This window comes from Dromaius novaehollandiae, chromosome Z, assembly GCF_036370855.1.
Source record: "Dromaius novaehollandiae isolate bDroNov1 chromosome Z, bDroNov1.hap1, whole genome shotgun sequence".
In the NCBI taxonomy this organism is placed as follows: Eukaryota; Metazoa; Chordata; class Aves; order Casuariiformes; family Dromaiidae; genus Dromaius; species Dromaius novaehollandiae.
The window spans coordinates 31,656,181-31,944,538 of NC_088132.1; the positions used below are offsets into that span (position 1 = coordinate 31,656,181).

General features: G+C 39.5%; 2 protein-coding genes and 2 long non-coding RNA genes across 6 annotated transcripts in view; 3 read left to right on the forward strand and 1 right to left on the reverse strand.

Moving 5' to 3' along the window:
- Positions 1–64,936: 64,936 nt before the first annotated feature.
- Positions 64,937–97,734, reverse strand: LOC135324895 (cryptic protein-like). Its single transcript, XM_064501949.1, is given in 8 exon segments — positions 64,937–65,329; positions 66,991–67,100; positions 67,207–67,321; positions 68,232–68,408; positions 68,511–68,560; positions 69,038–69,098; positions 69,101–69,220; positions 97,602–97,734. Coding segments are annotated over 8 exon segments (891 nt in total). The 3' UTR covers positions 64,937–65,204.
- A 472-nt stretch (positions 97,735–98,206) lies between these two features.
- On the forward strand, positions 98,207–106,169 carry LOC135324829 (uncharacterized). Its single transcript, XR_010386083.1, has 3 exons — positions 98,207–98,523; positions 105,104–105,184; positions 105,995–106,169. It is a non-coding gene; the product is annotated as an uncharacterized LOC135324829 (long non-coding RNA).
- Positions 106,170–107,812: 1,643 nt separating this feature from the next.
- LOC135324832 (leucine-rich repeat-containing protein 2-like) lies at positions 107,813–168,647 on the forward strand. Of its 2 annotated transcripts, none has more exons than XM_064501793.1 (9): positions 107,813–108,271; positions 117,486–117,631; positions 127,522–127,732; positions 135,452–135,608; positions 144,989–145,125; positions 162,229–162,374; positions 164,587–164,742; positions 165,775–165,911; positions 167,608–168,647. In XM_064501793.1, the coding sequence occupies exons 2-9, from the start codon at positions 117,507–117,509 to the stop codon at positions 167,655–167,657; spliced, it is 1,119 nt and encodes a 372-aa protein (XP_064357863.1). In that variant the 5' UTR covers positions 107,813–108,271; positions 117,486–117,506; the 3' UTR covers positions 167,658–168,647. The 2 variants fall into 2 exon arrangements, with proteins under 2 accessions (XP_064357863.1, XP_064357864.1); XM_064501794.1 differs by lacking the exon at positions 107,813–108,271 and adding an exon at positions 113,036–113,056.
- Positions 168,648–201,161: 32,514 nt separating this feature from the next.
- LOC135324687 (uncharacterized) overlaps positions 201,162–288,358 on the forward strand; it is a 97,749-nt gene continuing 10,552 nt past the window's right edge. For both annotated transcript variants that reach the window (XR_010385985.1, XR_010385984.1), the window contains exons 1-3: positions 201,162–201,253; positions 278,061–278,184; positions 287,140–287,204. This is a non-coding gene — a long non-coding RNA (uncharacterized LOC135324687). The remainder of the gene's footprint in view (positions 201,254–278,060; positions 278,185–287,139; positions 287,205–288,358) is intronic.

The window sequence follows — 288,358 nt, forward strand, 5'->3', positions numbered from 1 at the left end:
GTAGGGGTAATATCTTTTCTTAGGTCAGCTGGTAGAGCTGGGAAAAATGCACAAGGTCTGAAATAGAAGCAGCAAACTTCAGGACTATATACCAGCTTAGAACAAGTGCTCTCAGTTTAAATAGATAAACCTCAATGAGACCATGAGAGAGAAAAGTTGGTTCTTCTGGAGGAAAGACAAGAAGATAGTAGAGGAAAGGTGATAAGGGTCACCTTAACTCTTACAATAAAGAGAAACAGGTTATTTATTGCTTGGTGAATGTGGGAGAAGTTAGCAAACAGAGAAAGGAAAAGAGAGGAAGATTATGATGTGCCATTAAATGTCCCTATTGAGGCCATAGTTTAGATGAACTTCAAAATTAATTTTTCCACTATCTGACCATTCAATAAGCAATACTACTGTGGGTGGAATGTAGCCATGAAATATAACACGAGGCTTGCGATTCATTGCTCTAGGTCAGACAGAGCAGATAGCTGATCCTGGATGCTAGGCAAATGCCCAAGTCACTGGTGATGGAGTCAGACTCTTACAATTTCTCCTCTTGGAGCTGCTCCACTTCACATAAATAATGAAATACTGTTTGGGCTTGAGAGACAGAGTCAATAACATTCCTATTTAATCCCCGGTATGACTCAGAGCGGGTATTTGCACTTTACCGCAATATTGGGTAGATTGCCTACTAGCTATTCTAAGACATGTTTTTTCATACCAAGGGAGTTGCATGGAATTTCTTTTGAAAATTCTTGATTTCACTGCAGCATTGACATAAAACAGATCTCAAAACTCTGCTTGTATTCTGGGTAGCCCTAAGTTTGAAACTGTCCAAATTCTTCCTGTCTGAGAATTCACCAATAGTTCTGCTGTGTAATTTCAGTGGTGTATATTGGCAAAAATGAACGAGAAACCACAGGCAGAGGACTAGGCCACTACAGAACACACAGAGAACTATTCGGAGCTCTTTGGTCTTCATAATGATAATGTGTTTCAGGCTGAGACTTGGCATGCAAGATTTAGTTTGATACTTTATGCTGATCATCGATATAGTCTGTACTGGCCCTTAGGTGGCCCAGAGTCAATTGCATGAATATTATGTGACTTCAAAAGCTGTACAGATTATTTTATAGTCATGTTATACAAATCACTATTTTGAATAAATTATTTCCACTCTAAAAAGCATGTAGATACCACTGTGCCTTTGGAGGCTTATAGCCTAACCTGACAGTTTCACTTAAGTAATCAAAAAGTCTACAGTGCACCTCTCTAAATATGGCTCTTACAGTTGCAGTTGCCCATTTGTAATAATTTAGAACTGCTAATAGCTCTCATGTAGTGTTTTCTTGCACTGAACTAAGCTTTGGTATAAGTGATCTGGTTTTGGACGTTGTATGGTAGTAAGCTGCCTTGTTACTCAAACATCAATTGGCCAATTCAGTAAAGTTCAGTGCTGAGAGATTCCCGCAGTCAGACTATCAATGGAGCCAAATGCCATGGAATTAACTTAAATAGCAGAGCATTTTTGCTGTATGTCTTTACCTTTTGCTTTTTTCTTAACACACAAAACACAATTGGAATTATATTTTCAATCTTTTCTCCAGAATCATGGGTGTTATGAATGTGTCTGGAATAAATAAAAGCTAGGTTTCCCACATTATTCATTTGACTGCAGAGATGTTTTATGTATAGTCAAAAAGACTGGATTACCCGTAATACTTCCATTATTTACTCTGGATGGAGTGCTTTCTTTTCTGATCCTGTTACTGAAATAAGTACATAATAGTATCACTGAAACAAGGACTGAGAATGGTCTTTGCTACTTATCTGAGGCAGAGAATAGGAAACTGAATCTATCTTTTAAGTGATACCTAGACATGGAATTAGGAGCTAATTCACAGTTCTGGTGAGGTTCAAATCTTGTGGCCTCTCTTCAAGCACAGACATATTTTTTTTCTTATAAAATGATTGAACTGTGTATTTTTTTACTCATTGGTGCAGAAATCACCATTTATTGGGGGGGGGGTCACTTTGTGTTAACAATTGCAGGGAGTGGCTGTGAACTATGGTATTTATAACAGTGTATTTTGGAGCATTTCTTACTGCCTTGCTGTCAAGGCCATGAGGGCCCCCACAGGCCCAGTATCCATGTCCAGCCTCCCTATTTCCCTCATCCTGCTGGGTCCCACGGCAGCTCTGGACAGGAACCCCGTCCCTGCCTTGGCCCTGCCTCAGGAGTGCCCTATCCTGACACTGCCTCGGGCCCTGCCTCCCACATGGACCTCACATCTTTGCTGCAGGTAGCTCATCTCCAGACCTGCCTCCTGGATGTACCCTGCCCTGGCTTGTCCGTTGCCAAGCCTGGGTCTATTGATGAACCCTGTTACCACCACCTAGTGTCCTGGTGCTGAGGGCACCTGCAATGCTAGTGTTGGCGGTGTCTCAAGTGGACTATGTTCCACCTTCTCAATGTGGAGTCTGTGCTAATAATAGTTTTACAGACAGTAAAACTTTTAACCTATCTATAAACATGTCTCTCACCTCAGTATCTGAGATGTACTTATGTAAGTGGCTGAGAAGAATTTTCCATCATCTGCATGGGTGGAGGTATAGCTTACTACTGTCAGGCACGTTAAGCAGGTAGAAGACAACTGGACATCTAACACTTTCCGTACAGTTAGTAGACTCTGATACGGTGTGTGGTCAGTTGTGCAGACTCCTTTATCAAACTGAGGAACCTAAAATTAGATTCCTAAATCCAAGTAAACTTCCCCGCTGTATCTGGGTTCACGACAAGACCAAGGGCTCATGGCAGTGATTTGGATTCCAAATGTGAGAGCAGAACTAGGAAATGGTATAATGCTGTCTTGATTTGCAGCTTAACGCAAGACTTGACCAATGCCAAACAAAAGTCTAAATAGTGAAAATGTCCAGAATGAAAGACAACACACTGGGCCTGCAGGCTCTATGTGGGAGAGGATTCAGCGCCCAGAGAGGAAATTAAAGGATGTACTATCAAAAAAAGAAATATATGTGAAAAGTATAATCAAAGTTTAAAATTAACAAACAATAGTGGGATGAATATAAAATCTGCCACTATAAAATCAACCTGTCAAAATGTTTTGAACAGATCTGATTTGGCAGTCTGATTTTATAGTTGGTCAGTGCTTTGCACTGTGGAGCTGTATTACTGGAACTCAAAAGCTGGCTTTGCTATTGCAAGGAGAAGTGGCTTATGCCTGCCTGCATAGGAAGCTGTATTGAGATACCTCATTCATTCAAAATACACTCCTAATAATCTAATAGCTCTCCAAAGTAGATAAGCAGTAGCTAGATTATTATACCTGTAAACCTGGGAAAACAGCCAGTGTAGATGAACCTATACTTTAGCTGACAGTGAGAAAGTAATTGTATAAGAATCTTTGATTCACAGATTATAATTTTATTCATATTAACATTTGGTTCTAATAAGCATTCTGTATCTCAACAAAGTAGTGCAATATTTGTCTTCTTCCTTAATTAGTTCATCTGCAAAAAGGAACCAAGTTTCTGTTAGTACTGCTTTGAATTTTAAGCCAACTCCCCTTCATAGTACTTGCAATCTTTTTGTGTTCTGATAATACTTCAGAAAATTAATTTATGGACAAGAACATTTTAAATATATAATACATAAGTAAGCCATTTTCAGTTCCATATTCCTTATTGTACTTACACGTTTCTTATTGTACATTCCTTGGAATTGCTCCTTTATTGATTTATCTTATCCTATCTAATAAGGACTGTAAGCAGTTGAGGATGCAAGCCACCCTTTTACATCACACAACATTTACTATAATCAGACCTTAGTCCTAATGGGCTCCTTGGTCCTTCATGTTATACTGTAATATAATGAATAATACTTCTGTTATTAAACTTCATTTCTTTTTCTCGGTGCTTAAATATTAGGTTGATTTTAAATATTTGGCTTGTCTAGAAATATCTGAGGATTTAAGTACATAGACAAATCACCCACAATCTCTGGTAACTTTTTCTGCATGTTATTTTAGGCTGTGGCAAATATTAAGTGCCTTGAGTTTGCTTAACACGCAAAGACCAGTCTAAGGCAATCTCTACATTAGCAAGTAGTGTAGCACAATAAAAAATAAAAAATAAGAAAGGATCTTGTAGAGCACAACATTTGGTGGTGAGGTCCTGAAGTCTGCAGTCTATACGTTTCAGGCCCTTTAACTAGCTTGCGTCTGTACTTCAGACTAGCTCTGCCCTAGTCTGAAGTTCTATTAGTGGATGGTGTGTATCGTATTGGGTGTGTTCCCAGAGCATATCTTTTGGTTTAACCTTATCCAAAAAGCCACTTTTTGTGTTCCAAGATGTGAATCAAAGCCTCGTAAGTGTTAGTTAGGAAATTCACTTCCAAAGTGCCCTTCAGATCCAAACAGCAGTACTAAAGTATAAGCAACCTAAGCATATTTGAATTAGTGTTTGCTGTGGAGTAAGAACGTGGATCCACAGAGTTAACATGGATCAGGTGATGTGCAGTAACTTCTTACTCATGACAATACATTTATTTATCTAAGCTCCTGAGGCCCTGTCTTTTTTTTAATAATAAGCTGACCTAATTCAAATAATGGAAGTATATAAGAACACAAACTACACAAGAATATTGTCTTCTGACTTACGATTAATACTTCTTTTTGCAAGGGAAAGCTATGACATTCTAAGTTAGACTGGGCAAAGCACTACCAAGTGCTCTTAGCAGTAGAAGTAAAATGGCAGGGAACTGGATTAAATGACCTTTTAGGTCTTTTCCATTTATGATTTTTACGGTTCTATATCCCTACATATTTGCTTGCTTTTTCTTCTTTTGTGACAGATAGGCTGAAATAAGAGAGATAAAATTCATTCTATAAGGCACAAAATTTGATATGGGAAGGATCAGCAGGTTTTTTTTCCCCTTTGTCCAGCATTTCACAACTTGGCAGGTGTAAAATGTATTTTTTATTATTTTTTGTTGTTCTGGAAGCTGAGTATAAGATATAATGTGTTAAAAGTCCGATCTGGATTGATGAATCTGGCACCACTAAGACCTATCATGAGCTAAGTCAGACTTTAAAATGTCTGGGTCCAGGGAAAATTTGCCACTGTCAAAAAGCAGTCCTCCTGGGCAAACCTCTTGTATTTGTCTGTAATAATATTGCACAGCTTTACAGTTACTCTACCAGTTCCCCGTGATTTGCATAGCTTCTTTATGGGACTCAGCTAATACTCTGTCTTGAAAATGAGACCCAGCTTAGCTGGCATTGTCTGGGTATCTTGGTCTTCCAGATATTGTAAACACAGATTGGCTATGTTAAAATTTGTGCTGGTAGCAAAGTTTGTTTTCTTGCCAGCTGTAAGCTACAGAAATCCCTTCTTCCTCTATGGCAAGACCAAAGGGAGATGTATCACGGTGGGGAGTCTTTTAGCAGCCATGCAAGCACCATATCCTGTCTGAAGTGGTTCAGCCTCTCTTGCTTAGCTTCTGCTCCTTTCAAAATAAGCAATAGATGTCTCAAGATAAACAATAGTTTGGTGCCAGCAGATGATCTGCTGACTTTTGTGTAGCCCATTGGTTTTGTCTTTTCTTTCTTCAGAAGTCTTTCATTCCGGGACTCACTCCCTTCTTCCCAAGGTCTTCAGGAGCCCTTAGACTTTTTTTTTTCCTTCATCATTCCTCCTTTCTGATTTTATTTAATGTTATCTATCAGTGTCAGATTTAAGATAAGAATTACTGACACCTCATTATGCATGTTCAACATGCCTGCTAATTTGTAGTGTAGATGCATGACGCACCCTGGCTCTGGCTGCATGGGGTAATACGATGACCACCACCATCCTGCCCCAGCTACTCATCACCTTCCTCACACCAGCTGCCAGCTGAGATGCTGAAAGCAGTCCCTGAAGCATTCAGTCTATGCAGCCCAGAGGTATAAAGAGTTTGAAGAGTAGGTCTGTGATCACACAAGCGTTTTGACGGGAATGGTTTAGGGAGAGATCTCACAAGAAGCTCGGCTGGCTGACTGCTGAGGAATTTTGCAGGGCAGACTGACTCCGTGAGGCCAGTAGGGAGGAGAGGGGGTGGCCTCCTCAGCCAGCCTAATACAGCTAAAAAACACTTGTACCAGCCCATGTTATCTTAGACATGAGGAAGAACATAGGGCTGTGTCCTTCCAGTGCTCTCATTTGCTTTCTCATGGAGTGTACCTCGTGTTTCTCTATTCAGATGTAGTTTGGGTTTTGTCCCAGTTATCATCTACTTTAGTACAATACTTAACCCCAGGAATTTAGGAGGAAATGGTTAAAGCACCAAATATTTTTAAATAAGCAAAACATCACCTGAGAATGGCAGGGATAAAAGCATCCACAAATACTTAAAGGGACAAAATGCCCGTTATTGAGTTGGATGTTTCTAGGTGGGGAAGACTATAGCTAAGAGCATTCATTACATTGGGTTTTGTGCAAATATGGATAAGGCAGCATCCTTTTGCAAAAATGTCTTTAATTTATATAAACTGATAGCCTAAAGGCTGGGATGAAATCAGTTATATCACAGTTTCTCCCACATTCCAAAAGGTACAGATAATGTCTAGCAAAGTATTTAAGTGTTATCATTAACTGATTCTTTCTTTCAAGGCAGAGATATTGCTATTATGAAGCTGTGCGGGGGTTTATGAGTATAGGACAGGTCTTTCAGAAAAGTAAGGTTTACTGGAGAAATAAAAGTATTTTGGTAACTACAGAAATAAAAGTCAATGCTGGCCTCAGAGTCTGGGAGCTCTAGGGTCCCAAGGCTTGGACAGTTGGCCTGGTGGACTTGCCTCATTCTGACAGTCTGATAGCTGATGAGTGAAAATGACTTCAACTTGTGTCAGTCTTACTCATCTGTGCCTGCATTCTAGAAAGAGTATTTTATTTTGGATACTGTATGGTGTTTTGAAGTATTTGTTCTCATCAGCTTCTGTTGCAGAAGAAATTTTGGAGCAAAAGAAAAGAAAAAAAATTCAAAATAGGGAAGAAGCCAAATGTCAAAATATTGAAGCTTCTGATGAATGCAAAATTCTAAATTTTGGTCATTTCTGCTTTCATCTCCCTTTCAATCCATTTTCATTTCTTTGGAGTATGCTGTGAAGGCCAAGGTGTGGTCAGGGATGTGAACTTAATGTCTCCTATTTCACAAAATAAGAGCTCCTCAGGTGACAACAAATGTCATTTTTTCACATACACTGGAAAGGAAATAATAGTACCAAACCCTTAGAGAGCCTCGAAGATCAGCTCTAACATTTCAAATTATATGGAGGGAGAAAAAAGTTGCATGAAGATTGCTTTGCAATACTTTGGCAGAGGGAGACATTGCTAGCTATGTAGGCATGTTCTGATAAACCTAACGTTTTCAAGGAGACTTAAGCATACTGCAGTAATTTCCTTAGTAGTGGTCAAGCTATCTGTGAGCTGTCCGGGAAGTGAATGGTTGCAGCCATATTGGAAAACAGACAGAAAAAATGCAGAAATACCAAATGAACTTGTAGAAATGCATATATTGAAAAAAAAGAAAGATTTCTCCAATAATTTAGTGTGATTTGGCTTTGTCAAGAAATATATAAGCTGATAATTTACATCCAGGTTAGTTTAAAATTAGATCTGAATCTAGTTATTTTATGCCCAGCCTACTTTAAATGCAGTAATTGTCCTTTATAATCAAGCTATTAGAATGACATTAAAATGTAATCCTGAGGAACAACATAGTCATTTATCAAATGTTGCGTTAGCCTGCTTGACATTTTAATTTACAAGCTTTTTATTATTAGTTTGGTCTCCCGATTAGTAATTACTTGAAAGACTTGCCATTTTTCATGTCTTATATAAACAAATACAAGAAAAAGGGTCAAATTTTAATCTTGGTGAAACCAGCATAAATGAAAGATAACTGCACAGTCAAGAAAAGTTACCCCAGTATGAGAAAGAGGGGCATCTCATTTTATATCTAATGAGACACAAATGCAAGTTTGCTTTAAGCATTATGTAGGAAAGACACCATTTCTTTTGAGCTGTCTATCATCTGATTTGTTTAAGGAATTAAAAAATCTATAATTTTTTACAGAATTAAAAAGTTTTAAAAAGCTTGATTAAGCTTTTTTACTTAACTGGATTAAGATTAAAAAAAGTCATGTTTCTTTTGACAGTAAAAGATTTTTTTTTCTGTTTTGTTTCTTCAATAGTAAAACCATATAAGGCATAATTTATTATGCATTTCACATTACTGTGTTTCCAATTTCTCAACTGTTATGTTTCTGCCAGTCAAGCTATGTCTTGAAATGTCTTATGAAGGGACTTGGATGTCAGTTTCTGAAGGCTATAAATAAGGGTTTCTTGAGGGGGAAAAATACGAAATCACCCTCTACTCCCTTTTGAAAAGCACTGGAATCAGTGGAATTGTGCTTTTTTATGAACTAGTATGTATGGAATGTACATTTTATTGAAAAATAGCAATTTTGAGTCTCAGGTGAGAAAACTTGGCACTGATGTTTTTCTTATTACTTAGGTAGTATACCTATTATTTATTGTAATACTGTTTTATTCCATTATTCAGACTGATTACTAGACTGGTGAATAATTTGCAAGTTGTACATGAATAAATTCACCAAAATCCTCCCGTTATAAGTGTTAAAAGAAAAATATTGAGCACATATAACCAGCTGACCTGGAAGGCATAGTGCTGTACATCAAGTCAGAACTTGCCCTTTACATTCACATATCTAAAACAATAAACCTAAAAAAGCGGTAAGCAAACAGTGAGGAGATAATATCAAAGCTGTATCTTTATTCAGAAGCTTGGAGAAAGCAAGGGCAGCAAAGCTATCAGCAACTGAAGAATGAAGAATGCTCACTTTAAGTACAGAGCATCTTACTTGTATGCCTTGAAAAACTTTATATGGAAAGAAGCATTAATGTTTCCATTTTATAGATGGGAAGAATGAGGCTTTGAGGGCTAAAGTGGTTCATTCATAGCAGCTCTATAACTGCTCCAGGAATCCATTAGTTATATAACCGCAGTGAATGTACCCTGGCCCATACTTACACTGTAGATGGAGACTGAAACTTTTGCTGAGTTGTTTGCTGCCTCCACATCTCTTTTCTCATCTTAATGTGCTTTCTTAGGGCCACTCTTGGGCATGAAGAAATGCTGTGGTAAAATCTGGTTTTGTGATATTTCTAACACAGGTAGAATCGGGAAGCATCGGGAATCTGTCTGAGGCTGCTTTTGCTGTAGAAGCTCCATAGGTCTGTAAATGAGTATAATGTGACTATGTCACCAGTGAGTAATACCTTTTCTCTCTGTTTCTTCCTCTATCTTTTTATCTCATTCATACAACTATTTTCTGAATTGCCATAATTAGACATTGATAGCTTGTCTATTTTAAAGAAAAAAAACAGACTTTCATCATAATATCTGACTGCCTTCACAGCCTTTAATGTGTTTTTTAGAGAACACTCTTGTGTGTTATGAAAGCAACATTACTTCTGTTCTACTGTGGGGAGTCAGGGTGTAAAGAACTGATGGATTATTACCTCTCTATTTCTTCTACAGACATATCATAAGGAGTTACAGGCTTGCTCTGTGCTTTTCTCTTAGCAGGTTCTCATATTCTCACTGAAGCCTTTTTCTTGCTATCATCTTTTATTTCCAGATAGTGTTCAAAAGGTCTTAATCTAAATATCACAATGAAAGACATTCACTTAATCTGATAAAAATTCCTGACAAGACATGACGTGATACCAGGCAGGATCTGCACATTTTAGCATTTGTTTAGTGTCAGTTTATTTATTTGCCTGATGTCCACAAGTCCATAGTTCATCTTGTCTATGGTAACTCTTGGTTTTCTTTGGAAATAGATCTCCACCAGACCTCTCCCAACCGAACAAAGGCTTGTTAAAATCTCTAAATCCATAGGACTAGCTGGACCATAACATCATGTTTTATTATGATTAAAATTGCTTGTTCAGTCCAGATTCAATGGTTAGTACTGTTTGGATGTGTTAATGAATTTGGTCTGAATGTTATACGAAGCAGGAAATGAGCTTTTGTGGCTCTTCTCACCAGGGACAGGAGGAACATTCTCCTCTTCTATGGAAGACAAGTATCTAGGATATAGGAACAAGAGCAGAGAGCTGTATCTGAGCTGTGGGAAGAGCAGAAAAAGGGAGCAAGGGGATAAAGGAAAACGGAGCTATGAAAGTGGAAAAAATGAAGTGAGTGTTTTATTTATACGCCCTGGGTAGTCCATGCGCTACTTGGAAAGGCTACATTCCCTGCTCCTCTGTTTTGAGCTGGGTTTTCACCCTTACTATAAATGACTGAACAGCCAGTTTTAATTATAGTAAAACACGACAACAGAAATGAATCCTCCTGGCTAACAGGTCATAAGACTGCATCACAGTCCTTAGCAGCCGAGATGGAGAAGACTCAAATGATTGTAAATAGTGCAGGTGTTGAAAACCAATATGAGGATATATCATTTCTTGATCTGAGAAATGCCAACACGTGTCTTGCAGCATTGTAGTGTGTGGCAGAAGCTTTTCTGGTGGCAATTTGCAGGCAGGGAAAAAGATCTTTGATCTCACTGCATTTGGCAACCTTCTCATTTCATATTCACTCTTCACCATCTCAGGATATGCTAGCTTTCAGATAGGTATAATAAGGCTAAGAAAAATACAATGGGGCTGACTGTGCTGCTAGTTTTTTAAGCAGAAATCCACCCACTTTATGTGAATAAATTTCAGCCCATTATATGTGAAATATTACCATCGTTAGTGTGTATTTGCTCATTATTCTTGTGTGACTGGCCATCTAAATTCCATAATTGTGTATCTGTTGTTTAACTGAGTGACCAAAGCTTGACAGGAGAGCAGAAAAAATGATGCATGGTTAATAATAAACACCATTAGTCAAAGATAATTGATATAAAAATGGTGGCATTTCCATGATTCAAAAATAATCAGTAGTCATAGGTCCATGAGGACGGACGATAGGCGTCACAGAATTGAGTATCAATGAAGTAGGTTAATAACATTTCTCTGAACAGACTTTTATACTACATTTTGTAGTTTTTGTTCACTGCTGATGACCATGTTTAATGCTGAATTTTTTCTCCCGTATCTGCTCAAACTTATTGTAATATGTAAGGAGATGCTCTGAACTCAATTCAAGCATTAAAAAATAGAGATTTTATGAGGTATTTGAAAATGTATGCATTACTTTCAGGACAAGGTTTTCAGGGACATTTATCTGTTGTTTTGTTTTGGTTTTACTCTTCTGAAAGAACTTGGGCACCTGTGGTGCTACAGCAATAATACTTCTATAATTGTTCATTCAAGCCTTTGAAATGTTGCAATAATGTAATTTCAGTCAAATGATAAGATATTCCATTTAAAATGTACTGTTGCTGTGAGCTGTATGCAGGTTCCTCTGTAATCCAGATTCATTGCCCTCTTTATTCTTAGCAAGCATGAGCAAACATGAAATAGTTTTCTGTAATTATATAAAAAAGAAATATAAGCACTGTTTCAAAACCTTCTATGAGATGGCAAGGTCAGCTGTATGCCACTAAATAATTTCCTGAGCATCTGTTCGTTCTGGTTATAACAGGGCACAGCAATGCAGACATAGTATGGACAATAACAACACTGCATGATTTGCTGGGGTCTAAGCCTGCAACTGTACCCTTTGTGGAAGTCCTGCTGAAGGACATTGGCATTTTAAACGTGGAAACTCTGTGCAGCTGGGCTGTGATTTCAGGCTGAACGTACAAATCAGTGCCCTGCTTGACCTGCACTGCGACAACGCGTAAATATGCTCTGAAGTCAGAAGTGTAGCTACAAAAAGAAAAACATAAGTACGTCTTGGCACAGGAATTAGCTGCCCTCTTCGTAGCTGGACTCCGCAGAAGACGGGGATTTGAAATGTGATGGGCTGTAGCATTTGGCAGCTGTTGACAGACGTACAATAAAAATCTGATAGGAGACCTCACTTCTAAGTGTGGCTTCTCCAGTGACCTTCCCAGATTGCTTTTAATGTTAAGTTCATGAAGGACACCAACAAACCAAAGACCTTTTAGTTCACAACCCCTTCTCACAGCAGAAAGTGTTACAGATTTTATCTCACAGTGGCACTATTTTTGGCCAAAATTTCTGCTGTTTCATGGTATGTCAGCTGGTACGGGCACTATCTGGATAGCTTGTTTGGTGATAGCTCCAGTGTATTTTCTGATATGTATTCATATGTTTATGATGTTATGAGAAGGGCTTGACCCAGCCAGAAATACTCTGTCCCTATTCAGGTGATTCATGACATCCTCGGACTTCTTGGCAGCTGATCCTATTCCCTTCTGGGAAGGGAAAACTCTTTATACATGACAGCAACACACAGACCAGTTCCCAGCACCATCTCCATAACCAGACAGCATCTGTGATGCTGTCTCACCAGATAACACTCCCACTCTTGAGCCAGGCTATTTAATTTATCCTGAAGGCTGCAGAGTAATTTTACCAAGATCGATTTGGCAGTGTGTCTGCGCCTGGTCCACTGAGCAAGCCAGGTGCTTCAGGATACCTTTGTGCTGGAAAATTACGGCAACATGCTGCAACAGCTCCCCTAGAGAATTCAAGAGACAACACATGGCTGGGGCCTTGGCAAGGCATGAGTGAATGTATTTGTGGTCCAGATCCAGATTTGTGTCTGCCATTTGTCTAGCCCTGTGCGGGAGCATGACAAGCTACAGAAGCAAAATATCCCTAGTGCTTCCCTGAGAAAGAAGGAGAATAGATTCAGTTATTTCTGGCTGAGGAGAAAAGTCTTTAATTATGACTACTTTAGTGAAATTTTCCTTTTCTCACAGTTCCATAAGGGTGAGCAGAGGGAAAAGAATTAAGAATGGGAGAGAATGAAAACTCTGCTGTATTTCAATATATTAATGCTTAAAGTAAGCTAATGAATAAAAAAAAAAGTGTTTCAAAAGAATGGAAAATGTTAATGAGGAGCAGTAGTAATGAACAGGTTTCATCAGAAAAGCAGAAGTACAAATATTTGCTACCTTTTGACTAACACTTCCCCATCTTGTGCACTCCTGTCCCATCTCCGCTTGTGCAACCTAATGAAAACTAATGATCACTTCTGCAATGGGATGATGCATACAATGGGATAATGTGTTTAATTTAATTTAATTATGACTGACATAGGTAGCACTTTTCCTCTCTGTTTGATAGCTCTGATTCTTTTTTTGTGAAGAGAGAAGTATCAGAATTAAACTGGACTCTACTGGACTGCTTTCCCCAGATCTATGTATAATGAAGACTGAGTAGAGAATTGGTGTTCTGGTTGTTTTCTCAGTTTATTTGTAGATGGATGAGAAAAAATGTACATGAAACATATCCTCTTAAGTGCTGGAGCCTTACTATAAGACATTGGGGGTTAAAAGGGACAGATTGGTTTATTGACAGATTGACACAATTTTCTGCCATTATCAGAACTGCATCTCAGTTTATTATCCTACCTCTACAACATAGTAAGACAGGGATGATCAACTGAGGGTTTCAGGGCTGGCTTACAGGGTGGTTTATCTGGGCTCGGGGAAAGCCGATCACTTATTAAGTCAATCAGATTGGGGATATTGCTACATGTTTGTGTAGGTTGGGAGAGGAAGTGTAGAGCCAGATATTGTTGGCAGAGTTAATCAAGTGCACTCTTATACATTGTTTCTGAAAAGCTGACTCAAAACAGAAGTTATCCCATGCTTAGATAGCATTTATCCATTACAGATTGACCTGGGTGGGAAAAAAGTGCATTTCTGAACTCCTGGTGATTTAATTCTTTGGCTTTTCTTGAAAGACTGGAGGAATATTAATTAGACTGCCCTCATGGAAGGAAAGATATAAACTGTTAGGCCATATGGGAAACCAGATATTCTTTGAAAAAAAGTGTTGGTTAAGATATTTTTGATTTCTTCACATTAACACATGTTAAATCAGCTTTATCACTATTAGTTAACATGTTTTTAAGCAACATTGTCCCAGGCTGTATTAGGAATAAAATGTTTTCTCCAGCAGTGCAGGTAGAGCTGTATGTCAATCCGTTTTCCCTGCTGTGGGCAATGGCTGAGTTACCAATGGTCTGTACAACAGCAGTTATGTTGACGAAAATTCCCAGCACAGGCAAGAGATATGAAAGAGAAACAATTGTTTGTGTGACACATCCCTGCTGGCCATGAACATATGCTGTTTTTCGCAGGCCTATTTCACTGACTGTGTACAGGCCAGTAAACCAGGAGCTCTTCTTTGTGTAGAAGTGTATTGTGAGACACATCCCTCAAAGGGATACCTCAAACTTCCTGTGTTAAGATAGTCAAACAGCCCTTATTATTCCCTTGATTCCACTCTTGCATGTGGAAAACTGTTCTTGGGAGTAAAGAAATCAGACTCTGCAAAATTTGGATTCTCAAACATTCACTGAATATGGTCAGAATTATTAAAACAACCAGAACCCCGGGATGTTCTGTAAACACAAGATCAATATTATGAATTCTGCAACAGTGCATCATAAGCAGGTTCCTAGGATTGATAGAAAGATCAGTTTTTCATTTGGTTGGTGTTGTTTTTAAGGCATCAGGCTTGATAAATAAATGACAATAAGCCATCGTTGAATGTGTATTTTAGCCTTTGGTTTCAACAATGTGATAGCTCTGTTATGATGGGCATGGTTATAATCTACTCTGCAACAGTTCCAGACTCTTCTGTAGAGGATCAACCATATGAAATGTAGCAAAGATGAGATTGAATTTTGTGTATCTTCTTGGCACAGCTTTAGTTACACATGCAGCTCTTTAAAGTGGAAAGTAAGCAATTTGATTAGTTAATTATTTACCACAGTAAACTCTGAGTGTGCACATTGAAAATGAAGACAGCTTTGTTTTAAACTGTTAATACTCTACACATAGGTGATGCACTTTCAAAAGAATTATGCCAGCCAATAATAATTCCTATAACTATGCTTATCATTTGTGAGAAACGATACACACTAGAAGTTGGAATTAGTTTTGAAATATAAATTTATTTGCACATGGCTAATAGGAACTATAAAGCTGAAATAGTTGCACACCTGAAAAAACAGAAAATACTGAAGATGCAAACTTTTAAAACCACAATTCAAGAGAAAGTTAGCTGGAAAAAAAATCAACCCACCTTACACACAACACTGTGAAAACAGTTTTAATTTTGCCTTTGCAGTAAGCAGAAATAGATAAACAATTAATAAGTTGTAAAGATAGATACCATGTTTACAAATAAGTTTTTTCTTCCGCTGGAAGAACTGATCTTTCAGTACTAAACAATAGGTCAGTCGTTGAAAGTAGCAGGGCCATTTCGAGATGCGGGAGCATTTTCTTTGCTCTTTCCTTTGGTTCCCAGGAAAAGTGATATCTCACTAATGTGTGCCCCTTGCAAGTCACGCAGCTCTGAGCAGGCGGGCAGGGCAGCATCCTGCAGTCCTCCCACTCTGCAGATGGCACTTCTGGAGCTGCGGCCCAGCTGAAGCTCCCTGGCCAAAGCCTTGTGCCAGTGAGGACATCACTGCTTTGCTCCTTTCTGGTGCGTGTTAGAGGAGGCACCAAAGCAGGGTGAGCAGGGATGGAGCAGTTAGAAGGTAGGCTTCACGCTGAAAGCTCAGTCCTTCAGACCTCGGTCCAGCCTGCATCCAGTCAGGCAGATTTTCTTTTGTGGGACCTGAACAAACAGAAAACTTCCATTTAAATAGCTGTAAATTAAGCAGAAACAAGAATGATTTGCCCGGTTTGTTTCAAGTCCTTTATTGCTCTAAACTGCTTCCTTTCAGGCTTCCCAGAAGCTACTTCAGCTGAACAGGCAGTGATGGAGGGTCTTTAAAGAGAGCCTTTGCAGGTCTGAAAAAGCGGCAAACAGCAGCACTCAGGACGTTTAAGAAATGACTGATGAGATTTTATGGTGCTTAGGAGAGAAAATATCTGAGTATTCATATGTAAATCTCGGATATTCATCAGAATGTTGCTTTTTAAGTACTGCCATATATTTCTTTGCAAGTGCATATGGAGTAAGTAGCTGGAGGTAATGTTCCCTCTAGAGACTCAGAAATTTGTTTTAATGTGAAACAAAAATGTCAGAGTACTAAAGCTCTCAAGCTTTTTCTTCCCTTTGCAAGTAAAGTCCTCAAGGGAACCTGACTAGAAAAATTCACTCTAAAGAGATTAACAAAATCCAATTAACCTGGTAAAACCATTAAGTAAATTAGCAAATTTGGTAATCAGAATGTTGTCCCTTTTTGTTTACTTAATTCTAACATTTACAGCTCAATGTGGTAAATATTTAACAAAGAACACACAAACATAGATACGTTTATACCTTTAGGAGACTTTTGTTTAAATTGAAAGGAACCTGAAAGAACTGTTTCATAGTTGCTCATGAATCAAATACCATCAATATGGCTTTGTGTGAATATAGAAAGCCAGTGGTTTTTATATTTTAACATATGGCATGTATGTATACTATATAAAAATAAATATAATTATTACTGTGTATTTGTGTATGTATAAATACAAATACATACGTGTATGCACACACACACACATACACATTAGATATCTTTTAAAACTTCCACTAGATGTGATAAATTAGAATCACCCACCACTGAACGTAGCAAAATTGATGTGTTCTTCTCCATTTACTTTCCCGTGGAGGGTAAGTTTCACACTTTGGATAAATCCACAACTCCAGATATTATTTATTCAAACCTTTCAAGCTTCACATTGAATTTAATGTGAAAAAAATCTCAACTTTTTTTCTGAAGCTGACGTGGTAAATAGAAGCTATATAACCTATGCCCTGCATATACCTCATGCCTGCATCTAAAGGAGTAACCTGTAGGTTGGAAAGGCTACACTTGTTTTTGAAGAGTCTCTCCGCTATTACAATGGGTGAAATGTCACAGTTTCTAATGCAGAAGAGGCCTGCCAGCTGACAACCCCTATGGTAACTAGTGACAGGCTGGCCTCTGGTGGGACGAGTGCTGACTAGTCCTTGCACCTCTTTTCTGTGGGGAGAGGTAAGTGCTGGTTTTGAAGCAACCTGACTTTGGATCACAGGCCTAGGGGAAGCTTTGCTAGATCCGCAAGCATGTTTAACCTTTCGCTGCAGCTGAAAGGTATCTCCGTGAATAGTTCATTATTGCATTGGGCAGGTGAAGTGGCTCAGGAATAGTCAGAGGCATGAATAACTAGACCAGAGAGCTGGGTATTGGCTTAAGGGCTCCTGTCATGCAGGGTATCCTGATGTCTCTTACCACAGCCGTCTTGCAGGCCATAAGGGAAACAGTGAAGAACACCCTGGACACACTGGCAGAAGAGACAGCCGTCCTTGGTCCACTCCCCGTGCCTCACTGTGCCACAGAGTCTGCATTAGTAGGAAACAGCAACAATAATATCAACCTATGAAGTGGAGTTATGTGACTTAAAGTTAAGCTTTTTATTATTTGGGGGGAAAGGAATCCATTCCATATTTTGCTCACCTGATCCGTTTATCGTGTTCGCAGTGTCTACCAGTAAAATATTTTGGACATATGCAGAAAGTCCCCAGGAAGCAGGTCCCTCCGTTCTGGCAGCAGTTCCTGTTCAGCTCACGGGCTGTAGTCAGAAACAAAAAGTTATTCCAGGAACCAGACTGCTCAGAAAATAGGGCACCCGCTTTAGCTGTACACAGCTGGGCCACCAGTTTAAACCTGATGCTTTTTAGGTTTGATTTGTTTATGCATTGTAAAGAATCTACCCAGCTATCCTGACTTGTTAGTAGCTTCAAAAAGGTCAAGGACTGAATTAAGCAGTATCCTTTTAAATTAAGTTTTAATTACTCTTTCAGTAACAGATACCATTGCCTGCAGGCTTTTGTTTTTGTTCTGCACTTAACCAGAGGTTAAAGTTTGTAGGGGCGCTCAGTCGGGTACCTTTCATATATTCTTTAAACATGCAGCAAGAGTTACAAAAGAGTCTGATCTGCTCTGATCTGATTTTCTGCATATCAAGTCCAAAAAAGACAAGCAAATTCTGGTGGGCAAACAGGTGCCTATGATCTCCATCAGAATTTTCCTGGGGTAGGTTGATCTGGCATCTCAGTAAAAGAGAACAGGTATGAAGATTGCACAGAAAAGAAAAGAAAACTCTTTACTAGGCTGTATTGTTAGAAATGCTTGGGAAGAAGCAGTTGAAGCAAGTATCACACATCTTACATCAAGTATAAAAGTACCAGTTCTTTTTACTGCCCTTGGCAGCTGGGGGAAATGTTAGGAAACGTAAAAGGAAATAGCTCTCTCTGAATCATGGCAATAGCTTTCAGTCCAAATCCCTTGATATTCCTGTGGCAAGTGAAGTTCTCGGACTTTGGTAATAGCACTGATAGCAGGCTGAGAGAGACATCTCTACTACTGCCATTTTTTTTGTTTCCTTTAGAAGCAAAAATGAACATCTTTGGTGAAGAAGAGAATTCCTAGGCATCAATAAGCAGTGCTTTGACAGCACATTTCCCAAGGCACAGACTGTTGGGTCTGAGTTTGGCCTTTTGGGCCCTGTGTATGAAATACAGGGAGTTGTTCTGTATGCACGGGCTTCTTCAGCTTGAAACTGCCCTCACTTTGAAAGATCATGAGTGTGAGGCGAAAGGCCTTCTTCTGATTGTGTACCATTCAGTGTTTGACTGGCAACACACCCTGAAGTTGTCACATTACCTCTGAAGGGGGGAAGATTTGACACAAGCTTCTGAGCTCAGACATGCATCTACTTTTTTTTTTTAAAATCATCAATCACTTTTAGCTTTCTGCACCAACTGAAACATTAAGTAATGAAATGAACCCATTTCTCCACAGGACCAACATTTTTCAAGTACTTTGTGGGGTATTTTAGCAGGCATTTCTGTGACATCTTTAGGAGTGCATAAGTGTGCATCTGGCTCATGAAATGGTCTTGTTGTGTTGCCAAGGGCTGCACGCGTACTCATCAGATTTTACAGTTTCAAGGACTCCCTGGTATTTGCTAAAGAAACCACACTCTGGTATGAAACCTCTTCGCATGGGACTTGCATGTTTTCCTGAGTAGGTAGGGTTTTGTGTGTGTGTGTGTGTGTGTGTGCGCTTAAAATACAGACATCAGTTTGTAACAATGCAGAGTATTGTGCATATAACAAATTGGAACAGAAAGCATCCCCTAGAAAGCAGGTTATTATGTAACCTGGATGCCCTTTTTCTCTTGTAGACACATCTTCATAGTGGACATGAGAATCAATTGTTTCCTCTTGTGATGAACAACTTACCGTGTGTTAAACCGATGAAAGGTAAGACATCTGAAGGGATTCTCTGTTTCCTCTTGGAACTCAGATTATTCATTTCCTTAAAAGTGTTTAAAGATGTGCTCCAGTTTTCCTGGTTTGGGGAATTGTTTCCCCCTTCACTCCCTTTAAATATATGAATTAAAAAAGGATTGTAACACGTTCTTGGGAACAGCTAAAGTGCAGAATTAACATTTGACAGTGGCCAGAGTAATTGACAGCATAAAATTATTTCTCAAGAAAGTAAGAAGTGTCAAAGTTGTTATTTTAGAACGCGATAGAGATGCTGAAGTGTGTTTTATGGCTTGGGTCACCTATTTCTCTTTCCGCTTCATTGTTCAATTCGGTTGTTATGACATGAGTTCAGGAGGCAGTGCAATGGTAAAATAAAAAACACTGGAATGTTTGAAATGTTAATTTTGTTATTAACATGAAAAGTAATTAGCAGAGATCAGGGCCTATGCTGTGGATCCTGAACATGGAGTAAATGGACCCCGTAACCAGGTCTCCCTCCCTCTGAACCTCCATGTGAATTTATTGCATCCTTCATCGTGCAATAGTCTGGCTCCACAAGAGAAGCCAAAGTGAGCAATGTTTAAGAAAATCTTAATCCAACAAGCATAAAGGTAATGCCAGGCATAACGGTAACCCCATTCATGCATGAAGGTGTTTGAAAGCTGTGAGTACAAATGTAGTTGTTTTTACTCTAGTTATTTACAGGAGGGGGAAGGAAGAACCATTAGTATTTTCTTTACTTGAAAGAACCACCACCCATAAAAACCAAAACAAGGAATAAAGGTTATGTCTTACCACTCTCGCACTGGAGTGCTTGTAAAGGTAGTGCCAAACTTAAAAGAAATCTGCAATACAAAGATTAAGATACATGAATAACGACTCCACAAGAAGCTTATTAAATTATAGCATGAAGTCAGTGAAACTTACTTATACCTACAAATTATTTTGTAACATATAAGGAGAAAGGAAATAAAACAGTGCCTATGTGCAACACAAGTATTATGGGAGAATAGATCCCCCACTTTTAAATAATTACTGGGAAAAAAAGTGTAAAAGAAAGGTGTAAAATACAAGAATATAACAAACTTGATAAATTTCATTTTCAATATGCAGTAGCAAATATTTTCAAGACTAGGGCTTTTATTATTAAAAATATACATATTTGCTTACCTAATAAGCTTCATTTTTTCCCTTCTGGTCTGCCTATATTTCACGCCTTTCTTTGAATGTGAAATTCCTTTGCTATAACTTTTATGCTACAACGTACACAAAGAAGAATTAGTTTGACAGGAGAGTTTTTGGTGAAACACAGAACTGAAAGTAAAGCCAATCCTCTGCTTGTCAACCAAGAAAAATTTGGTGTACTTCACTCTTGGATCTTTAACACTGCACTCCCTGCAGCAAGTCATTTACAGACATCAACACCTTTCTACTCTCGCCTCCCATTTCCCTGCTGACCTCTCTTCATTAACCCATCACTTTGCTGTGGCATTGGGTGGTGGATTTATCAGAGCCCCTGCTATGAAGTGGTCTCTGGGGCAAAAGTTAAAGTGAATTTTTCTCTTCTCTTCTCTTCTCTTCTCTTCTCTTCTCTTCTCTTCTCTTCTCTTCTCTTCTCTTCTCTTCTCTTCTCTTCTCTTCTCTTCTCTTCTCTTCTCTTCTCTTCTCTTCTCTTCTCTTCTCTTCTCTTCTCTTCTCTTCTCTTCTCTTCTACTTGCAGTGTCAGGAGTCAGGATCGATTAGTGACACAAATTCAGTTATATGATCAACAAAATACAGTCCCTAGAATAAATGAGGAACTGATCTAAAAGGTAATATTTTTAACTTGATTTAATTTTAATCACTTCTGTTTTCTATATGCCCCTTTGTTTTAGGGTATATTTTTAATATTACATGCAATATTTTCCAGATTGGTTGTTTTATCTCAACAATACCACTAATGTCTTGTGAGATGAGTCTAGGAATTCAGCTATACAATAATGTATTTATTATTCATTTAGAAAATCAATAATTCATAAAAATGAGTAATTGCCCAGAATTTTGGATATAGATTTCATGTGTGATTTTAAATCAAGTTTAATGAAGTAAGATCCTATTTAGGTTTGAAGCAAGTTTATTGTGATCTAATTTAAAATAAAAAAAATCTGCTCTAGAATTCGCTTTGTTCTAACTAAATAAATATCACTAAACTGGTGCAAGTTTGTGGGGAAAAAAGTCAGAAGGAGACCTATTACACTCATGCTCAAAAGAATACTCTTATGTATCATTTGCAGTATTGTGAAATACCAGCCTTCCTGAGATAACTGGTTGACCCCCCTACATGCTTTTGTTCAAAGGTCTCAGTTAGGCATTCTGTTGGTTTGCCATCTATTTCTCGGCATTGTTTTAAAAATAATTCTAAGTGTCACTTTTTCAAAAACTCCTTTGCTCTCATAAAGCCTACAGAGTTTTTACTAAATGAAGGCTGGGATTGTCAGGTAATGGTGTGATGCCAGGAGTTTAGGTTTACGAGATTGATATACGAGGAAGAAGGTATATATGCTTTACATACAGCGAGTCCTTTTCAGGTTTATTTGCTGGACTCTGGAATTTCTTTCAGGGCAGGAGTTTAACAATGCTGTCCACTTGTTTGAATTTGCCCTTGGAGTTCAGTCAGGAAAGAGTGCCTCCCGTAATGAGTGAGGAGTAGCTTGCACTAATCTCCCAGAGCAATTCATTCCTCCTTTAATGATTTACTCCCCGAGGCTGATCCTATCTCTTTCCACCATACCTTCCACATACAAACAACTTCAAAACCATTATCATCCTCAGCATCCTGGGACAATTTAAGGAGAATAAGACTTGCAAATTGAAGTGGTGCTCATTTCTGTCAACTTTGATTTAGGTTAATGATTCTAAATAATAATTAGTAGTTGATATCTGAACACCTTTTCATTGAAAGCTCTCCAAAGGTTACAGCGAATCTAGGTCATTTAGATGAACAATTCCCCTCATTTCAAAGCAAATGAACAAGATTTGTGGCTGAAATCTAGGGCCTTAAGCATGGGTTAAAATTTTGCATGCTGTGAGTAATCCCACTGGAAGTGGTTCAGTGCACTCTCTCACATTTATATCATGTGAATTATTGTTTCACCATTCCACATCTCAAGACAAAAGTTCTGGCAAGACAGATGATAGATGAATGATTTTCAGATGCTAACATTTCATTTTTGGTCTTTTTACAACATGAGATATCTATTTTTTTATTAGATTTAATTAAAAAAATAGGATAAATGTACAGTTGCTGTAGTGAGCCTTCAGGAGCCCAGAGTTACCAAAGGCCTACTAAGTGTGAAATGAGCTTGCATAGTTCCTGCTCATTCCTTGGGTGTCCAAAGTCCTTGCTACACTATTTGAAGCAAAGCCTATTTGTTTTTTCTAAAGTCTTGTCCCTTCTTTAAAGTTTGATATTGTGAAGGTATATCAGTAGGGAATCTATTTTGACCATTTTCTTATAAATATCTTGATATAAAATCAACTTACTGAAGATTGTTTTGAAATGCTGATCACTGTCTTAAAGCTTAATCTTTTTTAAAAAATTGAACAAAAATTAGCAAGAAACCTCAGAGATTACCTTGTTTTGTGATGCTTGTTAAAATAAAAAGTGTAACTTCCTGCTTTCCCTTTAGATTTCTGTTTGATTTTTCTGTAAGGCAAAAGGTGGAAAGCCAGTGCTTTGGGGTAAGTGCAATAAAAATTAGCAGCTCTTTAAAACCTAATGGTTGGGGGGGAGTGACATGGAAACAGCAAGACAGTTAACATCAGGAGTGCTTAAGTTTGTCAATGTTGGGTCTTATCATCATGTTGCCATTTGCCTGGCTGAATAAAAACAGTGTGATTTCTCAGGAGCATAGATTAAATTTCAAGAACATTAGATCATAATAGTAAGTTCGTGCATTATTTTTTCAATTCTATCAATATCAATTAAAATGACATTAATTCACTTCTTTAATGAGTTCTGCAGTTTTTCTCCTTTTAGTGTGCGTTTATGCCGAGAGTCCCGTTAAATCCAAGTATTCCTGTGGTGCAGTGGTGACTAAAACCCCTTAGCTGCAGCTAACTACAACTTAGCATGCTATAACCAGTTATCTGATTGAAAATATGGTACATAAGGCTGGCAAATTCCAATTCTTCCAAGCATATCAGCCAAAAAGTGCTAACGTTCGCTTGCTTGCATGTTGTTTCATATCTCTGTGGTTCAGGTCCCCATTTATAAAACTCAGATGAAAGTATTCCCTTGCATGAGGAGAGTATCAAGAGCCTGTATTCATTCATATATGTGAAGTGATGAGTAACATAAAGATGTTCATAAACATATTGCTGAGAAAGCAGTGATATAAATGGCTTCAGGAGAGTGAGTCTGCCCATCTAATGGTTAAAACTATTTTCAAAACAATTACTAAGATTATGCTTTTCATCTTTCTGATACATATATTATGGGAAGAAAATAAAGCTGTCTGAATCTTGTAAAGATGATATATAACTCTCTTCTTCACAAGCTCGTGGAATTCTTACCCTGGGTCAGTGTTGTCAAGTATCAGTCTCATATTCTGCACTTGGCTAGTGATAATTCACAGACTCATCTCCATATTCTGAGCAGCCCAGTGGCACGACTGTGTAGGCATTTCTGCATGTGCTTTTTGGGAGGAAGTGAAGGTTTTTAGGATGCTTGAGGCACTTGCAGGGTTAAACAGCAGCAGAGGAGGAGATTTTAAGAGGTTGGGGTTGTCTAAATGTAGGTCCTGCATGCAAGGTAAATTCATGGTCAAGGTAATCAGAAGAAAAAAAACAAAAAAATAAGATGATAAGATTAAAGGCAGGCAAAATTATGTTACAGATAATTATGTTAATACTTTAAACACTTCCTTATGACTCTTTATGTTGTCAGAACAACTTCTGGGGGAACTGGACAAATTTGCACTTTTCAGTGGAGTTAATTACAGACATACTTGTGTGCTTGCTTTGTAATCTCACTGTTTTTCAGGTTTCACTCACATTCTGCAAATGTCTACACTGCTCAGACATTGTGATTGCTTGAACTAACCGGATTTTCTTTGTAATGACAGCAAACAAGTCAGCAAACGAATCAGCTAATAAAAAGAGCAGGTATGTTCAATCTGTAAAAGGCAGGGCTTTTTAAAACTGAGCATTGGGTGTACGGTAGTGTGTTTTCTCCTTGGAGTATGTCTGTTTCAAAATCATCTAAACCCCATATGTTTCCTCAAGATGTATCCCACAAGCTTAGTGGATGTGTCTTGATCTTTCATTAGTAGTGTCCAGTCAGACAAGTATAAACAGAAACTTACTAATTGGTGTTTAGAAAAATCCATTTCCTGCTCAAGTTCAAGATGAGAATATAATGTCTTGTTTTTCAAGAGCTGCCTATTCAAGGACAGGTCATGCATGGTACTGACACAAATAAAGTGAGAGTTAATTTCCTGTTAATGAGTTAAAGATGTCAAAAGGACAATAGCTTTAGGGCTCAATTAAGTCTTTGCAGAAGCAGTTGAAAGTGGAGAAGACACATTAGTTTAGTTTTTTTTTTCTACCTAGTCATATTTTACCAGAGAAATGTCAATGAATGCCTCTTTTTAAAGTCCTTTGGGCTCACACACATTTTGTTTTTAAAATAAATCACTTGGGATTTGAAAGTGTAGATATAAAGACTTTTTTGAGTTGTTTTAAGCACAGATTATTTCTGTGATCTGCATTACAGTTTGACCCCCAAATATCTGCTTTGGTAATCTGAAGGTGCGTTGAGCTGTGACACATGGTTAGGAATGAACTGCTGGAGGCAGGAAAGTTTCTTAGTCCAACGTCACTGCTCAAGCCAAAATATACTGTTAACTTCATCCTGGAGTTGCACTCATCCTCTTCAGGAAAGAAATATTTGACAAAGGAGTTTATTTTTTGAAAGATGCTGTTAGAGGACTCACAGAAGGTCCAGGTACGGTTCCATGCTGGGTAAGCTCCACACTTGGAGTGACCCCTCCTGGTACCTCTGTGCATAGCTTTTGTCTCTCTAAGCAGAGTCTGTTCTTACAAGTTAAACAGGCAGCAGGGAGCACTGGTTTTCAGCAAAGCACAGAAGACCATCCACATGTCTATTGTAACAGCCACTGCCTTCTGCCCCTCTATGTGTGGGGCTGACCAGGGGGAGACGTGTAAGAGCACCTCTCCAAGCTTGTAGGACATTCCATACTAGCTATCCACAGGAACCTTCTAGTATAAATAAAAACAGTGTGGAGAGGAGCTTGCTAACAGCCAGTGTGAAAATGTTATGGAGGGACCTTTTCTCTTCAAATGCTATGTGCAATATTACAGTACAACGTTAATGGGGGCTTTCATCCATTTCTTTCAAGAATTCATTATACAGTGCTGTAAGGGACAGAGGTAAGACCCTATGTCTGAATACTCATTGTTTAAACACACAATGATGAACATATCTCCACAATCAGCTTAAAGATTTAAAGCTATTTCTCTGGTATATCAACCTCACATTGACTTATTGCCTTCACCTACCCTTTCTTGTCTTGCCTTCTCTGGCAACCCATGCACTATGCTCCCACTCACATTTGTTCAAAAAATGGATATCGTTGGGTCTAACAATGAAATATGTCTCTTGACATCATGTTTAATGCATGAGCAGGCATAGAAATAGATTTGAAAATAAATTTAAAAGTACATTGGTATAAAATATCACTAATGTACAGAACCTTTACAGCAAACAAGATCTCTTGAAGAACATTTCTTCAATCAGTATCCCTACAGAGCTGTTCAACTTGGAACAGTAAGCAAGAAGCTGTATTTATTAATGCTGGACTACTGGTCTCATAAAGAAGAACTGAAAGTATAGATAATGCCCTATATTTTAACAGCTTTGCAAGGAAAAACATTTTCTTTGGAACTGCTCCTACAGCTACTTTTCTTTTTGCTCCTTTTACACATTTTGAAGGCATGCAAACCTGTTCTATACCAGTCTTATCATCAGAGTTTTTCAATGATTTGACAAGTCACCACCAGATTTGGCTCCTTCCAGCTCCTTTCACCTGAAAATCTTCCAACATTCTCCCAAAAGATTTTGTACCTTCAGTTTTTCCCACACAACTCTTGTGATTTACCCAGGGCATGCAAGGATACCATCTCTGCCAAGCAAAGAAAACTTCCCTGCAATCGGCTGCAAAACAGCCCTCGCCTTTTCAGGAACTTGGTTACTCCCACCCCAAAATAACTGTTATGTCTTAAGGCTATCAGGACACCACAAAGGACTAAGCTCTTTCTCGTGCACCTGCAGCCAGTTTGTACAACTTCAGCTTCCAGCCAGAAAGTTGTCCTTGTCCCTGTTTCATTTAAGGAGAGACTTCATGATGGTATTCTGCTGCTGCTCGCTCTCCAGGCTGAGCTTGGTGCAGATTTCCACTTGGCCTTTGTAACCCAGAAGCTCTTTTGTTTCTGCAGGTCTCTCAGTTCTGCATCACTACCCTTTCCTGTAAATCATTCTAGATGACAACATCCTGAAGTGGCACTTCACCAAGTCAGACTGGTCCAGATACATAATTTGCCAAAATAAACATTAAATTTTAATCTCCTGCTCCTCCTTTTCTTCTATTTGTTGAATCAGAGTAGCATCTGCATCCCTGTGAAATAGCAGAGTCAAATCCAGCCACCTGCATCACTGCAAATACATGTGCCGTCTGTTTCTTATTAAGGGCTGTCAAAATCACATCATTCAGAACTGAGTCTTCTTTGCTGCCAGAGAAGCCATTCGGAAGTGGCACTGGAAGAATAATGAATGCCAAGAAGATAATCAGGGTAATGTGTTAGTTTTACTTCTCATGTAATTTTTATAGTTTCTGGTAGATATTCTACAATGCATGAGGATAAAAATGGCAGGAGAGGACTTTTGTGTCATGAGACATCTGCTCATAGTTCAAACCAATCAATATGAACAAAGATAGAACTGTGAAGAGGCAAAGGATTAACAGGAAAATTAGGTATGGTAGTATAACAAGGTGTGGTGGATGCTCCTCGTCTTAACATAGTTATATTTCTTCCTGGAGAGTGAGGAAGGTAGATTAATGTAATACCACCATGGAGGCATGGCCTCAGTGACACTGTCTTGTTATCAAACTGATTTGTAAATCAGTATCTCCTGTGAGAAACAAAGACATGCGAGACATGAAGACTTCAGCAAGGGGAAGAAGGTCTCCACAGAATGGAAACATTCAGAAATGTAAAGGAGAGCAGACCCTGATTCCCACCAGAAGACCGGGGTAGGGTGAGCTTGACCTTGATTAGGAACTCAGCCCAGTTAGTACTGCCTGATTTTCTTCCCAGATCCTGACAGTCATCATTCAAAGATCTACGGGTATGAATAGAGCCTACTGGAAAATGGGAATGTGCTAGCAATCCCTGATGAAGAAGAAGGAGATGGACTGTGATTTGTGGGAAGGAAGGGTGATGTAGTTGCCTGCTAAAGCAGAATCAGAGAAATGCATCAAAGTCCAGCAGAGAGAAGGCCTGTACAGGGACTTGAGGAAAGAGCAGCACTCCTTGCCTTCCACAGACATGGTGTAATGGGCTAAGTGACTAAAATGCATGAATGAGCTATAATTACTCTTTTCTGTCTTGCTTTTGTACTAATCAGGACCGTGTTCAGTTTAGCCAGTTGCTCTTCAGTGTATGTCACAAAACAGAAAGAGATGCAGCAGCAGGTCCTCTCTCACAGTCTGACAGCTGGGGGAGGTGTCATTTGGGCTGTAGTACCAGGAAGCTTCTAGTCATTCACCATGGTGTGCTTTACTAATTGCCTCTCTGAGTTCTGAGTCATGCTTCACAAGGCAATTAATGGGGATTAGAGTTTTCTACAGAGGCAGATTATGTCAGAACATTATATTCTGTCACCATTCTTATGACTAAACTATCATAGGGAATAGTATATTAATTATTTGATTAAAAGTTGCTGTGTATCTGTTAATTAAAATCAGCTGCCAAAGGTGAGCTGACAACTTCTGTGAAGAGGGAAAAAAATGAATGTGAGGAAAACCGCCTCTGAGAGTTGAACTATTATGGTCCTAGACTATTAATACTAATATTTTGTGGTGTCATCCTGGACCTCCTGAACAGTTTAAGTACCTGTTTGGGGTTTTTGTCATGTCGCCATCAGTAGGGTTGAGCTTGCAAGGGAAGGTGGGTAATGTGGCTCCTTAGGAGTAAGGCTGTGGCTCCTTGCTGAAGCCCTGCTTCAAAGTCGGAGACTTCTGGGAGACCCTGGAGGGCCTCTTCCCTTCGGCTGCCTGAGGTATGTGTTATATGCTCATGTGAAGATTTTGCATGAAGCTGTTAAGTTTGGGAAAATCGTTTTCCTTTCATATATTGTTTATATATGTGTGTGTTCAGCTTCCTGTCAGTGAATTTGTTTCTTCACAACTGGGTTCAAATAATGTGAAACGGTTGAGGTATTTTCACTGGGATATAGCCAGAAATTTTGGGGGGCTGAGGAGAATCTGGCTCTAGCCCTTGCTGGGAATATGCTCTAACCTCCAGGCAAAGTACCTCAACCAATAAAATAGAAAGGACTTTTTGTCCCTTTTTTTTCTGTACCAGCCTCTGTTCTGTCCCTACTCTATTCTGCAGGAGAGCTGGTCTTATTAGTGGCTGTGAGCAATGTGCTGGCCGCACTGGCCCTGTCAAAGGATTTGTTTGCTTCCTTGTCTGTGGTGGTGCCTGAGGGAGGCAGGAGTAAAGTGCCCAGTGGTTCAGGCTGGGCCAGCTCTGGGCAGCTGTGGGGAACAGCCAGGCTAAAATGACAGAGGCTGTGGAAAAGTTTAAGCTGAATAGCTCCTATAGAGTTGTGCGGTTGCTATCATTTGAACTTATCTGCCAAAACCTGGCCTTTCTGATTCAGCATGCTGGGTCTCCTGAGTCTTTTTTTGGAGAAACAGATTGAACTGAACAAGAAGCTACTCCAAGATGATTTTGAGCATTTAACTCACTGGAAGAAAAAGTAGTAGCTCCTTAGCTAATCACTCCTCCTTCCAGCTCAGCTATTTGTTGTCTGACTTCTTTCAGGGTATGAAAGCAGAGAAATATTAAACCAGGAGGCCATCTTTTACTCCTGAAAGCCACTTTGTTCAGATAGAGCCAAGTCCGTTTCAGGTCACTTGTGCTGTGGCACTGAAGAGCTCTGTTTGCATTTCCTTGAACAATATTGCTCTTGAACTTAATGAAGTTGTTAGAGAAGAGATCAAGGTCATCATAATCATAAAAATAATTACTGGTGTTCATAGCTTATGCATAAAGGAGGATTATTTGGTTGAACGGAATAGTCTCTGACCTGAGATGGCCACTGTCTTGAATAACATATTTGAATGTAAACATGTTGGATGAATGACTCCTTTGTACAGAAGGCACCCACAATTAAGAGTTTCCATAGACATAGTCCCACAGACAATCTTGACAAAATTCAGCCTGGATCAATTTTCATAAAGCACTGTTAAGCACCCCGTTGTGTAAATACTGATTTTCCCTTTTTAGGTGCTTTGCACAAGATATTCTTGAGGAGGCAGACTGAAAAACAATGATTGGAAAAGAGTGTCGTTGTTTCCCCTCTCCTCCCCCCCAAGACATGACAACAAAACATGGCTTGAATTAATATTTGTCCAGGATGGATTTACTCTTTGTGATTAGCTCAGAGTATCTGTTTTGGGAAAAGGACGAATGGAATAAGTGATAGAGCTGAGGCGTGCAATACGATTTATGAATGAGCCAAACCTCCTAAGCACTAAATGGTCACAATATTTTGGCCTGTTTGGGTGTATTTTGATTGTGCCTGGCAAGCAGGTGGTGTTCCCTGGCAGATAGGGAACTGGACTGGTGCACAGGACTGGGAGCAGGACCAAGCTCTAGTACTGGCCAGGAATGTGCCCAAGACAAGCTGCTCAAAAGTTCCCTGTTTTGGTTTCCCCATCAGGGAAAGAAGAGGGTAATAAGTCTCATCTTTAAGTGTTTTGAGGCCTATTAATAAAACTAACTATAAGTTTTAGGTATATGTTACTGTTTGGTGCTTTGGACTTTTTTTTTTTTTTTAACTAGTTTGAGCAGCTTTTAATGAAATGCTTTTGCGCTCAGACTGTGGAGGTAGCATGTTAAATAGCTTGGACATGGTCAGAATGAAGTCTGCTTGAAGTTTGGGCTTAAATAACCAGGATGAATTGTGTGCTGCTCAGCTCTGCTCTCCATCAGCCGCTCCACCGGCACTCCTCCGTCTCTTCAACAACGTGAGCAGTGAGACAAGCGGACTGGGGAGCTGATCTAGCTGAAAACTGGCCAAGCAAAAATGTGTGTATACCTGTTTCAGCTGGATGGATTCTCTGACCTGCTTCGCTGCACAGTTTCCCCAGCAGCTCTGCTGGCACAAGGAAGGAGAAGGAGGGGAGAGGCAAACAGGAGGGCACAACTTGTGGCTGGGAGTGAGGAAGGTTTAGGAGCAAGTACCAGTGTGTGCTGCCTACACTTGTTAAAGTGCAGGCCAAGACTCGAGCTTGTGTTGAGGAAGCTTCAGGAAAAGGCTTGTCTCCTGGCCTTTGAAAAGCTCCAGTTCAGTGGAGTGAAACCTAGAGATCAGAGCAAAGCTCTCCTTGACAGTTGGGCAATACGTGAAAGATGTCAGGGAGGAGAGATGGACTAGGAGCAAGCAGGCTGGCTCATGTCAAGGGCCAGGGTTTGCTGCAGGGCTCAGCCTGAGCTCAGTGTTCCTCTTTGCACCCGCACCAGCTGGGCTGAAGGGTCTCTGAGGTCCCACAGAGCCATAGGTCCCCAAGGACTGCAAAAAGAGCCTTGGTGTCTCTCACTGGCTGCTGCTTGTTGATGCGACTGCTTTTAGGCTGTTGTGTTACGTTGTGAAGGATCGATTAAGGGTGCCTAGGGCTTCAGGTAGCATTTTATTATTTAAATCTATGCAAGTGTGGTTCTGGTATCCACTGAGGGCCCATCTGCATCTCTCCTTTTTGGTGGGAGGCTGATACTGTTCATGGGAGCAATCAGTGTCCCACTGCTTTTGGTACAGCTGATCCTCAACCTTGAAGCTGCTCTCTGTGGGTAAAAAGGCTATCCCAGGATTTGGCCTTCAGTGTAACATTGCCTATTAATAACCTGCAAACAATACATGGATTATATGAGATGATTTCTGTTTGCTTTTCTTTATGAATGGGCTACCTGATAATCTCCTACACCTTCCCTTAAAAACATGGCCTAAATCATAAAATGCTGCTTAGATGTTCTGAAAACAGCATTTAATTTGGGTAGATCAAGTCAAACAGAACATATTTTTCTTTCCAATTGGTTTCTGCTCTAACCTTTCTAATTACAATAATCTTAAATGACATGTTAAGTTTCATTCAGATTGCTTAGGCATTAAACGAACAGTTAGGTAGTGCAGGATTAGAGCAACATCAAAGCCCTGATAGATTTTCAGCATTATGCAAAGCCTCTCATTTTCCTTTTGACTTGGAGCACTATGACGATTATAGGTTGTATTCAGTAATTATACTAGCACTGTTCTTTCCTGTCCACAGATAAGGCTGTGTCAGCATTTCTATTATAAGCCGCTAGTTTCAAAGGACTTTTACTTGTCCATAAAAATTTGTTCTGGGATGGCATTTGGTATTAAAATCTCATCTCAGGGTAAGAAGAAAAACTATTGATGACTGTGTCCTGATTTTGGAGATAGCAGGAGAGTTTTAAAGCAGTCAGAGTCAGTTCTTGAAAACTGTCTAACAAACAGTTTTACAATTCAAAACCAGTTTTATTTTCTACAGTGAATTTTGGCAGGTTGCTATTAGGCTGCCCAGTGGATTTGTTCTTTTCCTTTCGGAGACGGGGAAGGGGCAAAGGGTCAGAAATACAAAGCACTCAAATCTCAGAGTAAACTTCACTGGTGACCCCTGGCACTGGAGCAACCTCCACTCAATCCTCTGGGACAACAGAGTGGCGAGAAGAGAAAAGGAATATGTGCAAGGGGGGAGGTGGGAATAAAAGCAAATCTTTGGGAAAGATTCAGGGCTTTGAAGGCAACTGCAGTCAGTATCTTGCACACTGTGCTCACTAATAAGAAAATGGTTGCAGAGAAGGGTGAAGAGATGAGGGGATTTCTTGCTTTTTGAGGAGCTCTCTGGAGGTGCTTGTATTAGTAATACATATTCTAAAAGGTAGGATGAATTTTAGATGTGTAGGCAGGCTGAGGATATTATATCTACTCATTAGCAAATAGCAGATTGTATTGGAGGAGTAAATCAAAAGAGACATAAGTCTCCCTGTCTTTAAGTCTCTGTGACAGTATTCTATAAACTGTCCCTGTATTTGGCTAACTCTCCAAATAGCTGTCAGCAGACACAGATAGCGCTCCTTGTAGTGCCACTCTGAGCAGGATTATCATTTTACAGGGAATAAATCCAGACTTCTAAATTCATAGCCCATTCAAAGAGACTTCTTTATATTAAGATATACTTCATTATGTTCCTCATAAGATGTGAGGATCGCTCATCAATCTTGAAACTTCACTACTCTCTTACCAGTCCTGCTTGTAAGATCCAGGTTGAGTCCCCTTTATGCAAGAAAAGGGTTGATGCATTTTTCAGCACGGGGAAATGTCTTTTATGACGCTAGAAAGCCCCACAAAACACCATGACTTAGGGTCCAAACCTCACCCAAATGTAGCTTCTGCTGAGCAGCTGTTGCAGCTCGTGTGTATATGCATACATCACTGAGCTAACATGAGCAGTGATGTCTGGGAAAAGCTCCACGTCTCATACAGAAAAATGAGAGGATGAGCTCCAAGTAGGGGAACCTGTAATGAATCATAGGCCTTCAGCTGTACCCCTTCCAAACCCTCTTAATTTAAGACACTACTTCTTCACACTCTTTAACTTACCCCCGCAAAAGATATCTATCCTGTTTTTCCAGATTAAATTATCTCCCTATTCTTTTGATGAGTCTGGCATCCCACTGGCATCTGACTCTTCATCTGACTCCTCACACTTTTATGGTGAGAGTCCACTTACCTGAGCCATGTGACTTCTTTGCCACCCAGTGTGTTTGCCTTGGCATGTCTCATGGATTGGATTCAAGATACTTTTATTTTCAGACCTGTTTTTTAGGGGAAACTGTGGATTTCAGTTCTAGCTGGAGTGCTGATTATTTTGTGCACGTGTCATGTTATCCAATGCATGGAGCACTTGGCCAGGACTTGGTACCAGGGCTTTTTCCCTGACCTTTGAATCTGGCCCATCTTTCTACTCTTCCTCCCCCTCTGTTTACATGAGGAGCTCTGTGAGGCAGGTATTATCTGATCTTCTTTGTGTAGCATGGAATCCAAACCTTGGGTGAAGTCTGTAGCCTTTTCTAGAATGGAAACAACTCCTTTTTAGTTAATGCTATACTTAATATTGAATACAGTAGGTGAACCTGGTGTCATATGGTGGGTTTCCTTAAGCACTGAGAACTTTAAACGCCTCAAAACTGTGGTATGGATCAACCTCCTCTTCCCTAAATGTTCTCCAAAGCCCAAACATGTGTGGTTACACGGACAAGGAGGAGTGGCACTGTGAGGAACACATGGCCATGGGTGTCATGCTGAAGGTGAGCTGCTGAGTGATCACTCAAATTCACAGCGCAGCCACGGTGGCTGAGTTACGCTCGTTTGCTCGTTAATTAGAGAACTCCAGAGAATAGTCCCTTGGTTAGGGAAGGACATCGGTCAGGAGGGACTGCAGAGTACAGAACTGTATTTAAGCTCTCTCAGCTTGGGCTAAACTGCTAAGAGGTCTGTTAAGTTACTGACAGAATCATTCTTCACAGCTGTCAGCCCTTATCCATACGCTAGAAGGACCATTAATACAGTTAAAATGGAGTATCTGTCACTTTTGTGCTAGCACAGAGGGTACTTCTCATAAATAGCATTTAAAAGGATTTGGGTCCGGATTACTTACTGTTTGTTTAAGAGGGTGATAAAACTTTATGGCTTTTTTTTTTTTTTTTTTTTTTTTTATGTTGTGAGCTTTTTTTAAGCGGTTCTGTACCATGCATTTGTAATGAGAAAGTGTCATGCATCTTGCTGCGCCATGTCAGCATGAAGGGAAGAATGGTAAAATAAGGAAAGCTAGGAAGATAAGCAAGTATCTATCACATTTTAATTACAAAGTTAATAAGAAGAGAATGGCATGACTCAGTCTCTCACTGTTACACTCAAAAGCAATGTGAAAATGTGGCTAGAAAAAAAATCAAGCGAAATGAAGTGTTTCTTCAAGGAGCTGTTTATAAATATTTGAGTTATTAGGTTTAAACTGATTAACTGAGTATTATGCCCCTCTGAAACTGCATGTTACTTTTATGGAAAATAGTCTGAAGCGCATCTAAGTGTCCTTTCTAACCATGTTGTTTCTGAACAGCCCTGATGATTTTATCATTTTTTTAGCTGATGACTTTTCCAGTCCTGCAGTCAGGTAACTTTACTCCTTTTTTGTGGCTCATTCCTGAAACCCATAGAAATTGCAGTTTACATTTTTGCCTCCCTTTCATTTCTGTTATGACCTTCAAGGTAAATTAAAAATTTATATTTTTGTGTTTTTAAATTGCCAGAACCATTTTCATGTCAATCTGCTCCAGTTTCTGATTAAGTTTGTTTCTTGACATTTAGACTTGAATTTTAATGTTATCACACTTTTATTTTTGTTGATTGACTCTAGATTATATTTATTGCCCTGGATCCTTTTGTTGGTGGTAATTTATAAAATTTTTAGGCAGATTACCCCTGCAAAAGTGATGGAGGTTGTAATGAAAATGTGTTGCTAGCACCTGGATAAATAGAGATGACATGGCTCAAAGTACTGAATCTAACACGGTAGAACTTGAGCCTGAAATAATTCATCTAGACACTAAAGGTGAAATTGCTAAGTTCAGAAATGTGGCTTAATGCTGGAAATATGTTCTCAGAACTTCTGTGGCCTTGGCCTGGAAAAGATACAGTCTGTACAGAATAAGGTCCTTTTTATCATTTTAAAGAGATGGTTTTGGCATGTCCTAGCTTGATAAGGACAAACTCCAAAGCATTATTCTGTGACATAACTATACAAAATATGCAATGAGTGACTTAGGTGGGGGGAAATGCCACAATTTAAAGTAGTCACTTCCTGGCATTGCTCTTCCTGGCTCCCAATGGATTTTCCTTCTTTTGGGTCACTTCATGAGAAGCGGAGAAGAAGGATCTAAGCCATGCGAAATGCAAGAAAAAGCTCAGTCTGGGGTGCCTCATTCATTTCTAAGATATGCCAACTCTGTTTTGCATTTTGTGCAGTCATGCAGTGGAAGAGGGGATGCAGAATGCTGCCCTTATTGCAGTTCAAGCTCTAATTTCAGTCAAAATGGTATAAAAACCAATGCTGTTTCAGACTGGAGTTCTGATAGAGCTTCAGTAAGCACAAAGAACAGACAGATGGTGGGCAAATTGAACTGTGTGAATTGGCATTTTCAAAGAAATCTGACTTTTAGTTAAAACCTGATAGTAAGTTGGGTGTCCACCTTGGGATTTTTTTATTAAAGCACAGCTATATTGTAATTATGCTGTTATCCTCTAGACTGGAGAAGAATGCATATTTCTGGTTGATGTTGTGTAAACTTTCTCAAGAAAAGACCAGACTGATGAACATGAGTTTAACAGTTTTTTCAGCCAGCAGGCAAACTCTGCTCACGTTTGACATACCTGCTGATGTCTTGATTTCTGAGCACATGTTCCAAGGTCATCTTTTTTAATGGATTTTAATGGATTTTTCAAGCTTCCCAAACATTATTTGCATGTTTAAACTCCCATAATAGATTTGGTTTGACCTTGGGATACACAAAAGTGAATTCAAAAGGTGATGTATAAAGATAGAACAAACAGCATTTCCAACTCTTATTTTGCTTTAAAAAGAACAGATGTTCTAAATAATTTAAACCTTCAAACTTTTCCTCTATTTTTCTTTTTTCTTTCCCCCCCATCACTGGCAATTCAAATCTTTTCTACTCTGAAACAATATGGATTATCAGAGAACTAGTGACATGGCCATATAACAGGGGACTGAAAGCTTAAGCAAGTGAGGGAAGAGATTTTTAGTGTGTTCATAGCAAAACCCATTTTGCGGTACATTACCTCAAGTGTTCTGGTGGCAACAAAGCAGTCACCCTAAAAAGGAAGCAACTTTCTCACATCAGCCTACAGAAATGCTTTGATACTATTACAGGGAATGTCACCTCTGTTTGAAGCATTAGAAAAGGAACTAGAAATATTTTTGACTAATGGCAAATGTAGGGCATTTGGTACCTTTAGAAACAGTTTCTAAAGGTTTCTAAAGGTACCAGTTGTGAAGGAATACACATGGGGGAGTGCCCGGGTTAGAGAAAGAAGTGTTTCTGGGGTGTGTGTAGTTGTGGGTTTTTTGTTCATTTGTTAAACTCCTGATGACAGACGGCTGCAAAGATGCAGCCCTGTGAAACAGCTCTGAGGCCAGCTCTGCACAAGCTGGTTGGGGTACCAGAAGCGGCTTATTCGTGGCACTATGGATGAGCTCTGCGCAGGGCGACTTGCCCTGCTGAGAAGCAGGACTGTAGCATTTGTTTTGCCTCATAAAAATCCAAGTCGTTTTGTTTCTGCTGACATAGTGACTCATGTTAGCCAAAGTGGATTAACCATTGATTAATCAGCTTTTGTTCTCAATGCACTGTGGGTGTATCAGAGTCTATTTCTCAGGATATGTATTAATGGCTTCACAGACATTTAATATGGTGGCTAAGAAAATCTGTAACTCACTCCAAGTTTGGCACCACTAGTGATCTGGGATATGTGGCATGTCTGCGCAATGTTCCCTCTTCCTTAGTCTGAGCTGGGATCTGCCATGTTTTAAAGAAAAAAAAATCTCAATTATTCATTAAACAACTTTGAAAGAAAGCTACTTCATTAAATTACCATCAGTTTATACAGAAACCCTAAATGCCCAGGAAGTGCTTCTGCTGAAAACTTACTATGTCACTAAACTCTTTTTCCAGGCATCTACAGCTCAAGGAACCATGATTTATTAACCTTGAACACTTTGGAGTGCTTCAATCTCTTTTCATCAAGTGAGGGGATAAATAAATAATTTTAAAAGCGGCAATAGACATTTCACATCTGAAACTTCTAACAAAGACAGCTAATTAATTATAACTCATTTGAGCCATGAAGTAAAACTAGCTTAAGCTTTTGCATCACACCATCATTTTCTCCTACAAAACAATTTTCTTTTTTTCCCCCGCAACAGGTAGTGAATGTGGGATCTTCAGCTAGATGGGTCTTCAGGTTGGGTCTTCAGCATTTTTATCCGTTTTTCCAGCCTCTCCATCCATTCATTTCTGAGCCTGGGAACAGAAACACCGATCAGGTGTTAGTCTAGCTTGTCCTCAGTTTTTTATGGGGAACAGATTTATAATCTTCACACTTCCCACTTTAGCACATCTTCCCAGTTCCCACAGAGGCTGGCAAGTTCTGTGACCTTGGAGCACTTTGCTCTAAGGCAAGTCGGGATTCGCCTTTGGACCCCAGCACAGGCTCGCCTGAGCATCGTGGTCCACGTTCGTCTCCAGTGTCCCCACTCAAGCACCTCTGTGTGCCCAGGCTCCTGGTCACCTCCACTGGAGACCGCCTGCTGCCATCTAGTGTCACCCAGCATCTTCCTGCTCCCCTTCCTCCCCAGAAACTCACTTTAACAAAAGTATCGCATGGAGGTTGTGTAGGTTCCTGGACACTGTTCGGCTTGGAAACGCTGTGCATAATGAAACTGCTGTTAGATCTATAATAGATGGTTTTAGGTGACAGCTGACACTTTTTTTTTTTTTTATTGTAGTGCCTAGGTACTATGGAAAGATACTCCCTGCCTCAAATAGAAAAGGCAGGAATCTCTCGGCTGAGGAGCTGACATATTGGAATTAGGTTCTTATAAATGGTAAAATATGCTAGAGACTGACTCTTTAATCTAGGGTTATTACTGAAAGGCCAGTCTTCCTCCTATTTTGTTAGAAATTAATCTAAAGATAGGTATGAAGGGATTTTGTGCAAATGCTTCCTGTCTTCTGGAGACTTTGTTTGAAGTAAAGCTGTACTGACTTTGCAGCAGACTATTTCTTTCTCTTTTTGGCTGCTTGAGGCAAATATGGCTATGGATTATGGTTGCCTTGGTCAGTTAGTACAGTCACTACTCTCCTTTGTTGAAGATTTACCTTGTGCAAATTAACCCATCTGAATTAATTCGAACTAACTCCTTTTTTGTGAAGACAGAGTGAAGGTTGCCCAGGTACATTTCTGTGCTAGCTCTGCTGTGGACACAAGCCTTCTTGTTCAAGACAAGCTTATATTAGAGGTTGTCCTAATAACTTCAGGAAGTGCCAAATTTTGGGCCCATTTAGTGAACAGTGAACCTTAAGGTTTAAGTGAACCTTATCCTGGGAAGCCACAGGTTAGATGCATTAGTATGCCAGTTTGGGAAGCTGTATTGTTTTCTAAAAATCCCAGAAAAATAAAGGCTGCTTTCAGCTTTCATTGCCTGTCTTTAAATAAGAGTGCTACCCATATTTAAAGAATGACAGTACAAACTCAAATAACCTTTCCAAATGCAGACTACGCACCTTGTCAGAGCACTTCTTTGCTGACGTTCTTTCTCAATTTGCAGATAACGAGTTTGTTGTTCAATAGTCTTTTCCCAGAAGTTTCTCAGGTCACTAGTTTCGCATCCCCGTACTTCATGACGTATGTATTGACTATTCATTTTCTGTAAAGCAGAAAGTCAAAACAACCATATGAGAAGATATTGGCCCCACATCTGTTTGATGGCTAAAACACAACATTTTTCTTTCAGGTTTTTTGCAACATTAGGTTTGCACAAAGTGTCTTTTTTGCAGGATTAGGATACAATGAACATGACACACGCTTTAACCTTCTCATCCCTAATGCTGACACTTGAGGATCTGCTGTTTGTAGTGATTCAGATTGCTCACTGTTCACCTCAAATATCTCTTGCCTCCATCTGTTGCTGTGACCTTTAAGTTCGCGATGTAGGGCAGTGTTGTTGTGTTCTCCAGCTTAATGATTAAGATACTTTTTGCTTTACTCATAAATGAAAGGAAATATAAAAATAGCCAGAATTAGTGGGATTTTTTCAGTTTCCATGAGTATGTAATGATAAAGTGACTATTGTGGATTAGGACCAAAGCAATAAAGAAAAGGAGCTCTTGTGATCTGCTGTTAATCATTAGGATGCTTACCTTAATTTTATTTGGGAATGGAGAAAGTTTATATATATATAAAACTTAATTGTATAGAGGACTTCACAAGACGCTAACTTGCAAAAGCCACTTTGCTTGTTAAATGCTTCTCCCTCTCCTGTAACTTTCAAAACAGAACAATTTTATTGAATATATTTGTCTGTCTGATTACATGTATTTTTGATGCCTGTTCTGTGTTTTCTCCCCTTCATTTGATGATTTGATGTCATCTTAAAAATGAGTTTAGCAACAAATCTCATCATAGGAGAAGAATATCTGTCTCAGGATGACTCTTCATGGGCTAACAGTCAAGCTCTCGTATCCCACATTACAGCCAGAAAATCATATCATTACTTTCAAAACTTCATTAAATAGGAAATGAGTATATACATTGTGCCTTCCAAATTGCTGTGTGGTTTTGCCTGAACATGCCATTACAATTCTTTTCCAGAACATTTAATTTTTTAACAAGTATTTAGGGCTCTCTCATGCCTTGTTTGAATTCATGGCAATTATTTGTAATTTATTTTAATCAGAGCCACAGAGAGCTAGTAAACAAGTCCCTCCAGGCTAGCTTGGAAGAGCTTGAAGAAACTGCTGCCATTCCCCTGCCAGGCATGGTAAGGAAGGCAAAACTGGGAACTGGTAATCTTTGTGTAATTCCATTTGGAGATTTAGCTGTTTTATGAGAAACTGTGAGACCCATTTTAAAAAGACTATGAGCACAGAACAAAAGCAGCTCTTTTAAAGAGGCTTCTTTCTTTGAGATTTCTCTGCAACCTCCTTATGGTTCCCTGTAACCCCTCCCTTCCATGTATACCAGCTCATGGCCTCCAGATGATAAAAACACTGTATTTTAGCTGAAGGTTTGCAGAAGAAAAATTACTGAGTATTTTTTTTTTTTTTACCTGGTTCTGAGCAAATTATAGCTGGATGTAAGGGTTGGCATCTGTCTCTAATGTGAATTGCAGGTACAGCTGAACAAGTCCATTTGTGCTGGGGAACAACCAGTTCTGGATGAAAAGTTCTCTTAATGTGAGTGTTTGTTCATAAGATACATATTTTATAAATCTTTACATGTATAACAATGCCGAAACAAATCTCTCTTCCCAGATAACAGTTACTACTTTCTATACTTTCTGTGTACCCAGGAGTAATCTAGAAACTTATGAAAAAAAATACAGTAATAATCATCTGGGTCAGGCTAATGGACTTTCCAGTCCAGGATTTAATCTCTGAGCATAACAATATCTCTGCACAGCAACAAGCAAAGCTTCCAGAAATCCCTTAAGCTCAAAATAAACATTATGGGAGTGACATGCCAGGAAGTAATCTCTCCTTGTTTCCTTAATCACAGGTAATTCAGACGCATAATAACTTTGTCCTTCTAAATTCCTGTGTAATATACTGCGGATGCTTCTTTTCTCGATATATGAGAGTAAATACTTCTTCTGAATGATAATAAGTTCTGAATTTGTGGACCTAATTGCCACAAGACATAACTGAGCCCAAGTATATACTTTCAGAATATATATATCCCTTATCTATTTTAAATGTTCTGCATTCTGGTTTGATTGCATATATTCTTGGTGATGGCTCAAACGTATTTTTCTTTTTGCTTCTTTCCATCACCCCTCTCCGCTCCCCCAGTAAAAAATCCCGAGGTAAAATGTTTAAACTCAGTAAAAGAGAAGTTCAGAATTAGTTTTCATTGCTATTCACGTTAAGTGTAATACAGTGATATTTAGAAGAACATTAGAACACAGGAACTACAAAGTGTATATAGTACTATACACTACAGGTTTGGGGTTTTTTTGGAATCTAATGCTTTGGTGAGTGCATTATCTGTGAAATTTTGTGTGTGTGCTGGCTCTGGTACGCTAAGAGATTTGTCCAAACCTGTCCTTCTTTCCTAACCTTTTATTTTGTGTTCTCATCCGAATACCTTGATGTTGAGTTTTTCTTAACTCTCCCTCCACTTACTCTTCTCTCCCATTAATCTTCCTCTTTATTTTCTTTCCTCCTGTTTCCTGATAACACTTGAATATGTATCAAAGCAACTGGACTTTGAATTTCTGCATTGTCATTTTACTGAGCCCTCTACACAGCTACATTAAGGCTTTGAGAAACACCAGTGTGCCGTTATTTTTCTCTGAACTGTGAAATCATCCTACCCTGTATTACATTTGTTTCACGCCCATTATTTGAGCCCATTCACACAGTGACTGTAGGAATCACACCACAACCCTGCCAAAATAACCAGTGTGATTCCTTTTGCCTTTATGCATCCCGTGCATAAGTGCTTGAATTCGACGGTGTTCATTTCAAAACTGTTGCCCTAAACCCTCAAGGTTGTGGGGGTGATCAGGGGTTTCTAACATTGTCTATCAAGATCTCACTATCAATATTCCAAAGATACACTCTCTGTGCTAGCATCTTCTGCTGGCGACAGAAGCTCTCTCTGTTTCCCCTCCCATTTCAATTTTATTCAGAGGAAAGGATCAGGACATAAGCCTGTACTGTGGCTTTGCACCAGCAGCTATCAATGGGATACAGTTTATTTTCATGCATCAGAGCTTTGTTCAAAATAGAAAGCAAGAGGAACCTCCTAAATACATAATGAGAAGAATGAAAAAGGTAGTTTGAAAGCAGCCCCAAAAGCAGCCTGAACAAATAATGTCGTTGTATGATATAACACACAGGTGAGAATATATTGTTAAAGCATGTTGAATATATTGTTAAAGCGTGTAAAGTTGTAAGTAGCCTTTTCATAGCTATTCGAGTTAGCTAGTCCAGTTTCAGTCAGACCTAGGACTAAATGAAGCTTTATTTAAGTCTCCAGTGGCAATCCTTCCAAAGGACAATAATGAGAGTTTCTTTCTGGTAATCATCTTTGGCAGACCCCCGGCTGCAAAGTGGCTGAACAAACGTAGCTGCTCACAAATGAAAGGAATAGCTGGATAAACTCAAGGAAGGGTTTGTGCTACACAAGATGAACATGACTGTTTACTTTTTAGATGTAATCGTTTTAGAGCAGGTTGATAATATTTAGATAAAACTTGCTAAAGGAGGCCTTCTATAGGTAGGGAAGCTATGGTACTGCAAATGTTATCTGGAACTGAAAAATAACGTTGTTAGAACAAGAGAGAGGAATGTAAGATCAATTAGATGTGACATCTTGACTTCTCTGTAACTAGAAAAATCAATAGCCACTAGCTGGTACTCGCTGATTCTATGAGAAGCCATTACCACCAAGAGAAACACACTTTCATGAGGAGAATTGGAAGTCACAAGTTGCTTAGCTAGAAAATGGTATGTAAAAAAAGGTCTTTTTTTTCCCTATAGAAGAACACAACTCATTATTTCACTTTTTTTTTTTTTCCAAGCATCTATACAAAAAAGTGTTTTTTGGTTGGTTGGTTGGTTGGTTTTTCCTTCCTGTCTATGGCATGGTAAAATTAGCCGGGGAAACGAGTGTGTGTTGTGTGTGGTGTTTCTCCCCTTCACTTTCCCCCTCCTTTAGGTACCAGCTCCTGAATACCAGTTAAGAATAGTTATATCTGGATATCTCTAAGCTAAAGCACCTCAAGTTATTTCCTGTGGGAATAGAAAGTAGGTCTGGGCTTGCATTAAGCGTTAGCAAGATTGAAGGGGTATTTCTGCATGGCCCTTGTACTTTTGAATCTGCTGGGCCCAATGGACTCATAGGGTCTGACTGCTGATTACAGGTGACATCTTCTGGCTTCTGGAAAGATACTACCTAGGTTTCATTACAGCAAAAAGACCTAATGTATATTCAGGGAGACAGATGCTGACTGTTGGTTCTGATGAGCATCTTGGAGTGTTTATACTTCAGAAACTGGCAGAGGGCAGTGAAAGAAAGAACGATGCTGGTGTTCACTGTGATACTGTATTTAGATTTTCTAGTTCTGGCAGGCCAGCACAGAATGTACCCAAAGTGTTTACAGCCATCAGCTATGCTGCATGCTCTTTGCTTGTTTCTCTTTGGTGTAACAAATCTTCCTGCATTTGTCATATTGAAATCACTGCTGCCTATTTTGTACTGGTTTGCAGGGTGTTTTGCATGCTCCTAGAAACAATCCAAATTTTTTTTCATCTACCTCCGCATGGAACTTGCTTAGTGAGTGCACTTTATTTTATAGATGTACTGTATAAAAATTGCATGAGATATGGGAGAGTAAAATCTGTCTGTGTTAATGCTAACATTTGACTTTAATAAGGAATCTCATTCAAATTTAGAAAATAGGACTACTAATCACAGTCACGATTTCCTTCTTTTGCTTTGATACTGACTTGGATCTTGGCTATGTCATTTATCTTTATCTTTTACTTTTGCAGCTGGTAGCATTGCATATCTGAAAGCACTGATTGAGGTTTACTTCAAGATCCTATGTGACGAAGCCTCTCGGTTTCAAATTTAACTTAAGTCTTCATACCCCGCGTAAAAGGACTTCAGTTTAATCCCCTCCATCCTTCTGATGCTGCTCCATAAGGGAAGGAGCAACAGCGGGGCACAACTGCCTGAGCCAAAATGCAGCTGGTGAGCAAGGGGAGAGGTTTCTTGCTGCTCTTTCTCACGCCTTGGTTGACCCCAGGCTGCCCAACGGCACATCCCAGAGCTGACCTTGAGCACAGGCAGCCAAATCCCCAAGTGGTTGTGGGACCCCTCGGTGCACTCTGGGCCCTGGCAGTGTGCTCACCTTTCAAAATTCACATTGCTAGAGTTTGATATTGGGGTTTAAATACACCTGTGTGTATGTTGCAGCGCATCTCATCAGCAAAAAATGTGTGGCTCGGCATGCATATGTCACTTCCTTTACATTTGTACTTGAGCATTATAGATTACCAAAATATGCTTCTCTAGTTATAAACAGTATTGTTCACAGTTTCCAATGAAGTAGGGGAATTCTAGATAACCAACTTATTTCACTAACAATTGTTTCTGGTTTGGCAGAATTTAAAATGAAAGCTGGACATGTGCTTAGGGTTGGGGTCATTCTCTGGGTATAAACAATTAAATAAATAGGACTTCTGCATGCAGTGGGAATTTTCCGTATATGAGAATGACAACCATATTGATATGTGACTGATTAATGTTAATGTGAGTTACCCATGTGCATCTAGCAAAACCATTCTGGAGCGTGCAAATTAAAACATGAGCATGCTGACATGCAGGCACTGTGCAGCAGCCTCACGTTCAACCGTTCTCCTTGTTCTTAGTTCCCACAGTTCATTATTGCTTTTCTGTGAAATGCTTATAGGTCTGACCCTATTTCTCAGATCCAGGAACAACTGTTCTTAAAATGCATTGAACTGTTACAAAATGCAGACCTTTTCTCATATAATACCTTTATGTGAAAGAAACATAGTATGACAAGGGTATTATCCATATTTATTATTATCTTTTTTTATGTGTATATGTGTATATATATTCTATATATAAAATTTATATATAGATTTATATATAAAATCTTTACCTTCTTCTGATCCAGAGTTGTTTTTGCCAACTCTTCTGCTCCAGCCCATGACGGAGAGCTGCCATGAGAGGGCTCCTTCACTGCCCTCTTCTCCAGGCCCTCTCATCTGTCTGCTTTTCCCTATTGAGCTTCTCTCCTAGACAGGTCCCATTGCCTCCAGCGGCAGCCCCCTGGCTCAGGGGTGCCTGTGCAGCCTGGCTGACTCTCTCCTCCTCTTCAAGATGTCTTTCCGGCTAATTTCCCCAGCTTGGCCACTGCCTGTGGAAAAGCTCCCTCTGCTTCCTGCTGAAGCTGCCTTTCTCCACGACCACTCATGCCAATCTTGCTGAATCTTCCCTAGAGCATCTCTTTAGCTCCCCTCTGCTCCCCAGCTCTGTTTGCTCTCTGCATGTAGCCCTCTGGGTACTTGAACAGGGCTCGGGTGCTGATTCGGGGCTCCTCACCCTGTGGCAGCAGTTGCACAGAGGCAAGCATCAGATGAACAGGTGCTTGTAAGCATCATGCAGTACAGCATATCTAAATGCCTTTCCTGAGCTTTCCATACGCCTGTCCAGTTATTACCAGCTTCTCTTAATTTTCATCATTCAAGGCATATTTAAAGCAACTGTAGCTTGTTTGATCAATTATTGTTTCTAGTTGCTACATTTTTACCCCTTCTCCCCTGCATTTGAAGCCTATCCTATAAATTGCTGAACTGAGGGCCCTAAGTAAATGGCATAAATTAATGTTTATGCATAGTAGACCAAGGATCTTGAACTTTCTTGAGGGGGAAGGTACAGGAGAACTTAAAACTCTAGCATCAAAGAAGAAGAAAAATCCTGCCTAGGGCTCATGTTCTTCATTAGGTGATGCAGTTCTGACAAACCATGCCGGAGAAACTGGCCCTGTTTCATGTGAAGGCTTCTATTTTTAAATTAAAAAGCATCTCTGTAGCAGATCACTGTTAAAATCTTTGCAGGAGGAAAGCTTGTGTAACTCTGGCTATCATTTAGCCCATCAGTTGACAATGTACAGCCGTATCTCCTGGTGTTTTGTCCAGGGTTGTGACATGGAAAATGCCCTGAAATATTTTTTCTGTATCAATGCTACTCAGCTTCCTTAGAATGCTGCTAAACTGGGCACTCTTCCCTGGCATTTTCCTCACTCTCTCATCTTTCCTAGAATGTAGTTTTGTGAGAATTAAAGTTAGAAGACAAATGCATTTCTTGTTACATTATTATGATAAACCTGCTATAGAAAAACAAATTCTGACTTACCTTTGGAGGGAGACTCTTCCTACAGATAAATCTTCTGTGTGACACAAACAAATGAGGAATATTACAACTGCAGCCCTGGCTTCTCCAGTGTCACAGGGCAGTAATGAAATGCATCCCTTGGTACTTTTTATTTGAAGTGGGGGGTAACATAAATCCTTCATCATATCAAGGCTATTTTGAACAGAACCAGAGCGAGATAAGATCATTTAATGAACTTTGCAGCCCCCTGCCTGAGATGGCCATGAAACACAGGCCCCCTTGAGCACACATCCCTCCCACGCTGGCAGATACCTCCGAGAGCATGACTTGGCAAGCGCTGGGAATTATTCTTCAAAATGCATGCTAGTATTATCTGTTTTAATATTCCTCCTGTGAAGCTTGAAAAATTCCACACTGCTATCTTAGCTGTAGTGGAGGCTGAAATGGTGTGACAAATCACACTTGGTTTTGCATTACAGGGAGACTTACAGAAGTATGGAGTACTTTGGAGCTGTTAATCTAAGGATGCGTGCTTGATTATGACCTATCGCACAATCTGTTCTCTTCAAAGCAATAGTCATAGGAATTGTCTGTTTGGTTAACATTAGCTGACAAAATGCATTAAACCAGCACTAGTTTTACAGTTTGGAGTTGTTATAACTCTATTACAGATGAGCACTTATATCATTACATTTCATTTTCTGAGGAAAATATTTTGTAGATTTGGCTGATGACAGATGTACGCCCTGATCTCAGTTTTCATTAAATCCATCTACATTGCTAATGTACCATATGTGACTGCTGGCTTAAGTAGTATTCATAACATTGCTGATTATTTTAACCTTCCTTATCATTTTTCAGACCTCAAGTGGCAAAAGCAGCAGCCATTAGATCAATGTTTTCTGCAGTTCTCTTGAGTGGGGTTTCTTTTTTTTCCCCTTTCTCTTCTGCAGTCTGCTTTACAGCAGAAAACCCCAACAAACCTAACAACTGCAGCCATTCTTCATAAAGGAAAAGTTTCAGCTCATTCCATATTGATCACCTTTATCCATTAACGTTTTTAAAATGTTAGCTTTCTTTAACGTAATGTCATATGAAACTGCAGAAATCAATTCTCCCCTCTGCATGCATGATGATAACAAAGGTAATGCAGTCTCTGAGCTCTTGATCCTGGGTGTTTACATGGTGTTCGAGACAAACTTGTCATAGATAAAGTTGATTGCGAAGTCTTATTTTTGGAAAACAAGATCACACTCTGGCTTTAGAAATCACAAGCAAATACTATCTGCTAGATGAATAGGAAAATAATACAGAATTATAATGACATACAAGACAATTTAGGTTTCTTTTATCCTGTCATTGCCCTTAATGACATCTACACACAGAAGACATTGCATTGGTTGGATGAATTTGTTTTAAACTTGCAGAGAAGAGTGGTGTAGTTGAGACAGGTCGGCACCCAGGCTTGATACAGCAGTGCGGATAATAACTGCAGTGCTGCAGAACAGCCTAACTGCTTCTTTGCCGTTTGACTCTGAGCTTGTAACTTCTCCTTCTCTCATCCCCTTCCTTCCCCACATAAAACCCTGATTTATTATAAATCCAGCTGGATTTGTTTTTAATGATGTTGTATAGGTAAGGCCTTCTTTCCTCAATATTTGCAAGCATATAAATTCAGGAGGGGACTTCAGTGTCCGGGCTCCACCAGACCAAACCATGTGAATCAGTCTGATGTGCTCTAGATGGGCTGATGTTTCTGCACCTGTACAGATCAGACACTTTCATATAGCATGGCCAGGGTGTGATAGACATCGCGCTTGCTCGGGTCACCTGCAGTGGGTTAAATACAGTCAGTGTGAATCATGCAGGGTGCACTTGCAATGTGAAGTTAATCTGTGTATGCATAGTAGCCCCTTGCATAGGATTTCTCAATACCCAGCATCCAGAAATCCTGCACAGAAGTGATGCTCTGTGGGGCTGCCCAGTATCTGGAAATGGGTAGAAAGACTGGGAAAGCAGTCATTCACCCTCAAGAGCAGTAGTGCTGTCAAGGAAGCTTTTATGTAGTGAAAATTATTTAGGCTGTTTGTGCACCCCCGTCTTTGTTTACTTCATAAGCAAATCTCCTCAAAGCAGCTTACCATAAACTGCTGGTATGATGGCACTCTTCTCTAGTTTGTGAAAGTACTTATAAACACCTGCTTCATGTCATTGGCAGGGACCTCAGAAGAATCTGTAAAATGAGTAACAAAGTGCAAACCTTTGGAGGGGCCAAGGTGTTACTTATCGGTAGCGATCAAATTCTGGCTGTTGTGACTGTGTGCTGCTGCTGCTGTGTGGGAGAGGCGGAAAATAAAAGTAGCGATCATCTCTTACCCTTTCAAGTAGTCCTACTAAGTTTTGGCAGTATGAGGCTCTATTTTTTTCAGCCTGGCTCCTTTGTGAATGTGTTCTTAAGACTTAGCACTAAAGAAGAGGAGGCAAAAGGAGATGACACTATGCAAAATTTGGAAGAACTTGCTAATTAAGCATCTCATGGTCTTTCCTCTTTGATGCTGGAAGAAATAAATTCCAGAGAGGAAAGATATTTCAAATTTGTACTGTACCATGTTGCTGGGTGGCTTCTTTTTTTCCCCTGTAATTCACTATATAATATTAATATCCTTCTCATTCTTGATTGATGCAATGACAGAAAATCGTGAGGAGGGGTTTCAGTCATTACTGGGCCTTGTTCTCCTTACCAAGGAGCAGCACAGACCACAGCAGTGCATCTGAAAGAAACAAGCCCACTTAGAACTTTTTAGTCCTGGCTGCTGGATGCAGGGCTAAATCTTGGATCAAAGTATAGGGAAAAAATTGTCATGACTGAGCAACTGAACAGGTCAATTAGTTTCACTCAGATTTTCAAAACTGTTGTTCCTCTCTTGGGCAGAGCTCTGCAGTGGGCAGGGAGAAAGCAGCAGGGACTTGATTAAATAACAGAAAAATGAGGATTAGGTAGAAGCTGGCATTCCATCTTGCACACAAGAATACCTTTTATCTACATTGGATTTTTTTCCTCTGAGCACATTTGGGATGGTGCATATATCACATCATCCGTGCCTATGACACAACTGTTTTCTTTATAATACCTCTTCTAGGACAATCTCAAGGTCAGTAAAGCAGCAGATTGAAGAGCTGACATGTTTTATTAGCTGCATGGAACTTCTTATTGACAGTGCTTACCTGACATCTGAAACACTTAGGGAGGTCGTTTAGTGCTTATTGCAATCATGATATTACCTTTGTGACACAGACCAGAAAAATTAGATATATAAGATCTGCTGGTACCTTTTAGCAGTTCTCTTGTTAAGTTGCCTGCCAGCAGCTTTTCCATAATTAATTTTATTTTTCCAGGAATGTAAAGTTTTCAAGCAGTTCGAATTGCATCAGGCTAAAATTTAGCTGCTGGAGCTGCTGGATGCACAGATGCTTTTGTGTGGAAGTGTAATTAGCCTGGCTCCTTGCACTACAGGGGGGAAGGCTGCTGCAAAGGAAAGAAAGGACTGCTGGTGTCATGGGCTCTCTCTCAGCACCTACATGTGCTTGAAACTACCTTAAAGTCCATGTCAAATGAACTTCTATAGCATTCTGTGCAGAAAGGCTTCTATGATGAGTTGAATTTGTCTGCAAATTTGGCCTGGATTTTTTCCATCTTACTATGGCACCAGAATTAGGAACTCAATTTCTCTAGACACCCTCAGGCATCAATTTAATGAGTGCAGTAAGGAGGTTTTTGATCCTCTGTTAAAATCAGCCAAGGCAGAGCATGCTTCTTTGCCCACGCCGTTTGAGCTGGGACCGTAGCTTTTCTACGCCTACATGGTACATGGAGAAAAAGCAGTATCAAAGTAGCACAATGCAGTCTTTTGTTTCTCTTGATAGATATATGGAGTAAAATACAATGTCATATAGCCAAACTTTAGGTAGGGATGAACTGGGGCTGTGGAAGGTTTCACACTTGCTGCTAGAAAATTCATGAAGGTTCATAGAACTTTGCTATTAATTGCCATGGCATGATCTCAGACATTTTGATGACAGGGAAGTGGAGAGATTAAGGTGGTATATCAATTCTAGGACTTTTCATTGTCTTTTAATATTTACCAGATCTTAAGTGTCCAACCCTTCGGTGCCTGTGACAAAGGCAAATGTTACTTCAATGGAAGCTCAAATATTCACCTTCAGATGAGTTTGAGCAACTTTATTTGGGATGAAGGTAAGGAAGTTGAATAAGGAACCTTAATCATCCCTACTTGTTTTTAAAAGTAAAATTCTTGGTCATGAATAATTCCGGGGCTGGAGTTCCCATGCAAGTATTTCAAGGATGGTGTAGCTGAACCACTGCTTAACTATACTAGAAGGTCCAGAATAGTCAGCACAGCAGCTTGGATATACCAGTAGCAAGAAAGTGAGCATCATAGGGGAGGGATGTGGCTGGATCACATCTCAGGGCATATCTGAACTGTCCTACAGTTGTTTACTTGGGCTAATTAACCAAACTGAGCAGCAGAGTATGTTGTGCTGCTTCTTGGCTCCTGTTAGGACTGTAGCAGTCGTCATTAAAAAACTGCCCCAGACTTTGTACAAGATGGACCTGAGACTATAGGAACATGAATATGAGATCTGAGGGACCACTCTCTGTCTCATGTATGCTTCCTGGAAAGAAATCTGATTTTTAACCCTTGTACTCAATCTGGTAATGAAAAGTAGTGTCGGATGTGAAAGGTTGTCACCAGAGTGTTTCTTGTAAACACTGAAATCCAAACCAACCATTAGCTCTTAGAAGCTGCCATTAAAAAGCCTCTGGGTAGAACAATCCTCCATGAGCAAAGATTGCTGGTGAGATTACAGAGGTACCAGGTATGTGTTAAGTAAAATTTAAGTCATGGCAGATTAAGATCACATATTTACAAGAGAGTTAGGAGCAGCCTGGGCCATTACATAGTACCAGACATAGGCATCCTGAGCACTGCCAAAGCTCTGCTTATTTAGCTGCAAGAGCTGACATGTGAATTGTTTGGAGATGCAGATCTGTAAGCTGTGAAGGAGGGATGAAAGCAAACTGAAATGGTTTTATGTTCCTTTTCCTTTACATCAATGCATATAGTTAATACAGGTTAGTATAGGTGAACACTTTCAAGTGTGAGTGCTTTGGCCAATCAGACCACTTAGTCCGTTTCCTAAATATGGATTTAAATGCATAAAGTTAGATGCCAAAAGCTGGAACTTTTGTCTGTATTTCTTGAGAGAGGACCACAGTGATTTCAAATGGAAGAAAAAAAGGAAATGATATCTTGAATTGTCCCAGAACATTTTTCTACAAAGCAGCAGAATAAATTCTTGCCTGGCCTGCTGTGCACACATAGATTGCTGATAAAATTTTAAATGTTTAATGTGTCAAACATATCAATCAAACTCACCTAAGGAGCCATTATATCCTTAGCAAATACCAGAAGGACCTTCACAAAATGCATTATGTGACCCCTTTTACTTGAAGGTAAAAGCTCTTTAGTATAAGTTTGACCTAAGTTCACGTTGCTTTGGAGTTGAATCATCCAGAAAATAATCTTAGCCGAGCAGGCATTTAAAATCTGTCTTTGCAGGAAATTGAATCCAAGACCAAATATGCTTGGAAAATACTTCACAATTATGCCAGTGTGTTGGGATTCTCTCAGAGCACAGCCCTGGGTGCTCTTGAGCTCTGCTCCCTGGAGCACCATCTCATCTCCCTTCCTGGTCAACCCATACACAAGGGTTAGTAGAGAGACAGGAGCAGCTATTGCTCCATGCCCCTCACTTGGCCAGTATCTATTTCTCTCAAAATGCTACTCTGCGGCTGAGCACCTTGCTGTCAGTGTAGTGGAGATTAAGTCTTGATGGATGAAGCACACAGTCTAGATAAAGGTGAAAGCAGCCAGGAGGTCCGCCAAGAATACCTTTGACAGAAGACACCAGCCTGCCTTTTATTACTCAAGTTACTGAACTGGGGGTCTGGATGGATCCCATCTGACAACAGAGGATAAGAGAGAAGCAAGGTTTGCAGAAGAAGTAATAACTTCATTAAGTCAACCAGCAGAACTGGAAACTTTCAGTTACACAAAGCATATTTATATCTGAATCAGAAAAAAGAGGTGGTGAGAGACAAATTTCATTTTTTCTTCCACTTGTGTTTTGAGATTGTTTGTCTTGAAGGAAAGGATATTCTCTCTAGGTCTCATATCACTGTCACTTCTGATTAGGACAACACAGTACCCACTGGGCTTCACCATTCAGTAATGATCATGTTTCCTGCTCTGCTTTGTGTTCAGAGCAGCTCTCTGTCTGTCTGTCTCTCTCTCTCTCTCTTTTTTTTTTTTTTTTTTTTTTAATTATCCTCCCTAAGTGGTTCTTGAATGCTAACTGCTCAACATTTCTGGCCATTATGCTGTACATGTGAATACAAATCTACTGTATTACTCTGTTCTGGGAAGCTATTTATTGTAAAGTGACAAGATAACTTGATCTCAGTGGTCTGTATTATGTATTGGATGCCTTTTGGTTTTGAATAAAATTAATGTTATAAATTCTGACTTACGAGAAGATCTGGACTCTCTTGACTTTCTTGTCTGACAAATGGCTATGGACAAGTGCATTGGATGAGTGTGGAAGTTCCTAGTGAAGATGCATTAATCTGAGTGCTTTGGACTAATAGGGTATAGATCTGGAAGTAGAGAAATATTTGTGAGAAGTCCTTAATTGGGTTGTACACCCATTACCTTGGCCTGAACACCTGCTGTTTTTCAGGCTGTGCCACAAGTCATGTAGATATTCTTGGGGCCTCGGGCTGGGCAGCCAGAACACATTTTGAGTCATGAGTGCTTAACACCCCTGAAAGCAAAAGGCTGCATGGGCGAAGGAGACCATGGATGCAGGGAGTGCAAGAACTTCTTACGTGTCAGTGTTACAGTAACCATGTAAAGCAATGGCCCTATAAAAGAAATGGGCCTGAAATAGTAACCTCCTTCAGTAAGCCCCATGAAATTGGTACCAATGGCTCCTCTGATCCTGGCAAGAAGGCTGCCAGTGCTGAGAATGCAGTTCAAATCTCTTAACTCCCCTATTTAACTTCATGTTCACGATGTTGTGTGGGCAGTAAAGAGACACATATGATCCTCATCACAGAAATAGATCTTGTTGATGTTTATCCTTTGCATACATCTTTCAGTGGTCCTGGTCTTGTTTCTAAATTGATATTTTTGAAGACTTTTAGGGGAGTTGACGACTTATTTTCAATGGAGACTGTACTGGAGAACCAAAATGGAGGCACCTTTCCTTTGCACTTAGCCCCTGTTGTGTCCTTGGAAGGTGACTGCTTTTGTACAACCATATCCTCCTTTCCTGTCACAGTAGCTGGTGCAGAAGGTATCTACTGACAACTCTGTGAGACTGGGTCCTGGAGCTGTTCTTATAGCATGGACCAAGGCAAAACTTGTATGGGTGTACATGAAATGTGCAAATCTAACACATGTTAATGATTCCCACTTGAAATCACAGATGGCCTAGATCCTGTGATCCCACTTCAGTCCCCATGATATATTTCCATGTGTTTTGTGCATATTCTGGCATTCTTGAACCTCACTAAGGAACAGGAGGAGCTGCTCTAGGAGTTAGTTCATCATGTGCTGGGGGACAGCTGGCCTCTTCTTTCCAGAGCCATGTCCTGGAACAGATTTTCAGACCTTTGCTTGTTGTCGAGCCTGTTATTCTGGAGAAGATTTTCTTTCTCTTTCTTTCTTTCTTTCTTTCTTTCTTTCTTTCTTTCTTTCTTTCTATCAGATAACTGCAAAGATGATTAAAAAAAAATCAGTGATCATATATTCTGGGCTGCTCTTTCTGCCTGAGTACCACATTGAATCACAGCTGTTGGTGGAGAAGAAAAGGGGACCAAGGAACTGTGCTGTAAGCAAATTTAGGGAGCAGCATTCAACCAAAATGAAATCCTACCCCTGTATGTACAACCATTTATAGCAATAATCAGCCATAACTGAAAACTTCCTTCCTATTATGTTATGTTTCCCTTGGTCATATTGAGGATGGGGAGCATCATTTACAAGGCTGTGAAGTGTGTGAAGGGTCCTGTATCTCTTCTTCCCCACATTGTTCCTTAGCCTCATCCTTGGAGTTTAAAAAGAAAAGTCACTCAATTTTGTTTGATAATCTGGCTATCAGAGATTCCTTTATCTTCAGGCTATTTCTGAAACTTGGCCCCCTTGGCTTTTGTTGGTTCCTTTTTTTTATAGATAGTGTAGAAAGAGGACCCTCGGAGTTTAAATTGAGGTTGTAGAAGATTATGGGCTCTGTGGGAGGTGGCCCTCCACAGGTCTCTGAAAACCTGCCTGCTCCATGTGCCAGCAAGAAGCATGTTGGGCAGGAAACATTTTGATAAGGTGAAAGTGAAGCTGAGCTGACTGCGCTGTTTGGAAATGAACAACTTGGTAACACCAAGTGTATGTGGGCTTGGAGATAGCTTCCGGTCCAAGATTATGACAGGAAAGGGAACAGATAGTGAGACAGCATTATATCAGTACAGAGAGGGCTATCTCAGCAGGAAAGATACATAACTGAGGTCTTGACTGCCTTTGTGTTTAAGAGTAGCACAGGTTTAGTGTGCGTCTAGCTGTACCCGCTGGGTTTTTGAACAAAGTTGGAAAATGGCCATGCAACATAGGTTGTCCTCGAGTCAGTAAGAGGGGGCAGTTCACTGCCCAGAGCCACCACAAACTTTTTCCTGAGTTCAGTGTTTCTGTAATTTGGGGAATGCCGGAATGACTGAAGTCCCAGAGTCTTTTAACTCTTCACTCCTGCAAATGTTATCAGAGGCAGAGCTGTTTATCCGTAGCTTTTTCTAAGGTTAGAGCAACCCTTTAGTTTGCCTAGCAGCAGTTCTCATCAGTATTCAGGAGCAGAATGATATAGCAAAGGAGACCAGACAGCGTACACCATAGAACCTATTTCAATATATTTTGAATTATTAAAGAAATATTTTTATTGTAGCTAAAATAATCTCATATGCCAAATATCAAGGTCAGTGCATGAGAGTGTTAAGGAAAAACAATAAATGCAGTAGACAACTAATTTATCTCTTGGGAATGTTATTTCACGCACTGAAACATTTTCCTCTTTAGCATCAATCTATAAGTCTGAGTTCTGTGAAGTGCTTTAATTAACCTACCTTCATGTACTTATTTATGGTGGCCGCAAATGATATCATGATCAAAATACAATAGTCTATTTTCTAACTCCACTCTATAAAATGTTCCAAGATCTGAATATTTATACCAAATACTGATTTTTGAAAACAAATATTTTCAAGCCTATTTTATACGTGTATCTTGGCACACTGTCAAACTTCAGTTGTCAGCAGCCAGGCAGAGCGTATACTCTTGAAAAGTAACAAGCCTCTGTTACTTCTTTTCATCTGGCTATCTGATAAAACTCCTTTAAAATTAGTTTTCAGCGCCTCAGAATCCATGCACCAGGGCTGCTATAATTTGTCTTCCTGACACACTTAACCCAGCAAGTGGGTTCCTCAGTCTCTTTGATAGAACAGTAAGATTAAAGGCAATTATTTCACCTTCTGTAAGTCTTTGCACAATGATACAAGAATCTCTCCTCCTCCCTGCGGTAGGTTGGATCATGCTTACTCGTTCTCTGCGGGTTTGATTTTAATACATGAGTAGAATGACGGTATGAAAACCACTAGAAAAAGTACTGTATTATTGTCCATAGCTTGAGTTCTGTGATAACCTTTATCTAATTGTATGCTCTTTTAACCAGCCAAAGATTTTCTTTCTCTTAATTGCCTAAGAAAAACTGTCTTCCATTGATTCTGCAGTAAACATCGGAATGGTATTTGCTAAGTGCTGACAGTATGCTCAGCCTTGATAAATACAGGGAGCTATACGGTTTGTAGCCAAAGAAATGCATAATAATGGTTTCATCTTTTGGAAATTACATTAGCAAAAACCCATGCCTTGTATTAAAATACTTGCTGTGGTTTGCTTTGGGTATGTTAGGTTTTTTCGGGGGTGTGAGGCTCAGGAAGTCGTTCATTAACGCTATATTCAGTTTCACGCTTATATCTGACTGCAAAGCTAGGAATCAGCGTTATTAACTTCTAATGATGCCATCTCCTGGTGAGCGGTGCCTGTGCTGATGTTGTGATCTCGGAGTGGTACTGAGAAGATGGAAAATAAACAGCGAAGCCACCAGGGCTGATGAATATGTGACTGAAGTAGGAGTGTACATGCACTAAGGGTTGTGCCTTGGAGGCTGGAGCCAGACTCCGTGGTGACAGATGTTTTATTAACTGTCAGGAAAAAAAAGTCCATTAGGTTTTGTTAGTTCCTCAGGGCAGCTCACTCTTCCTATGCATTTGTACAGTGCCTAGCACAGCAAAATCCCAATCTTGGTCAGGGCTTGTAGGCACTCTCCTAATATAGCCATGTTTTAACACAGTGATGTTACTTGCAATTCATGTTCATGGCTTTTAACGTTATTGTTTGCAATGAATCAGTGGGCAGATTGGTAATAATGTCTCATCTTCTTCGCCTCATTTCTTTGGACTTTCTCTTCACTTGTAGCACCTTCAGCTATTGCTGCATCAAAGCCTGCTCCGGGGTTGTCTTTATCCACACATACACGCATGCACACGTGCACACACGCAAATGCAGGAACCGCACCTGCTGGTTGGCTTGATGGAATTTTTTTTTTCTATAAGCAGCCACTCCGCAATTACTGGATGAATCCAAATTTTTAACACCAAATGATGAATGGCATCTTTGTCTCCTGGTGAAAGGTTCACTGCAATGCTGTCTGTATCCGAGGCACCTCTGTGCAAAATGGTGAAAGAGACACTGTTGGTTCGACACAGTCGTGGGACTGAGCACATTTCTGTGTGATCCAACAGGGATCAAGAGACTAATTGCTCTCTTCTTCATGGATAGACTGAATTTCCTACCCTTTTCATTGTAGTATATGTCTTCAGATCTTAAATGATCCCTGCATCTTTTTTCTTCTGAATCTTGTACAACTTTTCAGTATCCTTTACAAAGTGGAGGTGACAGAATGGCACATAACTTTCCAGTAATGGTGTCACTCATGCCAAGCATATAATTATATTCTTCCTCTTGTCCCTGTGAGATGTTGTACCGTTTTTATACCATAACGGGACCACATAGGCAGATTCACTGCTCATTGTCATTTAGTTCTTTTGCTGTTTCTGCAGTCCAGGTTGCTCTCTTCTCTCAGAAATATGACCTACATTCTTTCAAGCTAAGTTATTAGCATCAGTGGAGGGATTTTTTTTAGTCAGTTTTGATCTGACTAACTGTGGGCTCCCCCTCACCTTTGCTGTGTATTTCTGCCACACACACCTATGTCAGCGAGGATGGTCTGGCTGAAAACTAGACCAGTAAAACCAGAAAATAAAAATTTCAGCTGGATCAGTGAGCAGAGCTGGCTGACCACATGGCTGTGCAAAGGGGGTGGTAGACACATGCAGCCGAAGCAGGAGGTCGAAGGAAGAGCTCTTCCCTTTGTCTGCTTGGTTTTGATATCACCTTAAACTGCTTGAGAAAGGTGCAGCATCAGGCCTCTCCATTGCACTTTGAATTTGCAGCTGCACATGGGATTCTCTGTGGGAGCTATTGGCTGGAGGTGGGCCTGCGTGTATTTCAGCACCGCTTACTGTTAACTTTTGAGGTTGTTTTGGGTTAGCATCACTCGAGACAGGCATATCACTAAGAGGATGTGCCCAGCTGAGACGAGGAGCTGGCATAGGAACGCACAGAGCATATTGCTCTGCTGAAGATGTGACACTGCACAGCGTTTCAGTGCAAGTCTTTTTCCACTTAGTTGTTATTCATATCTCCACACAGACAGAACTGGGGTATTGCCTCTGTGAATAATAGTGGAAGGGAGAGACAGAGGAGGAAGCATGCTCCTATCTATTTCTCTCATTTTCTTCTAATATTGTCCTTCATCTACTGAAGACTGATGTTAAAAGTGTTAGGACACTAACTGCGTTTTTAACATCTGGATAAATTGTCTTGAGGTACACAGAGGAAACTCCAACTGAAAAACAAAATTAAGTGTCAGTAAACATTGTTCTTAGCTTTGAAGCTAGGTTATAAAAACTGCGTGTTCCTAAAAATGAATTGGGCTCTGTTTTCCTGGCTGCTATGCCGGTGTTGGTCTGCTAAATTTATAACAAATTCATCACATTTATGCCTCATATCAGTTACTGTTATACCATTTGTGCAAACCCTGTAGACAGAGAAAGCAGTGGCAGAGCAGAATTTTAATCCAGACCAGGAACGAGAGTTTTGTGTGAAACGGCACAGTTGTCCAGCATCTTTAGTGTTTGCAAAATGGTGTGAAGTGCTGTAGGTAGCTATGTAAATGGAAGGAGATGTCCATCCTGACAGAACATTAAACAGAGTAACTTTATTGTAAGTCCTTCTGTACTGAGCCTTGAATCTTAAATGAATTAGAAAAATATCATCATATGGTTTAGACCTAGAATCCTTTCTCTTTGGAGAAATTTTAGGTGAAAAAGAAGAAGAATATTTACCCAAATTTGCAGGTAGGCTTATCCTACCATGCACTGCTTAGATTCCTTGAGGATTCCTGCTTCCCTCAATCCATGCTCTCAATGTCCTGAGTTGCTTCTAGCCAAAGTGAAGATTGAGAGCCCAACATAATGTTGTGGCTGAATGAACGAGGCTGATGTGCAAAGCATGAGAGTTATTCTGTTTAAAGATGTTCTTGCAAAGGTTGCATTTGCAGCATTGAACCACTTTTTTGCCTGTAATTAAATTATTTGTGATATCCTTTTTCTGATATTTTTGAAGAAAATAATCTTCGTGTTCATGCAGTCAGAAAGGGCAACTTTTCCAACAAAACTGTATAGAGTTTGACAAGACAGTTATTGTCTGCATGGGACTGCAGTACTGTTGTACTGTCACTGGCCTCTATGGGAAATTTCCTCTTAAGTAAAACAATGCTTTTGAAATGCTTTATGACTTGGACGAGTCACCTCTGACTTTCTATTGAGTAGGATTCCTCATGTAATGTAAAAGTTTTCTGTGGTTGTGCCCAACCAAAAAGTAAAAAAAAAGTCTTCCTATTGATAACAGTGTGGCAGAAATCTAGGCGACATTGAGCTATTGCAGAGAGCTTCATACAGTGAATTGCAAAATCCCAGACCTAGGGTTGCTTTTGATCTGAGTAACTTAACGACAGTCTGCATTTTAGCAGGAGGACTTCCTTTTTTAATAGTGGGAAACTGCAGCTACAGTTGTAACACGCAACTTCAGGCTAAATTTGTACCCTCAACTCTTTTTGTGGTCCAAGAGAAGAAGCAAGTCCCTCTGAACCAATTAATTCCAACTCTCTTAGACATATAAAAAAAATCATATTCTGAAGGTGCTTATTTCCTATGTATCTATTAGCTTAGACTTAGACAACTAGTTTTTAGGTAACTAACATATAGTGGGAAGAATTTTACCCTAACCGCCCAGGGGCAGAGATGAGCATCACATTGAAGAGCAGAGGAAAAAGGCATGCTGCTGGTAACAGATGCAGAGTGTTATATACCAAGTCTATAAAAGAAGCTATTCTTCAGTGCTGTTGTGCTATCTGATGACAGAAAACTTTGGATGAATAGGTTATAAATGTGACCTAGGGCACAGTTCTGCGAGGCCCAATCTTGTGACCCAGAGCTCAGTTTTACGAGAAGTTCGTGGTGAGCTGTAGCTACCCTATCACCCTTAGTCTGTAAACGAGAGACCATGCAGGCCACTAAGACATGCACAATAAGGAAGTTGAAACAAAGAGAAACACAGAAAAGAGATTGCAGAGGTGATACTTGCTGGTGAGAATTTAAAGCAAAGACTTGAAATCATCAAAGATTCTAAAAATGGCACCAAAATGAAAAGATAAAAAATCCTGAGAACAGAGGAGAGATGGAAACTAGTAACTCAGTGAGCCTGAGGATCACCCCTTCCAAGGTGCTCTGAAAGCGAGCGCTTCCCCACACAGTTGCTGACTACGTGGCCAGCAATGGGGTTGCCTCTGCTGACCGCACCATGGGGAGCAGCATATTCACCTTGTAGCACGCTTACCCCAGCCATTGCTGTGTGTATTAGGCAATAAATAAGGCGACTTGTACTCTCATAAGCTGTGTGTCTGATTCTACTCCCTAGGTAAAGATGACCAAATATGCCCCACAGAATATGTAATGCTCTGAGAAGTGGTGTGTCTTGGCTGGCAAAAAAAGAGAGTCTTCTGCTGAGTCCATGAGGCCAGATGCTAGGGGGCTCAGCCAGGATAAGGAGGCTTCTCTCACTAGTGGATCTATAATGGATCAATAATGCTGATGCCTCCTGGGCTTTTTGTTTTGAACCTTTGTGAATGTTCCTGCACTTGCGGCACATTCCCAGCATTTCATCCAGATATTATATACATGATACCTGAGTTGAAGCCTCATAGATTGGTTTATAAATTTAGCTTTGCAAAGGCATCTTATTTTATTCTGATGGCATTTGGTGGCTTCATGTTCTTAACAAGAAGTCACCCACACAGCACCACCAGCCAAGTGCAAGGTCCACCTAGAAATTTTTGTCACTAACATCCTCAAATCATTACTTTAGAGATCAGCCAAATACAGAGGGAGTTACGGGTTTTAATGTCCTTTCTGTCCTTTCTGATGTGCTTTACAATAGCAGGGAATATTCATGATGCTTGGATAATTCTGCAGAGGACATGTATACAGCTGCTGTGGGTTGTCATAAGCCTCCCATACTCTTACATGACTGTGCTGAGAAAGGTGAGAAGGATGGTGAATCACAGGCACTGATTGCAGGGCGGCTTGACAGGCTGCCACACGGTATACACCTATGACATGCAATTTACAGGGCTCCCTAGTACATGAGCCAGTCCGCTGTACCGTATTCCTCTTCTAACGAATGGAAGCCAAAATGTAAAGTTGCTGTATGTTTGCTCAGGCACATGAGAATGGTAGGTGTAATGATCCGAACACCACAGCCTGCTGACACGCTAATCTTAGAGTCAGCAAAAGACAAATAACAAAATGTGTGAAGGTAGATGCTAGTCATCTTACATATCTCAAAATAACCACAAAACCCTGCAAAAACAAGTGAGGGGAAACTACTTCTGATTTTGTTTTGGCCAGCTGGAAAAAAAAGCCTTTTTCACAGTTGTAGGTGAGGGGAAGGATATTGGCACCTATGGGCACTATTAGCGCTTCACGGGGACAACAGAAATCCATCTTTCCTCACTAGGAGTAAAATCACCTTGAGAGACAACTGCCAGATACTCAAAGAGCCAAATGAGTGATGCTTTCTTAGAGTCGAGTGCCTGCAGAGGTAAGCCAATCTTACGGGCTCGTATCGGAAAGTCTTGATGTGTTATTCCAGTCGCGATGGAATTTATTCAGAGCAAATCACTGCCTTCCAGTGGCAGCATGTGGAGCATTGGAGAGCAGCAACCCCTTGCAAATCTGTGGCTTGCTGCAGCATTAAAACTCTGGGCATCCACCGCAGCTGTGCCAGGGTGGCGGAGGAGACAGCCCCTGCCTCACTGCTGCCGTGCTTTTGGGCCCTTATCAGCACGGAGGCCGCCTTGCTCGTGGGGTTGAAGCTGCAGAGGCCAGTGATGGGCTGCACCATTTGTTTTAGTTTCAGAGTCAACAGTGAGCAGCGGAAAGTCTAACGGCTCCGGGACCTGGGAAGCGTTTGATAAATATTTCTCTTTGACGGTCTTCCCTCTACCCAAACGTGGCCGCATACAGAGAGGGCACACGCACCAACTTGTGGCAACAGATGTCTAGTTTGCTGGGACGTGCCATGTTTGACGGAGTGGCCCATAAAAAGAGTTAGCATGAGGCTGGAGAATAAGCATCGCTGTTTGCTATAAACAAACCTTAATAAAATGCTTGTAATTGCAGTGTGAGAAGGTTGGCCAGGCCTACGTGATAGCAGGGGAGGAAAATAATGCGTTCTTTTATCTGTTCTTTCAAACAGCTGGAGACAGATAAAAGCGGAGACAGCTTTAACCTAAGCAAAGATCGTGACTGTGTGCTTTCCTTTGTGTCTCAGTGCTTTCTGTTTTCATTCTTCCTATTTATATTTTTATTTGCGAACAAGACTATATACGGAACAGCTTTCAAATACTTTTTTTTTCCCGCAACTGAAGATTTCTGTTTCACTTCAAACTCAGCTCCCACAGCTGCCTTTGCTACTGAGGTATGCAAGAATAACAGTGTTTTTTACGCTGCTCTGTCCTACTGATGGCAAATTCCAGACCCCTGATGCAAAGAGCAGGCAAACATTTTCCTGAACTAATAATCACAGAGGCTATGCTTTGCCATAATATGGTAGATGTAAAGCAGTCTCGAAGCAATCATTTTCAGATTTTCCAGTAACCCAGAATACAATGGCATGAGATAGAGAGAAGAGGAAATTAGAAAAAAAAAAATTGCATCTCTGTCACTTCTTCCAGGTACACAGGATAAATTTTTAAAATCTTAGCATTGAGAGTGAGTAGTGATTTGCACTGACATTAATTAGAATCACTTACCCAGCTAAGTTCCCCATGCAATGCTTTGAGAATATACCTTGCTGCTTCTAATTAGATATCTTGGACTGATGTTTCGGTGCAGCAGGAAAAGGGTGCTTTGCTAGACTTTTCAATTGCTCTAATCCTTCAAGTGATACCGAGCCAATAATGTATAGCTCCATCAGGGCGAGTCTGCAGGCATGGAGGCTCATCTACATAGGGAATTACTCTCGAACAGCTTTTTCTGATTAACTGTGCTATGGATGTTATTGCTTAGAAATGGCTCTTCTGCTGTAAACCCTGTTAGACCACTCTTTTCCTTTTCCTAATTGCTGTCTCTAATGGCTCTGTATGTTTTCTGTAGGGATAAAAAATAACATGTAATATTTCAGATATATTTACTATATTGTGTACCTTCTGCATATCCTGCTGCTTTTCCTCAAAAAGTAAAGCATATTTGAAACATGTTACAAGCAGCATTGCCTATAGACTTCTCAGGTACACTTTATGGTAAGCCAAGATGTTTTTGTAATGGCATCTCTGTGTTCTCAACATCCGATAATTAACAGCAACACTGTTTTCCTCCGAGCTGTTCTCACTGGTACTTAATTGTTTTGATATCTGACTTTTTTAAACCTGAGGAAACATAGACATATGGGTACGGATGAGTTTCTGGCAACTAATATTTTGAGAAAAGGATCATTTCTGGTCTAGCGCATCTTACGTAAAGGTTGAGAAGCCTTCCTCTCTTTCCATCAATGTCCACAGTGTGGAAAGGAGCACTCTGAATTGCAGTTTAATATGAATATACCTTTAGACAATGACTCCCTACAAAAGTCTATTACTGCATAGCCCTAGATTCAAATGCAGTCAACATATGAAGTCATTTGTTGGTGATGCATCTTTCTCTGCTTAGTAACTGAACTGTTGTCTTCATTTGTGGTACTAAAGAAATTAATGAAGAGATTTTAAAGAGTTAAAACTATTTAACTTTTAAAAATCATTAATGATTTATAAAACTATTAAGGGATCCCTAATTACTTTAGAGCCAATAAAATTATAAAGCTGATTTATTTCTATATAGTAGCTTCACATTCAGAGAATGAAGGTATATTTTGGGCCTCTTTTTGTAGACATTTTTAAAACAAAGATTTTTTTGTTGATGTCTTATAAACTTCCATCACAAATGCGGTCACACGTTCCAAACATTTTTTATTTTACAGCCTGGAAATACTAACATTTAAGTGGTATATAAATCAAGATAGATTGCCTATAGGAAAAGTTTAAAGAGGTTACTCTTCACTATCCATTTAGAAACAAAAGAAGGGCTCATATTTATAAGATGTAAAATAAAACCAGGAAAGAAGAATAAATATCAACTACGTGTTCTTAAGCAATATTTGTTTCCTGCCTAAGATTATGCATAGAAGACATTTAGCTACAAGAAATAATAACAGAAGCTGAAAGACTGTCTGACTTTGAGTTCTTCTGTATATTAGGGTTTAAAATATGCCTTAAAAAGCTCCTTATCTTTTCAAAATTTCAGACTGTTCATCCTACCCTGCCTTTTTCTAACCATTTTGTTACAATACAATGACAAATGGTAGGTAGAATTTTCATGTTTAAATGAAGTCAAACACAAAAGCTCTTCTGAAATAAAATTAGCTTTATTTGTTAAAGTATCTGTACGATGTACAAAGGAAATGACTATAATTTGCAAAACTTAAGGCATAGAGCACTGGGTTTTTTTCTTCCACTGGAAGAACAATGTTTTAAAACTAGAGAATTGTTAGAATCAGACATTAATAGGAGTAATAAAATAATAAAATATTAATAAATACTTCACATTCATATAATCTGAGTTTATAATAATCCAAGCATTTCAACATTAACTCAATACTTCTTAATATGCCTCCAGCACGTAAGTGGAAGCATCACCTAGTTTACAGGAGAAAAAAAATTGCATATGACTCATGGTGAGGGTTACATGAACCCAGATATTTCCCTTTGTGCAGTTTCACAGCTGCCAGCAGCAGAGCTCCAGGAGGAAGGGGAGTAGGCAAAAGAGTGCAAACGCTGTTTGCTGTAATTTTAGACCACTAGAATATAGTCTGGACATTTCCTCCTCTTCTGCTTTCAGATCTAGAAAAATATCAACAGTAAAATGGTTAACAAGAGTAAAATGTAAACTGTATAAAATATAAGGATGTTCGACATACTTTGAAACTTCTCCAACATCTCACAGGTACTTAAGTTAAAGGTATCAGCTGTTAAAGCCACTCAAAGAAGCTATTCTCTGGGGGAAGATGTGAATAGAAGTCCCATCAATGATCGTTTGAGGAGCAACTGATAGCACTTATCAGCTCTTGCAGGCATTAATCCCAGAATAATCAAAAGTAAATACCCAGCAAAAGCAAGAGCAAGATCTTCACAAGAGGTATGCACTCAAGCCTGCATGGAGCCTTTTAACCCTTCCCTTAACAGGAAGGGCCTCCACGTACAGCCATTAGCACAAGCAGAAAGCAATACCCTCACCCAGGCAGGGGATGAGCAGCCGATTCCCCTTGGCACCTTTGCTGCCTCTGAAGCTGAGCTCAGGAGCAGTACGACTGCTTTTACTGAGCAGGGCCAGGCCTATTAGGTCTTTTGCTCCTGTAACAAGCAGCAGCAGAGTGGATTCAGACTTAAACATTCAAGGAAACTCATCAAGAAAGCATTTAGCTCTTCTGAAGGGTGCTGCTTAGTTGCCACATGTAAGTAGCCAACAGAGAAGACTTCAAGGCAAAAGTATTTTTGGCTGTGGTTGCAAAGATGGGAATAATTGCTTTTTCAAGCATTTCACCTTGCTGGGCTTTTATGCTTATTGTGCAGTAGGGTATTCCCTGGGGATCTGAGAGGCTTAAGTTTTAAAACTTTTGTGTTTTATTCTGAGTTGATGGCAAAAACGAGGAGTCACAGCTTCAATGCAATGTTCAGATAGCCTCTTCTTTCCCTAAACGAGACCCTGACAGTTTCTCAGGGTACAAGTAAATCTTTGAAGCTATTTAGGTCTCTTGTTTCTTTACCCTGCTAACCTGTGACCACAGATGGAGGAGGGCAGGAGTGTTTTGCACTGGCTTTGCCCCTGGAGATATGTTAAACTTGTACGAGTCATCGCTTAGGAGTATGAAAGTATGGATGTTACTGCTGGACACAAATTGGGGCTTATGGCTATGCATTTTTGTGCAGTGCGCTCAGTCTTAGAGCTCTATATAAGAATATTTTGGAGATTATGATATGGATCTGAATTCAGACCCATCTTCTGCCATTTGCAGGTTAAGTAACTTATGCAAGATCACATTAAGTTTTCAGTACTTTGATTTCTCTAGTATAATACTGGTTTGTACTTTTACTTTACCAGCTCAAACTAATGGTTTTCAAGTATGGCTAACTCTCTCCTGACTTAAGCATTTTTTTTTATGCTTGGATGTAGCTTAGTTACACAAATTGTCCTGGTTAAATGAGAAGTCATGGACATATGCAGGTTTGCGAAACAGGAGAAACATTTATTGTTGTAATTTTCAATTAAAGTGGGGGAATTAGTTTCTGACTGCACAGAAATTTTATGAAGATCTCAAAGTATTTTATGTGATGTACTAGACAAGTGACAGCGCTATCATTTACTGTCTCACTAATGTATTCCCTGAAGCAAGGCAGGCCCCGGCGCAAGTTTAAACAGAGCACATGCACGGTCCTCCACCTTTGCAGAAGGCAATTCTGTTAAGCACAAAATAAAGCAGGGTGACTGAACGTGCTGCCCTTACCGCAGTTGCCGTGCGTCATGTCTGACAGACAGTGCAGGGTACCGTAGCCGCACCGGCACAGCTGACAGCCCCGCAGCACCCAGGCGCCGTGGGCGACGCTGCCGCAGTTGCTGTCGAGGACAAGGGAGACTTTTTGGTACGTCGCCAATCCCCCACAAAAAATAACCACCCAGAGCAGCTCTGTCTGCCTCTGCTTGGTTTTGGTTTGGCTTTTACCTTTGCCGCTCGTCGTATTCACAGTATCTGCCGGTGAAATGCTTTTGGCAGGCGCAGAAAGCCCCCAGGATGCAGGTCCCGCCGTTCTGGCAGCAGTGCCTGTTCAGTTTTTTACCTGCAAGACAAAATGACCTGTTTTCCCGAGAATTCAGGGGCGCTTCGAACCTCCTCTTTTCCTCACTTGTTCTCCTGTGTCTCTACAGTTGCCAAGGGATCTTAAGGATGTCTAGTTTTATTGTCTTTAGAGACAATAAAATTAGCTGCCTGTTAGGAGTGTTTGCTCAGTTAAGCCGAGTTTGTTTAGCTAAGGATTAGAAGCAAACTACTAGGGATTACGGGATGGCCAAGAGGCGACGCCTGGCAAGTCCTGCAGAAGCAGCACGGACTCAGGTGAAATGCTTCGCTTTGGCGGAGGCAGGTTTCAGTCGCACTGCGAAACGCGGCAGGGTTCCTGGGAAGTGTTGCTTGTTTTTGAGAGGGGAAGGGGACTTTCCCTCGACTGTTTCTCAAGTGCCTGGGGCAGAGCTACCCATCTAAATCTTTACGTAGATAGCTGGTAGGAAACAAAAATCTGCCCTTGCTTTTTCCGATAGTACTGTTGCCTACAGATATCAAACTGTCTTTCTCTTCAGGAAATAAATACTTTTTGACCGTGAAATATAGCAAATTTTACAAAATGAACATAATTTTACAAGCACTTTGCAAGTCCAAGGGAGTGCCCCTTCTTTGATTCCTCGTATCCTTCTCTATTTTCTGTTATCGCCATTAAACAGTTTGTAGATAAAAGGTTGAGTTTAAAAGACAGTAGTTTAAGACGTAGTTTAAAAGATAAAAGTTCTACCTTAAATCTTTATCACCACTTTGTAAGTGGCCATGAGAATAATTAAAATTAGCTCCCATATAAATTCACCAGGCTGAAATCTGCCAGCCAAGTCAGCGCGCAGGAGAACAGTCAAAGCATTATTGTGCTATAATATTTAAAAAAGCAATTCAATGACATTGTTTACGTAAATAGTGTTACCTACTCTCTGTAATCCCCGTGAAAGGTACAAACGTCCTGGCATGCTGCTGCTTTCTGCTTTCGTAACTCTGATTCATGTCACTCAGAGTATTTATAACAGTCCCTTCGTTTTTAGGCTGCTGCTTTTGTGCGGTGGCATTGACGTTTTCCACATCTTTTTCATGCTCTTCTTTTTCACGGCCTTGACAAGTGCAAACAGGGTAGAGAGGGTAGCTTGTAATGAAGCAGTGCTGTAAAGGTACACGAGAAAGAATGGGGGGGGGGGACATCAAATTTTCCTTACCTTTTCCTAAATGAATGGCCTGCCAGACCAGAGTCACAGTAAAGAGAATTCTACAAAAAAAAAAGATGAAATTGATTTATGGGACTAAGACACACACACCAAAACAAAAATTGAAAAAATGCTTTTTCAAAGCATTAACAACTATTAATATAATGTATATCATAAAAACTTTATGCCAGCACTAGTTTGGATTAGCACATCAAAAATCTCACCTTATCTTGGGAAAAAAAAATCTCAAGGACATGTACATTACATTTTCTTCAGAAAGCCACAGATTCCATACGTTCACTGGTTGGTGACCAGCCCAGAATGCCAACTTCTGTACATTGCTACAACACAACTGGGTTGTTACCAGCGAGTTACAAAAGTGGCAAAGGCTGAAGAAAACATCAGCCTTCACCCGATCCGCAGTTGCAGGTACATCTGTCCCATTCAGTCTCCCGGCCTGGTTGTCTCCCCCAAAAGCACCGCTGAAGGGAAAGGCCTCCTTGGCCGGCGGGGGTACCTGGCAGGGCAGACAGCCTTACCTAACGTGTTGTCCCCGGTGCATTTTCCTACAGCCTGAAACGCTAGTGAGATCCCTCAGGCAGCTTGTGCAGGGGGTCCCGAGCCCCTCACCGCGGGCTCCTGCGTGCAGCGGTCCTCACACCCTGTGCGGCACCAGTGGAGGGAGAAGAGAGGCTGGAGGACACTTCTCTCTTTCTTTCCAGCTTATGACAGTGGAGAAGAGACATAGCTCCCAGCGGCACTGCTGGCTGAGCCCTGACTGAGGGGCTGAGGGCCAGTGACCATTTCTCTGAGCTGGGATCCCTGGCCTGCCCCTGATTTACATGCCCTGCTGGCGGGGTGGAGCGAAGTGGGAGCAGCTACTGCTGGGAGGAAACTTTAGGGCCCATGACTGCAAAAAAGCCCAAGCTAGGAGATCTCACCTCCGAAGCTTATTTGTTAATGTCAGAAAATACACTGACACCACGTGCTGCATGGGAAAAGAAAACGATAATTTCTGCACAACCGACGTATGTGTATGTAATGAAGTTTAAAAAAAAAAAAAACACAAAAACAACCCAGTCCTACCTAAATGTCTTGTCTCCAATAGAGTTTCCCATAGACAGCTCTAGCTATAAGATTGTATCACTTTGCAGCAAAAAAAATCCTCAGCTAGTGCCTGCATTACAGATTCCTACCAGCAGCACTTCAGAAAACAGTATGTGATTCTTGACAGAGATGTGGTATCTTGCAAGAGCCTTTAATACGCTCTAAAATCACTTTTTGAATTTTTTCCCGTGACAGACCCATTAGTGAATATTCCTAGTCTGAGACACCTAAATTAGAGCAGCCACACGCCCTGGGTGGGCTAGGACCACGCACACAGCCTTGCTATGGTTCAGCAGCTTGGGCACAAAGGCCTGCAGCTGGACAGTGGTAAAAAAGCACCTTTGGGCAGCCTTTTCGGGAACTGCTCCACCAGAGCGGAGCGCACTGCCTTTACCTGAGCTGTAACAGCAGCAATACACCCTTGTTTCCTTGCGGGGGTGCTCTGAGGATCCCCTCCCTCCTGTCTCCTGTGGGAACAGCGACCTCTGGAGAGGACAGAGGTGTGGGGCTGGAGGCGTGAACCTGCTGTTTCTGCAATAAATGCTTGCTGTCTCACACTAGCTTTAGTGGATACAGCATTCACAGTGAGAGTACAACAGTGAGAGTTGGTTGTAATTGATCTTAGCTCCACTATTTTCTGGTAGACATAGGCTAACTCCCTGAGCTACGTAGTAACTTGTTTCACAGTCTATTTTATGTTTGTTACCAATTTAAATTGGTTTACCTAAATTTACTTTTGCTCCAGGCTTGCACTGAAGTACCGAATCTTTTGGAATTAAGTGTTTTTGTACATTTGTGTATAACCAGGTAAATCCCCACTGGAAGAATTTATATGCTTCCACATGTAGTTAAGATATTTAATACAAAGAATGTCACGATAAAAATCACAATATGTTAACTCAGGAAGGGATTTTGTTTCTTCTATCTTAAATTGCAATAATTTTGGAGACACAGGTTAGTCTTTCACTGTTATGCTGTCTGCCTCTATCTGCTATGATTCATGAGGACTTCTAAAGTAAACATATGTCAGGGTTTGGGTACTTGCTTAAATCCTATGAAGTGTGTTCGAGTACTGCCACAAGTATAGATGGCTGCCCCGAATTGGGCCTATAACTTGTTTCACACAAACTGAAAGAGGTGTCAGGTTTGCATGTATTGACAGTACGTGTGTGTTTTGAGTTTTATCAGAACGCGAAAATATTTCTTTAGGTCAAGCACTTCCAATTCAAACAGCACTTATTTTAAACTGAATTCAAGCCTCTATTTTTTTTAGCTGTAAAATACAGTGTTTGGAGTTCAAAAAGAACAGCCATAGTTAAATTACATTTGTTACTCTTTATTGTATTAGAAAGAAAACATTCATTTTCAACCTGGTCTAGCTGGTAGGAACACTTTAAGTTACAATCTTCAGACCTGAAGCGCTGTCATTTAGGATCTAGATTGAGGGCAGAAAAAATAAACAGAGATAAGTAAACACAGGAACATCACACTTGCTGGGCTTTTTAATAAATGCAGTGTCAATATAGCTCTCCTGAAGAGCTTTTCTGGGTATCAGATTCCCAGCTCTGTACTAAGGGTAACTTTCAATGCCAGTAAAGAAATATTGATCAATTTTCACACCCTGTGCCATTTGTTTAAGATCAGAAGTCAGCTCTGTAAATGCAAGAGCTAACAGCCTGGGAAGCCATAAAGCACTTGGTAAACATTGCTCACTGTGATACCTTGCTCCTTTCTTCCTAAAGCCTCTCCAAAAAGGCATGCGTATGCATGGAGAAGAGGTAAATTGCTAGGATGCCAATGTTGCCCACCTATTCCGTGGAGGCAGGATGCTGAGGAAAAGCGCTGCTGCTTGCTGTTGACCAAATCTGTCAGAAAGCTACTGCTTCTGCCCCAGGATTTGAGAGGAGCTGCAGTAAGGAGACGCACCTCCGTTATCAGCTTTAAATAAGATAAGAGTGGAGCCAGCCAAAGAGCTGGCCCTGAAAATTTCAGTCAAGCGCTATGTATGTAAGAGATGGTTAAGCATTGGTTAAGTATTAGGAGTCTTTAGTGCTGTTAGTTGCAACAGTAGGTTAAGTGATCTGTACGGATAAAGGTGGCAGGAAAACACAGGGGTACTTTATCAGGCCATATGACCCTTCTTGTGTTCATCCACGGCATTGTAGCTCCGTAACCTGCGTCTTCTGGCACCGATGCCCAATGTGTGAGTGGAGGGCTACACGGAAGAATAAAGCACGGTTAACAAGTGCTGATTTTTGTTGTATTAGTGTTACATACCGAGTGTATTAATGTGTTGATATTCAGTGTTTCTGAGCACTTTGCAGAATCAATAGATGTCTGAGGACCGGAGGGAGTCATAGAATAAATAATAAAAAAAAAGTGTCAAAGACGAAAACGCAGGTGTCCCTGGCTCTCTAGAAGCTGTGCGAGAAAACCTGCTCAGGGGTATGGAAAATCAAATGATGGCCGGTGCAGCCAACGTGTCTGCCGGCTGGAGAGCTTTACGTTCCCAAATTCCACTTTAGGGCTTGGACCAGATTGCTAACCAGAGTGGTGCAATCTTAAATTAGTTATGTAGGATGCGGAACAATGGAAAGCAGCTCCCCTCCAGGCATTTATTTTCAGCTTGAGAAACCTGGGAAGCAAAGGTTGGGTGAAGTTCAGCTCTCTGTGGAAAGGGCAAAGCTGAGGTGTTCCCACCTGGGTGCTCTCAGGGTGCTTAGCTCATTAATGGTGAGGATGCTGGATGGAAAGACCTAATACTAGGCCAGCCTCAGATTTTTTGTTATTGTTGTTGGCTGCAGCTGCTGCATTGACTGTTCTGTTACGTTCCCATAGGACTTTCTCAAGATCGGTTGGCCAGATCGGCTCTTTTACTGTAAGGCATTTTCTGTGGGATCCCCATAGGGGTTGCTTTTGTTGCTGCTTTTTCTCAATGTATGGATGAGGTGTAGATATAGGCATAGAGTTTACTCTGGTTTGAATGAGTGGTATAAATGCCTTGAGCAGCTTTTCTTACTCCAAGTTAAGAAAGACTTACATTGGGTTAGTTTGAATCTGCCAATAATTGACATGAGGGAGTAAGAAACAGGAAAATAAGATAATCCATGCAGTGATTGGCACCAGTTTAACTAATCCATAGGTTCATGATCAGTTTAAGTGGGGATGAACAGCTGCTGCTGCTGAAAGCATGAGTCCCCCTCTGCCGTGCACCATGGTCCGTCTGCTCCACGGCTTCCCTCACACTGCCAGCAGTGTCTGTGCGCCACAAGTGAGCTGGAGCAGGGAGTTTATCTGACTGAAAACTCAGCTGGCAAAGAAATGGTTAGTCTTCAGCTGGATTATTTCCCTGACACGGTTCACCACATGAACACTGGTGCTGGCAGAAGCAGGGCGCAGGAATAAGCAGCCGTGGACTTTCATCAGCAGAGCTGTCTTATACCAAATTAAACCAACTGTGGAACTTGTAAATAGATTTCAGTTCATAAATTTAAAGTGGCGCTCTCCTCCATAGGAAATAAACCATGGTCAGTATATCCACATGCTAACGATACCACCTTCTATGCACTCATCATATTAGCACTGACTAATACAGAGAAGTAGAGGAGTCGTCCTGCAGCTGTCTGACAACACAGGGATGAAGGTTAGTACAAACAAGGCGGGATCTCATCACTTAATGAGAGGAAACAGCTATAGCAGTTGGAGAGGGGATCTTATGCAGATGTGGTACGAAGCTGTCATGCCCGAGCAATGCTTTGTCACTGCCTGCCACGTATATTCAGGAATAAAACCAGCCTCATAACAGAGCATCCTGCAGGTTTTCTTTTTACTGAGTCTAGTGGCTAGTCGTTTAACTGAATGAAAAAAATCAATATAATAGTGCAACTGTGTAATGGAAAGGAATGTATTTCATGTCTCCTGGGTACTGCAAAAGACAATTTATTGTTCTGCTGGGACACGGTGGAAGTGTCATCAGGAAACCCTGGCCATCTTCCTCTGAGGGAAGAATGGCAAATGAACCAATCCCAACACGAAGAGACTCCAAACCTCAGACTTTTTTTTTCTTTTTCAAAAAAATGAAATTTTAGTCTTTTATTGAAGAAAGGAGACTACAGAGCAAAGAAGTTTTCCACAATCATTTCATTCAAAGTTTGAAAAGAAAAGATGAGGTTTTAAGTCTCCCAAGACTCTGTAGAGAGCCCTAATGTACATTCACAGGGTTGGTACTGTTGAGCTCCTAGCACATTTTTGGCTGAATGCGCTTCTCCTCCTCCATCATTATACTATCAAGTGAGTGTCCACCATTTGGGTAGCTGTGTGAACATTTCATTTTTAAGAATAGGCTCTTACTAGTTGTATAGAGCCTACTGAGAGTCATGTAGTCTTACTGAGGTACCATTCGGGGGACACTTTGTTAGTGCAGTCATGCACTGAAGCTATATCTTTCTTGCAAAATTATCTTAGGTATCTATCTGAAAAACTATCTTTTCAAAAAATAAAATGCAATTGCTTGAGTTTAATGGCATATTTTGACCTGGCCTTGTTTGGTGTGGTCAGCTGAAACCAGAGTGAAATTTTCATGCAACCAGTTGATCAGCTCTAGCAGTAAAGATGGAAGCAATTCAAAGGTTGAATGGTTGTCAGGTGTCTCCCCTCAGTTTCACTCGGAAATATCAAAGTGTGGCATGGCCTGTTATTAACAGTGCTGCAGTAGAATATGACCCTAGAGAGCCCACTGGGTTTGTATACCATGATACAAAGCATTTTGTAAAAGCCTTGAAGGCACCCAAAACAAGCGGTGGTCAGCCTGGTTCAGGGATCAGGACACGTATCCCAGACTGCTGTGATTGCAAACACCGGAATACCTCTTGTCTTTGCCCTTAAAACTAGCTAAGGACCCTGGCATTACTTTCGGATGAAACTATGTGTTATAGCTGAGCCAATGTAACAGTTTGCCTCTGCAGAAGGGGGTCCCGTGGCCTCCCTTGCACTGGCTCCAGTGTCGTTGGACTCTTTGCTCAGCTGAATCCATTTGCTAATCTGGAATAAACCTATCTGCTTTTTCTTGCTGGGTTAGTTTTCTGGCTTAGTGAATTGAATCAGCTCAGCAAGAGGTCCAGCGAGCATCAAAACTGGCGTGAGGGATGAGGGAATGGGTGGCTCAGATCCAGGAAAGAGACTGGGAGGATATCTCCTTTTCAGGTGTTACGGGCTATTAGATTTCCCTGAAGCACAGTGTCTCACTTCACCCTTACTTTTTTTTCCCCTCAAATCCATTGATTCAAATCCAAAGTAGTAGGCAGTATGTATATGTAAAAAAGGCACTTTGCAAAAGTGCATATGGGTAATGAGACACGTTTTAAAACAGTTATGACACTTCTTGGTGAGTTATCCCTGTAGGCAGCAGGGATGGCAGGCAAAAATGAGAGATCCAGCAGTTATTTTAATCTGTTGTAATAGTAATTAAATGTCAATAACAATTAACATAGACATAATGTCATATAATAATTTGTATTTCTATCGGAAGCAGTCCAGGCCTTCCTTTTGTCTCCACTTGATTGTTCCCACTGCCCTGTGCCAGCCCTGGTGTTCGCAGAGCCCTGCTGGGAGCTAGGTTAGAGAACTGGTAAGACTGGAAAGAAATCACTTTTGATGCATTAGTTTTCAGCCAGATGGGTCTAGAGTGTTATGGCTGCACAGGGAGGGAGCAAGAGCGAACAGCCGGAAGAGGCAGAGGTGATCCAACCCATTCCTTTTTATGGCAGTATAGCTATATATAGGATTAAAGAGACTATAAAACCATGGCCTTAGGGTAAGTTATCAAGACGCTGAAGACCGCAAGCATTTGCAGCTTTTCAAGGGTGATGTGATGGATTATAATGTCTTTCCCAAATTAAGTGTGATGGTTGAAAATCATTAGGAACTGGGAGAGAGAGGTAACATGTTCACAACTTGGAAGGCACAGAGCTTCAGCTTCCAGCTCAGCCCTGGCCCAACCATCCAAAATGTGCTGTATGTGCCACCATTTGTGGATGGCTTGTGCTCCAGGTTATTTTTCCCCAGGATGGAATGATGCTTGGGAAAAGCTGCACTTGTCAACAGAGGCCAATGTTTAATATCTTAATCCAGGCACTCAGAATGGAGTGTGCCATAACAAAAGACAGCTTTGAAAGTTTTTAGCCTGTGGATGTTAGGGACAGTCTGTGAACTGCTTCTGAGAATACCAAAAAATCCCCCCATAAAGATCGAACCGGTAGCCCCATGAGTGAGAAAAACAAGGATGGTTTTAAGTAGTTAGATGAGACCCAGGGCTACAGAATGAAAGGAGCCATCACTCTGTCAGCAACAGGTGGCTTCAGTGTGCGGGAGAGCTCTGCGCTGGCCACGGGATTAAAGGGTTGGACGGCAAAAGCCACAGCTGGATCTCTACAGATAGGGTCATGGTCTTAGGGAAAGAGTGAATCTCTGCATATGTTCGACTTGGGAATTAGCCTTGTGAGATTACTTTTGGTTTTAGGTAGAGTGATTGCAGATTTAAGGAAAAGTGATTGATGTTGTTTCCATCTTTTTTCAGTGAGCTTGATAACCAGCAGCAAGCTTATAATTGTGTTTGTGCTTACACAGTTGCATGATATTTCTGAAATCTTTTAAGGTCAGCATGACAAAGTATCATTACAAAGTGTAGTCTGTTTGCTCTATGAGCAGATTCTCATTTCAGAAATCCATAGCAATATAACTTTTCAGGGTAAATGCTTTAACCACCTCCCCAAATCTTTCTAACTTGCATGACTTTTCCTACATGAATATCTCAGTAAAAGTTAGTGTGCTATGCTTCACACAAAGTCCTTTAGGTCGTTTGATTTAAAGAGAGTCCTGGGCTTAATCTTTGGTTTATATAGATATTCTGGTATGTGAACTGATTTATATTGAATCCAGTGGGAGTAGCTGTAGGAATAAAGTTATCTGCATGTCTAAGGCATGCTGTCTTGTCCAGTCAGTTAAATAGTCTTCTCATGCTGTTCATTGACATACATTTGGTTAACTACTAAGTGTCTGCAAATTGTAAAGCTTTCTCTTTTCCTTTTAAGCTTGGCTATATGATGAAGAAAAGAAACAGCGGCTAGTAAAATGACTGTCAAGAGAATCATGACAAACTTTGCTTAATGGTGTTTGTTTTTTTGGACAGCAGAGATATATTGTAGAAACTAAGGGTTTCTTCTCAGGTTACTCTGCAGGTGAGGCATGATTAACACTAGCTTGGTGGGACAGTGACTACAGCAGGAACTGGTGGTTACGGCAGGGATGCTTTTAGAGTCCTTCCCTGAAGACAAGAGGCTAGAAATAGTGTGAGTCAAATAAAAAGGCATATTGTGAGCAGTTATATTAATAGTGTGACTGCTTTACCATCAACTGTATTATGTCCTGAGGAAGAAGCCAGGATTGGTAAATCGATAGGAAGACTTCTCTGGAACACAAAGTTTTACTTGATAGTAAAGACTATGAAGGGCACAAAACAGGGTGGCACTTGCAGTTTCACATTGTGATATACATATCTATATGCATGCATATGTCACTTTTCTGGCAGAAAAGCTGATTTTTTTATGAGCTTCTTGCCCTGCTTCTCCTCCCACAGATTACTGTCATCTTAGTTATGCTGACTGCATCGTTCACATCATCGTTCAAACTAGAACAGTGGGAAGATTCACGTTTCCAATTATTTCATTCAAATCTGGTCATTTTATAGATCAAACGTAGTGGGCAGCCTCACAAACAGTTGAACTGATATAACTATATTTAAATGCAACCTTTCCCTGTGTGCTCAGCTCCTCTGAATATGGTGCATCTGAGTGACTGAAGAATAAAACTGTAAACTGATGCAAGTCCTGTGATTTTTCAGCAGTGTTCACTTGTAACCCTTTTAAAGAGGTAGAAAAGGATTGAAGCAATTTAATAGATTTCCACTATGTCTTCAGCCTCCAAGGGATATAGAGGCCTGAAATGAGAACACAGTGTATATGTATTTTGTTAATGCAATATTGTTTGGTTAAAGACGAAATGGAGACAATTGGGGAATTCTAGTGAGCAGTAAGCTTCATCCCAACCAATGACAGTAGAGGAAATATCTGCAAATGTGGGTGAAGTTTATAGCTTCAGATAAATATATGTTTAACATTTATGGTGAAACTTGGCTTAGCTTAATTCATTTAAACTGGCATTTAATAGATGCTTTGGGAACACTTAAAATCTACCATTTTCTCTGCTAAATCTTCCTATTTTTACAGGGGCACAGATTTCCAGGGGATTATGACAGTTCTTCATTTGGAAAACTGCCCTTCCTTTCCACACATAAAAATTGACAAGAAAAAAAATACTTTCCTCTATTAGCCAACTGTCCTGATGTTTCTCTAGTGGTATGAAACTTCTTTCACAGTTCTAGCCCTGGCTATGTGTGTATTCATAACAGATTAAATCTGTTCGACAGAATACATTCTGTTTGTGAGGAAAAGTAGGAACATTTGTGGGGGATGAGTGCTCCCCCCCAGGGCTAGGTGAGGGGGACCTTGTAGTCACGGAAGTGTTGTATCATCTGGGGCTGGCGTTGGTGCCGGTGGGGTTAACATCACCAAAGTGCTCCTACCTGTCGATCCCACAGTGATAAATCTGTACTTGTGTATGCACTTATGTGTCATATGTGGTCTTAGCAAATTTCTGACTGCCATCTATAAACTCTTGCGAATCCCCTAGCAAGCTAATTTGCAAATCAGATCCAGAGCTGCATGAACTAATGATTAGTCTAGCACTGCTTTTGGGCTGTGTAATGTTTTAACAGCCTGGTAGTGATCTGATCAAACGCCCACCCACGTGCACCTGACCTTGACCCACTACATCAGAATAATTTTTGTGTGTGTCCTGTTTTCACTAGGATTTTACTTTAAGAGAACCCTCTCCAGGTAGCTTGGGTTTTACCTGAAGATACCACAAGTAAACATCCACTTCGGGGATGGACTATGCCCTTTCGTTACCCCTGTGCAGGGCTTGGAGGCTGGTCTTTCTGCACATATTAAGTATCAACATGAGTTTGCTCTGCTCCATGTGCATAAGTGAGGAGAAGATCAAGATCATTTTGCTTTTGTTCCCCTTCGTGTGCTGAGTGAGTCGGGAGACTGGCAGGCATTTATCCTGGTGGTTGAAAGTTCATCAGGATGTCCAGCAGCTAATGTCTGCGCCAATCGACGCAGCTTGCATTTTACATTTCTCCTGGCCATCACCACTGCTTGGTTTGAAGGCTGTCTGCCCAGGGCCCCAACCTTGGCTAGGATGCTGTCGGGACAGATGCAGCCAAATAAGAAAGTCTCTGCTCCATAAAGCTCACTACTTACTTAGCTTAACTCCTAGCTTCATGGTTTTAAGTTAACTAAGGAGAAAAGGGAAATGAGTAACTGCCTTTCAAAGCACTAATCTACTAATGACTTCTGCTCCTTGATAAGCCTGATGTTCAGTTTGGGCATTATGCCTTCTCTTATGCTGAACCTTTCTGTTCTTCTCTCTCCCTCAGACTTGCCCCAATGCGAGTCTGACTCTTCATTAGGAGCTTTTGCAGCATTAAGAGCTCTCGGGAAGAGCCTATGACCCTCTGCTCTGCAGATCGAAGGGCCAGAACAATATTTCATTATATCTGGGGCAAGGGCCTCTTGATGAGCCATGCCACATCTGCTCCCTTCCATCCGCTCTGTCACTCTGCTGCTAATGGGAGAGCTTTATATATACATTAACGTGACAGGGATACCAAGCAGGTCACTTAAAACATTTTTGGGAGGTATATTAGAGGGTTCTCCCTAAGGGTTTTTCTGCTGCTCTACAGGCTTTGCGTACTGTCTTTCTCCCCAAACTGTGAACAGACTTTGTGTGGATAAATTGCCATCTTAGAAAGAACATCTCTGGAAACTTTTAGCTATGGGTTGCAATATTAGGCAATAAGAGTCGTCTAATGAAGAAATAACACTTTTTTTGGGGGGGGACACTTTAATGAAGCATTGACAAAAAATGGAAAATACTGTACAACCCACAACAGGGAGGCTTGAGAAGCCAGAGTGACAAAGTATAGGCCACATACCACACTGTTATATATGCAACTTACAGTTCACCCTTCTGTTTTTGATATCGCATGGTGCTCAGACCACACACAGGGAAATGCTAGCATGGGTGGCATTAATGCCACAGGCTTATTTTACCACAGCAATTTACTGTGCTTCAATACAAGTCTGAAAAGCTAAATTAGTAGGTGTGATGCTACTACTGCATAACAGGGAATGAATCTGAACATTACACTGCTGCAAAGTGGTGGCCAGCCTGAGTGTGAAACAACTCCATCCTAGAGATCGTGAAATCATGAGCTACAGCAACCTCCTACCTTCTGCTCTAGCTCGACAGTCTGTCTTGTAACACCTGCCTGTGATCTAGTACCAAAAAAGTAGATAGATGAGTAAAAGATTTTGCATCAGAGCTTGTTTTTTGCTCTCATCACTTCCCCCAATCTAGCTTAGTGCATAAGCCTCACAAGCACTTGAGCAGTCTGTCTGAGGGGGTGGCATCGCCTGCGGTGGAGCCTGGAGGAAAGGGGCAGAGAGCTGGGAATATTGTAAAGTGGTATTGCTTCTGAAGGGGGAATTGAACCTCTAGTCAGGAATAGGGGAGCAAAATATCGCAACTGTATTGGAAAATGGTTTGCTGTCAAAAATTCAAATACAGGGTTGGTTATATTGTTTTTAAAGCAAAGTCCTACTTTCAGTAAAGCTTATTCTGTCAAGCTTATACAATGTCAGAAAGTGTCCACTCCCAAGTGTCCACTTAACAAAATGACTTATCTATGGGTGCAAAGAAAACAATTAAAATGCTCTGTCTTTATGCCAGCCTGAATTTCTGGGCTTGCAAAGAAGCAGCCTCAAGGAACCGCTCCGCTAGGCTGACAACGAAGGCGCGCTCCTGCAACTATGGCTGGGTGGAAATGTTGACAAATTGGAAAAGGCCAGATGTCCAAATGAGAGGCGGTGGAAATGTATCGTTTTGACAGAGCATTGTTCAGGAACAGGTACTCACCTTCAAAAAAGAGGAATAATTTGACAGTTGTAGCTCTCAGCGGGGATTTGTGAGACCCAGGTTTGAATTCCTAGTTTTTCTGTTTTAGCCTAAGGAGCTGACTTGGGTTTTCACAAAAATCTAATTTGAGTGTCCTAGCCAAAAGTATATCTGTTATTTTGAAGCCCATCTCTGTTCATCTGTTTCTGCCTTCCTCTCTCTTTTGTGTCTAGCGAGTTCTTTTTATTTTTGCAAAAGAAATATTAAAAAAGACCTTGGCTTTGTCTTGATGCAAAGCAGGAAGATGTTTTACATCTCAACGTTTGCAGGACAGGGAATCAATTTTCTGGCTAGCTCTGTCTGGAGCGTAATTATAGCAATTTTAATATCCTTAGCTTTAATTCTGATTATTGATCCTATTATTGACCAATGTCTGCTTGTTATTGCGTAGATGCAGGCAAAGAGACTGGTAGAAAATAACACCTGTCAGGTGGCCATCAATTAATTTTTTTCTATTCCGGAAGGATGGCCCTCAGTGTTTCCACAGCAAAAATCCCAACTATTCCTGTTCTTTTCACAATCCCCAAAGACTATCTTTGCTCTTCACTTGATGGAAAACATTTTCTAGCTCTCTACACTCTCACATTCCAATCAGGTGGCTAAAAAAATCTGCTGTGGCGAAGAAAGTGAGAAGCAACAGAAGTGAGGGCAGCAGAAAGCAGAAAGCAAAGCTCTATGTCCATTTTTAATTCAGGATGCACTGAAAAGCCAGCAAGAGGCACTGTACTAACTGCAATTATTTCCACATTGAGTTTGATTTTGTTTTTCAGATGCTGCATTTGTATTAACTCCTCTGCTGATGGGCTGCAGAAATTGGGGGCGTTTGGAGGGAGGAGGCAGCCCCTCAGCCTGTGGGCTTGTGCCTCATGTCAAATCCACTGCTGGGCTTCTTGTCACGGCAGAGCATGGATGGGAGCTTGTGTGCATTATTTCTTCTGCACAGTCACCATGAGGAAAACTTCTCACTTAGCTCTGCTTTTGTCTGCTTGGTTTATTCTTGTCAAAAATCACTGTGAGGATGATTTTGCTGTGGCCACATACGCAGTCGTGACAGACAGGCACTTGACTGCAGTGCAGAGTTCCTCTGCTGAGTTGATCAAAGCCAGCTCTTCTCACAGAAAGTAACTGCAAATAAACTGTTGGCATAGGGGCAGAAACTTTTTTTTTCCCCCTCTCATTTTATTCCGGCAGAACTGTCTAATGCAAATCAGGAGAAATTATCTCATTAATAGCTAGCAATACCATGTCAAGGTATTCATGTGTGTGGTGGAAGTGAGGGGCTTTGCAGGCGGTGCCTTGTGGGTGCAATGAGCTGTACGGAAAGAGTCCAGGCCCTGTCTGGGTGCGGATTTGCAGGAAGGGTAATTTTTGGTGTCCGTTTGGCATGGCCGCCAGTTGTTTTTTCCCACAGCTACGTGCAGGTGTGGGAGGTGGAGGGAGGTAGGCTGTAGAGCAGCATGGCACCTAGAGCACATGCAGTTCTCTCGGATACTCCCTATACGTGGAAAAGATGGGCAAGGTCTTGCCTCTATTTGTGCTGGGGCTGCAGATGGCCCTGGCTTTGCATGTAGTTTTGAGAGAGCCAAGAATGATGACTGCACTGTAAATACGGGGACGGTTACGGGCCACAGCTCAAGTGTGTGGCTCCAGCCAGTGCAGTTGAGGTTTTTACTCAATGTACCAGGACATGACAAATAGTGAAAAACAAAAGCAACTTTGAACTTTCTTTGGAAACCACATGATAAAATATAGGATGAAATAATAATAAAAAACAACAGAAGCTGTCAGGGGAAACGAGGGATGGTGTTTGGTTGGAGGTTTAGAAAAAAGGCTTAAAAAAAGCCCACAGGCAATGAAATGAAATCTAATCTGTTTCCCTCTCTGCAGGGCTCCAGGACTGGAGTGTAATCTCTATTACTATCACATTGCTTTCCAAGGATAAAGTTTTAAAACTAACTCTTGTTAATTAGTTTGTTTATTTTGCAACCGCCAGGCTTCTTCGCTCCCATCGTGAAAGACCTGTCATGAGCTCTGTTGTACAGTTTGGGGGCTGTGTGTATGTGTGTGCGTGCACACACTCAAGGAGCTTTGCTGCTACTGATATATAAACTTGCAGAAAGCTGGAAATCGAGGCTCAGTTCATGTTTGTATTTGCATATTTGAGAAAGAGTGGGAAAAAGTCTTCCTTAATATCGGCATTTTTGATTTCAAATTTTTTCCTTTTAAGTGTTGTTTGAGCAAAACAAAAAATGACAAGAACTGAGGATGGGGGGAAGAAGGAAACTTAGGGAATCTTGCTAGAAATTTGGAAAGCTTGTATTCAAGCCCAGTCAAGGAATAGATCAAACTTTACTTCTACAATTGGTGTTTTACTTGGTAGCGTATAGAAGTCTCTTCATTTTTCACCGGGTAAAGAAAGTGCAATAAAAACTTTGCAATAAGAAATTGCAGAGTCTGGGACTTCTTTGAAACATGCCTGCTGTTTTCTAGCCAACTGTATTTGGGACGAATGGGGACAGGCACCAGGATGAAGTGAGCAGTCGCTTGCACTGGGCTTTTCTCCTTTCTGCTTCAGCTCTGACTCTGCTTCTCGTAGTGTGAGCAGAGGGGGAGCTCAGTGTGGACACAGAGAGGAGACGAGGACAGCAGGAGAGGTGCTGCCCCACGCGGGTTTTGTAGAGCCTTTGAGCCTGATCTGTGCTACCAAGGCTTATTAGCAAACTTGTCACTTGTTGAAATAGCCTTCATACCCCTACTTGGGCACTCAGTTAAAAAATCTGAATTCACCAGGCTCTGGGGCAGTATAAACTCCACCCATATAGCTCTATACAGGCAATGCCTTGTCAAGCACTTCACCATCTCATCCGTTACTACCCTGAAGATGGGGACGCCACACATCTCAGGGTTGATTAATGATACATTTTTTCCCCCTAAATCCATTCAAATTAAATAGCTATAAAATGCACACTACCTTTGATTATCTACCACTTACTGTAAGGTACAGACAGGCTCATGTGTGAACTATTACCTTATGCTATTGAAAAAAATTACTCTTTTTTTTTTTCTCACCAGAAGGCAGTGAACAACATGTTCATCACAGAATCAGAACAAGTAGGTGTGCAATTACCGTGAAAGAGCTAGCACATGGTTACTTGTTACGTTGAGTTCAGGGTGCCTGTATTTTGATGTGGGAAATCAATACCCAAAGCAGAAGCACAGGGAGCATGAAATGCCTGGGACACACTGGCCCATCCATGCAGTGCGTCCAGTGTATATAAAAAAGGACCTGGACTTCCTGACATAGGGAAAGAGCCGAATGGCTTTCTGTTAGATGCCTGCAAAAATATAGAAATCTGTGCTAATAATTCAAAAGAATAAATGGGTCAAGGACAGGCCAGGGTTGTGTCAAGGACAAGGAGCCATTGCAGGGTTATTAGAAGCCAGAAAAAGGCAAAACGTCTGTTTTCAGCTTCTCTTTCTCACCAGCCTGAAGGCTGCAATCTGCTTCTGGTAGTGTCTACAGGAATACAGCTGAGACGCTTTGTCTGACTGAGCAGGAAAGGAAGTGGAGGCAAAAGGGAAATTAACTCACTTTTTTTAAATACCAGAGGTTACTGAAGGACTTTTGATACTATTGCGCTTAATTTGCTCCTGTAAGTAACACAGAGCTTGGCTGTTCGGAGAGCGTCCCTGGCTCAACTCTGCTTCCGTCTCATGAGCTGCGTCAGGCTTGCGACTCATCCACGGGAGTTTTGTGCACCTCCTTTCTGACCGTTTCGCTGATAAGGGTTGTTATTATCAGAGCTGTAGAGGGCAGGTGGCTGGGGATATATTCTAGCCTTTTCTCCGCCTGAGGCAATTCAAGCTCAGTTCTCCTATGTCTGTGGAGAATGACCTTGCCACCAAACTACAGGCTAACTTCATAGCACAGAGGAGGTCTAAACTTGTACACTGCTCTTTTAAAGCTATGTCCCTGTGTACCAAAAAACCCCGTGGGCTAGAAAGAACAAGACGCATAAATCTGTACTCCTTGTACAGTGACAAATATACGCATTTTTACCTCAACTGTCTCTGTGTAATTTAGAAAGAAATCTGTAAATGGAGACCGGTAGCCAGGATCTCTCCCTGTAAGATGAGTGCCCTTAAGGGCAGACTGAATCAAGGGTACAACTCTCTGGTTTCATTCTGGTGCAGTGAATCCCGCCTGTGTGTTTGCGTGCTGGCACAGCATCAGTAGCTGCAGTGAGGGATGCCCTCGCTGACACCTACGTGATAACTTTGGGCTTACGGCTCTCAGCTTGGTAGGGAGGGAGAGGAATGGGGGCTGCTCGTGGTGGTGAAAAACAGATTTTCCATTTCTAGATTAATGGCTGTTTCTATAAAGATGGGTATCAGCTCAGAGTTGGAAAACTTGTAATTCAGTCAGCTGAAGAGGTCTGATGACTTGATTCCTTAAAGACCACCTGCACTTGCGCCGTCAGCTATGTGCATGCAGGTGGGGTAGCTGGAGACTGAGAGCAGGATTTTCATATTGAGTTACGTAGCACCTGCTTCTGCACAATGACAAGGAGGTCATCAGCAGAAAACTTGCACTATGGACTGTAGAGAACTCTCTTCATTACACCTATGTGACTTTTCACTTTCACTATTTAATGCCTTATCCATAGTATCATTGCCTTATCCATAGTATCATTGTAGATTAATCTTCCTAAAGAGGTCTCCATCTTCACCTGGAGAGACTAGCACTTGTTAACTCACATCTCTCATAGTCCCAGCTCTCTTGATTGACTTCTACAGCAATTATTTGGTCTCAAGTAGTGGGAAAGATGTGGGATGAGTATTTTTTATCCAAGCACCTGCTGAAATATAGCTCAATGCAAATGAAGACACCTGCTGAAACAGCTGTTTCTCCCTTTGGTGCTAACAACCAGCAAATGGCATTTGGAGAGATCTTTCTCCTCTTTGCTTCAGGTCAAAATGAGTTGTTTTATTTATTAACAGGTTTTATTAGGGAAACATACTTTAGAACTGCTCCCCCTGACAAAGTTCTCAATTTTTATTTTCTTTGTTGTTTTACATGTATATGCTTGGGTAGTCAGAAAGTTCTCTAGATACGCTAGGTTACACTGTCCTTATCCTGTCTCAGAAAGCTGAAATTTTGAAATTCTCATTTATTCATTTCTGTGGACTTAAGCTTTTTGAGTGATCTTACTTATTACTTGCCTATTGAAGATAAGTATCAAACTCTTTAAAAGTAAACTCCTGGTCTGTTCATGGAATATGAAAAAGTGTCATAGGAAGCACTAGTAATTTATGAAATGCTTCTTAATTCCCTCGGGTTTAGACTTGGAGGTTCCACCAAGGTCAAAAACTTAAGACTGTAATCAGTGTAAATTACAGATACTTAAAGCCTAAATTCTGCTTGCATTTTCTGGGTGTCCAGCCTGAGTGCTGAAATTAATGGCATCTGTCTGGATTTATGCTGATGTAATAGCCCAGATCTCTGAAAAAGCAATTGGAAGGAGGAACTAGGCAGCCAGTTTATTATCTATAACTAACTTATCTCTACAGGGGCTACACAGAAGGCTTTTAGTTGGAGTAGAATTCAGCATTTGAGTCTCTGCCTGTTTCAGTTCATTGCCTATCGGGAGGAGGACTCCGTTTTTTACAGTAGGGATGTGTATGATTGTTGCCAAATTCAGGAGACACAAAGGAAAAAACAAGAGGCAATTTAATCTGAAAAATGTTAGACTTTAGCTACAAACTGTTTTAAATGTTGAGATACGTCACTGTGCAGCTGCCACAGTCCTTGTCTTGTGCACATGTCCCTCCATGAAATCGGTTGACATTCAGAGGTCACATCTCATTCATTCAAAAAACAATCCACCCACAGATCCATTATCAAGCCGTGATGCATAACTGGTGTAATCCCGGTGATCAAAATTATGGAAACACAGAGTGAAAGATTTTCTTCAGTCTTTGGAAATACTGGCTGGAACATACTGACATAAAAATACCAGTAGAAACAGACATTTAAGAGCAGGTATCTCACCTGTTGGGATGTGGGCTTTGCCCCTGAACCCCCTATTCAAACTTGTTAAACTTGTTATGACAAGAACAAATAAAACTTGGATGATAGAGCAGGAGGATCCCCACTGTGGTCTTGCACAACAATTTGCCAAGTTTAACAACAGAGACACTCGCGACAAGCTGACGAGTTCATTCAGTATTGACATTTGGCGTGCAGTCTGGGGCTACTAAACTAGCACAAAATAGAGGGCTGTTTGACTTGCTCTCTAATTCTGTGTAAGTTTGGCAACTGATACACAGGATAGGCGCACTTACTTCCCTCGGCCCCCAATCCTAAGGGATATGTAAGATCTCAGGGAAAACAGCAATACACTTTATAGCAGCCTAAGTGAGAGGGGCACACCGTCTCCACATCGGCGATGCTACCGCATAGGGTAACAACTAGTGACTCCTAATGCTTTCCTAATACTAGTATTATAAATACCTTCCCAAGAGAAGCCCTCAGTCCTTGAGAAAACCCTCCTACAGAGAAGACATATAGGAGATATGTTGGTAAGATCATTGTAGCTTGCCTGAACTTTAAGTGTTTTCTTATTGCAATCACTTTGGTAAGGGGTGTCATTACCTGATACAAATCCTTATGCGAATATGCTTTTATACTGCCATAAAGATGCTTCATACTACAGAATTGCTCAGGAGTAATTATAAGCCCTTCTTTAGCTGTTATAACTTCATCTCCTTTAAGTCAGTTGTACTGCTTTAACCTACCAGTCTAGGTTACATGTAAATATTTACTATGTAGTTAATATGGCACCTCTTTCAAAACTGGAGGATAAATGATAATGACTCTCATAAGAGGGACTGCTTTTTTGGAAAGCCTGAACAGATCCATAAGGAGGTATTTAGAGTAACATAACTTACAAAACCTCAGTGTATATCCCTTTCTCTCATTCTGGAGTAAAGGGTGAATAGGCAGGGAAGTGTTCTCCCCCCTTACAAAATAAATACATTGCTACGAATTTAAGAAAATATAAGACTTTCAGTCGTAAAAAGGTCAAGCAAACAATTTATGTTAAAGCTTTGCATCAGCAGCACTGGTTCAAAATGATCACTCGGTCTCTTCAAAGAGGCAATCAACTCATAAGATGGATGATATTATCTGTAGAAGTATTTTGGGAAAAGTGCCGTATTAACAAAAAAAAGAATTGTACCTGCCTATTAGAAGGGGAAAAAAACACCCTTCCTCAGACAACAAATAATTACAAGGTGTTATTAAGTTACAATGAAAAACTGGAAGGAGGAAGCCAGTTACAAACATTTTGGAGGCAGGGGGTTAAGTTTAAACATATGGGGAAAAAACAGATCTTGTCACAAACCATCCCGTGAGCTTGCAGCCTGGCACCAGCTCCTGCTGTGCACAGCAGGCACTTCCCCTCCAAACCACAGCGTATACTCACACAGCACTAAAGAGGATCAGCATCTCTCCTTATCCCTCCTTGAAGAACACATATTGCTGCCAGGCTTTGTCAAGAGGATATAGACCCGTCTTGAAATGGGATTGAAAAAAGTCAACAACAACAAAAAGGCAGGCACAGATTCAGCATTAAAGGTGCTCTTCCTGACTTCTACTAGCAACCCTCCCTGCAAATAAGCAGACCAAAAAAAAAAAAAAAAAAAAAAAAGAAATCAAAGCCTTGCAAAGTTTTCTCTCTTCCTCTCTCTCTTCCTCTGTACGTAGAAATTCTGCTTGTACAGAGATTTTGTTAGTTAGAAATGTGGAAAAGAGAGAAACCTACTCTAGGTGCAACCACACCAGCAAAATACTCCTTTTCTTTTCCTTGAGGGTCAGCAAAACCCCTATTTTTATTGCTTTCAGCTACTCAGTAGAGTTAAGGCTATAAAGAATCCGTGGTGTGGACAGAGTTATAGTGGAAAAGTTGCTGGGTGCTGCTGAAGGTAATTTTGTACAGCTAGTGCATTGAGCAGGTCAGAACGGTAAGTGTCTGAAAGAGTTTTTTCACTAGACCTGTACTATCAAAATCCCTTTAAGGTCTGCAGTGTGCTAATGTTGGAGGTCCTTGGAGTGACTTACTCGTATTTATAGTGGAAGTAGTGTTTTTTGTGTTTGTGTGTGTGTTGTTGTTTTTTTGCCACCTCTATGCATCTGTCAATATTACGCTTCTCTGTGATACTCTTCCAAGAGGCACAAAGGCAAGAGGGGGGCCTTGGCCCAGACTTTGGCATTAGGCCATTTCTGTCCTGGTAAGATTTGGGGCCCACAGAGGCTAGATTTGGTGTGTGGCATTACTTAGGGCTGCTCCAAGCTCTTTCCCATTTTTTTCCATGAAGACTCTCCTGAGATGCATCATAGCCAGGACTCCTGGGAGAAATTGCTGAATTGCTTCCAGACAGCCTGTCGCTGGCAGCTGCTTTGTTTCTGCTTAAATCAGGAGTGCTGCTAATAACCGGGTCCTTTCAGACAAGGCGCTCACATCCCTCAGTTCCCAGTGCCAGGCAGCCCGGATGATACCTGCTGCCATCCGTTCTCTGGGAGGGGAGCTCTGAACCCCTGGTGCCTCTGAGAGCCTTTCTGCCAGGGTGCACCTGCTCCTTCAGAGATGCCCAGTGCACGAGAGACCTATCCGGGAATAAATGGGGACACAAGGCACCTTTCCATTTCACATTTTTTGGCCTATTGTAATCTTTGATATGATTTGTGGGGCCACAGATACCTGAAGGAATTTATATATCTTTTCCTCCTGAACTGAAGGGGGACAAGTGCCCAGTCACCAAAGAGAATTTGGACCTACCTATCTATGCGCGGTGTAAGAGCAAGTTGTGGATGTTTTCAGTTCACCTGTTGAAAAGATTATCTCTGGCATTAATTAATTAGCAGTGGTCATTTCTGTTTAATATCCCTCTGCGTGAATCCTTGTTTTTCTGTTAAAAACATTCAAGCAGCAAGTGAGAAATCCCCACTGATGGTTGCGTGAGAGGTGAAACAACTGAACTGCTCAGAAAAGGGCCACAGAGCATGACTGCGTATCAGGCTGGCCCACAGGGTAAAGGCGCTTAGACCTAACATTTTGATTCAGGCCCCATCTTTAATTTAAACTTCACTTGACCGCTTTAAACAGAACGCTGATTGCCTAGGCAGATTCTCAGTGCTCCACAGCAGCAGTCTATTAACCTATTTAGATGATATCTACAGTAGTAATGAGATTAGAAACTAGAAAGGAAACTCAGAGAAAGAGACGGGAAGAAATTTAAAAGCAGTTTAAAATTTTGGTACTGTTTTTTTGATGAAAGTACCAGAAAGAGGGGTCATATTGTCCCACAAGTCATAAATACATCAAGTCTGGCCAGCTGATATGAGGTAATCCTGTAAAGACAGTCAAGTAATAGCTAGATTTGGAATGAGGCTAATGCCTAGATAATACAAAACAATTAGAAGATATTATGTATTTCTCCCTAGTGATACCTCCTTACAGACTAATTGTAGCTCTTGGGAGCTTTGTGTTCACTACAAGGCTAATTTTTCTAGATTACAAAGACCTGAAAGCTATACTTTCCAAACTTTCACTGCTGACTTCTCAAGTGTAAGCCTGCTTCATCAATTACATTTCCTTCGGGCTCCTAATTTGGGAGCCGCTGCTCCCCAGGATCTTGTCTGCTCTAGGGCAGAGACACTGTTTCAGGCATCAGAAAATCTAGTGCTGCTTCCTCCAGAACTACATTTTTTTCCACAGTCACTTTGTCTCTCGATCTCAATTTTGCAGCTCTAAAACGAGGATAAGTTTTAACTTCTCCCTAACTAGTCTGTCCTGCTCGATTTAAGCTGTAATCCCCCCACGGCAGCATCTGTTTCTCCCTCTCTTTATATTGTACCTATCTTCGTGAGATCTCCGGCTTGCTGGTAGGACAAGGTGATGCTATTGTAAAGCATGTATGTGAAAACCACAGCTGCTAATTTGCGGAGAAAAAGTCAGCAGTTCAGGACATTTTTGGAGGCTGGGGGTCAGCGAGCTCCCACAATAGGTCTTTGTTGTTAAATTTCCCTGTTGCTTTGATTGAAACAAAGGCAGGCCTTGTGAGTGCAGCCCGGTAGCAGGAGGGAATTTGGTTTTCATGGAAAATCACAAGCTATTAGCAGTTGTGAGGACAAGCTATCGCCCATTAGAGCCATTGCTAGAAGAGACCACCTGCGCACAGCAATGGAAAAGTCTGTCTGCCTGGACTATGCGAGTCAGGAAATGGCCATGCTGAGATCAAAATCAACCAAGTTTGAAAGTCTGCAGCCGAGCAAAAGACTTGAGCTGCAAAAATGCTACACCTTATGCTGCTTTTGTAAAGAAAATAATCCTAAAGCCCAAGGTATCATCTGTAGACAAACATGAAGTTTGAAAATTGTAAACAGTTCAAAGAGTATCGGGGGGAAAATTTAAGGCTCTAAACCTTCTAGAAAACACCTAAGCTTCTTATAAAAGATAAAGCTAACTTAAGGAAGGGCCTGGGAAAACATTATAGGGTTTGTTTGGTTTGCCATGATTGAAGTACAGATATTAAGATAGCTAAAATAGCAGCTTATAACACAATTAAATTTGTAATTCTTTCGACGTATTTGCACATGAATGGCGGGAGTGCTTCTGACCGGAGCAGGAGACAGGTATACACAGGGAAATCTAAAGTAAAGCTAAGTAGCGTTCAAATTAAACCTCTTGATGAGATAGAGATAGAAACACTTCCAAGGTGTGAGGAATAGTCACCTCAGCTCTCTGAAGAATAGCCATAGGAAAAGTTACCCACTTTCCTAGGAAAAAATGTTTAATGTGTAGTTATTTAAATTATTTAATTGGGTACTGCATTATTTAATTTGCCATCTTACCTTTCCTGTCCGTCACTGAAACTAATATATTACATCCTTAGAATCTTTCCTACAGAAAAATTTTTCTGTTTTACCTTGCAGTATTTGGGAGGAAACAAAACTTTTAAAAATTTCATTTCTCTCAAGGAAGATAACTCGGGGAATTAGAGATATAACTGATATGCTTCTCTAGCAGTCCATGGAAGCCATATATCTTTAAAGGAACAATCATCTTTTCTATACATTTTAAGAAACTGACATCCTGTGGGAGATTATAAAATCCCTACTTGTAAAATCCTACTTTTTCCTCCCAAGAAAGGAGTGTGCAGATGCCTGGATAGTGACCCGAGGTCTCCTGACAGTAGGCTTTGTTTCTCTGTTACCTCTTCCAGGTGGCAGAAGTAGATCACTGCACATACAGAAACCTTGAGAAGAAGTATCTCCTTCAGTTTCACAGGCCTGCTAAAACCACTGGTAGAAGCTAATATTGCTAGTTAGCGTCTACAAAATGCTTCTGTTAACAAAAATCAACTGCAAAATCCTCCTTGTGAGCCCAAAGACAAGTGGGATTGTTCTGGCCTCCTTTCACCCTGCAAATCAGAATACGAGCACTGAGAAAAAAGGCACGTTTTCTGCCGGCCGCACTCGAGCAGAGCATTTTGAGAATCTCCCCTTCACACTTGCTTTCCTCCGCAAGAGTAAATGAAATGAGGCCTCCTTTCAGCTGGGCACATGCACATTTTCTCCTTCTATTCAAAAATCCCTTTTGAGCTGCTGGCATGCATTTCTGGCGGGCACTCAGGAGCCCAGGATATTTTAAAGGAGCTGTGAATAGTCGCTAACAGTGGCATTCAGAAGAGAGAAGCTAGTGGGAGCTAAAAAGCTATGGCAATTGTGCAGTTTATTTTTTACATGGGAGGCAAAAGTCAGATTTTTGGACTTCCGGGTAGTTTACTGAAACCAGCTTTTTATGGACCTGGACTTCCCAAGTTTTTTGTTTTATTAACATAAATTTAGTATCTGGCAGTTTTCCCTCAATTCATTGCAGTGTCATCTGTGGTGCCAGGTTTATCCAAGATGCTTTTTGATGTGTTTAATGTCCTAGTTCTTATGTTGGCATCAGCCTTCTCCTGTAACCTAACAGTTTAGGATCCTGCTTAGTGAGAAAAAAACATATAATACATCTGCTGTCTCAGTCGCTGAAGCTAATTTACTTACCACAGTCATCTTGAAATATTGGGGAAGCTATGCAGAGTCCCATAAACACATTTGCACAGAGAGCAGCTCCTCGGTACCATGGATAACAGCATCACAATCTCAGTTAAGAGTAGAAGAACAGAGCTCTTCTAAAATGAGCCTATCGGTAAACCAATAGCAAATGGACTGCTTTTAATAATTTCCTTTACCTGTTCCATTCATCAAAGTCACAGCATCAGCCTCTGAAGTGTTTCAGACACTCAGAAAAACTGCCCAAGATACAAGTTACTCCATTTTTGCAGCAAAGTGTGTTTAACACCTTGCCTGTGAGATTTTGTTAAAAGCAGTGCTAAACTCCTACACCCTACCTTCACACATACATATGTTTTTACATCTGTCATCATCTGAGAGTTATAAATGCGGATGTTCCTTCCACTGTATTGAAATACAGTGGGCTAGGAAAAAAGAGATTTTAAAATAAATATCGAAAATGTCTGTTGCACAAGGACTATGTTGCTTTGGGGTATTCTTTAACCTGGCCTGGGCCACACGGCAGGATGATAAGATGACCTCTTCATGCCTTGCCTCCCATGTTCTTAGTGGCTCTATAATTGCTTGAGATTCTTTCAGTAGAGCTGAGAAACAAGACTGTCCTATATTTCCCTCATGTTATTGCCTAATGCAGATGGAAGTCAGGGTGAAAGGAGGAGATGGCTCTGTAAAACCATTTTTTAGTGAAAAAATTGTCCCAGTCTTCAGTGGTCAGGGAGCTGTTTTAATTTATTGGGAGCATCACTTTGGCAAGACTACAGAGAAAATCCATGAGTGTCTTTTCAAGTAAAAGTGCACCTAAAAAAAAATGGGTTTGAAAACAGAAATTTGGGATCTTGCCAAAGTGATCAAACATGATCATGAGAAAGGTATGTTGGTTTCCTCACTTGTTACTGGCCTCTCCCTATCAAGACCAAGTCTCTTATAATACAGCAAAGGTTGTTTTCAAGGCACAATATGTATAGTTCATTTCCCACACCACTTCTCCTTCTTAGAAACTATTTGCTTCAAGTGGTCGGAAAATAGGTTCTTTTCAACAGCGAGCTCTCCTTGGCTTCCAGTGTGAAAGACTTTTAAAAGCTTCAGGTAGAGGTTGGTGAATACAGAGCAAGGTTACACATTTGAATTGCCTTTACTGGTGGTCCTGCCTTATAGTGAGCTCTCTAAAGACTTCCTGGTGAAAAAAATTACTGGCAACAGAAATATCAGATTTTGCTTTCCTACATGAATGATCCCAGAAATCCCCTTGTCCCTAGCACTCATGTTAGAAATGTGATTTTAAAATAAGAGTAAGTCATCTAATCTAAAGAGTAGAAACACACAGACCAGATAAGGTAGCTAAGCAAAAATTTAGAAATGCAATACAGATGGAGAATTTAGTGCTTTAAAACCAAGTTCAAGAGGAAAGAAATCTGCTTGCAGACACTTAGCAGAACAAGAGGGAGAGGCAAATGCCACCAAGGCATTTGGTTTGAGTTATTCACTCACTGTTGTCATGATTCCTACAGCAGAAAGACTGTTTCAGTGCATGTTTCTTAATTACAGGATAGCACAGGAACTTGCTGGCTTCAAGGCCAAGGAAAGGTAGTTGAGAATACACCTTTGCAAAGATATTTGTTCCATTAATTGACTCTAGTGAGAATCCAAAATATCTCAGGAATGGTTGTGCTCCTAAAGCAACTGCTCTTGTCCAGTTCTTTGGATGTCTTCTGTCTTGCCTTTAATTTTAATAAAGGAAAATATAAGGGAAAAAAGGGAGTATTTTCAAGTCTTTCCTCGCATGCTGACAGTAGAAAGCCTCTTACCCATTCCCAGTCCCAGCTTCAGGCTGTCAGAGAACAGAAGAACACAGAAGAGTCTAAAACAGAGAAAGGGAATCAGCAGAGGGGTAAAGGAGAGTTGCAGCTTAGGTGGGAAAAGGAGAAGAATCCCTCAAAGTAGCTAAATACTTGGTTTACAAAAACAAACTGATCAGCAAAAGTTCTCATTAGCTAATTTCAACCCACTGAAAAAAAGGGGAAATCTTTTCTCTTCAGTTAGCAGAAAATCAGTCAAGAACACTGACAGAGCCGTAAAGAGGATCTCGACCTTTCTAGCCTAGTAGGGAGGCTCTTACTCATTATCCTGCATCCTTTCATAACAGAGGAAGAAATAACAATGTATGCTGTTGGCAAGCCGCTCTAGCTACTGCGTACCATCATTCATTTAAAGAAAAAAATCCCCTGTGAGAACTCAAAGCAGCTTTCCAAGTTGCATCCTGTACGACTCAAGAGCTGCTACTTCTGCTTTCCTGCCTAGCAAGTCAGTCAATAAGCACCTGAAAGGCAATTATCACCTGTCTACCCCCCACTCCCAGTATGGATATTTCCACTACAGCTCACTGGCGTGAACTTATGTCACAGCAGATACGGGCTGCCTATGCCTCTTTCCGGGATAAGCTGCCCCTCTACTGCACGCATTGTACAGCAAGCGTCAGAGGCAGATGTGTTTTCACTGATAGATGCAGGACGAAGATTGATTTATATCTATATAGGCATAAATTGCCCCAGGAACATTTTGAAAAGCCAGCAGGGAGTGCAAAAAGCACACGCCATGGGGAATATATAGTTTTAAAAACTGAAACACTGAAGCCATGAATTGAATAACTTCTCATCTTCAAGAGAAATCTTAATTACATTAAGTCTAGGATATCTAAATGGGGCCAGTGGAAATTGGCCTGATTTCTTCTTCCCCAGGTAGGGGTCCTGGCCACGATTTGGACATGGCACTGCAAGCTGCTTCAAAACGGCATATCCTTAGTCCTGTCAAAGCCTCATGAAATCACAGTATTTCTGGGTAGACTTATGGATTTGCTGATCCCATGCAAAATGGAGAACCTCGTGTAAGAGACTTGCTTGTATGCAGACTGGTGCCTGCCTCAAGGAAATTTGCACCTGCAAAGTTTAAAACTGAACAAATCATCAGGTGAGCGCCAGCCGGGTGGCCAGGACCCTTTACAGTCTAGCACAAGGCATTGGAGCTTTGTCGGCTTTAGAAATTATACATAAATGGCCATGTCAAAGGGACTGGGCCTTTGGGAGAACTGGTTTGACAGTATGGATTTATGCACTCATTTTGAAACACAAAAGCACAACAAAAAGTCAAGGCAATAGAGAATACTGGGCTAGATGCCATACCTACACTGAAGAAATATTAATGACATTTCCTCCTGGGGCTAGCAAGGAGCCAGTTGCACTAGTCTTAAAATTAATGGTGGCCCCTTGGGTAACCAAAGTGGGTGCTTTGAGCACTCTGTCATCTACTGCTATTTGGGATGGATCTCACAGAGTTTGTGCATGGTTTCCTTAGTGCACACAGAGTGATTATATTGCAGCCATTGGAAAAATAAGCATCTTTCTTTCTCATGTGCAATGCTATGTGCACAAGATGCAAAATGACTTACTAGCCAACTTGGGAAAATGGAACTTTCAAGGTCAAATGTAAGTAGCTGATTACTAAAATTTGATGTTGGGATATCAAAAGTCCTGGAATGCTTTTAGATTTCCCTGGTTTTCACATAAAGTGAAAAGAGAAGTCTATCAGAAGGGAACAGCAATGTTTTTACCAGAATATAATGAGAAATATTTCCGAGTTGTAGACTCCCTTGTAGCACTTTGTTTGCATATTCTTTCCCTCCCTTCTTTTACTACCTTCAGCTTCTTGGTGTTAAATTGAGCTGGCAGTGTTACAGGCCATTTTAAATCAATGCTTGCAGAACTGCAAGAAGTGTGAAGCTGCCACTGAAGAATCAACGAGGAGGCACTGATAGCACTTATCAGCTCTTCTGTGCAAATGTCCTAGGTTTTCCAGGTGTGTGAACCCTTCCAACTTTGATTAAAAAGGGATTAATGTTGTTTTTTAAATATGTATATATATATATAAATATATATATATATATATAAAATGAACCAATTTGTGTGTGCTTGCAAGTCATAACTCTTTGGAGAGGTTTGCATTTGAATGCACCCAATTTTCCCATGCTGAACAGTGACTGCAATCTGTTAGGCAAGTTCTGGGCTTGACAAGGCATACTGTATTGCACAAGGTTTGCACCATTTCACTGTTGTGTCAGAACCAGAAGAGGCTACACTTGAGCGGTGACGCCAGTGTGTCAGTTTAGGACATCAAGCACGCTGTTCATGTAGTGCTGGAGGTGCAGAAGGTGCAGAGGTCTTTTTCTTATCTTCCTTTCTCTTCCATTTTCCTTGCTATTGTCGTGATGTGGTTCTCCTTGAAGCAGGCAGGGCAGGTCATGCTGTTTAACGGGGGAATGTCTGAGCTGCTCCTGTCCAGTGAACTGCTTCCAGCCACTGGCTTCTCACTTTCTCCTATCTCTTCCACACAATTCAGCTCACTAACTCAGCAGAGAACAATGCAACAAAAAGAAAAAGCTTCTTTTTTCCCTTTTTTTTTTTTTTTTTTTTTGGTCCGTGACTTAAATTTGCTCAACCATCATCAGAACAGGTGGTTTTTGGCCAAGAGCATGCTCAGGAAAGAGATGTGGAGAAGAAAGGAGTGAGGGACATGGCCTACCTGTCACTGTCTGCAAGCTCCATGTCAGCTCAGCACCAGCTCAGCAATCCCATGAAAATTTGTCTTGGGGATAGAGTTGGTTAAATATGTAAATATGAATGCTTGAACCTAAAGACTGGGTCAGAAACAACACAGCCTCTACTCACCTGCAATGGGACAATTGTCCACAACTGTTAAGACCTCCCAGTGAGTACACTGGGACAAGGATAAGGCCAGCAGGCTTGGATCATAGTCAGCTGTGTAAATTAGTATTAAGGGAGTAATTTTTATTTGCTCCATGTCTTGAATGATACATTAGCATTCTACATTAGCTTGCTAAATGTTAAAAAATGGTTATGTGCTGAAGTCAGTGGAGCTACATAAGTTAAATTCCCAGCTATGGAAGCTGGAATATAATAAACCATCTTTTTCTCCACAGATCCTCTGTCTTCTTCAGGAAACAGTTTGGACGGGGTGCCATGAATGTGTCAGAGATTTGTAGTAACTTAAGAGATCCTACAAATTTAAGTCTTATCTTAGCCACAGTTCTATTTGCAATTACCAGGATATAAATCCAGGCAAAATAATCTGTGTCAATAAATTTACTGTGAGTTTTCCTCTTGTGTAACTGTAAATATATTTAAATCCTAGAAGATGATTTGGACACTGTTAAATGATGCTGAGTTATAAAATGAAGTAACATGACTGTGGATGATAAAGTGCATGCCATCTCTTCTGGTGTACCAACCATGTACGAATGAAGACACAACTAATGGTGCTATGACATTCTTCTCAATCTTCTACTTTTTTTTTTTTTAACTAGTTTCACATTCTGCTGAACCGAATACAACAACCTGCTGCCACTAATGAGGGAAGTCTTCTCCCCCTGCCTCTCTGTTTTTTCCTTCTCACTCCCAGCTGAGTGGTCCAGCCTTGTCCACCGGGCTGGTACTTGTTGGACCCAACAACCTTACACTAAACTGATTCGTCTCACAGAAAACTACCCATATATTTTGCTGGAACAGCTTTCTTCTGGGATAAGGAAGAAGCTCACTGAGAGGAACTGATCACTGCCAGAGCTGGCACAAGGTAAATGGTGGGAGCACGCAGCTGGGAGGAGGGAAAGACTTAGGTCCAAAAACATGGTAGCAGGACCTCACACTTTTCCATGGAATGGAGCTATTAGGTCAGCTCACCTTGTCCCATGAAATCATGCCTTAAACCCTACATTTAGACTTGGACTAAATGCCATCATAGAGAAACGAGGCCTGCAGACACTTGTATTTTCTGAGTGTTTTATCCAAACTTCTTCTTCTGGTTCCTATCGGGGGCTCACTTTGCTCTCCACTAGTGCAAAGCAGGCCCTCCAGCCCTGAATCAGTCACAAAGTGTCTTTTCACTTCTTTTTTCTTAATGTAATTTATTTTCCCTGCTCCTTTTTTGCTTGCTTGGAATGCAGATCTCCTCAGATCTCTGAAATACAGTGTTCCAGTTAGCCTTGTCAGAGCTAACTGAAAACTGTTTCAACACAAACTGCCTGAGAATCAATGGCTATCAGAAATCAGCCTTTCTCTTTTTCTAGCACCCACTGCTTGTGGACACAGAGTAAAGTGCTGCTTAAATCCTTTTCTTATTTACAGAGGAATGTGGGCTTTTAATTGCTCCGTTTTCCACCTAGTATGTATTTTTCCTAGTACTTTTAGCCCTGGCATCCCTTGTTCTTCGGTAATTATTGCAAGGTCAGGCACTCTGATAGAGGCCTCCTTCATTTAGCTGTCACACTGTTGTGGGTCAGGGCTGTGCGAGCCGCCGCACAACCCTGCAACACGCCCCACACGCACTGGCTTTGAGCGAGTACAGGTGGGACGTGAGGAGAGGGCTCCTCACTTCCAAAGGAATGAGCTGCCGGAGCCACTTTTTCAATAGCGCTAGCGGAGTCTGATCAGTCGGTGAAAATTGCTGCCTGACTGGTGCCAGCAATAGTGGGGGGCCAGATTCAGAAGGGCCCCGAGCTGTGAGGACCTTCTTAAAAGATGCTCTCGCTGCAGCGTCTGTCAGCATGATCCTGCTTGGATACTGCCTCTTATTGTTGTGACATTTTTATTATTTCCATTGTGGAATCTGAGCACTTCACACTTTTTTTTTTCACTTTCCATGTTAGAAGCCTGTAATTTTGCTGCTACAGATCATAAATTCTGATAGTCCTAGTATAAATGTACAGTTATCTGTCATTACAAATAGTTAAAAACATAGCAAAACATTTCCATTAAAGTTATTGCCATTCTCTCTGATTTTTAACTTCCAGAGAAATGCTTACCAGATCTAATTACAAGTTCACTGTATTAGAGTATTTTCCATCTGAGACATTTATCTATTAATCTGCAATACTGTTACTAAAACTGTGCTGAGGGCTGGACTTATTAAAACTTCCCTTCCAAATCAAAATGATGGATGTGGGTTTTAATGGGACAGTTCATTTAAACTAATTAAACACCATTTAAACTGTTTTTAAAAATCATTACATTCTGCTAGGTTAATTATTTTAAAGTTATTGTTTAATCTGTACGAATTGCCCAGACAGAACCAGAGTCCTTCATCCTTTCTTGCAATTTGTCATCTGCCATGATAAACTGTGTTGTCTTCACCTGTAATTACCTTCTGTAATTGCCACTGCCCCCTCCTGTAATGCTTGCTTGACAGACTGAAAGATAATATATATATATAATGGCTGTAGCACCTTTAATATTTACTGTTACCAACAATATGAAGCTCAGCGCTTTGAGCTGTGCTGATAAAGGATAATGTTCTTGTTAGCATGCTGCTCATGCAGAAGCGGCTGGCGTGGAGCTCTCTATCTGCACATCCTGCAAGCTCTTCAAGTGCCTCTCCCATCCCGACGCTATGGCACGTGACTGGTGGTGGGGCTTTGTGAGTACAAAAATAATTGATGTATTGGACTGGACAAGGAGAGCCCAAAAGGGCTATTAGGACCAGTGTTAGCAGTTACCCTCAAACCCAAGCACCTGCCAAACCCATTTGGCTTCTGCTGTACAGACTGGTGGGACACTGTCCCAGGCAGGACACCTGGGGATGGGGGTCTCCCCTCCAGCCTGCACACAAACCCCAGTGCTCCCCTGCCCCGTGGCTCTGCACAGCATGGGATATGCACTGTGTGGCTCTCAGCCAGATGAAGATTTATAGGCTAGCAGGGTCAGGAAGATTGGCAACTCCATCCTTGCAGAATAGAGCCTCTTTTGCCAGGTTGTATTCCACTGCTCTTAAATATTTGATTCAGTGGCATCTACGTTCTGTTAACCAGCCCCGTGAGTCATGTGCAGAGGGAAATGCCTGTTTCTGAGTGAATTACCTTATCAATATTAACGTGTCTTAAGAACATTCATAAAATTAAAACTCCTCCTTTGGCACCTCCAGGCCTTCTTTCTCATTCTTGGTCTTTGTATTTCTCCTCCTTCAAGTTAAAACCCAGGAGTCGGTATGAATGAAAACCATTAACAACCCAGCAGACTGGCACAATTACATTATTTTTCTTCCTTTCAGGGCTCTTCCTGAAGGTCTTTATATTTACAGTGTTAAAATGGCATCTTTTGAGGCTGAACTTTTCTTCGGTGCAATTTCTTTCAGCTCTGTCTGTAGTAGAGAGCAGGATGTAAGGCAGGGCGAGAAGCACTGCAGAATTAGCTCGGGTCTGACGGCACAAGAGCTACAGTGAACGCAGACTTTTCATTACAACCCTAGATCAAGCTTTATTGCCCTAATTTGAGCTAGCTTCTTATGCGGCACTATAGATGTAGAAATTATCCTTGTCTGACAGCCCTCTCGACTGGGCTGCAAGTGTGTGAAATCTACCTGAACCGTTGCTGACATGTTTATTAGGTCATGCCAGTGTCATCTAAATTTAATCTGTAATAAGCAGGATGACACTGAGTTGAGAAGTCACGCAGTAATTTTTTTCCTGTGCTTATCTGAAAGTTCCTCTGTTGGACAAGATCACGCTCAGGTCCCCTCTCCCTCTGCTCATAGTTTATAGGTATGGATTAAAACTCCTTTTCCCCATAGCTGTACCTTACCTTATAAAGTTATGATAACAATTTGGCAAAAGCTCAGAAATATTGTGCAGCTGCCGGGGGTAGGGGGTGACTGCACATCAGCAAGAAGCAAGTTTCATAAACTCTCAAAATGAGTTTTCCATCAAAGCTGCCTGGGTTACACCTTCGTTGTTGTTAACTCTTTCTTCTGGCTCATGCACAGGCCACGAGGTGGCTCCTGAGCCACCGAAACAGCACAACATCCTGGTGTTTTTAGCTAAATTGAAACTGGTGCCAGCCAACCTCAAAACGCTGTCCGCAAACGGGCTCCAGAGCTCCATCACGGCTGCAGAGCCCCCAGCGCAGCCAGCGCAGGGAGGCAACGGGCAGCGTAAGGGCGTCTGCTGTCCCGGTGGGGGCCAGCCCCTGTCATGGGTCAAGTGCCAGTGTTTACTGTGACCTTCAGGTCTGTGGTGAACCGCAGCAGCCATGTCTCAAAATAAGAGTTCAGCTTGCTTTAATTTACCATGTGTCGGAACGGCAGTCTGAGCTCAGATTACACTTTCTCCCTTGTAAAAACAAGAGCTGGCCCTGGCACTCCTGGACAAGTCTGTTTTCTGATGTCATGGTTTTTCCTCACTGGCTGACCTGACTTATGTGACAGCTCCATCAGTTCTCATGAGGAAGTTAAAATAGTCTTTTGTCAATCTTCTTTTTAATTCTTAGGTGTCTCCACTCCTTTATTTAATCAAATTCAAGCTTATTGCCCTTGTTTTTAGGCCCTGCAAAATGCAGTTCTATTTTCTAATTTGCCTTTGTGTCTTCTCATGACAATTAACGCCCAGCATGGGTTATTTAGAGTGCCTACCAAAAGGCATGTTGGCTACAACAAAAATAGGTTAAATATCAAAAGTTGCGTATTGGAGAGCTCGTTAGATAACTAGCAGCAGTCCAGGATTTAAAAACAATACCTTGCTTGATTAGAAGACAGCTTTTGCTCCCCTCTCCCTTTTTTTTTTTGCTATAGCTTGTCCTCACACACAGTGTTCCTCCAACAAAACTACTGATTGGTAGCCTAGTAATATGCACCACATATTGTGTATGGGACTACTATGGGACTGTTGCAACAGGGCAGTCCCACCACAGAGAATTACATATTCTAGTTGCTTATTCGTACATGTATTCTGCATAATATACTGCCCAAGGAGATATTTTGTCTGAGCCTGCATACAATATGTAGAGATGAAGGGAAAAAAAGATATTTGTATTTGTCCCTGTGTAGCAGTATTGCTGAAGGCAGAAAAACCTCATGGTTCAGTGCTGTGTGTGCGAAGGAGCTAGGTGTCCTTGTCCTTTGGTCAGCAGATGGCACCATTTGTTTCATTCTTAAAAGCAGCCTCTTCTGCTGGGATTTTGTAATGCAGCAGGTCTGCAGGAGGGGGCTGACAACTATGTGCGCTGCTTCATTGCAGGCTCTGAGCAGGGGCGCTTCTTTGCTTTTCTACAGTGGATCACAGTGGAGTGCGACGGGACATGAGCCATACATCTCTGAGGGTCAATGGTGAGATGTGGTCTTTGCTGGGCCAGTGAGTTGCTTCCCCCGCTCAGACGTGCTCCCAGAGTAGGCTGCTATGGGAGGGTGTTGTATGTGATGGCCGGTGGTCTCTTTGCTCTTATGCCCTGGGTGGGCAAAGGCAACTATAAATGGAACAGAGCTTTCCTGCATTTCCTCTTCTTTCCCCAGGTTTAATCTTTCTTGGGAAAAAAAAACAGGTTCATACCCCTTGATAGTGCTGCATTACACCTTGATGAAGATATGCACCCCTGGAAAGAGCTTGTGCTGCTTCACTGACTTCTCAGCGTGGCTGGACGGCTACGGTTCGCTCTCTTTAATGACACATCTAACGAGGCTGTCTACTGAGCCCAGCTCCTACCAAAGAGCCTCCTGTCCTCAGCAATTACTGGTCAATCAAATGTAACATACATCTCCTCTCTGCTCCTTCGCACCAGCGGGCTCCTGTGCCTTTGATTTGTTGCACAATTAAATGTAATAAGAGAGAGATCAATAGGTAACATGCCCATTATTTTGCTCAGAAAATGCTTCTTAAATGAGGTGATTCAGTTTGAATCAGGTACAAGTGTAAGTAGCTCTAAAAGGAGCCTGAGGTTGAGTAAAACTTGGCTTCTGCTTTACATCTTTCATGTGGAGGACTGATCGTGAAATGCTAATGCTATTATTATTATTGGTACTGATACAGTTCCAGCTGGGGATCTTTTATAACCTTGTAAACAACCCCCTGGAAGAACTTGCGCAGTCACAGCCTTGTTGTCTACTCAGCGAGAGTGGCAAAGGCTGTAGTGTCTTGTACCACTCTTGATTTTAAGTGCTGTATTTCTTGCTCAAAGTGCCTGCAAAATCTTTCAGGACATTCTTTCTCTGATGATTTTAAGGTCGTTGCACATTTACTGGAGGGCGATTTACCTCTAGAACAGCTTCAACAAGCTGAAATGATTTCTAAGACATTTTAAAAGTACTGGGGACAACTCTCTAGTTATTTCATGGTCTCTGAGAGTCTCTTAGTCCCAGACCACTTGGGAGCTGTGACTATTGAGGACTCGTCTACTGTGTTGACAGGGTCCCTGACAAAGTCTCCAAACACAGTGGCAGAAGGAAGGCTTTTTCAGCAAAGCGATGCAACTTCACCCAAGAGCCATAAGCTAAGTTTGCTGAAGCACCTCTGTGGTAACATAGCTAAGTCTGCAGGAGAGGCTTTGTAGCACAGATGAGAAAACAAGGCAGTGTGACTCACAGCCCCAAATTACAGACATTGTCTGAGACTTTGCCCATGGTACTAATTAATGCTCCAGGCACATTTTAGCGTAGCAATCTCCGGGCTGTAGCTCTGGCAGGAGTTATAAATCGGGTCTTTTCCTGGGTGCCCACTGAGACTGTGTCAGAAAGGGCTGACGCCTCCAGACTGAAAGGTTGTCGACATAAGACACTGTCCAGCCGAACTGAGTTTTAACGGGACTTGTGTATTCTGCAGTATTATTACAGCCATTCTGCAGCTCTGGCAACTCTAGATGGATACCCACATGGATAGTATGAAAACAAAGCAACAAGTAAAAATATTTTGGGGCTAAGGGTTTCACAGCCCTGTTCTAGTGAATGGAAAATCCGTATTGCAAATTCTGTCTCTTCTTTAGCCAGGCTTTGTGTCAGTCTTTTCATGGGATTAGCTTTGTTGGATTTTATGGGAAATGTGTCACTAAAAAGCTGTTAATTGTCATGCACCTGTATTAAGACCTTCCTTACAGTAGATAGTTTAATGACAGCTACAGTAGCAGCAATGCTGTTGTCAGTCTTTGTTGTGTGAAGTGTTACTGTGATGGTGCCCATGCTAGGCCTGTGCGGGAACCTGTGTTACCTGGACAATCACCTGAATGCCAGAAGTCTTCTACTGACCTCAATTTAATGGCATATTATTATCCAGATTAGAACAGAGAAGCAAGAGAAAACGAAAATAGCTATTGCAATTGTGTATTCATTATTTTTATATATGTATTTTTATATATTATATAAATTATATTAAATATATAAAAAATATATTATTTATTAATAGATTGCGCTGACCTCTTTGTTGACCTTTACTTTGTGAGGAGATTTCTCCCTGCAAAGCGGCATGCCAGAAGAGACTCTTCAGGTAAAGAAAATTTACAGAATCTGTGCTCCAGCTAGAACAGAAGTAGAAAAAAATCCCTTGGTCTGTATGTTGAAAGTCAACTCTCAGTTACCCCGGTTAGATTATCTGAGTTGTGGACTTATTAGTGGCATGGGTAGAGCGCTGTCTCAGGATGGTAGCAGGATTAGACGAGCGCAGTGATGCATGACTGTGGCTGTATTGCTTTCAGAGTGAGCCTGTCATTGGAAGCAATATAGCTGCTGTCTCATGGAGCAGCTGCCTGCACACAGCGACAGCTTGGGTATTTTTGCACACCCTTCCCAGGACTGGGATGCCAGGGAGTTCGGCACAGGCCCTAGCTCCATTTGGAGTTTGCTCCAGTCCAGTGGGGCTGATCAGCTCCAGCAGCCAAAACGGACCTGTGTCTTTGTGAAATGGCTGCCTTGGTACCTAGTCCAGGAAGGTGGTTCAGCTGAATGCAGCATCGTTGCAGGAGCAGGCAGACCCAGGCCAGGTGTCCCGTGCTGGCTGGCCGAGGAACACTTCCTGGGGGCACCACGGCAGGTGGTGCAGAGCCAGGCCTGAGGCTCTGCTGAGGCCAGCTCAGGTCTGGCGCTGCTACGCTGGGATGCACGATGTGGAGGATGCCCCAGGGACTTTGAGGAATAGCCTCTGTCAATCAAGCAAGCCTTAAATTGGGTCGGGCCTGCCAATAAGTTTGGCTGGATGCAAACGAGACTTTTGCCTATTCACTGAGCTGTGCTGTGTACTTCGCTAGCCTTTGTGTCCGGTATCTAGGTTGTTCGAGCTCTTCCCATTACTTTCTTGTAGACCAGCTCCCCTATTAGCTCCAAGAAGAGACTGCAGCTTGACTGGATTTGTGCAACCTAAGATGGAAGACACTCTTTGGCTGAAGAAGCTGGTTTTGGACACACTTAAGTATTGAGTACTTGGCTTACAGTTTTCCTTTTCCTTGATCTTTTTTGTAAAGTACACTGAGATCCGTCATTAAAAAGTATTATACATTCTTTCTGTGTTTCTCTCAGTCTCTGCTGTCATTTTTTACACATCCCCACGATCTCTCAGGCCCTTCCTCAGGTGTTCTTCCACCTCTGGCATATCCTCCTTTAGAAGATCAGCCTTTTTCCCTAAAGGTACAGGACCTTTCGCCTTTCCTAGCCAAAAACAGCACCTGGAAAAAATAGCAACTGGCAGCGTCTGAAACGAGCTGGAGATCATATCTTTCTCAATATAGTAATTTAATTTTATTGTGCACCAGACACGAAAATGTGGAAACATGTTTTCCTAGGCACTGTACAAGAAAGGAGGAATATGGAGTGTGGTTTGGATCAGGAGAGGGACATATTGCCTCTGCTCCACGTTACCGCGGTGTCTTGTTTCCCCTACCAATGGCTTCGTCAGCTCTAGCCGCTGACATTGGATGTGCATCTCTGCTACAGGAAACCCAGACAGCTATTTGGCAAAAATGTGTGTGTTGGTGGGCAGATGTACCAGATGATAAATGTAATTTGGGCATCTCAGACGTGGTCAAGGCGGCCAACGTACTTTTTACCACCGTTTGTGAAACATAATGTGGCCAAACTGCAAGTCCTTGTGAAGCAGGTTCCTCAGGCGGGTCACCAGGGTGGCGAAACACATTGAATCGAAAAAGATCCAGCCGAATCCTGGTATTTTCTCCTTCATGCTTGAAGGCAAAAGGGAATTTTTAAACCTGAAGTTCATGATTTTGCCTCATTTCCCCCTTCCTTTGGTACCAGTGCGGTGTGATTACAGTGAAAACACAGCAATGTAGAACTGGTATCTGAAGTCTGAGCCAACAATTACAGCCCAGCTGCTGTAATTAATGCTTATTTTTACTGGCAGTGATTAGTGATAAACATAGATGGTTGAAAAATCCCAGTTCTTTTTAATCAGAAAATTAAATAATATTTTAATTGAAAAGCAGAACTGGGAAGGAAATTAAAAGCAGCTTTCAAAAACATTTCTGAGGCAAAACTTTCTCTTTGAAAACACCAGACTCCAAACCGTTTACTGGAAATATTTCCTTTCTTTCCACTGTGAGGCGAGGATCAGATTTCTGAGGACTAATCCGGACGGTATAATTAAGAATTAATAGGCGTATTTCATCAAAAACGGGATCCCCAAATTTCAGCCGTTTGTACTCAACTGTCCGGGTGCCGCCAGTCCCCTCCGCCCCCCCCGCGGTGCCCCAACAGCCCGGCCGCCATCTCAGCGCCGCCCGGGGCCGCCCTGCCCCACCACGGCCCCGGTCCGGCCCCACGGCGGCACCCGATGCCCCGTGGGCCTGGGGCTGCCCCTGCTCCCTCCGGGCCCTGCTCCCGCGGGGGGGGGGGCGGGACCGGGCGGCCGGGACCGGCCTGGGCCGGACCGAACCGGCCAAGCCGGCAGCGCCGCGGTGCCCTGACAGGTAATTTACCGAAGTTTTTCGTTTTTTTTTTCCAGTGGCACCACTAACAGCAGGAGCACCGCCATCAATAGCCAGAAGTAGGCAAAAAAAAAAAAAAAAAAAAAAAAAAAACAACAAACAAACAAACAAAAAAAAGCCACTGTCAGCAAGTAAAAGTAGACTTTGCCCTAAACCAGTTGCTCAGGGCAAGTGCAGAGCGAGCGCCTGAGCGTGGTGCCCGCCGGTTTGTCTCTTGCGTGCACAGACCTGTAGAGGAAGAGACAGTCCAAACCCGAGGAACGCAAACCGCTTGAGTTTTTTTTGATTATTTGTGCCCTTTTCCCAGGAAAAACCCTCAAGCCTGAGCAGCACTAGCTTTGCCCCCTTCCCGTAGAGCAAGTGGGATGCTGTCCCCTTAGCGCTGCTGTTTGGGTCCGGTGCAGAGTCATGCAGCGCAGATATTTCATCCCGCACATGTCTCGGCTGCACGGCCATGGATCATGTTGTCACTCTACAAATATAGCGTATTAGTACATCTGGAAGGGCAGTCACGCTGTGGGGCACGAGCAGGTCTGACTCACCAGGAGCTATGTTGCTGCTATAAACAACCTCCGCGTCCCAAATTAAAGAACCACAGAGTGCACCCGGGAGCGCTGGACACGCGTGTGCTTTGGTGGTAGGTAAGTGACAGTTTTGCTGGTGATAGAGTTTCTGCAGATACCGGGGAGGGGGGGTCAAAGTGGGAGTGCGAGCGAGCAGTTGTCTTCGTTGCTGTCACGATACGGATGTTTAAATGCTGATGTGTATGGGAAAAATAGCTGAAACATAGAGCATTAATCCAAAGTGGTATATTTGCTGGCTGTCTTTAAAGATGGTTAATCAGATTCACCCCGTGTGTTATTCCTCTAATCTAAATACTTTTACACCGGTGACAAATCCAAACTTTATAGCGCAGGAAAGCTTTCAAGACTCCTGCTATTTGCTCGCTCCATGACTCATTTATAATAAACCCTTGCTGTTACATCTCAAGGACATATGTTGGTGTGAGAATCATTTTCAATAACAAACTGCTTGGAGTGGCTGGTCATTTATCTTTGTTGTCTGTCAAAATTTAGAGCGGAATTTAAAAAGAGTTATAGAAGTTGAGCTTCTGAAGGCCACTTACAGGTAACCTAACACAGTATAGGAAATCTAACCTGCTAAATCTTTTGTGAACAAAGCCTATCATATAAAGTCAAATACTGTCATTATTGTTGTTGATGTTACTACTACAGGTCTTTATAGTCTGTCTAGCGCTGGGCTATGAAGATACCTATTACTTTCTGTAAGCTAAAAGGCTAATAGGAAGCTCCACTCCTCTCAGTAGTAATTAACGCAGCACCCTTGCAAGGATCAGTGATGGGTGATAACACCTGTTACCCAAAGAGACAGATTTTACCCACAAGTTTCATCCACTTGGCTCCTCTCTGACAGCAGGTGGAGATGGAGAACTATCCCAAGTAGTATCTGCAGCTGGAAGATGTGGCTCCGTGCTGCTTGTGCCTGCCCAGGTTTTGTGGGGAGGCGAAGGCTGCGGGCAGGCAGGAGTGCTGGTGAAACACATCTGCCAGCTTATGGCTGTACAGTGGGGTTTGGACCACGCTAGCTCAGATAATTTGGCTACTGAAGTGGAATAGTTGAAAATAGCATCTTCCCTTGCTTATCTATAGTGCATCCTGTCTTCTTAAACCACAGGATTTGACTGCTTAGGAACTACCTGTGAGCATTTTACTCACCATATGGGTAAAATGATCTTGTATCTAAGACCAGAAGTGACTGTGAGGTTTGCTGTTATAGGTCAGATGTAGGTTTTTGCTCTGCTTCTGCAACAAAGGAAGTTGCAGGTGATACAGCTGGATTCTTCTCAGATCACTGCGTGGTAAAGGTACCCGCGGGAGAAGAGGATGTGACTAAAACTTTGAGGGTCTGTGGCTATTCTCAAATAGGACAGGCAGCCTAAAGTGATTTTTAGGATGCAGTCATTTATATAGATAACTCCTCTGGACATTACACAGAAAGGTAACAGTGGTAGACCCAGTACCTGAGGATGGCCCAGGTCCACTGTCCTTAAGATGAGCGAGAACAAGTCAATGAAATGTTCTGCTAAAAACACCTGGTGCCATAAAATAGGTATGAGAACCCTGGGACCTTAATTTTCTGCTTAATTAAGATCATCTAATTGTAGCTGAAAGCCTCCATTTTTTGTTCCGATGCTGTGTGTTTTTATTTGCCATGGGTCTTTGTATAAGTAATTAAATGGGGTTTCTGTAATCAATCATAAACACATGCTGTAGCCTTCCTGGCCTCTGTTGCCTAACCCCCCACCCATCACGAGTATTTTTGCATGCCTACAGCTACATTTATATATTCAACTACTTTTAAAAACGTGCAATGCACTTTTGAGGTGCTTGTTTTTCCTTTGACAAGAAGCAGCCCTAAAATACATCCCCATTTCAAATACCTTTCAGTACCTCAGGCCCTCCTCAATCTTATGAGAATTAGGCTTCTCTTCAGTAATGTCGAGTGAAAAAAGAGCCTGGGATTATGTCACAAACATCAGTCCGGTGTTTCATTAGCTGCGTTGTCAGCGGAAGAATCACTTTGAATCATTATTCAGCTCACTGAAGGGCTAGGGGAATACATCTGTAATAAATCCCCTTGCATATGTAACATCTATCATGCTTGATGGCAAACATATTAGTGCTACAAGAGTTGAGGAAGTATAAGGAATATTGTAATTCAGCTGCTAATTAATCCATAATTAAAGACCTAATTAATGAATAACCCTGTGAAAAATTGTCTAAAAATCAAGATGTGAAGACTGCAGTGATAAAAGGGAATCTTGTTTGGGAGACTGGTTAATTTACATCTCCAATATGAACTGACTAATGAAAACTGTCAGTGAGACATTGTGCTGCAGCACTGGACAAAGAGAAATACGCACATAAAAATATGTGGAGGCCAAGCTCAGGCTTTGCATGTCTGTATTCACACATCTCTTTAAATTTTTGATGTTTATAATTATTCCTACCTGAAGTACGAGGAGGAGGTTAAGAGAAGAAATCTTCTTTACAGTCCTGATATATAAGCAATGGAAAAGTCATTTATTTGAGTGTGAAAGAGGTTGATAGCAGCTTTTGTTTTTAAAAGCCTCTTTTATAGAATGACTATGAGTACGAAACTCAAACAGAGCTTGTTTCATCAGAGCATTTAGGGTTAAACCCTGCAATATGCAAAGGCACTAATTTCTGAAATTAATTTTGGTGAAAGCTAGACTAATTAATAGCTCGAAAATGTCATTGTTTGTCTGTGTTTGTTTATCTAGGAGCAGGCTGACTGCGACTGTGCTCTTGAGAGAGCAGCAGGGAACATTTCAAACTCCCAGACCATCTGGGCTTGCGTCCAGGTGTCGGGACTGCTCTCCCCAGCCCTGCAGCAGCCTCTCCCTTTCCTCTTCTGTTTACTCCGTGGCGCAGCAGCGGCGTTTGCTGGATCTCCGCAGACCCAGGCCTTTGGGGGCACCCCTTGTGCTCCTGCCCACATGCTCCCCGGGACGAGATCGCTTGCATATGTGATCTGAGTTACCAGCCGATTTGGATCTCTGGCCTGAGATGCTGCTTGGCGAATCTGTACATCTGGCAAGCCTCGCTGCAGGTGAACCAGCAAAACTAGCGGGGAAGATAAACCCCTGCTGGTGTAGAACAACAAGGAGTTGTTACCAGGAGCAAAACTAGGAAGGGAAGCGCGGCTCTCTGCTTTGCATGTCCTCTCCTGCTCCTGCAGTGCCACCGTAAAGCGCTGCCCCGCTTACAAGCTGTGCACAGTAAGCACAATAGAGTTGTATACTCTGAACATTGTCACCGCTTCTGTTGCTCTTTCAATCACAACGTGTTTCTGTAATTTAATCTTTCCTTGATAACGCAAGAAAGAATATGTTCTGCTGCTATCCAAATGTCAGGTTCCCTCTGAACACGTGAGATAAATGACTTGATCATTCTAAAGCACACGCTGTGTGAGGGAGCTTATTTCCTAAGGAATCGTTTGCAGGGTTGGTAGGAAACATGTTGCCCACATTTTTCCCTATGTAATTTTGTCAGTAATATTCATGCGAGTGCATCAGGTCTCCCAGAGTGGCTACCTGAAAGAAGAAACACTCAAGCTGGCAAGGCTGCTGAACAAATTGAAGAAACCAAAACATTAATTTTTTGGTAACTCATGTATAGCAGCGAAGGGAAGCATACAGAGTGCTGTTGATGAGGGCAGCCAAGCTCCATCCAGACTCTGGAGGACTGTAATACACTAAGATTGGCTGTATTAGTCATATCAGATCTCTGCTGGACATTTTCCAGACCCAAGAGAAGGCACAACTCTTGCTCTGCTGAAAGCACCGTGTGCAAGCAAGTTGGCCAACAGTAGCATGGATGAGAGCTATGTTTGGAAGAGGCTAGGATGTAATGTAATATAGGCAATACAATGTTAGCTTATGACAAGTTGTCTTCAACCCACCCGAGACAAGACAGAGATAACTTCTGTAAGCAGGGGGGAGCTGTGGCAGCGCTGTAACCAAGGGGCAGAGATGTTGATGGCTGCAGGCAGCAACGGGGCTTAGGAGGCACGGTACTAAATACCTGTCTCCAGTCTTCCTGATGGGTTGATAGATCTGAAGTAAGTATATCCTTGTAGCAACAACATGAATAACAATAAATAAAGATTATAGACATTATAGGGTAGATACCTTCTTTTTCAGTCTGTAGTTTTTCAGCACCCTGCACAACAGGTTCCTGTGTATCATGAGAGCTCCTAGGTGCACCTACCACACAAAGAAGAAAGTCTGAGGTGGGTGCTAGAGAACTGTCTGGATAACTTCAGGTGAGTTTTCACAATAAAATAAAATAAAGGATGGGATAAAAATATTCAGTGCAGATACTTAAGCAGATGCTTTTACTGGAAATAACATTTGGCATTAATGTTCCATCATTTCAATAAAATGTGTGATAAGCATCATCACTTAAATTTTGCTCTTTTGCCACCACATCCTCCAAACGTGTAAGTCTGTGAGTATCTTTACACACATAAGAACTCCCTTTGATTCTAATAGGCCAATTTATGTGTTCAGTTAAACAAATAAAAAGTTTGCAAGATTGTAAAGGAATTCTGTTGTGTTCTTTTTAAGACCAGAAAAACAAGTCTGTAAAGGCTTTTACTCTGTTCCAATGCATATAGAGATAGCATATGGAAATCAGAGAACTAAAACCAGGCATTGAGAGGAGAAGAATAGTAATGTGTGAGCAAGTACTTCTCAACCCCAGCTATCCCAGAAATGCTGAAGCTCAGAAGAGGTTGTAGTATTTAGGACTGAAAGTACAGTCCTGAACAGAGAAATATCAGTTCCTGGTTGCTTGCTTTAAGGTGCAGAGAGAGGAAAGGTAAGTGTTAAGGATTCTTGTATTTTACTGATGGAAACTGGGCAAGGCTGCAGATGAACTAGACTCAGTTGAGCAAGAAAAGGTGTAATGGCTGTAGGGCTGAAGGGTTGGGGTGGTTCTTTTTTTTTGAGTAATATATGGAGAGAGGGAATGAGAGAAGTGAAAGCGGACTTCTGTTTCTTTGCAGTTAGTTCAAGTCTCTCTGGTTCAAGCTTTAATATTGCTTTGTCAAACAGTGCAAGTGCTTATTTCTATTGGCTGTTATTATCAGAAAGCCCTTTTTCTTTTAAAATTAATTACTTAAATATATAGTACTTATAAATACAGCCTCATATATAATGTGTATCTTTCTCTGAAGGGAAGATCTTATAATACTTTGTTAAGGATTTTTTTTTTTTTTAATCAGCTTTGTTTCTGAGCTAACTGTTGCAAGAAAGAGTTAGATAAGAAATCAGTCTGGCTTCCCACTATGTTACTTTTTAAGGCTATTGATTAAGGTTTTGTAGATTACTTCTCTGGAGGTGTAAATGGCTAGGGATAAGATTATCTGCTCCCATAGACAGGCACACAGAGAAATGTTTTTCCCACAAGTAATTCTCTTATAAATGACATCTTTGCTTTCTCTTTATGTTCCTGAATCCTTTTTTCCCTGGAAAGCACTGTGCTTTCATTATTGTACATTACTGAAGAGCCTAGCTTTTGTGATTTATCTCACTAATAACACATAAGACTGAGTGAACATTATAACAATGCATCATCTAAGAAAGGTGTGCTGATGATCTACAGCATAATTCAGATGTAGATGTCACCCAAGGAAGATGGCATTAAGCTGCAAACTCAGCGTGGTTGTGAAATAGGGCTTTGCAGATGCTGGTGATGCTTGCTTCTCTGGTCAGGACTTATCCATGATAAAAAGGTGGCCTATTTCTTGGATTAGAAATAAATTGTGTGTGTGTGTTTGTGTGTGGTTTTTTTTTTAACCTACTGCTGTGTCAGTAGGTCAGGTTAATCTCCACAAGTATGACCAAAGCTTGTTCTTGATGAGCTGGTGTGAATATGTGGTGTGAAAGAAGCAATGCTGAGTGACGCAAGGATGGGTAAATGGGGAAGTCAGTGCAGGAAGGGGCTGAGGAAGGGGAGCACTGGCTGCGTAACCAAATGACCTGCTTTGAGCAGGGGGCTGGACGAGGTGACCTCCAGAGGTCCCTTCCCACCTCAACAAGTCTATGATTTGTGATAATGGGTAAGATGCTTGCAGTGATGATAATCTGTGAGAAGCCTATCTGTGGGAGGGAAGTCAGGTGTGGGCTATCAGTCAGATGGAAGGAGGGGACAAATTGGGAAGGAGCCTATAATGAGGCATTTCTCTACCCAAATGTAACTTCTGCCTATGACTAATAGATTATAGCTTTGGGTTTTCCTGCACAGGCTTAAGCTGATGATTGAAAGGAACGGATTGCTGCATGTGAACTTCAGCAAGTACAGCCTTATGTATTGCTAGGCTCTGAAATTAGTGTTGGTAAACGCTTCCTCTGTCCCAAATGCTTACTGTGCGTGAGTGAGCACCCTGAAGGAGCTACACTTAGGATTAGATTATTCTAGTCATTGCCTGCTTGCCAGGGCAACATCTTGTCATCAGGAAAATGTTTGCATCTGAACTTTGAGGAAAATTGTTCTGTCTTCATGCTTGATCCTTGCTGTCTTTGTTTCAGACCAGGATAGGAGGAAGTAAGAGCCCTGTGAGGTCTGCAGGGTGACCTTTCTGGAGCTATAGATGGCAACAAACTTTAACATTTTTCCTGCTGGATGACTGCTGAAGCTTTCTGCACCATGTGGTCTGATCAGGATTTGTGGCTCTGTTTGTTCTGAACAGATTAGTCCTGAGAAGTTATGATGGGCACCTCTCACCTCCCACCCATGTTCCTCCTGTGGCTGATTTTACAGTTGGAGAGGAAACCCTGATGCATCACAGTTTAATCCAGTACGTGGATAGAAGCCATACAAAATTTTCCATCCTCAGTGTCTAATAAATCAGCGTCTCAGTAAAGAACAGATGACTTAACCTGGGAGACAGGAAGGTGGGGAACAAGTCAAGGAAATGGAGTACTCTCACAGTTTATTCAGACTTTGTGCTGATTAAGGCCATCGAGCTCCAATAGAGGTCAAGTGTCCAGCTGCCACTTCACTGTCTCTCAGCAATTCAACTCCTGCAATAGCCTTTCTACCAAAACATGTTGCTATGAATTGGTCTATTAAAATGAATTAAGTCCTGCAGAGTGGCTGCTGGTCTGCAGCTACTGTGAGGGGTCAGTCCTTGCCACAGGGTTTCTCTACTTGGGCAGTGGAGGAGTGTTTTATTTTTGGTGTTGAAGAGTTTCCTGTAAATTACTAGTGAATTCGGTTTTGGGATGGTGCATCTGATTATGAGTACACCTTCCACCATGAGTAAGGTCACTGTTCTCATTACGCTGCTATTAATGGGGTTTTGACTCTGCTGCTGTCAGCAGCTGATTTGAGATATGCTGGGAACTATTTGAGGGCTTATTGTTAGGGCTTGTAAAGATAAACAAGCAATGGAGCTGCTTTATGAACAGTAAAAATAGCAGTTATATAAGCATCCTAAGTTATAAAAGATTTTTGTCCTACAAAAATACTGGTCTCGAACCAGTCTCTGTGCTAGTATTTAGAGGCATTTGGGATGTTTCTTAGTGAGATGACAAATAAGGAGAACAAGTAGGAACCTTTTCTTTTGGTGTACATCTGCATAATTATTTTTAATTCACCCTGTGGTGTGATGAGGATGAGGGTGTTTTGCTGGCTCAGAAGGGATTGTCCCTTTGTGTTAGGTATGATGGAGATTTATACGTCAAGAGAAACAGAACAGCTATGAAAAATGTAAAGAGGAAAAATGCAGAGGAGAGAACTTCCTGCTTAGGCTTATGACAGAAGGACAGATAATAAATGGCCCCGGTGCAGGGACACAGAACTTGGAAAGAACGATCAGAATAAGGTCTGAGGGAAAAGTAATAGCTAAAAGCTTGAAAATACCCAATAAAGGTAGGGGCAGACTGCTTTTTCAGTGATCAGTTGACATTCCAGTGGGGTTTTCTTCTTTCCGTTCTCTATTTTTTAAGCTAATGAATGGTATAATAAAAGTGGCATCTAATGAAATCTTAAAGCTTAAGCTTAAACTGATTTTCCTCTTCTGTGTTTTTATCTTGGTTGGGAGCAATTACTTTTAAAAGACTTCAAATTTCTGCTTAATAAGACTTCTTTGTGGTAGTACGGTGAACCATTTTATGAAAAGTAAGTAGGACAGAAATCGTATATAGATAACCTAGCTGCATTTCATAATAAAAATTGGGTTGGGTTAATTACATTTTCACCAGTGACTCCAAGAGCTTGTGTTAGTGATCCAGTAAGTGGTTTGCTTCCTTTGTTCGTACTGAGCCATCGCCACAGATTGTTAAGGGACACCTTGCTGCCAGTCACCCTGTTTTTCACAACATGTAAATCCAAGGTCTTCTCCTTTTGTGGCTGTTAAAGATATCAGTGTTTTTTTTTTTTCCTTAAATAAAAAGATAGTGCTCATATCTGCTTAAGCTTGAGCTTAACAATTTACTTTTAAAGGGAATAGGAACTTTGTCAGTGACTTCAGTAGAAGCAAAGTACCTGCAAGAAGTTTGTGTCTCTGTGGCTTTAACTGATAAAGGAAATGTGGTGACTTAGGCTTCAGTTCAGCTCAGTTTGTAACAGCATGTTGAAGATAGGCTGGAGCCTTAGAACTGCGGTAAGCCTTCAATTGCTGGAAGGCAATTGAATACCTACTCATAAATGGAGCCATGTTTCACAAACCTTATCTCTGCAATAGGTAAGTTATCATTGTGTGTTATAGGGCTGGTCTTTCAACTCCTTTCACAAATAAGCATCTATTTATGCAAGCAATTCCACTGAAACAGGATTGCTTGGATACCTAAAGACCAGTATGGTAAGATGAAGTGCTTTTGCGTGCTTTAAGATGAACAGTTACTTTGAGCTCTCGTTTCACTAGTACTGTTGCATAAATTTTCAGAAGTTGTTAAAAAAAACAGAGTCCTCAAAGCTATTTTTATCAATGATTCTTAATCAATTTCACGTTTCTTTGCAATTGTGTCTTTACCTTGGAAAGGGAAAAGTTGAAGGACTCTGTAAAATTCAACAAACACTTAACCATTGCCATCGATTTTATGTAGAAGCCAATTGTATGCTACATTGATTACTGCAAGCACAAAAACCTAGACAAATTGGGTAAGATGGAAGGCATGTATTTTGTTACTATTTCTTATGATTTTTTCCCCAGATAAGATTAAAGAAATGTGATGGTGTTCAGTTCTTTATATTTTTGTCGTTACTTCTTTCCTGAAGTGCTCACGATGGCTTATTATTGCAGGAGAAACTTCATGTCGACAGCATGGGACATCAGGTGATAATATTTGACTTTTCTCTCATAAGAGGGCTGTGGGAAACTCGAGTTAAGAAGAATAAAGAACGTCAAAGGAAGGAGAAAGAAAGATTAGAAAAGAGCTCTTTAGAGCGGTAAGCCAACTTTTTTGTTACTCTTTTTTAACTGAGTCCATTAACAAATCTGTCACTATCATCATGTATAGTCAGGTGATTCGAACCTTAATTTGTTGGGTTTGGTTTCTTCATTTCTTGCTGCCTCTCCTCAAATGATTGTAACAGAAATGATGCACAAACTATGCTTATATTTCATTAGTCCCTACACTTTCCTACAGATTGTGATTTATTTTGTGATTTTATTTATTATTGGGTTTGGTTTTACCAGATCCCAAATCCTTTCGCTTCTCTTTTCCATCATAAGGGTAACACTCACAACAAACATTTTCTACTCCTCAGCCTTTATCAAAGGGAAAGCTTTGATGTTTTTGGTGTTTTTCACTGTTCTACTCTTTAGATCTAATTTGAAGAAAAAAATAATGCACTTCGTACTCTTATGCTTTTTATATGCAATATGGAAGTGTTTCTTATTATGGAATTCATGAAAACATAAAATTCTATACTAAGAAATACTGTAAGTCTTTTGTTGAGCTGACAGGAGAAGCAAAGAGGAATGAAATAGACACATACAATTGCTCTTAAATAGGAAGGAGAGGGCAGAACAAAAGAACTATCAGAGGAGTTTTCTCTTGTCCAAGTTATTAGAGAAGCTTGAATGTAATACTTACACTTACTAACCATGTTATTGTTTTTATTATATCTTATTTATGGTTTGTTTAAGCAATATTTTGGTTTCTTTATGTTCATCCCCATTAGAGACAGTGAAATATTATACTGTGCTGGCAGGGTTGGAAACATATGACTTACCATTTTTTCCCTTGTGAGAAGAGAACAAAGCCATAAAAAACACTTTCTGCTTTAAAACTGAAGTGCCCAGGGTTAAACAGTGCCCTGGCTGAAGGGCAGCACTGAATCTGGGTGCAGTGCTTTGGCTGGCTCAGGGAACCCCATTTATGGATTTATTGACCTTGTAACAGAGCAGCTGGGCTAAGGGGAGATCAGAGTTGATATGAAGTCTGACCGCCTTTCTTACATCGCTTTTTTCTTTAAAACATCCAGTGTCATAATTTTGATTCCCTCTTGCCCTACCTCAAACCTGCATTAAAAAAAATCCAAACCAAAAAAAAAAGGAAAAAGAAGCTCTTCTCCTTCAGATTAAATTTGCTAGTAGAGGTAAGCTTTCCCTTTGATGAAGGCTGAGGAGTAGAAAATGTTTGTTTTGAGTGTTACTCTTATGATGGAAAAGAGGAGTGAAAGGATTTGGGATCCGGTAAAACCAAACCCAATAAAAGCTCATTGCTGTCCCAGAAGCTATACTGAGAAGTGGCTTTGTGTAGTTCTGTGGTAAATGAAGCAGAAGACTCTGCACTGCTTCTCCATGTCAGCTAGTGGCTCTCGCCATGCCATTGCAACGGCCTTTGTAAAAGGACTTTTAGGAGGAATGCATGGCTTCTAACAGTTCACGGGCACCTGCAGGTCTGAAAAGTCAGTCGATCAGAGGTGGCTACAAATGCCAACACCTCTCTGCCCCATTTTTGTTGGTCTACTGGTACCAGAGGTAACTTCTAACTTAACTACTACAGAAATACTGTACATAGGGAACTTCTGTATGCAAGAGGGAAAAGAAGGTACCTCATATGCTCCGAGGTAGCTATTTCTAGCTGCCATGTCTTTTGCCTGTAGTGTTGGTTAAGACTCAGACTGTCCCGTGAGTTATGTCTTCCGTAAAAACAGTATGCTCTCCCTGCCACTTTCATCTGTGGTTGTTTATTTCTAGCCATTCCTTTGGGTAAAAGCATGAAGCTTGGTGGCCTATTCTGTCCTTTTCCATTAATGAGGTTAGGGTATGATGCAGGGAAATACCAAGTTGCAAGTGTGCTTTCAGCATTCACAAAGGCATTTTGTTTTCGTTCTTTAACTTGCAACTTGTATACAGTACCCTATCCTGCTGCACTTCTCCATGCTAAGCAATAAGGTGCCTCTCTGGTTAATCCTGTTTCTTTCAGAGTTCCTAGCATAAAGGATGAAGTACACCAGACTTTGGTCCTAGCTGTGAGTGATCAATATTTCCCTTGCTGAAATTAATGGCAAAGTTCATGTTCATTCTAATGGTGCTGGCATCACATAATGGATGAAGCTGGTAGAATAATGGTCAGAGTCATAAAAATATTGGTAATAAAATGCAAAATTCAGTTAAAAGAAAAATCCTTTAGGTCCTAAAAGTCAGATAACAAGTTGATGCTTTTCAGTGCTTTCGAAGGTAGGACATGATTTTGCTTCTAGCTAACTTAGAAGTATAGCTGAAACTTGTAATTATGATTAAATGCATAACAGAAACAATGTCTCCTTATGGAAATGTATTTCATTATTTCAGGGAGTTGCATGTGTGAGAAAATTATGCTATCCTATTCAGTGATTAAAATCTTATCACTCTTGAGTAGGTCCACTGAAATTAGTGCTAGTATTCACTGTCGGTTGAAAATAAATAAATATTTTGGAAAGGATTCTAATGCAAAATGATAATCCCCAAAAGACATTCAAACAGGCAGCTTCCCAAACTGAGGACTGCATTATAACATTTAAGATCCTAGATATTTACTTTTGCCAGCAGATGGAGTGAATTTCCAAGTAAGGTTGAAATTATAATAGAGTTTCTCTGCAAATACACTAGTGTAACAGATGAGGTTGGAATCTGGCTTGCTGAGGCTGCTGCTTTTTAACAAAAGTCCTGCTTTCCTCAAAGAGGCTCTAATTCACTAATGCCCTCGAGAGTATGCAGTTCCTCATCAGTCCCATTGCAATGTAAAATGACCTGGTAATATGCAGCGAAAGGTAGTAAGTGTTATTTGGGAAAAAACTCCGGTCAGCCTCCAGAGAATTTTGCTTGTCTTGGGGCAAGGTAATTTAGTTCATGGAGGTCAGTAAACAGTCACATATAAGATATTTCTCTTTTTTTAACTGAAGATTTTCTAAGAGGGAAACCTCGCAAATAAATGCAAAGCTTGAACCTTGTTTGCATTAATGGTGAGACCTTGTAAAGATTTGGGGAATTTACAGCTTCTGGAACAGATGTTTAAACAGCTGGCCAGTGAAACCTGATTCTAGAGAACAGTGTACAGAGACTATTGCAAGGGGCTTATATCTGGCTCTTAAGATATGAACACATTGCTGCAAAAATAATGCCAGAAAAGGGCAAATTTATCTGTGTGGGAAAGTCCTCATTATAGAAGGAAGTTTGTTTACAGTGCAGTTTTGCATTTCATCTTTTAGATTGTGAGAGTGCTGAACAATCTTGTATCCTCAAATCCTGCAGGTTCTCAGGCTAACTTGATGTGATATGTTAAATTTTCCCATTTATTTTTCCTCCCTCTCTCTTTTTTTTTTTTTTTTTTTTGGATGAGGAAGGAAGGTAAAACAATTTGTTAGATGATTTTTTTAGGAAGGATTGCATTGTGTTTATCTACTATTTGAAAAGCAGGTTAGGTAAAAATCGAGGGCTGGGCAATTAAGCAATTAAGTAAGGGAATGCCAAAACTGTTTGCCTGGATTAGCTGTCTAAATCTTAGCTATGAAATGGCACTGCCTTCCCTGTCTACCAACCAAACATACAGGAAAAAGAACAGTTTGTTCAGCCTCATGCTTTGATGTGTATCTTCTCCAAAACTTTCCTCTCGAGGGCTGTGTGCATATTACTTTTCTGAACTATGCACTTCTTGAATGTTAAAAGTCCAAAGAAAACGTTGAGTTTATAGGCAGAAAATAACTTATTTCCCTGAGAGCTTATGTGTTTTTTAATAAAATAGGTTTGTCTCTATTTGTCTGTCAAACTTTAGTGTTGTAATATATTTGTAGCTGAACTAAGATTTTATTTGTGAAGTTTATTCTCCTCATCAAAACCCAATTTGGAAATTTTTCTGAGCAAGCCTAAATCTCAGGCTGGGAGCCCTTAGCCCCAACCACAAATATTACACAAACTACGAGTAACAAAGTCGGTATGTAATCTGGCAGCAGTTCTGCAGCACTAGTAACGGCTTGTGTTATTTGCCTTTTGTTTTTATGCATTTGTGCAGACAGACCTTGCCTCTAATATAATGAATACATGTGGGTTGAGAGATAAGAGCTGCTGTTCAGCCACAATCCTTTATAACCCATGGAAGAGCCTGGCAGATGGGCTGAGATTGAATCAATGGAGTTGAAACTGGGGGGAAATGTTATTAGTCTGTCATTAATATTAGTCTGGGCTGCGCTCCAGTTTAGCTGTGCTGCTCTTCTGAAACTTCTGGAGGATTATTGAATGATCCTGCGTGGCTCGTGATTCTGATTTAAATGTCACTCAGGAGTGCTAAACTGGTGTCATCAAGTAGTGTCCTGGTTATTTCCTCCCTCCTGATTTAGAGGAAACAGTGCCATCTAATGAAACTTCATTCCCTTACTTAAGCTGCTTAGCTTTTTCTTGAAGACCTCCTAATCAGACATTTAGCAAAGCAGAAGGAAGAACTATTTATACTTTCAAAGAAACACAAATATTCCCTCTGGGATGACTCAATCCTTGCTAATAAACTTTTTGTTTTCCAAGCTGGTGACTCCTTTGAAGGGTACAATCATTGAATTTATCCTACAGTGATTATTTGCATCAGGTTGATTAGATCTGCGGTATTGTTGGAGAATCTAAAATGACAAGCAAGGAGCTCCCATGTCCCCATAAGGAAATACTGATTTATATCAAATCTTCACTATATATTGTTAAATCTCTTTGCTGTAGATATACTCCACTAGTGATGTAATGTTTGAGGAAGGATCACTTGAAGACAAGTTCATCACTAACCAAACCAGAAATAATTGATTACTCTTTCCCTGCTGATCCTGCATCTATATCTACAGTATAGCTTCTTCAGAGCTTACTGAAAAACAGCAACTTATTGGGCTGTAGTGAGATTTTAATAGCTTGGCAGAAATAACCCGTGCTCTACAGCATTTAAAGACTATTTTGGCGAAGTCGTACAGGTATGCATTTGCTTTACAGATACAAAGGTACCTTGTTTGGCATATACCTTGTTGGACAAACATAAGCAGATGTACTCAGCCTTATTAAAATTAGTGAGACTATTTGCATGATTGAAGTACTGAAATAGCTGAGCTGGAACATGAGATTTCATCTGGGTGCTATGTCCAGAAAAAATATTTTTCATATTCATACTCCCACCTAAATTAGGCTTAACTGAATTAAAACCCATTTCTTGAATATTGAAACTGATTGATAGTTCTTTCTTTAATACGACGGCATGTGCTTAATCAAGCTCTGGAGGAAGATCAAACTATTTTACTGCTGAACAGTTATAAAAAGACAAAGTTCAGGAGGGTTGTGGTTTTGCAACCTCCTCCCTTGTCACATGTGAAAATGTGTTCCTGGAATATCTGGAGCCTTTAAAGTGCCAAGACCAGAAATTCTTTTTTTTTTTTTTTTTTAAGAAGAGTATTAACATATTTAAAGGCTGCTTTTATCTGTGTATTTTTTTTTAAGTTTGCCACACTGCTTTAGATGTCTTTTCTACCTTTCCTGAGGATTCATGTAATAGCCTTTAGATACCAAAAACATGGTGGTAATTCTATTCTATCTGAGGACTGCAACTAAAGGAAAACCTAATGGTCATTATTTTCATAAGGCTTGTTAAAGAAGCAACATCAGCTCCATGCTCTGGCAATGAGTAGACAGCGCTGAGTAACAAACGTGTGGTTGAATAGACTCCTTTGGTTTGCTCTCAACTGTAGCATGCAAGCTACAGCTCTGTAACCTTTGTTTAGTGATATATATCAGTCTGTCTACCACAAGTCTCTCAGCTTTTTCCCCACTGGCATAAGATTAGAAGAGCATGCTGATAATACAACCAGTCACTGATTTAGAAGTCACACTTCCAGGCCAGGAAGACTCGTACTGGTTCATTTGGTTAATGTGTACCCCACGGATACAGTGGTATTGCAAGTGATTAGACCCTCTGCCCTTGGGATATATCAAGTTTTCATTCTGACATGTACTGTACACAATTAGGCATGTTTGCTGCATTATTAATTCACTTTCTATCTGTTCAAAATATACTTGTACATAATACCTGGTGACCATAAGAGAGCATTCTAGAAGAGCTTAGAAGAATGTGTTGCCATAATTTGATGTATGGATAAAAAAGAAATTTGACACAGTGTGTGGTATTCATGTTGGATTCCTCACCAGATTTAATTGTTAGTGTCTGTCTTTCTTTTGGGCAATAGTTCACCGACTGATTTGATTAAGAGTGTTTTTTATATACATTTTATCTTATTTGACTAACAATGTATGATGACCTCCTGAGACTTGTATTTTGTGCATTTTATCAATAAAGTGTCAGAGTACAACTTACTGTTTCATCTTTAATATACCTCCCTTCTTGCCCTTTTCCATATCCCCTGTTGCTGGAGAGTAGAAAGGGCTACCTCAGTCCTTCCCTCTGCAGGGGTACGTTGTGTTCCTGGGTTCTGCCTGACCCAGCCAGCACTGGGGTGTAGTACAGCAGCTCTGCATCTTGCTTTTTGACTACAGTTTTTGACCTCTTCCTTTTGTTTGTTCAGTTTTGTAAGGCTCTTGGAACTTATGCGGCAAGGAATGATTCACTCATTTCTTTGGACAAGTGAAGGGTAGTGAATACGAAGAGCATCTTGGGGTGAAGCTTTTCCAGTGCATTGAATTATGCACTGAAAGCAAATGTTTAGTTCTTTGGAGAATAAAGCAATTCCAAGAAATGAGAGGGCAGTTCTGCAGAGTTAAGCTTCACAGAGGGATGGAGAGGCAGTATGTGGAGGGCTGGAGGAGGATGTGAGAAATAGCAGTACAGCAGTGGTATGTAAAGGATTATTTCTAAGATTTTAGAAAACAGAACGCCAGGGTTTTGGTCCTTTTCAGTTTATGCTTTTGAATGGTTCAGATCCTTTTGTTGTTCTCTTCTTTGGCGATTTTAATTCGCATTTTTCCTGCCCACTTCACTTCCCACCTGCCTCTCATGGTAACAGAGAGCTTTTGTAACTAATTAGCTATGCTCCCTGGTAGAAGAGTTTTAGAAAACAATGTGTAGGTGTTTTCGGCCTATTTAGTTTTGTTATACTATATCAAAGTGTTATGTTCTAGCTTTTTCTAGTGACCTCTTGCTATGGCATTGTCTGCCCTCTATTGTGCTAGTGATCTCTGGGGTTTGGATGACAGGTTGAATAAGTAACTTCAACACTGTAAGTTGAATTGGCTTACGCGTCGAGGCAGCTGAAAGAGGTGTTTCAGCTTTCATGTCTCCTGATATGGAAAATGCTGTTATCTGATGCAGGCTTCCAGGCTGCAGCTGGTGGGGATACCCTTTGGCAGGGCTGTCAAGGGCAATCAGGTGCTCTACTCTCTGTCTCTCAGTATCAGATGCAGCATGTTGAAGGATCACAAAACAGGCTAAGCAGCTGTCTGGCCTAACCCATTTTCTTCTTGTCTTTGTTATATCAAATAGCTTACAAAAAATATTGCAGATGCTGCAGGTTGGTGGCAAACCTTTCCTTTACTCTTACTGAAGCCACTCTCCTAGGGACTCCCTGAGCTGAACTTGCTGAACCTGTTTTCTATTTGTCCTTTTTTTTTTTTTTCCCCCTGAACTCATTCATATTTCAGACTCCTATGATAAAAGGGTGTCCACAGTTAGGCACTGGGAGAAACTGGGAGATTTGCCACTCTTCAGACAACTTTTTTTTTATTCTCAAGCTTCCTCTATTGACACTGTATACAGGAAAGCCTTCCAGATGCTTACCAGTGAAGAGCAGACTGTCCTCTCCGATGAACCGTGAAACCAAGAATGAGTTTCACTTTTCTGCAGCTTTATTAACAGCTTCCTAAATATTCCTTCACTGTTCCTTTCATACTTTGATAAGTTATCATTCCCACCATATCAGAGAGGCTTCCTGCTTTTCATACATTAGAAAACCTTTTTCCTATTCATTTGTATACCTGCAATAAGTGACTTCTCTTCACTTGGCTTTTTGTGGTTTTACATTTAATTTGTCAGAGCTTACACTGCCTTCTCATTTCTTCATTTGGACATAAATGCCACTTTCTCTTTTTTTCTTTTCCTGTTTTTGGAAGCGAGGGAGAAAGAGATCCTTGTCGTGGCTTTGTAAGAATGCAGCCTGCCAGCATTTACCCAGTGAGCAGCACTTCTAACCACTTTTTTAAATGTAGTTTATCTTCTAAAACTGAATGCATTTTAGAAGATTTTTTTCTTGTTTTTCCTTTATGGGGATGCTGCATGGGAATACAATGTAGTCATTATTACAGAAGGGGCCTTCAGTAGCTCTGTAATGAACTGTGTATGCTTTGCTACTGGAAACTAAATCAAGTCTCAGACTAGCGGCCGTGATGAACAGCCATACGTGATTCCCAAAAGTGTCAGGTCTGCATCATGTTGATGTGCGATTTGTGTGTGGATGACTGAAGTCTCCCACTGTTGTTGTGCTCTCTGCTTTTGAGTCTCTCCAGCCTCCCCTAAGGTTTCTCTAGCTGTCATGATTTGTGCTGGGCAGTTTACAGCTGTCTCAGTAATACTCTTCCTATTTAAGCATGGAGTTTTGATCCCCAGAGATCCAGGTTTGTTTCGATAGCACAGAGTCAAATATGACTTAATGTACACTATCAGTTCCCCATCAATACACTCTGCTCTTCAGCTTCTAACTTCTACCTTGCTACAAGCGTCCAAAGATTAACTTATTTTCACCATATTGTGAAGATGTTTCCTGTACCTAAGTTCTTAACTGCTTTCTTGTTCCTGATTTAAAACCAGACATTGTTTCATATATCTTAGTTTTTACAGTTTAGTATTTTAGAGAACTCTCCACGTTTAGCTGGGAATATGTTTACTGGTTTTATTAGTTCTTACTTGAACTTTACAAACTTGCATTTCATTCCTTTTTCTAAGATATACCATTTATGACTTCCCCTACAGGGCACATTATCCTGAACTTTGTACCCTGCTGCATCTGTCAGTTTTCTTCAAGTCTTTTGCTTAAAATTTCTGCCAGAGGGTGGAGATCGTATAATTGAATCTCATGTACAACAAGAACCTAGCATTCAAAGTGTAAGATCAGATTTATGAGACAAGGGCCTCTGCAGAGTCTTATTTTTGGTATAAGGAAGACTTGCTTCAGTTAATCAACTTGTTCCTTAATTGACTAAGCTGAAATAAATCTCTCTCAAATTAAAGCACGTGCAGTTAGTGTTGCTTAATTATGTCAAATTAAATTTGCGCCTGAAGTTATATGGATGAAACTTCATCCTGGAGGTAAGCCTAAAGTTACACTGGAATCGAAATAGAAATTAGTTGGCATGTGATAACTTTGACCTTTCCCTCCTAAGATGATGTTAGAAGATAATGTTTTCAAAAATGAAAATAGATTGTTATCCTTGAATAAGAGAGGGAAGGAAAAATAAATGTTTCTAACACCTTAGTTGCTAAAATATCTTTTCTAGCTGAAAAATTCTGCATATATCACTAGGTCCTTGTTTTATTCTTACATATAATTTGTTACTTGTTCAGTGTCAATCTATTTCCTATCCTGTTGAAATCAATGGCATAATTCATACTGCTTTCTGTGACAGTTGGCTTAGTCACTGCTTTTCTGTTATTCCCTGGATGTCAGTGTATTACAGTCACTAAACGAAATCCTGCTCACATCTATATGTCAGCCTGGTAAATCTAAGCATGGCTGTTTGAATGCATTTTTTTTTTTAAGTGGTCAATACATTAGGTGTGAGATTTTATTTTGTTAATCATTGTGGGAACAAAGAACAAGTTTTGAGACTTCTGTGCTGTGTTGTTTCAGTTGATTCCTGTAAACCCTTTCTGGCCCTATTTCAGGATAAAGCAGGAATGGAACTTCATACTAGAGTGTCGGAAGAAAGGCATCCCGCAATCAAAATACCTCAAAAACGGCTTTGTAGACACTGATGAGAAGATTTTGGATAAGTATGGAAAGACTCCTCAGCTCCCTAAGAGGCGTGCTTTGGAAGATGAAATAGAGAAGGAAAGAAGCAAGTTTATTTTTCAGCTTTCTGGAGAACGGTGGACGGTAAATATAATGGAAAATGTGTTTTTGAGTGGCTCAGCACTGTAACTTTTAATCCCACAAAACTTTTTTTTGACAATGTGTAGGAAACTGATAGTTTTTCATTGTGTTAGAAGTGACAAAAGTATTTCTCATCTTGCCCTGAACTAACAGTTTAGTTCTCAAATATGCTTATTTTAAATTCTCAATTCTCTCCTGAAACATGTAATTTAGCCCTTGCAAAAATTATTGGTGTGAGCAATCACACTGCAATAAGATGTGTTTCTCTTAAATTCCCTGATGAATGGAAAAAGATGAAAGTAATATTCAGCTTTGTTGGCTTGTTGATATCTTCTGCTAGTCAGAGATCTGTCTTCTTGCTCTAATGGCATGATAACTTTTTTTTTTTCCAAGTTCTGTTCAAATCAAAACTAACATTTCCCTCAATCCACAATGGCCTTGAGGGAAGAAAAAAAAAAAAAAAAAAAAAGCTCTTGGTTGTGTTTTATGTGAAATACCAGTTTAAAAGTGAGCTCATTTGAAATTCAGCAAGAGGTGGGTTGGAGTTGGTCTGAAGCTTTCTAGGCTGTTAAAGCTTCCACTGAGATGCAAGATACATTATTAAGGAGAAAGTGAAATTATCATCTTGATTTTTTGTAATTTATCATCTTGAAATAGCTTTTTTGAGATCATTTTCACTACAAAAAATGCAAAGAAAAAGGCCAATCAACAAAGTACCTCAATTTTAGTGAAACAGTTGTTTTGATTGATCTGAGACATAACTTTGACCCAAATTTCATCTCTCATAAAGGTGAGGGTTTTTTTTGGCTTTAGTCCTTTTCTGAATAAACAAAGTAGGTGGAATTTTTTGGAAAATAGAAAACCCTATTTCCCATCCAGCTCTAGTAAGGAGACTATTTCTTCAACTAATGCCAGCCATCCAAGTTGTAGGATTGATTGCTGAAGAACTAGCACTTCTCAGCTTCCAGAAACCTTGGATATTGGCAATAATGTTATCTAAAGTTGTGTTATTTTATACTGCACACTTTCCTGTATTGTAAATTTTTCCTCCTGTTAGAGAGAAAAAAAAAGAGATTTTAAAGCTCCTTAGACACTGATATTGTAGCACCTGCAAATATTTTCAGTACACAGAGGAGGAGGGAAGTGCAAGCTAAAACTTTTCTGCCGCTTTATTTCAACTTGACATACTGAAAGATTAAACTGAGGACAGGGTCACATTGAAGAGATACTGGTCCTTAGCAGCAGACTCCTAATAACTGTGCTGTGTGGTTCTCTCTCCATGTCATGGGCTAACTCAGCGAGTATGCCTCGTTGTTCAGCTCCAGCCTGGTTACAGTGAGCTTCCCATTTCAAAGAAATATGGTGATGTAGTTCGCAGATGTCTGCAGATTAAGATAAAATCAAAGCAGTAATTCATATGCCTTATTTGGAGAAGGCCCACCCTTCCTCAAGGTCAAAGAATTCTACTAGTCTCCAACAGCTGAAAATTGTCAAATGGATTTTCACATTTTTTAAATGAAGTTCTACAGGAAGTATGTTTTCTCTAGTTACAGACATTTTACAAAAATTATAGTATTGGTTATACAAACCATACCATCTCCTTTTTGCAATTTTTCTCAACTGCGGCTTCCAAACCACAGGCAAAATCAGCCATGACACTTTTTTCCCCCATTACTCTCTCAAGAGAGTGCATTACAGAAAATGTATTTGCTGACTGTGTAACCAAATAGATTAAAAGCTGCACAGGCTGACATTTGCCATGTGAAAAAAATCTGTGGACATGTGACAATTTTATCAGAAATGCCTGTACGTTATGTAGTCAGGTGCTGTGGTAACAATTGTGTTTTCATTTCTGTAAAGAATTTTGCACAGAAATACACGTATAAGAGGGAAGTTGGGAAGATTAAGCACTCGGACATTAGGAGGTGTCAGAACCGGGGTTGCCTCTGCGGTCTTACAGGCATATAACCAGTTTGGTTTCCTGCTCACTGGCCCTGGATGTTTGGCAGCAGCAAACAGCACAGCCCTATGAAGCGTCCATTTGGGAACTGGCTGCTGAATCCTCTGTCTAGCTTGCTTTTAGCTGATAAGTATTTCTATTATGTTTCCTCTTTCCTATCATCAATGAAGCCATAACATATCCTCTGGACAGTTGGTAGCTAAATCTGAGTAGGTTGCTGGTATGACTTACAGATTTAATTCTGAGCACTGGGCCTGCTTCTGGCCTTTACCAGTTCTATTCCTGCACATTGTGAAGTTGAGTCTCACAGAAGAGTAATCCCCAGCTTAGGGATTTTGCAAGATCAGAATTAAGTGCCTTTACAATATCCTTCCCATAGGTCTTCACGTAAGGGCTCTCTTTGGAAGTTTCTTTACCAACAAATGGGCTAACTCCACAAATCTGCTAATGGAGTTGTTCGTGAACCCACAATCAATGAGGAAGGTGGCTTGTGTTGGGGACTCGTCAGTGCCAATGCTGTTTGGTGGTAAAAATGTAGTGTCACGGAGATGCTGGTGCCTCATACTCTGTACCTGTGCAGCATAGCAGTGAATCTGGCCCACTGATTCCCCCCTTGCTGAATGCAAGTTTCAAAATGGGCTTCATAAAACCTTCTGTTGTATACTGCGATAGCCTGGACAACTGTTTTGGTAATCAATTAGACAGTCATTTCTGGGAAATAGTTTTGGATCTCCTCCTGAGAACCTTTTGCAACAGGGGAAATCAGAGCAGATGACACATTTTGAATTCCTCATAGCAATTCCTTCCTTCAGGACCTCTTTGCCACTTTTTTTCCACTTCAAATGTCACTGAAATGATAATGTGTTTTCATTAAGCGGACACTCTCTATTCCTTTCAGTTGTAAAGTAATTATTTTAACTTATCTTAGAAGAGGTAGAGATCAGGTAATGAATATTAGGTTAGATAGACAGGCATAGAATACGAGCTAAAGAAAGTTTTTAAGAAAGGTTTAAGAAAGTTTTAAAGAAAGGTTTTAAGGCTTTTTTCTTTAAGAAAATTTTAAAGAAAGGTTTTATAGTGTCTGAATTTTGAGTAAATATATTCTGTGTATGCAGATCCATAATTTCTTGTGGATCATTAATTCTTACTAGTTACAGTTCACTTTTAGGCCAGTTTTTGAGGCATGCAGTTTGAGCCTGTATGCATCTCAAATCAATGGTTTTATAATGGTGCGATTGCATTAACTTAATGGGATTTCTTACGGTGCTGTAAGGAGGATCAGCATCGAGCCTTTACACTTGAAGAACTTATACTCAGTGAGCCTCTCTGAATCTGAAAAAGTCTCCATGTAACTTGGTTACTGGCTTGGCCATATCTCTCCAGGTGGGTCGCTTCTGGCTGGGGATAGTGGTTGATAACTGCAGCGATGAGATGGTTTTATTTTTTTCAGTCAGAGCTCCACCTGGAAGAGACTGCGTGATGGCATCCTTAATGTTTGGTGGTCCTTGACACCTCTTTTGTGTATCAATCAAATATTTATGAATTCAGCATCTGCATCCTTGTGTGGTGCATCTCGGCCAGTTGGGAATGTGTGGACAGTAATGAATTAAGAAAGCTGTTGGTCAGCCAAGTATTTATATTTAGCAGCTGAAATAAAACTTCAGGAAAGAAGACATCTTATGGCAACAAATGGGCTAGTCTCCTAATGTGGTGGTGTGAAAGAAGTCAGGCTTGTCTTTTCCCTTTATAAAAACAGGGCAGAACCCAATTGTATTCCCTCCAGCAGCACGTCTGCTAAATCCTGTTGTGTTTATAAAAACCTTGGGACTTGTCAGCAGGAGAAAGATGTACTGTGCCACAAGTAAGCTGAGGTTCCCCAGGTATGTTCAAGAAGACTTTCTTCCTCTAAGAGTTTTCCAGGCAAACCCACCATAAAAAGGAGCTGTATAAGAACTTTGGACTCCTGAATTGTGCATTTAAATCCACTGCCTAGGAGAGAATGGTGGAGAGTTGATGAAACTCTTAACGGAGATCCTTTGTACGTGTAAACATGTACCTACTGAATTAAATTAGTTCTTCAGAGAAATAGCACTGCTATTAGAGCTGAATGGAAACTGTAGCAAAATAATGCCATGAATATTCATCTGAATTTTGAAATGAATTTACTTTGACTCTGTTTTTTCCCCTCTGCATGTTTGCTTCTTGCTCCTAACTAATGAATGTTTATTCTCTAGTGGATCAGCAGATTTAGAATGATTTTAAGAAACTATTGAGGAAAAGCAAACTTCTGAATCTGTCAGTATTGGTAAATGAAAAGTGATAATGTTCACTCAAAGACAGAATGGGGCTTGGTTCTTGGCTATGTTGCTTTACTCCAGCAGACAATCTGGATCCATGCCTAGTTTAAACAACTTTAATATCAAATGTGCAAAACACTTATGGATGAATGACTATAAAATTATTACTAGAAGATCGTGACCTTATTGCATATCATTTATGAACAGAAAAAGGCAGCAAATTAATGGAATTACTCATTTGTATTTATTCTCCCAGTTTTACCATCTAACATACTCTCTTTTTGTTGAGAATAGAGAATTTCCATTTGTTATTTTTGACTGTTAGTGACAGTGAGGTATCAGTTTGCCACAACAGGTGAAGCAGAATCACTGCATTGAACAGATAAAAGATCTGCCGCACGCTTATTCACTTGCAGAGATTGCCCCTCTCCCTGCCAGTACTTGTAAAATGCTTGACCTAGTCGGGTAAAAGAGATGGCCCTAAATCTTAATAGTTTTGGAACTGGCTCCAGACTTTCTCAAAGATCAGAGAGGTTTGGATCCAAAGTTTTGTTTTGGCCCATGACAGATGAAATTACAGAGCTGGGTTAAGAAACAGAATTGAAATTTCTCAGAGCTGAATGGTTTGATCACAGTTTTAGGACAGGCTCATGTCTAGCAGGTAAATTCTCTCTTAATTAGAAATAGAAAAATTAGCAATGGTTGTAGCTTTGCTATTTATTGCCTTTTAATAGTGGGATTTTTTTTCCCCAAAATCAAAGGAGTTTGAGGTATTGTTTTTCTGTTAAAGGCAAAAGACTGGTTATCCTCCAAGTGTCAGTCTTCATGCAGTAATTTATCAGCAGACTGCCAGCTTTAGCGTGGCGGCAGAAGATTACAAAAGAACACAAGGGAATCAGAGAAAAGCAAACATAAAGCTTGTGCAAATTTCTCTTCCCATCCCTAACTAGTTTGTAAATGAAGTAAAATACCGCATCAATTTATGTTTCAGCAACACAAATATATGGTTAAACAGAAAATCAGAAAATGCTTTTTTTTTTTTTTAAGCATGTTATACCACAGTATCTGTAAACTTATATTTGCAAAATGTAAATGTGATTAAAAGATACAAAGCAACTATCTCAAGGAAAAAAAAGTGAGTAAAGGCAATTGGTAGAGGAGCCCAAATTCAAACCTAGTTCCATTCTTTTGAAGTTTCCATCCTTTTTCAGTCCTTGCATTAGAATATCTTGACACTATTGAGGCAATCCTTAAGATGCAAGTAAAGATTTTTTTTTTTTTAACCTTTTCCCATCAACCCTAAGCGATGGGGGAAAAAGTGAATCATTTTATCTCATTTTTCTGAAGTTATAAAGGAGCTGAGTTGTTTGATCTTTATCTGAGAGAGTGCCTTGTGTTTTGTACTCTTTCTTGTGTATCAAGGAGAAGTTTGTGCGATCCTGCTTAGTCTAGGGGAATGTCCTGCTGTTGGCTTCTTGGGGGCAAGCCTTTGCCTCCGCTTCCTGCTGCATCCCTTGGGGCCAGCAAGGAGTCAGAGGTGGTCAGGTGTGGTAGTGAGGTGGAAGGAAACAGGAGGTCAGCAGAAAGATTTTTGGATTGTGACACAACAGGGAAAATAGTGGTGAATGCTGTCTGGTTCCCAGACCTATTTTTCCCCTGGTGTGACTGTGTTATGCATCTGCTTTCTCTGTGAATGATAGTTCTTCCTTAGAGAAGCATCTGTGCAGCTCCAGCTGAATGCTGTTCCCATGTGCTGCATCTTCAATTCTGTAATAGTGGGGACACAATACTAACTGAAGCCTCAGTTGGTGTTTATTCTTTCGTTTTGCTGCAGGAAAATGCGCACCACCAAAGGTGGAGGAGTGGGAACCCACTCCAGAAAGTTGGAGAGATTTCTCATCACCACGCCTGAGGCATTTCAGGCATTTTATTTTTTAACTGCCATAAACTGACAAATATAGAAGATGGATCACGATGCAATATACACCTACTGGGAAAATGAAGCAAGAAATGAAATGATCCATATCAAACGTGAAAAGGCGGGTGGCAAGACAGAACTACCTATATAGCTAAATGTCTGCGTGCATAAGTTGAAAAGCACTGCAATTAGAGACTGCAACAACCAAACAAAAAACTGTTTATGATCAACAGTCCAGTATATCTTTAATCGCAATTAGATGTTTTAATTTAAGTGAGGGTTAAGTAGCACTAGTCCGAGTTTTTAATAAGAAACAATTAAAATGCGTCACCCTTGTTAATGTCCTGGTGGATCTATGAAATCTAGAGGGGAAAAAAACCTACTTGGCAGTGTCCTCTGTATAAAAACAGTAATTCCTACTGTGTACAATTCTTCATGCACTGGGGAAAAAAAAAGCTACAAAGGAATTAAATGTTGAAACTATTACATCTTTTTTTATGGAGCAGAGGTAGTAATAGCACCTCATCCAGATTATGTATTCCAGATGTTACCAATGCACAGTGCTAGAAAATCAAGAACAGACTGGTAAATTATGTGCTGCTTTAGAAAGTGGAGTTTAAATGATCTGACCTTCAACTTTATCAATTGATTTTTATCAAGATTTACCAAGTTTAAGGAATTTGGTTGCATACTTCAGAGAAAGATGTGCAAGTCTGAACTGAATACCAATTAATTACAGTGATTTTGTATGAATTAAGGCTCTAAACCCTTCACTCTAACTGTTATATGTGGAAGATTTTGGACAAATAGAATAGTGTGTGAAAATTACTCAGGCAAACTTATTTGCTGTGTATTTAGGACAGTCACAGAAATTTTACAGAAGGAGTTTCTGAATGACTTAAATGAGAATTACTTGCAATTCTAGACTGGTTTAAAAATTCAGTATTTTTATTCTATAAAGAAACTGAGCAAAAATTCTCAAACATAGGAATGACTTAGGAAGTCACTTTTTTAAAAACAAGACTTTCAAAGTCCTCTCTGAAATGTTTCTATTTCTTGGTCTGTGTTACGTCTTGGCAAACAAATTTCAAGACATTAGCAGGTATTAAGGGTGTAGTCACTCTTTTTCGTGTGGCAAGGTCTATTTCGATATTCCTTGTAATTTGCTCTTCTGTTCCTCAGTTTTACGATGTCCTGGTGTGTGAATTAAAGCACTGAATTTTTTTTTTTTTTTTTAAATCCTCCAGCTGGAAAAAGGAAACAATGGGAGCCACCAAACAGGTTGAGTGCTACAGACAGATTTCAGTTTTAGAGCAAAGTGTCTGCACTACCAGTAAAAAACTCTCTGTGTGGTGACAGACAACTGCTATGTTCTTCAAAGAACAGCTCCTGCAAGGGTTGTTGAACAAGTTGCTTATCTACATCAAGATAATTAAGGCAAAGTGTTGAGGCTTGGCCATGGAATTTTCTCCACCCTTTTTAGAAATATGATAGAACCCAATCCCAGCTTGATGCTTTCTATTTATGAAATATCATTTAATTTGCAGGAATTCCCAGATTCTCTGAAAGAGCAGACCCATCTGAAAGAATGGCATGTGAGCAATACGTTGATACAAACCATTCCAGCCTACATTGCCTTGTTTCAGGATCTGAGAGTACTGGAGCTGCCAAAAAATCAAATCACCCATCTCCCTGTGGAAATCGGTATGTTGGTTCACACTATTTAGCTATTTATACTCTTGCTATTTAGCTGTAATGCAGGACAGCGAGTGTGCATGGCTATTCTTATTCATTCACTGATAATTGTCTTAGTTGTTTCCAGTCAGTACTTTGTCAGGTTTTATAGCTTTGTAGTTATATTTGCTGAATTGCCTACAATATCATGGGTTAAATATAGCTCAGATGTGGGAAAACTGACATACTCTGGTTGTCTTACTATCAGACAGTCACTGTTAACATTCAAGTGGATGGGGACTCCTGCCTGAGGATGGGAGGTGTTTTATGTTCCTTATAGGTTAGGAACAATATAAATCTCAGACAAGATATACTGAAGCATAAGATTCTAGTAATAGGGAAGTCCACAAAATATAATTTTGGAAAAAAAAACCTTTTCAATTTTGTAACAAGTTCGGTAGTGATCACTGTGTAAAGTGCTATTTCCAACTTGACAGCAGGGTTTTTAGAGAAACAGTGCTTAACTCTTACCTACTTTGGCCTTTGCTATTTTATCTATATAATAGTAATTTTCATGTGTTTGGCTTTTTTGAAGCTTTCTGGTCTTACAAAATAAAGTCCTTTTAAAAGACTAATGGTTTGAGAGGGAGTTGCTGCTCTTACAAGGAGGGATGTTGCTGTGAGCAGTGAGCTGAAGAAATTGTGTGCTGCAAGGGTTTCTTGCCCCCTCTAGTCAGGTCCATGCACTGAGGTGTACTAGCTGCCTAACAGCTCAGCCTTTGGTTTTTAATTCAGTAGTCCTAAGTTTGCTCTATGCCTAGATTTCCTTATGTAACCAATGAGTTAATATCTTTCAAGTGAAGAATAAAGACTAAAACCGTCTCCACAACTACCATTATTTTAACTAAGAGAAACAGGAAGAGAGAAAGTCTCCTGAAATGCAGAAATCACCGCTAGACTTTTCTACCTGATAGACTAACACTAATACTTTGTGATTTATTTACTAACATTTTATTTTACACAAAAAATTTGCCACTGACAACCAGATATATCTTATAGTTTCAACCTGGCAGCTAAATACACTAGCAAATCATAAACAAGACACAAGCAGGAGATAATAGACATAAAATAAACACAAACTGTTTTGTCAGCACTTGGACCGCAGAAGTCAGATGGGTCAGTGAGTTTAATGGCCTCTCAAGCCTTCCATCACGTGGAGGGGGAGATGTGGGTCCCCTCCAGAGGCTATCCTAGGCCATTAAACTTTTTTAAGGGGTCATTGCTTAACTATTGAGGCAAGTAGAGACTAAGGAAGGGTTTTTTTCTTTCCTCTTGTAATACTGGGCACTAATAATGAAAATGGTTCAAAAGAAAAAGTAATTATGAATGGTAATGCAGTTTGTTTCCAGAGCAAAGGCACAAAGCCAGATCAGACTAGCATAACCTGTTCCCCATAGAGGATAATTTAGAGGCTATTTCAGACCTTTCTTGGGGAAAAAAGGAAGAATGTTTCACATGCATCTATTAGAAAACACTATTCTTTCAGCTGCCTTTTAAATGACATGAATTCTGCTCATCAGGAGCTTTCCTGCTACTCCTATTCCTTTGTCTTCCCTCCAATCTGTGCTCATCCAAGGTGTTGCTCTTTTCCTTTCAATGTTTTTCTTGCTGCTTTTTTATTTAAGTGTTTGACTGGAAGCATCAGGGAATATTAGAAAGCAGTTTGCTGTGGGACTGCCCCAGGTCCAGTATTATAGCACTCACCACCGTCCTGTTAAAGCTGATCTCTAATTCAGGAAAGACTTTCAAGGTTGGTAAGATGACAGTGAGCATGATTGTACTAAACACTCGTATGGAGAAACCTGGGTTTGAATCTTTCCTCTTGAGACGCTGTATGAATTTACATGAAGCTATCACTGGATGAAACATGTTTATTTAGTGGTAGAGGAAATCTATACAATAGTTCTACATCTCAGCAGCAATACTAGTCTATCCAGACAAAGATGCAGTAGCTTAAGAAAAAAAGCTACTTCTGGACTCAGTACTGTAGTCAAACTAGTGCTTTTTTGCTAAAACTGCCTAGTAATTTTCAGCCTTGGTGAATGTCCTGTGTTGATCTATTAGTAATGCAGCACAGCTGCCTTTGTTATGGCAGAGATAATAGAGAGATTTTTTTCTCAACTCAAATAGTGCGCTCTCAGTTGACCTCTAAGGCTGTATGCTTCCAAATAGCCATGGTTTATTGCATGTATGATATACGCACACACACATAGGCGCTAGCATGTATTGGAAGTGTTCATTATATTAATAAGATCTTATTATGGAAAATGTTGATGTCTTGAATTTTTTTGGGTGCTGCTTCAAATTATGAAAAGCCCCAGACTTCAGTCATCTAACTGCTAAATTATCACAGGGTTCAGTTTGGGAACTTTATCTAAGCAAGGAGTGAGGATTGGGTGTTAAATCAGAAGGTAAGGTCTCCAGAAAGGTTAAGTGCTTAAGTATTTATCATTTTGTGTTCTGTTTACAAAACAGCGGCGCGTAGATAAATATCACAGCTAAAACATACTTGAGAGTAATGACAGATGGTTGAAGCTGGCAGTGACATGCATGCTGTGGAGTCTTTAATCTTCAGACAGAACTGAAGCCAAATTTAGACCAACAAATCATCTAGCAGAAGCTAAACTGGTGAGCCCTGTTAAGGCTACTTTTGATTTTAAGAAGGTGGGTTTAAAGGCAGGGAAAAAGAGAGGAGATCATAAGAATATTTTCAGTGGATAAAAAGCATTGTTGCAGTCACGGTTCCTACAGGTCTCTGTACTAAAAAGTCCACAGGAACTGAAGTTTGTGTTTTACCTGATCTAGACAGAAAAGCTCTGCTCTGAATCAGAGAGAAGGAAGACTTGAACCTTGTTCTCAGGTATTTCAGAATACGCTTTTGGTTATATTCACATATGCACTTGAAAAGATCATGTTTGGATCAGCAAATAGCTCAGAATATTTTCAGCTTGATTCTTCTCGTGTAATGGCATATGTTTTCAGGGAAAGTGAGTAAACAGAAACAGTGAAAACTTGACAGAATGCAAAATGGAGCTGTTACCTGGCTAAGAGTAGTCGAGTCTGTTTCTCCCAGGAATAACAGAAAAGATCATGAACGGGGTATTCTTGGAGGGTTTTCTTAGGCAGCAGCTTCTCCATGATCTGCAGTTTGGGCTTTCATACCATGCTGAAGGCACAGCTGCAGTACACTGGCTGGGCATCAGGTAGTGATGTTGGTTACACAAGCAACTGGTATCATTAAAGACATCCAAATGGGTATATTCCCATATTCACAGGAGGTAGTAGTCCAAGTCTTTGTGTGATTGCTCAGCTTTTGTTAAGATGGGATAGTGAGATTGTATGAGGATTTCTTTTTTCCCACGCATTATTCATGAAACGTCTCAAAGAGCTGTTAATAAATCTTTGTACCTCATTATGTCCTTTCATGTTTCCAATGTGCCAAATATTTAGGAGGAAAAAATAGCTGTGCTTTTCAGAGATGTCTTTAAAAGAAATCATAGGGATTTTTTCTCCTACCTTCCTCACGCTGTAAAATTTCATTTGTGCATAGCATTAATCCAATTACCTAGAACTCAGAGGGGAAAAACTATAAGTAATACAGTTTTAAATGATTTCTAGATACCGAAAATAGCTTTTTCTATTAATAAAATTCCCAGTGTGCCAATATGTGAATTTCCAAGAAGAAAATATGGATTCTCAGTTTAAATGCAGTTTAGTTTTGAGGAGTTAGAGGATATCATGTCTTTCCCCTGCCACTTACTCAGTATTGAATATTATCTGTCCAGCAACTGAGTCTTGTATACAACTGAGAATTTTTCTTTATATTCTCCATTTGAAGGGAAAGTATTAAACACCTTTCTTGCAAATCGACTGTTTTTAAGAAGGTGCCAGTTGCTTTTAAGCTGGCTGCTCTAATAATGGCCTGTTAATAGTGGAACAGCTGGTGAGATAATCAGAATTTAACCTATGGTTAGTATACCACAAAATACCAAACTGTACTTTATATTGGACCACCTAGGCAGGAAGTGATCTTTTTTTGTTCCCCTGCTTAAACTCTCAAAATGGGGAATATTGTACTAAAATGTAAGAAAAACGTATTGCCTTAACAAATTACAGCACCATCGGATCTTGCAAAGGCCACGTAGTGCCACTGGGTAAACTGGAGCTCAGATTGGAACTTTACCATGGAAACTACTCATTATACAAATTATTTTTGCCAAAAGATTCTTATCTATTGAGTTTGTCATATAATTTTATGCAAGTACACTATACATAAAAATATGCTGGAACCTGCGCCTCTGCCTTGCCCTCGGGAGATGCACTGTTGTTTGGGCATCCCTGGGCAGAGCGGAGCCCATATACCAGCTTATCCACTGAAATAAAAAGAGGAAGTCACACGTAGATGCTTTTATATAGGATTTCTGATCTATCAGAATATTTTTGGTTCAGCCCTTTCACTAGACACTTGCCCTACTTTTTTACCAGGTGTTATCTTTTTCTGCTATCCATCACAAACTTCTTCATGTTTTTCTGCCCTATTCTGCTGTGAAAAGACTTTCTAACCACAGGCCTAGATTCCAAGCTTTATCCTTTCTTTTTTTTGCTTGTAACAGTAGTTTGCAATTTCTGTCAGCACGTTTATATTTTTTTTAATTGAATGTATGAATGTTGGTTCAAGAATGAAATTTTACTAGGCCAGGGTCAATCTATTGCCATACTACAATTTTGATAAGCCCTAGTGGCAAAAAAGATTTTGCATATTTGTTATGAAAAAAGTTTGATGTGGAAGGAGTTCAGAGAGTCAAAATCCCTCCCTTTTGTTGAGTGCTTTGATCAGAAGTAAAAAAAAAAAAAAAAGTTGATGTTTAAACATCAACCTGTCACCTGTAAGCTTGAACATCAATATCCCCCTTCAAATAAATCAAAGGCAGTGTCACTGATGTAGCAGAGAAGATTGGAAAAAGGAGGCTATTTGTCTTGGCCCATAGGAAGCTGCTGTGCTAGCTAATTTGGCTTGACTGGGTCAGATCAATGCAAAAATTTGCTTTACGTTCTAGTTCAGTTTATACAAGCTGATCTGCATTCGTATTGAATGGGATACTTGGCTGATGAAGGCTCCCTGTAACCTCACCTGTACTTTGTCTTACAGATACCTTGTTGGGAGTGCTAATACACGCTTATCTAAATGGGGAAGTTGCATTGCCCATCAGCAATTACAGGGTTTAATTACCAGTTTAATTTTTTAAAATAATGAATTAAAAGATCAAACTGGGAATAAATGGTATCATAGGCAACAACTACGGCATTGCAGCTCCCACTTAAAAATAAAATATTCTTAAATGTGAAACTGCCAGGGAAGCTATGGATTTAATTACTGCTTTAACTGGCTCTGCTTGGAAAATGCAGGGAGATGTTAGCTATTCAATTCCCTAATTTACGTTTTTTATAGAACTGAAAATTCAGTGTCATAAAGGTGTAGTTAACCACAGTGTTGTAGCAGCAGCCATTTTATTATTTTTAATTGTGAAGTAAGTTGTGCTTGAACATTACTCGAGCGTTTTGGTGGCAGGTGCGGAGGTCCAACCCTCCTCTGCAGTTGGGGGGGGGGGGGGGGCTGTGAAGGGGGTGTCACCTCCCAGGGCTGTGTCACTGGCAGTGTCACGTGAGGATCAGGCCCAGGGGTGGCTGGGCATCCTACCTGGGAGACCCAAGAGCGCCTGCACCTTGAAGGGATAAATAAGTTCCTAAATACGCATTTTGGGCAGGTGAAAGTTATTTAGGCAAACTTACCTTTTTCTCCCTTAGCTGTTATTGTGATAAACTCCGAATGTGGCTGGAATGACTGATAACGCTGAGCGGGGGTTGGAGGTTGTTTAGGGACTTGCTGCTACCCTGTTTCACACTCCTTCTGCCAGGATATCTGCATTTGAGTATCTCGCAACAGAGGATTGTCACAGATATTGTCTTCTAGTCATACATTTGTTCTCTTTCTGTGACAAGGATGGTCTGCCAGCCCTGTTGGATAGACCCAGGGGAAAAGGAGAGTGCTCTTTTTATTTGAGAAAAGTTCTCAATTTTTGTAATCTGGATCACAATTCAGGTAACTCATATAACCTATATAACCTAATCCCAACCCAGTGTAACTTCTTGCTTGCAAGAATTTCAAATACAGGTCTTTAGAGGAAGGAGTAACTAAGCATCTGGAAGTGAATAAAAACTAAGTTGAAATTAAAAATATATAAAGGAAAAGTAGGTAGGCTGACTTACTTGGTTTATGTCTTTTTTTAGAGAAGATGATTGAGTTATAAGTCGCGGATCTTGTCTATCTGGCATCCAATAAAACATTTGATACAGTGGATTATGGAAAATTAATGTTTGAACCTAAGAAAATGGGCCTTGATAAAACAACTGTAAAAATGAGCGAGGGACTCACCCCTCAGTTAGGAGGAAGGTTACTTGTGGAGTTTCTCAAGGATCAGTCTTGATTTTATTTCTTAATTTTGAGCTGTGCTAATGAAATTTTCTGTTAACACAATTTGGGAGGTATTGCCTCTGCATAAGCAGGCTGAAATGTGAAGAGTTAAATGGGCACGAGGACTGCAATAAAAGTAGGGGGATTAAATTCATGATTACAGAGTTCAAGGTCATGTACTCAGGGGCTAAAAATTCCTGCCACAAGCTATGGGTTCATTAAATAAACACAGTAAAGAATGGATATTTCCAAGCTAACAATCACAGACTGACCCGCCAGTATGATACTCACGCACAGAAGGCAAATGCAAGGTAATTTAAATGCAAGATATTTTCAGCTGAAGAAAAATACTAATGCTATTGTCCGGAGCAACAATAAGAGCAGGTCTGGAATATTGCATATAGTGTGGTTTTACAGATTCAAGAAAGGTTTATTCAGAAGGGCACAGATGCAAAAGAAGTCTATTAGGAGAGTTCAGGGAAGGGAATTTTTATTTTATGAGAGAAGAGTAGAAGAACTTGGCTTGTTTAGGCTAGTAAAACAAAGGCTGGTATGCCTGCTGCCTATGAAAACATCAGGGAAGTAAACAGCAGGGAAGGAAAAGAGCTATTTAAAGATAAAGTTGGCAAAAGAATGCATGGTTATAAAATTTCTATGAATAAACTTAAGCTGGCAATTGAATACCGTTTTTAATCATGGAAGGGATGGGACTCAGCATACATTTCGGTAAGAGCAGTGCATATCAGAAAGCAAACTACTTTTAAGGCGGAAGATGGTAAATTAATGAATGGGATTATATGTAGTAGTAGCATATAGGTTTGAGCTGGTTTCATGATGAGTTGACCAGCTGATATACTATTTAGCAGGTGGTGTAATACCTTCATTTGTCTACATCATGGCACATTGGATAGGCTAACATTGTATTACTTTTCTGTGCTTGAAAACCTGGAAATAAGATAAGAAGGTTTTCATAGTTACACCCCTTAAGCTTCTTCTATTACTCTCTTGCATCAGCCCAAATGACCCTTGTGGGATAGTACTCTACCGCCACAGCAAATGTCTTTTGTAGTCTTACGGATAATCTTGTTTCTGCTAGTTTAACTAGAACAGCACTTTACAGCAAGAGGACAGAAAAGGTCAGCTTCTTAAAAGGACAGAGCCGAATTTTGAAATACCATCTCATTTTGTACTTCTAGGCAGAGCTATATAAATGGGGAAAAAGGAGGCTCGCTTAGCTGAGTGGAAGCTTCTGTATATTTTGTTTGCTGCAACCCGCAGAGATCAATCCAGCAGAGTTTTCCCCGTACTTGGCTTATCTGCCTCCTGGGAGAAAGATTTGGGTGGTCTAGCTGCAGTTCAGAGAAATGCTGTGTCCAAGGGGATCCCTGAAGTCTGTGCAAAATGCAGGCCCATGAGATTTGGGGGCTGCTAGTATTGGCCATCAAATTACATATTGCCTCTGCCAACAGTAATTTCTCGGAGGAAAATTGCAGGGCTTTCATTTCTCCACGTTTCTTCTCAGTTCTTTCCTGTGGAAGCGCTCTCTGGCCTTCACTAATGATTTCAACACGTTGCAAAAGGTGAGCAGCTCTAAACAACTGCTTTGGAGAGAGTTCAACTAAATTTCTATTAGTACCTTAAGGATAAGCTTACTGTTATGACTGTTTTGAGCACTTGTGATGTACGGTAGACAGGTTCTCTACAGTGCTGTTCAAATCCCATGAAACAACAGATTTTTCTCTTAAAATTGGATTATAAATAGAAGACAGTGGTATAATGTAAAATTGTGCATCTGTAATATGAGTTAAGTGGTAATTTACATGATAGAGTGCTTTTATAGACAAAAATTAATGCTTATTATATGTCTTTACTCAGTTTGCCAATATGTAGCCCGCTTTGAGAACTTGTTGACACAAGATGCTGTTCCCTCCCTTATTATTTCTAACTGCTGAATTGGATTTGCTGCTGCTTTCCCCTGTGATGCTGTATTTGATCACTGGTGAGAGGGGAAGATCATCTATATAATACAGCAGGACAGCTGTCCATAGAACAATCTCTCTTCTTTTTTATGACTGTGTTTAAAGATCCCTTTGCTAACATTTCAGCTATTCAGTATGTTTAAATGGCATACTTCCACCTTCTTTGAATATGTCACAGTATAATTTGCATTTTTGCGGTATAATGTATTTTGCATTTTAATGATGTTTCTAAACCTGCTTTTACTGAAGATTATGTAATGCTATAAATAGGAGAAGCTGGAAGTGCAATGTGACTAAACATATCCCAAAATATCAGCAGGGCCCTAAAATTAAGCTGACAAAGATGACGGATTGCAGTAAAGTAAATAATGAAACAAATGCACAGACCCCTTATCTTTTATAATCAGATATGACTATTAAAATCACTGGGATTTAAATCAAAAAAGTATGCGATGCTGGGTACAGCAGATGCAGTTCTTGATGTCTGCCAGTAAGTTTGGCAGGCGCAATTGTGTGCCTTGAACATGCTCTGCAGCAATCCCCAAGATGCTCCTCTGTCAGAGGATGAGCAAGACTTTCCTGAAGTGGTTGAACCAAAAGCCAACTTCTCCTGTTTCTCCTGAGGTAAACAGGAACCTCATCACCAGTAAAATCAAGGTCTTTGCTGCCTCCTCTCAAAGCTTTGCTGGGCCCATTGCTGATTAAAGGAAGGCTGCATGTGGAGTGCAGCACAGCAGTTTTGCCTCCAGTGATGAGTGCCTGTTGAAGAAAGTGTTTATTCATGAGTTATTCATCATCCTGTTGAGGAGACTTTTCATTGCTAAACTGAGTGTACTTTTTCTTTCACTTTAACCCTTTGCGGTTTTGTTGCACTGATTTTAATTATCTTTCCCTAACAGGCTGCTTAAAAAACCTCAGAGTGCTCAATGTGAGTTTTAATAATTTGAAGTCAGTCCCTCCAGAACTGGGTGACTGTGAGAATCTGGAAAAACTGGATTTGTCTGGAAATCTGGAAATAGCAGAGCTCCCATTTGAAGTAAGATGACTGTTTCTTGTACCTTTTTTATTTGAATTACAAGGTATCTTATCACAGGTTTAAAATATTCTCACAACAGATTGTATCATAGCCCTGGCAGTTTTTAGCAATAATGTTTTAGTAGTACTATCACTGAAAATACCTTAACAGCAGTTAAACAAGACCAAGCTTCTCTGTTTTGGTTTTGAAGTGGCTAAATTCTGCTCATATTTATACTGATAGATGAAGGAGGACATGATCCCAAAAGGGGTTTTGCCCAGTCGTGATAAGGGGAAGGCTGCAAATAGCTACTTTCAGTAGAAGCAAAGTGCACCTTGACAGTCAAATTCACATACTAGCTTTAATTTGTCCCCAATATCTGTTTTTCTTTAAAAAGAGTATGGGGAGGTCTGTGAACAGCACTGCATATTGCTATGAGCATAAATATCTGAGAGGACTGTAGGTCTGTATTACCTGTGAAGCATGGTATGAACATATCATAAAGACCCATGAAAGGACTCCCAGGCATGACATTGTTTCTTGTGGTGGATGCATAACTGGCTGCTCTGTATGGTGGCAGCCCCAAGACTTGCTGTTCAAAGAGAAATTAAAATAGTCTGCTAGAACCTAACCACAGTTTCAGATGCCATCAATATTTCCCAGGTCCTTAAACTGCTAATAACTGGAGGATGGATGGGGAGAGATTCAGGGAGAAGTGTCAGGCTCTTCTTGGCTGATTTCTACTTTTTTTCCCTGCCTCTAGACATCTGTTACTGGTGATTTCCAGGCAATGCTGGAGTGGGTTACGCTTGTGTGAGGTCTGGTTTGGCCATGCTTATGTTTGGCTCTGAGGAACTGCAAACAGTAATTAAATCCCCCTCCAGCTTTTCACTGTAAGGCAGTTTATTTGATAAAAAACAGTTCAGAAATGATGTGAAGGAAACTGAAACAAGGATGAACATTAGCTTCACACCAGGAGTGGACATTGTGTAGAAACATTGGCTGCAGCAGAAATGATGCAGGGACAGGTCTCATCTTTCTTCTCCTTCTCCTTCAGATTAGTAAAGGTAGAGGTCTGAAAAAGAGATTTTACTTAAATGGTAAAAAGCAATCAGAATGTAACCAGGAAAATACAGATCCTGAACAAGCAAAGGAGTCAAAGTTAAGGAACTAGGAGAGGTGAATGAATTCAAACCCAAAGACCAAATCAATGTATTTAGTCCCAATCATTGGTTTGTTAAAATCGATGGGAATTTTCCCAGTGGCTTCTAAATGCCTTGCAGTGCACAGGCTTACCCTTTGCTATGTGTTGCAGGTAGCCTTTGGGTGCAAAGCTGACTGCACATGTAAATCTTTACAGGGCTGAGTCACAAGAGGCCAGTATTTCTCTCAGAAAGCTCAAAGAGTTTGTTCTCCTCTAGTGGTCTCATATTCAAATTGGTTTGAAAGCCAATAAAACTGTGTGTAGGCTACTGGGTAATGGCTCCGTTACATACTATAGGAAAAACTTTGAGCTGTGCATATGGCTGTGTATCTTGTAGGAAAAACTGGAAGCAACATCATGTCAGTGGTCTACAAAGTCAAAAAGACATATATTGGCATTGCCTATTGTGTTTCCTCGCTTCTCTGGAGGGTAGCACTTAATTTATATTTGCTATGACCCAGGAGGCAGGCTACACAAACTCTTCTGATTTGGTTTATAAAATTAGTTTCCCAGAATCAATGTTTCAAGGGTGGATTTGGAAGCTGCACATACAATTAAGCAAACACCTTTTGTCAAATGATTTAAAAGGCTACAGGGTGTTTGGCCTTTGGTGTAGTCAATATGACTGGTGTTATTCAGAGCAGTTGCATCAGTATCCTTGCTAATACAATAGGGATCTGATGTTCAGTCCTCAGATGAACAAAAGGTGGTATTCACTGGCCGGTAACTGCTCCATGAATTAAGAAGTAAAGAATGAATTTAAATTGTCTGAGGACATGAAAAAGGGAAAGTGGAGAGACATTGTGAAGTGTTTGTGACTCCACATTAGACAGGTTAGATGCAATTATCTAATAGATTTATTCCTAAAATCTATTAATGCAGCGAGATATTCACTGCTTGTCATTCTCCTGCAGTATGAGTATTGGGAACTGGAGAGTGTGAATGTGCAAGTACGTGGAAGTTTTGTTCTGGTAGGTGAATGGGATCCCTTTACAACATTAGGAAAAAAGAAAATGTGGTAACTGATGCATGAAATAAATTGGAGAACTTCTAAAACTGTTTCCTGCTTATTATCTTTTAAGAAGTTCAATTTTTATTTGACTTTCAAATCCTTAGAATTTCCTTCTGGAAAGGGTAAAGAAATGCTTGAGAGAAGCAACAGTATTCTCCTGTGTAAAACTTACTTTTAAGAAATAAAGGCAAACTCCAACCCAGCAGAAATGATCAAAGTGTAATTTTACCTTGGTTTTGTACGTAGAATAATGGCTACAGAGACACTGATAACATACACGATAATGGATTCAAGGAGATTGATAACAGGCCTGTAATTCAGTCAAGAGTTTTTGACAGCACCAGAAAGGTTTATGAGATGATCAGAGTGGAGCCTGAATTACATCATCAGTAATCAGTCTCCCTGCTCCATTTCTGTTTCCTGGTTGACAGGTGTTGGGGAATGGCTCGAGGAACAGGGACACAATTCTATGAAGATGCTGTATAAGTGCTAGTTTGTAGAAAAATACAGAGGCCTGACCTTCAACTAAAGCACAGTGTACAAGACAAACAACACACAGCTAAGGGACACGAAAAGTCCCTGGCAGGTGGCCAAGAAGAAGTATCACAAGGGAGTAAAGGAAAAAGGGGAATACTGTGTATTGCTTGCGTGTGCAAACTTTCATCCAATGTATATGCGCCACGTATGTAGCTAAGCATAGAGTAAACTATAAAAACAGTGCCTTTTAGAAATAAAGCCGAAGCTTGTTTATCACCCATATTGGGTCGTCTCTTGCTTCCCTCGTCCGTCCTGCCCCGACAGACAGGTGTGGAAAATAGAGAAGTCTGGAAGCTTTTAGTTTATTTGATTATTTGTTTGTTTGCTTTCAGATTTTTGCATGGACACGGAATACAGTATGATGACTTAATTTAGGGGGTGAAATCTCAGAGGGATTGGATCACATAGCGCATGACTGTAATTGCTACCCAAGAGGGACAGAGGGAAAATGTAGGTGCATTATACAAAACCATATGGTGGCATCAAATACCCATTTTGAATTAAATTTCCTAATTCGAGGATATAGCTGTCATCTGTACACAGATTTCTGCTGGTCTATCAGTTGTTTCCATGTCCAGATTTGTCAGTCAGCTAATAAATTCACAGATTGTTATGGATTCTGTTAAGTCTGTTAACTTGTTGATAAGTTTTGTAATTTGGAACAGTTCGAGAAAGGAATCTGTTTCTTCAGCTTATACTACTTTTCAGATAACTTGAACATATAATGATTATACTTTTTGCCTTTTTGATCTACTGATTTCATTTTTCAACACAGAGCAGCTTCGTTTTAAGTTGAAGCATGCTATGGTCTAGCTGTGCTGGCACGATAGGGATCTTCTGGATCTTCACTCTCTGTTAATAAGTTCAATAACTGGTAGCAATATGTCCACTTTTCTCAGGGTGCAAAAGCTTGTTTACTTCAAGCATGGCATTAGGCTTGGGCTAGTACTACCTGCTTCACAGAGTGTCTAACTAGCCTATGATGAGCATGTGCGTCCAGTAGCTGGACTCTCGTGGGTATTTCTGTCTGGCTTTGCTCTGTAGCCATACCTTGAGCACTGAGTCTCGTGCTGCAGTGTCAGGAGGGAAGTTCATTTGCCTTTTCATTCCTTGCAAAATGCTCTTTCCCTAATTCCAAAGGCCACTGCTGCACTCTGTACCTCTTCTCACTTAATCTTTTAAGTGATGTGACCTGATGCTCCATTACAAAAATTTGAGGTTGTATGCTCTCCTTTTTCATTTTTGCAAGGCTTAGGATTTCATAGTATACTACACCATGCCTAAGGAAGAACCGGTTAATTCAGCGTCTGTTTTTTGATTTATTTTTACTCTCTTCCACTATTGCAATTTCCATCATTTTTAGATTTTAAAGGTCCATCTATGTTCAAGGTTAGATTGCTTGCAAAGTAAGTCTTCTGGCAGCAAAGGTTTGTGGATCTGCAGTTGAATTCAAGTCTGTCTTGGCCTCATCTGTAAGTTAAAAGTGTCTGTCTCTAGCCATGAGTGAAAACAGGAATTGAAATCAAATGTAAATGTTAGGCATGGCTGCCTACATGGTGTTGCATTAATGCAGCCACTTTGTAACACACGCATCTGGACCGCAGTAACTAGGCTCAGTAGAGGAAGCTGAACGCTGGGGTTTAGGGCACAGTCCTCCCTGAGATGGCACACTAACGAAAAAAGCTCCTCCGCAGAGCTGAATTTGCCCCTGTAGCTAAGCGGATCAGGAGAGGCATGCCCTGTACGGTGTCTAGTCCCTCTCCTAGCACAACAGTATCTTACGGGCTGTAATGCTCTGCGGCTGCAGAGATGGGGGAGGGATGGATGCATTTGTTGTATTCCCTGTGTGTTTTTAGGTGAATTTAAGAATTGGTAAGATGCTGGTATTTTTACTATTTTATACAGCTTCTATTGCTGTTTTGGTACATGTTATGCAACTAATTACCTTTTCTAGAAGTAAAGATGGTATTACAGAGTCGGTATGCCTTCAGCTATAGGTGTGTAGAAAAACTGCTTTGACCTTAATCTGAGATATGCTTCCTTAAGAATGTATTGCTTTCTACAGTTCCTTACTGCATCGCCTGATGAATGTTTCCAGTGCATGGCAGAATACCTCTTTTGTGTTGATATTTCGAAGAGACAACTTTGTTGTGTTGAAGGGCCAGTTCTTTTTCCCTACTGTAAACTTCTGTTAGTAATGCTACATCAGCCAAGAGTATTGATAGATGTGACCCGAAAGACATTTAGTGAGAAGAGAGGGAAGATGAGGAAATTCTCATTTCCTCCATCTGTCCCATCTGGTGTGCCACATGCCCACAGTCACAGGGCTGAGAAGTCACTTCACACCACCAGCACCAAGCCAGAAATGTTTAAGGATAGAAGTTCTGATGTTCAAAATCAAATTAAAAAAAGGGATATTGCACAACTATTCTGTGCTGAACTATGTTCAGTACCAGTATGTGTTTTCCATCTCCTTTGCGAGGTCTGGGCAGAGCAGAGTGAAGATATGAGATAGAGACTGCCATAGCACATGAATACTTTGTCGAAGAAAGAGCACGTCTGTATGTACGCTTGTGTTTTCGTGTCAGTCATATATAAACTGACCTTTGAAGTTCAGAGAAATGGCAAGGTTATGCTTTCTTGCTGTTTGGCAAACCCTGTTTTCAACAGATCAAATAAAATCCTGTTTTGTAATTCTGATGTATAGGAGGTTTCAGCTAAGTCTTCATATCAGCAAATAGAGAATTGGGGAGCTTTCCAAAGATTCAGAGAGTAATCGGAGACATAGCTGGTGCAGTTTCTCTCTTTTGTTTATGGCTACCTGAAGAATACAATATTAATTAATTGTGTTTTGCATCTTTGAACAATGTTAGTGTATCTGAGCCTGAAAGACACTGTTGTGATTAGTGCTTCATTAAGGGCTAATGTTAGTCTCCTAATTTTTTCAAACACAGCAGTATCCAAAATATACGTAAATAACTTTTAGATATTCTTACAATTTCAAAAGATATTTTAAACCAGAGATTTTGGGTCTCCTTTGGTCTGGTTCTCTTGCTGTGACCAGTCCTATTCAGCAAAGGGAGATATTTATGCTACTTAGCAAGAAGAGTGGAGATACGGCATCTTACCAGCTTGTGATTCTTCAAACCCCTCAACCTTCAAGCCTTTTCTTTTCTGCCCTTATTATTTTTGTTGTGTGTGTAACAGTTATAAAATCAAAACCTGAATCAGCTGGAAGAACAGGACAGTAATTTCCCAGAAGTTTGACCATCCAGCCAGGCGTGCGGGGAGCTCACCATCACCCTTAGCTCCTTCCTCCCTTATTCTGTGGGATTATACAGGACCTGTAAAGTCCCCACATTTGCAACATCTTTAAAAATTTTCAAAGGGATGATATGCTAAATATGTTAAGACTGAATTTTATTTGTGCAGTTTGACTTTTTTGAATAAATTCAGGATCACAAAGCTGTGAGGAGTGGTGTAATAGAGCGTGACTACTGTGAAGCCAGCAGCACCAAGCCAACCTCTGGCAAAATTCTTATTCTTTTGAAATCGCTGGCAAAAGTCCTGTTTTTGCAGCTGCTTAGCTCGGATGCATTTCTGTTGGGGGGAATTTCATCTTGCCTTTCTTTGCTTGGTGCTTGTTTTCTCTTCCAATTTGCTTAATGCTCTGGACAAGTTGCTTTCTGTCATGGTTGGCCAAAGTGCTGTCAATCCATGCGGAGGAACAGCTGCTTTATGGACCTGGTATAAAATGTAACATCAAACATTAGCAGGAGGGGTGTGAAAAATGAAAGAGCAGGTGCAAAAGTGTCAGATGTCAGAGGAGATTCAGGGAGGCCTTAGTGCTGTGGGAGCTCCCATAAATGTTTTCATAGACAAGGGGGTAAAGAAGGGCACAGCTCTATGTTGGGAAATGGGATTATGTGGTTAGACATAGGAAAGTGTGTCAGCTGATACTGTTTTGACACCGTGCCTCGAAAGTCTCCTAATTAATACAGCAGCACTTCAAAAACACTCTGCTGTCGGAGCAAGTCAGCAGCTAATAATAACTGCCCGCTTTATTAAAGAAGCGATCCGTGTCTACCTGTGTACCCTGGTGCCGCTGACCTTTCCTTTACCTTTCGCTTGAGTTCAGTGAAAGTCATACCACCTTTCAGAGGCTGAAATTGTATATAGCAGGGAATGACAGAAAAGTGATTTTACAGCCTTAGCACTGAGCAACATAATGCAAACACTGCAACATGACTATCTTGTTCCAAAAAGTGAATCTAATTGTAAAAAGGTTTTACAGTAGGCAAATCTATCCAGCATTGTTCCAGCTCTGCTTTCTCTGAAAACAGCTCAAAATCTCCCTGAGTTCAATAGCAACAGAGCCTTTCAAAATCCCAGTATGTATGTTCTCTGTCCATCAGCACAGATAATATGAGGCAGATTTTACATAATCACTGAATGGATGTAATGGGAGAGGTAGTAAGTACATAGTACTCCTCCATTTGCATATCTTAACTTAAAGGGAACATCAGGATATCTCTGATATCCACATACATAGATTCATGGGAGCCTGAAAGGGGGGTGTAGGAGGAGAGAGAGAAGCAAGTTGTTGCATGAAGTGCAGCTAGTGAGAAGAATTATTCTTCATCCTCTGAGAAGAATAAAGTTAGCACAATTGGCTCCAGAGCCTAATTGAAGTTAATGTATTTAATTTATTACTGAATGCATCCCTATCAGTTGTTAACTAATTCTAGGTGGTTACATGATTGATCAACTTTTCACAGCTGTAAACAACACTTGATAGGATTGACTGTGACTTTTTATTCATCACCACTGATCACTGGGAAAGACTTAAAGACTCTCATCAGCACTCTCAGTACAAAGAGGATGCTGCCCTGTTTTTTGTCCCCTGTAGACCTGAATCAGGTAGGCTCTCCGCTTTGCTAGTATGGGGCAAAAGAGTGCAGAAATACAGCCTGCATGAAGTGGAAGTGATGCTGGAGACATGTGGGAATTCAGTTCAGGATGTGGCACTGTGGTTCCTGCTTTTTTGGTCAGAGAGGTGCTCTTCAGCTCACACACCTGGGCCCCATCATGCTTCTGAGTGGGAATGCAAAGCACAATGTATTTCAGGTTATGAAATTAATGCTGGAAAATTTGGAACAAATATTAAAAAAGGCTTCTCCTCACCTGCTATTTAGACTATCAATGCAATTCACTGCTGTGGCTTGTCATAGCTGGTTATTGCTGCTGGAGATCAGAAAGAGTGGGTAATCTTATGAATGATAAAAACTTAAGTAAAAAAGATGATGGTAAAGTTAAAGCAGCTTCATGCTGTAAACATAGCTTTGCAGGGATAAGACCTTTTTTTTTTCTGTTCACCTTTTACTTTGCAAAATTGATCCCAGTAAATTCTGTTCTCCTGGTCTGTCTATTTTTAATTGGCCCAGTTTTTGGTTGCTTCCTCCTTACCTACCTTATTTGAGCCACTTCTGCCAACAGCTCTCTGAACTGCTCTGAGCTGATACTGCTTATCTGGATTTCTTGAACCTGAAACTTGAGACTCAGTGCAGCAGACCGCGTGGGTGGTGTGGATGCCAGATAAGTCCGACCAGCACTCACAAGCATGTGGAGCTATGTGATGAGCAGGCATGGCTGTATGTATGACTATGACTCCCAGCGCTGATCATTTTAGGAGGTGTACATGGGCCATCAAACTGTCTTGAGGCTGCTGTTTTGTTTTGTCACAAAATACAGGTTTGGTCAGTGAAAAGTCCCGTCTGACCTGTGGGATCCCAGTGGTAGAGAGACTGTGATGAATTAGAAGATGCGCATTTCAGGGTCAGATGTGGGCATCACCATGATGTGATCTGTTCTCCATTTCTGCTTTTGTTGAGTTTATTTCTCTTCGAATATACTCCTTGGAGGGCAGGGCGATAGTTAAAGAGGAGGTCAGGTTACCCAAAACAGCTTTTAATATAGTTGAAAGATTTTATATTCTCAGAAGCTGGCTTCAACTCTTCAGATTACTAGGTAATACAAAATGTTTTTTGAAATGTAACCTGGAGGCAATGAAAAAGTTGACTTGATTCAAGGACCTAATGTGACTCTAATGAGCTGTACGATGTTGGATTGCAATTTTTTTAAAAAAGGAAGAAATGAGAAGGTTGTGGAAGTATAGGTCATCTTAATCCCCACTAATCTCGTTATCTTAATCAAAGAAAGTCTTGATAGGTGCCTGAGAGTTTTTGCAATACCTCTCTGGAGGAGTGATCTGAGTAGCTCAGGAGTATAAATTAGGAAATCTGTGTCATATTTTCTCTGCCTTTTTGTTTGACCTTGGTACGTGACGTCATGTCACCATGTTTGTTTCTTTTCTCCCGTTTGCCTGTCATGTCTGGTGAAGGTGTTAATTCTGTAAAGCAGGGATCTCTCAACAGGTGTCTTTATAATATAGCACCACAGACCTTTATTTGCAACTCTAGGTCCTTCTGGAATGATGATGCTAATATTAGGATACACTGGCACACTGCGGATCAACTTGCCAAAAGGGTTCAACTCTTAGCAGTTTCCACCTGAAATGTCCAAACAAGCAAGCTGAATATCGAGAGCATTCGGTGCTCTGCCACCAAGACCATCAGTGAGGTGCTTGTGCCATCTTCTGAGGTTGAAAAATTTTGAACCAGGCTTCTTTGAATTGTGACTCTGGAAATAGATGTTTTTGTTACCTCTGAAAATGTGAAATTCCTTTCTGAATTCTGCAGAATTCTCAGACTCAGAATTAGTCTGTCATTGCGAGTCCTATAGCTTGTATAGGAGAACTTGCTCACTTCATGAGGAAGTGCGTTGCTTTTGGCTGTCTTGCTCTTGTATTGCAAAAGTAGAACGAACCATGCATTTACCATTTCTGGCTAAACTGTTCTAATCTTTGCAGTCTTTCATAATCTTGATTTAGGTCTTTCAGGACTATTGCAGAACAAAAGAATCAATAAAAATAATACAAGTCTTTCCATTCTATTAGTGATCATTGCTGATCTCTGAATCCCATCTGTTGTGGTTGTATTTTTCTTCGAGACTGACTGACTGAAAGTGCATATGGTGTTCTGGATGTAGGTGTACAATTGATTTATGTCATGGCAAGTAATTTACAGGATTATCATTGTGTATCATATTACATATATATCCAACTACTTACTTTCTCGACCACTAGTGTATATTGAGCAGAAGATTTTCATAGAGATAGATACAGTTACCTTTTTCACCTTTCCATCTCTTCCCAGGTTCCAGTTGATTTAAGAAATGTGCATTGTTCACATTTCTTGTACTTTTCCACATGAGATTTTATTTGCAGTTGTGGAAATTTTGACATTTTAGATGTATGCTGTTAATAATAAATGTTGCTCAGTCTAAGTGTGTGTTCAGTAGTCAGTTTCCTATCTATGTTTTTATATGTTTAAAGCATTATGTAGGTATTCCTAAAATGTCACGTTCACAGAAAATATTATCTGGCACTGTAAAAGCTATAGACAAATATGCAGAAGTTTTTCTGTTAGCTAATATTAAGCAAATGACCATGGGAATATGTCTGTAGCAGCAACGTGTAGCTAAGCAAACAAAATGACAGGACCTGGGATACAGGATCTTCTTGGCTACACTGGGAATTGGGCCAAATATTTTCTGTTCAGGCAGTTTTATTAGAAAATACCAATTTATTAGAAAATTAGAAGATACAGAAAATTAGAAAAACTTGTTAGCAAATTTCAGGTCAGGGGAATCCTCCCTGTAAGAGGTGTCTTGAAAGCCTGGCTTCACTATGAGTTTTATAAGTAAGTGTAGGAATAAGTATTCACTCATATTTTTATTAGCACTGACTAGTAACAATAATACTTTAATTCATTCCTGAGGGCTACTTGGATGCAGCCTGGCTGGAGCAGTGCAGAAAAGCAATGAAGCAGTAGAAACTGCAAGGAGAGTTCTTTAATGCAGCAGCAGGTCCTTGGAAAGCAGCCACAGGTTGGTTCGTGCAAACCCCACCCCAGCGCAGATGCAATATATGCACCGTTCCTCAGCTTTCTTGTCCAGGTCAGGGAAAAAGCCTTTCTCCCATATCTGAGTCTTTTAATACTAGCTTCAGTCCAATTTTTATATTTGTGTAGCAGGGCGGGACATAGGCCCTTCTACGAATATTGGTACCACATAGAAAGAAAAGAATCTTTTGGGTTTGAATGAATGAACTCCAACGTTTCCTGCTAGGTTGGCAGTCATGTCAAAGTGTGCACAGAAAAAATACAAGCATGTATCTAAGAGCACTGTGAGAAAGGAAAAGAGGATGGAGAGAAATTTTGCTGTAATCCTGGCAAGCGATAAGGCTGTGAATTGTCATGTCCAGCTGTTGACAGCGTTGTCGGCTGTAGGTTTGTGTACTGTCATGCACGTATAGTCTGTGGCATTAACCTCCCTCCACCCCAACTCCATTTTGGTGGTGGATATTTTGCAACAGGTTGCTCAAGTAGTTAAGGTCTAATTCCAGACCAGATACGTCACAGGGTGCAAACCACCTCTCTGTTGTGACTTTCCTGAATTTGGGGGTTTTCATTATGAATCCCCTGCTTCAGGAATAGATAAATCTAATTCTGGCTTGCAGGGTTCTCGTTTGGTGTCCAGTTGGTGGTATTTGTCAAACTGCTAATGGTGCCCAGCACCACAGCAGGCAAGACACGTGCATTTTAGTGAAATAACTGTGTTACAAGGCAAAATGTTCTACTCTATTTGTAAAGCAGAAAAAGGACAGTCTTATTTCTGCTATCACATGAGACAGCTGACAGATCACAAATCTCACTCCTCAAATCTTTTGACCTCTGCTGCTGAAGGCAAGAACATTAGTATTCTGCCTCCTATATGATTTTTACCTCTATAAGAATCTCACTAGAGTTAATAAAAGTAATGTGTTGGACTTTTTATTTTACAATAAGATTTACTTTTATAGACAAGCTGGTTTCTGGCTGACATTCCATGAAAGTCTTGTTTTCAAAAGTTCATCAGGCTGCATTTGTTCAGTTCGGTGTAGAAAGCTATTGCCATTGCCCAGCATCAGTATACATAAGGTGAAATGATTTCATCAACATCAATCATCAAAATGTTGCTGCTCTAATAGGTTAGAGTCATAGGATCCCTTTCTCAGTTTCACCTGAATGTTTCTCTCTCATCATTTTTCTTGGTATTTATTTTGCTTCTGTCAATATTATGCCATTACCTGCTTCTTTTCTACTGATATTATCTCTTTAAATACCCTTGATATCTTTTCCTTTAATGTGAATGGCTACTGTTCTATCAGCGTAGAACAAACCCATGATTTAGAATTCTTTATTTTTGTTGTCGCCTTTGCTCATAATATCCATTTAGAGGAGCTATAAAATAAAATTTCCATCTCTTTTGGGTGTTTTCCTCTTTTCCCTTCTCCTATATTCCACCTTTGGCAAATGCTGATTTACTCTGGGTTTCTGAATGAGCTCAAATGAACATGCTCATTTTTTAAAAATTAGAACAATAACTTCACAGGCTGCAGTGTATTGTCATGGAAAACAGGATTGTTGTGTGTGTTTAAATCATGATTGGGTCTGCACCATTTGAATAGCATCTCCTTTGGTTGCTGCTGCAACTTGGAGGGGAAATGAAAAAAAAAATTGTTGGCTTTATCTCTGTTCTTTTGTGAAAGTGAGCTATTTTTGTCATCTCTTGGCAATGGAACAGAATATATTTCAGAAGAGGTCTTCTGATACCCAGAGGACACTTTCTACAAGAACACTCTGGAGAGGTCACTTCATGCCCGTGCACTGCTGACATCGGTGGTCTAACTAACAGCTTTAATTAAAGACATGGAGAGTACACACCCAAAGTGAGTTCCTGGATCCAGTGCAGCTGATGAGACTCCTGGCATTGACTTTGGTAGAGCCTAGTTTTCCCTCCTAATGTGTGTTCTTAATTTTCAAGGTTTGGAGATTTGGAGAAGGGATGACTTTATGATGGCAAAGTGCAATAATGCATGCAGACTGCGTGTAGCTGCAGTAGTAGTACTATGAAAATTTAATGCAAGTCTAATCAACATAAATTTATTTTTTGAGATAGCAGGCTTGTTATGGCTTCAGCCCAGGAAATCATTAATCAGGTGCCTAATTTCATGCCCGTGACTCATCTATTGGCTTGGGAGAACTCCTATACTTAAATCTAAACACACAATCCAGTTTCTCAGGGAATTTAACTGCGTGAATGATCAATACCTGATATTGTTGTGAATATTGTATGTGCAGCCAGCTTTCTCATTCTTGGCAGTCCTGACGAAAGGTTTAAGAAAATTGTGAAATTGTTCCTTACTATGAACTTCTAATATTTAGATCATCATAACTGTATGTAGTAACTATTACATTTGAAATGTTAGGTGTTTGTGATGGTCATGCTTCAGAGATGAAAGGGGAAGAAGTTAAACTAGTAAGTAAACAGTCTGGCATCAAAACAAGAGTGACTGTGGATTAACTCCACAAAGGTTTAGGATGTGATCATTGCAAAATCAGAATAATGTCATTTGGGTGAAAACCTGCTTCCACCTACATTGTTTGGACTTAGCTTATGGTGTTACCACCAAGACAAGTGCTGTGTAAAGTTGCACAATTTTATGCTTGAAAGGTTTTTGTCACAAAATACGTAAAAAGCATCTGGTTACTGAAGGTGAAGGGATGACTAGGTAAATGCCTTTGCCCCCTCAAGGTTAAGAGTCTGGTGTGGTAGTCCAATAGTGGACCGGACTCCAAATATACATGTATATTTTCAAGAAGGATTTTCTAAAGCCATCTTGTAACCTTTCTCTTAATCATGCTTTTCTCCAGGAATGTTAATAAGATTAGAGAAAACCTTATACCTACATCTCTGTGAAAGAAAAGTTGGGATTTGGTTTGAACATACGAAACCTAAGGAGACAACTGTTAAGTTAGCTCCTAGGCTGCTCTTTCTGTCAAATACCCCATAGTGCCTTCACCAAGCTACTGAGGTACCAAATGCCAGTCTCCATGTTTGGGGAGATAAAATGTGCTATAACTATTGAGGTGGTACAAATTTCCTTTGATTTCAATGAGACTGAAATTTCTGGGCAAAAGCAGGTTTATAACATACTGATAGGCATTTCTGGGTTAATCCTCTGTATGTCTTGTCATATATTGACTTCAGTTGGATGCTGTTTCTGTCACAACATGCTTTCGTGTAATTGAAAATAGCAGAATTTTTGTAGAAAAGCTTTGATGTGACTTTATGCCTTTTCATTTGTTAACGCTAAGCAGTAGGCAACTCGTGATAAACTTGCATGCAAACTTATCAGTATGTCTCTTTCATGGCAAAAAGCAGAGCAGAAATACAAACACACCCATTAATCAAACAAGTCGTTCAGCCCAGGACATGGTGTCCTTTTCTTTCAGATGAAACTTTAACTGTCAGAGGGAAAGAGAAGCAGTGGAGTCCTACAATGTTATCTGGAGTATTTCCATGAGTAAAATTATTAAGATAAGCAAAAGAGAGTAGTTTGTCATATAAAGATGACAGCTGTGATTAAACATAAGGACCACAATAAGTGGGTGCAGGTAGCTAGACTGTCAAGTGTAGCTATTTGTTAAAGTGAAACTTGCATAAAGCCTACAGACTGATGGATTCAAAGTCAGATAACAAGGAAAATAGCAAAAATCAACATCAAGTAAAAATAAATGCTTAGGTAAAAAAGGTAAGGGAGTCATGCTTGTTTAAAAATGAAATGTTGTAAGAGCTGCAAAAATCCATCAGCCCTTCAAAAACAAGTAAAATATACAGGGTTTTCTCTAGGAAATACAATCCATAGATGCTATAATTTCCCATGTGTCATATATCACAGAGGTTTGTTGGTAACATTTCAGAGACATATTAAATAAAAAGTCCATTTGGTTTCAACATAGTACAGAAAATAGACAGATTTTGTTAAATGTTACCGTAAAAGAACAATCACTGAAGACTTGCAGCCTATGCAATATAATCATGGTTCCATATATTCTGTGGTGCACAGAAAACCAAGTTTTGTATCAAGGCAGTCCATCGCCTTGTATTTTGTTGGTACATTTTCATGGGAGTAAAAGTTCCTGAAAAATGTAGGGTCTCATCTAATCAAATGTTAAAACAATCTCTTTTCAAGACTACTTGAAAAATGGCATGCAGTACTGCTATATTGATGCTCCCTTTAATATTTAACACAACTAAGCGCTTTCAAGAAAATAAAATCAGTTCCTGTTGTTAAAAAAAAAATGTCATTTTTACCACCTAGTGTTAATGTTACCTGGTTGTTCCAGCGTGGCAGGTGACTGACTGGGAAAACAGTGTTAGAAACTTGGGTGAACAGTGATGTCAATAGTCCACGTTGCCTCTTGGTGGTTAGAGGCTGTGGCTTTTCTTTGGGAATGGTTTGGGAACCTTTTGGCTGGCAGCTAAGCACCAGGGCCGTGGTTTGAATTCTGCCTTCTGAATCCCTCTTGGGGAGTGTTTGTTCTTCCTTTGATAGAAACACATTGGGAGTTTAGCAAATTGCTGGAGTGCAGAGAAATCTGAAATATTTCCTTGGGATTTTGGAGCTGTGAAAATAACTTATTTGATGTAAATACAGTGTAAAGATGGTGCCAAGTGTTTTCTGCATTCTCTTATTGCTGTTATCTGGTGTAGTCCCTCTGCTCTCCACGTGCTCTCCACAGAGGTTCTGTTTTGTTGGAAAAAGATTCAGTATCTGGAAAATTTACAGAGCAGGATTGTGACTGTTCATTGCTGCCAGTCAGTCCTCAAAATGATAAAATGGTTTGGAAGTGAGACGTGTCACTATAAAATGTGTGCTTGCCTGTCCTGAATCAGGAGCGAAAGACTTCCGCTGCCGCGCCTCACCAAAGCCGCATTAATGCAGCAGTGGGCAGATTTCAGCGTCGTATCTTTGACTTGAGACACTCTTACCTCTATTATGTTTTTGAAAGGCAAACTTAATTGTGTAGTCCTTTGCAATACGATAGCTTTGGTAAATCTCCCTGAACACGCTTCCCCAAATTCTAACATCTGGCAGCAATATGAGGTTACATGTGAAAAGACAGGGCTCTGACACAGCACCAAGCTGCGCCTGGGAGCGTTTTAAAAGACAAGGGTCGAATTAAATATCGCAGATGAAATTCTGGCAGCATTGCAGTAAATTAGAGTTTGGCTGTAAAATAGAACAGAACAGAACTTTGTTCTAAAATAAATCCTCTCAAGGATTCAGAATTTATTTTCTAACATTCTGAATTTTTTGTAATTTATACTGTTGCTTGCATTTTGCTCACTTGGGAAGTTGAAAATAATATTAGCTTTGGAGTTTTGGTTCCTAATTATTCTTTGCATTCTAAAAAACCTTAGGTCAATGGCTAATGAAGTTTTTTGCTACTTCGTATTCAGTATCAGGATCTGTAAGGATAGGTTTTGATGCTGACATATGATTAGAAGCTCAAAGACATCATTTTCATTCTAAAGTACTTTTTTATTAACATTTCTGCTGCTTTGACGGTCACTTTAGCTAGCTGCATGGTTTTATGAACACTGGTAGTGTGAATAATTGATTTGGTACACAGAGCTGTAACACAATTATTTTTTTAACAGGTGTATTTTAAATTCATAGTTAACCTTTGTTGCACTAAAGGATTATTGCTTAAAAATGTAATTCCTTTGAGAAGTATTTGAATAAAAAGCTCTAGTGCACCTTATTATATATTTAGCTTGGAGTATGGGAGATGTATTTTTTTTAAATCTGTACTTTGAAAAATATTGAACCAAATTTTCTGCTGGCTTAAACTGGCAGTTTCATTTGGTAAGGGTCGCTGAGCAATACGTTCTCAGTGCATAGAACAAGGTTATAACAAAGGAAATCTACGTATTTTTGATAGGAGTTATAAAATCTCTGACTTGGAGAATAGTAATTTGGCATCTATTAATTATCAAAACTATGCTTTGCCACTTTGGGTCTTGGTTCAGGTATCACCTAGGAGGGAAGCAAACTGTTTGCTGGTTCCAATCTTGGTGGCATCTGAAACTATAGGTTTTCTTAGAACGAGGATGTCATTCAATATCATCTTTTCAACATTTCCCTGATGGTGTTAGAAAGGTGAGGAACAGTTAGGTAGTTATTTCTGAAATCTTTTTTCCTATAAAATGGTGATTAAGACAAGGCTGGCACAAAGCTGAGCAAAAAAGGATGCAATTCTTATTTTTTCTAAATGGTGTGAGAGGAAAAATAATGTTTGAGGAATGGAACATTTTCTTGTGTTGGCAAAATGTAACTAAAATAAGCATCATTTCTTTCTAGCTAAGTAACCTGAAACAAGTCACAGTTGTGGATGTGTCGGCAAACAAGTTCCCTTCTATTCCAGTTTGTGTACTCCGGATGTCTAATTTGCAGTGGTTGGATATTAGCAGCAACAACCTGAAAGATCTCCCACAAGACATAGACAGGTAGTTTATGTTTTAATTCATGGTTATGCTCGTGAACTAGCAAGATAACCGAGAAAGCAACATGCTTCCAAGGGATGCCGTTAATGAAAAGTCACAGGAAAAATTCACATTCAAAAATGCATTAGATGATAGTTTTGCAAGTAAACTTTACCACTGTTATTGCGGGAATAGGTTGGAGAACAAAACCTACATTTTCTAGCTCATTGGCAGATTGCACAGTCAATGCCTCTGCTGTGCAGTTAACTAATTACACGTTCTGGTTCATTTGTTATAATATGCCATCATATCCAGGTAGTGCTCTTTGGGAAGTACGTGAGCCATGCTCGTCCAGCAGCTTAAGTAAAGGGGACTCGCCATACAGAATTGGCAGCAGCGCATCTCTGGAGTGACCTAGATGGGTAGATGATATAGAGCAAAACGTTAACTAAAGCACATTTAAGCTACCAAAAGATCCTAATAAACTTTGGCAGTGAAGCCAGAAAATCTTGATAAGATTAAAAGAAACATTGACAATCCTCCCCTCCTATGTAGATGTATATATGCACACATGCACTTTCTATTTAGAGAATCACTAGAATTAGTTTCAAAAAGTTCATGCTGATCCCTTTAAATGGGAGTTGCTAGCCTCGGAAAGCATTTTTATTATCCCCAGACATATTTACTCACTCTGAATTCCTCTTGTAACTTGGTTTACTAAACTTTAGCCATAAGTAAACCAAAACGCATACTAACTAGTGTTTATAAAAACAAACAAATGAAAAGGATTTTCTGTTGATCTGAGAATAGAGATCCCTGAGGTGAAAGAGGCTTCATAGAAACCTCATTCATTCTTCAAATTCATAAGACCTTTGTGACTGGGCAAGGAGACTTCTCAGGGACACTGTATAATCACAGATTTCTCTGATAGCAGAAATGAAGTCTTAATTTGTATTAGTAATTCAAGTGTTCTAGCCATAATAGAGTAAAACTGCCAACTTTTTTCCAGAGTGTTTGAGCAAAGATTTAATTAACTTAAAAGAGCTTTTAAGAGGATATTTCTACTTTGTGGAAAGATACCTGTTCAACCTAAGGGTCATTTTTTTCCATATAACCTGTAACCTGTATAAGTTTCTTTATCTCTAATATATTCCTTTTCTACCCCATCCTCTCCATTTAGAATTACCAGTCCCAATATTCAAACATCATAGTCAGACCCCACAACATACCTTTTTTTTTTTTTTTTTAATTCCATCTTTTGGTTCCTGAATTTTGAGAACTCTGGTGCTCAAGTGCACTGTGAAAACTAGGAAATGTCAGGTTTTCCCCCTGCTATCCAAATTGAGATTCTCATTCAGCCTCATGATGTCTGCAGTATTGAAAAACTTCAATCATTACCATGAAGTCTGAGATAATAATAATAATAAAAAATATATAATAAAAAAAAATTGGCAGTGAGCTGAATCTTAATTTCTCTTCCTGAATTCAACCAAACCATATGGGTCTGCTAAGCAATAGCCTGCAATGCTCTTTTAGCAGTAGACCCTTCTGGTCAAACAAGACAAACTTATTTCTTAATTTGCTGTGCTTTTTGTCTCCTATGTATGCCAAGGAATAAATGCTGAGCCACAAATTACTGTTGCATTAGGAGAAGTCAGGGGAAACGAAGCCAAAAGCAGCCCAACGCCTTCCTCCACAAAACTTTGTCATTAAAGTGATTTCAGTGGGACAACTTGTGAGAGCCATGTGACCAGGATTTGGTCTTTCTTCTGCTCCCCACAGTACTAATTACTAGTGAAAAACAATAGATGGGAATGTACTGCCTAGCACAGACATAACTAATACATAGAAAACAGCCATTGGGCCAAATTGTGAGCTGGTGACCAAGTTTTTCATTAGTTTCTGACATACCCAAGGTGAGGCTTTACATCACATCGTGTCAATATCTTCTGTATGAAAGTGTGCAATAAGTTTTTTAATCTTTTGTCTTGGGTGTTCTTCTGAGTTCTCATAACAGGTAGGCTATTAATACCTATGATGTCAAATCATGACTGAAAATGTCCATTAAAGATGATGAAAATGTTTGTGAGAGTGTGGTATGAATAACTTTGGGGCAGCCAAAGATGGGGCATGTTACTGTTTTTCTCCACAAGATTAAGTGTTTTGCTGTTTTTAGGTGGATGCTCTTGACTGAAATAAATACTTTAAGATATCTTTATCTTTTATACTTTTATAGGTTAGATCAACTGCAGATACTTCTCCTACAGAAAAACAAGTTGACTTATCTTCCCCGAGCCCTGGTCAATATGCCAAAACTCAGTTTTCTAGTTGTCAGTGGTGATGACTTGGTTGAGATACCCACAGCGATCTGTGAGTCAACCACTGGTTTAAAGTAAGTAAAACTGAGGGGGAAATGAATATGTTAAGAAAAGAGGTAGCTATGCCAAGGAGAAATAGTTTCACAAACAGCTTTCTACTGTACCTGGTGGCTAAATTCTGACTGCACTCAAAGCCACTAGAGAGGCAGTAGAGAAACTTTATCATCTCACAGATGTGTCTCACATGAGTTTAGTGATTCATGTATTCTCTGATTCATATATTCTCTTATGAAACAGTGTCTTGTTGCATGTAGGAAAACACTGAAAGGCCTTTTTTTCTGCAGTTACAGCGATCCTACGTTTCTGTAGGTGATATTCAGGTTTTGTATGAACCCATTTGGAACTGACAGAGCAATTCATGAGATTTTAACAAGCCATGTGATTAATTGGAACAATTTTCCTTTTGGAAGTAACAATCATTTTATTGATTTTCTTTTTTTTTTTTTTTCCCTCTTTAGAGTGAGAATAGCGTCAGAGATTTTTCAGAATTCTGTACACTTAATTTACACGTTGAATGAGTTGTTTATATAACCATTAGCTTTTTACCCACAAGATGCAGCTTTAGACAATGCACAAATATGGCATAATGTGCACCAAAACATCCATTGTAACAGAGAAATAACATAACAAAAAAATTGAGATATCATCAGCTAAGTGATGCTGACAAAATTCCATATTGCTTGGCAATGTTGTTATGATGGTGTTCATACTAATCATTAACTGGTGTGGAATTAGTGGTTCATCAGAAGTCCATAATGAAGAAATATTTACACTATTGCAAAGAACGATTTATGTACATAGGCTAACAGAAAGAAAAATCTGATCATTTTTATATGGAAACTGGAGTATAGAGAAGGTGCTATCTGAAATATTTATGTGATTAATAATAGATGACTCCTAAGGAAGCTATAATGCAAAAATTAAGCACATGTTCTTTCAATTTCTCCTTTTGGTTGCTGGAACAAATTCTAAAGTGACATTCATGTTGACCAGTGTTGTTCAGAAGCCTGTTACCTATGTATGTGTGTTAATATTTTTCTCTACAGATTCATAAGTCTCAAAGATAGTCCAGTTGAAACTATTGTTTGTGAAGACACTCAAGAAATCATAGAAAGTGAACGTGAACGGGAGCAATTTGAGAAAGAATTTATGAAAGCCTATATTGAAGACCTAAAGGAAAGAGGTATGTGTCAACTTCCAGTAGACTTCCTTCCAGTAAACTATCTTGGATATAAAATGCAGACATACATTGGGCGCATTAGTTTTTAAGAGTACAAAAATAGGCCCTTAAACTAAATGTCTCTTATGGTATTAAATAAGACTGAAACTGAAAATTTCAGGTGTGTTTTGCTAAAGGTTTGGGCCATTACTAGAACACTTGAAACTGAACAAACATGCAAACTTAGTAACGTGCTTGTACATGCATTAATGTTAATTCGGTGATAATGTATTGCAGTGATCAATCATATTCTTCTGACTTGCTTACCTGTCTTGGGATTTGCATTAGTTACTCTTCAGTGATCTTGAGTTCCTGCAGAGACTCTTCCCCTCAAAAAGGAACATTGTGTGTATATATAAAATGCCCTTTGCCTTAATACGGCGGCACTCTCTAATTGATTATCTGTATCAGTGTAGTAATTGTTCAACCATTGAAAAATTAGTGTAGTAAAATCATTGCTTTTGTCTTCATTACAAAGTACCTGAAAGCTTATGTATTGCTTTCTTTTACTATTCTATCTTATGTGTGGTATAATTAAGCTATCTTATGATCTTAGATATGTGGTATAATATAGCAATCTCTTGAGTCTGGTTTAGTAAAATATATTAGGAAACAAAGGAAGAATACCCTGTGAGCCAAAATACCCATGTAGGGTCTGTTTAAATCTCTTTCAAGAGAGCATGCTTTTGTGGAATGAACTTTATGAAGTTATTTCATTCCTTTCATTATGCGTAAGTGATCTGTGTAGTAGTCCTACAAAATTTTGTAATAGAGAAATGTAACACAGGATGTGGTTGTGGGTGGCTGAACACTGGACCAAGTTGCCCAGACAGGGTGTGGAGTCTCCATCCTTGGAGATATTCAAAACCTGACTGGACATGGTCATAGGCAACTTGCTCTAGGTGACCCTGCTTGAGCAGGGACCAGGACATCTCCAGATGTGCCTTCCAACCCCAACTATTTTCTGGTTTTGTGGTGTGGCTGTAAAAAAGATGTTGTGTTCTGATTTTTGTTCCTTCACTGAACATTTGATTATTTAAGCCATCTGTTTCTAAAGTCAAGTCTACTATAAAAGGAAAAGTTGCAGAATCTGATAACAGTAACAACAGTGGTGAAAACAGGGAGAGAGGACATGGAGAAAATCTGAGATTGTAATTTGGCTTTAGAGATACGCATGAAATGTGAGGTAGTGGAGTTTGTTTATGTGCTTGTAAAATGTAGAGTCCCAGGTTATGGCTGCCAGGCTGCATGAAAGCCCTAGTTGGCAATGTCAAGTGTATGGCAGCTTTATATTCCTTTGGGGCAAAGCAGTTCAGAGAATGTGATACACTTTCCTGTGTTTCTAGACAAAACTTTTCTCTGTGCTTTTTATGAGGCTGTTTGGATCATGAATTCCTCTTGGATTTCCTGCCTCTGAGCTCTTGTGATATAAATTATGCTGATAGTAGCTTCTGAAAACTAGAGCGAGAAGGAAATAGCTGCCGTATAATAGGGACCAACAGAATATCTGAAAGCTAGCACAAAAATCTCTTCTAGCACAAAAATCACTTGGATGGTACCTTTGTAACAAAACCAAACCCAGCTGTTTCTAGCCAAAGACTCCATTTATTTGTACTTGATTATATAGCTGAAATCTGAGATGTATTTTTTTATCTTACAGATTCTGCTCCTTCTTACACTATGAAAGTATTACTCAGTCTTCAGCTCTGAAGATCCAAAATCTCTAAACCACTAGTAGATATCAGAATAATTGTATTTTTATCTACTCGGATAGAAAACATTGGAGCCATAGACTGATGGAAGCACTTCAAAATAATCATGGAATTTTTCATTTTTTGCTATAATTGCTCCCAGTAACTACAGATAAAGTAAAGAATAGAGCCTTCATGAGATGCTGTTTCACCTTTTAAATCAACATATTTATTTTCAACTCCACAGCAACAGGCACCGAGTTATACATAGGCCTGTTAAAAGCAAATACTCATAGTAATAAAGTATATACGTGCATAGTTGCCTGCAGGATCAAGACACAATATGTGGTAGTTGAAACAGTGGAACATAAATGATCTTAAAAAAGATCTGATCTTGTCGGAAGGGAAGAATTAATTTAGAAAATGCATGTGATCTCTTCTCAAGACCAAATAAGTCATCAGTTCTTTGCAATATTTAAAAGGTAAACAGGCATACAGTTGTTTGTGTTTACTTTCTGTTCTTCAAGCATGCTGTCTTCCTTGGGATTCCTTCAGTTTAGATAATTTTCAATAACTTTCTATATAGAACCTGTAGAAATTCTGCCGCTTTTTTTTCCAAGCATATTCTAAACATTTAAGTGATCACAAATGAGGTAAAAAGGTGACTGAAACTTCTTTGTTAATCAGGCTTATGACATGGTGGTGAATTTAGTAAGCATAAAGGGGGGGGGGGGGAAAGCGAGGAAAAAAAAAAAAGCCTGAACAAGTAACATCTGGAAGATTATGAAAAAGGTCTTCTCCTAATAGTTCCAAATTACAGGATTTTGTAGACATTTATGTGACTGGAAATTTGCAAGTTGTGCAAGAATGAATTTGCCGATATAAAGTTTGCTTCCTATTTAATAATCTGTTTATATATAATTGTGTAAGTGTATATACTGTAGAGTTTCAGAAATTCAGTTTTACACATTTGTTGTTTAATAAATCAATACTTTTTAATGTAAAAGGACCTGAGACTTTGAGAATTATACTGTCAATTTAAATAATCTTAAACTTATATGAATGCAGTTGGGGAAATGACATGTAATGAAAAAGGTAAGCTGTAAATACAACTTATACTCAAACTTGTGCAGTAGAATGCCACTTAAAAGCAAGTCATATTTAAAAAACCAGAACAAAACAAATGACTTTCCCCCTTTCATATAAAAAAATACTGCTTTTGATGTTTTCTTTCTTTTTTTAACTTTTTAGCATTATTTCTTTTGAGAGAAGAGAACTTGTAAACACTAGGAGTGTTATTTATTCTATTCAAAATCCTGCAGTCATACTGCTATTCGGAATGAAACTTTCCAGAGTTGGTCTCTAGGTGTTTATGTTGATTTTTAGTAAGTCTTGGAGCAATGAGAAAGTTCCAAAAAAAAATTGCAAGAAAACTAATGCTATGTCATATTTTTTGAAGAGGGATAGGGATGGTTCAGGTAATTTATAGGCCTGTCAACTTGACATTGATCTGAAACACAGCAATGGCCCATCTGAAATGGGTTTTTATTAAGAAATAGTAGAAATAGTAGAAATCAAAGTGGGCTTTAATAGAATAATAGAAAGCAGTTTATCTGAAACTTCCCCACCAGTCTTTCTTTTAATGAAATTACAAATTTGGTTTATTAGCTGCTGGTATTGATGCAATAAACTTCTGTAAGACATCTGATTTGGCATTGCCTGATATTCTGATTAGGAAATGAAAGTAATATGTGCTGTGTTTAATTTTATATCAGTTTAAATCTGACTTACAAGGCTGAAGAGAGTAGGCATCCTAACTGAGTATGGTGTTTCTAGAAATTCTTTATCCAGTTCAGTTTTTATCAATGATCTGGAAGAAGGAATGTGAAATCGTAAGCAAACAATTCTACTTCTGGACTTCTAGTGTATTCTAATACAATCTACTGAAAATCACAGGAATGGAGAATGTCAGCTGTTTACAGAATGGAGATGTCCATTTGGAGAGCTTGTAACTCTAAAAAGACTAGAAGTCCAAAAATCATCAGCTAAACTTGAGTTTCCAGTGCAAATTCTAGAGTCAAAATTGCTGGATGCGTAGACAGAAGGTACATGAATAGACAAGTTGTATTACTACCTGTTTGGCACTGCCCTAAATCTTGCTTGGAAGACTGTCTCACTTCTGCTGTTCACAGATAAGAAGGATGCAGATGAATTGGAGAATGTTCAGAAAAAAGCCAATGGAATGAATAGAAAACATGCAGTGTAAGTCCACTGAACAGTGAACAAGTCCATTTGTTTAGTTTATCAATGAAAAATCACAGCCGTGAAATAAACTTTTTTTTTTACTGCAGGAGACAAACATAACAGGGCAGAAGACCAAAACTTATATTCACACAATTCAGACTAGAAACAAGATGCCTATATGTCAGTAAAAGTGACCATTGAGACAACTCAGCAAATGCTGTGGTATATTTATGATAGATTCTCCATCGCTAGCAATCTTTAAATCCAGGTTAATGTTTTCCTTAAAAATTTGCTGCAAGAATTAAGTCATGGCAATTCTAAGGTCAGTATATACAGGGGATCGGGCTAGTGTTCCCCAAGTTGACTTGGGGTTTCTGTGAATCTGGTTTTATTCTTGTGTCAAATATTACTACCTATATTTTTATACATAGAAAAAAGGATTATTTTTGTCACAGAATTTGTCAAATAGCTGTGTCTAATGGGAAGATGGTATTCACATACAGCTGTCTCCATTACACCTACGAAGTCCAGTGGGTAATGTCAGATAAAGCAGAAACTTGCACTAATTTTAGCATACCTGTGGGTGAGTTCTGTCTCTATTTCCTGTACAGCAAAAATACTGCAAAAATATATATCTTGCAGGCTGCGAAATATAATTTTATTGGTGTCAATCTATCTCAGCATAAAATGCATGTGTCAGAAGATACTACATCTTGAATTTGTTCTAATTTTATTGGTTTCAGTGTAATAGTAATTTTACTTTGAACTATGATCTTTCACTTAAATTACACTTCTAGAGAAGAGACTTGTGTTACTGGCAGGTTGCAGGTATTCCCTTTCAGTTTTTAAAGGTGAATGATTTTGTCGATGAAAGGAATTCTGATATACTAATGGCAATTATTTACGCTATTTCCAAGCTACTTAGGTCGAGTACTTAGGTATCTAAAGGAGAGTACTGTGTGCGTTCTTCTGAATTGCAAGATCAACCTGCATGTGTTGTGTACAGCATTTTTATTGGCTGTGACTAGCCACCAAATAATATACTTCCCAAAATTTAGCATCTTTCTTCTGCTTGGCAAGTAGCCAGCACTCAGAAGTGGCAAGAATGGGAGCAATTATAATATACCTCATAGAACGATCACTGGTTGCGATGTTCAAAAGTAAATCAGATGATTAGTTTTTACTGTTTTGCTTTTCCCAGTTCTGAATTGTTCTGGCCTTGTTTTTAAGGGCAGCTGAGTAAGGAAGATAAACTTATAATGAAAGCAAATAATGTGAAATTTAATTACTCAGTACCTAGGAATAAAGTAGTCTTGCCTCAGATTCTTTTAGAAAGATGAGTGAACACAGGACAGCTTAGCCTTTATTTTCCCTTGAAGATCTAGGTACCCCCGAGTAGTTTTACTGCGTTCATTTTCTGCAAAGGAAACAACCAGCGAAATCGTAGGCAGGGAATACTCTTCTCCTGATGACATGGCTTCATTTCAGTATAGACTAGGTCCTACTCCATGGAGGATGGCAGGTGGTTGGAAAGCAGTTTTTCTGATTTTGAGACCTCGGTTGAACTAGTACTAATACAAAGAAGAGCTATAACTCAGCATAACTCTGATTATGTACCTCTTAGATAACGCTGCTGTGGATGGGGGTTTGGGCAGCTCGTGAAGAGTCTCCACTGCCTCTTCATCAGCTGAATCTTTTACTTGGGCTGATTCCAGCTGTATGATATTCCTACAGCTTTCTTCTTCCCTCACTCCATTAACAGGTATGGGTGTTGCTCAGAGTAAATAGGGGATCTCCATGGGGATTTCATCCTATGCGGACTGGTGTTAATGTGAAAGGATCGTTACAATCCCTTACCCCTCTGTCTGGCACCTTTTGTTTTTGTGTTGCCAACGGTAACATGATTACATGAGTTTTGGCAAAATGCTTGCTTCTAAGATGCATTTTATATCTAAAAAGCAATTATATCTGAAACATTGCCTCTGCTGTATTCAGATCTTATACTTCCCATTAATGCTTGCATCCTTTTCCCCAAAATCAACAAAACAAAAATCAGCTGTCGAAGCACGGTCATAGATCTGTAAGGAAGAATATCAGTTTAGAGAATGAAAATCCAGTCTTAGACATTTACAAGAGCAGTGTTAGACTTACATTACATTGTTTTAATTTGTCCAAATCAGTTGAGGCTTGGTCAGCCTTTGTCCCTGTGTATTGCGTATTGTCATAAAATGATATGAGGAAAAAACATGTTACACTGAAGGGCCTGAATCTGATAAATACATGTGTTGCCCCTTAGAGGTACGAAGCTGCAGTCTGCCTGGGATGTGTCAGATCTGTTGTATGTGCACTTTTTACTGTGTTTTGCACAGGGGAACACCAGGATGGGTTTCTTTCAGACTTCCTACAGGTTTATGAATGGCATGAAAGGTGAATCAATATTTCTTTCTTACTCTGTTTGCTGGTTTAAAATCTGCAATGGTATGTCACCTGTGTTAGCTGTGTAACTTTCTGCTAAAAGAAATATTTGATAATAAGTTGCTCCCAACTCCTTTGTGAGGCTATGCTGGCCCCAGGGAAGTGGGAGCAGGTGAGCTGTATGCTCCGAGCGCACTTAGTGAAGGTGAACTCAGTGCGCAGACACTGGCAACTGCAAGCGTCATGTATAGCACTGCAGATAACTAAAGAAAATTGACTTTTTCATTCTTTAAGTAAATTTGGGTTTTGTTTTTACATTTTACAAGGGTTCATATTTCCAAGGTTCATATCGCTATAGCTGTGGGGAGCTGTTTTTCTAAGAAAAGGTTGGTATTTTTAGAGAGGCCATGATTTCGGGAAGGGGGGTTTAAAGAGAGCAAGTATGTTAATTGCAATAAAATGCCCTTTGACAAAACTATGCTATTGTTGACAGTGACTGGGATATATCTGCTTTTATGCCACAAGTAGACTTTGAACTTTTTGGAAGATCTTGTTGTAGGAAAGCTGCTGGCCAGATGTTCTGTACTTTCTCTTTTCCCATGCTTTCTTTTTGCTTTTGGCTTGCCATACAGGTTACTCCTTCCTCTTCGATTCAGCAATACAGCTTTACTCACTAGTACACTTCTTAGTCTAACGTAAGGTTATGTTGTGCAGAGCCAGCCTATCTGGAGCTCTCAGGGTAAGATGGAAAGACATCGGGATTGTCTTTGGCCTATCTTTTCCTTTCCTACTGTTTCTTTATTTTGCAGTCCCTTATTTATCTAACAGTTGGAGAGTTAAAGATATTTGACATTAAATTTGCAAGAGTTTGTTGCTTAACTGGTACTGAAAATCAACTGCTAAACTGGAATGTCCCCAAATCGGTTGAAGTAATTAGCATTTGGCACATGCTATGTGTATGACAGGTGTTGGTGTTAAAGTACTTAACAGAGAAAAATTATATCCTGGCTGAGGGAATTCATTTATGTTCCTTTTCTTTCCTGCCTGCCTGTCACTTGATGTTCTAGGTATGATGTTAAACTAACACGCCAATATTTGCTATTTAACCATTGGTTGGTCTGTTAAGTACATATATCATGTTTCCTCCCAAGGCATTTCACAAACTATGTGTTTGGATTGCCTCATCAATCACTGAAATATTGTATTTCACCCCAACTGTAGCAGTAAATATTCAACTTGCAGTGTTGGTGTGTCATGAACCTGAAAAGAATGATGCAGTTGAAAGCACTAGAGGGATTTTAGATTTTTAGGTTGACAGACTTATTTAGTCTTGATAAGTTGAAATATAGCAGAAGATTGCCAGACTTGAACAGGGAAAGAAAGTGTGATGAATAGAAATTAGCAGCGTTTGCCATGTCACCACTGTACAGCTGGGGACAGCTGCAAGGAGAATCATCTGATTTAATTTTTCTAGCCAGCCACTGGGGTTAGTGTCGGCCATCTTACAGAAGTGTCCTGAGAGCTGGTTTGCCTCATGTGGCTAATTCCAGTGTTAAGTCTGAGTACCACTGAAATGCCATTTGCACAGCCCGGGTGCAGGCTCACCAGGGCAGGTTTAACGGGAGAGCATTGCTTGCTGTCTTGTCAACTATTGTCACCGAAGTACAGCTCTGGCTCCCTAAGTCTCTCATCTGAGCGTAAATCTAGGGGAACCGACTGAACATTTCTATAATGCGGTATGTGTTCAGGAGAACTAGACTGAAATAGTATCTTGCCATAAATGAACGCTATCTGACATTCATCATCATCTGTACATATTACAAGCTATTTCAACAAATGGAGTGATTTGCTCTGTGCTGTATACCTGCCGACATCAGTATCACTGTATCGTGTGTCAGATCTTCAGATTAATACTTGTGAGCATGACGAAAATCCGGCAGGAATTTGCAGTAATGTTGTTGTGATGTGCCCTTGTGGGAACACTTTGGGCCTCAGTTGTGTACCTTGTGGTGCTGCATGGAGAGATGGACTGCATGCTTGTGAAATCCGGTGTGCGCTGTGTCCCCTTCCCAGTAGCTCTGTGTTTCCTGCTAAGGTGTGATCTCTGGATTACATGAAGCCTCCTATTTGCTGTCAGCCCAGACAAATGGAAAGAGTGCCGTAAGTGTTCAAAGTGCTGTATTTAACAGTACTTTCCTCTTGTTATTTAGTACTACAAGACTTTACTGAAAAGGTAGCAGATTTCTAAATGGGCACTGGGTTTGATCATGTGCTTGAAGGCTATAGCTTTTTTTAGGAGTTTGTGGCTTTTGGTAAAAACCACCTTTCGGATGTGATTAAAATCCAATTTGAAATATGAGAAGCACTGACAGACTCAGTTCAGTAAGTAAAGTCACTTTAAAAGACTACATGAAGGGACGAACAATTTCAGAGGGAATTTCTGAAGGCATTAATAAGCTATCCTGGGCACAGTTTGGCAGTCATTCCTTTTCGTGGCCACGTCAGCATAATGAGCTCTTCATACTGCTTTCTGCCGTCTCGGGGAGCTGATGTGGGTTAAGGATTTTCCTGGTTTATTTTTAATTCGGATCAGTTCCTCATTCTGTTCCACTGTATACACTATCAGAGCTGCTGTGAAGTATCAGAATAACTGTAATTGGCAGCTTGATAATATGGGGATAGAAGTTAATTCTGGAAAGTGAAGTTTCAGCCACACCTGTGGTACTTGCGCCTTGTGATGCATTCTGGGGATTACTCTCTCTCTCATGCTCTGTGCAGTTTTTGATTTCAAGAACTTCCATATCTGGATGGTTGTTTTTCTTCCTTTCCTCACAAGTTCACAGTCAATTCCTTATGACCTACTTAAAACCATGTACAAAATAATAATTAAAAAAAAAAAACCCAAGGCAGGCTAATCACTGCCTTGAGCACTGATAGCTCTGAACATAGCTCTGAATAGAGTTCCCAGACCTCTCCTTATGCTTGCTTAAGAGGAAGATGAACTCATTTTCTGGAGCAGTTTTCCAACAGACCCTTCAGTTTAATCAAAACTGATTTCGCAGATGACATGTGGGGAAAACTGGTGAATGCTTTTTTTGTCCTTGCCATTTTTCTGATGAGCTGAAGGCTTAAATTGTGAGTACAGCATCAGGGTTCAGCTGATTGGAAGGAAACACCGATATGCACTTTCAAATTGCATTTCAGTGTGTTTCTGCAATCCAAAGTGAAAGGGTTATTACTGTTTTTTAAGATGTTCCAATTTTATGCTATTTCTCTCCTGTTTTATTTTCTAAATCTCTAAGACACAAAATGAAGTATTTGCAGGACAAATGTTGGGACAGGAGGGAGAAGCCTGAGGTTTTGGGAGAGGAAAATCTTCCAAAAAGATAACATATTTGGGGTGAAAAAAAGTGGGGCTTTTTGAATGAAATAAGTTGCCTTGTGTTATTTGGAAGGTATGAATGGAAGGCACACTTCCGTATTATGGAAAGGTTTTAATTTATATGGATACATTCTGTGGGTCTAATGCTTCAAAGTTTTTGTTGTGCTTTATGGGCAGCAGTGGTTTCAGTTGGCTGTAAATGTTACAGAAATAATTGCTGTGTGATACGTAAGAGGGGAGTTTGGGGAAGTATCAGAAACTTATGTCTTTATCCAGAATTATCCTTTCAGCTCAAAATGTATTGTGATTTGCAGCATCTGTAGTTGGCACTGTTTGCTTTTTCTGTCTGCTTGGATGTAATTTCCTTGGGTAGGTGGGAAAAATGGGCCACTCCTCATTCCCATACAGGAGTAGAAGATTGTGCTGAGATCTGTCGCCTGAAAAATGCTGGAAGGCTTCTGAGTCTGTGACCTCTCATTAAGGTTGCAAAGACTCTGATACATAAATCGTTGTGTTCCTCCAAGGCCAAAGGGTTTTCAGCCCCTCCTGGAATTCCTCAAAAAGCTTTTTAATTTAGAAGGTGCACTGGAATTTGGGAATGACTTATGCACTTCTTCCCTCCCTATAATTGCTCAGGCAAAGTTGTCCAATTTCTATTTCGAAATGGATTATTTTTCTAGCTGTCCATCTTAATTTCTGACATAGGGCATTATAAAATGAGAGTGCAATTTATGTTTTTTTTTTAACCTACTAGCAGAAGTAGTTTTTATAAAATGCAGGCTAGATGGGCTATTTTATTTTGAAGCTGTGGTGGCTATTTCAGTCAAGATCAATCACTGTCAAACAGCTTTCTCAGATATTCTTTTTCTTAGTTTCACCTTCTCTGCATGCCTCACTCCCACATTCCTCCCTTACTATTTTATTTCTTTCATATTGTATAGCTTTAATATACCATCAAATTTAAGAAAGATAGTCTTGTTTTTGAGTACCTTAATTTTTTCATCTCTAACCTGCAACACCAGCTCTATTTCTAGAACAAAACTCAAGATAAAACTATTGCTTTAACAACTCCCTAGACAAGTGTTTCTTGTTCAGTCTGACATACAGGAGCGTGCTGGAAGTGCTGGATGCAGCAACAACTGCAGCAAAATGGAACATACAGTCAGCCGATTTAGAATATGATTTTTATCTGGCTATTTCTGTAGATAAAATCTCAGCACCTGTTGGCAAATAATAGGGAATGATTATTTAGCAAAAGCACTGTAATCTAGGGACAGTAGAGGCTGCAGGAGCTGTGCTATTTTGAGGACACAGTTCACAGTTGCATGGGTTGTCACTTTATCTGACACAAAAGTGTCTGCCATCTGCTCTAGAGATGATTCTATGTTCAGCACAGAAATCTTTTATTAATTTTGTTTCTTAATGCTCTGTAAATAAAAACACACCTTCAGAGGTGTATGAGTTCTGCTTTCTGAGGTTTTAAACTGCTGTTTAGCCTGGAAGGCTGTTACTGTTCTTCATTCATGTCTCTTCAAAATAAAAATTAGCCATCTATCCTTCAAGAAATTTTTATAATAAATAGTAGTACAGTTTGGGCAGCAGGAAGGGAAATCTATCCTGAAAGAGAGGTTCCATCTTCATGGAAAAGAGGTTTCCATTTGAATTTCACAGCAGGCTGTGCTTTTATGTGGAAGGTGTGGAAACTGGTCCGGTCAGCAGAAATTTCCATGGGTCAGCATAGCTCTTCCATCTCTTGAAAAACAAATAGCACATTTACTACTATAGTTGTGCTGAAAGCATGTGGACAGAGTGAGGAGCACTAACAGTGTTTCCAGCTCAGCTGGATGCAGATTGCTCTCAAACCTGGTCCCCATAGCTTGCTCTGTCTCCTGTGCTCTCTTGGGAGGCCAGTTTACCTGTCCTCACCACCATCCCCACCTTCACGAAGCAGAACTCGAGCCCTGCTGTTAATCCTAAACTCCCTGTTTTATCCTGCTTGCCTGGGCTCTGCAGCGCACACAGGGAGCAGCGCCGGCTGGGAAGAGCAGGTTGCTGGCACACCAGTTCATTGGCATTTCATGCCCATTAGTTGCCTGGCTAGAAAATAGAGGTATGCCCCAGCCCTACGTGCAACTGCAGCTCCCACTGGGAAGTGGCTTGTGCATCACGGACGATGTGTACCACAGCTTGTCTTATCCCTGGAATTTGCGTTAGAGGTGAGAGGCTCCAAATACGTGATGTGTACTTTATTCCTTATTTGACAACTCTTTGAGAGAGGCTTTGATCAAATTATGAGGTTTAATACACTGTAGAATGGAGATGTTTTCCTCTCTAGTATTACTGCTACTGAGAATTACATTTTAATTTAAGGCCGTGTCATGCTCTAAATGCGGAAAGGCTTAATAGAAGGGAGCACAGTGATTGCTCCAACTCCATGTAATTCATGCTTTGGAAATTAGTGGCACTTTGCCAATGGAGAAAGGTCCTCAAGATCTACAAGTTATAGTAGAAATTGTCAGGAAATTACATATAGTCATATTCATTAATTTCTTTTGCATTAACAAGCCTTAGGCTAGACACTAGTCTGCATTTTAATGTCTGTCCAGATTAGTTTTTATTCACATTTTTTAATCAGGTGTTTGTAGTATAACTCATGAAGGGAGAAAACTACAGCAGTGAGTACACTGTAGCACTGCAACTGATTGAAAGGTATTATTTGGTAGTATAAATAACAGTTTAAGATATCTAGATGAAGCATCCATCATTGTGAAACACAATCAAATGCATTATGTGGGTGGATACGCAGGGCTTTTTCCCCAGAATTTGTTTATAAAATGACAAAATAAAAATTAAGTGCAAATTCACCGTATCATGGTTACCTTGCATGCAACTCATCAGAACTCATCAGACAAATATTTCATTTTCCCTCTAGCCTGCGCGTTTCCCAGTATTATCTCCATCAATCATACGGAGTAACATCTTTTGATTTATAAAACACGAGTATGCTGCGAGCTTTAGGGTGTTCCTGGGTTCCTAGTGCCTGTAACTCCTCACGTAAGTATCCTGTGACTGATTTTTCTGGTCAAACTACCCTACAGACCCACTGTCCTACAAAGGCACAGCCTCTGTGTTTTCTTGTTTCTGCTGACTATCTCATACCACTGTTAAAAGACTGGAAGTACCAGTCTCAGTGATTTTGTGTCCATAAGATCTTTGAAACTTTCTGGTTTCACTGCAAAGCTGAGACTTCTGGTTGTAAAAGTGACTCCCTTTCCCTTCCCCCCAGGTTAACCCTCAAAAACTATGTGAACAGTTTTGCAGAAATTGTAGCATGGTAGCACAAAGGCAGGGGACTACAGCATGCCAATTATTGTAACTATAATGTAATACAGCATGTAGCTTGATTTGTCATGGGTGTATAAGTTTCATGGGGTAATCCGATTGCTTTCCTTGGCAGTTTCAAAAAATTTAGATTTAATATTTTCTTTTTCAATGATGCCTTTTAGAGCAGATCCATTTCCATTTTGATATCAAGAGAACCGGCTAGGTTTGTAGAGTATTTCAGCATATTTTTAGCAGTTTTAAAAATCCAATATTTACTCTTATCATTTATGTTGAAAATGTAGATCACTAATGGAGATTTTTTGCTGTATCCCATGAGATGTCATCTCAAACTTCTAAGTCATTAAGAAAATGTCCTTGTGAAGTTTGAACTACATGCTCTATCTCATTTCTAGACTGGATTACTTCATCTTAACTGAGCATTGAAAAAGTACTGCTTATTGAGCATTTTGAAAGATTTGGCATTTGTGACATCTTATAAATATTTTGGATGCAATTTTAAAATTTTTAAAAATTATCCAGATTTATAATGATGTATACATTATATTATGCTAACATATTAGTGTCCATACTTCTTAATCAGAATGTCTTTTGTCGCAGGAGGGCTGGTGTAAGTCTTCTTGTCAGCCTGCCTTCTGGTGGATATGACTTTTTTTTTTCCACAGTCAATGAACATATGTTTTCCTCTGCCAAGCAGAATGTAAACTAACTTAACGTCTTAGTGCATTGACACAATTCAACAGACACAAAATCTATGCTTTTAATGTTCTTCTCTCTACTCCTGCGGTCTTTGACAAATGTTTTCAGATTTATTCTTTTAATGTTTACCTACTGTGCACCTTATTACCACAATGACATGTTTTTCCTTTTACCTGGAACTGATAGGTGATTTAAAGTGTCTCTTGGTCACACAGTAGTATATTTTCTTAGAGTTTCTTTCATACTGCATATGTTAACTTAAGCTAAGTGAGCCTGCACTGCTGTGTACAATGCCAGAAACATAAAATCTAAGTTTGACAAGAACTTGCTGTGCATATTACGGATTATGAATATCCATCATTTTTATATTCACTTGTAATTACAGAGGAAGAATCCAGATGTAATTTTTTTCTCTTTTTCTTTAAGAAACAGCAAAGTAAGTTATCGTAAGTTGTTGTAAAAATTGAGAGAAGTGCATCCCATCTTGTCTTGCTTGTTATTTCTATAACACCTACAATTTTTGCACTACAGGCAGCATGGCATTTTGAGATGTGGAAGGCATATCCTTCAAGTCCAGGCCTACATCACTCGAGACAAATACTCATACTGGTTCTCATGGGGGACTTTAACCATTCTGATATCTGCTGGAGGAACAACACAGCAAGGCACAAGCAATCCAGGAGGTTCCTGGAGGGCATTGATGACAAATTCCTGACACAGGTGATGGAGGGGCCAACAAGGAGAGGTGCGCTGCTGGACCTTGTACTAACAAGGAAGGGCTGGTTGGAGATGTGAAGGTTGGGGGCAGCTTTGGCTGCAGTGACCATGAGATGGTGGAGTTCAGGATCCTGTGAGGAGGAAGCAGGGCAAAAGGTATGATCGCAACCCTGGACTTCAGGAGAGCAAACTTTGGCCTCTTCAGGGACTTTCTTGGAAGAATCCCACAAGATAGGGCCTCAGAAGGAAGAGGGGTCCAAGAGAGCTGGTTAATAGTCAAGGATCGCTTCCTCCAAGCTCAAGATCGGTGCATCCCAGTGAGCAGGAAGTTGAACAAAGGGGGCAGGAGACCTACATGGATAAGCGAGGAGCTCCTGGCAAAACTCAAACAGAAGAAGGGAGTGCTAAGAAGACGGAAGCAGGGACAGGCCACTTGGGAGCATTATAGGAACGTTGTCAGAGTATGGAGAGATGCAACTAGGACAGCCAAGGCCCATTTGGAATTAAATCTGGCAAGGGATGTCAAGGACAGCAAGAAGGGCTGCTTCAAATATATCAGCAACAAAAGGAAGACTAGGGAGAATGTGGGCCTGCTACTGAATGGGGCAGTGATGAAGGATACAGAGAAGGCAGAGACACTGAATGCCTTCTTTGTTTCAGTCTTTACTGCTAAGACCAGCCTTCAGGAATCCTGGACCCTGGAGACCAGGGAGAAGGTCTGGAGAAAGGAAGACTTTAACCCGATCTTCCTCAACCAAGGGAGAGATCATTTAGGAAAACTTGACATCCACGAGTCCATGTGCCCTGATGGGATGCACCCACGAGTGCTGAGGGAGCTGGCGGATGTTATTGCTAGGCTGCTCTCCATCTTTGAAAGGACATGGAGAGCAGGAGAGGTGCCTGAGGACTGGAAGAAAGCCAGTGTCACTCTAGTCTTCAAAAAGGGCAAGAAGGAGGACCCAGGGAACTACAGGCCAGTCAGCCTCACCTCCACCCCTGGAAAGGTGATGGAACAGTTCATTCTGGATGCCATCTCTAAGCATGTGGAAGAAAAGGTCATCTTGAGTAGTCAGTATGGATTCACCAAGGGGAAATCATGTTTAACCAATCTGACAGCCTTCTACGATGGAATGACTGGCTCGGTAGATGAGGGGAGAGCAGTGGATGTTGTCTGCTTTGACTTCAGGAAGGTTTTTGACTCTGTCTCCCATAACATCCTCATAGGTAAGCTCAGGAAGTGCAGGATAGATGACTGGACAGTGAGGTGGACTAAGAAGTGGCTGAAAGGCAGAGCTCAGAGGGTTGTGCTCAGTGGCACAAAGTCTAGTTGGAGGCCAGTAACTAGTGGTGTCCCCCAGGGGTCAATACTGGATCCAGTCTTGTTCAACTTATTCCTCAGTGACCTGGATGAAGGCACAGAGTGCACCCTCAGCAAGTTTGTTGATGATACAAAACTGGGAAGAGTGGCTGATACCCCAGAGGGCTGCGCTGCCATTCAGAGGGACCTCGACAGGCTGGAGAGATGGGCGGAGAGGAACCTCATGGAGTTCAACAAAGGCAAGTGCAAGGTCCTGCACCTCGGGAGGAACAGCCCCAGCCCCCCCAGGCTGGGGGCTGACCTGCTGGAAAGCAGCTCTGCGGACGTGGATCTGGGGGTCTTGGTAGACCACAAGTTAACCATCAGCCAGCAATATGCCCCTGTGGCCAAGAAGGCCAGAGGTATCTGGGGTTGCATTAGGAAAAGCATTGCTAGCAGGTCAAGGGAGGTGATCCTTCCCCTCTACTCAGTCTTGGTGAGGCTGCATCTGGAGTACTGTGTCCAGTTCTGGGCTCCCCAATACAAGAGAGAGACAGAGCTACTGGAGCGAGTCCAGCTGAGGGCTGCCAAGATGATTAAGGGACTGGAGCACCTCTCCTATGAGGAAAGGCTGAGAAAGCAGGGCCTGTTTAGCCTGGAGAAGAGAAGACTGAGGGGGGATCTTATCAATGGGTAAAAGTATCTGAAGGGAGTGTAGAGAGGATGGGGCCAGACTCTTTTTGCTGGTGCCCAGAGACAGGACAAGAGGCAACAGGCACAAACTGAAACACCGGCAGTTCTGTCTGAACATGAGAAAAAACCTCTTTACTGTGAGGGTGACTGAGCACTGGAACAGGTTATGTAGAGATGCTGTGGAGTCTCCTTCCCTGGAGATATTCAAAAGCCATCTGGACACAATCCTGAGCAACGTGCTCTAGGTGACCCTCCTTGTGCAGGGGGGTTGGACTAGATGATCTCCAGAGGTCCCTTCCAACCTCGACCATTCTGTGATTCTGTGATAATACTCCCTCTTGTAAACAGATGTACTCCATCTTAAAATTGCAGGAGCTCTTTACTCTTTTCCCTAGTGCACTTGTCATCAGTGCTCTGAAGTGCTGTTGTGAAACCCTGCTATTCTGATAATTAGAAACTTCTTTCTACCTGCTTATTTTTGGCCAGTGCATGTTTGTTCTTGTACCAGTGTTAGCCTTTCCTTCTCTTCCCATATGCTGAGCCACCTCTCTGGCTCCTTCCTTTCTTCCCCTTTGGCAGAGGGTAGTAGTCCTTTTGGTCACCTAGAAAATAATGCAACTAAGCTGCTTTCTTTGTCTCATGCTGAATAATTATTATTTTTGCTTTAAGTCCAAAGACTGAAGACTTTTACTATTTTTTTTTACCACCACTAGAATCTTCTGTAACTCTTCTTTCTTAGTTACCAACCGAGTTTGTAATCGAGTATGGATGACCCATTTTTTATTAATTTAATAAACAAAGGTTTCTGCCCTATATATATGACAGCTAGATGGGGTCCATCATGATTAGTGGTTATCAGGAAGAGATCTTCTAAAGGTGCTAATCTTGGTTTAACTGGCAATAAAAATACTCGAGTTAGGAAAGATCTGAGGGATCTTACCTCCCTCTGCTTTCACAGAAGGAAAGCTCCTACCATTTTGGGTGGTGTTGAAGCACTGCAACCTTGTAGGAGTCCTACAGGCCCGCTCTAACAAGCACACATGGAGCTGCATATTGTACTGGTGTCACTGCCTCTGATGCTGGAGCCATCAGTACTGCACTGTGATATTCAATACTCTGCCTTGCCTTCATTTGGATTTGAGCTACTGTTTATTTTCTAAAACGTAAGAAACTCTCCTAATTACAGGCTTGAGAATTCATACTTACAGTTATACTTTTGTCAGCCAATGTGCAGGAGGTGCCAAATGGTAGTTTGGATGGTTTTAGTCAGCTAAAATTGTCCTTTCCTAGTATTTATTTTTCAAATTGCCAGACTTAAAATGTGACACACTGTCTCCAGAGATTATCTTCATAGCTTTAAGTGCTTTCAATTATGTGCTTTTAATCTTTTATTTTTATGCTGCAGGTTTTTAATTCAGCTTATAACATACCTATTTTGAATAGCACGTAAGCATGTTTAAATGGAGTGAAAAACCAATCCATTCAAACGCTTCACTAGTATTTAAAACATCAGCCAGGAAGTGGCAGTGAACTCGGGAAGCAACTTGCCCTTTTCATTTGAATGCGTAAAGGTTTGATTTAAAGTCCCTTTATTAGGATTAGCTGACAGCATTTTCACTGTTTCTGTAGTTCTGCCAAGCTTTGGATTGCTACAAATTTTGGAGCTGTGGAAGTTACTACACTTGACAGCCTGTTACTATCAATGAAATTTTATACGACGATGTGCAAAATCAGCTGCAATCTCCAGAGCAAAAGGAGAGGAAACTTTAAAACTTTTGATAAGTGTAGTGGCTAAGTCATGTTATGTTGGCATTCTTGAAAAGTGGCTATGCAAACTGCACGGATCCTGTCTCACCAGATGCAAGTCTTAGCACTAAGAAGAAGGTGGATTTTTTTGGTTCTGTTTCTGCTTTTTCAGTTTTTAAACACATTTCAATGAAAGGAAAACCAGGCCTGTGTCTTATAACAGCTTTCAGATGGAGGTAAATGCAAATTTTAGCACTTCTGCTGAATTTATTATAGCAGCTTTCTACATTGTAGGATTAATTGGTATAATCAAAATGAGTTTGAGTATTGGAAAACGGTAGTATGAGGGCCAGTGGGAAAAGAAGATAGTATGACAAAACTGAGTAACAGGATTAAATATCTTTCATATATTTAAATGCCTCCTTCTAGTTAAAGGTTTTGTTTTTTTTTTTAAAATCCTTTCAAAATTGGTAGTGATATAATGCCCACCTTATATGGTGTGTATATATATATCCTCTGTTTTAATGTGGCACTTCCTACCATCCCTTTGCTTTAAATTTGCTGCACTTTCTTAGTGTACCTTACAAATCTATGTTGATCAGGTGGATTTGACTTAGTTTGAGCAAGTTTATTCTGTCTCTAGAAGTAGTAGAAGAAAAAGGCCCACAAGGAAGGAAGTCTGCACAGGAGATGCTTTAAAATCCATAAAAATGTTGTGCAGGTTTGTTTTTAACTCTGTCCATTTTTCTGTTTCTCCACTCCTGCAAGTCTTACTGGCCTGTATATTCTTTACGTTTAACTATCTGACAATTCAGCAAGTATGATGAAATAAAACAAAGTTATTTTCCTACTGATGTAGGAGCAAGCTTACTAGTTATGCTGTACCATAACCAACAGTTTATAATTGTGAAATGTTTGTTTCATACATTGACACGTAAGAACATTCACACGTTTCAGCTGAGTTGTTTAATGACTGTAGTTTTTGTAATGCTTGTGTGTTTTTAATGGCTAGAAAACAGTGTATTTGAGGAGATACTACACAGAGCAGAAGGACTTTCAAAAAGACTTATTGCAACCCAGCAGGTAGGAAACGGTCTTTTCAAGAGGATAAATAAATAAAACTAACCTGACACTACATTGTTAATTGACATGATAATGTTAGTTCAGTGCCAGATTCCCGTAGACATGTTACAGCTACATACACAGACATCACCCGGGGGTATTTTTAGGTTTGTGCGGGGGCAGGGAGTAAGGAACCAGATAAATTTCAAAAAGAAAAGGACTGCACAGGCCTCTTCATTGTTTAACAAGTACACTCAAGGAATCACAGCAGAAAAGGAAGAAGTGCTTCAGAGGTAAGCAATGAAGCCACTTCTCTCAGGCTGGGAATCCCTGTATGATCTGCGGTATAATGCGTTAGTTGAAAACAAAGGTGAACCTGTGTTCTTTCGCTTGGGACAATCTTTCCCTCTTCCCTGCTCCCTACCCCAATGGACAGATACAGCGTCTTTTTATAAATACTGTTTTTGTCTTCAGTCTAGCATGCTTTTAAAATTTTCACGAAATGGTTTAAAAATGTGGCCGTAAATTCTGATGTGTTTATGTGACTTCATTAATTCCTTTTTCCTGCTTGAGATTCAAGGGTCACATCAACTCCAGCATGAACAGCAGAGGAAATATGGAAACTATGTTTGGCAAGAAACTAAATCATTTAGAAAGCAGAATGTCTGAGCTGCAAAATCTTAATGAGGATCTTGCTGAAAGAAAAGGCAAATCTGAATGTCTTCTTTTAGGGTTTGAAGAGACATATAGAAAATTGTACACTCTCTTAGAAGTCCATTGGAAGTCAGCTAATACAGTACTATGAGGCGTAGACCGCGGAGTCTTTCAGGCTGTTAAATAAAATGCATGGACAAGTTGGGCAGATCTAGTGGGGTTTTTTCTGTCTTTTTTTTAATGAAAGACTATCATGATAGAGGTAAAAATCATCTTTACCTTTAAAACTTTCTTTTTAAACATTTATGAAATGTCACATCAAACGAAATGTGCCAGACATTTACCTGTTATAGCTGGAGAGAGATTATACCAGAAGACACTACTCAGTTATTTAATCCTGTCTCCTGCAGGCAAAAATGTTTTGCCCAAACACCTAAACCACGTCAGTCTTGCAGATGCTAGTGTGCACCGCAGCCGGAGGGGGTGGTGGCTGGGGGCAGCCAGGATGCTGCTGGTACCTGAAGCGCCTGTAGCGGTAGGGATTTGATGAGGTCCCTGTAACAACAGAGCAAATCCTAACTGCAAACCACGTTTCCTGCTGCAGAGGAAGTTAAAAAATTGTGCAAGTCTCTAAGAGAAAATTTTTCTTGGTCCCACACCCTTATCTTCTCGATTGCATAGCACACTGGGCTATTCTACCCATGTTATGTTATATAAATTGGTGTATTTTTAGTCAGTGGAGCTGTGCAGGCTTTCAACAGCTGAAGATTATTTGGTCCTTTATCCTAATATGCAGAATGGCATTTTTCATAGCAGCCGTATTTCTGTAGGTTCAGGTTTAGCGTATTGTATCTTCAATTACAACACATTTTTAGTTTAAATACAGTTGACGTTGAAATGTTTCCTCCCAAGTACCTTGATGCTGTGCAGCTACTGACCCATAATTGTATGTTTATTTCTCAATTATGCAAATCACTGCACTCTGACTGTGGAAGGCTTGATTTGCATAATTATTAGATAGCTGTTTCTGAATAACCATAAAGTCTATCAGATGCATCCACTGTAACTGGCTACAGCCATCAGAATGTCTTTCCCTCGTAGCCATGCCAGAACTTTTTTTCCATACTCCATACTATGCCTTTCTTTGCCTCAGAGATTTAAAGACAACTCATCTTAGAGAAGAAACGACTTCCTCAGAAGAGGAAGAAGAAATGAAGCCTTGACAGCAACCTAATCAATTTGGACTGACTGCTTGGTGTCTTCTGCTTCCTTCTCTCCCTTCCCTTCCTCTTCCTCCTCCTCCTCCTCCTCCTCCTCCCCTGAGCCCTGAGGTCCAGAGGACCATGTTGCATGTTTGAAGAAATGGGATGGGTTTGTAAATCCAAGGTCTTGAACAAAATAAGAAAAATCACAAGAACAAAGCAAGTTTTAATATCAGAAGTAATAAGAATACAAGGAAATCACTATCAAGACAAGTTTAGGGCAACAACTTTTTTTATAGAGAGAGAATTAGAGTTAAATAATCAATATGAAACAGGGTGTCCTGTGAAGCCAGTAGCTTACAGGAAGAATACTAGCTAAGTAAAAGTTCTAATCAAATTACTTTATGGAAGTCTAAGTTTTTAATTTGGATGTGATTAGATGTCTGAATACTGAAACCACTACACAAGTTAATTTTTTTTTTTGATTAGATTGTGAGAAATTGAATGGAAAATGTAACAATCCCATACAGACAGCATTTTTTTTTCACTACCTGTCTATGGAACTAAACATTGGTTAAAAATGAAGTCATGTTTGTCATTTGTCTTGTGAATGGATTAGTGTCTCTGTAGTTTGGAATATTTTTACCTACTAAAAAAAATCAAGTTAAGTAGGTTTTAAGGCAGTCGTATCCTGCTTTAAGAAATAAAAGTCATTCTTTTTTCTAAAATGTTCCCAAGCTTCAAGAAATTAGAGAGAATGGGCATATATGAGGAAAGTATTGAGATGGCAGGGGGCAATGATGTAGGACACATGACCATGCTAGTCAGTAAACCAGATACTGAAGTGTTCATCGATGCAGTCAATTAATTCAGTAATGACTGAGTTTAGAGCCTATTCATTGATCAGGAACTGAATAAAGAGGGTCTTTTGTTGGGGAGTGAACCAGCTAGGTTTGCAAAATAGGCCTAAAAACTTGATAGAGGTACTGATGTTCTGAATAATCAAAAATGTTACTATGGCTGCTCAGCAAGAGATGCAGTAAAGTTTGGTGTCAGATTCTTATGAACTGAGCTGCCCTACTGAATTATGTGTCCTTTAATCCTAGAGCTCATGACATTTTATGTAGTCTGATGTGACCCCAAATCTGACTTTCCTCCTGGGTTGTAGTTATGAGTGCGTGACTGGGAGCGGTTCACTGCAAAAAGTAGGAAGCTAAAGCCTGTGCCATGAAGAAAATGGTTTCCTTCTCATTCGCCAAATCTTCTTCCATCTTACAGTCACAAATTTCTTTACTGAATCCTCGCAGGTATGGATTCTCTTCTCTCATGAGGCTTCTTGAGGAACTCCTCTTTTTTTTTTACCTGCTATTTCATTTAATTTAATTTGGAGCTATTATATACCATTAGCAGCAGTAGCAGACTTCCATTACAGTGAATTGAACAGGATGTTATCACTGTTGTTATTATGCATGCCATATGTACAATTATTCCACTTAGTTTAAATTTTAATCGAGCAGAGAGAGAGAGACTTGTTTGCAATTAGAAAGAGGTTTTTTTTTCTCCCCTCCTCTTTCCTATTTCAACAAGCACTTATTTGTACTAGGAGCCAGTCTAACCAAAGGCACGTGACAGAACAGATTACACTTGCTCTGAAGCTGACACAAAAGAACTGTTTCCCATTTTTATTATTATTTTCTTAGCAGAATTCATCCATAAAATAAATTGGTTACTCTGTTGGTGGCTTTCTTTTTAGAAAAGATTTCCATATTTTTAACATGGCAAAAAAGAAAACAAACAAGGAAATTACTGTTTTCAAGCATAAATTATAGTCATAGGATGACTTTGCTGTGCTTTGTGTTTGTGTTTTGTTTAGTTTTCTTATTTTCCAAATGTTCTTCAAACTGCTTCCGACTTATAGCCAGCTCCTGTGGTCTCCATTAGTAGCAAGGCTGACACCTGGCATCATTGTGTAAACAGGACAATTTGCCTTTTGAGCAGCACTCTATGTTTATTTGTTTCCCATTCATACAAGGGTGCTGCTGACTTTTGTGGTAAGGGAGAATTATGACCTAAAACATAACTGTTTCAATTTATTAAAAGATTAACATACATTCGATTTCTGATGAGTGAAAATTGACTTCAACAGAAACTTTACCTTAAGCAGTGACTTCCAAATGTTACGGATGAGACCCCCATATATTCCAGGGAAGTTTTACAGGTTAAAAAAAAATTAAATACATATATTTTTTAAACTGACACCTTGCATCTGTTTTAGGCCCCTACTTGGGAGCTGTAATCCATGTACCAAAAAATGATCCAAGTGCACTTGCAGAGTCATAGAGTTGAAGCATCCCATACTTCTTTTGGGCACTGTGGTAGGAAGCTGGATGAATTCGTCCAAAGTTCCCACTGAACTGGACAAAGGTTAATGGGTTATGGGAAAATTCTAAGTGCATAATCATGCAGGTGTAAGGCAGACTCTCAAAGGCTCATTCTTTGGATAAAGAAGACCAGACTGCTTTTTGTTTTGTTTTTTTCCCCCCTTTTCTGATCACATTTCAACTGCAATCATCAAAGAGAATTTGTTTTCCTATTCATCCTAATGTGCACTTCCACTGTTTCTCTGTCTCCTGCCTGTGTCTTCATTTAATTGGAATATCAGAAGGTTAAACAAGAAGTATTTCTCTTGAGAGAGAAAATCTGACTCAGAGTGTCATGAGAGGAAAACGCTACTGAATGAACACAGGATGCACATTGCTGTCCTGGAACAAGAAGTGAAAGATAAAGAGCAAGTGGTGATTATGAACCATGGATGTCTATGAAATTGTCCAAAAGCACAAGGCTGCCACTTACTTCCTCAGAAGTATTCAAAAAAGATGCTGAACTGGTAAATCCTGAAGCTTATAAAAAAATGTTACTATTGAAGAGAAGCCAGTTTTGAGAAGTTGTGATATCTAAATACTTACGTAGTTGATCGGCACCTCTGTGGAACGTGAAGTTATGCATACATATATATTTCTGGAAATTGTATTTCAAGAGTACTTCAAAAGGCACAAATTAATAATCAAAATGTAACAGTGTTTGATATCTCCTCTTCTTTTGAAAACTAGAAGAAATTTGAAATAATTCCTTCCCCTACTTCTCTCTGTTAATACAAATTTCATCTGTAGATCATGATGTACTATAGTACCTTGACTCTCACAGAGAACTGAACTCTAGAGTTCTCCACTGCTTTTTTTTTTTTTTTTTTTTTTTTTTTTTTTTTTTAAGACTGCTGCAGGCCCAGGTCTACTTCTCAGGCTGCAACAAGGATATGAATTTCAGTTACGGTTCCTAAGAGCAGTGTTCTCCCCTGGACATTGACTGGATTTTCAGAAAACTACCTGCGTTTTTAGTATAATCATTACTTTCTTGCAGCTTTTCCAGGCTTGCTGCTGACTTGGCCTTTACAAGTTGAAAACAGCCTAGGAGTTAAATGTTATCTACTATTGCTGATCCTTCAAGCTCTCAGTCACCAGTAATGTTAAATTTCAACCTTAGTTTATATTGGCATTGCCCTGTCATTAACTCGAAGTTACCTTTCAGAACAGATTTGAAGAATCTCCTGGAAAGAAAACAAAAAGAACAACTCCAAAGTGGAAAGCCTGAAGTAACTGTGAAATCTATTTCTGGAGAATTTCTGAAAATAAGATGCTTGCATAGAATTTCTAAATACTGCTAATGAAGCAGGCCTGTAGTTCACCGTGTTCCTCTTTTATCGGCCAGTATTACCAGAAAGCTCCAAGGAGAGATGCAACACTTAATGGGAAAGATTAAGCTAAAAGATATAGTCACACTGCAACAAAAAAAAAAAAAAAAAAAAAAAGAGAAAATGAGCAAGCTCTACAAAGGGAAGTTCAGTAATGTGAAACAGGCTGCTCAACAAAAAGAGGAAAAGGCAGAGATCCAGCAGTGTCAATGTATGTACCTACAGTGAACTGAACTCTGAGTTGTAGCAGAAAGTGGTCTAAACAAAAAAGGAAACAAACAAAAAAGGGTGAGAAATATCTTTGCTATTTCTGGGGAAATAGCTGGGGAAAGCTAGAGAATCATTTCAAAGGGAGATACATTTGTTGTACTAACTGCTTGGCGTTGTTGTAGATTTCAGTTACTGTTTAGTAATTCAGGGAATCTTATTTAATTGACTTATCTCAGTCAAACTAAAATCATCTACTGATATTGATAACAGACTGATATACACTATGCTATTACAGTATTACGTATGGTGTGTCCAAACGCATTTGATTGCTGTTGGCTTTCTGGAAGAATGCTTGCTGGGTAATTACCACTGTTCTGGTTATTTTCAAGTAGACAAGGTCAGCTTAGCCAGTCCTGCCGCCTCAAACAGTGCATTAATTTGTTATCATGTCATGCTGCCCACTTGATCTAAGATACAAAAAGTGCTGATAATGTGCAACTAATCAGGAATCCAGTTATGTTTTCAGCAGAGCTGGAGTTGATTTTTACTTTAATTTTTCCTTTAATAATTTCCTGCAGAAATAAGCAAATGAAAGAGAATGAAACTGTGTAGATGCAGGGGATATTGGGGCACAGCAAAGTGCCATGTGCTGGGAACACTGCTAATTTAGCAGTGATGCAGTCCAGTCTCGTGACTATTTGTGCTCTTGCTGTGCTGAACTGTGAAGCAGGGAAAACTCTGTATACACACAGGCACAGCATTAGAATATGCTTTGGGTATTAATGAAAATTAGACAAAGTTCTCAAGTCCTCGGTTTGTCCGTGGATGGATTATGGTGCAGATCATTGAATAAACACAGATAGCTGAGCTACCTTAGATAGTGGAATCATTCCTGTGGCAGCCTGGAGCTGCTTCTGGTATAAATGCACTTGTTTAGATACCATTTAGGTACCTGTAAGCCATCTGAAGTGCACACATCTCAGGGACTGAGCCTCTGGCTCCATGAGACTTAGCACTGCCTTGGCCCAGAGCCGCTGTAAAGCCACCTCTGAGGCATGTTTGAAAATGTGAGTATACTTTATTTCTTCCATTTGAAGTATTTTAGAGGGCTGGGAAAGATTGCTTTCAAATTTGAGGGATATGGCTGAAACAGGTCATTCCCTTTCAGGCTGATCAAACCCCAGCATATTTCTAAACATTGTTTCAAAGCATACAAGAAATAGTAATTTACTTATTCTTGTTTTCATTCAGTAAATTGGTTGCCACTTCAACACCAGACATTATCCTTGTCTCTTTTCCTGTCCTTAGAATCTAGAGAACCAAGGACAAATATTTCCAGAAAGGTGACCATTCTTCGTAAACATCTGAACAACAGAGAGTACATCAGCATAGAAAATTTAACATGCCCTCCTTATGCTGTCTCTTCTTTATGTTTTATCACTTTCAAATCAGCAGGGAAACAGAGAACAATTCCATCTAGCACGCTTTGGCTCAAAATGCTAATAAAAATGGATGAAAAAATGTAAGTAAAATAGTCAGTGGAGAAACATTAAATGAAATTTGTGATTGTGTGATGCTTTCCAAATTATACCAACACAGTAGGGGATTTTATGCCTCCAAATGATTGTTCTTTTGAAGGAAAAGGCTTTCGTTTGGGAGTCCTAAGGTGTATAGCAGATGGCGCTGAACTAAAGCTGTGGATGATATTCACAGCAGAAAGAAAAGTCTTATGATACTGACAGGCTGTACAGAAGTGAAAATGCATCCCAGTAGTGAAAGATGCCGGAATATAGCAACAGGCTGAAGTATTATGAAAAACCTGGACTAGAAGGGCATGTTGTCATACACTTATTAACCAGTGTTTCATTAATTTTGAGCCCATCTGGAATATGTCTTCTAACAAATGTGAAAAGAGGTGAGATTGCTGTGGTTAATTATAAGACTGGATACCCTTAATCTTTCCATCCTATTGACAAGTCATCAATGGACATTTTGTGGCTAAGAGAACAGATGCTTTTTCTTTGCTGTGACTTCTGGCAGCAATTTTCTTAGAAGAAATTACAGGTAAATAAACTATTTAGCTTCTAGTTGATTTATGCTTAACTTGAACTCTAGTGATTAAAATAATATAGGTAATACCATGATTCTTGAAAATGAAATACACAACAGCCAGATTGTGTCCAGCAGTGCTGCAGCTGTGCAAGACAAGTTCTGTCTAATCGCTACATATTTAACCTTATCTGTCTTGAAGACATGAAGCCAATCTCAAACTTGCCTTCTGTAGGCTTGCCTCATCATCAGATTCTGCCACAAGATGCAATGAATTCACTTTAATAATGCCAGGATCATTCTTTTTCAAATACCATTGTCTGACTTGTGATAAAATGCTTTGAAAACTGTTGTTTGTCCTAGTTGTTCCTTACTTTCTTAATTCTCTCCTCTCCCCAAATTGCTGATGACACAGCATTTTCATATAAGAAAATAAAGAACTTGATTCAAGGGATTTGGAGTTTACTGATTTGGAGTTTTCTTGGCAGCAGTTCCAGGAGCGAAACTGCTATCTATGATGACCCATACTAGTTGATACTATAGTGCTAAAAGAGTAGCGTTAGTCTTTTCGGAACAGTGAACTGATTCTGCAGCTCTGGAGCCAAGGAAGTTGGTCAGGTTTCCACTGGCAGGCTAGGAGTTGCATCACTTGGCTGTATTTTTGCAAGTTTAAAGGAAATATTATTTTACTTGTGTTCTTTTTTCTAAGGATTTTCATGTTATAATTGTTCAATTTCTGAACTGATTAAACCAAATTACGGTATGAGTGTGTGCATTTCTTCAGTAGGATCACGACTGTCAAAATATCTGTCAATATCTGCAGAGAAAACATCTGGATAAAACTCTTCATGTTCTTCTGATGACAGCCACAACTGTACTGCTCAATTATCTTCTATCCACGTCACATTTTTTATAGTCAACTGCTAACCATTAAGCTACTGGGCAATAATTGGACTAAGATGTTTTGCAGGATGTATTCTAAGATCCTACTGGAATTGAGGGTGAGTCTATAAACATTTTTATAGGTCATGCAAATATTTATGAGGTGAGTATGATCATCCTCGGTAAATGTGGCCATGGTTAGCAGGGGGTGCAGATGTTCAGTAAAAGATTCTACTTGTGTATAAGATTTTCTGTCAGCAGTGAAATTTTTCGTGGAACTAGACTTTTAATTTCCCCGAAGACATTCTATATATGTTTAATGAAGGTGGAACCATGCATACTACTTACCACTTTCACAGTATGCACTTTCACAGTACATACAAGTCTTTCAAAGTGTTGTATTGGGATAAAGACATACTGGTCTGTTTTGTAGAAGAGGAAGCAGTCTAGAGCTTTAGCTGGCCTCTTTTCCTTATCCTCACCCCCAACCAAAAAGTCCTTAGAAGTAGGCTGTACAAGTGACCCCTGTTTGTTTCCAACATCCGACTCAATTTGTTGAATGACTTTTACTGAACCCTGCTCAGCGGGAAGCAGATTACTAACTGCAGTTCTTCCGAGTGCCACAAATGCCACATGGTGCCTGCACAGCTGAGAGCAGGTCCCCCAGAGCCTGAGGGAAAGAAAAGAAATAGATTTCCTGAAGGAGGTGGGGGATTCTTCTCATGTGTAAGAGATTTGGGCAAAATGAACTTTTGCTTTAGGTCCAGGCCAGAGCATGCTGCCTAAGTAGCCTGCATCTGTATGGACCAGAGTTTCACTTTGAGGGTTTTATTTTTCCTAAGCTGTCAAATTCCGTATGTTTTCTGTATTTTTGCATTGGATAAAGAAGGAAAAGGAAGAGAGAGAACTTGGAACACCCTGTTTTTTTGCAGTTGCCCTAACTGACTGGAAAACTATTTATGTTAAAGTTTATGAACTGTGTATCTTTCTCAAGTAACTGGTCTCCTAATACTCAAAACTGAAGAGAAAAAAATTCTGCTTTTTAATGTAGCTTGGAGAGGGAAAGGAAGACTGGGAATTGAGTAGGTGTGCTGTTGGAAGAAGGAGCTGTATTTTCTTTCTGAGTTTTTCTGTAAAAGCTTTTCATCTACTGCTACTTGCAGACACTTTTAAAGAAAAAAACAGCCTCATCCGTGGAGCAATGTGTGTTAACATTTCTGACTAAAGACTTATCATTTACTGATATGACTCAAGTGATTTATGACAGAACAAAACCTGAGAATAATCTACTGGAAGTTGTGGAAGGGTGCTAAGTCAGGAAGCTGTCAAATAGCTAGTTAGAGCACAGGCGGTGCCAGAAGCATGACTGAAACATCAAAATGCAGATCCGAGCACACATATGCAGTGGTGGTGGGTTTGTTCCACACCCTGAATCCTCACTGAAGTTACCTAGAAGGATTCAGGGCTGCTTAAAAAAAGGGGGGGCGGAGGAAGAGGGAGAAGCTATTCTCAGTGTTTTTTTTTTTTTTTTAATGCCTGTGTGTGTTGGGAAACGTGTGTGTGTACACAAAGCCCCTTCCCACACATACGTATATGTGTGTGTATATAATATGTATATACACACACACACAGAACCCACACACACATATGCATGTATGTATTTACACATAAAATGAGATCTAAGACTTCTACTTAAGCTTGAACATTTTTGCTTACACCAGAAAAGAAAATAGCTTGTGTAGTAAACTAATTTCTGATTTAATATTTCAGAAAACTTTGTAAGCAGTTAAAGCTCTAGCCTATCCTGCCAGTCAATCTGAAATTGTTTTATACTTCATATAAAAAACAAAGATGTCATATTCATTTTAGAAAAGGCAGGCAAGAATAACATTGAGATTTACAGCTCCATAAGGTGAAGCACTATCTAGCTCTTCATAATGCCAGACTTACTAGACCAGCTTTGCTGACTGAAGCAAAACTACTACGATCCTATTTGACACACTTGAAAATGTTGAACTCTGGAAAATAATCAAAAGCAAGACTGGAGAAACTGTTCAGGAAGGGGCGTTTTTATTCTTTCCCCTTGTTGTCTCCATCATTTCAAAGACTGCAAAACACTGCATTGGCCCATTTGACCTGGAAAACCCTGTCATTTGTCTTCCGCAGTCATGATGTAAAACCACCGGGGGCTCGCTCTGTAAACACTTATTATGAATCTAATCATGTGGCCCAAAGTTAAATAGCAACGCTCGCCAGTAGTTGGCTAGAGCAAATGTCAGGCTGCTTCACTGGTAGGCTCTGTCTGCTCTTGTTGTGGCATTTTTTCTTCGGAATCTGAAGCTTTTTGTGTTGCACGTAAAAATATATAGTGGAAAAGGTAGTTTCTAACCCAAAGAACTTGCAGTATAAATCGAGTTCCTGACAGTAATAAGTATTAGCTGCAAGCCCAATTTAAGCAATGAATAGAGCTGAATTTATTACTCTGTTGTATCACTGAAATAGCATATTGCAGTTCAGTTGCAAATGACATTCCTTTAATTCTGTAACTGGCACTGAAGTTGCTGTTGGGAGGGTGCAGAGCCGTCCTTCCTCCGCTGCAGGGATTCAGAAGTCTTTAGCACATAGCTGAAGAAGAAGGGGATGGCCAAGGCCTCCCTTTTTCCTTGCCAGGATTTTACAATAGTCTACAGCTTGGGATTATTATTCTGGGAACTGTGGGCTCAAATGCTTGTGGCTGAGTAGAAAACATAGGGATTTACATCATAAATTGAAGTTCCTACTGATAAACTTTGTATAAAAGAGAGAAATGCCAGTTCATTCTGAACTGACCCACCCACCCACCCCGGATTACGTTAATGCAAACACGTGTGTTTGAACAGCTTTCAGTGCATCTGCTGTCTTCAGAGACCTAGATGGGACGTGTCCGTTTTGTCACTCTTGGTAGGCTGTTCATCACTAAGGAAACAGGAGCCCTTCTAATAGTGTGCATGAGCAGATCGTCTGGTGCCTGGGGAACCTGGCTCCTAAAACCATAAACTCTCATGAGTTTGGGCAAGACTTTTCAGGTTTGTGTTTCTGACCGTGAAGGAAATTTAATTGCTCTAAGGTCCTCTGTGAATCTAACCTTTAATATCCTAGCAGAGTATTTTTGAAATAAGTATCCTCAAGAGCTTGTAATTGTCACAAGTAGAGCTGGCTGGTTTGTCTTTTTCTGTAGTTTTGTTTCGTTTTCTTTTGGCTTTGTTACAAACTATTTCTAACACTAAAAGCAGCTATGTCCCAAGTTTGACTCTATTATGCGTTAGCCAAAATGCTGGCTTAGATAAAGGTTTTGATATATTGTTCCATATAGCTCATATATTTATTCAAGCTATGTGAAAGATATACAGTTCTCTGTTCCTTATTCTTACAGCAGATATTTTTACACGCCTTCACAAATTTCAAACTCCTTCTTCCATCTTGTTCTATAGCTAATATATCACATGTTGTTCATCTTGGCCGGGATTCTTTGTGCTCAGTTTGAAACTGTCTGGAGTCTTCTTGAGCCACAGGCAATCATCAGTACATTGCCTGTTTCAGAAACCATTTAAATACCCAAATTTGTAAGACTTTAAAGATAGAAGCTGTTTCTAGACCTAGAAGAAATGATTTTAAAACTTTTGGTATCAACTGGTTCTTCTTTATTTCAGGGAAGGGGTGAAAGTACCACAAAAATCTTTTAACTCAAAGTCTTGGAAATGGGAATGTCACAGCTAGGTTTGATCAAGTGTGATGTTCTGTGTAATGACTTCTGCTGCCCACTCAAGTTATTTAATTGAACTCTTTCTTTCGGGTGATGGGAGGTCACCTAAAGATCTCTCATGTTCTGAGAGGACTATTATGATATAAATATGCCGTGAGAAGCATTAATCTTGTTGAGAAAAAATTGTGATAGATTCACAAATGATATGATTGTCATTATCTGAAAAGAATTGGTGTCTCTGACCTTGAAAGTAGTTTTAACTATTTTCAAGAATAATTTATCCTACAGACACACCTCTAAAGGTGGTATGGGAACTATTAGCAATGCTACGTATGCTTTTCTTTTAAGTCTGTCTTTCATAACTGGAGAGAAAGTGTGAAAGGTCTTAAAAAGCATGATTGTCTTCTAATTCTGATTTTGTTTTAGTTCAAAAGTGAGGTTTCTACAGTGTATCCTGCATTTCTTGTGCAGAATATAAAAAAGTGAAAAAAACATATCACACAATTTTAAACAATAAAAGGGGCATAGTTATGTGTGGGTTTGGTGATTTTTTTTGGCTATTGAGTAAAACTGGCTTTTCTGATTTAGTATTCCTAAAACTCCTACTAAAATATATTATAAAGTGTCACTGTGGTAAACATAATTAAGAAGCTTTGCTTTTGATCTCTTATTTTAGGACACATTTTTCCTTTATAGCCTTGGTTTCCACTTTGTAGTGATTTTTCTTGTGTTTCTGTGATAACTTGGCCAATTAGCTCTTCTTCTGTCTCTAATTATTCTGCAGGTTCAACCCCTCTACAAACCAATACTTTGTCTACAATCACCAGTGTTACAAGATATGGCATGCCATATATAAGCACTATTTTTTTCTTGTGCATCTATTCTACACTGTTCTCTGTTTCTGTAAGTTGTTATTAACTTCTAACATCTTTATTCCTCCTATTGATTTATTAGTTGATTGTAGTGTGTATGCTAACACATGAAGTGTGTTAGCACAAAATGGATAGGTGTATTGGAGATGGACAGCTAATGTTCATGTTAAAAGAACATATCCCTTGGAGATGGTCAGTATTCACATCGACATTTTTCTGCTTATTGGTTTTCTTCCCTCCATAAATGCTGAGTGTACCTCCAGTTTATTATAACTTCTTTTAAAGCATTTTTGCTGGATTACACATGTCAGCTGTCTAAGAACTGAGTACTGGTTTAATGCAGATAGTTTTTTCCTGAAGCCACTCTGGGAATTTAGCAAGGAGCCAATTTATATGTTGCTGTGGGAAAGCCTTATTTTTACTTAATGTATAATTTCTAAAACCATACAGCCAGTTAAATTCCTGTTGTTCCTTTCTGTGCCTTTCTGCAACTTGCTCATTAATACATCTCTGCTGGAGTCATTTTTGTAGACTTAAAAACCTCCAAATTCCTTTCAAGTAGTTTGTCCTTTTCTAACAAAGAAGGTCTGCAGTAAGGAATGTTCTCAAAATGTCCCTGTTCCTGGCTTCCAGCACCACCAGGAATTATTAGCCCTAGTTTGATGCTGAGCAGAACTTGCTTTTGAGGGGGCTTCTCTCAAGCTGTGGGGCTGATCATTGCGAGGAACGTTTGTATCACACGGGGAAGCGAGGGTCTGGCTTTTTCTAACGTTGATAGTATCTGTCTCTGGCCTTGGTTGTGTTGTACTGGACCTTTATGTTTCCTGTATGTCAAAAGAGCTGTACTATTTTAGCAGTTCTAATATGTCAGTATTTATTTGATTGCTTTCTAATTTGTAGATTTGAATTATTACTGAAAAAAACTTTGCATAGGTAGAAAGGATGAACTGTAGTACTATGGAAGTTTATTAACTAAACATTTCTAAAAAAAAGCCTAAGCAAGCAAAACATATGATCAGCTGTCAATTTGATACTCCTATTGACATTTGTGTGAGGGATCCACAGAATTATCGCTTTCCTTTACCATGCATAAATAATTTAGTAATCCCAAACTTTCCCCCACTGAAATCTTCATTTTACCCAGTCATTAAGTTAGACTTACTAGCTACATAATTTATTTACTTTTAGTCTATTAAAAAGAATGAGCCCAGTGCTGTAACGCAGCCAGAGGGCTAGGCAGTAGAAACAATATTAATATAAATGTTTTGCTATTGCAAATTGGCTACTTCAGATATATTGTACTTTGACACAGAAAATTTGTCTTGTTGAAGTGAAGAACACAGACTAGCAGGTCTGATCCTCATGCCACTAAATTCAACGGGAATTTTGCTATGGATTCCAGCAAGAGCAGAATCTGCCCTTACTCTCAAAATCATGATTATTCCCTGCAGCAGTGCTGTCACACATCTGTGAGTAATATTTAAAATTAAATAAACATTCTTTTGAACTATAAAATTTCAGCCGAATGTGGAAAGGGAAAAAGTATATGCTGGTATAGAGATGCGAGCTGTGGAAGTACACAGAAATTGGTTTAAAGAATGCAGTGTTCTGCTTTTGCTTCTTCACATTATATAGATAAACTTGAGTTCACCAGCAAATGCCCCTAGTGCTCCACCATGAGAGAAAAAAGCCCTTCCATGCCAACACATCTTCTCATTCAAACCACATGTGCAAATTTTGTTAGCCATTTTGTAAATGCTCTAATCGAAATATTTATGGTAAAGTGGCAAAGAAAGATGTATAGTATCTTTTTAATCTTTGGGCATAAGAAAGATTTTTTTTTCCTTTTCATGAAGATTTAAAACTTTCTAGCCAATACAAAATTGCATTTTTTTTTGAGCTTCAGGGAGGGCGGTATTGCCCGTCAGTCTGTGCTTCCAGGAGTTGGTCTTTTTTTGAGCCAGGAAACATTCCAAAATGAGACAGGAGATCTGGGAAACAATGCTGTCCTACAAAAAACCTTATTTTTCCTCTTCCTGCCCAGCAGTCTTGAGCATGATTTTCTGTTGTCTTTCATCAGCTGAGTAGAAAACTCCACAGCTGCCTTTTTGCTTCAGTTGTGAATTCCTAAGGCTTCCCTCTGTGAATTTCCCTAAAGAACTCTGTCCACACCTCCTCTTATAAATTATCAAGCTAAACTAATCCTATTTGGTTTGTACCCTGAGTGCCTTATATTTTTCTTCCACCTGCCTGGATTTCTGAGGTGTTTTTTGAAGCTGAACTGATATCGCTGAACGCTTTTGAAGTCTGTCCGCCCCACATCCCAGCCCCGCTCCCACCACCCAGGCCGCCGCCCTCGAAACCAAGCGCCCAAAGCGTCAACGCTGCGGTGGAAGAACGGCAAAAACCGCCCCGCCCGCCGAGGCCGAGCGGCCGCGGGGCGGGGAGGGGGGCGGGGCGGGGCGGGGCCAGCGCAGCCCGCCAACGGCGGCCCGCCGCGCGCAGCCCCCAACGGCAGCTCCCCAACGGCGGCCCGCCGCGCGCAGCCCCCAACGGCAGCAGCGGGGCAGGGTCGAGGCGACGATGTGGCGCCCAGCACAGGTGCAGAGGCAGCGCTGCCAGCAGCCTGGGTCCCCAGAGCAGCCGGGAAGGTGGCAAGGTAGGGCTCCTGGTTTGTGTGAGGTGATTAATTATCTATATATTTTTATATATATGTATGTATTTATTTAAGAAAAAGTGACTTGGAAAGCTAGGTTATGTCACTTTTTCTTTTCTTTTGTACTGAAGTATGAAGGAGAAAAAAAATCCCATCTAAATTCTCAATTGTTCGCTCCATCAGAGCTCACCTAGTAGAAACCTTTAGAGCAACAGATTTGACTTCGCCACCAAATGTCACAGCTCATTAAACTAAAGGAACAGTGACATCTCTTGCAGAAAATGTTATGACACGCATAAGGTAGCAACTTGATCCTTTTTGTGCATGTTTCAAGACCCTGGAAATGAAGGCTGGTGTTTTTCAGGAGCCCTCGGTGTTGGCTGAGCTCTGCTACTCCTGAGATTAGCAGGAGTTTTAACACTGGCTTCAGTAGGAGCAGAGGGAGGCCAGTGATGCTTTTTGTGGTGAAGGACTGTCAGCCATGATTTGTTTGTCACCTTATTTGTAAGGGAAGGAGGAAAAAGTATTAAAAATATTTTAAAAAAATTAAGAGCTATGGGTACTGCGTTTGTAGTATAGTAAGGCATTGACACAAGTAGTGGTGTCCTAGGTTGCACGTGCTGGAGTTACTTGACCTGCCTCTGAACCTGCTGGTGCTGCTCTGAGCATCGGAAGAGAGAAGATTAGGAGATGTGCTAGGATGGTGTGCCATCCAAGCAAAATGTGATTTCTTTTCCATACCAGAATTAATTCATTTAATTCAAAACCAGAGCCAAGGTGGGATCATTTTCCAATCATTTTCCAATGTCTACCTGTGTAGATGCCTGTCTAACTCTGTAAGGCAAGCGTATAGAAATGAAAAGCAACTTTTTAAGTGGAAAAAGGAACATGCTAGGTACGCGTTGCCAGTACTGTGCCTCTTTCATGTAGGTCTTCAGAAGAAAAAGATGGGCGCGCACACAGGTTTCTGAAGACAAATTGTGGGAAAGAGTATTTTGAAAGCCATGGGAGAAGTTCTCAGTGAACCAGTATCATGAAAAAGTAGCATTTTAATGGAATATTTGGTAAAACTATGTACTTTCTGGATAGTTTATCTGTTCCTTTCATGACCCAAAGAAAAAAAAATATTTTTTTTCCGCACTTGTTTGTGTCCCCTTGTCAGTAATATCTTTATTGACAATGATCTGTAGTCATTTGGAAGAGAATCCTGGGTTTGTTCAGTTTATAAAGCTCATAGGATGTGGATTTTCAATTGGTTTTTGTTTAGACTAAGTAGCGTAATTTCCTAGCCTTCGAAACAATGTCCTGATGCTTGCAGAGTGAAAGTGGTGAGCTGTTGATAGGCGTTGCTCCTTAACTGAGGTTTCTTGAGGTAGGGTTTTATTTTATATTTTTATGTATTGTTTTTAATCCCATTCTCCTTGGCTACAAAAGGGAAAGAAAGCAATTATGAACACTGCTCTTACTGTTAATATTTTGGCATGAAGCGTGTAAATGTTAGGATCACTTAGAAAATTGGGAGGGACAAGGTGGCAGAAAGGGCAACTGTAAAATAATAATGCTCTGCAGATGGCTGCTCTTTCTGTCTTGAATAATATTCTTCCCCCAATATTTGGATGTTGCAGCACCCCTGATTGATTCAGATATGAAATACTGAGAGAAGGATGGAAATGTTCCTTGGAGAGAACTAAACCTTTTGACACTAGCCGATATTACTAACAAGAGCTAACGCAATTAAACTGGTTGTGGGGTTACTCGCTTATCCAGGTAACCAGCAACTTGTGAACAGTCTGTGGGCTACTGCTGCGATGTAAAGCTTACCACAGAAAGTTATTCAGCATATTTAGTATTTGATCTTGATTTCATGTAAAATGGTCACCTATTTTTCCATGTTTGATGTGAACAAGAAATTATTATGGTAACAAAGCAGAGAGGAATACTGAGATGAGTTCAGATTTTGGTGGCACTATCACTTTAATTGAGATGGTACAAAACTCAGTGAAGTAAATTTTTTAGAAACAGAACTGGATTGAAAAAATTTTTATCTGAACTCCCTAACAATGTGTGGAAATGGCTAGAGAGTGCATGCTAATATTCAGATCTCAAACCATTCCTGTTCTTGAATGTTTCTATATATTTCTGTGTTAGCTTGCTTTAGGTTGCTCTCTACTGTTGATGGCAAGTCTCTTATGCTGTCCAGGGAAAATGCGGTTAGAGGCCTCTGTCCAGCTGGAACCTTTTTCTTTTTCTTTCTTTCTTTCTTTTTTTTTTTTTTTTGAAACACCATTTCATTAATGTTGTTGGTGTTAGTTGCATCTTTAAAACTGGACACCTGTTTAAGTATTGAGTGGATTCAGGGCCAAGATGGTTTGGAGAACCAGACGTTCTTGCTATAAGTGAATCCTTAACAAACTGACTTGTTTAAATAATGTTTAACATCTCTTTTCAAAAAGAGATGCATTTTTTTCATGTATTCTTACGGTATTATCAAGACCTGTATTATCCAGGCAAAGAAATCCACCTGTGGTGTCTGCTTTCCAGTGCTGTACCTGAGATTTCTGTCTGAAGCTTCAATCTAGAGTGGCTGCACATAGAAAGACTTAAAATTTGTTCAGAGAAGCAGTGGTCAGTATCTATTCAGTTGAAAATATCTGAAGGAAGAAAAAGAGATCATGAGTCTGACTTTATGAACTGTCTGAACAGTTATTCCCCTTCCCATTAAATCGAAGTTCATTGAAGCAACCAAAATTGCTCAGTAGCTAAAGGTCATTATTTAAATAATCTAATTTAATTTCTATATCTGTAATTATTTTGAAATTTATTAAAATAATGTGAAATTGGGAGAAATCTGGTTGATTTTTAGAAATGCAAGGCTGCATATATGCAAAGAGTGAAAGAAATAATCTTTCATGTTCTGTTGATGCTCAGAGATTTGTGCCTGTAAAAGATTGCAACCTATGTCAATGTCAACTGGATGCTTTTTCAGTGGTGTTGTAAAGTTTGTGTGTGAGGATATGTCACTGAATTACTGAAACGAAGTCTTTTTTTCTTTTATATGTTGTTTTTAATTTTACCTGGAAAATTAAGGCAGAAATGCTTCAGATAAAGTGCAGTATTTATTCTGTGAAACACTGATCTTTTTTTTTAATGTTTTTTTTTGATGATAACTGTTGTCTCTCTGGACATAATTGATCTTTGACAATCTGCAGAATCAGTTTTAAATGTGTTGCACACTTATTTATCAGAAGTTCAAAACACACCTTAGATTAACTGTCGACAAGTTATTAAGTGCAAAATTTTTTGTAATCATACTTTATGGTAAAAGTTGAGTAATGCTTACAGAGTACCAAGACAGTCTAAAATTTATTAGTTAAATTTTTGTCTATTACAATCCAAGTGCAGCTCTGAACATGAAAACATACTTGCTTACTATTACTACTATTACTGCAGTTATAGTTTTGTTAGGGTGGTCTAAATCAAGAGGGTTTTTTTCCTTTTTTTTTTTTTCCAAATTTTTTTTCAACTTTTAGCCAAAGCCTGTAGCTTATGTGAAAGCCAGTTGAACCAATCCGTCTTGAAAAATAATTGAGATGGCAGCAGAGGGAGTGGCATTTCTCTGGATCAGGCCCTGACGTCTTTATTCTTCCTTTCTGCTTCTTATTGATCAGTTCCCCCCACCCCCCCCCACCCCCCCGCCTGCTTCTTGGACGCTCTTTCTTTTTGCATGCTGTTTCATGTGCTCTTTGTGCTCTCTCTCAAAATGCTGTCTCCTGCTGCTGGATAATTTCTTAGAAACTGAGAACATCTGCATAACTTCTTCCCATTTCTTTCCAAAAAGATGTAATGTGAGCTTCAGTCAATAAATATTTACAGTCGTGGTGGAAAACCTAATTAATGTTTAATACTGAACTAGATGTGATATATGATAGTTTTCACTTTCATACCACATGTAGTCCTTGGAAACATAAAAGTGAGACAAATCCGATACTTTACTGTAATCTAAAGGTATGAATTTACAACAGCCTTCAAAGGAATGTTGAAACAAACTGCAGAAATGTATTATATTTTCTTGTCACTATTAAATATACACCCACCCACCCATCCACACACGCTATGTGTATATATTTTCTGAGATCTGTATTTTTCTTATAAAGTTGCAGCATCTGGATTTTCCGCTAGTCCTCATTTCTCTCTGTGCTGTGCTTCACCTTTTTCTGGAACTTGCAAATGCAGTGCTTGTATCTGGGACCAGGCCCCATGCCTTCACTTTTCCGTGTGAATCATTTTACAAAAGAACATTCCATATGATTTCAAGAATGCCAGGAGTGCATAGTGAAAGTTGTATGTAGCTTAATGCCTGATCTGTGCTCCAGTATTTCAATGTGTTGTCTGTTTTCATGAAATACTGGATAGATTTTGTTTTGTATAAATGTTGTACTCATGTTTTTTTATATCATGAATAAAATACCTGAATTCGGGTAAATTTTATTTAACGGTGACTAAAGGAGTAGAAGCTATTTTGCATTGAATACTATCCTAGTGGAAAACAGATAACATGAGGTAAAATTTTCTGTAATCCTTCCCCTTACCTGAAGGAAAGGGAGAGGCATGGGGATACATATGTCTCTCTGTGTGTGTGTATTTTATTTATATAAATATGATATATACCTATTATCTATATACACACATATATTCTTATATACACACACACATGTATGAGTAACTTTGTGAAAAGTTGCCCCTGCATAATGCAGAGATGGTGTCAAACCCCTCTTACAGAAAAAGCTTCATAGCTTCTCTAACATTTGTTATGTGAGTCTGTGCTTTAAAAACACCTGAAAATTAGAAATTATTTTGTAGCTAGTCACTCAAGAAAAGTGGTCCCTTATTGTCCTCACCCTGGTCCGCTGCCTTGACTCCTGTGGTGTGGGCAGCCATGCTCAGGGGGAGGCCGGAAAAAACACAGACAAAAGTATGATGTTATATTAGGTTTCCTCTTGATAGTATTTAATAGTTAGAAATGCAAGTGTAAAGCCTTCCTGTGTAAAGTGGGAGTGTTAGGGTAGAAACTTTTGTTTTGTAGTTTCTCTTTGTCATTTGCTACTGTTTCTAAATGCTTTATATCAGTGCAACTGCTCTGCTCTCTCTGAGTGGGGGTGATCGTTATGTGACTCGCAGTCATCCTCTTAACGGTTTATCGTGCAGGAGTCCAGCTTCGGGAGAGTGCGTACCCTGTCTGCCCAGTGCTTTTCTCCAGCAACTGTCTCAGTCAAAAATTAGTCAGCTGCTTTCATTAGAGGTTGGCTTAGGCATTAAAGAATAAAAAGATGACTATCCTTTCCAATATCTGATTAGTTGTGCTAATCAGCAGCCAAAGGAGAAAAGCAGCTTCTTTGTGAGAAGAGAATTGAAGGCCCCATCAGTTTCAAGGGCCCCGATAGCAAGTAATTGGAGCGGTGAACCTGACCATGCAGCCACAATTTGCGCTTATGATTTGAGATTTTTGGGGAGGGGAGGATTTTGCTGTTAAAAACAGCAAAAGTAGTTTCTGTGCTAGTTTAAGCTTTTTTTAAAAAAAATATTTGCACTGTGAAAAGCAGCCATGTCTGCCTTTTCCCCCTAACTGGGAAGTCTTCGGATGAAGAAAATACGTGAAAACTGGACTCTCAAGAGGAGATTGTTTAGGGACATATTTTTGTGTGCGTATGTGTGTTTGTGTCTTATAAGAAAAGAAAGTCCTAAACTGGGACTACTTCCTTTTGTGATAACCAAGACACACATGAATACTGAAGGTTACTGCACTTACAAACTGAAATGCTAGGAGGGTTGCTGTGGCCTAGGAGACGGCAGCAGACCCAGCTGGGAGAACAGAAGGGTTGAGGTAATGTGGCTGGGCAGCTATGCAAAAAAAGTAACCTTGTCTTGGCTCCCTGCAGCCAGTCATCTTTGCAGGACCTGGAGATACATTGTGAAGTTGGGGTTTTTGCTCTTGGTGGACGATTTGGGTTGCTCAAATCAATGCGTTGTATTCATTCTCTTCCACGTGAAAACAAAATAAAATCCATTTTTTGGATGTTGAAGTCTGCTTAACACTGGCTTTGAGTTGGGAAGTGCTACCCCTTAAATTACACTCTCTGGTGTAATTTACACACTAGGAAACTTTCACTTTCCTGTGGTGGTAGCTTTACCCACTGTTACTTACATAATTTAATAAGGACCCCCAAAAAGCTGACTCTAATCATTGTTGCTGCCAGTCAGTGTTTGGCAGAAAGCCTGCATTTATAACACTGGGTGTTTGTGATGTTCAAATGAATATCTAATCCCTTTTCATTCATTTCATTAGTGTTTAAATACTTGTCCTTTACAACCTGCTGTGTCAGTAACATTCAACAGCTAATTACAGGGCATGTTTAAAAGTATTTCTTTTAAATGGCTTTGTGAACCATTGATTTCAATATATGAACATAATATGCTTTATCACTGTGTCATTCCATGTAGACTGACATCTTATTTAGCTTTTTGGGGGGTTGAAGCTGGAATACTGAGGAAAGGTTTTCATTATGCTGCCTACAGAGATGGCAAGGTGTTTTTTATGAGTTGATAAGGTGTATGAATAGTGTGGTTTTTTTTTTCCCCTCTAGTGTGCATAATTTGTATATGTTAATATTGAATTTCTTTTGTCATCCTTTTAGCCATTCACCCAACTTGTGTGAGGCTGTTTCTGAAGTTCCTCATGGCATCTTCTGACAAATCTAAATTGCTTTCTGTTACCTGCGGTTTCACAGAAATCTCACGTCTCTCTGTTTCCAGATCACTGAAAGCATAGGATCTCATAAGAGCCCCTAGGGTAATGCACTGTTAACCTTTAACAATTTTAAAAATTGACATTTGAATCCTCCTCTTTTGCTACCTGTCTCCTAAGAAGTCCATGATAGCAAAATATTATGTCTTTCAGTCAGGGCTTTTGCGTAGCCTCTTGTGCAGGGCTTGGACCAAAGGTCTTTCTAAAATCTGAATAATCTATTGACCTGTCTGTCTTTGTTCCTTGTGCTAAAATCTTTTAATAGTTGCAAAAGATCTGTGGGAAAGTTTGAGAGAGCTTTCTTTCTAAGTTCGTACCAGTAGCTGTGATGTGGATATGAGTCTATAATATGACACCTCCATGGGCTTTGTGTTACTGCTGATAACCCATCTGAAAGACCCTTCACTCTCATTTCTGATGGGTTCAGAAAAGTACTATTTACGTGACTTCCATCCAAACACATGGTAACTTAGAGTCTAAGGGTGAACTCCCAGTTTCTCTTGCATCAACTTGCTGACAGCATCGAACTGCTGGGGAAGCCAGCTGTTCTGCCATACTGCTAGGGAGATTATATTGGTCAACTGTCAAATCTAACTAAAAAAGAAGAGAGAGGTGCCTAAGTTAAGGATTTTTTTTTTCTTTAAGTTGTAGCAGAAGAATCGTCATGAACTCCTTTAGGCTTTAACAATAAATGAAAGTGGAACCTTACAGTAATACATTTAAATAGTCAAAGCGTGTGTGCAGAGAAAACAATTCAGTTGATGATGTGGTATGAATTGCAGATGAATGGTAGAAAAACACTGTTCAGTGGATAAATAAAGTCATTCAGCCTTGAATGAGAAAGATACCTATGATAAAAGCAAGGGAGAGAAGAGGTCTTAAGATGAGTTTGAAAATATAATGATAATGACAGATTGTTATTTTACGAGGCAGGAGTGATTCTTGTCACAAAAGGTCAGGAGTTATATGCAAGCAGAAGACAAAGAATGTAGCTGAGAGCCAGTAGAAGGTAATTGAAAACTGGATCCTGAATTGAGAAATGGAAGTCTGCCCTAAGGTATGTAGAAATGTGCTGCCATGCATTCAGGAATAAGGCAGCCATTTTCCAGGGAGTTGAATTTTGGGAAACTGAAAGATTTTGTAATTGAAAAAAGGTAAAAATGCATTTTTCAGCCAAGGATGCAGTTGGGTAATTGTGTTCATATACAATGAAGTGAAGGAGGTAGTAAGCAGGGTTACCATATTCTTTTTTCCGTGTGTCTGGAAATGCAATAAAAGTTCAGGGTCGAAGCTAATGTGAAGGCTATGGGTAGCTCAAGATGCTGGGAATTTGGAGAGGGATTGCTAGACATTGTGCCTGAGGCAAGCGTGCTTTAGGAGATTCATCTGTAAGATAGAAACAGACTACAAACTTCTTTCTCAGCATTATTTTCTTTTTAAACCAGCTCCAATTTGCACACAATGATCCTTTCTATACTCTAGTAGATATCAATGCAAAGTAGAATTTTATTGGTTTGGTGCTAAGTGGGAGTTGATGTGGTATTATTATGTACTTCTTTTGAGGTGAGTGTGAGACACCGTTTGTCTCTCTTTTACAGACTTAATGAATGATCCTCTATTCAGTTTGCAATGGTCCAGCTACCCTTACTGCTCTGGCCTCTTCTAATGGTGAGCTTCATGTATAGCCTTTCCCAGTTTGGCTTGATTGATTAATCAAGTCAAAAACTTCTAGTGTAAATGGTGGTGAATGGGCTGCTGATCAATTGTGCAGAAATTGCAAAGTATTAGGAAGATTTCAGTAGTTTTTTGTACAAAACTTTCTACAAAATGTACTCGTGAAGGTGCTAAGTAGGGTTAATGTAAGGTAAATCTAATAATGATTGAGGAGACAGAGTATTTTATCTTCATTGCCTTCTAGGAGGATGGCTTTAATAAGCAAAGCTGTCTAAATGCCAAATATAAACCTGGTTTTAATTTACCTTAGGTAAAAAGAAGGGTTTTTGTCTTAACATGTTTCAGTGAGGTTAAAAAAAGAATTAAATATCAAAAGCAATGGTTGCTGAGTTTTTTTTGGTATCTGATATTTTGACATTCACCTGCACAATTTCTATGCAGCTGAATCACATTAATCCATCAGTTTCTCTTACTTGGGTTATTTGCAGTTCACAAATACATCTTCTTTGTTTAAAAACAGAGGTGGGCAGAAAGTTAGCCAAATGTGTGCTTATTTCAGCAATTAAATCCTTTTCCCAGAGGTAGAGGTCACTTGCAGCCCCCAAAGAGTTCTTTGAATAGCATGTTACTGAGAAATTAAAAATAGATACTTTAAGTGACTTTCAAACCAATAGATTTGCTTAGATTTAGGCATCAAAGCTTTAAAAATGTAGTTCTAAAAACCTGTATTGCTTGTTTGTCAAAGATGTGTCTTTCAGTCAGTATGCAGATACTTTGAATTGAAGAAAAAGTTGTTTTGAGATGATAAAATCCCACAAGTTCCATGCAAGTATTCTGTAGATAGTTGGGGGCTACAGTTGAAAAAGGAGATGTGGGCAATTCATAAATTAGAGGAGGATACTGTCCCTCTCTTTCTCTTATAGCTATCTATAGATTTCCTAATTAGAACAAAGATGGGGATGCAGGATCCTGCTTCTTAGTAGGCTCTCCTAAATACTAGTTCATGCAGTGTTTTTTTGGGGGGGTCTCTTGCTCTCCTCAGTAGTTTCATTTTATGTAAAATTTTCATTGCAACAGAGGAAAATGTGTGTGTCTGTTTGTATCCGTTCTCTATGGCACTGAGAGTTAAGGAGGATGCTTAGATTCCAGTCTTTCTGCTAATAAATAGTTATTTGTGGAAAGTGGAATGTCTCCAGCAGAGATCCCATTTGTTGTAACCCTGTATTTGGGACACTATCGCATCTTACAGCCACTTAAAAGTGAATCTAGTGATAATCAGGTGGAGGAGGGATTTAAATTCACAGCTCATATATTGGTTCTGAGGGAAGTTACTGCTACCATTTTGTTACTGGAACATCAATCTCTTCATGTTTAGCTTTTCCAGTGTAGATTTTTTTCAAAATACTGCCCTTTTCAGGTCAAAACTTCTCTTCCAACATCAGCAAAGAGCAAGAAGAAATTGTGTTAAGCCCCAAACATTTAGCTGCAAACCTGAAAAATAATTCTGGGTTCAAACTTCTGACTCTTTTCTCTCTTTTTGTATCACTGTGTTTCTTGGTTATTCAGTTACCTAGTAAAAAAGGTGTGAGGCTTTGAAAACAAGCTTGTAATGGTTACAGACAGTAAATCCAGGATTGTCCTTGGTTCTTGTAGTGGTTGCAGTACTCTGGAATTTCTAGTGAACCTGTGAATGTACTATGAATTTGACATACCCAAAGCAGCAAAGCATAAAAATTTTGGCTCAGTGAGCTTTCAGTATCTGAATCTGGGTTAAAAAGGTAGTTATACTTTTAAATCACTTACTTTAACAAGTGTCATGGTACTCAGTGGGGCAGGATATTATACCATGAGTTGTTAGAATTGGCATCTTGGCAAACTGCTTTTAAGGATTTATTTTCTAATTGGATTTTCAGAGAAATGACACTCGCTTGAACTGAGTTGGCCGGTCAGGCGTTCACTGAAGTGTACCTTTGCAGTTTTGTCTCTCCTAAACTCAGTGAGCGTGGCAGAGTGTGCAGATAGGAAAAACACCTTTTACTTTTGCATGCAGTGGTCAGGGTGGGACCTGAACACGTCTGTAAAGTGGTTTATTGTTTGATATACTATGGTCACCTTAATAATATGTCTATTCAACTGAGTAGTCCTTTTGGCTTAACTTGTTCTATGAGCAAGTAAAATTTAAATGGTGTTATTTGAAATCAAATTGAAATTTCCTATTTTTATGGGGGGAATAGTTTGCTTTTCTCAGCCTTTTTAAAGCTTTGGGTTAGGTAAACTTGCAGCCTGGCTTACAATAGGAAAACTGGTATCCTTTTAAATGTAGTGTTCTTCCTATGTCATCTTCAATAGCTCTTTAAACAATTTTTACAATGACTAGTGTGTACTAGAGATTGGGAAGCAGATATGGGGAAATTAAGTGACTTGTCCCAATTGCCAAAATAGAAAACAGAATGCCTGATTTCAGGTTCTGAATTGTAGATTATACTTCTCCAGGCTTTCAAATAAGGAAGATGAAAGTGAATCAATGGACTGAGAGGAGTACAGATATGGTAATGTGAATTCTGTGCTTTGGTAGACTGCATTGTCACAGAAAACATTCAAAAAAGATTGACTGTTTGCAATATCCTATGATTTTATTAGTATGAATGGCTACTACTTATCTGATTGGAAAAAAAGTACATTTCCTAACTAATGTGAAAGTTGTTTTTAACAACAACAACAGCATCAACAACAGAAATATTGCTGAAACACTAATCTCTGTCCATTAACACTTTGGTTATTGCCATCAAAAAATAATTTACAGCTCTTCTGGCAGCTGCTGACCAAGAGACTGCCATGAGACAAAGCTGGGCCAGGAGAGGTTTTGCTCATCATGCAGTCTGTGTAATTAGTTTAAGAATAACCTCTCCCTTGTGTACCCCAGAGCAGTGCTATCAGGTAATAGGTCCAGCTAAATAGACATCACCCGCCAATTAGAGTTGGATGGGTCAGCAAGGTAAGGCATTTTGTTGATGAAGTAGGTTATTTTAAGAAGCTAATCTGCATGTTAAATCCAGGTACAATAAATCTTTGTAGAGTTAAAAAGTGAAGTGTTAGTTTTCATGTATTTGCCAGCGAAGCTATTTGAAAACCAGTAATGCATTTTTGTCCTATATTGTTTTATCTCTTTATTTTGGGGTAAGGATGAAAAGTTATCCTATGTTTTATCTCTGTTTTTTGGTAGGTTTAATGGAAAAGACTATGAAATAGGTCAGATTATCTGAATGGAAGCACTTCTGATTTTGATATGATGGGAAATTTCTGTTCCTACACTGTATCTTATGCTTATTGCCACTGTGTGGGTTTTTTCTTCCTCGAAAGTCTACCACTAGATGGAGCAAGTGTTGTTTAATAATGAGGGCGGGGGGGGAAATCAAGAATGCCGAAGTCCTCTGCTGAAGTCGGAGAAGGCTAAATACACAAATCATTTAGAGGGGCAGCATTTTTGTTATTAAAAGTTATGTGCTAAATTATGGAAGCTTAATGTAGTTAAAAGCTGTCTAGTCAAGAAAACTTCTTACTTTCTGGCAAATATCTTAATAAAAATTAGGCTTAAAGCAACTCTAATATAAGGGGCTGGTGGAGAGGAAGGACAACTGAAAAAGTAATTACTTAAATTCCTTGTAGACACCATTGCATATCTAAGATAATTGGGATGCCATCATTAAATATTTTTAGATAATGAGAAGCAGGATAGACTTATTAGGACACTTCTCACTGTATTGAGTAAATGTTTTATCGGTTGTATTGGGCACAGAAATTAATGTTGGCCTTGGAACGTGAGACTTTCCTGCAATTTGGGGTTTTGTACTGTCTTGCTGAGCTGCTCAAAAGTAACATCCCCTCCACAGAGACGTTAATCTCAACAGATGCTCAAGAGGGGAATGTTATAGCTGTTGTGAATCAGAGGTGAGGTTAATTTAGTAGAGTCTGTTGTTATATCAGCCTTGAATAGCATCTGCTCTTACTATGCCTTACTAAGGCCCAGACTATTTTTTTCCAAGTGCTCTTAAGCTGATTAATTTTAGTCAGCTGTATTTAATGTGGAATGAAGGATTACAGTGTTTCCTGACATGGCTACCTCTACCTGGAAATAGAAGAATCTGTGGGGAAAAAAGTTCACAAAGGTGAATTACAATTAGATTATAAAGCAGCTTCTTGGTGGAGTTGTGAAATTTCTTGGGCTGACATCTCAGTGTATGAAAGACTAATGAAATATACAGTGTAATCTGTATCATTGTGACTGAGCTGATTCTATTTAAATCACAGTTTCAAGGACCGATAGGATATCAGACTTTTTCAGATCTTTTGAATTAAACTTCAGCAACTTGACTGGTACCTACTAATCAGCCAGTGGGCAGACTTCTTCCTATGGCCCTCTCATGTTTGACTCATTCCAAAGTGTTAATGTAGTCTGTGACTTTTCCTGATTTGCAGCAAAGTATTTTGGTTATTTTTGGTGTATGCAGAGTATTTAATATTTCTAAATGTTCTCCCCTTGACACTTCCTTTTCTCCTCTTCAGTACAACTTATTTAACTAGGGCATGATTTCATTTTCAGTGGGGTACAAAGATGCTCATTAATAAGTGAAAGAGAGCAGCATACTGGAAGTACAGTTGTAATGCAGGCAGTGGCAGTGCAAGTCTGCCCATGCAGTTCAATTAATATATATCAATCTTGACCCGAAGAGACTTTCCACAGGGACAAGGATTAGTGCCTGTACTTGTCTAAACCACAGTCTCTTTGCTCAGGCTGCCAGTAAGGGCACCAATTAGTGTCAGTTGTGATGGTAATTTTCTTGTGATCTGGACCATTAGGAAAATTCTGTAGTGTCTATAGCTAGGCACATTGGGTACACTTTGTAGCATAAAAATAATTGTGTTGTCTCTTTTGGTGTGTTGGGTTTATTTAAAGAGAGTACTAGAGAGTTGGGGGTTTGGGGAGTGTTGTAAAAGGATAATAAAGATTTTTGGTATATCCACTCTTCATTGTATTAGAATAAGTCACTTATGGTCTGTCACCTCAAACTTTCACTGTTCTTTCCCTACACACCCCTACTTTCTGCTTAGGATATGTTTTCTGTGATGAACTTCAGCTTTTTTCAGATCCTCTGTAAATAATAGAAGGAAAAATTAAAATGTTGAGTTACCTGCCTCTGTTTCTAAACCATCATGAATAATAATAATAAGGTTAAGATATTCAAGGGACCAATTTTAGAATGAGATTATTTGTTCTCAGGACTGATAAATAAATGATAAACTTGGAGCCAGAAGTTAAATGTAGGTTAATGTAAGAATGAGCGGGCAGATAAAGGAACAGACTGAAGATTGCATTTGTTAGGCTGACATTGGTCCAGGTATTACTTTTCCTAAAGCTTTTAGAAAAGGAAATTCTTGCACTGGGTACATACAACTTCAATATTACAGGCTGCAATGTTTGCTGGATGGTTTTTCATTTTAGATTGGAAGAAGTTGTTTCCTACAGTCTGCATTACTGTGCCAGAGCCCTGATGAGATGCAGGGTGTTGCGCTCGTGGGACGTTTTTGAACTTCCAGAGGAGGGGATAACCCACTTCAGGATCATAATCAGTACTATAATGGTGAAGGGGGGGAGACTTTTTAAAGTAACCTTATCACACAGGTATAACATTTAGGAATTGTATTAGAACAGATTGCATCACATTGATTTACATAATCTAAAAAGCCTTAAATCTGTCTTCCTTTTGCATCCATGCATTTTATATAAAATGCTTCAAAGACTGACAGTGGAAACTCTTGCCATATTATTTGTGATGTAAACCTATGCTTAGCAATGACTTCGTCAGTTATGTACTGTCTAAACTCTTCTGCTAGAGCAACTTCTCCTCTTAGTAGCTTGGTTTTATTGAGGGGATCTTGAAGACTTGTACTACAAAATCTTGCAAGAATGCAAGGAAGTGTTGTTGCCTCCTCCTTGAAATATGTGCATACTGCTTTTTGTTTTCCTTTGTCCGTGAGAGATGATTAGATACTTTATACTACTTCAAATTTTCCATTAGAATAGCTGATAATTAATATAAGGAGGACTATGGCTGAGAGAGAGGTTTCTGGACACAGTAGCACTTCATTAGAGATGGAAAAGGACAGGGTGCTGTAAACATGTAAACGAATCTTTTTTTCATTTATTCCGTGGATATAGAGGTAGCCAGAATACCAGCTTCCATCCTTTAGCTACTCTTATCGCTTGGATACAGGCCTGGCAATGGTGATTCACCTATTTGTCACCTTCAGATTGGACAATTGCAATGCATTCCACTTGCAGTTCACCTGGACGGCCAGTCCAAAATAAATGGCTTAATATGCGGTGGCCTTCCTCTGTAGAAGGCTAGAGTGATAAGAGCACATCTGTGGTGTTCTAGTTGTATATTGGCTGTCAGTTCAATTCTGGATCCATTAGGCATTCTTGGAATCACAGTCACCATTGGAGTCTTCATGAGAAAGTGACTTTTTCTTGAGTGGGAGGTAGTGTAGTTGTGTTTTATTCTTGTGTGAAGGGGTGTATATACAAACATGATGATGTAGAGTAGCTAAAGTGCACTTGCAGTGTGTGTGGTAACTGCTTATGTCCACTCTGATGCCTTGGTAACTGTTAGATAGTTCATCCTCAGGAAAAGTGTGGCTAGACTAGTTAACATCTCCTGTGAAATCAGAACACATATATAAGCAGCTACCAATGAAAAGCGATGCTGTGTAATGCCGTACTTCTCATGAGATAGCTCATTTGTGTTTGGGCATACTCATATCAGTCTGAGCAAAGGGGATACAGCTATGGTTATTACTTGGAATAGAAAAGCAGTTCTGCTGTGTTACTGTTTGAGTGTATGTGATTAGTAATAAGAAGGGTCATACAGAAAGTTCATGGAGTCCATGTGTCTGATTCTGTGTATGTTGCGCCTTTGTGTAGGCGTTTATCTTAATGCTGATGCCATATATTGATCGTACACTTGTGAACAGTTGTCATCTGAAAGGTAAAGCTAAAGCAAAATGGAGACAGTTTTATCAAATCTATTAGAAACATTATTACAGTGCGTTTTCAAGAGAAGGGCAACTTCTTAAATGTTTCTGACTCCTCAAATTCTAAGTGTCAAGCTGTTACTGGCTCTTTTTTCAATGTGAGGAGTGAGCAGTTTGAGCTTTTGAATGGTGCTTGTTAGATAATGCACAGAAACAATACAGTAGCTAGACCAGTCAGGCATTAGTAAATCAGAATATGGAGGTGGATTGATTCTCAATTTTGCTTTCATCGACTATGGTGCTCTTTTTATGCCATCCAGGAGTGTGTCCTTGAAAATGGTAAGCAGATGAGGTTTAGTGGAAAGAAGTAACTTGGCATGAGCTAAGGGACTGTCTGTATGCTGAGTTTTAGGAATAGAATTATGGTCATTGGTCAAACACAAGGAGTGACTATGAACCTGTGAGTTTCAGGGAGACCATGAGAGGGAAACAAAGGTTATGTTCTCAACAGAATGTAACAGTACCCTGTACCTTGTGGTAGTCAGTTCCATTTGGGCATCTATCCTGACTTGAATAGCTTTTTATACCAAATTTTCATTTGATTTGTGATGACACAGGTTAGTCATGTGTTTGCTCCTTGTTATATGAATGGATTCACAGCCTGCAGAAATGCAGAATAATCTTGAAGACAAAATACGAAATATAATCCTTCTCCATCTTTTCCAGTTCAGAAATCCACTCAATTTGTGAAAACACTGTAGTGCTTGACAGGTCTGCTGCAATGGCCCAGTAACTGGGATCTTTTGACAACTTCCCTTCTCAGCCTTGGGTGGGGAAATGGGGGTTTGAAGGCTATGTAGTGCATGTCCTATATCTTAAAACATTTGGCCAGAATAGACCCAAGAATGGTCTTCTATTTTGAAAGACACATCATCATGTTTGACTCAAGGTTAGGACTCAATCTTGTATGCCTTCCTTCTGAGGAGGAAGCAGCGTGATGTAAGGGAATTGACCTCTGTGATAAAGCAATGCACAACTTAAGTGCACGGTAAAGCTTCCAGGTAGTTTTACAACCAAACCTTTGAGTGTAACTTGTGGCACAGTAATCTCCCTTTATTGGAGAGACTCTAAAAGCAGTTCTGAGTATAATGACTCATCTCGTCATCTTGTTTATCATGAAAGATCTTGCTTTGCTATTGTAAAGCTTTCTTCTGTTATAGCCACAGCACCTCATCTGGAGATATTTTCCCTGTTAAGTGTGTTCCCAACTTCTCTAACCTCCTCATTCATCTGCTGATAGTGTTGATCAGCTTCTGCTTCTTTCCTCTCGTTTTTCCTCTCTTACATGGTCTAAGCATGTGGGAACATTTCGTTTCCACCTAACCTTTGCTGCCTTTTCATCTCAGCATATCAAATGAATTTTTGCTTCAGTAGAATTTTCCATCCTGTGGTTGTGTGTGTGTGTGTTTTTTTTTTGTTTGTTTGTTTGTTTTCAGATAATAAAATTACTCTCATCTTGCTGTCTACTTACTGACTTCTTACACAGCTTGTAAGTGAGTGTATATCAACAGTCCTTTTCCTGCTTCCCCCAGCCCCCTTTCCCCCATGGCACCCTCTCTGCTTCCTTTGCCAAATGCTCTGTGTTTTTAAGTCACTTGACTGCTCTCCTATCTAAAGAGATCATTGTTAGAAGATTCATGAATTTTCTCTGCTAGTTTGTTATCTGGATAAGCATAAATACTAGAAAACCAAGTTTCTCATAGTGCCATTGTCTCTGGACTAGCAAGGTAACCTGTACACTACATCATCTCTGCATAGTTCCTTCTCCTACCTTTTGTTGTTGCAAATGGAAAATCCTGCAGGGAAAAAATTAAAAAATATCTTGTTTAAATGCATTGCGGCTTGACCAAAATCTCATTGGAGTCAGTGGGATTCTTTCCATTAACTTCAGCGTGCTTTGGATCAGATCCCAGCTGAACTTTTTTTGCCTTTAATACCGTGAGTACTCAATTATGCTTCTCCTAATGCTGCGCCATGCTGGGAAGGGGAAGGATTTGCACTGCTGGAGCCCTGGTTCCTGGCAACAATGTCTTTCAAAGGCAAAGCTCCTCCATGGGGAATGAAGGAAAGATTCCCTCTGCTACACCTCTTTAATTACAAGAGTAAGCATCCTCCCACTGCAGTCCTTCTAACATCTAGGAGCAGTGCTCTAGCCAGAAATACCTACTATGATGCAGTTAACATTGCCAGAAATGATGAAAACCTTCCTGTCTGCATTCCTGAGCCAATCCTCCCATCTCCTATGCAGCTGTTGCTTATAACTGCAGTGCACTCCTTAACTGTCTTGAGGGTGCTTAGGGCTGTAAGGATTCCCATATGCCCCTTGCAGCAGCTCCAAAACTGGGCAGAGCCCTCTTTTGTATTTCTCTTTAGTGAAAATATCTTTGGTTAAGAAGTGTTGGGTGTTGCTTACTTACTAGTTCTTTTTGAGAAGGTGCACAGGCTGACTTAAGCTATTGAGATATATATATAAAATATATATGTGTATTTAATTACAAGTCCTTGTCACTGTCTTTTCAAGTTAATAGCAATAAAGGCAGAATTTCAAAAAGAGCAATTTGCTTTTGTACCTGACAAAGTTGCTCTACATTTCATGTGTTCTAGTCATCCTGAAGCACTGATACCTCCAATCCTGTTTTGACAACTGGCAAAACCGTTTAATAAAAGCAGGCTATTGCCTATAGCAAGGCTGTCAAAATGCAAGTTTTAGATGAAAGTCTAAAGCAGGAGCTAAGCATGGTAAATATGAATGGAGTCATTTCACAACTCTATCCTTTTCTTGCTCACCTGAGCAGGCAGTTTGTCTTTGTAGTTTTACAGTGGTGTAATGGAATTATGATTTTTTTTTTTTTTTAAGTATTCTGATCTCTAGGGGAAAATCACCCCCTTCTCCCCTTCTTGTCCTAATAGGGAATTCTTAGTTTCATCAGGAAAGCCTTAATTTAATGTTTAGGTAACTGCCATCATTTTCAAGGCTAGAAGAATAATTAGCACTTTTAATATTAGGAAGTATGAGAAAAACATGTTACCTAAGTACAGTACAGTGCTTGTAGATAGTCATTATAACAGATGCAGGAAGAAATGTGGTAAGTGTTAAAGAAGTCTGGGAAATGGTTTTCTGGAAATGCTGGAGGCATTGTAGATCTATGTATTACAGTGTCTCTGGGAATGGAGCCAGCATGCTCCCCTTGGGTAAAGTAGGTATAGGATACACTGCTTACAGTTGGCCATGTACAGGGAGGCTCCTCAGCTCCCAGTTAGGGCTGATACAGAGCTTCAGGAAGGGGCCCTTGTGCCTGCAAAAGGACGGTAGGGTAAGGTCGTGTCTGAACCTACTGCACAGTCTGCGCTATATGACTCCCTGAATATGTGTTGTAACAGCACGAGTGCTTTCCGGAATTAATATATGGTGTAATAGGGAGAGCATCAGTTTTAGTCAGGAGGAGAATCTGAAATAAACCTGTAGCTGAGCTTACAGATAGGGGAAAATTCAGCTTTCAGCCAGAGCAAAACATGGAGCTTCTTTAGTGGCTTGGATTTGTCCAAAGCTCCAACATTTTTCTATTCAGTCTGAGGCAGTAGGGTCATAAAGGGATGCTGATCTCTTCTGAGAATGAATTTCAGGCACTAAAAAAGTACCACACTCGTTTTTAGCTTTTCAGTGCTAGGCTTCTCTTAAAGACAGCAAAATGGCCTAGTCAGGAAGTAAAGTCTGGGTAATAAAGACCGTATCTTGAATTCTGTCCTGAGGAAAGACAGTGAAAAGAACTACTAGCTGTATTAATGTCTTGATGGATTCATTATTGGTTGCTGTCATAACAGCATAGGAAATAGAGAGAGAAAGATATGTAATTGCATCTTGCAGGCACAGTCCTTTTTCTCCTCCTTTTGAGGGAGTATACTAATTCCCTTGTAGCCATTCTGTACTTGGTGGGTCAGTCCTTCCATTCAACTGAGATGCTCTTGAGACAAAAAGTGTTAGTAGTAACATGAAAGAAGCTACAGAACTGTTTTCCATTCTCCTAATCTTTGGCTCAACTCAGACTTTAATCAGTGCTTGCAAAATTCAGAGCAGCTTGGCACTGCTACCGTAAAATAAAGGAAGAGCAGCAGATCCTGAGGGACTTTAAGTGCTGAGGCAGCTGCACCTAGGAGTGCAGTCTAATGTGAGAAGTGGAGGCGTATAGCTGTGTACAGCAGTTGGAAATAACTTTAGAGCTCGTTTATGCTGGAGACGTACCAGGCTGTCCTCGTACAGCCGTGCTCGGTTCCTTTTTGTCCCCGGAGCAACAGAAGAAGGTGGAACAAGGTGTCAGGACCTAGCTAAGCAGTTAATTGTCAATGCAGAATCCAGCTGGGAAAGCATGGGGAGGAGGTAAATCCAAGAGCATTCCCCATGTTTAATCATTCATCCCCATGTTTAATCATTCAGGATCATAAATAAACAATAAAAATGGCACAGAGGTTTTCCTGGGTAGATGGTGACTTATCACTCAACAATATTCAAAAATTATAATTGATAGACCTGTTAAAGAGCTGCACAGTAATAAGAGTTATCTTTCTCAATGTTTTTCATGATAAAATGTATTTGGCACTTTACACATTTCATAAACTTAATTGCCATCTTACTCATGCTAACGATCATCTCTGTTGCAGCCATTCTTAGTTACCCTAAAACACAACTCCTAATGCTCCATTCTACCAAGCAAGCTATTTGGTATATAGACAGAGGGCTTTGGCAGCACACTTGAAATGCGGAGAGCAGGATACATGTGAAATCCTCACCAGCTGTGGGTGGACTATAAAAATAATTGTCAGCCTTCAGATGACTAGTTGATGAACAATTTGGGATGGCAGCATGGTTGCGTGACCACTTTAGCAAGGGAGGAGGCATGCTGGTGCCACAGAGACAAAGGAATAATTATTATTCTCCCTTTTATTACCTGCATAAAGTATTCATGCTCTGAGAGGGCCTGGGCTGGTGGGGTACAGCAGCTTCTTTTATTTAGCCTTTGTACTGAAGGAAAGACAACATGGAGGCCTTTAGCCTGTGGGTTTCTCAGACACAGTGTGTCCATACTTGCCTGGAGGTTATGCACCGCCCCTCTCTTGGCATTACTTAAGGGGAGCATTTATCCTTTACTGCTGAAGTCTTGCTGATGAGCTTTCTCATGCGAAGTATCTGTCACTACACACCCAGGTGGTCTGGAGCAGTCAAAATGCTGATAGCTTAGGCATGTTTATGGCAGAGGCATATGTTAAGAAATAAGCTGTTCTGGCAGGGCTGTTCATTCCAGCGTAGTTCAGCCCTCAGAGCAACGTTCTTGTGGCGTGGTAGGAACTGTTTGAGTTAATCCTCTTTCCTTTTCATTGAGGTACAGTGCAACACAGCTTGAGTTAGAGGAGGGACAGGGTGATTGCTTCTCTGGGGTTTGTAATTTTCCTGCTGTTTTCTGTTATCAGCTGATTTTGTTTAGTCATACTGGCTCTAAAAAATGGGCCAGATTTGAACAGAGTAGTCTAGGTGGATGTGGAGTACCAGTGTAGGATCTGTGTGTGTAGGAGCTGCTGCAATATAGAGCTATCCATTCAGCTATTCTCAGGCTGATCATTTTGTCCCGAGTTTATTGGAGAAGCTTGTGGACTCAAACTGGTAAGGGTACAATTGTAGAAGGACCACTTTTTAATGTGGAAAATGGTGTGAATAAGGATTCCATTCAGTATGTCAGTGCAAAAGCATTTTTTTCGAATAATTATTTAATCTTCTTGATGTTAATTCACCCTTGTTATCTAGGTGGTACTTGGACAATGTTTTGAGTAGGAGGCTTTAGTTTGGTCTTGCCTTACTAATTGTGTTTAATTTTAAAAAAGTATAGCCAAATATTCCCCCAAAATTGTTGGAGATTTTTTTTTTAAATAAAACTTATGTTCAAGGAACTAAAACTTGTGACAAGGTTTCAAAGTTGTAAAAGTTTAATGAATACCACAAATGTGTGCTACCTCTGGGGTAGCACACATTTGCTTTGTCATGGCTGGATATGCTCCCATTTTAAAATCCTTTTACTTGGAAAACTTAATCATTGACCTAATCACAAAATCTGTTTGGGAAGCAGTGAATGCAAACAGCCTGTAGTGTGAAAATTATTCATAGCAGTTTCTTTAAGAAAAACCAAATTGCAGCTCAGTCAGGCTCTGACCAGAGAGTAGCTGTGTAGGCACAAGAAAACTTGCTTGAGACACTGAAGGGAGACTTTCTGGCAGCAAGAGTGAAACTGAGCACTTTGGGCCTGTGGACTTTTCTGCAGATCAAACTGCTTTGCTTCAGATGGTTTTGCTTTGAGCTTCTCTGTCTACTGTTGTGCCAGGAAAAGAAAATCGAGAGACTGGGCTATTGTGTGGGCCTAGTCTTTATTTGTGCTCACGTCTCATTTCTTCTTTTCTTCATCGTGGACAGTTCTTGCAACTTCCATCCTCAATTACATTTGCTTCCAGAAGTATTGCCACTGCTTTATTGGACAGGAATCCAAATGAGTAGCTACTCCAGGTGGAGATCATTGCTTGCAATTTTTTTTATGAAAGTTTAAATCGAACAAAAAACCTTCAGTGCCCAGTGTTTGTTAAATGTGGTTCTAGGGGGTAGGTGTGATAGGACAGGAATCAGAGCGTTTCCTTGATTTCCCCTTTTCCTCGACTAAGGCTACTTAGAGAAACCTTTTCACATGTTTTCTGGAAATAATGTTTCCGATTTGGGACAGATGAGCAGTTAAAGAGCTTTTGGAGCTGCCACTTAAATCCTTTCGTGTATTAGTATGACTGTGACCTGATAGAGGTGAGAGGCTGGTGGATGCATAAATCCAACACTTTGACATTCATCTCCCTTTCATAAGTGTGAACTGCCCCAGGAAAATGACTTTTTGCAGCTGAGGAAAAGGAATTTTCTTCCTATTACTTCACAAGATTTCAGGCTCTCTAAAGCTCTTGCTCCCTTTATTTAATGCCTGTTAAAGAAAGACAATCAGGATTAGACCCTTAGTACTGTATTGTTCAAGACCTGAGGCTAATGGTTAACCTAAATGTATTGTTTCAGGTAAAAACTTTGCAATCTCTTTGTTTATCTTCCTTCAGGCAGTTTCTTTATTGAAATGTGTATGTTCAGCACGATTTGTGCGTAGAAGTCATTTTTCCCTGTTTTTAAAATGAATTTTCTTTTTCATATAAAAGGAAGCAACTTAAGCTGTGAGAACCCAGCTTGACCTACTTTGGGTTGTAGAACTTGTATAGGAAAGTTCTGCTGATTCTAAATAATATATCCACTTTGTATATTTTAATTTTAATGTACATCAGTGATGGACATACAGTAATAGGTGTCTGCTTTTTACAGATTTACGGGAAAAGGTTTTTTACTCCTGTCTCAGCCATCCAGGAATGGTTGGTAAAAGAAAAATGTTACTAAACTCCATTTTTGTAGTCACACAAAATGATCGTTCAAATTCAGACTGCTCAAAAGGATAATACTGCTCCCTTGATTCTAAGTAGATGCTTTGGAGGGTAAATGAGCAGTTGTATTTAATATGTGTCTTGAACAGGGAGCATCTGTTTGTCCACCTGATCAAGCTCATCACATTCACTATTTTATCGCTGGATAAACAGAGTAGCAACTATTTGCTACTACCGGAAGATGTCTACTATCTGCTTTGTTTTTAGTGCCAGAAAGATGATTTTTGCAGCATGCGTACAACCTGGAAACAGTCTTCGGTGTGTTTTCTTTTAGTGCTGATATAATGGTTATTGGTACTGCTGCAAAGATACACTGTTGGTATGAGGTGTTAACTGAATTTCAAGCCCCTTTTGGGAAACGTTATGTTAGTTTCAGGCGGTGGGATGGCGGTGGTGATAAACATAAGGTGGTGATGGTGGTGGGGAAATATTATTTCCCAAAATGAAAGGAACAGAACAAGATTTAAAAGTATGTGCAAATTTGTGAGGTGGCAGAACAAAAAATGACAAATGATAAACTAAAAAATGAGGAATGAATGAAAACGTTCTCAGTTGCACACTTGAGTAGAAGCTAAGCATTTCTAAAGTTGCATGAAATATTTGCCATGATTTTGTGACAATTGTGATTTTATATCTTATTTTTTAAAGGCATTCTTTAGGTTTACATACATTTCAACTTCTTGTTCTTAGCAGTTGACAAGATAAATACGCTCTGTGTAACTTCATGATTTTTTTTTTTTTGCTTGCTAAACAAAAGGGAAGAAAAGTGTGTTTCTAGTGTGTTTTGTGACATATGAAAGGGTTTCAAACAAGAAGCAGCAAACCAGAGACTCGCTACCTGCACTGCAAGAACCCCTCCCAATTTCTGCAGCTGTTAGGCCTGACATCTCACCAAAGCAGAGAATGGACCATTAAATCCAGACAGATCACCACTGTCTCTAGGAGCCTTGTAAAGGTGTGAGAATTGTTCACTTAAGCTTAATGAGAGGAGCTCAGCTTGAATAGCAGCTACGTGCTAAAAATACTGGAAAAATTATTTTCAAATTTAAACTGGTACTTTGTATGTCCTTGACATTTTTGTTTTTAAGTTGCTTGTGTATTATTTGCCTGACTTCTTTGTCTATCCCCTAAATTCTTCTGGGCCAGGGACTGTGACCCAGCCACTCTGACAAAATCCCCATAGAGCCAAGTTATGCATTGGGAACTCTCCTAGCAAATCCTGAGCTTTCTATATAATACAAAAGAGCTGTTCCTCTATTCATGAAATTGCTATTCAAACCAAGGAATTGTCCTGCTAGTTGACTGGGGGATTACAGTGTTCTCTGATGGTATACTGCTGACTCTCTTCTAGCTACAGAAACATTCAAAATCCAGACCTAAGTAAATATGAGAATGAGGTAACTCCTTAGGAAACTTCATGCCTGAGAAATAGAGGCCATGATGTGATGAATAGCATGTTTATCCAACCTTGATGTTAATGGACGTTGTATTTAAAGTATGTGTCTAGATATTTTCCTTAGCTGGGATCAGGAGTGCAGCTCCTGACTGATTTGCAGAGTACCTGTCTGTGATGATCTGTATAGTGTCAATACTTTCTTTGTAGTACTTTCATGGTTAGGCCTCTAATTTTAAATAGATCTTGTTTTTCCTGGCTTTTTTCCTTCCTCTTTCAAAGGGAAAATAATCACATTAATAGAAACTCACTGGAGATGACTCACATGGATGGAGAAGCTTCTGTTGAGTGTGAGAGCAGATTTCAGCCTGACATATGGTATATGTACATGTCAGGCTGACATATGGTGTATTTTTTGGTGACAATGGAGACTCATAAATACTGTTGGCCTTAGAAAATTAAGTGATGATTTAGCAAACTTGAGGTGTGTATATTCAGACTGGTGGTTGGAAAAAACGCTTTGAAATCAAGTGCATGGAGAGGAAGGATTGACTCTTGGTGGCTCAGAGTTTGTGGTTAGATACAGTTATTTCTGTATTTGAGTGCAGCTGCTGCTGCAAATGCCATTCACGCTGCTGCATGATACAGCACAGTATGACAGAAGTCAGTGAAGCCAGTTATGATAGAATTTATTGTTATAAGCTGCATGGTAATGACAGTTGTTATCACGATTGCATAGAAAGAGTGTTGTGGCACAATAATTTAGCAGCAGTATTATATTAAAAGATAGTTTGCTGCTGGTACAGAAATAGGCTTGTGTCCTTCCAGAATTAGCTTGAAATACTATATCTAGCTCTAGTGCTCCAACAAGATTGGAATGGCAGCTGAGTAGAGATGGAGAAATGATCCAACCAACTCATTTCAAACATAGCAGAAACTGTCCTAGCCTGTTCATATGAGTTTTCTTAGATGCTCTTTAGACAGCTAGACATATTTCTAAATCATAGTGGTGATTTCCATAATCAATTAATCTAAGATTTTCTCAGGCCCAATAATGTATTGCCTGGTATACAGTATAGACTCCTGTGGAATATAACTGTAGTAAACCTCATGGAGACAAAGGGAAGAAAAAAACGTCAGTGAACTGTGACAACTGTCCTCTGGGTTTTAAAATCTTTAGCTTTTGATGTGTCTCTGGTGGTCTTTAAGAGTTTTCTATGTTGTTCAATTAAAAAAAAAAAGAGAAATGGAAAAGAAAGAACTATCAAGAGACGGGGACTAGAACTGCTTTGACTACTTTCTCACAGCAGATGAGCAAAATGTTTATCAGAGGACTTCAAAACATGCAGTGCACAGGACATAAAAAGCAGTTCAGTTTATGCTTTGATGAATTATTTAGCCTATTTCTTTCTCCAGTGAGTGCTGCAATTTCTTTGAGAGATCACTTACCTAATGGTTTAAAAGTGCATATACTGTAACCATTGCGTTATTATATGCTCTGAATAATTGCATTTCATATATTTTCCATGCTGTCTTGCTTTCTTATCTTGGATACTAAATACGTGTTTGATTGAGATTCTTCATTAGGATTTGCTGGCATCACTTCTCTTCCTTGACGCCCATTATTAGCTTGGCATTGTCTACTTTGGCACAATAAAGTTACTTTCATCTGTATTAATAAGTGAAATTCGAAATAGCTCCATGCTGTGGCCCAGCTGCAGAAATTTCCCTTGTGACTGTTCCTCACAAGGCAGGACATTATTATCAGCCTAAAAGTGACTGCATTTATTCATGTGATTGTTAGCAATGAATTTGATTACATACTTTGTAATAGTTCTACACTTGTTGAGTGTCTGAGTGAATGACTACTATTGCCAGTCGTTATGATGGAGAAATAAACCAGAAGTAGTACTGCTAGGAACTTGGAAATAACACACTCTTATCTCAGGGGAAACAAGTGGAAAAAATACTTCATGTAGAATATTTCATGTAGGTATTCTTAAAAATAGATAAAACTTAGATAAAGGATGATTTATTCAGCTGTCTGTTTACTTGGGTAGCTAACCTAGCTGATTATGGAACTGCAGACTTAATTATTGCAAAACCTAGAGTGTGCATCAAGCCACCTCGTTCATAGAAATGAGGCCAAACACAAATATTGTATGCACTTGGATTTTAGGTTTGGATTCAGAAGTGAGTCTTTTGATTTGTTTCAAAATATTCTCCCATAATGAATCTGACAGCCATTTTTCCAGCCTATCTTAATAATAAAAGAAATGCAGAATGAAAAAAATGATCTGTCTGTTCTACTGTTCTCTCTTGTATACAATCCTATGTTTTGTGCTACCTAGTGAAACTGAAATTTCTCACTGAGTTATAAACTATGCTAGGATAGTTATTTTATGGTATGCATGTTCACTGTCTAGTACAGTGGGATTTTTCCCTGTGCCAGTGGCCACTGGAAATGATTACAGTACAAATAATAATATAATTCTTTCCAGATCCTGTTGGAAGAAAAAAAACCAAAATCCCTTGGAAAGGCAATGTTAATAACATTTCCAAAAATACAAGCCCTAGTACAATATTTAGCTCCTGGAAGCTGAAATGAGTCATTCTGGTTGAAGCCTCTGTCTTAAAGATGAGGGTTGGTTGTATCAAAAATGAAAAGGTCAGTTAAACAAGGGCGTGCTTTTGACTATCAATGCAGTAAACATATATAGGATTTTCTTTTCCCATGACCATCAGACAGTTTATTATTAGGTAGTGTTACACTGCATTTGAACTGATGGATGCTTTTCTCAGTATTGTAATTCCCAGTTTTTTGAATAAATTTCTTTGAGATTTGAGGGGGTTCAAAGCCATCGTAGAACATAGTCATAAATGCCAAAACTGTTTTAGTATTCCTGTAGCAAATTAATGCATTTATTTCCTGGTACATACTTTGCTGAAACTAATGTCTTTCTCTTTTTGAAAAATTCTCCAATTAAATGTCTAGCAGAGGTTTAGGAATTTAGTTTACTATGCATGTGTCTTTTTATGTATTTACTTCAGCAGTCATTTGATGACTGCTGAAGTTTCCCAGAGGCATGTGCCTTTTGCCGCTGACAGGATCTATGTACAGCTTTTTACTTTACCCAGATTCTGTTCCTTGATATTTGTAGTTTTACCAACTGAGACCATGTTTTACAATGTCAGAACTTTAAAGGCAAACTGTATGGTTATTGTTGTAATGTTTATAAAGATTAACAGTAGACAGGAAAACTGACAGGTAACCACACAATCTGAGTGATACTGCTAAATGTTCACTCTGAAGTGTAGAAAAGATGGATCTCTTACAACAGTTCTGTTCCAATTTGACTCCAGGATCATTCCCTGAAGAGATCCTTAGAGCAACCTGTAATAGCCAGCTGTGGATTATATGGGGAATTTCTTGGTGTAAGCAAATTCCCGTGTTGTTGGGCAAATACATATATATTGGAAAAAATATGTTCTGCTTTACTTGCTGTTCAGCTGTGAAGGAATCAAAAAGCCCAGCTGAAGAATGTTATTTCAGGTTGACTAAAGTGAAAGACCTGTGTGAGAATGCACAGCATTATAGGTTCTGAACTAGCAGCATGGAACATCCGCAGAATATGACTACGAGAGCAGCTCACTGTTAGCAGTAAACACTGCCTTTTAAAGCATTGCTTGGTAACCCTTTATTTAGATACAAGAGTCCTTTTTATCATCCCGAATGTTGCTGTGAGGATGAGTTAGGGCTGTTCAGCTGTTGGATACATTCTTGAAGAGAGGACTCTTCCTAAGTGATGGATCTGGGAACAAATCACAAGGTATCACTGCAACTGTTTTCTTTTTTTAATACATACCATGAAAAGAAACTACTGAACAAGCATGTGGCATTGATATTACTGGCCAGAAAAGGCAGAAAGAAAGTGCGAGTGCTGCTGCAGACAGTAAAGTGTATGATGTGGTTAGTTAGATGGCTGAGAAAGTGAGAAATAATGGAAGTGTGTGGACCCAGATGCCAGCCCTCTGGCCAACTAGAGTTGAAAGTAACATCAGAGGTAGAACTGAAACGTAGTGATGCAGCAGTGGTGGTGGGAACACATGCACTGTGGTAGGTACTTGCCAGGAAAGATGGCACTGAGGTACGATTCAGGGAAGGGGGCTCACTGTATAGTTTTGTTTTGATAGACTATAATGAAGTGACTATAGATACCATAAAGGAAATGATCAGTTTTCCAAAACTGTGGAAAAATGGCAAAAATATTTCTGTTGAGTGATGTTTTGTAGTGCTATAGACTTTTGAAGTCAGATATGGATGATGATGCAAACTGTTACCAGGGATAAATGTTACTGTTTGTTACATTAGTATTATAACTTCCCAGACAGACATTTGAAAACACATGCTACTTGGATATTGGTAGTGCTTGAAATTCCTGGATAAGATTGCTGCTTCTTCACCAAATAATGGCTGAACCAGTTAGAAGTGTTATTACTTTAGGCTTGTTTTTTGCAAGAAATCAGGGCTTTATAGAAGATTGGGCTTTGGATAACAACTTTGGATAAAGTATCACAGATGGATTCGATTTAAAAGGTAAGAGAAACAGTGGAAATACTCTAATTAAAATTCTTTATTCAGATAAAGGAACTAGTTAGGAGTGACTTAGACGAGAGGTCTGGGAATTTGAATGCAAAAAATCCCTGGAATTCTGTAAAATTAAGCGCTGAAACTCTTAACAATTTGTGTTCCAAACAAGGAGCAAAAAAACTTGTGGGAAAGGGCTTGTCAAAATTTGAGAAAACAGCCTCTTCAGGAAAGCATGAAACAAAGGAAAGTATATAGTGTGCACACCTAAAAACAGTATTTATCACCAAAGAAGCAGTAGCGATGAACCCTAAAACAGGGAGTTCTTACAGAACAGTGGAATTAGACCTTGCAAATGATTAAAACTAGTAGCAAAAGTTCTATACATTAAAAAGTAAACAAATGAGGAAGAAAGGAAGCCCCCATGCACTGAGAATAGGACAGGATAGGAATTTAAGATGATGTCTCAAAATTAAGTGAATACTGTGCCTTCTTTCCATATGAGTATTTATCTTTTTACAGAAGAATACCGTATAATATCACATATAGTGGTTGTATTTGGGAGGCTGGGGCAGGAAGAAGTTATCTGGATGACTACAAAGCTGATAAGTCATTAGTAGTATGTGACACTGTTGAATGTTGATGGAAATCTTCATTCAGGAGATAGAATAAATATAAATAGAGCACAGATTTGGACAACAATTCATGCAACATGAATTTACTAAAATTGGGAAGATTGTACCAGAATCAGTATATTTTTCAAGGCACAAGAAACATGGTAGATCTCATCTAACTATCCTTTAAAAATATATTTGATTCTGTATGGAAAACTGTTAATGAAGATGGAGAATGGTAGAGGTATCAGGCATAGGAACTGAGTTAAAAGGAAAAGAGAACAAGTAACATTGAAAGGGAAAAATCAAACAGGTGAGAAGTGAAAACTAGAATTTTTCATGGATTGGTGGTTGGACAGTTATAGTTTAACGTCTTCCTTAATGACTAAAAAAAAGAGAGAGAGAGTGTACTAGTGGGATTCCTGACGACAAAGCTGGAAAGCCTCATCAGTACAGTGAAGTGTTTAAAAAAAAAAGAAAAAAAAAATCATATGATGAGGAAGAGAGGTGTAAGTAGATGAGAGGAAATATGCAACAGTGCCAAATTATGCACTGACAGTGTAATCACAGCCGTTTCCACTGTAACCTGATGAGTTAGAAATGATGGTCATGGAGGACAACCTGAGTGACTAGCAATCACAGAATGACTCTGAAGTAGCCAGCGTGATGAGAGTGTAAAATGTGTATGCATTTACAGGATGGATCAGGAGAAGATATTTCTTCAAGAGATGAAATAAAGTCAATGTTTTACATAAGGCATTAGTGAGACTGAAGTCGAGTGCTGCATACAGTTCGGGTCATGTTCAGGAAAGATGGATTTCAGCCTGGAACGTTACCTGAGAAGAACTACAGGAAAGATAAGGGGGATAGAGAGCTTGTTCATGGCAAGAGATTTAAAGAGCTTGGTATGTCTAGTATTGTAAATTAAAGGTTGAGAGGGATATGACAGATACCTATAAATATGCCAGGAGGTAGGCACAAAAGAGGGAGGAGAGTTATTGTGGTGAAAGGGTAATGTTAGCAGAAGACTGATATAAACTCGTCTTAAATGTGCTCTGGAAATTAGTTTACTACTATTAGAAAAATGAAGAAAGGGGAGTATTAGGGGCAAAAAACTAAACTCTCTAATGGTGTAGTTTGTGAAGTCTCTGAAAGTCTGTGATATGGTGGTTTGGTTCAGGGGCCAGGCTCAATGCACCAGCAGGATCTTTAGGGTTACATCAGGTTATCTCTGTTAGGAGGAGAGATTGATGTTAGGACCAGGTATTTTCGCAGTACTATTTCTTGAAATAGGAAGTACATGTTTCTTTAAGCCTAAGTAAGAATCAAAGAGCAGGAGATAGGTTTTTGCCCCTATTTCTAAATCTTTTTTTCCTGGTAGTACTACTAATCCAAAGAAGCTGTCTTTACATTTGCTTCTCTAATGGGCGATTGTAACCCCAGTCCCTCAGAGTACGCAACCGGCACTGTTCCTCCTGCATCTTCTGCTAATTTGGTATTGATTCTGCTGCTTTTTCCTCTCAGACACACTGACATCTGTTAGCAGCAATATAGTCTGCTTTGCTTTACTGCATCTGCTTTTGGTTGAGGGTTGTGCTCATCATCTTCCACAATATGTGATCTAAGCCCATTACCCTAATAATGGAGAACAGTTCTAGAGCAATATGCTGTCCTGAGAATGTGAGCAACCTGTATTTTTTCCATACACTCTTTTCTGTCAAGCTGTAACAAATGACTGAACCCATGGTAGAACACATGCTATGTACGAACGCTGTGTTTCTAGCTTGCATATCTTCCTTCTTTGACTTTGCTCTTCCTGAGTAGAAATGGTACACTGAGAAGCAATCTTAGACAAGAGTTATTTATTTTCCAGTCACAGTACCCTCACATTGACATCAGATACAAAAGAAATGAGGAGGGAAAAAGCAATTTGTTGTGCTACAGTTTTAATACATTGGCTGCTGTGTACTGTTTAAGCAATTGCATTGAGCATATTTCTTCCTATCAGAGGGTCCCAGTTCTAGCTGAAGGGACCTGAGCAAGAATGATAGCCTTATTATTTCTTTCTCCTTAGAAGAAATTGATACACTCAATCCGAGCAGTGAAGCTTTTACCAAGTGATGGGAGCAAGCACTTGATACTGCTGTTCTTGGTGGATATCAGAACACTTGTAAATATGGATGAGTGTGGAGTAAGAGTTGGGCTAGGATCAGGTTCAGCATGGCTATAGCTTATACCTGCAGAATATTTTGTCTTAGCCTATCATAGTGACTCTGTATCAAAGTGTGACAAAATCCCTGTGTCGGGAAGTATGCTGCTTTGTTATATAGTTCATTATTTTGATCAAGATTGGTCAAAATTGCTCTTGAAATGTGAAAGCCCTCTGCTTAGGAGGAGCTCAAATGCATCAATCCATGGGATCAAACCTATGGTTACGATCAGCCAATTTGCTTTTATGAAAAATGCTGCTTATTAGTTCCCCTCATCCTGGACCTTTCTTAATGCTGGTAATTAATCAGCATTTATGAAAGTGGTTGCCTTTCATTCCGTATCTTCAATTTATTTCTTTCCAGAAATAAAGCTCAAAATCACTGATGAAAGCTTTTGAGTCGGTCCCATTAAACTCAAAAGAAAAGGTTTGTTGGTAAATAGATCCCAAGGCACTTCTGCTTGTTTCTAGGCTGCAACAGCAAAAACCTTAACAGGCTTGGCAAGTCCTACCTATACTTTCCCAGGCAGTTCAAGGGTAAAATAGAGAACTGCAATAAACTTGATAACTGTTGTGTATGAATGCCTACCTTATTGACTGGTGAAAGTCCAAGCAGTGGAAAGATTTTATGTATGGTTTTTGAAAAGTCCTTTTAATGCAAAACTTTTTTTTTTAAATGATGGGGGGGGGGGGGGCTGGTTCATTGCCTGTGCTTTTAAAGATTGCAAGATTCTGGGCCACACAGTAGGTCTGTAATGAATAAATGCAGAGAAATATGAGCCATTTTGCTGCAGAATTTCTCCATGTTGCACCTCACTGGCTTTTAGTTTTGGTGGGTCTGGCTGCTTGGCCAAATTTGTCTGTATTCAAATGTACACAGAGAAGTGTAAAGTTTGAAATGCTAATCCATGGTATATCAGTAAGTAGCCATTGCCAGAGCCCTCTCTCCCTTCAGTGAGAGTAATTATCATGGCATGAACATGGAAGAGCAGAAAACATCTGCCTGAATACCAAGCAAATTTTCTGTGATTACTGGCTTCACAGAGAAGAGCCCATGAATTCAGAATGCTAGAAAGCTGCCTGCTGTGCTACTCAGAACTGCAGTGCAATGCCTAGGACAGGGTACTGTGTTTCCAACGTAGCTTTTAAAGTGAGGATGGGATTTTCTGAGCTATGTAAATTTTGCCATTTCTCAGGAGGCTCCTTTGAAGTTACTGAACTAGCAAAAGGTAAGCAGCTTTTAATTGATTTGTGAGCATTCAATTAATCATAGCAGAATGCTAATTAAATAATTAATACAGGTTCCTTAAATTGGGAAGACATTAAATAATTGAGCAAAATCTTTTTGCAGTGCATAATACCTGTTAGCAGCTGTGATTCCGCTCCAGCCTTGTGATTCAGAAAACAAAGAAATAAACCAAAAAAAGGTGAAAGCATATCTTTGTAACATATCTCTAAGTCTGTGTGGGCATTCTGCATGAAAAAATATCAGCAGATTAATGTGGATGTTTTTCAAAGCTAATTGATTTGAGCATCGTTTCTCAGGATGAGTGGCTAATTACAGAACAGCAGAGTTGGAGAGATGAGAAGTACTCAGTGCTGTAAGGATAATCAATACAACTGAAACCATTTCAGTAGTAGTCCTGGATCCAAAGATACTCTTAAATAAATAATAAGATTCTGGATAGGAAAACATAAATCACTGCCGCTATGTTCAAACTGGTATTCACTTATAGCCATATACCACTCAGAGCGCTGAACTCGATTCAGAGTAGGTATCTCTGGGTATGGATGAGTGGTGGGCAGCTTTTGACTTTTAATACTTCTGAGATCTGATAAATATTTCAGCAATGACAGTTTGCTCTTCAGAAGGCCATAATATTACCATTCTTCAGAAAATAAGCTTTAGTCTTCTGTGTAAAGAGAGAGTTTCACAGTACAGAGCCACAGTTCTAAACTGGCTGTATAAAAACATCTGGGACCCAGTGGAATATGTTAGTGGTACTGACATTTTAGAAGGGGTATAATCATACCTAGATTTTCAGATCTAATCAAGAATCCTCACATATGTGTGTCTCATAATGAAATCTTATGGGTATTTTGTACATAGGACAGCAGAGTCAGGCACAGCAGAATTCTATTGCTTTTTGGAGTAAGCCATTGTGTGTGTGGTGCTGTGTTTTTTAACTGTATATTAGTCAATATTTCAGATACCTTCTATAACCATTGCAATGAATTCAGTCTGGGTATGATGACTGTGCAGTTGGCCAGGTGGATGGCTGTACCATGACCAGAAGCCCATGTGCAGCACTGAGCAGCAAGAGATAGGATGCGGTTTAAAATCCTCTGTGATAACCTACCCCCTTTCTACAGGAAATAAGGCCTTGTGACTACCCAGCACACTCAATACTAAGAGCTATTACTACAAGAATTTCAGCTGTAGCCCTTACAGATTATCAGCCTAAAAATTTATAGGGAAATAATCTAGCTTGTGACACCAATGCTGATGATGCTGTAACAGTGATACGAAATAATATTATTGAAATGGCATGGGATAGAGATGGGATTCGCAGAAATGTTTGGTAGACGCTGGACATGTTCCTAAGTCAATGGAAGCTTAATACTGTACTCTTATATTGAAAGTAAGCATGCCCAATAGGTTATGTATACTTTTTCCAGAGCTCCACTCATTCCCTCAGTATAGCTGCCTTTAGAAATGTGTGGCAGATGAAGTAGTGCAGAAGCTTCTTCTTGAAAACAAATGTGTTGCACGCATGCACGTATGCATCCACAATTTCCCTCTGGCACAATGTACAAACAGTAAATATCTGTATGCTCTGTCTTCTGGCAGCAAAACTTATCTCTTCTCTGAATCTTTCGGGTCAGGCTCTGTATGAGATGAGCATCTTCTGCTGCTCTTCCTCTTATAATTCTTTCTTCTGCTGGTTTTTGACCAGTTGAGACAGAAAAGGTTGTGGAAACATCCGCATCCTTTAGGCTTTCACTTAAGCAGAAATCATTCAACGTGATTTTTCCTTTATTAAAAGCCAGATACTTTTAATAAAGGTGAAATCTAATATGCTGGTTGCAGTTTATTCAGAAGGATGTAATCAAGAATATACTCAAAATGGAGGCTGAAATATCACTCGCCTTTCACAAAATTCAGACTAGAATGCTAGCCTTGTCCCTGTTCTATCTTCATCTCGTTTTGTTTCTAGATATTTCAGCAGTATTTCATGATTGCTGGTAATCAGTTGTTGGTAGGCATTTGTCATGTTCAAAGAGGTTTTGTAGAATAGATTGTGCTTTCTTGTTACAATTTTCTTAAAGTTCGTTTTGGGGGGGAAAAAAAAGTGAAGGAGACTCAAATAGAGGGGATACCTAGCTGCTGAGCTTTGTCCAGGAGTCTGCACAGATCTTTCATGCAATTAAATGAAGCCGTTTTCTGCTGCAATTGCAGTGGTCTGGCAAATGATAGCTCATGTGTTTCTGTGAATGACCTAGAAGTTGTTAAACTGTGGTAACTCCATTGCTTGTATTTATTGATCCATCGTCTGGTTTAGAGTTCATGGTTATGGGGGCTGAACACCAAGACCTCTTGAGACTGACAAGATACTGGTCACAGAGACAGAACTTTAAACACGTGGGAAAACCTGAAGGTAAATGCTAAGGTACTAAGGAGTTTAGACACTTGTTAGATAGCTAGGGTTAGGCAGGAGTGGAGATCTGCAGTTGGATTTAAGAGCCTGAATTTTTATGTGTTGTGGATCTAGCTATTATCCTCTCAGCTGTAGTACTTATAGGGATAGCAATACTTTATATCTTAAAACATGTTAACGTTGTGGGATGTTCGGATCTGTAGTAATGCTGACTAAGAGAGAATATCTCCAAAGATGAAATTTAAATATATATTAAATTATGTGGGCTTAGGAAAACATGAATTGCTAGTTTAGAAATATCACACTGCAAATATAAATGATAAAACAGTTGTGGACAACTGTTACAGGTACATTTCAAGGAAATTTGTTTCATATATGGCCTTCAGATATCATCAAGGCACATAGGTTGTATATCTTCCCCTAATAATTCATGTCCTTTCATGTCTTCTAAGTCTTTTCCTCTGTGTTAATTATTAGATGATTACCACATTTAATCTCCAACATAAAAAGTCTCCAAGAATTTTGTCAGAGATCATGTTCAGCTGGGAATTATCATAGTATTTTAAACTTTGCAATGCTGATGTTTCGCTGCAGAATGACTATCATTTAAGAGAGAAAGAAGGGAACACATCAATGAGGAAATATGTTACAAATGAAATCAGCTGACAGATCTGTACTAACTGAATAAGCATTTTGATCAATTTGCCACTTCATCCTTTACTTTCTATTTCACTATTTCCTTGCATGGCAAATTCTGGTCTCTGGATCTGTTTAATTTTCTTTTGATCTTCCCTGCATAATCAAAAATACGGAGGGATGAAAAATAAATGAGGCCTACTGAAAGAGCAGATTATTCTTGCTCTAGTTTTTTATTTCTATTTAGAAATCATAAAAGTAGTGCTGTAGTACAACAGTGATTCTAGAGGTCCCGTTGTGCTAGCTAAGTCTGAGACCCTGTTTCTCAGAGCCCTTCACAGGAAGGATTCCTGTCTTGGAACTTGGAGCAAGTGATGGGGGAACAAAGTCACAGAGCTGCAACGTAGCTGTCCCTGCACTGGCTTATGAACCACCAGACTATTCAGTTGTTTTATAATTTTGGAGCGTCCCAAACTTAGAAGGTAGGTACTGGAATTGAGAACAAGTCAAATGTACCTTAAGATCCCTGGCCTTTTCTGCTCCCAAAGGACAATGGGAGCATGTAAGACACAAGTGTCTGGTGTCATTTTAGATATCCTAAAGCCTAATGTTGTGATTGTTTCTGTATATAGCAGCCTACAATTTAGGCTAGAGCTATTCAGCGGGCTGGTTGAGCTTGCTCAGGCACTGGGAACTAGCAGGTATCTTAGCAAGTGACGGTAGCACAAAACTCAGCTCAGAGCTAACCAGCTCTGGTGGAGATTTGTGCTTGGAGCGGCTGTCCTGTGTCTGGCACTGAGAGTACCAGAGAAATCAAAGTTGTTCTGCTATCTCCTCACTGACTGCTGTGTGAGGTTCGTAACATACCGTAAAATCCTATTACCATGTGACTTACCAGAGGGAAGTTGGCAGTTGCCTGCTTTTCCGTAAGGGGTATGTTAAATTTGTTCTAGATAAGTTTATCAGCGGACTCCATTCAAGTTTAACATAGTTATTTGCATTAATGAACATGTTCTGGAGAAACTTTTCTCTTAATTGGCGTTTTGGGAAATTAACCCATAAATGTTGGCATTCAAGTTAAATTTTGCTGAGGAAGTGACATCTAACATTAGAAAAGGTCTCCTATTTTATCTTTTCTGGTACCTATAGATTTGATATATTCTACAAATGATTTTTAGTCACTTTCTGCATGTTACTATATGCTGTGTTGCTAAGTGAACAGGCAGAATAGAACCCTAAGGAGAAATCATTAGCATGTGTCTGATGTGACCTACTCTTGAAACACATTAACTACAAAGAGGAACTGCTCTAATATGTGTTATAAAATTCTAATCTATAAAAACATATATAAGAATATATATAAATGAAATGGCTGTTGATGTGTATAATTTTATATTTTTTTCTTAAAATCACTTTATGATATAATAGTTAAATTTCATTTTTTTTATGGCTTGCTTTTTAGCATACAGACAAATTAACTTTTAGAATATGAAAATTAGTGTGAGGAAGAATTTGGTAGTCTCCATAAGTATCAAACACTTTACATTTGAACTTGAATTTCACCTCCACTGCACATAGCAGTTATGCATAAAGCATCCAACTGTCTTTTACAGAGAATAAGATGTGCATTTTTTTGAGATGCCTTGCTGGAAAGAGGCTTCTAAGAGAGCAGATGTCCACATTAGCTGAGTCCCTATTAGAATGGCACAAAGTTTGTTTCCTATTGTGACCTTGAAGAGTAAATAAAATTAATTGACTTGAGCCTGTGAACTTTTGAATGAAAATGAGATGGAATTAAAAGCAGGGGTTTACATTCCAAATTTAAGGTACAAATCTGTATCCTGTTGCACATGGCATTCCTTTAGATCTTACAGACAGCTTGTAGGCTTGTGTCTTTTGCTTGCAAGTACCTCTCCTTTTTAATATTTCCAGTGTCTCGTGAATCCAGCTAAGATCAAGGGTGTATCCTGATTGGATCTGGGCCCTGGTCCATACTCTAAAGCAACTGTAATTTTGAAAGATAAACAAAATGGCTAGAGAAGACAGAAAAAAAATAGAAAGTACAGAGGTCACCTGGAATTGATAGTCAAACAATAAAATGCATGGAGTTAGTAAAGAAGAAAAAAAGAAGAAAAAAAAAAAGGGAGAAAAGAAAATGAAATCTTACTTTTACACATCTTGGATACCAAGGCACTAAAGACTTATGAGACTGTATGAATAACTCTGAAACAAAAATGATGGAACAATACAATTACCTTAAATTATGGAAGCCAGCTTAAGGTCTAGTCCCATATACAGTAATACATATGCAAAACTTTTAATCACGTGATCTCATATTCAATGTTTTCATATCAAACTCCTCTGCAAGTATTGCTTTGTTCTGAGAACCTTTGTCCTAGATGGTCTCCTTAGAGAAAATGTATAGAAAATGTAGTTTCTCTATATGTTCAAATGTGCCTGTTATCTTGAATAATGAAACAGATCTTTTGAACTGTAGGGTACAGTTTGTGATGTAGCGAGCATCAGAGACTAGTGGAGACAAACTCTCCTAGAGTCCTGGGAGAGGAACTGGCTCCCCAGCTACATTGCAGGAAGATGTGGTATTAGGCCAGCTTTCAGGGCAGAACATCTTGATTGCTGTGCTCTGATGGGCTTGGGGCCCCAGGCTGATTTTCTGCTTAGAAATACTTAGCATATAAAAAGATGTTGTTCTTTTTTTAAAAAAAGACCACCAACAGGCTGAGTACAGCTATGCAAGACCCTAGATAGAGATAAAAGCCATTTATACCTTACTTTAGAAATAGAAAACAGCTTGCTTATTGATTGTCTGTATCCAATAGGAAGCAATATTATCATCTCTTACTGTAAAGTCTCCTTATAATCTGATTTTAATTCAAACCCTAGCTCTCTCTTATTGTTTGTTGTATTGTTTTTATGTTGCATCCTGCTATTTGTAACATTTGTATGTCTTCCAGTCCTATCATTTGTCTACCCAGCCTTAGTGATGCTGAAGGTTGTAACAGTCGGCTACTATTTGATGTCTCAGAGGTGTCTTAAATTGTTAATGCCCTTTCGTTACACGTGATCTGAGAGGTTCTAGTCTGTCCTTTCTTTGGACTGAGCACCACAAAAGCTAATGAATTCTTTTTGTTTGCTTGGCAATATCCTTTGGAAGAATGTTACTTCATTCATTGCACTGTTATGATGAGCACTTAAGAAAATGAAAATAGGGATGTTGAATATTATAAAACACACAATGACTATCATCTGTCATTTTCCTTGTATATACTCTGTACTGTTTACCATATTCCATTATTTACTTTCAAGTGCAATGTTCAAATATAAATGTCGTTGCTGTCTGCGAAACATGAAGATGAATTGCAAGAAGTCAGTATATCTAATCTCACACCCGTGGCAATAGTTCTAAAAACTGCTGATGCAAACTCCTAATTTTAAAATAAAGCAGGAACAGTGACTAAATTCAAACTGATCAGCTGAAGTGGCTTCACAGTTTCAGGTTGTGAATGAGAAGGAATAGCAAGGTAAAACATGAGGAAGGCCAGAGGAGACAGAGGAAAAGCAGAGGAGAAATATTTAAGTACTTCCACTGAGTGAACTTTGGTATAACTTCATTCTGCAGAGCTTGAAATTATGTACTCAGCCCGTTCCTGTTTTGTTAGGGGCAGCATATAGTTTCTGTGGCTTGGTAGTGTTTTGCCCCCCACTGCAGTTGCCTTCCTCTGAGGACATTCCTGATGCCCAGCTGGATGGGATGAACCTCGGAGGACATCTTGTGTTGATCTGGCTTGGTTTCTGAGCCAGATGGATTTCCTCAAGCAAATCCCAGGTAATTTGAGGCTGTTGCTTTATGGTTTGCACTACATATGGGATTGATTTTTAGTATTTCGTCTCTTTAATTTAAGCACTTTCAGGACTATTTTATTCTCCCTTTTATTTTTCTGCACAGCACACCTCATAATGACAGTCCTTGCCTGAAGGTTCCAAAGTTCTTTTCCAGAAAAAAATGACTTACAGTAATAAGGGGGCAGAGCTACAGGATGCAGCTGGAGAAGTAAATTTTTCTCTCCTGTTTTCTTAGATAGCACACTTCAGTGTTTTAGTGTGCTGAATGGCTTTCACTGAAAGTCTTGAGTGGCTTGCTTATACGCAGAGGGAGAAGGAGGCCCAGGGTAGCCCTCAGTGATGCTGGTGACCTTCTGTATGTATTTGTGTGAGTAAAGTTCCTGGACATAACTTGGTGGCTGCTTAAGAAACTTGGCTGTAATAGCTTTACAACAACACTTAAGTATAAGCTGCCTCCCCACCCCCACCTCCCCCGAGTCACTTGAATTGCAAATCACTGATCCAAGGTCTTACAGCCTTGAAGTTCAAGTCAGATTATCTGCAAATATTAGAACACACGCATGTGAAGTGGCCTTTACAAGCTTTGAGATCAAAGAGTCACTGTGCAACCTTCAGAATAATATGATTCTGTCACTCGGGGAAGCACAGGGATCCTGGAAAAGTTGAGGCTTTCAAGCAAACTTTAGAACTCCTTTTGTGTAAAGCTGTTTCGACCACAGGTGGCTTGTATGCAATAAAACAAGTTCTTAGCTTAATAGATCAACCTTTTTTTTTTCTTTTTCTTTTTTTTTTCTTTTTAATGAAACAGGGGAAAAAAATCCCTAGATTAACAGTTGTGTTTCCTGGATATGTTCTAAAGTTAAAATACCTCTGGATAGCCCTTGGCTTTGTCATTTTAAACACAGGTTCCCTAGTCTCCAGGGTCCTAGCTTTGCACCATCTCTCTCTCCTGGTGTTGGAGTATTGGATATTTTATTAAAAAAACAAAAAATCTTCAAGTGTTGAATGCCCTAGTCCTGCTCCAGCGAAATGTGTACATTTGACTTTATGGTTGTTAATAGCTCTAGGAGAGTCTGAGAGATTGCTTATGTGTTTAATATCAAGCTGCAGGGTTCAGCACCTTTCAGAATAGTGCCTATGCTGCTTATTTCATTGAAGATTCTTACCATGGTTGAAGCAATCTGGTGCGGACATGTTTTGGATGGAGGCTGGCTTGTATCTTTCTGTGCAGTGTGGTCTGTCTATCTGAGTTGCATTAATAGTCTATAAATTTCTTTCCAAATTTTTTAGCATTTTATTTCTAGATAGGAAAGATCCTTTGTTAATTACCATACCCTTCCTAACTGTCTGTTTTCTTCTTAGACTTCCAGCCATCTTCTCTTTGGTTGACTTCTTTCAGGTTGTGCAATGCTTATCTGAGGCTTTGAAATGAATCATACTGCTACTGTCCCTTAGCACTGCTGCAGCACCTTTTATCTGAGGACCCCCAAATGATTTTCAGACTTGAACTAAAGTAAGCTGGCTGGCAGTATTGCAGTTTCACAGAGGGTAGTGGTCAAAGGGTGAGAAACTTCTTCAGGGTTGCATGGGATGCCAATGACAGAGCAGAGCTGGGCGTTCCTGCGTGCTACTCCTTAGTTCTGACTAACTCCCTTGTCACATACGTTAACCTTATTCTCTTTTCCCCCAGTTTTCCATTTGGACAATTGCTGGAGTCTCCCTATCAATCTGCTTTCAACACCCTAGTGTAATTCTTCGGGTCTAGTGTCATTATGCTTTCTTTACAGAGCTGTGAAACAAGTGTCAGGGTATAATTCCGTACAGCATTGCTTCAGTTATGTAAGATTTAAATGTATATTTCAGGTTTTGGAAAGAGATGTTCTTATATCAGTCCTGTGTGTAGAACTGATTGATTAATGAAACACGCTGTTGATGGAGGAAAAGATTTGCTCTGGTAGGGGAAGAATAATAGCTTTGGAAAATAGTTTTGGGAATACAGGCTTCTAACACTAGGCTGCTAGCATCCAGAAGCTGCTGTTACTGAAGCTGATTTCATGTCAGCTGGTGCAGGACCAGAGTTTAAATTAAATCTAGACGCTCTAGAGAACCATGTGTACTGACATTTGAAATGTCAAAGATTAGAAATTTATTTACTAATTTGTTTTAATATTATGGACTTTATATTTGGTATTTTAACGTACATACCACAGATCTTGTTCCAAATTGGATCCGTTTTGAAATCCTTTCTTATATGGGAAAAGGAACTTGGATATTTTTGGCTTCTATTAAAGCAACTAGAAAACAGAGAGGTGTATTTTAATGTGATAAACCAGGAGCAAGTCTGTTGTCCTTGCTTTGCCTGTAGGAACAAAGTATTCTGCACAGCATTTTGGTAATTGCTGATCTAGTGTTTCTAGGACTATCTTATGGCTCTTAAATAGTTAAAATGACTAGTTGAGATCTCAATAACAACTGCTTAATTAGAAGATATTCTTGGATGTATTTCTAGCAATAATAATATTCAAGGAGACTTACCGGTATCATTATCCTCTTCTGCTGGTCTCTACATCTTTCCTTCACAGTAGTTTCTGGAGTATAAAACTGCAATGCACTAGTAATGCCGACGCATATACAACCATCTCATGTTCTCCCCTTTATTAGTTCTGAGAACAGCAGTAAAACAAATGATAGTCTTTGTAAGGTCGTTACCATTTTTTCAAAACTTTGAATCAAACATTACAAGATGTAACTTGCTATAGAGTTGCTTATAGTGTTGATTCAGTACTTTTCTGTGATGAGCTGAATAGATACATTTTATAAACCTCCAAACAAAAAATGATGCTGGTCCTACCTGTTCCATAGGCAAAGACTTCAAAGACCATGTTTTCAAAAATTCTTGACTAAATACCTGTAATCAGTAACTGACTGCTTATTAGGGGTTACACAAAACTGTTCAGGGAGAAAGCTTCTCCTTTCTGCCTGGAAGGGGCACAGCAATATTTCCAGATTTCCTCACTCCTGGCCCATGAAAAGTCCATTTTTTGTTATGGCTTTGGAAAATTGGAGTGAGAGGAAGTTTAAAGGAGAAAATACGTGATTTGTATCAGTCTTAGTGTTTTTAATGAATAGACTTTGATTCTTTTGGAGTTGTTCCAAGAAAGGACGAAATCGAGTGAGGGAGTCCCAGGTTGGGCTGCTGCCGTAGAAATAGTGTACCTGAAATCTGCATCAGTTTGAGGCCATGTCTAGTATAAAAGAACTGTACAACTGTAGCCAGTTGTTTGGATTCAATAGCTGAATGGAAAAGATAACAATTTCCTCTTTCTACCTGTCTTCCACCTCCCAAATCCAATTCCACGTTGATCAAACTATTGCTTCCTGCTCAGTATGGAGTGACAGACAAAAATATTTTGAGCCAAATAAATATGCTGGACCAAAAGGTGATTATATGCCATAGGAAAAGGATGACTTGTCCCGCAAGCTTCCCTGCATAGAAATTCCCCAATAAGTGGAAATATACTGTGTGCAGATATCCAATTATTTTTCTTACATGACTTTTCAGTGTGCTAGAACCCTTTTTTTTCTCCTGCAGGTGCCTGGAGTTTGGAACTTGCATCTCAATATAGATAATTAATATTCATGAATGTCCAGTAGCTTTTGATGAAACAGATACTTTCTTTTGATCGCTACTGTTTGAGACCTCTGGCTCCAGAGTTCATGGTGTGATCTTGTGAGTTGAGGAGAACTCTTTCCACTAAACCAAAATGTGTATGGATATCCCAGCACCCCATTACATCATTTCCTTGAAAAGCATCAGTAAAAAATAAATTTATACATCAATGCAATAATAATTGTGTTTTTAATGTTTGTTGGAAAAATATGCTGCTTTTGTTTGTACAGCAAGGATATTTTTCACATAGCTGAATTTGCTCTTTCGGAGTTTGGCTTTCAAAGATGGCTTGGCAAGGGATGCAGAATGGCTCCATGAGCAAGCATCCATATTAGTAAAAGTATTGGCTAGGAGTCTGCAAAGAATAAATTATACGTATGTGCGCTCTGGTACTGAAATATGGACCAAATGTGATTTTTAGATCATTGAGGAAGAGATCAGCTGTTAAAATCACAATCAAACATCACTCTCTTTGGATCCAAAACTTTGACTGATACCCATTTTTAAAGGAATGAATCTAGAGGGGGCAGAGGGGCAACAACATGATTGATCTGGAGAACAGGTTTTTCAGGTTTTCAGTATTTTTGAAAAGAAGATATTTTATCAAGATCTGCAGCTTTGTGTCTTCTCTATGCCTGCAAGACTTGCACCTTCATTTTGCTCTCATGGAATGATTGAATATGTAAGGTAAATTTGTCTATTTGCATGTTTCCCATGATTGAATTGTAGCTGTGATCTGATGTGATCTGTAGTCCTGAGCCTACACATGGATCATGGATGCTTCTAGCCTAAGGCCTATCTGGTGACATGTAGAGGCCACATTTTCCCAGTATGTTGTCAACAGTGTCACGTTTGCATTGGCTTAGTTTTGGAAGTAATCAGAAAAGGGTTAATTCAAGTAAGCATCTGTTTCCTTTGTATTACCACAGGATGATACAGAAGCTTGCTGTTGGGTGTTGAGAGAAAACTGGAATAAAATTTAGTCAGTTCATCGTTGCAGATACTTTATTTTTGTTGGTTTTGGTCTGAAATCCTGCCAGCTCTGAGTAAATTAGAGTTGGGGAAATAAAAAGAGTGACCCATTAAGATACTGAAAGCCAAGGAAATATAATAAAGTAACATTAAATCTTGCAACACTGGAGGTTTAAAGCCTCTCTGGTGTAGGAGGAGGAGATTACTGTAGTTGCATGTAGTAGGTTATGTTTAAGGAAGGAAAGGTAACCTAGTGCACCTGAGCCTGCTTCCTTGCTGAACTGTTGCATATTTGGCCAAGTTTCTGTTAGCCAATTTTTAAAGGCCACAGGAGAAGTTCAACAGTTGAGATACCTACATCCTTCGTGAAAGGATCATGTTAATTTCTGGATGAGGAAGTTTTTGAGCTGAAGCCTGTCTGTACCTTAGTTCTGTAGCTGGGAGCTGAGGATAATGCTATAACTTAGCTGGGGGGGGGGGCTGTGAGGGTATGTGGTTTTAAAGGTGGTGAGCTGGTTAAATTCTGTGGTGATGGACCATGCAAGTACTGCGAACACAGACAGCTCTTGGCACTTCAGTTTCAAGTCCTTTGGGGGGTGGGGGGAAGTAGCCCATTGCAGATGTTATTTCCTTTAGATGTGCGGCATGGAAGAAACAAACTCTGAAATGTAATTCAGCCAGCACTTTGGATGAAAATACTGAATGACTTTTTTTTCCATCTTTGTTAGTTTTAGAATTAGGAATGTGCTGATAAAGTCAAAAAAATCAGCTGTTGACAAGCTGTGAAACAACATGAATGTGTTTGTTCCTGCCTGCCTATTTATTTATATTTTACTTTTTCATGTACAGTGTTAGGACATAACGTCTCAGAATTTTTTTTTCTTCCCACTGATCAGTTTCAACAGAGGCTGCTTGATCTTAGTTTTGTGCTGCTTTGGGAGGAACTCTTTGCAAGTGCTACGCACAGTATTTCTGCTGCTCTAAAAAATTTTATGTAAATGTTAACAAAAGAAAGTACTGACACATTTCTGTGCATATATTACCTAAATGGGTGATGGACAGAAATAATCACTTTCTCCTTTTAAACAGAGAAGAGAAACCCATCACATACCTGCCTTGCAAATGTTTGCAGAAATTACCAGCCCATGAACAAAAATGACATATTGCCACTTTGTCATGCTGACTGAAGGCAATGAAAATATTAATATTTTACTTGCTTTTTTTTCCCATTGTTTTCTTGAAATAATGCATTCATCAGCTCATCCATTTCTCTACCTAATTTGTCCTATAGGCTTCTGTTGTCAATGGCAGAATTAGGGGTTAAGGTTTTTCTTGTAGTCACTGCAGCCTCCAGAGGGCGATATAGGCTTTAATTTTCACTCTGGCATGACTATTATTGGATGTGCATGCACAGTTCAGTAATCTTTATGCACCTGACTACTGTAAAATAATAATAAAAAAAAAGGATTCCTAGGTTCTGCAGTCATTGTCCCAAACAGCTGCTTACAGTAATGATATTTTGTGTTTTGAGGAAGTAGAAGAGAATATTTTAATGGTAGCCATCTGCATGACCTGGTGGCAATGACAACAGGTGAATCTGAGTCTTGCGCACATATGCAGGAGGGTTGAATGTAAAAATGCACAGTGCGACCTCCTGAATTGGTCAGAGCCTTTCCTTCTTTCTGTGTTCAGCTATTTGCCTATTTATGCATTGGTGCCCCTCACTGCTTTCTAATCTGAGCACCTTCTGCAGCATACCTATAAACCGAGGTCAAAAGACTAATGGCAAGAAATAAAACTGTAGTGCTTTATTTTCTGTTATGCTGAGCTACTTGTTTTTAGGGTTATTCTTTGTACTCTGCAGATACCTTAAAGCTCTGGCAGGCAACTATGAGTAAAACTATTTCATAAACTATTTACAATAACTTTTTCAGTTCCTTTTTTTAATATGACAAGGGGAGGCCAAGGTGCAGGACTCACCTGAAAAGGTGACACAGCAGAACGGTGAGCGGTCCTCTTAAGAGGCAAGGTCTATGCTGGATCTGCCAGTAGGTTACAGTGTCTGGGTGTCAGCAGGCTGCAAACTGGCTAGAAAATCTGATTCTTCCAGTCCTTTCCAGACACTTCTGTATGTCAACTAGAGCTGCTAGATGTCATGATTATTGAAATGCCTTTGTAAATAGGAAGAAGGAGGAAAATTTTCTTCCTCTCAGTAAAATTGTTGTCAGTCACAATTTTTCACATTCAACATTTTCTTTTTTGGCCTGCTCCAGTCAGAGCCTGCTTGCATCCGGCAGATGCTGAGTGCTTAGAACTCCCACTAACCTCAGCAGGGGTTAAGCCTTTTTAACATTTTGCACAGGATAAGCACTAATACAACTCAGGCACTAATAGAATATGTTTTCAAGGACCAAAGCAACTGCATCTCCCATTGACTTTGCTTGGAGTTGAGACTGCTCAGAGCCTCTGAAAAATAAGACTGTCTTACTGATGCTTCTTAGTAACAGCAGGAGATGGGGAAGTGAGGAATTAAAATATGCAGAAAAGGCTCTTTTTAAAATACTACTCTCGGAGAGCTACGTTAAAGTAACTTCATTAAGGTGGAGAACTTTTAAAACTGAAAAAATGCTGGAGTTAAGGGTAGTTTTCAGAAGCTTAATACAATTCTTTTCAATGTATGTTACTACACAGTATTTCATCTCCTGCTGTTATTTTCACTAGAGCCTCTGCCTAGTCAGTGCACAGAATGAACAGTGTTCATTTAGTGAGCAGTTATTCAATGTTTTACTTTATCAATGTCTGCCTTATTTACTGCATCTTATTCAAAACTTTCTTCAAAAAGAACATTTTTAATTTCCATGTGGTCTTTCCTTTTGTGCTCATCACTGCAGTAGCTAAATAAGCAAGTTCACTCATGCTGGGGTAAGATGCATACATTGTTTAATGTATCATCACCCATGTTGGTCATTGGCAATGGATCTGTCATACCGAACTGTAGCACTTGAGCTCGTGTAGCAACAGGAAGTTGTCACTCCGCCAGTGTCTTTTCTGTATTTGCTGGTGACAAGATCATAATGAAATTCAGAAATGTGCATTTCAATACCTGTGTCTCATGTAATGTGCTGTCGTGAACACAGACTCTTCTGTTCTTTCTGATTTCCTCTGTTCCAATCACTTCCCTTCCCAGTCCAATTTCTTTTTCCCAGTCTTGTTCTCCTTACCTTCCCTGTTCCAGTTTCTGTTCTTCCAGCTAGTCGTCCTCATCTAAATTGTTGCTACAGCCATACCCTGTTGTAAGAGGCCCAGTCTTCCCTTTATAGTCTTTCTTCACAATTTCATTCCAGCATTCTTGTTAAGTCAACCCATTTCCCTGTCTTCTATATCTGCTCTTCGACCTCAATCTACTCTTTCATCCAGACCAAATTATTTTACAGCTGGCTTGAAACTCTCCCTGTCGGAATCCATCTAGTCTCTATCTGCCTGGTACCTTTGTTCCAGCCTACTTGCCCAGCCAGTCATGGTGTTGGCAACCTCCATGTCAAACTAGTACTAGATGCTTAGTCTTGCCTTAGACTCTGAGCATCTGGCACCCATCTGCATCCAGGTAACCTCTTCCCTCTAAGACTAGTTTCAGCTGCTTGTCCTCTGAGTTGCCAGTTCTGGAAGTTCAAATACTCCTGCAGTCACAAGCTACCCTCTGCCTTTCTTCCTTTATGTACTCCTTTCCCTGAAGCCCTACATTGGACCAGCTTGGTTTGGGACCAGATCCAGTCCCAGTCGTCTTACTCCTTGTCCTAATCTGTGACCCAACTCCTATGCACAGTTCTCACCTTCTCTTTTGGGTCCAGTCTCAGTGTGCCCCTTTCCAGAAATGACTTCTCTGTCTTTGCGCAGGAAAGAGAAGCTCCCTGCTCGCGGTGCTGAAGGCCAGTTACACCAGGTTTTGTGAAACACCTGTAAGAAGGGTATCTGATTTGGCTTTGCATTAGAGCATGTTCAGTTGCCCTGTGAAGAGTATTTTAATGTCTTTAAGGGCAGCAAAAGCATGTTTAGCAAGAATGAAATTGTTAAAGCATTTAGCTACTAATTACAATGAACAACCACAAATAGCAGTTTTTAAGTAACTTGCAAACTTGTCTAAATAGGAGGTCATTTTCCCAGCCATGAATAAAAGCATGTTATCTTCCACTAAGTTCAACTCACTGCTGAATTTCACATTGATCCTTCACAGTGGGGGTACAACTGAGAAAAAAGGCCTCCATAATTTTTAACGTGACTAAAATACTGTTCTTATTTACAGAGAAAAAAATTGAAATACTTTATATTATTTAAATTCAGAAAAAAATCATCCTTACTGAGCTGCCATGCAAAATTTCAGCTCAATTCATTAAAATCTGGCAAGGACAAGTTGTTATAAATGATAAAAAATAGAATGTTATTATGGAGACCAGACTAGTCTTTCTTACAGATAGCAGTAATACCTGCTACTTTCTCCTAATTCTGTTTCTCACTTATTGCTTTTAGAGGCCAGAGCACCCTCCTCATGTTGCTGTACTGGTGGGTGAAAAACAGACCATTGCTGAAAGAGGGGGCCCAACTCCAAAAATCAGATAAATGAAACCTCAAGCAGATAGCACATCTTTTTTTTTCCATAAAAAAGTACTTTCCATAAAAAAAGTTACTTTCTTTTTTTTTTTAAAGGAATTTAACCATGCTGTTCAAATAGTTGCTTTTAACTCCAATTCCTTAATTTCTATTAAAAGTCATTGTTACAGTATATTAGAACTATTCCAGCTTTCATCTGTGTGCTTTCTTGAAGGTCAAAGCTTAAAATAACTGTCAAGCCTCTGTAACCTGGTAATCATTTTCTGCCTTGAGGTAGTTCCTTCTGCAATCAATGCCACAAAATATACAATTATAAATGTATGACACTGTTTGTTTTTGTCCTTCATGTTACCTGAAGATGCTGGATATATTGCATTGTTCACTTTTATATAGCAAGGTTACAATTATGCAGCATATTAAATTGAAATTGCAATACATGCAGAAATTGCAGACGCTGCCTTTTGCAGACACAGCCAACTAATTAAAGTGTATCACATAAAATAGATCTTGAAATGTTTTTATGGCATTCTAAACGGACTATTTTTTATTCCAGTCTAAAGTAAACAGCTTTTCCATAAAAAGCTGGGAGCAGTGTGACACTGGAACTTTCAGGTCCCAGCAAATAGACGCATTAGGAACTTTGAAACATGATTTTAAGGGGAAAGAAAGAGGACAAACAAAAAAGTGAACATAAGTAAAATTTTTTTGGCAGATATAAGCTCTATAGTTAGAGAGAAGCTTTAAAAATGACTTCATTTTCTCTTTCTGCCTTATTCTGTGCTTTTCTACCCATTTGCTTTTCTGCATTGCATCAGTAGTGGTAGCAACAGCAGTTGTATCGCCGTAGCTGCGTTACTGTCTACCAGTTTAGTAGATATTGTTTATCCAGTGACATACCCAGGTTCAAGGAACAAGAGAAAATGATTTTTCCCCCTCCTCTTTGGGAGAAAGATGTATGAAGAGATTAAGAGACAGATCCAAGAAAAAGTAACTGAAGAGTCCCATCAGGAACCAAAAGGATGTCCCTCTTCCAAAATCAAGCTTAGCCTAACACTGTGATGGTGGGGGAGAGGGTGGAAGAGGGGGAGCACAAGTTTGTTCCTCTTCTTGGAAGCTGAGGAATGTGAGCATAAATGCCTCGGAGAGGGGATGTGGTTGGAGTGTATTGCTCAAGTTGAGTTACTGGCCAGAAGATCCTGGTCCCGCTGTGTGGAGCTGGAGACATACCAGGAGCGAGGTTGCTTTGCAGGAAAGAAATGCTGGGCCAGAAAAGCTGTCAGAGTGCAAAGGCACCTTTCAGGGAGCCTGTGAGGGCATCAGGCAGGACACAGCCTGGCTGTGCTTAGGCTTCCTAGGTGAAGGACAGGCTGGTGGAAGTAGATGTGGCTGGAGAAGCAATGCATGAACCTGTGTGCAATAGAGAAGCTTCCCTGAAGCCAGGTAAGGGCAGTGGCTTGCAGAGCCAGGGAATCCTAGAGCTGATGCTTCCTGACTACCTCTCCAAGTTGGGCTTTGAGGAGGGGAATGTAACACAGGTTGCAGCAGCAACCTATTCCTTCTGGTACTGCCTTCCTACATCCTCTATTTGGCATCTTTTCACTTCACTCATGCTGCGGTTACACTACCTGAAGTCCCAGTTAGCTTAACTTTCTGGTACTAACATCCCCTAAGGCACAAATTTTTGCCACTGTACTTTTGCAGAACACTTCAAGTTTTGATAGCCCTGAGCAGCAAATTTTTGTGCAACTATTAGTTAAAGCTGGGACCTTCTATATGTGTATGTGGGAATTGCTCAGTGCAATTGTAAGCACCTGACTGGTATCTGGGTTTCAGCTGGGTTGTTTCTGTGCAGAGCCCAAACTGCTGTAGAAGTTCAGTGGGCAGTGGGAACATGAAGTGGCAAGCCAGTGTCACCAGAAGAGCATTCAAAATCAGCTGTTGGATAGGGGACAGAGCCAAAATGAGCATTCTGGGTATGGCTGGGATCCCTGGCCAGAACAGTAGAGAGTTGGCAGATCTGCAATTTACTGTGCTCCACAGTGTTCCCCAAATTATGGGACTTAATAGACAGCAGCATTCTTTCATTGTCTTTTCTCTTTTGTTCCACTGAGCTTTCCTCCAAGCTGTATGAGGTTCCCTTAGGAACCAGGCAGTTTAACTTCCAGTTATTGAATTTATTACCAAACAGGTGGGTCTGGATTTGGGAACTGTAGTCATCCTGTCTCTTCCTCCTGGATGTTCTTCTGGTCAAACTGTGGAAACTCAAAGGTTTAGGTTCAGGGCTTTCCCCCCCCCCCCCCCCCCCTTTTTTTTTCTTTTTTTTCCTCTCCTTTCTGGGCATCACTCTGTCTAGAGTGTGGGATTGAAAGGATCAAAATATTGCTAACTCTGGATCTTTGCTAAATATACTTGACTGAACAGAGTTTCTTTACTCATTCACCAGGAAGAAGATTCAGGGAATAGTAGGAAAGCTAGTATTTTACAGTTGGTCATATTAAAACTTGCTAGATCCTGTTTCACATCTGTGACTAGAAACCATGACCAGAGCTTGAGTCAGGGATTCTGTTTTTTGAAATTCATTTATGAAAAGGCTTGCTTTGTTTTGGTGAGGCTGATGTTTTTTGATGAGATCCATTTTTTTTCGTAAGTCAAAGATGATAAAAACACACAAAGCTGTGCTATGTTCAGTGAATGCTGAATTTTATTTTGCTTGCGTTGCAGAACACATTTAGGCTAATGAAAGCGTTGGCACAGCGATATTAGAGCCGCACGTTTCAACCTGTTCTGATCAAGGTTGTGTCAGCAATTCTGCCTAAACTATGCTCAAGACTGCTCAATTTAGCAGAAGGTAAAGGACTGCTTTAGCTTCAAACCTGGCACTGTGCCTGAGAATGATATTTTAAACCAAATTGATAGCAATGTCTTGGGTTAATTTAATGTCTTCTTGTGGAAATACGTTAATCTGCATTAATTCATGCAGGAAACTTGGTTTCCTAACCCACCAGACTTAGGATGTCACAAGACAGTAAACTCTCAATGGAAAGCAAGTATTACTTCCCAACCAGTTGCAGCTCTGCTTGTGTCTGCTTCTGTTTCAGTCAGTAAATATTTTGTAACTATTTTGAGCAAAAGGGAACAAGACGCTGTCCCTTATGAGATGCCTGGTTATTTAGATAATCTAAGCCAGCTATGAATCATTTGAAATAATGTATCCTATTAAATATAGGGGTGGGGTGGGGAGGAGAATATGAATCATAATTCTTTCAACCTTGAAAAGACTTTTTTGAAATAGAATTTGGTGAAATTTGGTGGAAATTCACAGTCTAAAGTCCAAAAGAGACTTTCATGATTGTCTCAAATGCAATTCTATGGCTTCCACAGCACATATTTTCTATATTTCTCACCCAGTGTTTGACCTAGAATGCATCATGTAGATTCAGTCACATTCAGACTTGATTTAATGACTCCAAAAAAGGCAGAATTTAATGTATGTCTTGGTAGTGTCTCCATTATTAACTGTCTTCACTTTTAAACTGTTATCTTGCAACTTAGCCCTTTAAGTTTTACTAACAAACGTTGAGTCACTTTTTAATCTTCCCCATAATATGCTAATCAGAATGAACTTTCTACAACTTGGGTTCCACAGAATAATAAATTTAGTTTTAAGTTACGTAGTAGGGCTAAAAAACCTACTGTCTTCACATGACACAGAGCACTGAAGCATACAAATTTACTCTGGTGACTCAAATTTATTAAAAAAATTTTTTTTTAAGTGGTAGCTTTGTCCCAGCAGACATTTATTTATGTGGGATCAAGTATTGTTTCTTCTTCTGCAAGATAAATGAAACAAATATTCAGTTGTGTGCTCTGGCTAATTTAAGGAAAAAAAAATTGTCATGTGCTCTGGTCACACCTGGGTAAGGTTTGTACTTCTAAGTGATCTGATATGCACAAATTTGTGTTAACGACTGGAGAACTGCAGTTTTACAACTCTAAGGCATATGTATCTTTCCACTGTTCCTTTTTTTGTGTTACGTACAAAGTATAATCCATGAGCCTGCTCTTAACGTTCTTTGGCAGCTGTAATCGTCATCCACGTGATTAATGTTATGTGCATGTTTAAAGCTATAGCAATTCGGATGTTAAGAGGCTATTTGTTTTCTTTGTCTATTGCAGTCCCTAGCAGAGCTTTGGAATAATGGAAGGTTAGATTAGCTAATAAAAGTACCTTAAATCAATATATAATGTAGTGTGGATGAAAGAAGAACCCTCAGTTTTTGAGGAGCATGGCAAATATTGTATTACATATATATATATATATATATATATATATATATATATATATATATCTAAAAAATACAACTAGACTGTTTTATTTTGTAGTTACTGAAGGCAATAAGAGTAATACCTAATTTTGCTATACTGTTTCAGTTTCCTCAGTGAAAAAGACATCACAGATCAAAAGATCTGAACCTGAAGGAAAGTTAAAACATAATTGAATCAGAGGTTAAATTAATGACAAAAGGGGAAAATACCTGCCTCTCACAGTTCTTGTTCCAGCATTTTTGTTGCCCAAGAAAAGTAGGTGAATAGGACACTAGTGTGTCATGATGCACTGACCTGTTTAGTAATGTGGTTAGCTGATACTGTAGCTCTTTGCCTGCTTACAAATTCACTGCAATGCTGGGCAGGAACAGAATGACCAGCCAATCAAATTGCGCAGGACCAAAAAGGTCAAAGTAGTATTCTATTATTACGTTCTATTGTAGTTGACATGACAGCGTTAGAAATTAAATTTTTAATGTCTGCCATACCGGACAAAGACCGTGAAGAGCACAGGAAATGACACTTGATTCATCTATCGTCCTGGCAAAGTCTGTAACAAGTATGGATTATAGTATTACCGTTCTTCCTACAATTTCAAAACCTTAAGCTGCTGATCCTCCTTGCTTGTCATATCCCATTTGTTCCAAGGCATGTGTTACACAAGACCACATTTCTGTTCAGTGGTGGTAGCCTGAAGTTCACAGGGATTATGGTTAAATTCCCATTCTAATGACTGTATAGAACTAGAAAGATCCTGTTATATCATCAGTCTAGAGACTATACAATTATTCAAGTGGAGAAAAGAAAATTAATTGATAGGATAGTTATGTATTTTCCATTTTCATTTTCAGGCTCTATTTAAATGCATTCAGATTACCATCAGACTATGACTTGGAATCAGAATAAGAAGCGAGAGCAAGAAAATAGAGATACAATTAAGCAATACTCCCCAGAGCTGTTATTTTGTTCCAGGAGTAGGTGTAGGAGGAATATGTGTAATACCAAGACGTAGTTAGAAAAATTTTGTCAGAATGTTAGCCACCACAAAACTCTATTCTGCTGAAATCAGAGCACTTTGCAAAATCATACCTATTTACCCAGCAAATAAAAAGCAAAAGCTAACAGCATATGAAAAAAATGAAGAATGCTTTCAGAACAAAATACAGTATTTCTAATTTGATCTTTTTGGTTATTGTGTTACCACCAGCAATTAACAGTAATGGCAGGTAAAACAACAAAGGTAAATGATTTAGTTAGAAAACAGTTCTTCCCCTCTTTCCCTCCCCCTGGATTGTTTCAGTCTTATTTGAAATTAAGTGAAATTTTAAAGCTGTGCTCATTAGTAGAATCAACTAGGAAGCAGGTGGGAGAGCTCTAGGAAGAGGTAATTGCATAAAGAACCATCTTGGTCTTGAGGATTTCAATGACATGACTCATGCTTAAACATCCATGAATAAAGAAATGAGCCAGCTAGAGAAATCGGGGATTTGCATAGTCGTCTCATCAGTTTTTTTCAGTTGATGATCAGGATGTAGGCAGGGACAAATGCATCCTGGAAAAAAGACATGGCTGCGGAAGAGAAACAGGCCTCTTCCACAAGTAACATGTAACAACTCTAAAAGTTGTTGGCACCTCATAAAAGAGGAAAAGTGTTTTTGTATGCTGGCTTGGTAATCTGTTGAAGGCAGCTGATCAGTGGAGGAGAATAACAAAAGACCACAGACATGTAAACCAAGTCATCCGGACAGGGAACTAAAATTGGTGCGAGAGTGTTATTCATGACAAGATAAAAGAGAAGGTAGAAAGTGGTGGGTCAGTTACCAAACACATCTGTGCCTATGTACCACTGGAAATAGGACCACTGGAAATAAAAAGGAATAGCTAAATAATGATTTTATTGAAATAGTAAGGTGAAGGGATCTATGGATTGCTAAGTGAACCAGATCTGGTAGATAGAGGCATTTTGAAATGGACACAGTCATTCAAAGCTTAGAGGCTGGTGGGACTTCTTAACTTCCTAGTCTGTAATGGAGAAAGGCTGCCTTCTACAGCAGGTCCATGCATTTGGGCATGCGCTGTCCTGGTGAAGCTTTTGTTACTTTAGGTCGAGAAATACACTGGTGCATGAAGAGGATGGAAGGGACTTCTTTTGGTTTTGATTCAGACCAATCAATAGCCAGAGAAACACTGAGACTGTCAAGAGATAAAGTAGTTGGTTGAGAGTGAACTTCAAAAAAACCCAACACTTTATAGCAAGATGATGAATTTTAGAAAAGAAGATTTCAAGAAAGTCAGAAAATTGGTATGAAAGGCTTAATGGGAAGCTGGTCCAAGCAAAAAAGGAAAAGTGCTATCCTTTAAAGAAATAATACCTTGGGTAGCAGTATGAACAATACCAAAGCTGGGAGAAGACAGGCAATGTGATAAGAGACTGATGTGACTAACTTGTGGACCATTTACCTTACTCAAACTCATTTACCTTAAACACAAAAAGGAAGCATACAAGAAGAGGAAACCAGTTTAGGTTACTAAGGAAACGTATGACAAGATGAGAATATATGAGCAAAATCAGAAAACCTGAGGCATGAAAAGAGATGCAACGAATCAGGAGTACAAAAAAAAAAATCCAATAATTCATTCTATACATACTTTAGTAGTAAGAGGAAGACCAAAGGCAGTATTGGTTTGCTAATCAGTAGAATGTACAAGCTATCAGCAAATGATTGAGAGGAAGCTAGAGTGCTTAATGCATTTTTCTAATTGAGTCCATCTTCACTGAAAAGGTCAGCTAGTCAGATGACTATCATAACTAATACTAGCAAAGCAGGAATAACATTTTAGCCTTGACTAGGGAAATACAGGTGAGAGTACTTTGATTTCATCAGATGGTTCTTTTAAAATCCAAGACAAAGTTCATCAGGCCCAATGATTTGGAAAAATCTAACTTAGATAAAACCTGTTATCTTTGAGAACACAGGGAGGACATGTAAGACCAGGAAAGAGTAAATGTAATACCTACTTTAAAAAGAAGAAAAGGAAGATTGTGATTTACAGAGTAGTTGATTTCAGATTCCAGACAAAATACACAACTGACTTTAAATAAAGGATTTATAAGCAACAGGAATAAGTAATTTTATGTCACTTTCTTCTGGTATAACAGGCTTACATACAAAGATGTCCTATTTCTTGACTTTGGGAAGGCTTTTGATGTTGCCTCATATGGTGTTCTCCAGAGGTGACAGTATAATACGATGGGTTGAAAACCTGGCTAGAAAATCATACCAGAAAGTGGTTATTAATGATCCCTTGTTAAAAGGGAAGGATGTATTAACTTGAGTTCTGTGGGGTCCTTGTCTCTTACTATCAGTATTTTAATGAATGACTTGGATGACGGCAGAGAGAGATTATTCATATTAAATTTATAGACAACATTTACCAGAAAGAACTGAGATATGCTGGATGGTAGGCACGTAAATCAGAATGATTCTGGAAAAGTTCATGTATGGCCTGAAAGAAATAGATGCTGTTCCTTAAGGTCTGTGGTAGTACACTTAAGCAGGGAGAATAACCAGGGGTGTGGTTATGCTGACTTAAATTATTCACTTTATAGGGGCAAAATGGAAGCCTGCCTCCTGCCTGGGCAGTGTCACAGCAGGAGTGGAAGGCAAGGGCACACTCAGTCCTAAATTCTTCATGCCTGTGGATCATATGTTATATCAAGCTTTACAGTAATATGGCACAGATTCTACTGAACTGCATTTCTTGATAGTTACTGCTGTTTAAAAATGTGAAAGGTATAGGTGTGGAACAAGAAAGCCCTGTTGATTCAGCTCCATTAAAACTGTGCAGTGGTGACATACAACTTATGGAGATGTTGCTGAGAAAGCTCCTGTTTTACTGTGGAGTTTCCTCTTCTGTTGTCAGCCAAACCTACCAATAGCAATAACTTCAAAGAACTTAGTAAGTGTGTCTGCCTCACACATTGATTTTTTTTTTTACCTTGAACTTGGGAACTGTCATATCCCAGCTATACACATGGATAGGAGAAATGGAAGTGCTCAAGAGCTCACCATGTTTCCCTAAAGAAAGCTCGATGGAAGCCGTGGACAAGCATAAGCACCTCTTTGTTACGGGACTAGAAATCTTTAGGAAAAACTAGAGCTGTCATCACAACCTGCGTCTCTCCACAGCAAGTGCTACCAGGCCAACTCGGATACAAGCCCAGATTCTCTGCTCAGTGATGAAAACTTAATCTCCCCAGAAAAGTGCTTTCTCCTAGCAGGTGTCTTGTCAGTACGAGAAAGGGGGCAGGATTAATCAATCATGGAGGGGAAAGGAGGCACAATAGAAAGTGGAGCAAGAAAAAGCAACTAAGACGACAGAACAAAAAGATACAGGTCTTGTCACTGGTCCCAAAGACCACAGTTCTTAAGCTGTGTGGTCACTGAGACAGTGACTTGCTTAGATTTGTCTAGAAAAAGCAACTAAGACGACAGAACAAAAAGATACAGGTCTTGTCACTGGTCCCAAAGACCACAGTTCTTAAGCTGTGTGGTCACTGAGACAGTGACTTGCTTAGATTTGTCTAGAAACTATCTCCTGCATTGTGCTTGCTTAAGAAGTGAGTTATTTCATCAAAAAAGATATTTTGGTTAGTCTGACACTCTCCACCTTTGATTAAAAAAAATTTTTAACCATTTTTCATTTTTCTCTATGTCCTTCATTACTGTCTTCTCCAAAACTTGTTCTCAGACCTTGCATAGAGCTGAGCTGAAACAAAGGTCTGTAGTTTTCTACTCCTCATTTTTTCTGGGTTCGTGACTAAATACTGTGTTTGCTATTTTTCGCTGCTTGGATATCAACTCCAGAGCAGAGAGATTCATAGCTATTATTCTTGTAATATAACAGGGTAATTTTTTCAACAATCAGTATTTTGGAATGATGGTTATCTGCTCCTCTCTCTACTTCCGCATTCCCTGAAGAGTGAGTTCCATCTCAGCTGTGGACATTTTTTTCCCCACACTTTCTAATATGCGAATCATTACTGTCCTGTCCTACCTTCCTAATGAAAATTAAGGTTAATTATCGAGCTTGTATTTACCCATATGTCAGTGTGGAGTGGTTCTACTTTTTCTGCTTTTTTTTTGCGCTTGCCTGCATGAAGAGTCTTGCAATTTAAAAAAAAAAAAAATTGTTCTCAGCAAGATCTAGCTGGAATGACCTTTTGTCTGTGTGCAGTTTCCTTACTGCCAACCACTTTCTTCATTTATTTTACAGCCTCTATTTATTCTTGCTATTCTGTTCAAAGCGGTGGTTCACCTAGGTAGGCCTGCGTTGCATACCAGCCAGTCCCCTCCCTTTTCTTAGGAGACAGGGTCCAATGCTGCTGCTTTACATTCAGATCTCTTGAACTGTTCAGTTCAGTCATTCTCACAGAATGATTTCCTTAATTTATCAAAATTGTATCTTATTTAGTATAGTTATTATAACATGAATAACTAAACTTTACATATAGTTAGTTCTGCATTTGTCTGTCTTGCTATTTAAAATGATACGAATGATCAAGATGTCTTGATCTGAGAGCATTTTTCAAGCAATGTTATTGTGAGGTCCTTGCTTATTACCAAAATATGTCCAAAATAGTATTCCAGTGACTATTTGGTGAAGAAGTTTAACAGCCATCATTCCTGAGAACACTGAAGCCTTGTGCTGTTGACAGTATTTGTAGTGCATAAAAGTTCCTCGATTACTTGATTCTGTCAGCAATTTGTGGAGCTCAGAATTGCTATCCTAATCGAAGTCTAGGAGAATGAAAGTGATGGGAGATACCATTATTCTGTAAGTACATTAAAGTAGTAATTTGTGGTAAGGGTATATAGCCCAGGCATTAGAAGTTTTCTAACCATCAGAGAAGTGAAGTTCTCGAATGGCTTTTAAAATAGAGTAATGGAGACCTTAAATTGTCCCAAGATTAAGATGATAAATTCATGGAAGAAACCATAGGAGGAGATGATTCTAGGACTAGACCTAAAATTTGAGACAGGATGATTTGTGTATTTGACTTTGGCCAAATTTAATTTATTTGGAGATACTGGAAAGTCTCTTAAAATGCTCACAAAGGTCTGAAAGTGTCCCTGATCACAGTCTATGGTTACTTGCATGGAACGGACATTTCATTTTAGAATATTAATCTATTCTCTTAAAAAAAAAATTATTAGGAGTAAATATGGATAAAGTTAATTATGAAAATAGTAAGATTTTAATCTCTGATTTGTTGCAGCAGTTCTCTTTTGTAAGATGCTGTGGCCATTTCCTCTGTTAAATAATTTTTTTCCTACTCTTCCAAATTAGACCATATACTAAAATAATTCAAGGAAGTACTAAACCGTTTTACACAACGTGTGTCTACAGGCATAGTGATCTCAATGTGAAGTGAAAAATCTTATAGGAACTTCATACTGACCTTGTGCCTATATGAATCTAATAGAAATAAATTAGTTTTTTTGTAAGTCTGAGCCTAGAACGTGACTTAACTACAGGAGAAAAAGCAATTAAATAGGAAAAAGGGATTCAGGAGCAAAAGGCTAATGAGTGTTCAGATAAAGTGTTTTTCCAACTTCAGCTATCTAGAGTAAATAAAATGTTTTAAATTTAGACTCCTTTATTGACTCTTTTTCTCCAATGATAATTTAAACGGAAAAAAACTACCCCAGCAAGTGAAGGTGGAAACTATAGGAGAAAGATGGCTCATAGGAAAAAAAAACTAGAGAGAGAGAATTCAGCTGTAAAATTGCAATAAAGCCAAGAAAAAAAACAGGATCAGTTACAGAGGTGGGAAAATGGGAAGAGATTAGTTGCAGGAAGAAATTTTAATAGCAAAGGTTATGATATTTTAAGCATATAAGTGTCTCTATAAAGCTGTAAAAAAAAAGCTTAACTTCTAAGTGGATAGGATCTTTTAAAATGAATTACAGTTATAACAAAGTTCTGTTTAAAATAATTATTTCTAAAGTTACCATTCCATGGAAAATTACTAGGATTTTTTTTCTCATCTAGTTAAACTAATTGTGAATGTGACCTACATTAGTATAGATTCATTATAAAGGGTTAAGAATAAAACTGTGTGACTCTGTTTACCCTGGCTTTTTCTTCCTGATGAAAAATATCTTTTTTTGTATATTAAAGAGGGTTTTATGGTCTCAGTGTTTTCTGAGCACCACAGCTGTAATGCAAAAATTTCATATCAATTTATCATAGTTTTCTCTTATTGCCATGCTGAGACCATTCAGCATTCATTGCTTTCACATCAATCTTCCTCTCCTTCCTCTCTCCTTTCCCCCAAGTAATGTAAGTATACATCCATCTTACAATAATAATAATCCATTCAGGTTTGAGTTTTATCCATTATGTTAGTAAGAAAAAGCCGTTCATTTAAAAACAAGCTTTGTGAAAGAGAAAAGTAAACCACCAGTGTGTTAGAGAACCACTGAGATGTCTTCAAAAAGAAAAACAATGAAAAAACAAAAAAACAACAAGGGACCTACATTGAATTAAATGGGAGCTATGGAGAAGCAGTGCTTTTGCCTGCTTTGCTCTTCAGCGGACAGCAATTGTCACTTATTTCTGCTTGTCTGAAGTTGTGAAGTAGAGTTGAAAAGCAAAACAACAGATTTAATTTCTTTTCCTCAGGAACTGCAATGGTTCTTGTTTTGTTTTTAAAGCTTTTTTTCATTCAGTGCCCATAAATATGAAAGGGAGAGGGTCTTCATACAGGTGGATGTTAAAAGTAAAGAAAATGTAAATGTCGGTACCAGATGTGGATTTATAAAAACAAACTGAAATTGCTGTTGCACAAGCAAGTCATATTAACAGTTATTACTGTAGGGTCTCATTTGTGCTTTGTGTGTTCAAAGGGAAGATTTCTTACTTGAATAGATCTGCTGCCTTGATAAAGCATCAACATTTGTTAGATGGTGAGATTAGACTCCTAACAACTTGCAGATGACATTCAGTTGTAGCAAACCCTCATCGTCTGTTGACAGTTTGTCTAGTAAGTGTGTACAATGCTGACATTTAGACAAGAAAATGTCTGAAAAGTATAGTCTTAGAGAGCATAGCTGCAGCTAATCTTAAATTTCCGAGGCTTGGTTTATTTTGGTGGGAACTTTGTGTGTCCATTTAGCTTCTTTGTAGCTTGTTTGTAAACTTTCACAAGCAGAAAGATTATACTCTACCCACTCCCTCAAAAATATCAAAAAATTTGGTGTGTAAGTTAATTCTAAAACTGAATTTTCAGAAGAATGGAATGAATTATTCATATGAAATGATTTGCCTCATTTTCAGTTTGCAAACTGTATTTGCAAAGACATTATTTTAATAATTTATTCACTGTTCATCTTTGCTCTCAGTGTAACTTCTGCAAATAAATTTCTTGTAAATAATTCATTCTAAACCTTTTAGATGTACGAAATTTGAGCCATTTTGATTAGAAAGATTACTCCCGTGTTCAGTTTCTGTTTCCCGATTGGATGGCTATGGCTCAAGAGTCTGCTTTCTGCTTGAAGTCATGCATATGGCTTTAGAATTTCATGAATTTCATGAGTGTGTAAAATTTGCTTGAAATCCATTGTTTTGGAATATATTTCTGCTAATAACTTTTTTGCTTGCACTTTTGAGTAGAAGAAGAGTCTGCAGATAAATCAGGTTCACTTAAAAATTCTGACTAATTAGCAGAAATATTTTTCCAAAATTTACTCTGACATTTATCTTCAGCAAATGTCCTCCACTTAAAAAAAAATGAAATGATAAATACGAGGAAGGAGGATACACTTTTACCCAATTTTCAAACCTTTAATTATTTAATGAGAAATTTTAGCCATTTCTATTACTGTCTAACCTTAAAACTTAGGGGGGAAGAAACTACAGGTTTCTCAACAAACTTTTCAAATTTCTCTCCAATTTCTATGGAATTCCTACTATTCAAATACTTCTGTGCCAAACATCTACGTATCTGTCTAAGGAATCGGCAAGCTACTTCATGACTGAGTACTGTTTTCAGAAGAAAAAGCAAGTTAAAACCGATGCTATTTAATATGTGATTAGTGGCTGTGTAATCCCTGAAACATTTTCTTCAATTCAGTATAACCTACTTTAAGAAAAATTACTTGAAAGGAAACATCATGAAGAATCTGCTTTTCTAGGCCTGAGGCATCAAAGGGGATTCCTAGACTGTGCGATGCTGCCATAATGTTTTGGGCAGCCGTGGGGTAGGAATGTCACGACTAAAGGCCTGGGAATTACCTGCCCGGTGACTGAAATGGGACTGACATTGCTTGAGAAGCGGACAGACTGACTGCATGGTGGCCACAAGGTATGCCACTCCCAAATAGCACAGCTGAGGAAAACAAGGCAAAACGCTTGTGTTAACGAAAATGCAAATTGTAGCTAACAACTGCACAAATTTTTAATTTGCCTTGAAGGTTTAGGCTTTCATTGTAACTGAATGTATAGTTGCCATTGTTTGTTATGGAATGAAGGAAGAGAATTTTGACTATTTCTGACTATAATAATTGCACGCAAGTAACAGCAATCAAGCGTAGATGCGTATCTTCTGTTTGAGTGACTGTGATATGGGCTGGATGGGGCTGGAATGATATCTGAGATAGTGGCTGGCAAAGATACTACTGTTTTAAAAAGTTTAATTTGCATGTCTGGTTGTGGTTCTAGGAGCTGTTTGGTAAGCATGTAATGGTGAGAAAGTGATAACATGAGTCTCATTTTACTTTTTTAACATATGGGAACTGGGCAGCAAATTAACTAGCACAGTAGCATGTGATTGAGGCTCTAAGGATCCCACTACAAATGGACTGACAATGATAATTGGGCAGCAGTAATCCAATACAACATCTCTGGAAAGAAATAAAACACCAAAAAAAAAAAAAGAAAATGGGGTAGCTGGAAATGAACCAAACACTTCTGAACCATTGTGTTTATGGCTGCAAATTAATTTGAGTAACCGCTATCTCATCCTTCCAAAAATGTGTGGTATCAAACCTTCATGTGGGTCATTTGGGAAGTTTTTCTCAGTGGATGTTCACTGTCATCTTTAAACATAAGCCAAAATAAAAACCACATATAAATGTTGGGGCTATCCCGAAGGCTGAAAGACTCCAGAATTGTGTGCATCGGTGCTGTGCTTGTGCCCCTTCTGTTGCACTGGGCTGTGGTCATCTGGTGCTCCACAATATGCAATTAACCTTTCAGTGCTGGAGACCAGATAAAAGTAGGAGGAACGAGTAACCTGTGAGGAAAGTTAGTACTATTGTTTCCATCTTTGTGGCTAATATCTGTGGTCCAGGAAATGGTTTAGACCACATTAAGATAATGTTAAAGGAGACTATATATAGTTATGTATCAGCAAAATGTAACCAGGTTTTTCAAGTCCTCTAAGCTGAAAAATGGCTCATCTCTTACTAAATGCCTCTTAGAACTACTGGAGATTCCATCTCTAGGTAAGGGGTTAAAAAAAAATGATTTTTTTCCATTTCTGTGGAGAAACTTTGTGTACTTTTTGGTGCAAACCAGCTTAGCTGCAAAGCACTGACTTGTCTCAGGAAATGTGTTTGTGTTCTCGAGTGTTCGTCTGTTAGTGACCTATTGATTGCTTACATGCATATGCTATGGGACACTATTGTAATACTGATTTCTTAGATTTTGAAGTCCTCTTAAAATATACATGATGTAAGCTTGTCATCTGTAGTTGGAAACTGTTGTCTTTTGCAATAGTTACCAACTGTTGGCTAGACACAAAAAAAAGTCTCTATTCAGTAACTGGACTACCTTGCAATCTATCCCAAGCATCGCTAGGGATGAAACTCAGCCTGGCAACAGATGCTGAAGAGAAGCATATGCTAGGATTTGATGACCTGCATTTAAACAGTTTTTATTACTTTCCACCATTAATACTTACTGTGTTCTTATTTTTATTCTTTATTAAGGTGTAAAGAATAAAGGGTCTCAATCTCCTCTTACACAGCAGTAATTCACATGGCATATCGGAGAGGTCAGTGGAGTTATGCTAGCATCAGTAATTATAAACGTGGCATGAAAAAAATGTTATGTTTTGTTCCCATAGCTTGCAAATACTGGATCTGTGTTGTTGAGGAGGGATTGAAAGGAAGATTCAAATGCAAACCAGAAACTGTCAGAAACACAAACATGTACATGTCTGTGTCTGTGGAGAAGAGACGAGAAGAAAAGGGGAAGCCTCAGTTTTATAGACTTATTTAATGGCAGCTGCCAAGGCATTGATCTGCAGGTGCTAGCAGCAATTTACAGGTATTTTGCTTTCCATGTTTCATTACATAGAAAATGCTGGGTGGTTGGAGAATGACATAACTAGCAATATTCTAGAGAAAAATGAGCAGCTGCTGTAGTAGAAGTACTGGATTTAATAGATCAAATCTTCAGCTATTCCTGATTATTTTGTTCATCTGTGTTTTTGACATTTGAGCTAATATTGTCACGGCAGGCTTGAAGAAAGCACTTGAAGCTCTTGTCTGTAATTACAACGGGACAGAATCAGATCAAGCTGAATCAGTGATTTGCCAGTGGAAGTATGTTATTTTCAGATAAAATGTTGCAGTACCTTTTATGAAATGCTTGCATAGGAAATGTAAGTTGCAAATGATGAGAGAATAGTGTCTAAAAATGCTGAAATTCTCCATATAGGACAGATAACAGGCCTTTCTACCTTGATGTGAAGTTCTTGACAAATGGGAACACTGAAGCACTGTACAGAAAATGAAACCAATACTTCTGCTTGACTCTGTATGCAATCCTAACCTTAACTGGAGGTCTAGTCAAAGGATAGGTAACCCCTCACGTGACCCCTGAGGCAGCCAACCTGCAGCATAATCCGTCGGGCCCGGGGCCTAACCTAAGTTTATTAGCCCCTGTCCATCTGAGTCCAACCCCTTCTGTCCTTACCTGTGGAAATACCCAGGTGGCCTACTTTGGTACTTCTCCTAGGCTTTGTTCCCAGAAAATCAGCTCCTGACAGCTCTAAACTTAGCATTCATTTTAGTTCAGCAAGAAATGTCCCCAGTATAAACACAGGCATCTGGATGAACTCATGGCATCTTGGAACCCTTGTGCCCACTGACTTAGTCGGTCCTGTGCCAGGACCGCTGTAACCTCAGCGCTGTCCCACACTGTGGCTGTGTTGCGCGACCGCACTCAACGTGGTATAAATGTAGCCCAGGCATTCTGGTGGCACTGCTGCTCCTTTCAGCCTTGTCAGGATTCAGCCTTAATGCTACTGGCCTTTCCTAGCTAAACAATAGCTTCCTTAGTGATCCCATCAAGTATGCCTGTAGATGTGTAGCTTCACCCTAGGAGCCTCTTTCACCCCCTTTCTTCCCCCTGCAAATGTAAACAGGGAGCCTGTCTTGGCTAGGGTTTTACTCTCAGCAGTCTTCAACTAATGCTCCCTTTTAGATTCAGTACTAATCTCTGTCTCAGTGTCTGCTAGCCCTCATGGTATTCTTGGCTCTAACCTCAGTCAAAGCTTTGTGTGACAGCCCCATTTCTAAACATAGCCACTTGATTCCCAACCCTAAACCACACATGCTGTCCCTTTCAAATTCAATGCAGACTCTTAAGTCATTCTCCCTATGTAATCTCAGCCTATTCCTAAATTTCATCCAAAGACTCTGTGAGTCCTATTTTTAAAAATAACCATTTGGTGCTCCCCAACCCACTGCTGCTGTCCTTTCTGGTTGCAATCCTAAACCTGTTTCTGAATTCCAATACTATAAATTTCATCCGTACACATATGGAAACCCAGAAGAGATTAAAATTTGCTAAAAACTGTAATGTGCATCAAAGCAGGGCTAATAATGTTTGGTGTTAAAGAAGCAGACAAATGTGAACAGTAACTTCATAATCTGAAATCCCTTTGTGACAATAACAGTAGTTACTATTTTTTTTTCTTGGTTTTAAATTGCAAGCCTAAACACACAGGGAAGTCCTAAAATCAATTTTCAATTTATAGTACACAAATTGCAAGATATTTCACATTTGTATTGAAGCCATCTGTTCTTCAAGGATAATTTTTAAGTGATTTTAGTTTCATCTGCTTTTGCTTTAAAAAGAGTCTATAAACAGTATCCCCGTTAGATATACTTTTAAAATAAGAAAAATTCAGTAAGCCTTTACAAAATAACTGAGTCATGTTTATTGTGAAATATTATGTTTTCTTCAGTGAATTTGAGGCTTGAAACTTATGTTAGTAGGAATATATATTACTGTGTTATATAGCAATAGGTGACAATCCTGGATTTCAGGTAATTAGTAATGATCTCATGAGGACTTTATGGATTTTCTTATAATCATGATTATGAATAATCTTTCTTTTTGGTTGATATATAATACATGTTAACTTCAGGGTGCATTTACTGAGTCATTTAACATCTCATGGATAAATCATGACTATCCATTAATTAAATGGAAAACACGTGGGTACAAATTAAGTCTTTAATGTGGAAGAAACCTTGTTAGGAACATATACTTTACTTACTGAGTAGAGGATCCTTGTTACCTCAGCTAGAGGAAAGGATTTGAAAATTGGAGAGAAGTCTCTGTAATATGATCCTTTCCTTTTTGGGTTAAGAGAACATTGTACGGCATTCGGAAGAAAATTGCCTCTCACTGCTCTGCTCTACAGAGGCAGTCAATCTTGCACTGCTCATTAAAAGGGAATTAGATTTACAGTAAATGCCTATCTTCAACTCCAAAGAGTCTTAAAATTTGCATCTTGGATACTATGAATTGTTCTGGGTCCACCAGTGTTGTGGATTTATCTTGAGTGTTGCAGGCTGTTGCTTCCTGATCCAATAGAGGAACTTAAAGCTTTAAGTCTTTTCTTTATTATGTGTATTGAGATATTTATTGTTTGCATTTAGATGGGAGTAACCAAGGTCATGGTCCCATAATACTAGTGAGCAAGTGGACTGAAGGGTGTATAATCTGGATAAATAATGGAGTATTGTAGAAAAAGCATATAGATGCAGACTAAATGATTTCTTTAAAGGCATAGGAGACTTTTGACTGACCCCTGAGTTGAGTCCAAACTCTTGAATCCTAGCCCTGTGTCGCGACGCCTAGATCATTCTGTTTCTCTCTTTAATTCTAGCAGAAACCTTTTCAGTTATTAAACAGTTCGAATCAGATATGTGGGGCAAATAGAAATGAAAAAGTGAGACTCAGTGACAATATTTTGAATGCTATTAAGCCCTAAACTTGCTGAAAAAGCATTGCTACCACTAGTTGAAATCTTATTTTTCTGTATGAAAGCATTGATTATTCTTATCTCAGCCATGTGTCTTGAATAAGAGCTTCTAGCACTTATAATCAGACACCTGTGTCTTCAAGATATGTAAAGCTGATGAATCTTCAGGCATGGTGTTTGAGTTAGAGCTTTCTCTAGCACTCATATAACCAAGTATCAAGGGAAGATAGACTTTTTTTCTCCAGTTTTCTGGTGAGGCTAGTTTTTCTACTGATTTTCTATTCAATATGAAAAAAGCAACAGCTACAAATTCTTAAGATTTAAGAAGTCACTTTGTTATTGATTATGCTGCATAAAGTATATAACTCATTACAATAAGGGATAAGCCTGAAAAAGCGACAAAGAAATATAATGTGGAGTAGTTGTACCATTTCACTTGAAAACTGATTTCTGGGGCTGTTGAATTTCATTTTACTTTATATAAATTCCACAGATCTAAAAACTTTAATTTAGCTGCCTAGAGGCAATAATATTTAATGCAATTATCCTACAAGTTTTCTCGCTCTGGTATTCTGAATCTAAATCATCTCTGCAACTTTGTTGTAGGTGGCTTTTTTTTTTTTTTTTTTTTTTTTTTTTTTTGTACCAATACATACAACATAGAAGAAGAAATGTCTCACAATGATAATTACTTAAAGTGAGCCAGGACCAAGTGATTCTTTCTTCTGTGACCTTTTGTGTCTCCTTTCATGGAGGAGTGTTCAGTCCAGTACTTACATAAAGTATAGTTCATATCCAGACTCTACAAGTGATAGAATTACTGTAACGAATCATGTCCAAAGCAATATAGTGCAAGAGTGTAAGTGTACATGAAAGGTCTATGAACAAGTGGTAACATGGGTATGAATATAAAACTGCCTGACTTACTAGCTGTATTGAAGAGGTGGCTTCTGAGTGTGTGTATGGTGTGTTGTTTTGTCTTTTTGTTTTTTGTTTTTTTTAACTAAGCTGTTGGAGTCACTGGCACAGCTGGGAAGTAGTAGGTCATTCCAGAGAACTGGTGCAGCAGCAAGCACAAGCATACCACTTGATCAATATGTAACAGGTGAGAGAGAGTACAGGAGCTCTGAAATGGCATAAAGTCAGCAGAGTGGAAGAAAATAAGATTTTGAATTAGGAGAGATTTCTGCCATATGCTAGCAGAAATAATACGGAGCTGCTGTTTGATGATGTGGTTGCATTTACCTGAGCTTCTGGTGCAACACAGTTAAAAGGCTGTCTGGTTAGAGGTAATTCTAGGACAATGGGAAAAAACTTGTGAAAAGACAGGAACGTGAGTTCTAATTCTAAAAGGGGTGAAAAGAAACAAAATCGTGAAAGTTGTTTGTATTAACAACAACAACAAAAAAATGCAGGCCAGAGTAGTCTGAGATGCGAATAGACATCCAGGGGAAAATGTGATTCTTCCCCCCCCTCCCCCCCCCCTTCCCCTGAAGGTAAAAGGTGGGTCAGGATGTAGAAGATGGTTGCACAAAGGCCATGCCTGGAGCATCAAGATACACTTGATCAGTTAGAAATAAAGCAAATACCAAGATGCTAAGTGAGATAGAGAAGAAAAACCAAAATTGTCATGTATGCAGTGAGTATTAGACTTGCATTAAATTCTTAATTAATGTATTCAAACTGGAAGGTAGAAAGTAGAAAATCTAAGAACTGACAGCAGTTTAAGGAAACACTTTTGATTTATAAGGAATGTATAGTTACCATCATAAGGTATTAGTAGTTCAGAGTTCACTACTGTTAAAGGGAAGTATCCTTTCTTGCCACTCCTGGCCATGTGTTTCCAAGACCTAGGTGCAGTGATTAGTGATCCAAGATCTACCCTAGTGACTCCTGAGGCCCTTTTACGATTGGGTTAAATGGATTAAATCATCTCAGGGAAGGATCCAGCAAACACCAGAGTTCCTACAAGGTGTGAGCCGTAGTTGGAAGGAGGATGGGAGGAGGATGCAAGGGGAGCGAGAGCTGTCTTTTCTCTATAGTAGCCACAAGTTTTTGGGTGAGCTCAGCTGCTCCTGCCGCAGGGCCTCTACGCTGCAGTGTCACGTTACGGCTGGGGCAGTGTCACGTTACGGCTGGGCAGCTAACAGCTGCGCAAAGAGGCTGTCCTGAAGCGGGCGGTGAGTGACTGCAAACAGGATCGCCCTTTTATGCAGCAATTTAGCTCTAATGTGTTTCTTATTGCCGCTGTGCATGTTACAGTGAGCAATGCATCTTTTTCTGGCTGTGTGCATGTTACAGTGAGCAATGCATCTTTCTCTGGCTGTTATGCCCTATGTCGATTTGTACAGAGGCAATCACACCTGATGGGAACTTTAAATGGGATAAATGTATATTGCTCATTTCTGTTGCTCTATGGCGTGTGGCTAGAATTGTAATGAATGACTTTTGGGTTGACAGTGGAGCTGAGATGACTGCCATCTTCGCCTAAACACGCTGCAGCAGGCATTGTAGAAGGCATGCATGGATCCTTCAAGGGCTGTGGACCTTAGCCTAAATATTAAGCGTATTTTCTGGCAAAGTCTAGAAAAATGTATAATGCTGCAGAGTCATGTCTGGTGGCATGTATGAAGTCATCGACAATCCTCACCCAAGCTCCTCAGCCTATGCAATACAAAGGGTTTTTTGGAATTATATTGACTTGGGGGATACAAAATTTTCTGCCTGTTTCTTTGGTATTTCTTTGCCAACGTAATTCTGTTCAGTTGTGGCATATTGGAAGAGACCTTTGCTATCGTAAGGTATGTCACTGGGGTATGTGGTGAAACTGCTGGTAGAAGAATGCTGTCAGTCAGTATTTGCTGCACCTGCACTTGAGTCTACTGTGCAAGCACAACTTCAACAGAAGGAGAGAGATAGGGGCCCGTGCTGCTTTGTAGTGTTACATGGATTTTGAAGGGTGCTGTACAATGGGGTACGTAGAAGGGTGAGTCATGCAACAGAGGAGTGGCTACTTCTGCTAACAAAGAGTTTTGAAGACTTGAGGTGATAATTTTGTTATCCTTTCTAATTAAACCAGATATGTAATGGCAGATGTAGAAATTTAGTTCAGTTTCTGGAGTTTACTGTACTCATTCAGGTATTTCTTACTGATCTGATGGAAGTGGGTGACTGGAATCCACAGGATCCCTAGGCCTGCCTTATTTCATGTTAAAGCAGTGCTAACTGATCTTCAGTTGTGACTGATTCAGAGGTGACAGGAAAGCAATTTGGATAACAGCAACAAACAAAGATTTTTAGAGCTGAAGGCTTGGTGTGACAGTACCAATTGGGGTCACATGCCCAATATAATTAAATTTTCTACACCCAAAAGCTGTTGTTCCTTTAAGAAAAAAAAAAAAATTGTTGCTTTGAAGAAAAGGTGTATTTTTACTTTTAAAGTCTACTCATTTTTTTCAGTCCTCTTCCTGTCCTTAAGGAGTTTGGATCTGAATTGTTTTCATTATAAGCCTGTTACTGCTTTTCCAGCCTTTCCAGAGAAACAGGGAAAGGGTTTTTTTCAGTCTCACCACAAGCTGGGTTATTCACTTGTGAAATAATGTCTTTAAATGATCAACATTTCCTGGTTCTTGAATTCATACAATTTAATTTGGGATGCTGTTTATGAAACACCGAATGACTATTTTATTCTTGTAGTACAGTAGAGAGCATCAGTAACAGTTTCTAATGTTTCTGTGGGTTTTATGTGGGTTTTCTTTCGATCTCTGTAGGAAAACAATCAAGTCGACACTTTCCTGCCTTAGTTTTAATTGCTAATAAATCACTCTGCTTGCACATCATGCTCTCAAGCACACATCAATTATCCTGTGCTTTCTTCTTCAAGAGATGGCTAGAGGTGCCTCTGCGTTAAAAAAGCAATGTTCTCTTGATCTTTAAGAGTGATTCTGAGGAAAGATGTTCTAATGAATCTGTCAGAGCTGGGCTACCTTGGACCTTCTAGGTATCTGCTGATTCCCCTATAGTGGAAAATATCTTCCTTTTTTTGGGGAAATCTGAAAAAGCAACTAGTATCTTAATTTCTAGTAGAGCCTGGTACAGATTGCGTTGCCTCTGCGGCCCAGGAATGCAGTGATTTTGGAGTAGGTGTATCTTATGTCTTTGCAGGAAGTTTCTGTACTATGTTCCGTGAAAAAGTGGTAAATTCAAAAATAAAATGATGTTCCTGGGATCCTTCCTCCCTTCCCCATATCTTTCTCGAGGGAATCTGCAGAGGCTAGGGCTGCAAACACATTTACAGTTAAAATAAATAAGTACCATCTCAGTCTACTTAGATAGCTAAGGTTATTTGCCAGCTCTTTACCTATAGTGGGAGTGATTATGACTATTAGTTCCTATTATGTTAGAACAGAAATCTCAACCACCCTCGAGTGGGGCAAAGTACAGTCATTGATGAGGGAGAGGATGTGGTCACCCCTTTTAAACTCTGGGCGTATGACTTGGGCTTTTTGCACCTTAGGCGCTCAGGAGAGATGTGTTCTCAGTTGCCTACTGGAGTGCCCATAGATTTATGCACTTAAGCGTTTAAGTTTGATGTTGTTCTCACATTGAATGTATTAAAGATTTTTCTAATGTTTTGTGATAAATATTGCAATATTAAGGGATAATAGGCATAGTGCAATTGACAAAGATGTTACGTGGACAGATGTTATTTTGTTTGTATTGATTTTATTGTTGTAGAGTGCTATGGGTTTCCCTAACAAGTCAGGATTAGGGCATTTGTTTGAAATGTTATCTGTAAGCTCATCTTCTGAGAGATGTTACAGGCAAGATGGTGTGCTTATATTGTACCACTGCTCAAGGGATTGTTACCTGGCACCAATTTCCTACCATTCTTTGCTGAAGTGTTTGATGCTGTGTAGAGATTTTTCACTGCAAGAACCTATATGGCATGGTCCACTATTACCTGAAGTGAATGTCACCTTCAGTGGGTGCTGTGTTATGGGCCATAAGGGAATCAGACTGGGATACCATAAAGATACAGGAGTGCAAGTTAGTACCCTGAATTTCTGTAGCTAACTTTTGACATGGTATTGCTAGTAATAATGCACAGAGCTAAGGAAACAAATGATAATGGTCCCAAGCCTACACTCATTTTTTTGAACTGTAACCTACATGAACAATTCTGGAAATACACAGTTTGTCAGGCAGTTGTGAACAGACTTACTGATAAGAAAGGGATGGCAGGACTTTGGAGTTTTGGATTTCTGGCTGGATTCTGGTGGAAGTAGGTTTGGACAGTCAGACTTTCTCCTAAAGCATCCTGGCTTTCAATTTCAGTCTTCCCGACTCTGGCTTTTTGTTCCAGTCTTTGTTTGGTAAATACTTCTCTTATTCCTGTAGTCCTTCAGTGTTTCAATCCTATTATTCTTGATGGGCCAACCAGTCATTTTTCACCCATCTGATCACCTCAGATTTTCTCTACTCTCCTCAGGTGATGGGTTTTAATGCTGACTCATCATCCTACAATGTCCTCATTCCTACCCAGATCGCACTCTGATTTTCTTCCTGAGGCTTCTCATCCAATTTTATGCATTGGCTCCCTCTACTCATACCATTCTAGGTTCACCCTGCAGTCTTTTTGCACAGCCAGCCCTTCTTCTCCTGGTACACCTGGCTACTCATTCTGGCTGCTCTTTCTGATCCTTGTCTTTTCACCTCCTTGTCTGCTGTCACGGTAGTTCTCTCTCACCTTGCAGGTCCAAGTTTGCCTTGGTTTCTCATGTCAGTTTGTTTCGTACCTGCTGACTTTCTTACTCCCCTTATGCCCCTCTTGATCCCTGGTGTGGTTTCTTTCCCTGGTCCTAGCTCCAGCATGCATGTACCAAGCCCAGCTTCTTTTTCTTCTTGTTGCCCGGACTTCTTGCTCCAGTCTGCTGCTATTCTAAGCTTTGAGGAATCAGCCTCTGAATGCTTCCTGCATTCAAATCATTAAGTTTCTCTTTCTGTAGGGTTTGAACTCTGGAGGAGACCACTGACCAGTCATTTTATCTTAGTTCATGTGATTGGAGGGGAAGTCTTGGACCTGCACAGTGTGGATCATGCCTGCTGCACACTGAGTCTCCTGGCTCACTGCTGAGCAACTGGGAAATATGCCTCTAAATTGATTGTATGCTAATAAATTTTTTAAAGGAACGGGGGTAGAGACCGCTCTAACACAAAGACTGTCTGAGAGCCATACTCCAGCATAAAAAGCCTTTGGAGTTTTCAGTTTAAGTTTTTGACTACTTTTCCTTAGCTGTACTCTAGAAAATGGCCAAAGCATTTTGGCTGGACTATGGAAAATAACATCCACAGGTGAATATATGGTATGAAAGGTGTTATAATTAGTCTGACAAAGTTATAAGCTACCAAAAATAGATTCATTAGTGGGAAGTGCTGGGAATTGTTCATGACAGGCTAAACTCTCCAATAATTGCGAATTCAGTGTTATCTACCATTATAAATGGATTAAAGCTGCCCCACCTAATATTTTCCTTTGTCAGGGCCTGCTGTAGACTAATTTTTATCAATAAACCTGTTGTTGTGAAATGAGGTACTCTTTATTTTTTGCACAGATGACTGCTTATGCATACATGGTAGTAAAGCTGGAACCATAATTGGTTGTGGTTTTGCAATAATTTTCTTATTTATATACTTTATCTAAATAACAGTTGTTGACAGCTGAATTACTCATTCTGAACTCATCAAAACCTGATACCTTTTGTTGCCAGCTCCTGCTCTAAGGCAAAGTGAGAACAGCATGTCGGTTGAAGCAATGGGAGTCTGATGGCAGAGCAGGAGGGCAGGGAGCAGCATTTGCTGAAGTGGCCAGCAGCTAGACAGTAAAATCCCTCGTTTTACTGTCAGCTTGGGCTCTTATTATTTATATCTCCCTGTGGAGCCTGGAAATAGCTATTGCAGAAAATGCCACTAAACTTTTTCCGAGGGAAGATTTCATTATCAGATATCAGCTTTTCTAATTCATTTTTTTTTTTTAGTCGCTTCCTGCTTCACTTGTACTCCATGTTGTTGTATGGTGTTTGCTGTCTTCTCCACATAAAGTGGCAGCCTTTTCAAGCCCTGCATGTCCTTCTAAAATAGGATGACATTAAATTTCCTGTGATGAGTATCAATCTGAGCTGCATTCCAGTACAAGTATTTAAGATCTTCATTCTAGGCCTTTTAGACTAAGGCTTCTTTCTCTAGATGCTTAAGTATGGATTGATGCACTAAATTTTAGGCCTTTGTGCTTACTTATTTTAAGTGGCTGAAGGCTATAAGGTTAGATTAAGAATGTCAAATAATTAGTTATATCATTTTTGCTTTAATATTAATGCAAAGCATTCATGGACCTATTAATGCTTTTGTTGAAGTTGTTTGGACGCTCTGCTAGTAACTTCACAGACCACAGCTTAAAAGATCAGTTCATTCGAGTGCCTGGATATTCACCATGAACATGTAATCTGTGGACAGCACAGTCAGCAATTGTCCCATCACCAGATGTAAAAGAAGCCATGCTGTGGAAGGCAACCTAAATATTCACAGAATTTTGTTTGAGATTCAGTTGAATAAAAGATCCTATGAAATGGTCAGATACTAAGCAGTCTGGCTTTGCACTTCCAGAATTTAAAAAATATTAAAAAAAAAAAAAAAAAAAAAGGAGAACCAATTTAAGACCACTTCTTTTCTCTCTCTAAATCCACTGCCTTTCCCCCCTGACTTACAGAGAAAGAACAGGAGGAAAAAAAAACCTCTTGAACTGATAGAATGAATATCAAGTTTCAGGCTGAAGTTAATTTGTTACTCTGCTTTCATTCATTCATCTTTCGAGGCACTTTAAGTCAGTCCACAGCTTGTAAACAAGAGAAGTATGTTGAATACTGATGGAGACAAATAAGAATTGATTGGTTAAGAAAGGCAGCAAGATTGTTCATATTTAGAGTGAGCTATGGACCTACTCGCTCTTCAGTTCATTGAAATCTTAATTTAAAGAAATGATTTACTTGGTGCTATGTACATGATCAACATTAAACCATTAAAAAGGTGCTTTTTTTTTTTAACAAATACAATTACTGCTACAGTTATACAGTTAGTTGGGAAGTATTTGATGTTCTAAAACTGATGAAAGTTAGAAAATGAATTTTTTGGGGGTGGGTGGAGGTAGTATTTTTCTTCCTCTACCTTTAGTTACTGTCTGCATAGGTACAGAAAAGTCTGGTGGCTAGAAGAGCTATATCTAAGAGATGCCTTTATTCTGAACACCTACTGCATCAGTGCCAACAGAAGGCTAGTGATTTACATAGCTGTTAAAAAGAAGTCTCTGTCCTGGAACTCATCCATGAATGAGGGGAAAAAATCACGTCAGCAGTGTGAAGAATGGATAGAAAGGCAAAAGTAGAGTGATTTACTCAGTGTTTTGTTTAAGTGCCAAAGATGATATGGTGGTATGGATGCTCAGGCAAGGGACTGAGGTTTAAGGATCATATGTGAACTCACTGCAGAGACCTTCAGTCTTCTGATTTCCTCCCCCTCCCTTACTCTATTTCATTTTGATTCTGTGCTGATAACTATAACTTATTAATTCTCTTCTGGTGTATAAATCACCTTAGAAAGGTTATTTTTATTTACACTAATAAAGTATCAACATGTTGAACGTTTTGCAAGTATATAAAATAGGCATGATTCAAAAATTCCTCCAAAACGGTGTAAAGGAAAAATATGGCTCAGGTGAAAGGAAAATATAGTTTGCATTGTACAGTTCATGAATTTCCACCTACTCCCTTTTTTGTTCTTCATTCTTTCCCTCTCTTTCAAATATCCTGACCTGTCTTTTTGGAGTGAGTAGGATTCATGTTTTATCTCTTTCCATCTCTCCACTAGACCTTGTTTAAAAAGTAGCTGCATGGGCCAAAAAGAGAAGCAAACAACCAAGCAGTGTCAGAAGTTCCAAATCCCCTGCCACGTTTTGCTGCTGCTTGCGCAGTTGAAGAGAAGGAAAAGCAAGGTCAGTCACTGTTTCTGTGCCCCTTTCTGGGATAATTTTTTAAAACTTATTAAAAAATAAATCTATATAAACATAAATGTTTTGTAAGTAAATACTTTAGCTTAGTATTTTTCTATTGGTACAAATGTAAGGAGAGAAAGAGAACAGGAATGGACACTGCATAAAATAGGTATAATGAGGGAAAAATGGAAATGAGTTTGTGCTGACTGTGTATAGGAATGGCTTCATTTCCTCTAACTTCAGGCATCTACAATATAGATGTCAATATGTAGCTTGTTTTCTAGACTCCCTTTATAACCTATGGAGAAAACCAGTCTCTTCCAGGGTGTAATTCATCTCATTTTAAGGATGATGACTAAAATATGTTGGATAGTTGTGCAATGTAAAGGTACCTATTGCTCTCAATTGACTAGAAAAGGAGGCAAAACAAGTTAGCTTAGATATAGGTGTCTACAAGTTGGATGAGATGTATCTGATTTCTGGTGACTAATAGAAGAGTGGGTGATGTCACACTATGGTCTCAGTTTTAGTAATGTGATGTTTTATCCTATTGCTTTTGGAGGTGTTATTTTTGCCATGGACAGTTTCTTTTTTTTTCTTTTTAAATATTGCCCTTGGAAAGTCCAGTGGAGTCTCAGAACAACTGAGACGTAGACTTCATTGGCAGTGTGCTGTGCCTTGTTTACTTTTCTCTAACTGTTTCTCTTCTGTTGGTGAGGGTTTATGTTGTCTGGCTTTCCTGGTTTTCATTTCCAGTACACTTTGGTCTTTCTTTATGTATGAAAAGGTAAGACTCTTTTTTCCTCTAGCCATTTCCTTTTTAAACATTTTTAAATCATATTCCAAACTTTTCAGTATTTTAAATTATATCCCAGAAGAAGTAGAAGCAGATGGCAAATGAAGAAAAGAGTTCTATTGCATTTTATTAGTTTTCAGCAGGTTCTACAAAATGTCATAGTCACCACTTGAGTGGGCAGCTCCTCCTTCAAGGTCCAGCCTGTTGTAGCACTTCCATTGGTAAGCTAGCTATGCATAATGCTGAATCTCCCCTCTAAGACTACTTTAAAGTGTTTAGTTCCCTCTGAACTCAATATGCACTTTGCAAGAAGTACACAGGATAGAATTGGACCTTAAGCAAATTCTGTCTAGAAAGTAGAAAGGATCTGAGTTGGCAGAGTGCTGAGTCTATTTCTGTCACTTCATTTAAATTCTGCTTCCTTTAGAAATAAGACACAAACAGCATTTACAGTCTACAAATGAAAACAATTAAGAAGTTACTACTGAGACTTGAGTTGTTTACAAAACTGAGGGGCTATGAGGTGCCAGAGAAAAATCTAGTTGCCTGCCTGAAGGATATGCTATCACTCTGCTAATAAAAAGAAATATTTATAGAATGTCTACAAAATAGCAATTAGAGGAAGAAGGGGGAACCCATATTAAACATTAGATGACAGTGTTGATTTCCTGTTGGGATGCAGATTAATATTTATTAGTATAAGTTTAGATCCTGAAAGGTCTCTGTAATCAAGGTGAGAGGCAATTTTCATTAGATGATCTTTAATCTCTTCATGCATATTTATCCCATTTTAAATAATGGGATATTTAAATAATATAAAGTCATAGCAAAGTTGTAATAAGGGGAAAAAAAAAAATCCCATGGTAATCCACCAAAAGGAACAGCATTGCTTTTCTTCTTAGTTGAAGAGGCTACTATTGTAATGAGGGGAAAAAATAAAATAACTGGAATTTATTTTTTCTTATTAGTAAGGAAGAAGGAATTACTGAGGAATAACTTGTATGGTCAGTGAACCATTGCACTGGCTATCTACAATTAGTTGTACTTACTTGCTGCGCTTCAATTCAATCCAAAGCGAGTGCACTTTCCTTCTAGTTTTAACCAGCTGTTATGGTGCTATTGCTGATGGTACGTGTCAGAGGGTTCTTAATTTATCCTTGGAGCAAAGCTGTACAAGCCCCTGGCTTTGCACTAAGGATAAATTTGACCCATTATATGGAGGCATATCGTAAGTTATCATAAATAGTCCACTGCTACAAAGTGGTCAAGCAAAACCTTATGGCTCACGATCTTTATTGCATGTCATGGAAATAGTCTGGTGGTTTGAGAATAAAATTGCATCATATTCCAAATGCCTGTATTCTGACACTATTCATTTTTCTGAATTCTACAGTTTAAAATAACCTCTGAACTTTTCATAGGTTATATATTGTACATTAATTGATAAAGTGTGAACTAGAATCCAGGTTTCATGTATTATACAGTAATACTATAATACTGTACTAATGTCACGCTTGAACTGTCATACATTGCAATGTTTAATGTTGTAGGTCACCTCAGTGTATCTAGGTGAGACGTGATTTCAACATGGTATTAATTAGTCTCTCATATTTCGATTCTCCACATTTATTAGGAGAAGGAAAAGAGTATAATATAGCTTCTTGCTGTAGGAGATCTTTTTGGCTGGAAAGGATAGGTTGAGTCCCACTAGTCTCTGAGAAGGGAAGAGTGAGTTTGTTTTAGTGTAAGCAGGGCACCTCTGCACCATCGCTTCCTTGAGTTCAGTTCCAGAGTGGAAAGGCCCTGAGTGCATCTGAAGTAGGTTAATCTGCATCAGAAGTGGCAGACGCAGGGCGAACTCTGCTGTCAGTTTGTCTTTGAAAAGACAAACACCTTATTAAAGAGAAAAATTGAACAGGGAATTATGAGAGTCTTCAAACTGAGGAAACTGGGGAAGAATAACCCCAACCTTAAGGAGATGGTAGTCTTATAGCTTCCACTAAGGTGGCCGAAGAAAGAGAGGAGGAATGGTTCCTTAATTGCCTGATCTGTTTTGTTTGTAGGTGCCTGTGGGATCTGTGCGCGTTCCTTTGTCTCGTTTTTAGTCTGAGCTGCAAGGCTCCTTGAAAATGCTTACCATGTGTACGTAGTTGTCAGCTGTAGTAATAATATTTAGACATGAAGTCAGCTAATTACATTGGAATCAAACTGAAAATCTAAAGCATTACCTGCCTGTTTTCTTAATCTCTGAAATGTTTCTTTTTCTTTCCTTCTCCCCCACCTCCTTGCCTGCTGCTTTAGAACAAGTTCTGGAAGGGAGGAAAAAAGTGTAACTACTATGGGTAGTTCAAGCATAAAATCGTAGGTTAGGCTTGACTGATCGAATCACTGGATTGACCCAGTCTCCCATTCTGATGGGGACAGCAGAAAAAGCAACTCATAGTCATCCTCTGACATCCAAACCAGAGTGAGTAAAGCTTTTCAGGGCTATCGCTCCCTCCCTCGGCCGAGCGTGTGCTCTTGGAGAAAAGTGTTGTGCGTTGCGTGGTTGACTCCCAGGGCTTTCAGAAACACTGACGCTGCAGTCAGGCAAATTTTCCAAATTTATTAGACCTTTTTTGTGGAGGGGATTAAAGAACAGTTGAATGAAGGCCAGCTGGTCTTCCCATGGTCTTTGCTGTATTTGTTTTCTTTCTCTAAAGAGAAGCTAAGTAGTCTAGTCTTCTCCCTTGGGAGCACTTTTAAATGCATTTCTCAGAAAAGATGCTGGTAGTAGAAAGAGAATTGTTCATTAATGGAAGCATATTTTAACCTCTTTAGAAAACAGCTGTGTGGGTTGTTTTTGTTGTTGTTCTTTTGTAAATGAGTCATTTTGGCTTTGTATTTATCAGAAGGAGCCTTGGAATTTGTATTTTATATTAAAGAAAAAACTTTAGCATATTCATACCTGGAAGAAAAAAGGAGTGATAATTTTTGTTTTTCAGTGAACTAAAACTTTCATTAGGAATATGGCCTTGTAGCTGGAGAATCATTTCTTTTTTTTTTTTTTAAAAGGCAAATGAGCCCTTCCTCCCCCCGCCCTGAGACTGAAAACAGATAAAGTCTGAATGAAGAAATTCCTTCTTACTTTACTTTAAGCAATTTTTTTTCAGGTTGCAATGGACCTCCTTAGCATCTGTCACGCTTTCTGGTGAGCCGCTGACTCCTGTATGTCATTGTTGTAAGCATTCGCTTCAGGGAATTTTTCCACAAGAGCATGTGCTTACTTGCATTTGCAGTGCTTTAACTCTAGCACTTACATTACATTAAATATTGTCCATTTCCTGAAATGTTTAACTGAAGCTTTAATGTCTTCCCGAAAGAGACATTCTGGTACAAAAGAAATTTGAGCTATCTGCAGAAATCGAAAGTATGCACTGTGCAAACTTAAGCAGATTACAACAAGGTTGGTATACTTTAAGGTGAAAATTTGTACCTAAACTGCCAGGGGCTAGTAAAACCTTTCTGTGATTTGTCATTTGACAGCTATTCTTGAATGTTATGAAATGCAACTCTAGACAATCCCTTATTTGGAAGAAATAAAGTCATCATAATTGTCTCTTTACATCTTTGTGGAATACCATTGAGTAGCTTTGTTTTCTAGTCATTCTCCACCCCTGGTCCCCAAACAGCTCCTTGCAAAAGCCAGTCTTCACTTAAAAACACTGATATCTCAGTTATCAGAATGTAAACCAGTCAAAACACTGTCATACCCAGCTTTTTCTGCCAAATGGTTTTGTGGCACTGGAGATGTTGCTTGTCAGCATAAAACTGACAAAACTCTAATTGATCTCATGCAAACATATGTGAGAATTAAAGATTCTTGAAACATCCATGGTTGGGGCAAAGGAAAGCAGTTTTTTCCTAAGCAGCAGTCATCTCTGACACAAGATTATTAGCATGCATTTGTCAGAGTAGAGAATTAGACAGTGTGTCACATCTTTCAAACCAGAGTGGCTGGGTAGAAAATCTTAAATGGAGGCTAAATTCTTCCAATGGTGTAGTGGCAACAGAAAATTCGGTCTAAATCAGTGACAAACTCCTCACCATTACTGGCATATGATATGGGGCAACACAGAAAGGGAAGGCAGATCAATGCCTTGCTGAAATTCATGTTATGGTGAATTAGTCTATATAAAGAACAGTGAAAAGCAAAACCCAGAATGTGTCACAAGTCACAGTGCAGGGCATATAGCCTTACTAGTGAAAACATGTAAATGTCATCACCAATAATATCTTGTAAGATGAAGAAAAATATATATACCACAATTAATAGTAGGGTGAGGTGGATTACCCATGTTAACCAAGTTGACCCTGAAATGAATCTATGTGAAGATTATGTAGTTTTTTTTTTCTGTATTCTTAAACTGTAGCTCTTTTAAATATGCTGCTCTACCATCTGAATCTGAAGTGACAGAATAATGTTAAGAGAAATCTTACATGGTTTTTATTTCCACATCAGGAAGAGAAAATAGAAAACTCAACAGTCCTCTCACCTCTCCAAAACTCGGGTCACGATTCTAGAGGTGAGAAGGCATCTAATGATTGACTTGCACTGCTGGAAAAAATGAGGTGAAAATTTGCATCCAACAAAACTGTTTGAGCCAAAATGAAATGATACATAGCCTATGGCATGATAGTCTATTCAGGCCAGAATGAAATGGCAGGTAGCCTATGGCATAATAGAAATGTGTACGTGCTTCCTATTGTATTTTTGTCAACATTTTAGTACTGGCAGGGTAATAGAAAATAGATGGGAGAGAGGACAAAGCTAATGTTAGAGCTTATCGTGCTTGCTCTTTCTAATCATGTACCTTTTGTTAAACAGGCTTGGAGGTAAATCTGGCTTGGCTTTATCAAATGTCTCCGTGTATGTTGCCTTAGATAGAATTAAGGAATGCATTTCTTTTTTGTAGATCTGAAGTTTGTTCATTGTACATTTGTCTTACAGTGGTTTTAATAACACTTTTAATTGCACAAAGATTATAGGATTGAGTTTGTGAATAATTTGAGTAAATCAGTAGTGTGGTTTTAAAAGTACTGTTTAACAGTTCAGTCCAATCAAGAAGAAAATATCCATTACATAGAGAAACGTTAACTTCTAGTTTGTTGAAACCTAGTTCACGAGGATTGAATTCTCGGGTGTGTTGGCCCTAAGGATCTGGAAAGGGGATAGCCTAGGGTTTTCAGCAGAATCGTTCCTGGAAAATTTGAACTTCAGATCTTAGGGAAGAGGAGCTATTATGCTAGTGTTCAAATAACAGTACATAGTAGGTATCTAATCAAACATGTTAAATTCTTATGGCAGTGTGTCCATCTTAGCGCAGACTATGCACAGAATTAGCACATCACTGAACATAACTTTGCAGAGAAGGGCCTGGGGGTCCTGGTGGACTGCAAGCTGACTATGGGTTAGCAACGTGCCCTCGTAGGCGCCCAGTGTCCTGGACTGTGTTAGGTAGAGCAGTGCCAGCAGCTCAAGGGAGGTGATCCTTCCCCTCCATTCAGCACTGATAAGACACATCTGGGTCCAGTGCTGGGCTCCCCAGTACAAGAGAGATGTGGACATACTGGAGTGAGTCCACCGAAGGGTCAGGAAGATCATTAAGGGACTGGAGCATCTCTCATGTGAGGAAAGGCTGAGAGAGCTGACCTGTTCAGCCTGTAGAAGGGAAGGCTCAGGCAGATCTTACCAATGTTTATAAATGTCTGATGGGAGGGTGTAAAGAGGTTGGGGCCACATTCTTCTCGGGGGTGCTCAGTGACAGGATGAGAGGCAGTGGGCACAAACTGAAACACAGGAAATGCGACTTGAATGCTTCTTTATAGTGATGGTGGTTGAATGTTGGAACAGGTTGCCCAGAGAGGGCAGGTTGCTTTTTCTTCCCTGAAACTCAGTGTGTTAAAACCTATTAAAAAGTGCATCTGTTTGAAAAGAATGGGAGCTTTTAATGTCATGCGTTTGCATGAACATTGCGATCCAACACTTAGGCACACTCTAGGGATTCTGACTGTTAACTTCTTGTTATTCTTTGATAAGATTTTCGGTCTTTATTTTACAGCCTGTAAAATACAGCTATATTTTAGATTTTTTTTGCCATGAAAATAATCCATTTTAATGGATCCACCTGACATTTTCTTTTTTTCAGTGAGTATTTTTCTGTGGATGAAAAGAGCATTCTCTCTTTATCCCTACGTAACAAAATAGTGACACCCCTACATCCTTCCACCTTGCTAAAGCCTCCAGCCCATGGGAACATCCAGGAGGAGGTACTGGTTCGTGGACGTGTGTGTTTCTGGCAATTAAATCTTTGACATTATGAAATGGTCCAGAGGCTGTTGTCATAAACCAGGGCAAATCCACTATACTCCTTAGAACTTTAGCAATTTGCATTAGCTGTAGTTAGGTAAATGTACTTACCTCCAAATAGTGTAAAACAACTGGAAGGAAGAACAAAGTATTCCTACCGTCTTTAGTATACCCTGTTATTATTAGTTATAATTTTCAGTTGTCCTGTCAAGGTATCAAAAAACTAGTGAGGGATCACACATAAGAATAAATGGCTTGTAAGCTCACCCTGAAAGGAAAGGAGTTTTTAGTTCAGCGAAATAGTTAACTGAAAGTGCGGCACGCATTGTGCAGATTGTTTGTATAGCATCTGCTGTTCAAAGAGTTCCTTGCTGTCAGTCAGAGACTACCTGTTTACCTTTTCTTCAGTGGATTGATGTTGTTACTTTGAAGTGTCAGTTCTGTGCTTAGTATGCATATGAATACAAGTGCCACTGGAATTAACTAAACTAGCTAAATTCTGATTCATCTTTGCTGTTTTAAGTCTGACATAACTATCTTGTTCTCACTTACATGTATGCAAGTGAAATAACATTTTTGCTAGGTGCTCATTAGATATGCTGGGGCACATGCACATCCATTCTGCTACAGAAAAATTGGTCCTTTGTGAAGACATCAAGAACTGCTTAAATTCCTTTTGGGAACTGGATCAGGACTAAATACCTGGCGTCCTGTAAAGTTTAGCTAAACAAATATATGCATTTTTGTAGGGTAGTAAGAATTTATACTGTTTTATACCTGATGATAAATTTCCGATCTCTTCTTTCCCTTGCAAACCTGAGTGTTTTTTAAATATGTTACATTCAATGACACAAATACAGAAAACTCAAGTATACCTCAAACTAGCTGCATTCCCAGGTATCTCTTAACTTCTGAGATCACCTGGCTGGTGGTCATAGCACTGGAGTTCTAGGAAATAAATAATTTAAAAATACCTCCATGAGATGAAGTGCTTGCTAAATAAGTAGAATAGATCAAGAAATAAATTAATGTTTTTCTATACTCTAATTGTCAGATCATTTTATATTACCCAGGCAGTTTTTGAAGGTTTTGTTTCCTATATTTGTACAGTTAGCTAATGATGAGTCTTACTGGCTCATTTCCATTCAGAAAATCAAATGCATCAGTTACTTTATTATATACTTCCATTTGGTATGCATGTATATTATAGCACAAGTTGCTAATTTACTTAAAAACATGTATTTTTGTGTTTATTTTCTTTCTAGTTTGCATTCTATGTAGGTTTTCTCACACACATGCAAAGTAAACACAAGTTTGAAGGAAACTGTGACTATCAAAGTGATCTATTGTGTAACATTTAATGGTCTCCCTAGAAAAGTCTTAATACCTTGTAAAACCTACAAATTTTTGTTTTATTTAATTGTTTGTTGGAAAAAAACCATCATATTCATAAGTATGATTTCATCTACAGTAATGTCACGTATACTGTTCATGTCAATACGGATCATATGCATGTGAGTGAGTTCTCCTTTTATCTCACCTGCAGCATCTCTAACATGTAGGGATTTAAAAAAGCAAACTAACAGGCTCCTAAACAGATAAATCTGTCTGAATGCTTTTTCTTGGGTCATATAGTCTTTCTAGTTTATTATGCTGTACTTAGAAATAAAGTGCTAGAAAAATAAATAGCTAAACAAATCAGAACTTGGCATATTTCTTTGTAAGAAAACACTATAGACATTATAGTTGGGGGAGAGTTGCCATGGAAGCTAATATTCTTATGGGTTTCTACCTTGTTTTCATTTTACAGGAGAAAATTTGTGAATAAGAAATGTCACTTAGACCTGAATGGAAGAGATTTGGCAAAAAATATAGGTGAGCGTTGCTCCAGCTTCAAAGGTTTCACCGAGCTAGACAACAGTAATGATTCCAGACTGTGTTTTTCAATATATGTTGTATATACTGACCTTGTGTAGGTGAGCTACAGAAGGAAATTTATTCAAAGAACTGGCATCAGTAAAAGCACATTTAAGATAGCTATCTGAATTCAAACCCTGAATTTGAAATTTGTCCATCATTACTTTGAGTCCAGTTTGCAAACTGCTCCACGGAGAAAAATTGTCCATGAAAAGGAAACATAAAGAACAGAGCCCTACAATGCTATCAAATAAATAATTCTCCCTCAGCATGCTCATTTCTCCATGCAACATCATTTCAGGTGTCTCCATGATGTATATAGGGGTGAGTAAGATGGAAGAATATGTTCATTTTACTATTCTGTTGAGCTATGAAAAATATTTTTGTCAAGCTCACTTTAAACACAAGGTGATTTAAGAAGTCATAGTACCACACCTGCTGAAGGGAGACATCAGACTTTTTGCAGCAGTAAAAAAAATATAAAAGCGAAAGCTGATGCATGTCTATGTGCCTTTGTGACTGTGAACACATATCGGGCAGTATTTGCATCAACAATCTGTGTGCCTGGGTGTATTTAAAGTATATGCCTGTTCTTGAGAAGAAAAGAATGTGAGTTGTTAGTGGAATGCAATCACTGTTGCTGAATGAATGAGATGAAGGTGAGTTTCACCTTCTCCCATGAGTGCCACAACCACATCCAAAGTAGGGTGGTGACTCATTAAAACTTGATATCATAAAATTGGTGCTGGAAATGTATCTTTGTTGATGGAGCAGGCCCTATTAAACCTGCATGGATGCACTTACGGTAATGGACCTGTGACTTTGAAAAAAGTATAATAGCTTGTAAAAGTGTCTATCTTGATGTCCCTGCCACTGACTGCCTATCTCTGCTAAAGTATCCACAGGAGCCTTGAATAAATTTTTATGGCTTCAGCAGGAAGGTATTTAGAATGAAGCTGAAATACTGGTTTTCACAGCACTGATAGTCTGGAAAAGCAAGCATGCAGTTTCAGCTTTGACTGTACCACAGAAATACAGATTGGCTCGGTCATTGAGATCTGCTATTAGAATGTTATCTTGTTTTATTACTGATCATGGTCTGTTTTCTAGGA

Coding starts and splice junctions, on each gene's coding strand:
- LOC135324832 (XM_064501793.1), top strand. CDS start 117,507: ATGGGACATCAGGTGATAATATTTGACTTTTCTCTCATAAGAGGGCTG. Junction 117,632..127,521: donor GAAAAGAGCTCTTTAGAGCG/GTAAGCCAACTT, acceptor GCCCTATTTCAG/GATAAAGCAGGAATGGAACT. Junction 165,912..167,607: donor TGAAGACCTAAAGGAAAGAG/GTATGTGTCAAC, acceptor TTTATCTTACAG/ATTCTGCTCCTTCTTACACT.